General features: G+C 45.8%; 3 protein-coding genes and 1 long non-coding RNA gene across 12 annotated transcripts; 2 read left to right on the top strand and 2 right to left on the bottom strand.

Moving 5' to 3' along the window:
- Positions 1-5,863: 5,863 nt before the first annotated feature.
- On the bottom strand, positions 5,864-118,426 carry MICAL2 (microtubule associated monooxygenase, calponin and LIM domain containing 2). 7 transcript variants are annotated; one of them, XM_086895185.1, is made up of 37 exons: positions 118,314-118,408; positions 95,615-95,968; positions 78,519-78,726; positions 77,789-77,905; positions 76,716-76,817; positions 74,725-74,880; positions 73,052-73,152; positions 71,186-71,443; positions 70,277-70,392; positions 69,115-69,241; positions 68,835-68,925; positions 68,598-68,745; positions 65,095-65,294; positions 64,513-64,625; positions 61,609-61,680; positions 60,875-61,024; positions 59,648-59,752; positions 58,221-58,439; positions 57,920-58,021; positions 57,199-57,327; positions 52,007-52,105; positions 51,541-51,621; positions 50,048-50,234; positions 48,885-48,973; positions 48,475-48,574; positions 33,964-34,144; positions 31,243-31,415; positions 30,173-30,247; positions 27,120-27,217; positions 24,132-25,449; positions 20,376-20,470; positions 18,375-18,467; positions 16,871-16,964; positions 11,489-11,588; positions 10,278-10,351; positions 9,421-9,488; positions 5,864-9,100 (listed from the first exon to the last, which is right to left on the bottom strand). In XM_086895185.1, exons 2-36 carry the CDS (start codon positions 95,876-95,878, stop codon positions 9,445-9,447), a joined length of 5,679 nt encoding a protein of 1,892 aa, XP_086751311.1. In that variant the 5' UTR covers positions 95,879-95,968; positions 118,314-118,408; the 3' UTR covers positions 5,864-9,100; positions 9,421-9,444. The 7 variants fall into 7 exon arrangements, with proteins under 7 accessions (XP_086751311.1, XP_086751309.1, XP_086751310.1 ...); XM_086895183.1 differs by lacking the exon at positions 9,421-9,488; XM_086895184.1 differs by lacking the exon at positions 9,421-9,488 and having other exon boundaries at positions 58,221-58,433.
- On the top strand, positions 116,986-121,191 carry LOC147652358 (uncharacterized). The gene is made up of 2 exons (XR_015288588.1): positions 116,986-117,500; positions 119,265-121,191. It is a non-coding gene; the product is annotated as an uncharacterized LOC147652358 (long non-coding RNA).
- A 31,254-nt stretch (positions 121,192-152,445) lies between these two features.
- Positions 152,446-172,438, top strand: DKK3 (dickkopf Wnt signaling pathway inhibitor 3). Its single transcript, XM_086895318.1, has 8 exons — positions 152,446-152,606; positions 152,646-153,125; positions 154,353-154,490; positions 154,984-155,067; positions 166,209-166,301; positions 167,609-167,753; positions 169,861-170,017; positions 171,908-172,438. The coding sequence occupies exons 2-8, from the start codon at positions 152,949-152,951 to the stop codon at positions 172,149-172,151; spliced, it is 1,038 nt and encodes a 345-aa protein (XP_086751444.1). The 5' UTR covers positions 152,446-152,606; positions 152,646-152,948; the 3' UTR covers positions 172,152-172,438.
- Positions 172,439-173,944: 1,506 nt separating this feature from the next.
- Positions 173,945-224,687, bottom strand: USP47 (ubiquitin specific peptidase 47). Of its 3 annotated transcripts, none has more exons than XM_086895314.1 (29): positions 224,234-224,557; positions 209,042-209,101; positions 205,942-206,145; positions 205,047-205,160; positions 203,805-203,943; positions 202,463-202,559; positions 201,827-201,972; positions 201,125-201,204; positions 200,178-200,327; positions 193,998-194,093; positions 193,755-193,907; positions 192,196-192,363; positions 191,093-191,224; positions 190,330-190,406; positions 189,950-190,005; positions 189,307-189,419; positions 188,324-188,428; positions 187,112-187,319; positions 186,599-186,714; positions 185,585-185,704; positions 183,581-184,364; positions 181,771-181,946; positions 181,529-181,609; positions 180,423-180,538; positions 179,599-179,717; positions 177,899-178,029; positions 176,524-176,571; positions 176,302-176,432; positions 173,945-175,341 (listed from the first exon to the last, which is right to left on the bottom strand). In XM_086895314.1, exons 1-29 carry the CDS (start codon positions 224,540-224,542, stop codon positions 175,167-175,169), a joined length of 4,404 nt encoding a protein of 1,467 aa, XP_086751440.1. In that variant the 5' UTR covers positions 224,543-224,557; the 3' UTR covers positions 173,945-175,166. The 3 variants fall into 3 exon arrangements, with proteins under 3 accessions (XP_086751440.1, XP_086751443.1, XP_086751441.1); XM_086895317.1 differs by lacking the exon at positions 224,234-224,557 and adding an exon at positions 217,265-217,335; XM_086895315.1 differs by lacking the exon at positions 209,042-209,101 and having other exon boundaries at positions 224,234-224,687.
- Between the last annotated feature and the right edge of the window lie 24,536 nt (positions 224,688-249,223).

The following is a 249,223-nucleotide window of genomic DNA, read 5'->3' as shown; positions in this document are numbered from 1 at the left end:
CTGCTCCATCCCCTGCTCCATCCCCGGCCCCTGCTGCATCCCCTGCTCCATCCCCTGCTCCATCCCCTGCCCCATCCCTGCCCCATCCCCTGCTCCATCCCCTGCTCCATCCCCTGCTCCATCCCCTGCCCCATCCCCTGCCCCATCCCCTGCCCCATCCCCTGCCCCATTCCCTGCTCCATCCCCATCCCCATTCCCTGCTCCATCCCCATCCCCATTCCCTGCTCCATCCCCATCCCCTGCCCCATCCCCTGCCCCATCCCTGCCCCATCCCCATCCCCATTCCCTGCTCCATTCCCTGCCCCATCCCCTGCCCCATCCCCTGCTCCATCCCCATCCCCATTCCCTGCTCCATCCCCTGCCCCATCCCCTGCTCCATCCCCTGCTCCATCCCCTGCTCCATCCCCGGCCCCTGCCCCATCCCTGCCCCATCCCTGCCCCATCCCCATCCCCATCCCCATCCCCATTCCCTGCTCCATTCCCTGCCCCATCCCCTGCCCCATCCCCTGCCCCATCCCCATCCCCATCCCCGCCCCATCCCCTGCCCCGGTGACCAGCCGGGCTGGGTGACACGCTGGGGGTGCCAGGAGCTGAAAGGTGCATGCGGACACAGGGTCAGGGCTCACTCACACCGTTCAGCTCATCCCCAGGGTGAAGGGCCTGAAGGACAGGGGTGTCACAGCTGCCAGCAGATGTTCCTACATCCTGTGCCAGCCCCCATAGAGAAACAGAACCACGGCTGCACTTGGAAGGGTCTTAGAGATAAACCAGTTTCTAACACTCTGCCATGGGCAGGGACACCTTCAATTAAACTTGACTGTTCAAAGCCTCATTTAACCTGGCCTTGAGCAGTGCCAGGGATGGAGTGTCCAGAGCTTCTCTGGAGAGCTTCTTCAGAGCCTCACCACCCCCCCAATAAAGAGTTTCTTGCTAATATCTTGTCATTTCCTACATTCTTTAGCCTAAGGCTATTTCCCCTTCTTCTGTCACTACCTGCCCTTGCAAGAAGTCCCTCTCCAGGTGTCTTGTAACCCCCCTTTAGGGACTGGAAGGCTACCAGGTCTCCCTGGAGCAGTCCCCAGGCTGAACAACCCCAACTTTCCCAGCCTGAATTCATGGCAGAGGTGCTCCAGCCCTCTGAGCACCTTGGTGGCCTCCTCGGGACGTGCTCCATCAAGTTCATCTCTCTCGTGTTGGAGGCCCCAGATCTGGACACACAGAAGAACTCATGAAGTAATAAAGTGTCACGAAATGGTTTCCTGCAAGTTAAAGCTCAAGCTTACATTTCAGTCTGGATAACATTTAGCAAAGCTCTTCTGCCTGCAGTTTCCAGCTGTGCCTGTGGTGAGAAGCAGCAGGCACGGTCATAGACACAAAACAAAACAACTGTTGCAGTCAGAGCACTATAAAAAGCCTGTGGAAAGGTGGCTTAGCACAGTAGATGGCCTGTACCAGCCCTGCTTTGATTTGCAGATGAGCAGCTTAAGGGAGAAGTACGTTTCAAACAGATAATTTGCTGTGACTGGTTCAGGAGGCATCCAGGACTGGAACAGCATTAATGTCATCTGGATGCACTACTTTCACTTACCACTTAATCACCTGATTAACAATTCAGGCAAAAAGCCACACACACTTCATGCAAATATCTAGCTATCCATTAGGCATCATAAGTGAAATGAAATTACCATGAGGATATTTCTAAATCAGCCAGTAATTGTTGTGTTTTTACAAGCTGGTAGCGTGGGTTAGCTGATGAGGGGCACACATCAATGCCTGTTTCTTGCATGCAGTTTGTATGTGCCCTGGAGAAAAACTCTCTTCATCCCTCCTGCCATCAGTTCTAAGCAGGAATGAGCCCAAGCCTTAGCACAGCCCTTTCCTTACACTGGCTCTGGTTCCCAGCACCAGTTATGTCTCGGGCCTCTTGCCTACCAATTTCAGCCTGAATTTCACACATTATTCTCTTTTTGCTGATACACTGTGTGCATTAGGAGATGAACAGTTTTGAATCGTTTTTAAGAACATAATGCAGTTTCAAAAGGAGAAGTGCACACATCAAGCACTTTTTAAAATACTCCTGTAAATCTGTGGCATTTACAAGCAGAGCAGTGTCCCAGCTGAATCTCCATTGGGAGCCAAATGTCTGTACATGGATGTCAGGGGAGGATGCTGTGGGCACAGCAGAAGAGAGAGCATTTTGGCAAGCTCTCTTGTACCCCTGTGTTTGTGGTGAATACAGAAGGAACGAGGCAAATACCTCACAAAGAGCAGCAGGTTCTGGGCTGTGCACTGCAGGGCGGTCAGAATTCAACATGAATTTGCCAAGTCCCTCAAAAAACTCTTGAAAAGAGCCAGAATCTTTCCTATTTCTCAACACAAAATGTAAATTAATGATAAATACGGTATTGCTTATTTAATAGCCTCGTGAGCTGTGGGAGTTGGACATCACAAGGGGAAAAAGATTAAATGAAACAATGTGTTTAAATGAACTTTAGCAGATCTGGAAACTCAAATACTGCGTGCTTTAGGAAATGATAATAAAGCAGCAGCCAGACCCAGAGCTCACAGTAGTTTTTGGGATTTCTCTCAGGATTTCTGTGCAGTTCATTGTGTGTAACATTACTGCAGTATTTTTCCAGTTTCTCTTTGAGGATACTTACAACATTTTCCCCCTGTATCTTAAATTTAGAATTACATATGCTACCTTTTTCTTTTTATGTAGGAATATATATGAACATACAGCCTTAAATTAATACTGCATTCATCACAAAAGGCTTTGTAGATATACACAAGGTCTAAATTATGGCCTTAAATTACTATTGCATTCATCACTAAAGGCTTTATAGGTGGGCACAAGGTGGAAGTCAAGGCAGCGATGGGGATGGAGCCTGCTGTGCTCTGTATTTGACAATGGAATTCTTGCAGGATCATGCTCCCTGATCCCAGCACAGGCCAGGGCAGGCAGCAGGCTGCTGTTCAGGCTGGCCCTGCTGCACCTGGCACAGGGAAATGCGGAGCAGACCGTGGCAGCTCTCACCACGCTGCTGTCAGCGCCTTGTTCGGACAGATGAGCCAAACATTACATCAAATTAATTGGATCCTGCTCACAGACGTACTTTTGCAGGCAATAAAAGGTGGCTAAGTCCCCACCCTTCAAATAATTCTTATTCACATGCATACCTGTTCATGCACAGCTGGTTTTTATTTCTTTTAATATGAGACTCAGAATGCACAGGAGCAGAGTTTTACTTTCCCAAGGAAACGGAAGAGGCAAGGTATGTAATATCCCAACCACAGGCTAGGCTAGCAAGAAAGAGCAGCTAAGCTGCTTAAGACTGTGCAATAAATCATTCACTTGCCTTGCAGTCCTCCCCTATCATTTTTCTCCTAGGTGTAGCTCTGCTCCAGCCTTCTGAACGTTGGGTCATTTAAAGAACGGAAGCGGAATTTTTAAAAGCCATTTATCAGCTTGCTGCTGCTGTGCTTGCCTGCAGGAACACGCCTTGCTGACTCCAGGAAGAGGAGAACTAGACCAAAGTCTACACATTTTATTTTCCTGAGCACTTGCAGCACTGCCAGCCGTGTGTGGTGAATTTCTGAACGTGCTCACCCCTCCCTGAGTTAAGGGCACAGCAGAGGAGCCTGCAGAGCACAGAAGGCGTTTCCACACCCCCCTGGTGGGGCTGCTTTAGAACAGCACAAAGCCTCACAGCAGGCATCAAAGGGCTCCAAATTCTCATTGCCAGCATCACCTAAAACTCACATTGCTAGCATCACCTAAAACTCACGCTTGAGCAAGAATTTCTTTCCAGCTCACAAGGTGAGATTAAGACTGGGCATATTCATATGCTGGAATTTAAAGCACAGCTATGCTTTCTACTCTAACTTCTTTGGTATATGAATATTCTGTGTAAATAATTTAACAAAATAACATAGTTTTATAAAAGTAACAGAGGATTTCCAAACAGATTCTTAAAACACATGATGAATTTTTGTTGTACACCAAGGAGGAAAACTTGTGATGAGGAAAAATGTACACGAAAGATAAAAGATAACGTGTTGTATACAGCCACAGAATTAATAATACAAAAACTTCAGAGGAAAAAAAGTGGGTTTAAAACTTTTGGGTAAAATGGGAATGCCATCCTGTAATTCATTACTTTTGGTAACATGTTACATCAATTAATTATTTACAAAAGCTGGGCCAAGTTTACTTGCATTTACAACTGCCCTTCTTGAGACAGTTGTAGGGAAAAAAAAATCAGTATTATGGTTTGGTTATTTTTCCTAACAAGTGTCAGTTGTACCCTTCATCTGGGCCTGCATTTATGTACAGGTGTGTCACATGAATATTCCAGGACCAGCAGGTCTCTGTGTAGCTCATTAGAAGCAACAGAAGGAACCACAATTTCTTTCATAAATACCAGGCAAAGAGATGTGGGTGAAATCCAGCAAAGCCCTTGCCCTTCATGAAGTGTTTGCCAGGAGCCAGGCTGGTGGGATGTGGCTGCCATGAAAACTGAACAGTGTTTGCACGCTGCCACGGCAAACTCGGTGTGCCAAAGCGTGCCAAACCGTGCCAAAGCGTGCCAAACCGTGCCAAAGCGTGCCAAAGCGTGCCAAAGCCAGCAGGATTTTAACATCTGCAGCTCTAGGTCTTAACAGAAGCAAAGCCTTAAACGATGTGCAGAGTCTCCAATCTGCTGTGCCACGTCCTGTCACTTGCTCAGGCAGGGAAGAAAATGGTGTATCTTTCTGGAAAAGGGCTGCTAAAGCAGTGTGAAAATCTCAGTTGAAATCAGACATGCATTGGGCTGCAAAGCTCAAGTTTCAAGGCACAAGACCCCTAAATTTGTGTCCTATGGTCAAACACACTAAAAATCAGTGAGGTGTCCCTTTACCTTGGTGGCAAATGGATTGGTCTTGATTCAAACAATGATTTACAAAATTGTTTTCCCGAGCTTTTTACAGAATCACAGAATTGTTTCAGTTTGAACAGACCTTTAGGATCAAGTCCAGCCATTAACCCAGTACTGCCAAATCCACCACCAAACCATGTCCCTAAGCACCACTTGAGTTTCCTTCGAGCTGTGATCTTTGAACAGGGGACAAGGAAGGTGTGTGCACGTACTGTGAGCCTCAGTAAATTCCTCTGGTGGCATTTCTACCCTGCTCCTGGGCCAGAAAAGTCCACAAGAAGGAAGGGAAAGGACATTGAAAGGAAAATCTCTGTTCAGAGATGCCAGAAATGACCTTGACCTCTGAAGAGAAGCAGCTGTCCGTCTGTCCTGAGAGGAGGAGAGACCTCTCAGTCAGCCCAGAGTCACTGAGCAGGGGATAATTGTGCTGGCCCCAGTCTTGCTCATCCTCTTCTCTCCTCAGCACACTGTCTTGGGCTGGAAGGCTCTCCCACTGCTACAAAGCAGCAAAACAGGATGACCTGAGAGATAAACTCAGTGGCATTTGAAAATTGACAATTAGTTGACACTTATGATGTTGATCACCAGTTGATGGACACTTTTCTTTTTTCAAGTCTTCAAGGAGCTGTTATAATGTTATAATGTTAAAATGTTATAATGTTAAAATGTTATAATTTATGCATCAAGCACAAGGAAACCAGTTGGGGAATTCCCCTGTGTGGAAGTTGGGGTTTGTAATCTCTTCTGCTAAAGATGCCCCCTAACCTCAGAGTGCCATTATTTGTGAACCACAAAGGGAACCTGTGCACTGCAAGATGCTGTGATTTCCTTACCAGGACAGGAGTTCCCAGGGTGATTTCATTTCTGACCTGTAGATCTGTCCTTCTCACACATTATGGTGCTGTGTCAGTGGAGAGGAACTTCTGTGGAAATGATTCAGGGACTTCAAAGAGTGAGACAGAATTTTATTCTTTCAAATAGAAAATTTCTCACCAGCAGCCCATTTAGACACACTCGGTACATTCCAGCACAACACGTTATACCCCGAAATAACAGTGCCACAAACTCAGAAATTAACAACTCTATTATAAATTAGTCAGCCAAGTTACAGAAAAGATTGAGCAGCAAGAAAACTGATAACCAAACCAGTGGTTAAATGCATTTCTAGTACAAGCCAACCATGTGAAGTTGACCTGTGAACAGTGCACATAGCTTCTCTTTTTCTTTAACCCCTTCTCTACTCTCACAATACACAAAGACCTGCTTTAAATGACTTAGGAGTTTAGAATTTTCTAAATCGCTTGCACAGTTTATTTTTGGATCTAATCCTGTGAGGTACTCAAGATCAGGCAGGGCAGCAGCAGCCTGACAGGTTTTCCCACCCAAGAGCAGGCAGTTTTGGGTGGAGATGTGTAACAACCACAGGGCATCCAGAAAAGCGTTTCTTTAGCAAAGAATATTTTTGATGCCCATCAAGTTCTGGTGGCCTTCAGCTTCTGTGGACTCTGATACTCTCAAGAATGCAAATCTTTGGAGCTAAAGGGATAGCAGCCTTTGGAGTTTGGTTTCACAGCTGAGCAGGTATCTGCTGTAAACTGAAATCCCAGGGCTTATCTGCAACAGCAGCACTAATGGGAGTGCACTTCTTAATTGTAAAAGTGAGGTGAAAAAAACAATCTCTTATATAACTGGAGATTCCTGCAGAATTCTCCTCCTGGGCAAAGCTCTTTCAAACTCTTTTAAAATACCTTGAAATCACAATGACTCTGACAGAAAATGGTGACATTTCCTAGACTGTCTTGTGTCTACAGGACTGCATGAGGCAGGACTGGGGACAGTGGTAAAACCCAAAAATCTTCTCTGCAAGACTGGAAATACCAGCAGATCTCAACAGAGAAAATGAATATATTTATTGCTGCCCTGCCTCTCCTACTTTGTGTCAGTCTTAAGTACTAGAGTTAGTTTAAAAGATCAGTCACTGCAATCCATCTCAGTAAAAATGTCATCTGAAGATCAGGTATAGCTTAGCCTATGAATGAGAGGGGGAAGAAAAAAGTCTGGTGCTTATTTTGGAACACATTTAAGGGTTCTTCCCTTCTTCCATGTCTTTTCACTGTGATGGAAGACAATTATATGTTAAAGCCCTGAATGCTGTGTTTTAAGGGTATCCCTTCAAGTTATGGTCACTGAGAACATTGTTTAAAATCTTAATTCATATTTTATTGCTAATTGTTTACCAAATTTATAAATCTGTATACTCTGCAATGAACAGCTTTGCTGTACACAGCTCTTAGAAATACACATTTTTCAATCAAAATTAGAGACAACATCCAAACTGTAAAATGTAACCAGACACTCTTGCCCTCTTTAAACAGTGTAATAAATAAATATAAATAAACATTGCAGAGCAATAGCATAAAGCTTGCACCAGCAGAGGTATATTACTTATCTGTGGCCAACAGCAAAAACTTGCTTTTACATTTAGAAAGGTCATTTCAAATTTCTTGCAAGAGAGAAAAAACCAAAAAACAACAACGAAACCAACAAACCCAACAAACCCCTGAAGATAACAGATAACTCATAAATTATTGTGACAGGATCCAGTGTCTGTTACTTTACCAGTACCCACCCAGAGATTTTTCACTTTAAGGCTTTTTTAACAGGAATGCTTCTCTCTTTGGCTGTACCATAGGCAGATGCTGCAAATTAGCACCACTCACAACATAATGAGAACATCAAATCTTCTCAGAGCACGAGGTAAAATGATATCAAAAAAACACCAAAAAAAACCCAGTCTTTCAGTTTCCCCTTGTTTTTTCCAGTTTGAAAATCCAGTGCATCACACATACAGCTGGGAATATTACCAATCTCAAATTGCAGAATTATCTCAGATTTAAGAAGTTACTTAAATCAGGAGAATTTCTGCAAGCTCTTTTGCCAATATCTACAAATGCATGTACAAAAAAAAGATAGGAGATGGTCCCTTTAAGCAAAAAATATGCATATATTCTCAAGCAGCAAGATAAATGCAATTTAAATACACTCACAATATTTTCTGCCAAATGTTGATATTAAAAACTCAACAATTTTTGCAGTCCTTTTATGGGGCCATTCTCGGGGAGAATTAACTGCTGTACCATTCATCACACCCAACAACACCATTTGTGATCTATTTTATGAAGAAATTGTAAAGTCTCTCATAGTGAAGTCTGCCCTATCAATATCAGTTGGGTCTGAATTACTATTTTCAAATTATCTTTTATCTTGTTTTAAAGACCTTCATCTCTGATATACAGAAACTTTTTTGAGCATGTAACAGCTGTAAGAATAGTCACCCCTTTGATAATCCCTTACCATTTTACAAAATGCAGGGATTTAATATTGCTTGAACTTCTTGTTCAAAAATACACAGTGCAATAAAACTTATAAATACCTGAAAAATTAATTTCTGACATTGCATTTACAGTAGTTTTAGTAAGTGCTTATATGTAGTCATTAGTCAAATGACTCTTCCTCCACCAGAAATAAAGACTAACCCTGTTTTTATGAGGTGCTTGTTTTCTGAGTTTTCTATAGTTGACCATGGCTTGGCTGTGCCAAAATATTAACAAAGGCACACAGAGATTGAGACAAACAGATGGAAAGTAAGGCTCTCTCAGAAATACTAAATGATGTCATCGTGTTCCTCAGAAACTCCATTCTCAGCATTAAAATAAAATTCCAGCAGGATAATGGAGCTCTGATTTCCCTCTCACAGACCCTGGTGCCCACCAGACAGACAAATTCAGCTCAAATCTGTATCCCAGTGATGCTCTGAGCTGACAGTGAAATGACTGTCTCTGGCAAAAGCAAAAGAACAGCTCTAAAGCTTTTGATAACAAAACAACCTCTTTCCCAAATAAGCAGATTTTAAATTTGAATTCCTTCATTTTCCAGCAGACTGTATCTCTGTGGCAGAGAATACTGCTGCAAGGATGTTTGTTTGCATGTGGCTGTTTAAATCCTGCTCAGCTGATAGCCTGTAGATAATATAAAGCTTTCCAAGTGCTGGTCTTCTGCTCTTTCTTTCACTCTCTGCTCTTCTAAGGCACACACGAGTCTGTCCCTCTCTTCAACCACCTTCATCATCTCGGTAAAAATTTCATCCTCCTCGTTCAGATCCATCTCATCTTTAAGGCTGTCTGCAAGGTCACAAAAAAGAGCTTGAGAACCAGATCAGTGTTTGCATTTTAACTGTTAGTGCCCAGCTTGAATTAGCATTATATTCAATGCCAAATGTAGTCCATAGCAGTAAGTATTGTTAAAGTTACAGTTCAGGGAAATTTTCTCCTGCATTTGGGCCATTTGAAGTTGACCATTAGGCTTCCTAGGGTCTAGAGTAGATCTTTTAGCAAAATTTAGACTGGAAGGGATAGGAAAAGCACTACCTAATTGTAGAAGCAATTAAGCTGTAGATTAAATTTAGCTTATAAATTAAAAATCCCAACATGAAATGTAGTACCTGTAAGAAAATGGAAAGCATTTTTCAGAAAATGTACTGAAAACTGCCGTCTCTTGCAATCCACATGCCTAGAACACAACAGGATATTTGGGGGTACTCAGTGCTCTGGAACCACTCTTGTCCCTGCTTTGCTCCTCCCCGTGCTCCTTTTCAAGTCCCAAATGAAAGGACCAGCCCAAGCTGTAATCCCAAGCACCTCAAAGCAGTTCCAAAATATTATCCAGCACTGCTGGTAAGAGCAGATACCCTCCTCTGCTCAGGGGGCTGAGGAGGTTACTCCTCATTGCTGGCTGGCCAGCTGATCAGTGTCCATCCCCAGTGGCCATCACCAGTGTCCATCATCACCAGTGTCCATCACCAGTGTCCATCACCACCAGTGTCCATCACCAGTGTCCATCACCAGTGTCCATCCCCAGTCTCCATCCCCAGTGTCTCCATCACCAGTGTCTCCATCACCAGTGTCTCCATCATCACCAGTGTCCATCACCAGTGTCCATCACCAGTGTCCATCCCCAGTGTCCATCACCAGTGTCTCCATCCCCAGTGTCTCCATCCCCAGTGTCCATCCCCAGTGTCCATCCCCAGTGTCCATCCCCAGTGTCCATCCCCAGCTGGACACTGCTGGCTGCAGAGCACGGCTGCAATTGCCCATGCAGTGCTCCTGCTGCAGCTCACTGCACAGCTGGGCAGGCCAGCTGGGCTGTCCTGAGCACTCACATGAGAACACCTCACATTCTGCTGGCTGAGCTGCAGCCAGAGGAGCACAGGAGCCCCTGCCAGCCCGGTTCTTTTCAGAGCAAACAGGGTTGGCATGGTCAGTCCCTGTGGGCTGGAGCACACTGTCCCCTTTGGCTTACCATCAATGGCCATCTTCTCTCTCAGCTGTTGTTCCAACCTGCTTTGCTGGTCCTCCAGTTCTAGCTCTTGGGCTCTGGGTGCAGCAAAAAGAGTTAACCAAGCAGCTTTTTTTCAGTGAAGACACACATTATAATTTCAGTTAGGAGATTCTGTGTTTTCTCCTCATGGGCTGCCAACACTAAAAGGTTTGCCTGTGCCAGCATCTCCAGAGCAGCTCCAGAAGCAGCACTGCCACCTTTCACAGTAGCTCTGGGGTTACACTCCCCCACACAGCAGTGCTTAAAGCTCTGAACCATCTGGGCTTTGCTGGTGGCACAGTGCAATTCTGCATAGGGCTGAACCCACACGTGAAGGGCCTGAGGAACTGACACGTGAACACCTCCAAACAACAACATTTTGTGTCCTGAAGTGCTAAAAGCAGGCCACTGTTGCCTTTTTAACTCTCAGAGTGAGAAGAAAGCATTGCTCCCACAGCAGCACCAGCACAGCTGGGGAGAAACTGAGAAACTGGGGTGCAGCTGGAGCTCAGGGATCTGGAAATGATAAATGGCAATGGCAAAGCCTTCAAAGGTGGGAAACCCAGGGCTGGGTGAGGACTGCTGAGGCTCCCATCACCTTCCCACGCTGCCCACCAAGAGTGGAGAAAATAGCTGAGCATCCCCAGCTGTCTCGAGGGGGTTTGCAGGGAGGCAAGGTGAGGGAGCAAACATTGCTTCCATCAGCCTCAGCAGTGGCACAAGGTGGGGTTTTATTAACTTCTTGCGCTGGTCTATCTGCTTGTTCCATGGCTGTAGTGAATTTCTAGAGGGGCATTTTACTGTCTTGTGTTGGTGTATCTGCTTGTTCCACGGCTGTAGTGAATTTCTAGATCCTTTTTTCCTATGTCCAACAAAACTAGATGAGTGTCAGACTGTTTTTCTCCCCAGGGAAGGTGCCCTGGTGTTCATCAGACCCACATTATGTGAAGGCCTCTCTGTGCCACTCTGGTTCAGAGCACTGTACAGAACTGAAATGTCTGAACCACTGTGAGAGGGAAGGGTGAGGAGGCCTCAGCTGCAGATCTGTGTTCAAAACAGGTTGTAGCTGCTCTGGTTGTTATTCCTCAGCTGTCTCAAACGCAGCAGGAAGGTGTTCAGGTGTTCAGGGAGTTGGGAGTATGTTTTTTCCCTCTCCCCTCCCATCTTTAATAGCAATGCTTGTCCTTACTTACATAATCAGGAGCTCAGACTCATAGCGCATTAATTTATTCTTCTCCATGACCAGCTCAAACCATTCATGCAGCATCTGATTTTCATCCTTTGTGCCTGAATCTGTGTGAAATAGGAGACTTCAGTGACTGTGCTTCACCAGCTTTCTTTCCACTGCTTTTGCCAGCTAAAATATCTCCTTCAATAGTCCTCCTGTGTAAGCCCACATGACTTCAGATGGAGATGGTTTTGCTGTGTGCAACCTGCCCCAGTAATGGCTGAGTACAACAGGTATGACATTTTTCTCTGGTTATGGCTGACAGTTGTGGCTTCTTGCAGCTAAAGGTGCATTGGCTTTTAAAACACTTTTGTCCTAAAGCTTTTCCTTTCAGATAATCACACAGACTTTAGTGGGCACTGTTTGTGTCTCTTAGCTCTGCCTTTGATGAGACAGTGGCTCTGCTGAAACTGGGCTTCAGAGCTGGGCTGTGTCTCAGTGGATATTCCATGGCACACATGGCCAGCAGCAACTCAGTCCCTGCTTCCAGTGCACATCAGGCACACCACCAAACCCTCTGCAAATTTCCCTTCACTTGTCAAGCGGCCTCTCAATCTGCATCTGCTTTGGGTGACAAATCTGTGGTTACTGGGTGGTTTTATAACGCTTTGGGCATCACTGACAGCCAGCCTTCCTCCCAAAGAGCTCACAGCTTGACTCTGCCTTGCTGAAGAAAAGGGTGGATCCCTTTCATCGGTAGGGACCTTCACTCCCCTGAAATACCATCTGTACAAGACTCTTTGGCAATGAAGAGCCCCTGGGTGTTTCCAAATGGCAAGTCAGAGCACATATGCATTTCTTTTCCTTGCTGTCCCTTTTAACATCCTCGTGACTTCACATTTTCCATTCATTTTTTCACAAAACAAAGCCTCCCCCCCTGCCCCCGGTGCAGGATGACAGGGACAGTGGTGACACTGCCAGCACTCCTCCCACACCTGTGCTGCCTGTTCCTGCCTGCTGCACAAAGTGGGGGTCACTTGCAGGAAGCCAATACCCCACACTGCTCCAGCCTGAGGCTGCAGTCCAAGTGACACACTGGCACCTTCAGAAGCATAAAGCCAGCAGCCAGCCCGTGGCCCTGCCCCAGCCCATGGCATTTGCACTCCCCACCACACATGGGAGCAGAGATGGGCAGATTTAGGATGAAGCAAAGGGAATACTGCCAGCAGGCAGGGGAACAAGCTCTCTCCTCCTCAGTCCTTGCATCACAATGCTAGATAACCAAGAATAACATCCCCACAAACCAGCCTGGCTGTTTTCTGTGGATGGAAGCTTGTATGATTTCTCCTGCTTTATTTCACATGACTGAGAGCACTGGAACTCAACCCAAAAGGTCTCAGGTTAAAGCTCCAGAGACACCAATTACAAGAGAACCATTAAACTAGATTACCAAGCACAGCCAGAGCCCTGGGCAGTTCAGCAGTGTTTCTGATGCCTTTCTGTTGTCATTTTGAAATGTGCCATTTTTTGCTCCAGGGGTTACCCTCTTGTCTCTACAGCTTCAGCTGCCCCTCACTCAAAGGTCAGAGCCAGGGCTTGACTCCACTCAGAATCAGCAGTTCAAAGCCCATCTCCTTGGGGTGCCACCCCATGAAGCCTTTTGGCCACCCCATGAAGCCTTTTGGCCACCCCATGAAGCCCTTTGGCCACCTTCCTGAGCCCCTCTGCATGCCATCACCATCATCCCAGGAGCCCAGGCCAGCTCCTGCCAGCAGGGAGGAGCCACCTGGGCCCCCACAGCCAGGACACAGTGGGGCTGGCACGGCTGCAGGTTTGTCACCAGGACTCCACCCCAACTGGAAATCCCACTCCTGCCTCCATCAGAACCTGGCAGTAATGGGTGTGCTGCTGTGGGACCTGCCAGCTCAGCAAGTGGTGATAAAGAGCATCTTCTCAGAGTGACTGCAGGAGCTGTCCCTGCTGGGACATGCCAGGTTCTCACCCATCCAGCTCAGGGATGCAGCACTCAGAGCCCCAGGCCTTTGTGTGCCACCATAAGAAACAGTGGCACCGTCAGAATTTGATCTATTTTTATTGTCAGTAAAAACACTGCAATTGCTGTTGTGCATAAGTGTGGTACAGACACAAAAGCTTATTGTTCCATTCTTGCTGTTTCCTTGTTTAGGCTAAAATATTCCTTCTTTTAACTTTTCCTCTTTACACTTTGAAAGCTCTGTAACTCTAATAAAAGGTTGTGTATTGTAGGTTGATTGGGGCAAGCAGAGCTAATGCACTTTTCCAAAAAAACCATGAATTTTTGCACAATCCTCAGTGCAAGATGAAATTAAAGTAGCTCTTCTCTTGCCTTCTCTTCCATCCCACAGAATGCCCCCTGACTGTCCCCAGGGGCATCTTCTTCTTTTGCTTTTCAAATGTTTGTCACCACCAATGTTAATACTTATTTAAGTCAGATGGAGTGCTTGTTGCCTTCTGAGGGCAGAACAAACCAAAGAAGCATTTTGGACAATGCAGTTCAACAGATGTTATTTACAGGTTAGAGGGAAAACAGTTTGTGAGTTTGTTTTGTGAGCCACACTGGCTTTTCCCTACAGCATTGCTACAGCAAACCTTTCCTCCTGGTTTGCCCAGTCTGCCCTGACTGAGATCCTTTTGAAAGGATCTTCCTTTTGACATTCTTCTAATGACATCATAGGTATTTCTATTTCCATCACTTTTTAGGGAATTGTATAGGCTGTGGAGGAGAATTTACTGAACACTCCTCTCAAAACCTGAACCTTCTGCTCTCCAGATTGATGCTTCACTGTTCCTCCTTGCAGTCACCACCCAGTAAAGGGATCTTGGCCAGTTTGCACCATTTTAGGTACAGTTAAACCTCATATTCCTTATTTCTGCAGCTTGCAACTGATTTCTTTTGACTGTTGAAAATTCTGAGACACCTCGGATGTGTTTTTTGTGAAATCAGAAACTAGCCACAACATTTGCAGATACTTGTTCACCTTCCAAAGCATTTCTTAAAGTTCTCTCAACACAGGTTTTCTTCTTTACCGTCATCACTCATGACTTTTTCACTCAGCTGAGCCCTTATGCTAATTTTGGTGCAAAACGTGTTTTGAGATTTTTATTTCTGTGTTTTGTTGTAGGCAGGAGCTCTCCATAAGCCTTCACAAATGTCAGTGGAAAACAAAGCAACGGTACATCAGTGATTTGTTATTTGGTATTTTGAAGCAGAATAAAGGAAATAACAAGCATGAAAAATTATTCCTGGGACTGATATTATTTCTTCTCATTTTTGGGGGGTGATTTTTAGGGGGTTTGTTGCTGGTTTTTTTCCCTCTAATGCATGAATTGTTGTCACTACAATTAGAAGATCATCAAAACCTCATTTTGCTCATCAGTCTTCATGGCAGTTGTTTCGCACCCACGCATGTTCTCTTCTAATTCAGTTGAGGAGCTAATGAATAACTCCCCCTAACAAAGAGGCCATTCATCCCAGGCTCACAGAATTATTAGAGGAGAGTTGCGTAAATGTCACTGAAGACTGGTGTTTGCAGGCCTGCCTCTAAATTTGGTTATTCACAACCTTTGCAGCTCAATATTATTGCTGAACTGTGATCGTTTTCTAATTACCTTAATAATACCTATTAAATCACTTGAATTGCATAAGCGCAGACCTGCTTAAATGCAACTTAACCTAATAAACACTGGTCATTCATTAAACAATAAGGCTCGTTATTTTTAGGGAGCTTGAACAGAATATTAAACTCAGCGATTCCTGCATCATTACACATATGTTTCTACGAGCAACAAAGCACTCACGTTTCATCTGGGAAGCTCATGGCTTCGTGCTCGTGCACCAGAAGAGTTATTGAGAGGCAGTAACATCCTGTGTTTCAGTATCTGCCCTATTTGTAACTGGCCACCTACACACAAACAATCAACGGGGAGAAAAAACCAGTACTTTCACCTTAATGAGGGCAATCCAATTACCAGGGATGGTAAGAGAATGAGAAGCATCGATCTCTTGGCAGACAGCCTTCTCCAGGAAATGCGGTTGTCAAAACAGCAACAACAAGAAGTGGCTCTAGGCCATTTATCCTGCGTCTATCCCAAGAGCTAGAAGCTTCTTGCCCCTCTGTATTCTTGTGGTTTCCAAAAATCACCCACTTTTTTATAAATCAGAAGTAAAAATCTAACTCTCCAAATTCTCACAGCCTTTTTAGCAGACTGTCTCATGGGCAGTAAGAGGGAGGTGCTGTTTGATAAAGGGTTATGATTTCATTTAAGAAAAATAGATGATAAATTTTTAAATAAAATTTGGAATAGACATTTATATTTATTAACTAGTTTCGTGGTCAATTCTAGGAAATCAGTAATAAATGTAAAGGGTTGGGTGAATGCTCTCTTGCTGAACAGATCGGTGCAATGGCAGAATAGGGGTGAGTGTGAAATATGGCATTAAAAAGGCCAGCATGGAGGGGTTGGACTGGATTGCCTGGTTGAGACAACAACAAGATCAGGTGCCAAAACATATCTGGGTTTTCTGTGTTGAGCAACTGGCTGTCAGGAAAACAGGAGGCTCAGCTTTCTGGGGTGGAGGTAAATAAAGACACATTTACATGCAGGCTGTCAGTCCCTTCAGCACGGACCCACAGCCCCCTCTGAAGTCCCTTACGGGCACGGTTCACACTGCCAGCCCCATTCTGAGCCTGGCAGGAGCCCGGGGGTCCTGTCCCCCTGCTTCCCCCAAAGTGTGAGGGGAGCAGTGCCAGGCTGGCCAGGATAGCATCCCAAGCCCTGGGTGCTTGGCAGTGTGGCTCAGGGAGGGGAAACCTTCCCTCTGGCTGGGGCCAGGGTGACACCCCTGTCATCCTCTGCCCCCTGGGGAAAAGCTGGGCTCTTGGGGGGTGTGTGTTTGTGTCCCTGCAGGCTGTTGTTGCTATAGCATGGCCACTGCTCTAATCATATTAATGGCATTTCACACTCAGGAAAGTCATTAAGGACTCCGTTACTAGGCACGGGCTGCTGCTGGCTTGGTAACTGAGATACAGCTCCTGGAAACCTCACTGGTTCCCTCCACAAGATGAAATTAAGCTCAGGATGGGATTTAAATAAATAAAAAAATAGGGGATGGGGCGGTGTTGGGGGAAATGAAAATTCAGGTTCAATAGCATTGTCAATAATTCCAAATCTGTGAAAACCAGCAGAAAATTTAAAGCGTTCAATGTAAAGGTGCTTGAGCTAACAGAGAGTTTGAGAAAAGGGTTTATCAATAATTTTTGTCCTGCCAGTTATTGTTCCCTTTCAGATTTTGCACCAAACTATTTCCATGACAACCATGAAAACCCTCTGCTTTGGAACAGGTTAAAAATCCCACCACTTTGTGTACCTGCTTCTCCTCTTAGTTCTCTCTCCAGCTCGACACCAAAAATCTCCAGAGCTCTTTGTCTTTCCTCCAGTTCTTCCAGCTGGCGCTGCACTGCCTGCAAAAATGCAATGATGGAAAAGCTACAGACACAGATTCAAAATTCTGAGACAAAAGATGGTCTCAGTGCTCAGAGAAACAGCCTGGAAAGGTCTCAGAGGAGTTGTGGCTCTTGCCAACTCACTGAGTGTACCAGGCACCTCAGCAATTTAAATATGCCACTAGGTGTCATTCACAGTTTTATTATCAGAGGATCACAGACACCCAAAACTAGGTTTTCCCTGAGTTTTAGCTCTCCCATTGTAAAAAAGAGATCATAATGTTTCTGTGTCTCACAAGGTGTAAAAAGTCAACACTTCCATATTCAGAGACGTGTATTCTGAGATATTACATCAGTAAAGCTCATAGAAATAGGGAAGGTTTGCAGCTGGAAAGCTCTGCTGTGTTATTGTCCATGGGGTTTTGTTTGGTTTGCTTTCATATTTCACCAGCTTTTGACCAGAAAGAAAAAGGTCTAATAGCTGTGACAATTCAGTGGCACTTCAGGAAGGATTTCCACACCCATTGTCCATTCCCTTTGAAATAAGATTTTGAGAGGTGTGGTGGGGATAAAAAGCATGAAACACCTTTAAAAAGGTTGGAGTGTCAAAGACAGATGCTCAGCAGTTCCTATTTCAAGTTGTGTTAGGGCATTCCAAGCCAAGCCCTCAGCAACAGCCTAACAAATGCAAAAGATCATTCAAAAAGTTTGGACTTGATTGTCTCCACAAAGCATTGAAATAAGAGTAGTCACGTCTGCATCTCATGTTACCTGGAGATAGTTCACAGTTCTCATACAAAAACTAAAACATGGCCTCTCTTCCCTTGTATTAAATAGGATACATCCGAGATCAAATTGGGCAGAAGTGCATTTACAAATCTTAAACTGTAATTGGAAATAATAACACATCAGTAGAGTCCAGAGCTTTCCCAGCATTTTCTGAAGAGAAGGGACTGTATAAAATGAAGTGACTTTCCATCATTAAGGAAAAAAAATTATCCACTTTCGTTGTTGTAGCAGGGAGAGAACAAAAGCCATCACTGTATTTTTGTATCCTCCTGTAATGCACAGAGGTAATGGCTGAGTTACATTCTACTGGGCTGATGTTATTTCCCCTTTCTGTCTCTTTCCCTCTTCAGCTCCCTTCTCTTATTGCCCAGTCACTCTTCCCTCCTGTTCTTCATGTGCATTTGCAAAATTATGATGGCAATTGTGATGTTCTCCAGGGTCTGACACGGATCTGTCCCCCAGAGGGCTGCAGGGCCCTGCCACACGCACCTTGCTGCTGCTGCTGCTGGCTGGGGGATTTCAGCAGAGGGCACTGAGCCACACTGAGGAGTGAGGGGAGGTCAGAGCCTGTTTTGGGGACCCCCATCCTCACCAGTCACTCCTGGAGACCAAGGGGACACCTCTGAGCTACATTGTCACCTGTGCTTTGTGAAGCCTCTTCAGCTCCTCTTGTTTCATCAACTGCTTTGTCTCCTTCTCCAGCCTCCTTCTCTTTCTGAGAGCCCTTTCTGCCTACAAAAGACACAGAAATATGAAAGAAAAAGGCAATCAAAGCACCAGTATGCCCTCAAAGCTCCCCCAGGATCACGGAGCCGCTGAGGTTGGGACTGACCCCTGGGGACGGTGTGAGCCCATCTCCTGCCCAGAGCAGGGTGGGCAAAAGTGAAACATCGTGTGGGAGCATTTACATGTGTTTGCTCTGCTGGCTGTAAAGCATCACAAGCTCCTAAGGCAATCCTGAGTGCCAATAAAACGTTCCCAAATCACAAAGCTGACTGGACACAGCATGCCACCATACGTGGCCATACCCAGGCTGGGGAAAGCACCAGTTTAAGGAAATTCAGCCCACTGCCATTGCTATAGCTAGAAAGTGCCAATTCACATCATGGGGCACTACCTGTAGGCCTGGGAAACCTTCCCTAATGCCATTTCTGTGCTCCATGACAGAGGTTTTTGCTCTTCCCCAGGGCACAGGTTGCTGCTTTCGGGAGATTGGGACAGCACGTGCCGCAGGGCTGGCCAGGAGTCACCTGCCATTGCTCCACCTTGCCTTGCACCAAGTGCTTCAAGGCTGTGCTGCTCCCATTTTTGAGGAGGCAGGATCCATGAGCAGCACAGACCTGATAATTAAAACATGAACCAGCCAGGAAGTCACCAAATTTTTTCCCACCGAGCTTTGCCAGAGACAAACAGTGGCAGTGGCAAACCAGCAGCCAGAACTGGCATGAGAAGGGATGGTAGGAGGCAGCTGAAAGAAGCACACCGAGTGGGGAATGTGCATCCAAACTGAATCACTGCTAATGCCCATGTGCAACAGCTGATCCTTCTTCCCACTTCTGGCAGCTTCCCTGGAGCTCTGCCTTGTCCCTGCCTGGTCCTGCCCTCCCTGTGGCTGCCTGGACTGCTGGGGGTTGCTTCCATCCAGTTTCCTCCCTTCTTTTCTCTGTTTTATTTAAACCTTTTAAAATTCACCTTATTGTACCACAGATTGTCTTTCCTGTAACAGGAAAGATGAGTGAAGAGCCCTGCCACCTCAGCACATCCTGACCCAGCTGCTGGGGACAAGGGTTGCCTCACATTGCTGTGCTTTGCTTCCTCTCTTTCCACTCACAGCCCCACTCAGCTTTCATATTCCTCAGTGGGTTTCAGTACTTTGTTTTCATTCCTCTTCCCCCCAGCCCCAAAGGCAGCACCTCATACAATTAATTACATTTACTGATATTCTGCACAGGAAAGAGAGAAACACATTCCTGATGAGCTGTTCAGACAGTAAAAGCTGGGTTTCCTCATGTCAGAGGAAACTATGGAGGGTTGTAGACCCCCAGCTCCTGCTCCTGCAGCACTTCTCAAATGAATCTGTATTTCCCCAAAGGAAATCTGCATCTGTTTGGTTGATTTTTTCCAACAGTTTGCTTGTTGGGCTACATATTAAGGCCACTTAAGAATCAGCTTCAGAGTGGTTTCAGTGAAACGTGTCTGTCAAATTAAGACCTCCCTCCTCCATCAGCACTGGCATAACCTGGGGGAATTACAGATCAGAACCTGGGGGAATTAGAGATCAGAACCTGGGGGAATTACAGATCAGAACCTGGGGGAATTACAGATCAGAACCTGGGGGAATCACAGATCAGAACCTGGGGGAATTAGAGATCAGAACCTGGGGGAATTAGAGATCAGAACCTGGGGGAATTACAGATCAGAACCCGGGGGAATTAGAGATCAGAACCTGGGGGAATTACAGATCAAAGAGGTAACAGAAAGGTTGATGTTCATCTGTCTCAGTGAACTTTCCCTCCAATCCCTGCCTCGAGGAATTGCTGCGTGGTTGAGACCAAAATCACCTGATGAATTTTAGATACAGCCCAGCTAAGGGACTTCTGTTCAAGGAAAGCAAACTCTCTGTTTCCAGCTCAGGATTACCTTGTGCATTAACAAAGACTTGGATTCAAAGTCCTCGTCGGAGGATGAAGTGGGATACTCAGCAGCTTGTTTTCTGACAGGTAGGTGTTCATCTCCTGAAACACAGGAACACAATGGCCAGTGAGGGAAAAAAACCACTGTTCTTTAACTTTAACAGACACCTTGCACCTGCCCTGAGCTCCAATCAGCAGCACCTCGAGCACTTTGGAAAATCAGCTGACAGCACCAATTACATTTCTGATTCCTGTCAAAAACTGTCTGCCTATACATTTTATTTTATTTTTTTTAGGTACTACAAACAAACCAATTAATTCCCTGAGCACGCTGCATGTAGCACGCCGTTCTGAATGCACTCAACATTCATTAAAATGTATATCTGAAGTTAGGCATATTACCCAAATGATTGTATAAGGCTCACTATACAGTGTAATTGAATGCACAAAGTCTGAGCCAGCTCTTAAACAAATTACCCTTATGTGGCTTGTAGCATCTGGCACCCATTTTTACTACATGACATCTGCTCAGTGTAAAATAGTTGGCGTCAGAATGTCTGGTCATATAAAAAAATCACAAATGTAATCAGAAGCAAATGGACTAAGAGAACAGGGCTTTATCACACAGCCTCATGCAACATAAATATTTCATTAATTATGTCTAAACAAACGTCACTTATTTTTCTGCTTTAGGAATATTATCACATCATTGGGCTGTTGATTAAAATGCCATAAGAAGTCAGGAAAATCCATACATCACAACAATACACTCCATAAGGAAAACTCAAAGTCAGCCTTTGGAAGGAGCATGCTTTCAGAATTATAAATTAAATTACATTTAATTGCAGCAATTTTATCATGCCTGTTTTTCCAGCATCTTGTTTCAACTGGGTGTAAATATTTGAATTTCTTCTTAATTTGTCTAATGCATAGCTTCATTCTCTTTATTTCAGAAAATAAAACCTCTTTTGGAACATCTGTCTCTATGCTTCAACCTGCTACAGGGTTAATGATTAACAGCTGGGCATCTTGGAAATGTACATTATTTAAAGCTAACAGTGTTAGTTTCTCTTTGTATCTACAAGGCAACAGTTGGCTTTCTAGGTGTATTCTGATTAAAATCACCTCCCCTTCTCCCAGTGTGGATGTTTCTTCTTTGCCTTGCTCTGGGTCCCAGGCTGAAGTAGGACTTTTGCCTCCAGCCCTAATTTAAACTCAGGATCCAGGAAATGTGTTCATCCCAGACAGTAAAGCAATAAAAGTAAATCCAAGTAATTTGAGGCAGAAATTCTGATTTTTTTTTTTTTTCAGCAATCTCAGTTTTAGAAGCAGCCAGTCCTTGTGCTCAGTGAAGCTGCAAGCTCAGAGGGCTCAGTGGAGCAGGCTTGGGTCCTGCCATCCTTTTTGGGGTGCAGGACAAAACTAACACAAAAATGTTCAAACTTAGGGACTTTCACTGAGTTGTTAAAATCTGGCATTTAGAACTGCGATACTAAAGTTAGATGATAATAATAATTTGCATCCAAATATGCCAAGCCTTAAAACTCAATCTGCTACAGAACTGATCTCAAAGACGTAGCTTCTTTTCCAAATACTAACTCAAGCCTCTAGACATGGGCTTTCACTTTCCAGGCATCTCATTCCTTCAGATTGGGAGTTATTTATTCTGGATTTCTTATTTCCTAAGTACTTCAGCACCTCCCTGATTTCCAAATTAGCCTATGTTATACCTGAGCTTTCCCTGCCCACGGAACAAGACCTGGGATGAAAGTGCAGTGCTTTTGGGAACCTCTCCCCTGCCATGAACTTCCAAGGTTCTCATCTTCCCAGGAAACCTGAGGTCCTCTGAAAAATGAGGGAGGTATTTTATTTTTTTTTTCTTTTCCTTAAAGAAATTTTTCTGAAATTTGTGGTAAATTTCAAGTGAGGAAAATAATAGCAAGAAGTGTGGGCTAAAGGTTGTCATCACTTTGTGACTAAAGTTTGCCAAGCCTCTGACAAGTGCCTGTATGGGATAAAAATGCCATTTTTGAGAGCCAAGCAGGACTCATGTATGAGTATATGTAGATTTACTCAAATATGAAAGTTTTAAAAATTTCAGAGAGCTACAGTGTTGAAACATTGAAGGTAACAGATTACTGGGCAAACAGCTAGATTACAGCTTCATTTTCTTTTTTTTTTTTTCCTAAACAGACTTTGCCTACATTCAATAATTGTAATAATTGAATAATTTCTCTTTTGGCTTGCACAGTAGAGGAATGCAACACATTACACCAGCATGTTTTCTCAAAATATTTTCAGCATAGATGAAGTATACCATTATTCAAACCTTGCAAAAACTTCTCCCATTTCAGGATGAGCACAACATACCAATTATTGTAACACCTTTAGTTAAGAGCAAGTCAGGTTTGCCTTAGTTGATGAGGTACAGACCCTGAAAGGGCCTCCCATTTAAGAACACAGTGAGAAGTGTGAGCTATCAACTCTCTGTGGCTTCAGTGCTGTCCTCAACACCTTCTGGCTCAATGGGAATGCCAGGTTTTGTGAGTTGTTGGATAAAGGATGCTCCAAGGGTCCAATCCAAAAATTCAGCATGGAGAGCAGGAGTTATTCCATGAGTTTTAATGAGCTCCAGAACACACACTCTGTCTCTGCCTTCCCACAAAGGGTGGCAGCTCTGAAGCAGAAGGGGTGCAGAAGGAGCTGGCAGCTCACTGGGAACATTTCAGTGGCTCTGCACTCTATATCCAGGTGTTGCTGCTGGGCACAGCAGCAGGTTTGGGGTCACAGTTTGGGTGGCAGCTTCATAAAGCGAGGGACAAAGTTGTTTAGTTAAATAACTGAGGCTTTCTGCAGTGGGAGGATGGATCACAGAGAAAGACAGGTGGGTGCAGCTCTCATGCCTCACATTTCACACCTGAATCTGGTGCTACTTCATTCTTTCCTGAGCCTGTGCTCAGATCCCTCAGGTTTTCCTTGGTCTGGCATCGATATTTCTTGAGCTTGTCTGCAGTTTTAATACTAACCTTGCTCTTGCAAGTAAACAAGAAGATTGATGCCTTTTAACCACTTTTAACCACCCAGATGGACTCACAAGCAGGTCAGAGGAGGTCAATAAGGTGCTGTCTCCTCTCAAATTGAACAACAAGGGGGTATTAATGACAGTGCAGAGCTCCCAAAAGCATGTCCACAGCTCAGTGACAGCAGAGCTGAGGAGACACCTGCTGAGGAAGCACAGACACAGAGCAAAGCTTCTCCCTGCTGTAACCACATTGCTTCAGTTCCTGGTCCCCCATGGGAGGGGAAACAAATGTACTCTGCATTACAAGAACTGGAGCTTTTGGTGCTTGTCCTTCTGCTTGCCTGCTCTAGTCCTCCTTCCACAGCTCGGTGTCACTGCACAGGCTGCTCTGCCCAGCATCCCACTCTGCCCTGCCACCCCTTCCTTCCACCTCTTGAGGACAATTCCCTGACCCAAACATGTCCCAACAGCAAACCAGACCTGCATCCAGCCAGCTGGTTCTGCCTGCAAACCCACTCTGCTCCTTTAAATCTGTAGCAACTCCTCAACTTCAGCCATAAAATGTACTTATTAAGTCTCCTTATGTAGGCAATAAACAGAAATTAAACATATCACACCACAGATGCATGGTAAGGCATGGGACTTTTAAAGGTTAAGTGCTATTACACAGTAATAATAGTAATAATAATAATAATGATAACAGTAATAATAACCACAAAGTAATTCCACTGGGGTCCTCACCTGTGAAAGGATAACATGACCTTTCTGGAGAATGGTCCTTACTGAGGGGCAGAGATGACACCAAGGAATTCTGTTCCCTTTCATGAGTTTTGCTTCTCAGCCTATTGAAGAGTGACCCTTTTTGTGCAGAGTCATCCAGAGTGTCCTTGAAGGAGTTCTTGGGCTCTGGAGATGAAAGAAGAGTGGACTTTTCCTTGCGGATACATATTTCATCCAGGGGAGCTCCTACAGGACTGTCTTCAAAGGTGAACTTTTCTAGGAGTCCTGGGACTTCCTCCATCCTAGTGCAAGCTGCTTTCAGAGGTACATGGGGTGCAGGCCTGTAGGGTGTGAAGAATACCCCTCCCCTGTAATCCCTTAGAGCTGTCTCTTCGGAGCCCACAGGAGAATGAGACTGACTCGAGTAAGGGCTCCCATCTCCTTCTTGTTTTCCTGCCCCCTCCCTTACTTTAGGATCCTGTGACTGAGTGTTATTGTTGTTCCTGTTCTTCTGTCTCAGGGAATACCCAGAAGTGCTGGGGAAGCTGAAGAAGACTTGTTCTGAGGAGGCTTTGGCTTTGCTGTCCGAGTCCTGCTTTAACCCTTCTGGAGCTGAGGTTAGAGGCTCCCAAATGGACCTTTTGATGGCATTGGCTATGAGCCTCAGGGGGGATTTTGGCTGGCTGGCCACATGTTCCCGGGAAACCACGTCTGGAACTCTCAGAGCATTCTTTGTGTCCGCTGCTGGAGCTGCTGCAGCACCATCTGCAAACAGGAGAGGCCCAGGGCAAGCAGAGCGTTTGAACTTTCCTTTTCCCCAGGCAGAATCCTTTTTCCCTGGAGCCCAGGGTGTGCTGCTCCCATCCCCTGGACTGCTCCCACCTGGGTGTGCCCTGGGTGAGCCATACCACTGCTGCTGCTGAGTATCAGGCCCCAGCCCCTCTTTGACCTCCTTTAATTCTTGCTCAAGCTTTTCCTCTGGCTGCCTGGTATTTTTGCCATCTTTCTCTTTCAAATCCAGAGGTGACAGCACTTCTGTCTTCCTGCTGAAGTGCTCTGGCTCAGAGGTGAATTTCTGTGCTTTCTCCTTCCAGTCCTGGGCTGAGCGTGTCCCAGTGTCCCTGTCTGTGTCCTCAGGCTCACAAAAACCAGCAGCCAGTGTCCCGTTCCCAAGAGGGCTCTGTGGAGGAGCTGTGCTGCTGCTCTGAACAGGACAGTGAGGCACGTAGCAATGTGTGTCTTCAGGCCCCTCCCTGGCTTCTTCTTTCCTTTGAAACGCTGAGCTGCAGGGTTCAGAATGTCCTCTTGGAACTTCTGGTGGCTTCTTGTAAGAAGCCAACTGTGAAGTGCATTAAAAAAAAAAAAAATAATCCTTTTAGGGATAATAAAACCACTGTTTTGTGTAGCTTCTATTTCATAAAATATTTTAATCCATTTTAATCTTAACATAATAGTAATGAACATAGTATTTAATTTCTACACCAATACACATGTAGATGATAAAGTGAGAAAAGCTTTTCTTCCTAAAGGGCTAATATTTCTCTAGGAGTAGGGATCTAATACTACAGGAAATTTTAATAGTCTAAAAATAATGTTATTTATGCTAAGAGTCTGTCATATCTTTATGAATTACCTTTAATATTTTCTTTAGAAAGAAACAGTCCTATCTCCAGGAAAACAGACAAGAGCAGATCTGCTCTATTCTCCTGTGTGTGTTCCAGTTGCATCACCTTAGAGTTTTGAGCAAGCAGAAGAGACCATGATCCATCCTCTCCATATGTTTTTCTAACATTGCACGTTTATGTAGCACAGGTAGGAATGGAAGAAGTGACCCAGAAAAGATTATTAAAATGTAAGATGGTAGTTTTAAACAATTCAGTTAGCTCTCTCTCGTGATTATTTTCCCTTTGGAAAAGGTTTAAATTCATCACCCCAGCCACCAAAATCTTCTGCTGAAGAGAGCAACAGGGATAAATCCCCCCTTTATGTAGCCAGCAGAACAGAAGTAAGAGTTCTTCCTTCCTTCTTAAAAGGGAGGCATTTTATCATCAGTGCTATGTGATAATGGATGGTGTGAAGATTGAATTCCTGCTTCCACTTATGTGCCAGATACCCAAATTCACATGGGTGAAGCCATTAATCTGTCTGACTTTTCATTTCCCAGAAGCATCAGAAGTAAGGCAATAATGATTCCACTTCTGTTGGATTCTCCATTTAGCTCGATGACTACAATTGTTACTGGCCAGGATCTCGGATTGAAAAAAAGTGTGAGAAACACAATAAACAAACAAACACCCTCTTAATCCTCACTTTTTAGAGTGAGAAAAAGGCCACTAAGCAGTCACTAGAGCAGGAGGTGAGTGGAGTCACCTCTCCTCATGGCCAGGCAGTGTTGTGCAGCTCTGCTCCCCTGGGACTTTCCCTTCCTGGCCCCATTGTCCTGCACCGGATTTCAGCCTCCACTGTGGATGTGGAAGAGTTGATTTTTTCCTGGAACAGGCCCTGAGGTCAAGCAATTCCAGCCATGTTTAAGCCAAGGGTGAGGACAAGTGTCCAGGGCATGGAGGATGTGGGCAGGTCCCACTGGCCCCAGGAGCCCAGGGACGTGCTGCCCTTTGCTCGGGGTGGTCAGCCAGGACTCCTCCTGCAGTGCTGCAGCCTTAAAAATCCTAAAAATACAAAACCCCAGGAAATCCCATGGAAATCCCAGCTCCTGAAGGACACAGAAGATGCTCCTGAGCAGTGGGAGGCGTGAAGCCCTTTTCCAGCCTAAAGTAATGTGATTTTATGACTGATGGTGCAACAGACCAGTGGCTAACTCCTTGTGTGATTGGGGCCTGAGTCTCACAGATTTGGGAATGATGACACCAAATCCCAGTCCCTTCCCTACAGCACAGGTGTGACTCCAGCCTCAGTGTTTGCTGTGAGGAGCAGAGCTGCTGAGAGGAGCAGAGGGCAGCCCTGCCCTGCCCAGGCAGTGACACCCAGCTCTGCACAGCTCTCTGGTACCTGTGCTCGGCGGTGCTCCTCGGCAGCAGCGCCCTGGCAGCCGGCTGAGCTCTCCTTCCCGTGGGGCCCAGGCTTCCTGCCCGACAGCAGGGGAAGGCCTGCAAAAAACACAACTTTTACCTTACCATTGCCACTGGCTTTGTCTTAAAGGCAGCCTGCAACTGAAGAGGAAGAGTAGAAGACTGAAGAGCCTCCTGGACAGAGTTAAACGTGAAGAACTGCCCTACAGCATCACAGCCTCACTCACACACGTGTGTGAGCGCTGTGCCAAACACATGCTGACATTTTCAGGGCTGGACCCAAACCGCTTCCACTTCTTGGCTGGATATAGCAAAGCAGCTTGTGAGTTCCAGGAAACTTTCTGGAAAACCAGTCCTCTTTGGAGGGCCTTCAGGCCTCAGAAGCAGAGGCAGTCAAAACAACCTGTGGCTTTTGAACTTTGGGGAATTCCAAGAAATGAAGAAAATGGATGGCTTCTGAGGGGGTCCATCAGAACGGGGAGAAAATGGGAAATGCATCCACCTGCAGGCAGCAAGGACAGAAAAAAGTCTCCCAAGCCAGGACAAGGCACTGTGAGGGCTCTCCTAGGATCAGGCAAGGGAATTAATTACTAAAGGAGGCAACTTGCACCTGGAGGGAGGCAGGAGAACTTTCCATTATTTGTGCCTGTGGGAATTTTACATAATAAATAATCTTGGGACAAATGAAAGTATCCCTGACCCAAGATATTATCGTGTCCAGCTACAACATAACAACTTTATTTACAGCTCAGTTATTAACTCCCAAACCCAACCATTAGTTCTGAAATCCATGCAAACTTTGGTTCCTCTGCGTGGGGATGAAAAGGTGCATAAGGACAAAAGCAGCATTCCAGAGACAGAGAGGACAGCTCCTGCATGAGGACTTCAGCATCTGGCCTCATCTGCCACAGGGAAAACGATTTCATTCCCACCAAGATGCTGATCCTGTATTTTCAGCTTTGCTCTCAAAACAGGATTTAAAAAAAAAAAAAAAAAAAAAAAAAGAAAGAAAAAAAGAGTTCCCTAGGGCACTATCATGATCTGCCTGGCCCAAAATCCCAAGATAAATGAAGAGCACGGCGTTCCCTGTGGCTGTGCGATGGGGATTAAAGGTTTTGAGAGGTAATATCCTGCTCTGAGCCTTTCAGCCAATATAGACACGACACTGATTTCCTCTCCTTGGCTGCCTACCCTGTGCTGTTTATGAAACATATGTGTTTGGGGAAATACGTCTGAAAAGGAGACAGAGTTGTTCTTTTCCATGTGACTGATGATCATATGAATTCCTGTAATCAGATTGGATTAAATATAGAAACTATGACTTACAGTCTTCCTCCGGAGAGTAAAAAAAGCCTTTATGCTGCTCCCAGTGTATGCTGGCTGTGCTTTACACCTCATTTTAACAGCATACTTGAGGTTCAGGCAGACCCATGCAGCACATTGATTCCCTCTCAAAGGCTTCTAGCTCCCTCTAGAGCCCTTGAGGGAGGCACACGGAAGATTTCAACAAAATTATGGAAAAATTAATTGGCAAACAATTAAGTAATGCCCTTGCTGAGAACAAGCTGAAAAACCAGTCAAAACTGAGAGTGACACCCCCTCCAGTCTTCTCTGCTTTCCTCCCTAACAATCTTTCTTACCCCACACACAAACCTGGGTCAAGAATCATTGTTGATTGATCTCTTAAAAACTGAGACCAATTAAGGCAAGGCTTTAAATGCAAGCCTTTGGAGGAGCCAAACTCTGGTGTCTGTGCCGATTCCCACGTGCTTTGCAGCACTCAGGAGGCAGAGCCGAGGCTGGCAGGGATGCCAGCAGACTTTGGGGACACCCTGTTCCACCTTCTCATCCCTGGGGGGACACTCCACACAGCCTGTCGGAGCATGGCAGAGCCTCATGGCTCGGGGATTGGAAGGGGAGCAGCCCTGTCCTGCCTGCCTGTGTGCCACAGCTGCTCTCCAGGGACAGAATTCACAGAGCTTGGTGCTCTCAGGACCACGGAACAGCCCCAGGTGTGCTCTGCTGGGATTCACTGCGTTATCCCACACGTGGGGACTGTGCCTGGGGACTGACAGTGCTCTTGTGCACCTGGCTTGAAGGCAAGGTGATGCCTGGAAGAGGAAATGCATCTTATCTCATTGTTTGAGATACAAAAATTCATCCCACAGCAGGTACTCACAAATCATCCCGAAGCTCTCTTGTGCACTCAGAGCAGGCAAGCTGAAATGCCTGTTTGAGCACTGGTCCCATGCGGGCTCCCAGGCACAGGCACAGCTCTAGAGGGGCTCTGGGCTGGGGGAAGCTCCCCCAGCTCTTGCTGGAGCTGTGCTGAGGAGGGTGAGCTGGTGCCAAGCAGCACTGAGCACGTTTCCATGCACCACCAGGGTGGGGGTCCTGCCTGGGCACCCCAGCCCAGGAGAAAGGTTACAGGGGATGCTGAAACACACTCTGTTTCAGAGATGAACAGAGCACAGTCTCTGCCCAAATCACTGCCTTCCTCTGGCATTCCCACAGGGAAAGACGGGTCAGCCAAACCAAGGACAGCTGCTAGAGGACAGGGAACACTAACGCTTATTTTCACCAGCTCACCCCTTGGGATTGGCTTTCTCCCTTTCACTGAGCAGAAACATCACCTGGGGGGTGTTTCTAACAGAAAAGAGGGGACAGAGCACATGGGGGAGTGTGTCCTAGTACCCCCAGGAGCATTTCTACAGACCCAGTGTCTCACCCCATCAAAAGGGCAGAGACAAAATGTGCAGCTCTGGGACAGGAGTGTGTGTCCCATCTGCAGAATTAAAGTGGGCACCACTGCTGATGGGCACAGTTACACAGGGAACAGTCACACAGAAAGGGAGTTTGATCTTTTCAGGGTAAGAAAATGGAAAGAAACATTTGGGGTGTTTTAGATCTCTATTTTCTCAACTAGTGACTCAGAAATACAACAGTTCTAAAGGAAAGGAGGGAAAGCAGACAACTAAAAGACAGGAAAACAGCATGAATAGAAGATACAATCACTTCCTGGGCTCTACTCACTCGTTTGGATCTTTCTCCTCCAATTCTGATACTTATGTAACGCCGTGGACTGAAAACTGTTGGCTCTCTGGAGTGCTGAGCAGAAACAGAAGGGACACGGGGTCAGCTAATGCAACAGAAGCCAGAGAGCAAGAGCAGAGCTGGGGAGAAAAGAAGAGTGGAGGAGCAAAATCCCAATTTCCCGGTGGCAGGGGTGAGTTCTGCAAGCATCCCGCAGCCGGGAGAGGGCAGCGCCCACCACGGGATGCAGCAGAATTTCTGCTTTTCCCCGGCAGGGAGCTCGGGAACATCTCATTTACCCCAAACCCACACACAGGGTAGGGTGCTGGCAGGAAAACCACCGCAGCAGCCAGGGATGGGGGCAGTGTGAAACTGGGGAAGGAAAAGGATAAAACCCTTTAGTGGCTACATGGAGCCACATGCTGCTGGGCACGTTTGGGGTCCTCTGCTGTCCTTTTGCCCTAAACAAAACAATGACTCCTTTATTCTAGAGCAGATTTAAATTGCTGTATAAAATCCCCTCTTTTCTGCTCGGATTAAAAATGCATATATGGATGTGGGGGTGGTGGGAGATGGGAAGAAACGAATGCTGGTGGCCTTTTATTTTCTGCAGAACAATGTCCTTGGCTGTTTTTAGCACATCTCTCAGTTCTGACCAGCTTCAGGAAAGAGTTTCTTTCCATTTGAAGGCAGATTGTTCCCAAACCTCTCCCCACCTCCCTGCTAGCTGTATCCTTTCCTCCCTGTGCTTTCACTGGCTACAAAAGCCTTCAGCAGCCACCTGCAGAAACCCAGACTGTGGCAGGCAGAGCTCTCTGGTGGTTCCCAGCCTCACCCTTGGCTGGGCAGTGCTGCAGGTACATTTTAGGGGTGGGAAAACATTCATCCCAGCCCTGCCAGCCAAGCCCAGCTCCCCCAGGTCACCCTGCACCATGGAAATGGTGCTCGAGTTACGGCACCAAAAAGGCAGAACCTCCCTAAATGACAACCTGGCCCCACTGCAGGGAAAAGCCTCCCCAGTCCTGCACCCCCGGGAGGAGCTGCTGGAGCAGGCTCAGGATGCTGCTTACCATCAGCGACTTTGGATGTTCTGGAGCTTTCCTTGGGCCCCTCGGGGACCCTGATGAGCGGTGCCCACCTCTGGATGGGGCTGGAGCAGGCGCGGGGCTCCGGCAGTGAGGGCAGGCCTTCGCTCGGCTCCGAGCTGGAGGAGTCCCCGCTGAGATCAGAGTCCAGCTCCGAGCTGCAGGGAAAAGGGCGAGCTGGGAGCGGGGCATGGCAGGGCTGCAGCACCCACAGCACTGCAGGGCTTTCAGAGGAAAAGGTGTCCTCATTTCCCCCTTCCCTCCCCGCTGTGCCAGGACTGTGAGCGGTGCTGCCAGCCCCGCTGTCCCTGCTCCTGTCAGCACCTGCAGAGGCTGGAGCTGAGGTGCTGCCGTGAGGGGCCGGGCTGAACCCCTCACTCACAGCAATCTGTGCAGCAGGGACAGCTGAGGGGAACGGCACTGGCAGTGTGATGGGCCTGCAAACCACGCTCAAGGGTCAAAACCCCACACTTTGCACATTTTTCCCTGCAGATTTTTGAAAATAAGAGGAGAAGGAAGCCTGGAGGAGAGGCGTGAGGACAGGCACAGGCCCAGCAAGCAAGGCTGAGTCCAGAAGCTGGAGAAAATTGTAAGCATAAGCCCAGAGAGAGAGGATTGAGTGGGGCACCTTCAGCAGCTTTCGAACGTGCAAAAGGTGTCTGTGGGAGAGGAAGAAACAAACTCTCCTCGCTCCTAGGAGCTGCTGGGCCAGCCCAGGTAGCACTGACAGCACAGGGAGGCACCTGAGCTGGTCACAGCGGCACATTTGGCATCCCCTTGTGTAAATGCAGTTAAAAACACACCACACAGACACACACGTGTGGATGACGTGCACATCTGACCTTGCCTCAGGGCACAACAGCTGTTTGAGGTGATTATTAGCCCTTTCTCTAATAGCCAGGCCATTTCTTTCATCTCTGATGCCCAGACTGTAGGGAGCAGACACCTTCAGCCCTTCTCATGTGATCACACTCCCATAAATTGTGCAGCAGGATCCCACTCATCCTCTTCTGAACACAAACAATACTGCTGACCTAATTCTTAGCTTTACTGTGATGATTCATGGCTGTGCCTCAAAAACAGGGGAGCTCACACCGTGCCCAGTCCTGCTGGCGTGGCAGGAGAACGCTGCTCCGTGTTTATCCAGCAGAAAGCAGCTTGGTTCTGGAAACCCAGGAGGAAGAAGAGGTAAAGGAGAGGCTGCAGGCCAAATAAAGCCACACATTTGGGTAGCACCCACCAGTCCTGGCCCCCAGCTTCACCCAGATGAAAACTGGGAGGCCAGGGTAGGCAGGACAGCAGGGAAGGGAGCACCTCTCCAGGTGCGCTGCTCTCTCAGCAGAGTGGCCTTGAACTTCATGCTAAAACACACTTTCTAAGCTGGATTTCAAGCAGTGTCAACCATACAGATAGATATAGGCATATATACATAAAAATATAAATATATGAAAGCTTTGATAGCTGACACCCTGTGTGCATGGAGAGATACCACACTGAGATTGGGCAGAATGCCACACCAAAGAAAAAGAAAAAGCCCTGCCATTAACATTGATTGATATCTTTCTGTTTTAAAGAGCAGAACCTGTATTTTCCTTGGCCAGCAAGGAGGTAAGCGCTCTAGCACGAGGTTTCTCCTCTCATCTCTGCTGGAACAGGGATCACTACTCAAAGCTGTGCCACTGAGCTGGGTTGTTTTCCCAGTCCCAGCAAGGCCCCTGCAGCTCTCCCAGGGAAAGGAGCTGATCCCCCAGCTGATCAGGGGGATTAGCTGGCTCTCCTCGCTGCTGCAGGGGATGGGAGCAGCCCTGCAGGGCAGCTGGCAAACAGGTGGGAAACCCTTCCCTGTGCTCTTCATTTCCCCATGGACACGTTCAGCCCTCCCTGTAAGAGCAGCCAGAGCTCACAGCACAAACCCCATGTCCAGCCACCTCGGGGACAGCAGAAAGTCATGTTTCTCAGATGCAGGCTGCTCTCCAGAAGCTGCACACAGCACCACAGGCAGGTGTTCAGAGAATCAGAACAGGAATCAGAATCAGCTTCCCTGCAGAGCAGCAGTGTTGGCAACACTTGGGGTTGCCTTTTTGTCTTTTTGTTTTTCACTCCCCCTCTTACTTTTTAGTTCTCAGTAAGGAAAAGCGCTTTACTCAGGGGATACCAATCTAATCTTTAGCTGGAATGAACTGCCACAGAACCCTGCCCAAAAGCAAATGTATTCTAACGAGAGTGCAGAAATTTGGCTTCCTCTGACAGCTCTCCAAAGTTCATCAAATTTCAGATTTCTCAGGGATGGGCTCTCCAAGCCCAGGGTGTGGAGCTGCAGGATGGGGCCCAAAGTGGGAGGTGGCCAGGTCACAGGCTGCACTTTTGCCACAACACACCCACTGCCCAAATCCCTGTGCACCAAAACCTGTCTGTTCCCAGAGCCAAACCCAAGCTGATCACAGCAATGTTTATCCTTCTGGTTCAGGCCCCTGTGTGGGGTGGGAGTGTTTGGAGATTTCCTGCAAGGCAATTCACGTGCCATGTGGGGATTTAAGGCTGTGGTCAAGAACAGTTGTTACTCTGAGCATCTGTGGTGAGCTTTCTGTTCGCTTCTTTCCCCCCAGCAGCTGTACATACATCCAGTAGTACATTTGGTTATGATTCTCTTCAGCATTGCAGAGAAAAGCACGCTGCTGTTGCAGGTGTGCTGGTGTTGGGAAGTACCTGCTGGCATCGCTGGTGACCATGACTCTGACGGCCAGGAGGTTGTGCTCAGCCATCTCCTCCTCGGGGATGACCCTCACGATGGCCCACTCGGGGGACGGGGGCGGCAGCCAGCGCTCCAGCTCGCTGCTCTTCGCCTTCTTGGGGGAGCTGGGCTCGTCAGCCACGGGCAGGCAGCAGCCTGGGGAGGCACAAAGGTGACAGCAGGCTGTTAGGGGAGGGGGCAGTCCAGCGGGTGGCCCTGGGCTGGTGGTGTCTGCCCAGGGCCCTGCGTTGTCCCCAGAGGCAAGGCGTGTGCACCGAGAGCCTGGCATGGCTAAAACACCCCTCCAGCCCAGCCCTGCCCTGCCAGGGCTCCTCAGCTGGGATCCAGAGAGAAGGAACCTTCAGGAGCAGCCTCAGCTCCTGCAGCTGCGGGTGCTGGCGCTGCCCGGCAGGATGGACGTCAGCCTGGTGGCAGCAGTGGCAGCCACACCAGCAGGGATTTCTGGGCTCTTCCCCAGCCCCTTGTGCACCTGCCCTTGTGGCAGGAGGCAGATGAAGCAACCTTGCTTGGGTGGCTGAGCCTTCAGCCTCACACTGCAAGTTTAGCTCAGCTCAGGACAGCGGCAGTGAGCAAAATAAACACAGACCCTTCAGGCTATGTTGATTTCATACAGCAAACACAAACCCTGACTTGTGAAAAGGAGCAGCCTCCCAGCAGCTGAACAGTGCCATCCCTGAACTTCACATTCAGGCAGGGGCAGTAAGAATAAAGACATGTTTCCCTCGCTCACCCCAAGTGATTAATACAGGAGATCATCTCTCCCTGTGAAATCCTGAATTTCTGAGCAACCTTATCCATCCACAAGCTCCCACCCAAGCAGATACAAACATATCAGCTGCAAAGCTCCCTGTGGGGGTGGTACAGAAGGGACAAATGACAAATGACAAACAAAAGAGTGGCTGTGCTTGGTTCACTGCCCATGTGTGGTGTTTTTACTGCATCCAGTTCAACACCAGTGCCTCTAAATTACACCTGTATAAGAGGGGGGAAATACCACACTTGGGACATGGCTTATTTTCTCACCTACTGCAGCAAACCATCTATTTTAGATGTTTATAGTTAACATCAATTAAACTCCTATTTAACTTGCAGTGCCTGCATTTATTGCAGGAGTGCACTCACCCCATCCTCCTCGCAAGAGTTTCCACCTTGAATATTCTTGGGCCCTACACCCAGCTCAACAGCACCACAACAGCCATGGGGTTCTTGACTGCAGAGGTTTCATTTCCTCTGGGAGATAGGAGAAATTCATGCCTCTCTGACTTTTATGTCTGACTTCTAGTTTGGCCACCCACTCAAGGATGCTGTGGGCTCCAGCAGCTGAGTGGAAATCACTGTTTTGAGCCAATTTGTAAACCCCAAATCCTTCGACTCAACTTCCTTCTGAAAAGATGGAGCATTTTCCATGAAAATCAGAACAAGCAAACGCAATAACAGTTTGCTAGCTCCTTCCTTCAATTCTGTAGCCATGCTGGCAATAAACCCTGCCCAAGGTCACTCCAAGAGGCTGCTAAAGAAAGTCAGTTTTGCCATTGCAATGTTCCTTGTGTTCACTGTGTGTTCCTTCCCACGCCAGGCACTGTGCTTTCCCTGCCACGCTAACAGGAGAGAGGAGAAAACATGTTTATGACTAACAGACACACAGCTGGAGACCATCAAAACCCACAGACAGACAGACAGACAACCTACAGTGACTCCCAGCCCGGTTCTTGAATGAGAACACACTTCCAGTCACCCCATCCCTCTGCAATAGCTCACTGCACATCCAGTTTCCAACCATTAGGGACATGGAATGGTCAGAGCTGGTGAAGGACCTCAGGGTGCCATCCAGGACACCAGATGACACCAATGATGGCACCATTACCTCTCCAAAGAGGTAAATTTCAGTGGTTTTTTTGCTATTGCATTCTTCTTTTTTTGTTGTTGTTGTAAATTTCTTTCTGGCATCACAATCTCTCCCCTTCTTGAACTCTGCACCCAGGAGCTGACTGTCTCAGGAAGCTGTTATAGCAGTGAAGTTTTAACTTTCTGAGCAAGTCAAGTTTCCATCCACAGCGATGCCAGCCAGGTTTAAGAGCAGCATCCTGCAGCAGCACCCCTGCCCATGGCACCAGTGCTCTGTGGGTCCCTTCCCACCCAAAGCACTCCAGGATTTGAAAGCAAACCCACTCCTTACTAACATATTTTATCAGTACTTGTAGTGTAGCTTATAAATTGAGTAAATGATGTTGCAGTCAGCTCCACAAAAGCAGAGACTGGAGCACCTTGGTGTTTCAGTGCACGGGACAGCCTCACGTGTCTCCAACCCTGGCTTACACATTCTGCAGGGCACGTGGGAAGTTTCACACCAGAACCTCTGTCCCTCACCACAGGGCTGTGCCCTGGATACCAGGCTCAAAGGGAAAGCTGAGATGTCCCAGATCATCATCCATCATCAGGGCTATCTGTGGGCCCTGAGGATGTTACACCCCCAGCCGGTCCTTCCCGAAAGCAGCGGAGTTTCCAGGCCGTGAGGACACGAGGAGCGAGCGAGGCAGTGGGGATGTGCTGCTGCCAGCCTCCCCTGAGCTCCTGGGGGACAGAGTGGCCAGTCCAGACACAGGCTGGACTGCAGGGGCCGGGGTCCCCCTGGCCATTGTTACCTGCTGGCCCAGGGCAGCGTGAACACGGCCAGCGGGCCAGCGCCACGGGCCAGCGCCTCAGCAGGAGAAGGCTCCTGACACCAACAAAGCGCTCAAAAAGACACCGGGGGCTTCTCTAAAGCTCCTCGTTTTGCACAGTTAGAGAAGAAGGGCTATGTGAACTAATTTCTGCTCAGTCAGCCCACAGGCTGAGCCTTACCAAAGGTGAGGCACACGTAGATGTTAGGCTCAATTAGAAGCAGGTCGTTCAGAAAGCTCCAGCCCCACGGCTCTCCCTGAATCCCAAACAGCCAGTACCAGCAAGGTCCTCAGTGGGACAGCAGCACAGCAAGGCTGGGCAGGAGGACCCTGCTCTTCCAGAATTCTGACTTCAGGGTGGAAACCAGGCTGCAAACCACAGTGCCCCGATTCCCATCACAGTGCAGGCTGAGGCTGCCAGGACCTCAGAATGGCAGCAAAGCACCTCAGGCTGCTGCTGCTCGAGTCCTTTCCTCAGTCTGTGCCTGGCTCTTGAGCACCTCCAGTGAGGGACACCTCTCTGCTCCTCTGCACAGCACTGCACAGTGAAGAAGCTCTTCCTCATGTGCAGGTGAACCTCCTGTGCCTCAGTTTCTGTCCAGTGCCTCTTGTCCTAGAGCTCAGCACCACTGAGCAGAACCTGGCTTTGCCGTCTTTCCACCCTCCCTTCAGGTACTGACAGACTTTGATGAGGTCCCCTCTTGTTCTCAAGGCCCAAATCTCCCAGAAGAGAGCACCCTAAACATTTCCTCCCCAGGACAGGAGATTTTCTATTAGAAGCCAAGAGACTGAGTCACAGGAACTGAGCCTGGTAACAAGTGACAGCTGCAGAGGTGCCCATGCAGGATGGAAAAGGCACAGCCCCAATGCAGCCTGTGCCAGGTGTGCCATGCCACTGAGCCCTGCGTGGCAGCAGGGATGTTCTCAGAGGAAACCCCAGTCCTCAGGAAGCAGTCCCCAAAAACAGCATTTGTGCAAGGTCTGGCTGCATTTCCATCCTCCTCACTGCACATTTCCTGCTCGCTGTGCCTCAGCACACTGAAGCCTTCCAGCAGGAATTTGCCTGTCCCACAGCACTCCTTGGAGGGAGTCCCTGCTAATCCTCACCAAACACGGAGTTCACCCCTGGAAGGGGCTGGAGGAGGTGGTGTGGGAAGGGGTCAGCGCTGTGTCCCTGTCAGAGCACTGTGTCACACCAGCACACGCCAGCAGTGGGTGAAGTGGGGACTGCTGACAGCCAGCTGTGCCCTGGGTGGGTGCTGCAGCTCCCAAACCCTGCCTGTGCTGTGGGCTGTGCAGGGCTGAGGGCTCTGCTGGCCCGGGAGCTGTGGGTCCTGCAGCCAGCACAGCTCGGGCTGTTCCTGCTGCTCTGGGTCTGCCCAGCTCCAGCTTGCTGACAGCAGCAAAGGAATTGATGTTTCCCATTCCTTCAGCCCTTGTTACCTTCCTTCTTGCTCTGCTCTCCCCCACACACGATGGTCCTTCTCATCCATAACCCTGCCCCAGTCTTTGACTGACCTGCATTTAGAGCAAAGAACATGGCTTTAGGATTTGTGGTGGTTTTTTTGCTTGTTGGTTTGGTTTTTAATTTTTTTTTATGCAAGCAGTGAAGCTTAGCTGCCTTCAGCTACTTACACAGCAGCAACACAGCCAGTGATTTGAACAGAACAATCACGTATTCATCTGGCCTTCCCACTCACACACGATGAAAAATGTGGATAAAAACAATTTCTCCTTTGTCCTCATTTCAAAACTCACCTCATCCTCCTCACATGGGCAGGGAAACGACTGTTTTCCTTACAGGGCCAGGATTTAGCTAAGCCCTGTGGTGACTGAGAAGTGTTCTAAGGCTTCAGCTTGCAGGGCTTGTACCTGGGTTGGCTCTCACCCAGAGGCCAGGGCTGATCAAAATTCACTCCAATCCATGGGCTTGGCCAAAGAGCCCCTGCAGACCCCAAGGGCAGAGAGAGACACAAACCCCTTTCCAGTAAAACATAGTTTTACCCTCTGTTGGGTGTCATGCCAAGTGTCTTAATTCAATGTTGTGCCAGCTCACCTTTGCATTTGAGACAGCAATGTCTGCACCAGGCCTCGAATGAGTCAGAGATGCAGCGGGGATGGACAGAGACATTATAAAAGCCCTTCTCCTCCATCTCTCTGGAGATGCTCTCCCTGGCTGAGCCCTTCAGGAAGCTCACGGGCTCAAGGCATTGTCTTGCTAACCAAAAGCAGGCAGATTCTGCTCGCTCAAAGTTCAGTGCAGCCTGATTCTCTCAAAGCCAGGCTTGTAAAATTCACATTGCTCACCGAGTGATAATCCATTACCTAAAAAGCGTTTTTCATTTTTCTTTTTTAAATAATTTTTTTGTAACGGCAACCTCAGTGTGGATGCATTCCAGCATCAGGCAGGGCCTTCAGGCAGCATCCCTGTCCTGCAGCAGCTCCAAAAACCAGCTGCAAAACCAGCACCATGCCCAAGGCAGGAGCACAGCAGTGAAACGTGAGGTCCCCACAGCAGAGAGAGCCAAAGCCATCCCAACCCCCAGAAATTGGAATGCAGAAATCTCCTGGGATGTGGGAACAGTGAGTCTGGGATCTCAAGAGGTTTTGCTAATCCTTTGGGTTGAGGGCCCAGCTGCCAGTGCAGCACAGCAGTGGAGAGACCCTTGCTGTTTGTTCCAGACACGGATCCTGCCAGCCCTGAGCCCTTGCCATGAATCCGTGCTCTGGTGGTGACTGTGGGCTTTGCTGCCCTGCTGGGAACACCCCAGTCCCTCAGAGCCCCTGGCAGGGTCCCCTTCAGAGGGGTGCCCAGGAGCACTGTGCACAAAGGAGCAGCCCTTTCCAAAGAGGCTCAGCTCCAGCCGGGGCTCAGCACAGGCTCTGGCCCCCTCTCTGATCACCATCTGCACGGGCTGCTCACTGCAGCGTCTGAGTGCCAGGGCTGGACCCAGACACGAGCAGGAGATGCTGCTGGTGCCGAGTCCTGCCTCACAAGGCAGCCTGACTGCGGCCTGCTGCTGCTCCTGACTCATCTGCCAAGCCAAACCACACTGCTGCCACCTGGCACGGAGGGGACAAGGCCTTGGGCAGCTGCCAGCTTTGGGCAGAGCCAAGCTCCTGCTGGGGCAGCTGCAGCGGGCACGGCGCTCCCTCCCCACCTCAGGCACAGCACGTGCTGCCCACAGAGGCACAAAGCCTGGGCTCTGCCCAAAATCCTTCCCTCCGCTCCAGCAGCCCCTGCCAAGCGGCTCAGGCATGGCTGGCTCCGGGCAGCTGCCTCTGATCAGCTCCTCCTCATGCCTCAAGGTTTAGCTTTCAGGTTTTTCAGCTGCTGAGCTGCCCAGCTGTGGAGTTTGGAGCTTCATGTTCAGTGTCACTGAGCTCTCTTCACACAGCAGCCACACAAAACAATTCCTTCTCCAGCTTGGGACCAAGGACAATCACTACAAGTTTCAGGCCCAAGAGCAGAGACAACGCTGGGCTGGAGAGAGAAAACAAGGATGGGACTCCATATTCCTTAATTAACTTCCTTAATTAATTCCTTAATTAATTCACTTCCATAACCTGAAGCTGTAATTGGACAATGAGCCCCGATACGCAGATGGACCAAAACTTATAAAAATGTGAGACCTTGTGAGCAGTTGTGCATTTTGTGACCATTTTTGGTCCATCCTGGGTGCAGCCCAGGTTCCTTTACTGCCCAAGGTGTGTCCTTTGAGGCCTTCCAATAAATCCCTGCTTTATTCTTAGCCCTGTCCAGCCTCTGCTCCAGGTCAGCCTTGTCAGGCATCACTCTCAGGAGTGGCTGCTCCCCACGTGCCTCGGTCCAGCATGGACAAAGCTCAAAGATGTTCCACTGAAAAGTGCCTCCAGGGAAGCACAGGAAACACCTCCAGCTTGGTTAGACCTTGGTGTTGCTGAAATACGGGGCTCAGCAGCCCAGACAAGTAAAACCCAAGCTCAGACCTGCCAGAGCTTCAGCTGCATCCTGCAGCCTGAGCTCAAAGCACACAGGGAGCACTGCCTGTGCACAGCTGGGAACCCACTCAGGTATTCCACACATCTGCCTTAGCAGCCTCTCAGGCTTCCAGCAGCATTCCCCAACTGATGTCCTGTCCCAGCCTCGACTTTTCATCTCACCTCAGGTAGCACCAGGCAGGTTCTTTGCCCTTGGAAAAGGATTTCCACAAAAGGTACGATGGCTGACATTTCACAGATTTCAGTTCTTGCCAAATCTCCCCTTCTTTTTCCTCACTCTCGCTTCACACTTCTAACAGAAGCAATTCCCACTGTGTTGTGGCTAAGCCATGGCAGAGAGCAAAGGGAACTGCTGCTCCCGTTTCCCCTGGGGTGGCACTGAGCTTCCTGGGGCCCTGCCCGCTTCCCTGCTCTCTTCTCCATCCCTGGGGCAGGGAAGAGCCCCCTCCTCCTGTCCCCCTGCCAGGAAACCATCTCCTCCCCTCTCCTGTGAGCCCAGGCCAGCTCCTACACGAGTTCTGCAGCAGCAGAACACTTTTCACAAGTCTCCATCACTTACTTCATAAGCAAACCCTTCTGAATTCTGGCACAAAATATAACCAGGCAATTTGAAGCTCTCAAAGCCAAAGAACCCCATGATTTTTTAATGAATCTGAGGGGACAGTGCACATTTATGTGCTAATAGAAGCTGAACAAAAATTAACAGAGACAAAGGAGAAAAAAAAGAACCCTGGAGGAAACCTATTAGATGTACTGAATATGTGTCTACAGGAAAAACTGATTCTCAAACAAAACCTGCTATGATAGCACAGTACTTCTATCATTGTAGAGTAAATATATATTTAATCAGAGCAATCTGTGTTCGTCTGGTATATTAAGGCATGTATTAATTATGAATTTGGAATGCAGCAACAACACTTTCAGTTTCCAGTGTCTGTCAAAATAGTATTTTTGGACACAGATTCAAGGCACCAAAAACCTTAAAACAAAGACATGAATGAATGAATGAATGAATACCTGCAGAACAAATGCTGAAAGGGCAAATCCAATACTATAGCAACACAGAAATGTCATCATTTCACACTTCAAGAAAACATTTCAGAAATTCCATCCATTTCAAACAAGTTTGGAGCCCACCACCTGATGAGATGAAAACCTCCCTTCTTTTTTTGTGAGCACAGTTCATGGAGAAAAGGACAGAGACTTTGGGGAAATATTTAGATGACTGATACATATGCTTGCATCAGGCATTTATACATAATGCCTTCTCATCTTCAGTGACATGATCTTTCAGGCAAAAAAAAAAAATCAAGTTATCTGCAAACATGTCATGTCTTCAAAAACATAAACACTAATGCAGAACACAGTGCATTTTAAAACTCAATGATTTGATTGGAATGTGAGGAATGAGTGAGCCAGGAGTGAATTAAAGCCAATTACAGTAACTAACTGCCACAATGCTGTGGAAAAATGCAGATCATAGTCTTTGCTTGAGGATGGAAGTCACACAGAAGCAACTTTCACTGGTATTTTACAGCTGTAGCAATTTAGAAGAAACTCAGAGGAACAGAAATTACTCTTCTTGGTAGAGTTAATGAAAGGCTGGTGTTTGAGCAATTTTAAGAAGTTTTGTCTGTATTCTTCTATTCAAATCAAGTATGTTTAGAACCTGCAAGACCTTTTTAATTTTAAAGGCTGAGCATAATTATAATAAAAGTGGGTTACCTTTAGTGAATGCTGACATGTTTGATTTTCATTAACAGACACCTAGGCAGTTAATGCTGCCTGGCTTTGAGAATGAAAGGTTAGCCTGGCTTTACAAAAAAAGAAATTTAATCAAGAAAATAGGCATATCTCTGTACTTATTTTCAATCCAAAAGGCCCCCGTGGCAACAGACAAGTTCAGAACCCGTTTGAAGCAGCGTGAAGAGGAGGAAAGACAGAGCAGCTCCTGAGCCTGCCAGTGTCACAGTGTGATCCACACTGATCTTAACCCAGCAGGCTCCCCCTCTGCAGCACTACCAGCTGCAAAACAGGCAGCAGGGGCTTTTACTGTGGGGTAACTTCGACCAAGAGGGAGAGAACCAACACAAACTCCCTCCTGTCACGCTGATCATCTGGTCTGTTTGATTTCTGATCCACACACCGCGTCCTGCCTCGTCCATGGGCTGTCTGCTGCAGGGTAAATCCCTCTGCTGACAGGACTGGCTACTGCTGTGACTGCCTGGGCCTTCTGCACCTCTGGGAGAAATAAATCCAGACTCCAGCACTACCCCAGTTCCAACTTATTGTACTGAGATTTTAGCAGGAAAGAGTGAGACTTTATGAGAACAGCAGGAACATCTGATGCCTCTCAACGCTTCAGTGCCAAACAAGTCATCACCTTCTGCAGGCAAAAAACCTCTTCTGATGTGTCCCTGCCACTGCCTCTGCCTAAAACTGAACTGAGCAAAGAGTAAATCCAGTTTTACCCGAGTTGTTGTGTCTGTTACGATTAAGTGCCAAGTATTGTCCTCAGTGGTATTTGTTGCCCCATGTTTTCATAGTGGATATCTCTCCCTCTTGGACAGCAAACTTTTTACTGTGCCTGGTGGCTTTTCCTTTGGCAGGGAAGATGGAATAGTTTATTGAGAATAACATTTGTTCTTCTTTGGCAATGTTGTCTTTAGCAACAATTAAAAAAAAATCATTTCTGTCATTCAAACAACTCCTGTGAGGCTCAGTTTTAATTCATTTTTTTTTAAAAATCACACAATCTCTCCATTAAACTCTTGTGACTATTCTTTCTGGGATTTGTTTTTTTCTCAAAATGCAAAGGAAGAGGTTATAGCTTAAGAACTGCAGAGTAAGCAAAAGAAAGAAAATGAAGGGGGGGAAGACTTAGGAAAGCTCTTTTAGAGAACCTGTTGTTTAAAAAGAATTCCATCACCTGTTTAAAATATTAAAATTTTTAAAATAATTAAATAAAACAAGGCAATTTGTTTTAATTGAATTAACAGGCAGTGGGTCAACAGGGGCTGCAGCTTCCAGGGGTCCAGAAGGTACTGGGAGTAGCACAGGGAAAGATTTATCCTGGGTTATTACCTGCTTCTCCTGAGCACAACAAAAAATCCAAACACATCAACTTATTCCCTCTATGGCACAGTGAACAGGTGAAGTACCAGTGCAAGGAAAGGCAGCAGAGGCCAGGGAGGAGGACAATGCTGTCTGTGAAGCCCCATGCCCACCAACACCGGCTCCTCATCCCCAGGGAGGGTAAATCCCAGCACCAGTCACCCTGGAACTCCTCAGGGACCTTGATGTGCATCCCCTGCACCAGGGACACACATGCAGTGACAGCAGCACAGTGCCCCTCGGGCTCAGGCCACCAGCAGGGGAACACCACAGCATCCACCACAAGAGGAAGGTGCAAAACCAGCATAAAGTCACTACAAAGTCTCTGTACCCAGGAAACTTTTATAAAAGGAAGAGATGAAACAAGGAGACTTATAAAGAACTACATTTATTTTTGTTTACAGCAGATATCATAAATAAAGCTAAAACAATTTTCATCGTGTGCAAAATACAGAATTTCCATGTGAAAATTTAAATACAGAGTTAAAAACTATTTAATAAAAATATTCAGCTAAGATTATGAAGTAAAATGAAGACAGAAGATTTAGGAGGAGAAGGACAGAATCCTCACTGGGCAGGAAGAGCAAGGAAGACTCTGCAACAGAGAGTAAAAAACACAGCAGTAGGAAGTGGTTTGAAATGGCAGACCTTTATGTCAGGACCTTCATATTAAAGCATGCTGAGCTTTGTAACAACACAATGCAGCTCTGAAATCCACTGGGAGGCTGACCCCAGTGCAGGAAGGGCCGTTTGAAAGACAGAGATTCTGTGTGGGCTCAGCGTGGGGACTGTCAGAGCCATCGAGCCATTCCAGGAGCGCCACACAAATAAATAAATACAAGTGGCTGAGCCATGCAAACACAGCAGCAAGGTAAGGAGCACGGGGCTCTGCTGCCCTCCACGATCCTGCCTGAGGTGTGTGAAATGGGACAGATGGCAGAGGAGGCTTGGCCCCTCCTAGAACTGCTCCTAGGATCAATTCCCCAAGGCCCTTCCCTGTGAGAGGGATGCTCAGCTGGGCCATGAGCACATCAGCCAGACCTGAGTGCATTTCTGCTCAGCCTGAGCTCTTGCTGGGATCCATTTCCCCTTCTAGACTGTCACAGTGACGGCAGCAATGGGAATGTGTAAAACCTGCACACAAAACACTGGTGGGAGCTGCTCCTGGGGAGGGCTGGCAGTGCTCAGCAGTGAGAGAAACACAATCACCAGGTGATAAAGGCACCCAACCAGAGCCCCTGGGAGCTGGGGCACTGACAGCTCAGCCTGAGAACCACGGGCACCTCTGGGGCTGCCCATGATGGCACTTGGAGGGAAGAGCAGAATTTGCATGGCTCTGGCTGATTTTCTGCAGAAAGCCCTAAGCACACCTTTCCAGTAGGAAGGCAGGGAGGAGCTCAGACACTGCTGGCTCCCAGACTGGGGGAGCTCAGTGCAGACAGCTGTCCTGCTAACCACAGAACCTGCTGGGCCATCACCCCTCACCTCACTGCAAATCCTTCCTTCCCTTCTTGGAAAGAAATACACCTTTAACGAGTTCTTTCAAGAGACCCTTGGCTTGCCTAACTTACCTTAAAGGCACAGGGAAGCACACATGCACAGAGAGAGAGAAAAACATTCCCTACAAAGAGCACAGACATCACCTTTTCTAGAACTGTGAATTCAGCAACAGGTTAAATAATCATGCCAAAGCTCCATTAATATACCAGACACACAGATTGCTCCAACAGTTAAAAAAACAACCCCCAAAACACACAATGAAATGCTGTCAAACAACAAGGGTTAGTCACGTAATTTTGGAACTGGAAAAAAAAAAATAAATCACCTGAGAGCAGAAAGGCTTCAGCCAGTGAGCGGGTGCAGCACCGGAATGTTGAATTGGACTAAAAGCAATGAGGGAGGTTGGCAGAGAAGACAGCAGGGAAGAAAACACAGAACTTCACTTGGTTATGTAGGAAAGCATCAGGAAGATCACACTGGTACAAAGAGTAACTGGCCAAAATGAAACTGCCTTTTTTTTCATTCAATTATCAATGAGGACAAGCAGGTATGAGTATTACTAGCAGAACAGTAAGGCAATGAAATAAAAAAAAATCTACCAATTGGATACCAATAAAATAACCCTCCCAACAGAATCACCTGCAAAATCCCAATGGAAAATGCATGGTAATTAAGATTCCTCAAGAAAACATTTCCATTATGCAAGTTCCTGAATTTTGTTGTGGAAATGTAGGGATTTATGCCCCATTATGCAAATCCATATAAAACCAATACCATATTTTAATTTTTATTTTTTTAAATCTTATTTTTACACTTTCTACTAGTAAGATTCATTTGGTTAAAATTCACTGACCAGAGATTTCCAAGTTTTTTACTACATCACCATTTTCTCTACGTTTACCACTATGCTCACTCTGCCATAGGAAACAGCAGGAGAAAACTTTAGTTAGAAGTGTTCCTCAAGACTCTCCTACTGACAAAATCTGAAACCAAAATTGATAGCAGCCCAAATTTGGAAACTTGACCACTCAGAAGTTTGCTGTGTTGCACTGCAGACTGTCTCCTTTTTAGGGTGGAACAGTTACTGTCATTAGCAAATAATTCAAAATAATACAGTGTTTCCAAGTGGGTTTTTTTAAAATGCTGTAAGAAGGGTACAGATACATGACACATATACAGATGGCCACCATGGAACTGGAATTATTGCTGTGTCCACTCAATCTTGCAGCAAAGTTTGGCTGAACACATGGTTGAGCATTAATGGCAAGTTATGTCAAAGGAATGCTACCTTACATCTAGAAATTTTCTTCAAGCACTTTTTCAAGTTCTGTGCAGAAAAAAAATAACAAATTTTCCCCAAAATACATAACCACTCTAAAATGTGAAAAGCTCATCCTCATAGTTTAAAGAAAGTCAAACTAGCTAGAAGAAAGATCCAGTTTGTCATTTATTTTAAACAGCAGAAACATTTCCTTTTCACACCTAAGAGGCAAAACAATTCAAATAATCTTTTTCCCACATTATATTAAAACAAAAACCAAAAGAACAAAGCCCAAGAGCTGCCAGCCCACAGGCAGCAGCAATCATTTGAGAGCACTGGCAGGTGATCTCGATTTTGGTGCTAACTGAACACAACAGAATTTCCTATTGTTTACACCACATCCTTCTGGCTCCAAAGAAATGCTTTTCATTTTAGGCTACACATACTGCCATGTCTAAGGATTTACCTATTTCCTGGTAAACTTCTGAACATAAATAAGTGCTTGGAAGGCAGGGAGCATGCTTACCTGGCTGGCTAGCTAGGCTGAAAGTAATGAGCACTGGGATGTCACTGTGTCCTTGCTGTTGAACAGATTAAACCTTGCTGAGGGACACCCAGAAGAAATTAAATTTACTCATCTGCTGCTCCAGATAATGGAATTTCACCTTTCTGCCACCAGCTGCACACGTTGAAATGAATTACCCAAGTAAGAAGTTATGGCCTAAGAATACATTTATAGGCTTCTAATGTTTGTTCTAAAGCTGTATTTTAAAAAAAATTCCAAAAGCTGCTGGGAGCAGTCCCTGCCCAGAGGCACAACAGGAGCGACCTCAGTTACAAGGGAGTGCTCCACAAATGGATATTCCTCATATCAGCCACCAAATGAGGAAGCCTTGACTTGAGGAGTGTTTGGTCTACTTCTTTCTACCAGTTCCTTTGACTTAAAATTTCAATCAAGCCTTCACTCAACTACCATTTGTTCTTCAAATTTATTGAAAAACTTCAAATAAATTAGTAGAACAGAACACCCACTATCAACAAAAGGTATCCATCACACATAAAGCAATGTAAAAGGCATGGCTAGGAGCAATGTGAATTATGTACATGATTTTTTTTGAAACATATTCATGCGAGTTATAAACCTCATAACCCAGAGTAAACATAAAAGCAAAAAAAAAAAAAAAATTTTAAAAAATCTATGTGCCATACTCAGGTTTCAAAACCTAGTCATTTGTCAGAAATATTCCTGAAAGAACACACATTCTTTCTTGGTCTAACTGAAAAAATAAAAATAAAAAAAAGCTGGGGAGAGTAGGCAGGGAGAAAAATGGTTTCAAAATGTACCATCCTCTCCAATGGTCTGGTCACAAAAATAGGGGGGTGGGGAATAATCTAGAAAATATCCTTCATCTGACTCCATGTTCTGGAAATGTGTTTGGACACTGTCCTTCATGCTCTAACATACAGTACATTTTATGTTGAAAATTTCGATTGTACCTCGCTTCCATCAGCAGGAATCCACCATCCAACGAAGTCACGCGTGAAATTGCACGAGAAACCAATAGAAACCCCTCCAAAACCAAAAACCCCCCTGGAGAAAACAGCCAGGCTGCTAATTTTGAAAACCTGAAAGGCACAACCGAGCAAGACAGGCAGGAGCATTCAGAGCCTAGAGAACCTTTTCAGGCACTCGAGCACGCTCTCGAGCGACAGCTCCGCTTCCCGGTACATGTGAGCGAGCACCTCTAGGAGAGCGCAGAGCAGCGGCACCCCCAGGCTCAGCAGTTCGTACAGGTAGGTATAGTTATAGGCATTGTCCCTGAAATGGAGCTGGGTAGCGTGCAGGACACCATGCATCCAGTCAGCCAGGCGCCTGGGAACGTCAAGCAGATCCCTGGTCACCCGCAGGGGCCAGCTTAGCGCGCCCCCTAAGAAGGAAGTCAGGATACCTGGGGACCTGTCCTCTGGGCTGCTAGCAGTGGACAAAGTGCTTTCTGTGCTGATCTCTGTGGGCCTGGCTTCCACCTTCTTCCACGTGTCAATCGCCTCCTTGGGATAAACATTAAAAACAGAAGTGTTAAACACGCTGTGACGTACGGCACGCCGCGTTCTGCCGCTGCCTCCAGGCTCTGTGCACATTTACATTCCCAGCTGCTCCTAAGATCAACTTCACTTTGTGCACAGAAAAGCTGAACTCCCCTGAGAGCCAGACAACCTCACAGAGCCAGGAGGTTCCTATTTGAGCACTGATTTTACTGCACCTGAGGTAGGAAACACACACACACACACACACACAGAGGAGCACTGCACCCCAGATAAAGCTGCTCAGCATTGCATTAGCAATAAAATCACCCCATACCTTCCCATGGATCTGGATTGTTGCCCTTCTCTTTCTGTGTTTCGTACTGATTTTGCAGTGGGTAAAATGAGGTTTACAGTAAAATTTACCTGCAAGAGGGAAAAATCAGTTATAGGATATGTTATCTACACATATATACACACACATACACTTACATGGACTGAAAAATCACTGTTGTATCTATTAAAAAAACCAAAACCAGGATCATGAATGGTTGGGCAGTAGAAGAATGGGAAGCCTGGCACTGACTCTGATTAACAGCTCAGAATAGGTTTCTTTTACAGATTTGCAGCTCAAAAACACAAGGTCATTTATCTACCTCTCAGGTATAATATTAATAAACAGCAAAAAAAACCAGCATCCCATAAATACGAAGTCACAAGCCGACACAAGACATCAAGCAGAAAAAAAAAAGGTCAAATAATCAGCTCAAAAATACATCTTTTCAGATTCTTCAGACTGAAAAAGAACCACTTTGACCTTGAATTTTTAACCCTTTTGCAGAGGAAGATCAGGTTAATACTCTGATCTACTCAAATACTTTGGGAGGAGGAAAGGAAATTCATTTCAGTTTGACAACTCCTTTCCAAACTAAAAAAAAAAGAAGGCAAACCCCAGGATTTAGGTGGGATGAAGCACTCAAGATCTGAACCTCTTGTTCTACAGCAGCCTGGAATAAATCACACTGTGCTTGGCCAGTCCTACTGCTTTCAACTGCTGGCCATAGCATCTTAAAAGAAATAACCCACGTTCCCTGCATCCATGTAAATCTGCCACTATTATGGCTTGTCCTTATAGAGCACATTATTTAATGGCCAGTTTCAAATGGAGATAAGAATAACTCTGTATTATTGGAGAAACCTCATCCCTTCCCTCCCCCTCCCCGCCCTTACTTTGACCTGAGACTGGACTAAATGAGTTTTGGTCACTCAACTTATTTTCCACTGTGGATTTCTTCATTTAAAGCTCGGGTCTGTCATAACTCAACTCTTTTGCAAGCCCAGGGCTGCAAGCACAAGGACTGAAAGATCAGCAGGGGCACAAAAGCACGCTTGGCAGAGCTCCTCCTGACCGTGCTACCGGGCCAGCTCCTCCTCCCTAGCTCCACTGAAAGCACCAGCACTCAGGCAGTTCCAAATACTCCCCAACAGCTCCTACATTACCTTCTTCAACATCAAAGGCATAAATTCCTAAGCGGAGTGTTGTGGAACACATTTCACACTTGAAGCACTCCCTGTGGAAGAAGTGGCCCTCTGCACTCAGCCGCTCCATGACATAGACCCGCTTCTTGCAGAAATAGCAGATGTCACTCCCCCCGATGGACTTGGGGAATTCCTTTCGCAGAGAACCCTGTTCAAAGATAGAAACAGAACACAAAGCTGTGGCTCCACACCCAGATATGAATCCTCATGAAGGGGGCAGCTGCTTCAGCTGCTCGAAGCGTCACACAGCACCCTCCAAGCAAAACTCCAGCAAGCAACAGTCAGCCTTTTTAAGACTAATTATGCAGTTCTGTAGGTTCATGCAGCAATGAATAAATCAGACATCACAAGGACTTTAGAGAGGTGACTTTGATGCTGCACTTGCACCCAGTTTCCCTCTGGGAGTTCAGCAATATTTTGATTACTCAGGTCCAAGAGCCACATCATGCCCGAGCGCTCCCTCGTCACCCTGCACCGCCTCGGGGACTCGTGTCTCCCTCAGGAGGTGAAGGCAGCCCTCACCAGCCTCAAACAGCAGACCTGCATCTGCAGCCAAGCACAAAAACACCCTGAAGACTCAGTTCAGACACACTCTGGAGAAAAATGCAGGCTTTAAGGTCCAGGAGGAAAAGCAGACAGTCTTCAACGCTGCTGTCTGAACCACCCTTCCCATCGCCACAGCCGTGTCCCCCCGAGACTACAGCCCAACCTGGGGCTTGCTTGGCTTCAAAAATCACTTTGTTCCCTGCCACACACGTTCAGAGCATTTTTAAGGCATTCAAAACACAACCCCTATTAACAACGTGAAACTATTTTGAAGGTTTGTTGAATTTAGGCTGGTAATTAACATTCTTTAATTGTCACAGATCTCATCCCCTATAGATACACATGCAAAAGGTACAGGAAAGTGAACTAGAAATTGATTAGATGCCCCTGGGCTTCCCTTTCCTTCTCAGAGGCAGGTATGAGGACGTTATTTGCACAGCTGTATTAGGGCTGGTTACAGGTGAAGAGTGCTGTACCTGCCACATCCATCACCACCTCCCTCCCTCCCACCACCCCTGCTGCCACAGGAGAGGTACCACACCTGGCACACAGGAGGAAAAGCCCAAGCACACAGTCCACACAACTCATCTTCCACTTGCCAGCAAAAGGCAGCCCTGGAAACATTTTTTAATGTTAAGTAGAACTCACAGTTGTCATCGTCACGTAGTCTTGTGCTTAAAAGTTGAGAATTCTGTTCCAGGTCTGCCATCAGCAACCCATTTTGCTGTGATGGATCATTTTAGAGTGTGAATCTTTCCAAACAAACAACCATGCAAATGGCAAAGCACACAGATGTGTTTTTAAAAGCACGGTGTTAACAGATCAGACAGAGTGAAGCTGAGTTTAGTGCTGGCTGGTGAGTAAAGTGTCATCACCACAACACAACACCTTACTTGGCTTCCCAGTACCTGACAGCTCTGAGCAGTGGAGGCAGCAGATGGAGAGTGAGGAATGGGGCAAGAACCTGCAGCTCTGTCCAGAGACCGCTTCTGAATTCAACACACAACAGTGTCAGAGTGGAGAAACAGCCCTCCCCAAAAGGAGGCTCAGGTGATTCAGCACCCCAGTGTTAAAAATAACTGCACAAAACTTTCCTTAGAAGCCACCCTGAGTAATAATTGTCTTCTGTTACTAATTCTACAGTAATTACAGTTAATAAAAGCCTCTTGAAGTTTGAATTCACACAGTCAAGTAACAGAAATATACACAGAAGACATGATGAGCAACACTGCTGTGCCAATGTGCACTTGATTCTTTAGTCAGTGTTAGACCTTTCAAAAGGCTTCAAGTGCTCCACAACTGGGGCCTTAAGTCAGGATGGCATTTTGGGAACACATCTCTTAAGTTACTGCTTCTTTGTGGGTTTGGTCTTACCAGTTCAAGCTGTGGCTTGGGCCTGTGATCATTCACATACAGATTTACAAGAACTTCAGCCACAGCTCCAATTGCCCGTGAGACCTTTCCTACAGTCGTCTAACCAGGAAAGGGGAGAAGATGAAGAATAGAAAGAAGAGCTTTAGTTACCCTTGAAAGAGAATTTAAAGACAAAAAAGGACAAGAATGATTTGGCCACATGCAAACATGGATCCAGGGAGGCAGGAGAAAGAGCAGAGGGCAAGTCCAGCAGAGCACAAGCACGTTCATGCGTGACCAGCGTGGTCCAGCCGGGGACACAGAAGGTTCTGTGCAGCCCACTGACTTTTCCCTGAGGATGACTGAGAAGTTCTTGATGGCAGCAAATGCTTCTCCTCAAGGCTTTCTGCTGTGTCCATGAAAGGCTGAGCTGGGAGCCAGTGCCTGGCTATCTGGCATTAAAAACCCCTATTGTTCCCTTCCCCTTCTCTGGGACTCGGTTGTTACATTTCAGAACAGGGGTGGGATCAAACTCCACAGTAACACTCCCCAAACTGTGACATTTCGGGGAACATTCCACGAAAATGTGCGAGCCAAGGCCCACACAGAAATGTTTTGTTGGTGCTCACAGGGCAACCATTCGCCCTCTCTCCAGTGACTCATGGTAATGCCAGGGAAAGCTGCAGAAAGCACGCTTGTGAGAGGGCAACACCTTCCATCAGCTTCAGCAGGCTGCTGAGCCACGGGAGCCAGGCTGGTTTTGAGCACAGGCATCCATCAGGGCTGCCAGCAGCTGCTGGGGCTGTGGCTCCACAGAGCAGAGACAGGACACGAGTGTGCACCAGGGTCCCAGTGCAAACAGCAGGAACTCTGCCCCTGGGAGAAACACAGACACAACTTCACACATTTATGGAAATATTTCCTACCCTAAATCAGATTTCCTGCACTGATTGGGATCTGGGATTTCCAGTTAGGGTAAGGTCCCACAGCCCCTCTGGCAGCAAACACAGCAAGGGCTGTCCTGGCTCTGGTACAATGCAAAGCCAGGCATCACTTCTTCCATGGGGACAGACACATGATATCCTATCTAACACTCCACTGCCCCTCACAGAGCACAAATCTCAAGGAACTGCCCCTCTTCTCAGTGAAATGATTTTCAAGTCCTGCTAATTGAAGGCTTTAAAGTACCAGAAAGTTACCATGAAGAAAGGAGGAAAAAAAAATATATAAATGCAACGGTATTTGTAAGACTTTATAACAATTTTAAAGCACCTTCTCTCAAGTTTATACTCATAAGTTTATACTTAGAATGCACTGTGGGTGTGTTTTCAAAAATTATTATGGATAAAAAAATTCAAGGGAACATGTCCAACCCTTTACAGCTCCCCTTATCTTTTGAGAGTTATAATTCACTTGAGGTCCAGACAGGTACAAAATGTTCACGTTAAGACTACAGAGGGACTTTGTCCCATTTAAGGCACAAATTTCTGTCATGTTTGGTTTTGTTTAAAATAAAAAGACTTTAAAATATTATTCAATATCTGGACAACTTGTGGGTAACAACTGCAAACTTAACTGCTAATTATATATATATACCACAATGCTGTCCCAAGTGGCACACCAAATTAAAAACCATTACAAGAAGTGCTACTTGCTTCTACAACCAAACTACTTTCCTTTGATTTGTTTAAGAACATGGAACAAAAAAATTTTCCTCTCCAAATTCTGCACCTCTGAATATTCTGAGCAATTTCTAGGCTATGTACAAGTTCTTGTCCACAAGATCCAAGGCAAAAGGAAGTGTTCAAAGTCAGTTGAGGCAGAAAGTTTTCCTTGAACTGGAGAAACACTGGAGCAATCAGTTAAATAACAAGGCTGTGCTTAAAGTGCAAGTAATTGAATTTCAGAAAAGTATCCTTGAGCCTGAACTACACCTTGAAATTCATCAGGTTGGCTGATTTCTGTTCTCCACCCATTGGAACAATCTATGTCAACATTAAAGCATTCAAAGCAAAAAAATTGTATGTTTACAGACACTTAAAAAATGTTATTAAAAGGAAATGTTCCTGCAATGAATGCGAATTCACATTCCAGGTAAGAGCAAATGGGATTTCAATTTAATTCAGCAACAATGCCCTTAAAAACCATGCCTGAACTTTTGGTCAGGCCTGACTTGGTCAGGCAAGAGATGTTTGCTGTACATCCCTTCCACCAGAACTATTCTGTTCCGTTCAAGTGCCACTCAATCACTGAGCAGAAACATCAGGGCAGGATGAGGATCCACCAGGGCAGCCCCAAGAGCGCCTGCCACCCTCAGAGACAGCAGTGTCAGAGTCTGTGATTTCCTCAGCCTGTTGAGCTGTCAGGGGCAGCTCCACCAGGGTGGTTATTAGCATGGGAAGAGAAAGCTGCCTTCTGAATTTCCCTGTGTTGTTATTCAGGCCAAGCAAGCCTCTGAAGCGTTCTCATAAAACAAAGGAAATATGCTCTCTGCCTCCAAAAGCATACAATGCTTTCCCTTTGTTCTTTCATATCCTTAATGATTTTCCTGGTCTTATTTTGCTTGGAGGGTGATTTATTTACTTTTGGGACAAGCTGCTGCGTATATTTTCCCTCTGAGATAAACAACACTTGAGTAATAAGTTACTGTGTGCAGGAAACACCCCAGCCCTGCTTGCTGCAGGTAATTAGAGTCACGTCACCGAAGGGAAGTCCTTGGTCCAAGCTCTGCAGGGAGCAAATTGATTTGAAAAACTTCCCAGTTCTTACCACACACTGTGTGGGTTCACTCATGCAAAGCTCAGATGATGAACAGAGCTTTCTGAAGGTCAATCCAGCCTTGAGCACACAACAGGAATAAGCAAAGCCCAGCCTGTAATAGAACACATGCTAACTCCTAATTCTAGCCATGTGATTTTTGACAGCTGACTGAAGCTAGAAGGTACTTTTGATTATTATTGGCATGTTGCACACACAAGGTAATTCTTACAAACTTGTAATGACTGCATGTCTTGAAAGAAACAATACGGTCCCACAGCCTTCTTTTCAAGTGTTCCCTGCAGGACTCAGACTTAATAACAACTTCTGTAATTAGACAGCATGATTTCATAGCCACCCTTTTCAATATCTCTGTCCCCGTAACTAGCACTGCTCCAAGGAAAACTCAGCAGGTGCAATGGATTGTCACGTCTGGTAACAACCTCAGAACTCACCTGAAATTAAAATGACAGCACCAACTATTTAAAACCATGGCAGGGTGCTGATATTTACAGGTCATATGTCATGAAGCCTTACAGAACTCCAAACACTTCTATTACCTTCTGGCTTTCTGCCAGGGAAAGAGCAGAAACACTGGCAGCAACACACAGCAGCTCTTCCTGCTGGTTTATCAATCCCAAACCACTTTCTGGTACTGAACTCTAGGCTTGGCTCGTGGTAATTCTCAGAACAGAGACTAGAAATAGAAATTCTGAGAGCCATAACTCCCCCCAGGGTAACACAGACAGGGCAGCTCCTGGTACACATTCACAGCAGAGAGCTCCAAACGTATTGTTGAGCAGCACTTGAAAATGCACACTGTGCATCTGAAATGGGGTTGAATTTTTATTTCCACAGCAATGCACATTTAGTCAGTGAGTTTTAGAGCAGGGTAACATTTTCATTTTCTGAAACATGTGCCAACTGTAAGGACAGAACACAGGGACAACAATCTGACCATGAAAGGGCAGGGACAGATACTGTTACATCTGATCCTGACAGGAACAGTAAAAGATCACCTGAATTTTAAACACCAGGATGATGTTTAAAATGCTCTAAAATGCAGCACATCTACCCCTGTGAACTGCACAGTGCACAAGAGGCCCTGAGCCTGTACAGCACGTGGGGCTGTGTGTGCAGGCATCGAGATCTGCCCCAGTGTAAATGCAGTCCTGCTTAACCAGCCAAATATTCACCCAGTGAGATGAACACGGATTTACTGTGCTGGTGACAGAACGAGATTTTCTTGCTTCAGCTGAGCCTCATCCTGCCTGGAGCTCTGCAGAGAGAACTTTGCAACTGAAGTGAACTCAGCCTGAGTGAAACCAAGTCACAACAAACTATTGCCACACCATTCAAGTACAACAGAAAACTAACAAAGGCTGTCAGTGCAATTTAAACAAAATGCAGTTTTTGAAACATCCAAAAAGAAAAGAGTGCTCAATACAAAGGTTCTCTAAGAAGAGATGTTAAAATCCCAATTAAATTACTGCTCACAGAGTTTCCATAAGATTAAAAGTCCAGTTTTCATATTCTAGAGGGCTTTTCAGATAGCTTGGGTTTGGGTTTTATTTCTTTATTCTCTTTGCAGAATCACAATAGTCCTCCAAATCAAATGAACATCAGCCCCCAGTCTTCTGGAAACCATGACTTAGCTTAAAGCCCAGCACATGCTATACCTCTTAGGTCAGAAAAAGTAAGAGGTAAATGCAGGCAGAGGCATTCCTGTGAAGCTGAAGGGAATTAGGGGATTACTGCTGAGTTGCAGTGTCCTTGAAGGGCCGTGTCCCCTGTGTTTCCCTGGGGATTGGGAGCCAGGCACTCAGAGCAGCACAGCCCATCACCACCAGCCCCAGAACCAGAGCTGAGGCTCTGCCCCAAGAGTCAGAGTGTGGATGTTCCCTCTCCACAGGGCCTGCTGCTGCTGCTAAGGACTGTACTCTAGCCATTCACATGCAGAAGCAAGTTTAAAGCATAAATAATTAAACAAACAATAATAAAATGTCTGTATTGGTAAATGCCCATACCAAGGTTAAAATAACTGTCACTGTGCAGGTTTTCCCCTGCAGACCAGACAGATATTCTTATGAAAAGAAACATAAATGCCACCCAAGAAAACCAACCAACCCCAGAGCATCCAGTTTGCTTTATAATGTGAAGCTTTCTTCAGCATGCCTGTGGTATCATCCAACAGCAGATCATTTAAAATAAGCAGCAATGCAGAATTTTCAGGACTGAGGTAAAAAATGTTAACCCCTTGCTTTGTTCTTCAGCTTTTACCTGAGCCATTTCTGATGGTGACATTTCTCTTACAAACATGCAGAACTAACAGCAGCAAAAAAGGAGTTTGGTTTTAATGTGAGTTACAACCTATACAACAGGTCTGCTGGCAGCACCTTCCATCAAGCCATTTGTACAAGTTTGGGTTTTACATGAAAAATCTCTGAATAGAGTACCTGTTGAGAAGAAACAGCAGAGGAAGCAGAACCAACAGATGATGAAGCAGCAGCAGCTGAATGATGAGGTGGAGGGCAAGAGGGAGTTGGGGGCTGAGAATGGGGTAAGCCTTTAGTAGGTAGCTTATTCTGTGTAGAGCAGAAACAGGAGAGTTATCTGAGAGACAGTGACATCAACACAGGTTAAGTTCAGTCATGCATCAAAAAAACCAGAAAGGTTTCAACAGTGACAGTTCTACTCTTCTCACTACCTCTGCACAGTAAGGGCCCACAGAAATCATCATGAAAATGGTATTATTGTACTGGGTTTTTAATAGAAATGTTCCCAGTGGGCACACAGCAAGGTAAGACAGTGCTGGGAGAAAGCATACTGAAACCCAGGAAAATCCAGAGTGCACCAAGCACCTCTGCTCACCAGCTGAGTACAGACTGTGAGCCAGCAGTGTGTGCTGAAGCACAAGACATAGATTATTTGAGCACATTTCTCTCCTGCTAAGGCATTCTGATTAGCTTTGGGATTCAGATTGTTTTATCTCAATTAAACTATGCAATAATATTCAAACAACACTTTTTACTAGTTTTGGTGGAATCCACGTTACTTTTCAGATCCACACAGTATCAAAGGAAGTTAAAACCAAAACCACTGCAGTTTTTTCCCCTTCATGAATTCTTATACACCTTCCAATGCAGCAGTTCTTCAGGTGCAAAACTTAAAATTCACCTTTGGAAACTCCACGTATCCAAACATTGAGGCGAGATGTGCTGCTTTCTCTTTAATGTTCTTTTTATGGAATTCCCTATTTGCTATGGTCTGAGCTCTTTTCTGCAGGGACAGCCAGGGAAGGACAGCCAAGAAAAGAAAGAGAGAGATTTCAGTTAAAACCACATCCATCAACAGAACACAGAAGTTTGTAGAAAGACTTCTTAATACAACCTACAGTCAACAGAGAACAAGCCAGCAAAACCACAGCACACAGATTAGCACAGTTAAGAGACAGAAAGGAAAAGAAGTTGCTTGTCACCTGTTTCATTTTTTCCTCCAGGTGCTGAAGACGCTCAAGCACTCCAGAAAGTACAAATGCAGCAGAACAGGCAGATGCGAGATTTTCAGAGGTTTCTGCCAGACTGGGCTGGGGATCTGTTTTGTGCACAGTCTTTGCTCTCCTGGCCATTTGATCAGAACCATTTAAAGACTGTTTGGGTTCCCTGACCTCGTGTTCACTCCTAGCTACCACCTGAAACTGGGAAACACTGAAGTGAACAAAACTCTGCTGTCTGCACTAGCACGCAGCACACGCAGCTTTAAGGAGCGTCCGAAAGCGCGGCACAGTCATGCACATAGAGCCAGGAATAAAATGTTCTCACATCACTCCTTGCACACTTTCTACTGCCCTCCTGCTGCCCCTGAAATGAACCATGCACTGGAATGAGTCAGTCCCACACAACCTGTGCAGGCCTGGACACCCTTCTCTGTGTCTGGGGGCTTTTGTGAGTAACTTCAGTCAGCAGTGCAGAACTCCTTCTCCTGGGGTTTACAGCAAGGTTCTGGGTTTTGTTAGCATCACATCAGCCTGAAACTAAGCTTATAATCAAATTATATTAATGAGGATTTCAACAGTAGTTCTTGCCATAGCTCTAGATCTACTCTGACCTAAAGCAGTATATAATGTATTTCAGATTTAAGGCATTTTCTGAGGAGTTCAGAACACATCTCTGAGTTTGAATTTTCTTATTAAATAGTTTCTAACCTGCAGATTTCCACACACAATACAGATCTCATTACCCTGCAGACTGCTCTTGAAGTGCCACTACAGGATGTTTGCTTCAATTTAAAACTCTGATGTAAAGTGAGTATCAATACTGTTTGAGATGAGACTGCTTTTAGTGAAAGTACTAAGAGAAAAATTTAGACATTGTCAAAAATTTTTCCCCATAAATGTGATGCTACAAAAGAGCTTTCAGCAGAAATTCTTATCACAAGTTCTACTTGTAGAAATAAAACACCTGGGCATCAATATCAGCTTTTCAATGCTCAAGCTTTTATCTTAGACATTTTTGCCAGGTTTCTCTCTTAGCCTCATGATTACAACAGCCCAAAGCATCGAGTACATGCACAGTTTTGGGGTACTGCTGTAGTTTTCTCACATATTAAATGCAGCTGTGTAATTGCATTCACACAATTTGGAGCCTAGATGTGGTAACACAGAAATCAGCATCTGTGTTTTCAGGGTATTTCCACATTCTCAGAGAGCTCTCTCATCTGGCCAAGCAGGTGTAAAATAACCTCAGAACTTCTAAGGTGGCTTTCCCAACTCTCAGCTAAAGGTGTGTGTGTGCACTCTGCAGATTGCACCCAAGGCTGCTCTGTAAGCTGTGCAGCTCTGCAGCGACAGCTCCCTGCAGAAAGAGATGCTGTGCTAGCCAGGTGTCACCCACAGGAGGTTCCTACCTGCCTTTTGGCTTGAGGTGGAAGAAGGCTTGCATCCACAGGTTTAGCAAAGCGAGGATTAACAGGAGGCTCAGAGGAGAGCAGGGCTGCTCTATCCGTCAGCTCCTTGTGAAGCATTTGGAAAATTGCAGAGACAGAGTGAAGGAAAGAAAGAAAAGGAAGACAGTAAATAGGATTCAAGGAATTTTTGAGGCAGAAAGAAATAAAAGAAATAAAAGCTGCTTTTAAAGATGCATTACTATGAAGATTAACAACGCATTTTGCAGATTTTTGCCACCCACCCATTTTATGAGCAGCTTCTACCATCAAAGACATACTTAAAGCCAAGCACATTCAGTACTTTTTAAGAGATTTTATGATCAAAATAACTTCCTTCAGTGTGGCCAAGGAAACCTCTGGCCACTTACCTCACACAGAAAGCATTAACAAGTAGCCAGGTAGCATGCAAACAACTTTGGTTCAAGGACAGAGAAAGCCAGTGGACAAAGCCTACTCTACTTGAGGACCTCAATATTTAAACAAACAAATGGATACAAGGACAAAGAATTAAGAAAGCCACCATCTTTGTCAAAACATCCACACCTTGCTCATCCTTCCTTCAGATCTTTCAGGTAACAGATCCAAACTCTGCTGATTCCAACAATTCCTGGCTGAAGTGTGATTGTGAGCTTCTCCCCTCTCCCCTGGCAGCATGGGACTGTTTTTACACCACCTCTAGCCACACTAACAACAAACCATGGAAAAGCTGTGCCATGCACAAATGTGTTCCACTCTGCCTAGTTCTGGAATGGAAATGCAGCCAGACATATCTTGCAAAAGATCAGGTTTCTTTCAACACTTCCTAGATTTCCCATAAAGACAGACTCCACAGGACATGCAGTGTCCTTTATTTGAAAAATAAAGGTGACAGCAGGCCTTCTGCAGTACTGTGTGCAGCCAGCTTAGACTTCCAAATTACACAAACTCCACAGGCTGACTTCTGTGAGATTTCTAGACACCATAACACACACCAACACGTTGCATTTATACACATCAGTCGATCTGCATGAGTTGTGTTTGTTTACCAAGTACTGAGGGAAATAATTTTAATTTGCATCAAGTATTAAAAAAGACAACCCACTTCAAACACCTAACAGACCCCTGTCATCCCTTGGAAATCCACATCAGCTCCACAAGGAGGGACCATGGTTTCATTTCAGAGATGACTCACGTTCACGTAGGACCTACCTGTCTCCGCAGAATTGTATTTGAAGTGTTCTCCTCAAACTTTGCCAGCAGCTGAGTTGCCATTGATTTGACTTTGTTCTGGTTCATTCCTTCTCTGCCATCACTCTGTTCCTTCCCATTGTTTGTCTCCTGGCTTGGACAGCCTGAAGTCTGCAAGGAAACAACAAACCGTGTTTTTCTTAGGTTTCCTACAGCACTCATGAAGGGAGAGGAGGAGAGAGATAACATCCTTATCAGCAAAGGGTGAAAGGAAATACAGTCTGCAGTGTAATAAAATGACATCTTTAGTATGCAAAAGTCACCAAGAAGTATTTTCATGGGTCCCAGAGAACAGTAAAAGGGAACATTAAGCATTTGTGCTGCTATTCATAAAGCAGTCACAAAGGTGACCAGTTAGAGAAGGGCTAGAAACAAAGCTGCAGTGCAAACTCCTCAAATAAAAAACTGTCCAAATAGCTGAGTTAGGAAAAGGAAAAGGGACCCAATATCTTAAATGTTCTTGTGTTAGAACAAAAACTAGTGCAATTTAATTCATGCTCTACTCCCTGCCAAATTAATTTAAATTAATTTAGCTCTTCTTTAGTGCACGCTACAGTAAATTCAAGGTTTTAGGGGAGAGGGTTTTTTCCTGCCAAGCTCCAAAGGCCAAAGCTTGTCCCCCCAACTCCCACTGCTTCCTCAGCTCTGGTGCCCATCAAGGAGCTGGACACGGGTGGGCACCACCCAACACCAACCTGCTCAAAGACACCCAAGAGTCCTTTCCGACGCCTTTTGTTGGTCTCATTTTCTTCTGTCTTCCCTTCAGCCTGAAAGGGCAAAGCCAGAACAAGCTCCATGGGTTACTGCAGCAGTCCCAAGCCCACCCCAGCAGCTGCTCCCAGGATAAGCAGTTGCAGCCCCAGGCAGGTGAGGTGTGGGCTCACACAGGTGAGCAGTGCCTGGCTGACCCCAGCCCAGCAGGATTGCTTCTCCTGCAGGTATCAGGGCAGCCCCAGGGAGGGAGATCCTTGCACCCTGTGCTGAACACAGACCCTAAACTTGGCAGTTCACCTTGCCCTCTGTCACTACTGAGGAGTTCATCACTCATAAACACAGCCTTGAAGAAAAAGGTTTCACAGCACCAGTTGTTCTGTGAGTTTGCAGCTAGACTGCACCGTTTTCCAGAGAAGTAACAAAATCCAGAAACCCCTCACTCTTTCACTATAACCCCCAATCTCTCTTAACCCATCTGTCTGCATGAATTCAGATCATGAATTCAGATCATGAAGTCATGGCACAGTTATAGTTCCTTTTTTGAGCAATTACTGGCTGCCTGAAAGGTCAGGCTCCCTCACAAGGTTCACCTCCCTGACTCTGGCTCAACATTACAACACTTAAGCAACCAAATTACTTATTTTGTGCTCAAGCCACACACATATTTCATTATTTTACTCAACTAGAGATTACACAAATCAGTAATACTTCATACTCAGTCTGCACAAAGTTGAAAAGCAGTCAATGCTTGGAAATTTTTATTTCTTATAACAATCATTCCTGCATGTTTCATGCAGTGATAAATTATGAACAATAAACTGCATTCCACTTATTTGCATTTTCCCATGCTGTAACTTAGTGCCTGCTCAGTCAACTTAAAAAGCCCCAAAAAGGAATAAAGACAGAAAGATCAAAGAATGCAGGCTTCCTTTTTACATACAGACTGTTTGTAATAAATCATTATGCAGTGAGGATGAGTAAGGACGAGTAATCCCAAACAACTTGTGGGCAAAGAAGGAATCAGATGACAATATTTCAATTACTTTGCTCTGCTTGGTTGTCTCTGGAGCAGCAGCTGAGTATAACCCAGCTCTGCAGTGCCCAGAGAGGGTGAACACAGAACAGCTCAATGTACTCTGCATAATCACCTGGGCCACAGGAAAGCAGATTTTGCCAGAGTGAAGGAGCAAGCAAGGTGCCAGCTCTGAGAAACCTGACATGAAGGATTCTGGTTAATGTGATGACAAAGAAGTGAAAGACAGAGCAATGACTCGGAAAGGGCTGCACCCTGCATTGTGTAAACACCTCCATTCATTCATTAGTCTGGAGCACAGGAAATCTCAGTTCCTCTGCAGCCAGAATGGAAAACATGATGCAGCTGAGCACAGGCAGCCAGAACAGCCACAGCCAGCCCAGCTCCAGCCCCACTGCCTGGTCTGTGCCCAGACAAGGACCCCTCCTGCAGCCCAATCCCAGCACAAAGCACCTGCCAAGGAGAGCTCAGCTGGCAGCACTCTGCTCTCCTACAGCCTGCATGGAACATCTGGTGTTTGTACACCTGGATAATGCTCAGCACCACTTTCTACCCCGAAACTGAAGCCACAGCCAAACCCTGAACACAAGCAGCTGCTTCCCAAGGAGCTTCATTTCCCCGCTGGTTTTGGCACTGCCAAGCCTGTCCTAACCCACAGCCCATCCTTGACAGGGCTGCAAAACCTGGCACAAAATGCCTCGTTTCCCAGGCTGTTTTGGGAAATAACACTTCCAGTTCTCATTTCCAACAAGCCCCTATAGTGCAGGCAAATCACCTCGTGCTCTCATGCACTGCCAAGACCTCCAGCTCCTGCTATGACAGAAGGCTTGTTTCAGGACAGGAGGTTAATCAGAGCCTCTATGGCTCAGCAATGGAAAGCTCTCCCCACTGCTAAAAGTCTATTTGCTTCTGCAAACAACTCATTGAAAAACAATGTTGTGGTCATGACAGAGGTTTTCCTTCTAAAGAAGTCACCCACAAGAAAAAGCAAAGTTTATTCTTCCTTTTGGTTTCTCACTGCTTGGCTATCTGGGAACCATGTCACTTTGTTTTGTGGATATGTGGGTGGCATGAAAAAACTATTTCCAAACAAGGATATTTGAAGTTACTGAACAGTTGACTGTCCACAGGTTTTGAAAAAGTATTTGTGGATGGAAAATATTCAAGACAAAAGTCAGTGTAGGAAGCATCTGGAAATTCTGGAGTAATTCTTCAGGTGAAAAATAAACAGAAATCACACTTCTACAAGAAAATAGAGCAACAAATTTAAAAAGCAGTGTATTAAAATACTGAGAAATGCAGTAGATGTGTACGTGTACTAACTCAGGCCTCTGCAAAGCTTCAGGCTCTGCATGTCCTTAATCACAGCATGTATGGGCATGGATGTTTTTATAATACAGGGACATAACAGGGCCTGTCAGCAAGTTGTCATTAATAAGTGACCAAGTGAGAAAAGTACATGGGCATGACAGAGATTGTTATCCCAGAGCTGCTGATCAGCCTGCCCCCTGTTTGCCACCATTGCAGGCTTCTTCTGCAAGAGCTGGAGAGGTTCCCTTCAGAACCCTCCCAGCATCCATAAACTGTGCAAATCACTGCTTTTTTCACAAAGCAGCACTCCCTCCCAGTCAATAAACAGTCCAGAACAGCACTGATTATCTGAGCTGGTATACAATAGAATGGTTGTATATCCAACTCCAGGAATACACAGCTACAGGACCCTTTGTTACAGACAGAAATAGCTCAAAACTAAAGCAGTGTATATATAAACCTCTTATTTCTGAGCCTGAAAGTTTGTTTTCATGTTTTCAGGAAAAAAGATTCATAGGGCAAGTATTGCTTCACAACTCACCTTTGGTACTCGTTTTCTTGGTAAAGTTAAATTGATATAATTATTAAAGATGAAATTCGATGATTTTGGTGATCCAAGATCATTATTTTCTCCATTTTGCTTCTCATCAGCATCTGTTTTAAAAAAAAAACCAAAACTGCTCAGGATATTTACTTAGATTTGTTTTTAAATTATTCTGCCTAAAGCTGAGTGCTGGTAACAATTATATATAAGAAGTAAATACACATATATATATATATAAAAAAAAAAGTAAATATACACATATATATATAGGTATATATATATATAAAGGAGTAAATATATATATATATATGTAAGTAAATGCACACAATGTAGGGTGTAGGTCTCTTTTTAAAAGAGAAAAGCACCAGCACAAATGTGCTGTGTGCAGTCATCCCTGCCAGGGAATCACACCAACCTGATACATGACCTTGGTGATGTCAAGCAGCGGTTGCCCAGCTGCTCCTACTCCCTGAATGCACCAAGAACCCACCAAACCTTGGTGTCCCATCCCGTTTTTCCCCTTTTCCTGGGCTGGGAGGCTGTTCCTGGCCCAGGAGCAGCAGAGTGCTGGAGCCTCACCCACAGCGCGCAGCGGGGCGCCCCGGAACAGCTCGTAGAACTTGGACAGGTACAGCACCATGCTCAGCTTGTCGGGCTCCCCAGCCCAGCCCAGCTCCTTGCCCGTGGTCACCGGGGGGATGCCGAACTCCTGCTCGGCCACGTCGAACGCCAGCTGGTTGTTCCTCACCACGTCCTCCTCGTTCAGGGAGTCAAAGTCTCTGTGGGGACAGCACAGCGACATCACAGCACCCCTCTGCTCCCTCTGGGGACACACAGCATCCCCTGCTCCCTCTGGGGACACACAGCACCCCCTGCTCCCTCTGGGGACACACAGCACCCCTCTGCTCCCTCTGGGGACACACAGCACCCCTCTGCTCCCTCTGGGGACACACAGCATCCCCTGCTCCCTCTGGGGACACACAGCACCCCCTGCTCCCTCTGGGGACACTCAGCACCCCCTGCTCCCTCTGGGGACACACAGCACCCCTCTGCTCCCTCTGGGGACACACAGCACCCCCCTGCTCTGCTTGGGGACACACAGCACCCCCCTGCTCCCTCTGGGGACACTCAGCACCCCCCTGCTCTGCTTGGGGACACACAGCACCCCTCTGCTCCCTCTGGGGACACACAGCACCCCTCTGCTCCCTCTGGGGACACTCAGCACCCCCCTGCTCTGTTTGGGGACACTCAGCACCCCCCTGCTCCCTCTGAGGACACTCAGCACCCCCCTGCTCCCTCTGGGGACACTCAGCACCCCCCTGCTCCCTCTGGGGACACTCAGCACCCCCCTGCTCTGCTTGGGGACACACAGCACCCCTCTGCTCCCTCTGGGGACACACAGCACCCCCCTGCTCTGTTTGGGGACACACAGCACCCCCCTGCTCCCTCTGGGGACACACAGCACCCCTCTGCTCCCTCTGGGGACACACAGCATCCCCTGCTCTGTCGGGGGACACACAGCACCCCCCTGCTCTGTTTGGGGACACACAGCACCCCTCTGCTCCCTCTGGGGACACACAGCACCCCCCTGCTCCCTCTGGGGACACTCAGCACCCCTCTGCTCCCTCTGGGGACACACAGCACCCCCTGCTCTGTTTGGGGACACACAGCATCCCCTGCTCCCTCTGGGGACACACAGCACCCCCTGCTCCCTCTGGGGACACTCAGCACCCCCCTGCTCCCTCTGGGGACACACAGCACCCCCCTGCTCCCTCTGGGGACACACAGCACCCCTCTGCTCCCTCTGGGGACACACAGCACCCCCTGCTCTGTTTGGGGACACACAGCATCCCCTGCTCCCTCTGGGGACACTCAGCACCCCCCTGCTCCCTCTGGGGACACACAGCACCCCCCTGCTCCCTCTGGGGACACACAGCACCCCTCTGCTCCCTCTGGGGACCCAGGGCCCAGCTTGGGTCCATCCTGGGTGTATCCTCACCAGGCTCTTGCACTGCCCAAGCTGCATCCTTTGAAACCCTTTATGATAAATCCCCACTTTATTCCTTTAACTGTGTCCAGCCCCTGTTCCAGGGAGCCTCCCTGGGCATCAGAGCAGCACCAGGAATGAGGGCATGGGCACCTCACTGGGTCAGAGCTACAGAGTCCACACAGTGCCAAAGGTAAGAGCTGCACACAAATCCCGTTATTACAATTACTGGCTTGGCCAGAAATGCAATTTAAAAGCTTTTTCACTGAACTGGACCTTGATGTAGTCCCATAGGAAAAGATCCTCTTATTTATGGAGAGGTGCAATTCTTCTTCAGAAGTGCTAAGGAACCTTTTCCTTCTCCAAACACAGCTGAACCACTACAGACTTCATCCATTAGCAACAGATTACTTAGGTTCAATTAGTGCTATAAATCATCAAAGCCAGGAGGAATAAATTTAGGAGAGCATTCTGTGGAAGTAGCATGTTACACGTGTGTGCACACATGCACAGGCACTGCCTTTCCTTTTTTAAGGTTTTACACACACAGTTTGAGCAGGCTCCTCCTGTCCAGGCCCAAACTGAATTTAGCAGTGCACTAAATAAGTACATCACACATCTGGAACTCTGTTAGCCACTCTCTAATCCATTTGCTATGGGACCTATTCTAAGACTCTAATCTTTTGAACGGCTTCCAAAATTCGTGATTAAAATAAACATGTGAATAAATTACAAAGCTCCAGGCAGGGTAGTTCCTTTCTCCTCACAGTGGAATGTGAGGTTTTGAAGCCCTGAAGGATTTCTCCTCTTCTCTCTCCCACCCACTGCCCGTTTCTGGAGCTGGGGGCTGTCACTGGCTGCCACCTTTCTCGCCTGGCTTTCATCTGGCCAAGTCCTTCTGCAGGCTCACTGAGTACAGAAAGCCAGCAAGATCCAAACACAATGTTAATTAAGCAGCAGGAGGTCTGTTAGCTCAGGAAGATAAATTTATCGACTCTGTAGAGAGCAGCGTAGAGAACGTGTTTTCCACAGGCAGCAAAGATTGCTTTCCTTTCTGTACCCTCTCCCCCAAAAATATCCATAATTCTAATTGTTTTAAACTAGCCCAAAGCAAAAAAAAATAATAATTATTTTAACTATTCTTAAAATCTCAGCTCTTCCTCTGTACAAACTGTACAAACAAGCACCCTAGGTACCATTCCCATTTTTTCCAATTTATCACACCTCATAAAAAACTCAACCATTCCTTTCATTTATCCACAATAAAGGGAGGCTGACAGTAATTCATGTGTGACTCCTAAGGCTCTGCAGGAAGACAAGAGAATGCATCCCCTGCAAATTGGAGACTGGTGAGAAGAGAGAGTCACCCCACTGACTGCACCCAGCAGTGCCAGCAATTTCCTGACAGCTGTTACCCACTGAGCCTCTTGTACCTACCTATGGGACATCACAAAATATTCCCATGGGTGAAGCTGTGTCATGCAGCACCAGGACCCCAGAAACTGTGCCAGAAGGGGAATGCTGCCTTACCCTCAGCCCCTAGGACAGGTAATTTTCAAGGCCCAGCCCTTGCTGTGCCCACGTGAAAGGGCTCTGTGCTGTCCTGGACAGAGCTGTACAAAACCTCCACAGCCCAGCATTTCCCTGGCTGAGTGTCACAGCAGCCAGTGGAACACGTGGAGGATGCCCCACTCCAGGCTCAGCCAGCGTTTCTGTGACTCAGGACAGTGCTTCATGGCTGTGCTTTCAAACACACACTAAAACCTGTCTCCAGGGATCCAGGAACACCTCTGCACCCCTCCCCAAACTGCAAACTTCATTTTAAACTGACACATGACTCCCACAAAGATGGGAAATCACAGGGTTCAAAGCCTTCCTGGCTCTCTGAAAGCACATCTATTTCATTTTAAAGGGAAAGGACACACAGAAGAAGCAAAGCTAACCCAACCCCACCCTGTCCACCCCCAAAGCCAGCCAGGTTTGCACCTCCTTGCAGCCACACAAGGGCACTGCAGAGTGTCAGGCTTGTTCTGGCTGCTCTTACACCACCCTTTGGCAAATGCCTCTCCCAAGGAGCTGCACAGCTGTCACCTACATGAGGTCAGGCCTGAAGCGATGGATGATGGCACACAGAGCAAGGCCACTTTTCCAGGAGGTGCTCAGGTCAGTGACATGAACATTTCTGTATCCCTCTGTCTGCTTCTGGCACCACGTCAAAAGCTTGTTAGGCCGAATATCTGACTCTGCAGAAACAGGAGAGCAAACATTTCAGGCAGCTTCTGCATGCTCAGAGGACCACAAATGTAAAGCCACAGACGGAGATGCCACTTACCTTGTCTTGTGAGGTTCACTGATCTTCTGATGGAGCTCACTCTTTCAAGAGGACAGTGCTGCAGCTCGTTGGTAACATACAACTGTCTCACCTGCGAGGAGAAGCCATTACCAGCACAACCTCAGACAAAAAACAGCTTTGTGCCCAGGTTAACTTTATCAGCAGCTAGTTCTAAATTAAGGACTCTCCTGAAGATTTTGTTTACACACACTCCTTGCAGCTCTGTTTACCCTTGACAAAAAAAGAACTGATTTCACAAGCAAGCCTTTTAAGTACTGACCTGGTGAGGTCGAACACAGCTCGAGTTCAAGTTGGGGTATCTTGTTCCCGGGTCAATGGTGTACTGCTCAAAGTTCTTATTAATGTTTTCAGGGGTCGTCTGAGGCAAGAGTCGATAAATGCTCTCTCTTGCAGAGGAAAAAGATGCAAGAGTTATGCATTAAAATAAATATTTATTGTATAAAGAGATTGAGGGTTTTTTTTGCAGCTGCCTGAACCTTATTTTGGTTCTGCCAGGACAAGCGTTATGGACTAAATGCATAATGTATCCATCCCATTTCTTATCCCCACTCAACAGAAGGATGCCAGACAGAAAAAGGACAAACAAGACAGACACTTAGAGCTTATGCCCAGATTTTCCTGAGGAAGGAAGTGAGCAAGAAAAAGAAGGGAAGGAAAAAAAAGGAGGTTACATCATCCAGTCATCTGGTTTTGCTTTAACAGCTACTCAAGGAGTAACTCCTTTACCACATAAGAGCACTAAATCCTGTCATCCTGCAATTCCTATAACCACCACAGCTTTTTTTACTATGCTGTTCAATTTTCCATTTGGGACTAGGCCGTGTTTGAGTCATCCCACAAGCTTCTATCTCAAAGTGCAGTAGTCAGTAAAGCTCCAGCTTGCCTTCCCACAACCACGGCTCTTCCTATTACACATCTGTCCCAAAGCAGCCTGGGAGCTGCAGCAGAGCAGGGTGGCTGCCAGCAGCACCTGAGTCAGCAGCCTCAACCATCACAGCACGGAGACACCGGGACTGCAGCTGTACTTGACAACAGATTTTCTTGCTCCAGTCAAAAACAAGTTTCTGCTACAGCATTTTAACAATTCTCCTTGGCCACTCAGCCTCAAGAGAGCACCACTAAGCCAAACTGCAGAGTTAAAATCGCAGAGACCAACTCTGAAAGCTGTTAGTGTTGAAGAATTTATTTAGAATTTATTTAGACTCCCTTCAGGATTTTTTTAAAAATTTTGATGATAAAAAACCAGGTGTTGAGCTAGCTGGAGTTTTTGCTATGAGGTCTCTTTGGTTTAAGGATAACACTTAAGTGACATAAATCAGTGATTTAAGCCCTAATAATACTTCTCCTGACAGCACTCTGACACCCAGTGCCTCCTGGCAGAGCTGGGAGCTCTGGAGTGCTGGGAGCAGAGCAGCACTCACCGTTCAGCCAGGATCTCCAGCGGGGGCTTGCCCTGTGCCCAGCTCCTCACCATCCACGCCGTGTCAAAGGCAGCCAGGAAACCTCTTGCACAGCCAGTGCCCATCGGCCAGAAGGGCTGCAAGAAGCATTCACACCTCAGCTCTGCACATTTCTCACCTTCTCACTACAGAACTGACTTCCAGTGTCGGTCTGGAGTCTAGGGTTTCATACTGTCTTGGAAAAATAGCCCAGAAAGAGTCAAAATGCAACAGAGGCAACATTTACAGGTTTTAAATGTGCCTCTCCTTGGGTAGGGAAAAAAGATTACTTTTCTCACTTCTTCATTTTTTTAAACTTCTATATTTAAAAACAAATTTCTCAGCCTCAAAAGGTAAAGGCTGAAATAAAAAAGAAGACTCAAGAATTATTCAAGAAAAAAAAAAAAGATGCCCTTCTAACCTCCTAAATTTGCTTTGGACTGTTCTTTTCAAGTGCCTCAGGCTGTCAGCATGAGTTTAAAATAAAAAAAAAAGTTGCAGCTTTTCACTTCAGAAAAAGAAAAAAAAAAGGAACATACTAAGGCAAAGAGACTGCAATAATAATTTGGATCAAGTGTTTGTCTATGATGGAATTCAGTTAAATGATGCCATGCACCCAAGCTGAGGACACAGAGCTCACAGTTTTCAGACAGCAACACAACTTGCATAAAGCAAAATGGGATCTCAGCCAGAGGCTGCCAGCCAAGCATTAGCTATGACAAACTATGGCATAAAAAAGGAGAAAATAAAAAATAGGGGAAAAAGTCTATTCCAAATGAGGTACCACTGTTTCAGGACATTTTATATTGGAGCATAAATTGAATGGTTGGATTAAGGAAATAAAATTTAAAAACCCTGAAAATGCTGCTTGGAAAGCATTCCAAGATTTACCTCAAGCAAACTATCTCCAACAAGCGCCACCAGGAGCTGGTGTCTGTGCCTCTCTCTCACCAGAGCAGCGTTTTCAGAGGCATACATGGAGGTAAAATCAAACATTGCTACATCTGGCTGGCCATAGTGGTTAATTGCAAAATCCAAGGAAGGCAGCTGGTAGTTGGTTGCAAAGTCAGCAGCTTCTCTGGCGTAGGACAGCAAATTGTTCTGGTTCACATTTTCCCCACAGAGCAGCAGCTCGGTGTCAATGGAGTCCTGCAAGGAGAGAAGGATGTGGGATGAGAGACTGCAGCATCCTCTCTGGATTGGAACTCTGCTGCTCACAGCAACAAGGAACAAGTGGCACTTGTCATCTCCTCCAAAAAGCCCATGCCCAAGCACAGCTACTGCCCCAAACAGAGCTCTCCTTGCCCACACTGAACGAGCAGCTCTGTCTGCAAGAGAAGATTTAACTCCTCCCAGTTCCTGGGTTGTGCAATGTTTTCAGAACATTACTTCCCTCCCATCAGAAGATGTTATCCACTTTTTATATATATATAAAATATATATTATCACTGCAACGCTTTTCTGCACAGCTGCCCACATCTGGAGCCCCAGGAGAGCAGAAGCACTGCTGCTGTAACGTGTGGGGCTCAGCCCCCAGCTTTGGTCAGTAACAACACCACATTCAAACCCAGATCCTAGCAGCTTTTCTGCTGTTAGCTTTGGGGCTGGGGTTGTTTTTTGGCCAGAGTGGAGAAGGACCCTGCCTTTACAGGTCACCCTACTTAAAGGCAGTGATCATTAATCAGGCAGGTTCTATTTCCAGCCTAATCGTGGATGAGACCCCTAATCACAGATGATACCACAGAACCGCTATTAGCCCAGTTGTTCCAGACAGACCAGGCTGGGTTTATTTTTCCACTCAGAGCTGAGTAGGTCAGGAAAACGGCTCTGATGAGCCACAGCTGCTGCTCCTCTGTTCCAAACTCCCCTCAGATCCCCTGGGAATGTCCCCACCTTCAAACACCAGCCCCACCAGCCACTCCCCCAAGGGATTCTGCCCTTCCTCTCTCCCAGCCTGGCTGCTCATGGACAGCAGCTCTGCCCTGGGAGCCCTGGCCTCCAAAAGGGCAGGGAATCATGGCACTGAGTTAAGTGGTCCCATCAGAAAGCCCTGATGACAAGGTTCCCAAGTTGCCAAGAGTCCTTCTGACAGTTCCCCACAAGTACTTCCTTCAGGAAATTACACTTGGCTGTTTTGGCACTGTCTTACTTTGCAAGAAAAATTGACCTCTCTTGAGTTTCCAGGAAGGGAAATTTAAGTGGTGCCATAACACTTTTTAGAAACAAAAGAAAATAAACCCTGTATTTTACAGAAGAAGAAAAAAGAAAAGGAAAAAAAACACCTCAAAATCCCAAGTACCCTGAAAGCTCAGGCCATCATGTTTATAGGCTTCTTCTATCATGTTTCACCCACTCGAGAGAATTTGCAATTTAGGCTAGGGTAGGTTTTTATGCTTCCTTATTTGCCTGATAAAACTGGTCATAGCTGTGCTAAGTTCACCCTTAAATAACTGAGGTTTTTATTTTCTGCTGTGATGATCCCACCACGTATTTCCAAGGTGAGTCAAGATCCCATTTCAGCCAGCTTCAAAACTGATTAATTTAGGAAGCATTGTTTTCAGTTCTCTATAGAAACTTTGAGCTGACTGAAGGGAAAAGCAAGTTCTAAAAATGTCAGAGTAAGATCCAAGTGACCTGAGCTTGAATGAAGTGATTAAGTCTATAAACACCCTCTCTAACACGCAACATTTATGCAGATGTTCACGCTTACAGTGTGCCAAGTGAATAGAGCAGGGTTTAACCAGCACTTTTACATACATTAATAATCACTCCTTTGTCCAGAAGACTCTGCTTTTTTGCTGTCATCACAAAATAATGCGTGCTGTCTTTATAGTAGACAATATTCTCCAGGTCAATCCCTGCAAAGAGACACACATTTGTCAGCAAGAGCAGTGCCCTCCCTGCCTGTGTCACTCACCAACCCCCTGGGATTGATCCCAGCAGGTGCCTTCCCTTCTTGGGATGCCTCCACTCTCCCAGCTGGGACAAAGGATCACTGGGCAAAATGCTATGAAACAAAACAAGAGAGGAGGTTGGGCTCGCCCTACAGGAGTTTTCCTCAGTGCAGTTTGCAGTTATTCTTCCAGGGAACCCCAGTCAGGTACAGCATTAACAGCTCCTGAGGTAGAACTGGGTGCCAAGGGAACAAAGTGGTTTTGGGGGCTCTGGCACTGGGTCTAACCAGGGGGCTTGGGTTCAATTCCAGTAATAATTTTTTAAAAATCAGCTGTAGATCAAGAATAGAGGGAAAGGGGAAAGGGGAAAGGGGAAAGGGGAAAGGGGAAAGGGGAAAGGGGAAAGGGGAAAGGGGAAAGGGGAAAGGGGAAAGGGGAAAGGGGAAAGGGGAAAGGGGAAAGGGGAAAGGGGAAAGGGGAAAGGGGAAAGGGGAAAGGGGAAAGGGGAAAGGGGAAAGGGGAAAGGGGAAAGGGGAAAGGGGAAAGGGGAAAGGGGAAAGGGGAAAGGGGAAAGGGGAAAGGGGAAAGGGGAAAGGGGAAAGGGGAAAGGGGAAAGGGGAAAGGGGAAAGGGGAAAGGGGAAAGGGGAAAGGGGAAAGGGGAAAGGGGAAAGGGGAAAGGGGAAAGGGGAAAGGGGAAAGGGGAAAGGGGAAAGGGGAAAGGGGAAAGGGGAAAGGGGAAAGGGGAAAGGGGAAAGGGGAAAGGGGAAAGGGGAAAGGGGAAAGGGGAAAGGGGAAAGGGGAGAGAAGAGAAGAGAAGAGAAGAGAAGAGAAGAGAAGAGAAGAGAAGAGAAGAGAAGAGAAGAGAAGAGAAGAGAAGAGAAGAGAAGAGAAGAGAAGAGAAGAGAAGAGAAGAGAAGAGAAGAGAAGAGAAGAGAAGAGAAGAGAAGAGAAGAGAAGAGAAGAGAAGAGAAGAGAAGAGAAGAGAAGAGAATTGATTGCAGTCACTGACAGTGACTGCAATTACTCTGAAACCCCTTTCCATTAAGATGTGTTTCACAGTTTATATTTTTGGTATTTATGGCAGATTCTAGTTCTTCTCAGCTTATCAGCTCCACACATCAAAAAGCAAGAGTAAACTCCTCCCAGAAGGGCAGAGACTTTTTCAAAGGATTTAAGCTGTTCAGCATGTGAAAGATAGAAACAAAACAAATCATGTCTTAAGGGAAAATCTCTGGGCCCTGAAAATGCTCTTCCAAATTTGTTCAACATAGCAGACATTTTTGCAGTTGAGAAAAATTTAAACACTGAAAACAAGCCATGATGTGGCAACACCCAGGCTAAAAAAATATCCCACTGTACCATAAATGGACATCTCCATCTGCAAGCTTCTGACATCAACAGCATTTTATCACTTGGAAATTTTTTATCCACATTATTCAAAACTGATGTTACCAGTAACAAGAGGGTGGCCTGGCACACAGAGCTCCCCTGCTGCCTCTTGTATTTGGTAGTGGAACAAATGAGGACGCACTCACCTGTCTCCTCTTTCAGGTCCTGGAAGAACTTCTGGTTGAAGATGAAAGCAACCCCACTAATTTCTTCTACCTTGGCTTCTGCAGTTGTATTTCTGTTTATAAAATTGGCAGTGATGGCAATAGCCAGCTTTCCACGGAATTCCTTCCTCCTGAAGCCTGGTGAGCAAAGAGAGGAATTAAAACCCCTGGAAACTTCAGACTGGACTTTCAGGGAGGGTCAGCTCAAGGCAGCTCGGTATCTTTCCTACACCTCATCAAACAACATGGCATCAGTAGATTCCACCAGGCCTCCAAAACTCCCTTCAATGTAAAGAGACTTTTCTCTCCATTCTCAGCAGCAAAACTGGAGCTGCACTGCATTCAAGGTGAAGTCTCATTGAAAAATGGTTGGGTGGGGAACCAAGGGAAGAAGTTAAGGAAAAATTATGACTAAAGAAAAACATGGACAACTTTTTGGACATGTCTGGAAATAGAACAGGTGATATTCAGTGAAGGGAGACATTTTTAACATGCTAAATGGCAAGTTAGCTATTTGTTACATAGGTGGTAAACAGCTCAAGAAAAAAGATGCAAGAGATCAGCAGTGAAAAGCAGCAGAAAATGATGTGAAAATCAGAATCCTCTGTAGCAGTGCTTAGGTGCACACACTACCAGCTAACGAGATTTTAAACAGATATTTGGGATTGAAAAATATTCAGTGTCTTAACTGTTGTATTTCCAAGGGGAGACCAACTGAGAAGCTCCTTGCTTCATCTTTGCACAGAAAAAAGCCCCCTAAGCCACAATCCTGTAATCACACGTTGAAACTTTCCTGTCTGTAAGTTCCCCTTATCTGTAATTAAATCATGAAATAGGACAGAGGATCCTTACAGTATCTTTAGCCCACTGCAGCCGACTTCAGAAAATAGGTTATTTTACAAGAAGACATAAATTGGTTATGAATTTTTGTCTCTGTGCTTCTTCATATGCTGTCATTATTTCACTGGGATAGATCTGATATGACACCACCAGCTTCTGTACATATCTCCAGTGCACCAATCACTCCCCTAGATCCTGGCATGATGATAAACATTAACCTCTCAACAGACTCTGCTGCTGAGATAAGAAAAATCAGGTTTTGCTGGTACCTGACTATTTAACCAGTCTTTTATGGGGGACAGCTGGACACCAATGTAGGGAAATTTCCAGCACAGCATTATGAGGAATTAACTGTAAGCACATTGTGGTTGGCAGATAAAAGAATAAGCAGACAAACTCTGAAGCTAATAAAAACAAGAAGCGTAGTTAGAGAACGGAAACTAGCATGGATATAATTAGAGTTAAAAGGGAAATACATCATTATTTATATATATAATATATCACCTGATATATCAGCATCAGGTGATGCAGGAGCAGCTCATCCAGTGTCTCTCTAAGAAACACAGCTCAGGTGGTCTGAATTCTCAGCAGTGACTCAGGTCAGGAAACATTTACCCCCTCTCCTCCCACACACCTTGGAGCTATTTATTCTCTTTCGCTGCTGTTTCTAAAGGAACTGCTTCTCAAGCTCAGTCTCATTTACAAAGAAGCAATGCCTCTGCTGCCTTCATTAAATACCTGGCCATCACCTTTTGGTCATGAGCTCAAGCACCCAGGGCAGATTCCCAGCACAACAGCAGAAGCTATGCAATTCCTGACACGTATCTAGTCAGCCTCCTTCGAGTTAAATCAGTGTATAATTACCTAACCTTGCAGCAAGCCCCATGGCACCACGATGTGTTCTGTAGGCAGTGCAGATACACACAGCTCAGAAGCAGTAATGACATGAAATGTCTTTTATTTTGAGCTACGACTTCACAACAAAACCAAAGGGAACCACATAAAGTAACAGCTTTCACACAGACTTCCGTGGATTCAAAGGTACTCTGCTGCTTTGTGTTCTCCTCCAACTTTCAGATCTTTCAATGTACCCTAAGGACCACAAATAAGGCTAAAAACAAACATTCACCCACCTTCCAACGTGTTCCTGCGGCCATCTGCACCAATGATAACATCAAATTCATACTCTGACAAAGGGTGATCCATGGGGAGAAATTCAGCCCTCCAACCTGTCTCTGAAAACACAAATTACATTTATTAATTCTTCAGTATCATGACAGAGAGGTGATTTCAGACTCTGAGGAAAGGGCCCTGAGATAAAGGGTGCATTTCTCATTCTCTGGATCCCCTAATGCAGTAACTTCCTCTCAGCCACACCACAAGAAGATGTCAAGTTATTTCTCACAGAAATAACCCACAGCCACCTCACCAGGGCAGTACACACATGTGGTTGCACCAAGGAAGAGATGGCTACTAAATAAAAATAGCATTCCATCATCAATGCTTTTAACTGTCCTCTAAACAGAGATTAAATGGAAGCATACTCTCAAAGCTAAACTTAATCTTTTTACAAAGCTGATCATGTGAAAGTGTTACTATTGTCTATATTTTAAAATTATAGATACTTTAACTACTTAAACCAATATACCTGTTCTACTGTCACCATATGACCCTTTGAAGAGATACTACAGTGTTTTAATTAAAGTAAAATTTTAAAATATTTTAGTGACATTACATCCTAAACACTAGTATTAAAAAAAATAAAAATCAGAAAATGAGAAATCCTTTTCTACTGTTTAAAAATCTTGCATAAGAATGCTGGTAAGACTCTGTGTGCCAGTGGGAGCTACATCAGACATGAAAGCAAAACGAGGCCCTGGGCACTTCATCCATCCTCAACATTTACATTATCAATCAAAATCTGTTTTGAGCAGCCACACCAGACTGGCTAGAAAGCCTCAAACACAAGCCAGGAGGCACAGAGCAAAACCTCAGCTTGTCAGCCTGGTTTGTGCTCTCAGATGTCCCAGCCCTCTGTCACACTGGCATCACTCATGCCTGTGAGTGCACACAGCAAGGCTGGCCCAATAAAAAGGGAGAAAATCTCATATTTCTTTAAAGAGTTTGACTGCTTTGTACGGCTTCACAGAACAGCCAGCACAAAAAGGAGCTGCTGGGAACAGCACTGCATTCTGATAAACAATACTTTGGTTTTCTTGATCTTCAGGAGGCTCCAGGACTTTCACAAATTCCAGGTTCACGTGGATTTCGACTCCCAGGATAAGTGCAACTTTGAAGAGGATGAGCTGAAGCTGTCGAATACCTGTGGAGAGCAAGTGACAGAGATGTGTTTGATAGGTCTGCAAGGCCAGGTGGCACCAGCCTGCTGAGAGCTGAGGTTCACTGCTAACACAGGCATTTCTGTACTGTAATGAACACAAACATAGCAACCACCACAGGATGTTCTTCTCTTCCGCCTCCTTTTCCTCTCGCAGCACAACCTCGTCAGCAAAACTCATTTCAGTCCAGTTTCTTAGAATGCTTTTGTAGAGGTCTGCCTCTTAGTGATTTGTAAAGGATCTGCTAACCAGCATGTTTTAGAATACAAAATTTTGCAGCCTACTTCCCTGTAAAATAGTCCACTCTGCTATTTGTGTCCACCTTCAACATACTGGAATAAATATCAATATTCTTCACACCCCATAATCAAAGCCTGCTGTTTAACCATACCAGACTAACAAAACAATCTGCTCTGTAAGACTGTAACTTGTTCTGCTGCCACTTTACTTAAACCAGACCATTTTTGTTCCCCTCTGGGTGCACACTTGCACATGGCTAAGGCAGATGAACTTTCTGCCGGAGCGAGAATGTCCCCAGCAATGTTCTGCTCCTGCAAACCTCTCAGCCCAGCAGCGCCCGTGCCCTCAGGTACTCACTGATGTGATCGATAGATCCCGCACAGAACTTCCCATAGAACTTCTTTGCTCCCAGTCCCCGGAGGTCGTGGATGGTGAAGGGCCAGAGGTGCAGCACGTTGTTCCTGGAGAAGGTGTCCCTCTTCTCCACCACGACCACCTTGGCTCCCAGGAAGGCCAGCTCTATGGCAGTCCGCAGGCCACACGGGCCACCTCCAATAATTAAACACTGGCAGAGAAAAGCAGGAGTGTGACACAGGCCTTTGTGCTACATCCACACAGCTGCCAGCTTACTCTGTTGGCATGACTTGAAACACAACTTGCACTAGTGAGAGCACAAATGAGTCATTTACTTAAATCAATGAAAAGGAATTTTTTCATGCATGTAGCGTTCAGCCTGTTTAAAAAAGAGGATAAACTGTGCTTAATGCAGACACAAAAGCGTCTGATGAAGAGAAGAAGAGAAAAAACAGCAAAAAGCCAAACATTTTTGAGCATCTGCTTGCACAGAATTCCTGACTCCCATTCAGCGTTTCGCAAGGGCTCGCAGTAAACAGCATCACAGTTGTATAAAAGGGAGGGGAAAGGAAATAAGTGGTCTTAGTGTAGGCTTTTTTTGTTTTAAAGAGGAAATGGGTGTACATTTACTGGATCTGTTGGACAAACCTACGATAAGCCAGGAGCCTTAAGGTATTAGCTACTCTCTTTCATGCAAGGGTGGATGTGACAGCCTGGTTCACCTACTGAGGTAAAGGAGGATGTGCCAAGGGAACTCAGCAGACTTGTCCTGCTCTCAGGGAACTCATCCTGTCCATTCCACCCAATGCTAAACATCCTCACTTTCAGGACAATCACACCTCAGGAGCTTCAATCTAAATTTGGGCATCCTCGGAAGAATCGCTTCCAAAAGGTCTACAGAGGATTCCTGCCCAAATTTTAGTTGTCAGCTATAACTTTTCCCAGACTAACAGGCAAAGGATTTCCAGAAAGCAAGCTAATTAAACCCCAAGCATATGCAATGCTTACCTTTCCCTGACTGATTACTGAAAGGCGATTAGAACCAATCTCGCAGCTGGACAGTGCTGCTGCTCCATACCTGCCAGGAGCCCCCTCCAAACCCCCCCAGATCCACGTCCCGAGCTGTGGCTGTGCTGAGGCTGGAGCAGGGAGAGCTGAGGTGGCTCTGGGAGGACGGAGAGCCGCGGCACAGCCGTGCTGCAAGCGCCAGGTCCCGCTGGCAGAGGCCGGACGCGCTCCTGAGCGGAGCCAGGCGCGGAGTGCAGCGGCACAGCGAGCACACACCTGCTGCAGCCTCGCTGCCTTCCAGCCTGCTTCCCATGCCATGGCAACTCCAGAAAATACAGACATTCATTCATTTTGGTTTGCTCCTCATTTGTTTTCAGATTTAACAGCTTAAGCAAGAAGTATCTGGTGCTGACTTGTGTCCAACCCAAATCATGGAAGTGCAAAAATGTCTTTTTTCAATTTAATAAATAATTCTAATAAATTCCCATTGAAAGAACTCCTGTGAGGTGCTTTGGCTTTGCTTTAGGCAAGTGTTTTGTTAACCAGAGATATTAAAGTTAGGCTGCTGCCTTAGCCACTTGGCTTTGTTCCTCTTAAAAGAACATTATTTAATTCAGAATTTCAGAAGAATATTTCTCACTGCACGATGAATATAAAAACAAAACAAATCAACAGATGTAACAACATAAAGGAACGAAAGAGAGGGCATATGCAGCCCAACTGAAGGGGATCCCTGGTGGATGTGGGTCAGATTTTCCTGCACATGCTTCTTGTGATTAAGACGGGAACTCTGGGCGCTGACAAGTGAGTTACTCCATTGAGCCTCCACAGCTACAGGCGTTTCCAGCCACGTTGAGCAGGCAGCTAGAAACATTTTACAAATAAAGCCCATACATGGCCTGATAAGGTGAGGTTGGTTTTTGTACTTACCAACTGTATTATATATAAATGAATGCAACTTTAAAGAAAATAAAAAAATAAAAAGAAACAGCAGTCTTTGGAGATTTAGTCATAGCAGACCCTGCCAAGTAACAAAACCCACACAGAAAACCCATCGTTCCTCCTGGTGCTTCGCAACACACTATGTTAGCATTTTAAGGAGGTTCTGCCCTCTCCCCTCCTCCTATCACACTGACAAATTATCTTCATAATTGCCTAGAGACCCCATGAGAAATGGTTGTGTGTTTGCCCCCACCCATGGTTACCTCCAGAAACACATTTATCTACATCACAGAGCTGTTTGCTCTTTGATTTATTGCGGACGCTTCCTGCCAGTGTAGAACTTATTCTTGGCACTTCTTCATCTAATTTTGAAACTTCTGGGGTCAAAACCGGCACAAAACCCTTGCAAAAGTAATTCTGACTGCATTTGTGTTCCTATCTTTATTAAGAAAGGGAAGGGCCCATGCCGCTCCCTGGCAGTCTGCTTGCCAGCAGAGGCCCAGAAGAAACCTTCCTGCAGCCAGCCTAGAACAAACTCTGAATGGCTTCCTATTTCCCCCTCCTGTTAGCCCAGTCTCCTGGCTCATCAGGGCCTGCTTTTGGAATTAACTTCTTGCAATCTAACACAGATCATGACAGCTGGCGTCACATCAGGGAGTCTCAAACAATCAATCCTGAATGAACAAATGCCAATGGCTTCTTGACATCCACCTCACCATTCACACATCAACTGCCTTTTAACAGTGCCAGATCACCTCCTACAAAGCTAAAGGGCAACCTGACTTTTCAAAGCATCTCCTACAAATTATTCCAAGTAACAGCTGCTGAAAAGAACAAAGAGCTTTTGCATACTTCTTGCTCAAGCTGGAAATGACAGGAGAAAGTCTTGTACAATTTTACAGGGCAGCTTATGAAAGGACAGGATCATGACCAGACTTCTGTGACCTGCCTGAAGAATCAGTATCATGTTGGATGCTACATCTTGTTTTACTACCGAGAGTACACCATGTCAGTGCAAGATAATAATGCTGAGAGAAGACATTTTTCTTGGTGAAAACCTCTCAGTACAAATGGCTGATCTGCCTGCAGATGTACGTGAGTACCTTCTGTCAAAAGAGAAGCTTCACTGAATTTAACACATTCCCCAAGAACAGCACCTGTGGTAAGGCAAATTTACAGAAAGAATATGGGTTACAAAATTCCCACTGACCCAGACTAATGCAAGGTGCCAGGCCAGTAATAATTGCCTAGTGACAAACTGAGCACTATTTCAGTTTAAATTCATACTTAATAAGTAAGGCATGGACATTTTTGCACTTCACAATAAAACACTAACAAGCCCATGCATATTTTATAAAAGTTGTTTATTCAAGTTGCTGAGTAAATACTCTGTTTCTATGATACTGTTAAAAAGTATTGTACTATTCCCTAAAAGACAATTGCTTCTGTATAAATCTTGTCCCACACTACAACCAAGCACAGTACACAATGCATTATTTCTCTTCAGACTGAAATAGAGCAGAACTTCACGGATTTCTTCCTTCTACAATTAAAATGATGAATCAGAAATTTTCACTTATATTTACTAAAACGAGCACACACAGCACTTGGTAAGTCCCAAAAGCTTGGCTCCACTCAAGGGCCAGTCTGACTGTAAGAGATGCTGCTTTCTCTCTCTCAGTATGTTTAGGAATGGCAGTGCCTTGAAAATCTCCAGGAAATATTCCTAATGCTGAGCTAAATGGCAGCACAAGTCACCTCCCTGATAGCACAGGGCCTTCTGTGCCAGGCACAGGATTCTGAGATGATTACATTACATTATCCTGTGTATAATGTACAAATACAGGACTCCAAACAGGAGGGCAGGAAAGGGAGGGGGATACAGTGCAGAGGCCTCTTGCAATCCCTCCTTTCCCCCACTATTAAATCAGCAGCCTGTGAATCCAGGCACCCGCATCCCATTCTGGAAAAATCATATGCAGTTTAACAGCTGAACACCACCGCTCTGTTTAACAAAAAAAACCCATAAACAAACAAAAAACAAACTAAAAAGACCCCAGACCAACAAACAAAAAATCCCCACAACAACAACAACAACAACTACCAAAAATACCCCACCTCAAAATAACACTCCATAACAACCTGGTCACAAAAACCTCATCCACTGCAACTGAAAGGCTGAAGCTACTCATTGTCCTTGAGAGAAGTAAAAAAGCATTAGCTGTGAGCATTTACACGCTCAAGGAATCCACCAGTCAGTGGTAGCATGGGGCTGGGGGATGCAGCAAACAGCATCTCTTGGCATGGCTAAGAGCAGACAAATCCTGCTGTGGCCCAGTGCATTATCCCACTGCTGTCACCCCCTCTAAACCCCTCCCTGCTCTCCTGCCCGAGGGACATTAAATTAACCCTGGAAAATAAAGGGGTGTTAAATGATGATCCACTCCCTGTACATCCTTAGGATGAGGACAGAAGCTTCAATCACTCCAGGAATCCAAGATTTCCTCATTTCTGCTCTCAGCCGTTTTGGAGGTGAAAAAGAAGAGATCATTTTTAGCCTCCAGCTCAACAACAGCAGGACAGACAGAGGCACACACTTTTTTGCTGTCCTATGGAATGCCAAGCCAGAAGCACTGTGCTACCCTTCAGTGGAAATACACACACACACACTGGTGAAAACACAGCAAAACCCATCTGCTGGGTTACTGACCTGCCCTGAGCCACAGCATGGATGCAGGACACCCTGCAGGCACGGATCACACTCCCAGAAAGGAGCAGCAAGGGGTGGCTTTCCCCAGAAGCCTCCAAGCCCCCTGATCCTCACAAACCTCAGCATGTGTCGGTCCCCCAAGAAGGGACAGGAGCTGTCTGCAGGACACAAGGACAGGAGGTGTCTGCAGGACACCCAGGGACAGGAGGTGTCTGCAGGACTCACAGGGACAGGAGGTGTCTGCAGGACACAGGGACAGGAGGTGTCTGCAGGACACAGGGACAGGAGGTGTCTGCAGGACACACAGGGACAGGAGGTGTCTGCAGGACACCCAGGGACAGGAGGTGTCTGCAGGACACAGGGACAGGAGGTGTCTGCAGGACACCCAGGGACAGGAGGTGTCTGCAGGACACCCAGGGACAGGAGGTGTCTGCAGGACACCCAGGGACAGGAGGTGTCTGCAGGACACACAGGGACAGGAGGTGTCTGCAGGACACCGGGACAGGAGGTGTCTGCAGGACACAGGGACACTGTTTTCCCATAGCAAACACTCATTTCCATGGCCAGCAGCCCTGGCACCATCAGACAATTTTCACGCCGGCGCAGGCCCTTGTGCAGCGCCCAAAGCCACAGGGGCGCAGCAAGGGCCGGTTTGGCTGATTGCAGAGGGGCACAACAATCCCAAGAGGGATTTGGAGCAATGTTCACTGGTGACAGGGCTCCACACGCTGCAGCAAGGAACAACACTGCTCCTGGAACAGCAGCGACCGTTCCCCTGGAAAGGCTCCAGGGAAAAACAGCTGCGTAAGCAGCCGAGGCAGACGGCCACCAGCAGCTTCCTCCGCCACCATGCTTTCCACTCCATCCCCTTTCCTGGATGAGAAAATGCTTCTGGCAAAAACAGGACTGCTCAGCGGGACATTCCTGACTCACTGACTTCGAGTTCATCTCCCACTTGCAGCCCCAGATTTTATCACATCAATTCACTGACAGCCACCGGATACAACACTGCAGCCAAATGCACCCTGAGCACACTGAATAATCAATTTAAAGCTTGAAACATCATCGTGGAAGACACTGAAAAATGAAAATATATATGCCACATATATATGCAAAATATATATATATGCAACATTAAAAATGTCACAGGATGAAGCTTTTTTTTAAACAATTTTTTTAAATCCATCTTTCCTCCCAAGATGGGGGGGAGAACACCTAGGAGCTAATTAAACTTGACTACAAAGATAATGTAATCTTTAAAAGGGTATTTTTCTCTGTTGTACTGCTTTTTGAGCTCCTTATAGAATTAGTAAGGTTAAAAAACGTGTCATTTGACAAAAGTAATATTCACTTAGATGTGTTTTAATGGGAGATCCTAACTCTCCAAAGGGTTACGTGGACACTGTTTAAATACACTACAGAGAGATCTAAAAATCTACCTTAAAATATTATTAAGACTAGCTGGATCTCGCTGAACGGGCATCTTTGGAGAGGAGCACCACATAAATACCACTGTTGGGGACGGTCAGAGGCACCTGGAACAGCGAGGCTCACACAGCCCTAAGTGAAACAAAAGCCCAGATAATGTGTGAATTGAGGGCCCTCTCCTGCTCTGAATCCCTCCAGTACATTACCCTCTGTACCCCCAGCTGAGCACCTCACAAATGTGTTTGTCCTCTCCCAGACCAGAGACTGGCATTATTTTTTCCCCCCTCTAACACCATGCCATGGACATGAGGCCAATTTCCACAGGGTGCCTTTGGCCAGAGCTCTCTCCCCAGCCCTGCAGCTGCTGCACTCGCAGCTGGACGCAGCACAACCCAGGATCAGAGCATCTAGCTTTACTGCCCTCCTGTTTTATTGAGTCAAAATGCCAGAAGTGAAACATTAGTACATTTATTGCATTCATCTGGCTCGTCTTTACTGGGATTTTTTTCTCTTTTTTGGAAGATGAGCTTCTGCATGGAAAAAAAGCATGTGCCCTCATTTTTCCTGGATGTGTTTGGACACACTTGTCCATCCATCCTCTCTGTCACATGGATATATGTACTAATATTAGACCTGTGTATTGAAAAAAAAAACCTTTTGCATAGTTTGAAATTAAAACAGTGGTATGAAAGACGTCTGAAACATCCTGCTGTGCCACACATTAAAGAGGGGCTGTGTACACTCAGGGTGTTGGAAAGTCAAGAGTGCCTTCCATGATGCATCAGAGCTGTCAGGACTTCAGAGCTTTTCTGGAAAGCTCTCTCAGGTGGCATTTGTTGTATTTAAATCTGGTGATTTGATCTCAGATCTTTTAGATCAATTTGCAAAAATACTTCTTCAATAAACTGCAGCTGAGAGTCAGAATACAGCAAAGTCTGCCTGGAAACTTTCTGTTGCCCTGTACCAGGTACAGTTACCCAAAACACCCAGCCATTACTAACACAAAAATGGTACACTGATTTCAGTAAACATATCCACCAGCAACCAGGCAAGCACTTTAATCCAAAAATCTCCCCAGATAAAGCACAAAGTAAGCTCTCCAACATCCTTTGGAATTAAGTGTGTTTGCTGTTTTCTTACCTGCCTTTCATTGCAACCAAAACATGGGAAGAAAAAAAATACAGAAACAAGCCCACACCCAAAACCCAGAAGAGATTGCTTTCTTTTCTTTTTTTTGGCCAGCTGCTTAAACAATCAGAAGGAAAACAAGATAAACCTTGCAGAAAGAATGTTGCCTGCCTATCCCAGCCATGAGCACGGTTGGCAGCATGTGAGTACCTGGCCTGTTTTCTGTAGGCTTGCAGCCTGTCACACCGAGATAACACTCCAGAACCCAGCAAAGCCTCCAAAGAAACACAACTGGGGGACACAGATAAATAAAGGCATCAAGAGCCTCACCTCTGAGCACAGCAGAGACCAAGCTGTGAGCCTTTGTGAGCAGGGATGGAGAGAAATGCTTCATCCTCTACAGGCTTTCCAGGGGCAGGGGCTTTGCTGGGCACCAGCAGAGGACTCGTGTGCCTCCCCAGAGGAAAGGATTTCTCATGCTCTGTGGCATCTCGAGCATGCAGGCAGGCTGCTCAGCTTTATTACAGCAAGAGCTGGGTAACATGCTTTAAAAACCCACCCCTGATTGCTCCAGTCAGGCCCATGTACAAAGAAACCATCACAACAATCTGACAAACCAGCTGAGCTTCCACCTGGAAATTGGCTTTTTCAACTAAGTGGGAAGTCAGCTTACTTTGAGGGTATTTCACAGAATGTTGTAAAATACCTTCTAAAATTGATTTTTAGATTAGGTGAATCGTTAGCCAACAGCCATTTAAGACGTGGCTTTTAGAAGCTGGTCCTGAGTAAATGAGCTCATACAGAACTAGCCATCAGGTCTGAGTCAGAATCCAGATTTTATTCATTTATTTTTAAAGATCTTAATCATTTAATCCCATCATTCCTAACTCTCCCAAGCAGAATGACTGTACAGCAGTGCACATCAGCTATAGAAGAGCTCCAAGTGCAATACTGTACCAGAAGGCAACAGTTCTGGGCTCCTGGAGTATTCTTTTCTCTTCCAGCTCATCATGCAGCCTTCGAAGTCACTGCATTTCCACTGCTAGCACTCACAGACATTTAACTTGTAAATCTAAATTCAGCTCCAAAAGGAGTGATAATCTGATTTTTTTCCTAGTTTAACTGGTCACTTGCACAAACCAGTTTACCACAGGTAGACAAGGCCTTTGCTTTTTACACTTTTCCTTATGATTTGAGAACACTATGAATTACCAACCAGCACTTCTTAGTAACACAGAATCCAAAAGTGCCAGCAAGCAAGATGGACTTCAATTGTTCAAACAACCAGAATTAAAAATATTTACCTTTACCACAACATTTTTAAGAAGGCTTCTGATAGTGGGGAAAGCTAAGAGCACTCACAAAACCCACAAACCAGGCTGCTGGCAGCACATCACACAGTGAAAATTTAACAGAGTTCAATTTCAGCACCTCCAGTTCTTACTTCCAAAGCCTTTTTTGGCTGAAAACAAAGGTGGTACATAATAACCCTTATTACTGAGGGGAAAATCCTCAAAAATAAATATAAAATGGTTAAAAAAAATCTAAAAAGAAGCATGCTTCAAGAAGAGGGGCAGAGAGCTGGAGACATAAACTGCAGATCACGAGGTGTAATAGCCTCCTTCACACCAACATCCGACACGAGAGAAGGGAGATAATCACACTCAGAAGAGAGGTGTTTATTTACACCTATTAATGAGTCTGTTTTTGCATTCCAGGCAGGCTGAAATGCAGATGGAGGCAGCTGCCCCAACAGCACCAGCCACGCTCGTTCTGCCACTACCAGGGCTGTGTCAGGGCTGGCAGGGATCTGCTCCCCGGGCAGGGCAAGCACAGCCACGGCTGCCCAGGCAGGGACCAGCCCCAGCAGCCAGGAACAGCCTCCTACCCTAGCCCAGGCTCTCCTACCTTGCTGAAGCACAAGGCACACAAAAAGGGGGGAGAAGAAACTTGAGAGAAATGCTTTTGCCTTCTACTGAGGGCGTGCTGATCTGCATAGCTGGTTCCTGCTGCTCTGGGTGTGCAGTCCTTGGCAGGAAGCTCTGCCATCTCCTGCAATGTTTTCACCCTGAGCTGCAGTTTACCCCGCAGCAGGTGTTTTATCAGCACTGGAAATCCTGCAAGGGTGGCAGGCAGGGTGCAGGCAGGACAGAACGGGAGGAAGGAACACTTGCTGCTGCTCAGCTCCTTCAGAGCTGCTCTCATCAGTCCTTGCAAGGGGCAGGAGAAGGAACACAAGGCTAGCTCCCAGCCTGGCAGAACCACATGGCTTCTGCTCACACAGGATCTCAGCCAGATGAACAGAGGCACAGAGTGGTGCAAGACAAGGCAGGCAGTGTCTCTTGGCTGGTTTGTCAATCAGACACAGCGTGCCCTTGGAAAAACACGAGCTGTTCCTCAGGAGCAGCAAACATCCAGGGCAAAACCCAAACCTTGAGGAGCTGATCTGAACTTGATCAGTCAGCATCAGCAGGACGACAGGAGACAGAAGGGAAATGCCAGCTCTGGTTGTGCTCCATGCTGATCCCCTAGGCCTTCCCTAACACGGATGAGGTGAAGGCACTGAAACCTCTCCTGCTTTCCCCACTCCTCTGACCATTCCTGCTGCTCACCTTGCTCCAGCTTATCTGCCAGAATATTTTACTGGGCTTTCACCTGCACCAAGGAGGTGGCTGGATGTGTGGGTCCTTACAAGCACCAGATCATTTTCTGCAGCATTTTCCCAGTTTTCTCCTTCCACTGGAAGGTTTATAATCTCCTAGTAGCTTCTAGCAATTTTGCCCTGTAGAACTCAGGTTAAGACACAAATATTCCAGAGACCTGGGATGGCAGTTTGCAGAAGCCAGGCTGTTTGTAGAAACAAATTATGGAAGTGCAGACTTGTTAGGGTTTGTGGAAGTGTCAAGAACTGTCTGACAAAAATTATCCCATTTAAAACAATGTAGCAGAGAAAGTAAAGCAAATTAAACCAGTTTCAAGGGCATTAAAAGGGAATATCTACTTTATCCTTTCAACAGATACCAGCTCAACTTGTTTTTTCAGCAAGAATGCCATTGATGTTACGGCATTTTAGAGAGAAAACACGAATAGAAATTTTCTTGTTTGCTTACAAAAATAATCTACTAATCTATTTTACATTTTCTCTTCTTCTACAGCATCTCAGAACTGTGGTATTTTGCATTCTATGAGAAGCACAGTCACAGCTATCTGCACTGAGGCCCACCCAGCAGATAATGCAGAGTTCTGTTTGCCAGCAGAAGGAGAGCAAGCACATCCCCAAAGCCCCTGTTCTCAGGGCAGACATGGGAACCTCAGGAAGGACCTCAGCTGCAGGAGACAGGAAATTGCCTTATTGTCTGAAATCTGGGGTTCAGCAGCCAAGTGTTTAATCACTTCTTGGTGGCAAAAGTGATGTATTTCCTCGCTTATCAGTACACAAACACGGCCAGAGCGAAGCTGGAAGCGCAGCTAACAACAACCACATCTGGCAGCGACCCCCAGCAGCCACACGGCTCTCCTGGAGGCAGCAGAAAGACTCCAGCATCCTGCCCTGGAGCTGCCCTTGGGGCTGGACACAGCCCAGCTGCTCCAAGGACACAAACCCCAGAGGCTCCAGAGGCAGGCTCAGGGCTGGACACCCTGCCATAACCCTGGCTTCCATTCCGACCTAATTAAGCCACTTGTGGTGACAATAGTGGTGGTTTGTGTGAAAGTAATGGTCGCTCCCTCTGGGAATCTTTGTAAAACATCTAGGAAATCAGGTCAGGGTGGGACAGTTCCCTTCTCTCCATTACTTGCAAAGCCATCAAGTGAGGGACAGGGAAACAGCGTAGCTCTGTCAAAATACAGATGTAAAGCTACTGTTACCTCCCAAGCCAAAAAAAATTTAAATTCCACATGCCTAAAAAGCCTTATCTAGCCTGTCTGATTGCTCTGCTTTGGCCAGGCTTCATTGCTTTGCAAGACTGATAAAGGTGGAAAAACTGTGTGTTTATGGAAGTGTCTCCAGGACAATGAAAATAAAGTGATTTCATTACCGAATCACATGCCAAACATTTGCTTTTCCTGACGTAATTTGGCTCAATCTCAGTTTAAAACACATCACGAAGAGTCAACTGCTTTGTTATGTTTTCAAAGAACTGTCTGCTGTGTGTCCTGTCATCACCCCAGCTTCTCCCTATCCCCCCTCTAAAAGTCCTCAGAGAAATGAAGGAAGGCAGTGCTCAGCAACTGTGGTTCCACTGAATGTTCATAAGTGATTTACTGTTTCTCCACTCCTCTCAAGTGAATTGTCCTTGCCACTCATCCTCATTAGTCCCATATTTTCTACAGCTTTGAAATTGAAGTTGCTCATTAAAATCCTTAAAAATAAATCTACAATGGCAATCAGGTGCAAGGCTCTAGAAGCCCTGTCCTAAAAGGCAAAAGCAAAGCAGCACCAATATCAAGATAAACATCTTGTCTCTCAAGTACACCAAACACACCTAGATGCCACCTAAAAAGTCAGTGGAACGTGTTGCCTCAAATATTCCCAAAAAACTCACACTTTCTGGATTCTACTATCCAAGCACTGTTTGTTTGCTTAAAAAAAACACAACAAAACACACACACACAAAGCAGCTGAATGCCTCTTTGTAAAAAGCCACAACCTTTCATTCATTCAGCTTCCTAACTTGGCAGTCATCTTCTGGCTCACTAGTTCGAGTTTTCCTGACTTCACAGGAATGCCTTTTTATTAAAATAAGCAAACTAGCAACACTATCTAATAGATCTGCAACAAGTCTGGTGTGTTCATTACAAACCCTGATTATCAGGTTTGGAAATCTAAATAATTATTTTGAAGAAATTAGTAAATCCAGCAGAAGGGATGGGTATTTACTCTTTATAGAGTAAAGAGATTGAAGTTTTCATTATGATATGGGTATTTTTTCCATTGGCACATAAGTTTCCATTGGCACACTGGCTTCCCCTTCTTTCATCTTACGATTCAATTACTCAATTAAAAACCAAATGTTTGTCTTGAGGGATGCAATCAGGGCAGTTGAAGTCTCAGACTGGTTTCTGTGCTGTTCTGCAGAGCACTGGAGAAAGCTGTCTCTGAAGGACCAGCAAGCACCAGCACCAGGGGAGGAAACGTGGCCCCTTAGGGGCAGCTTCATCCCCACGGGATGATTTGCTAGAACAAGGGACAAGCCTTTGTTCAGCAGACAGAGGAAGGTGGGAGAGGAGGACGTGTGGAACCCAAGCTGCCTGATTTACCACGAGGGGCAGGGCAGCAGAATGGGGTGTTTGCAAACAGCTGAGGACTGGTGGGAAGCCAGTTTGTACCCAAGCACAAGCAGAGAACCTCTGCTCATCCTGCCCATCTCCCCGCGGATACGGGACACAGCAGCACCCAGCGACACCAGGAGCTCCTTTCCCCTTCTGTGGGAAGGGCAGCACCTGCCAAGCAGGTTTGTTAACTCCCAAGGGATTCCTCTGGCAGTCTTTGGAAATGGGGACAATGTGAAAAGGAGCGGAAGGGGTTTGCAGATACAGAGCATCCCCCACTTTATCGCTCACGGGTACACCAGCGTGGTCAGAACTCAGTGCACTCAGAAACCCTGGAGCCCCAGCTGTGACCTGGGGCTGCTCCTCTGTCACTCACAGCCTGGCCCAGCTCCCCTGAGAGCACAGCTCTGCACTGCTGTGCTGGCCCAAGCATCACACGGAGCCCTCCCTGCAGCAGGGACACCGATGTGGCCGTGTCCCAGTCAGTGCACAACCGTACCAAAAAGAGCCACTCCAGCTTTAGGTACATCTGGGAACACGGTTAAAAACAATTCTGGAGTCACTCTCTTGCAATCAGTCTCCCAACAGGAGTTATTGGAAGGAAACCTCATCTACTGCAAAGCAGGATTTGAAAGGCTGACTTCAGGAATGAGTTAAAGAGAGGTTTCTGGGGAATGGGTTTAGTGGTGAACACAGCGCTGCTGGACTCAATCTTAGAAGCCTTTTCCAGCCTTAATGATTCTATGATAGACTTCAAGATCACTGAATTTGCTTTCCAGGATTTTCTGTTATTCCATATAAAATGGACATAGGTATATTTTTAGATGCACAGCGTTCAAAACTTCTTATCTTAATTTTACTTCCTTGCTTTATGCTAATATTGTTCAGCCTCGAAACAGCAGCTCGGACTGTACAAGTCTCCCAGCAGGAACTGTGCCCAAGGTGGGGTCTAAAATACAGACAATGCTCAGAAGGCCAAAGCTGTGCCCAGAAATCTGTCCCTCTTCCACTGGGGAATTTTGTCCCACAACTTGTACATCCAGAGAGAAATGCCAGCCTACCAAGGCAGCTGACAATTACATGGTAGCACTTTAAGCCAAGTTTTCTTAGCTCTCAGGTGTAAGCAGGTGTTTTGCAAAAACAGCATGCACCTTTGAAGGGGAAGGCAGCTCCAACACCTCCTCTCAGAGTAAGCCTGGGATGTTTCCAGGTGCAGAAATCTCTGCTCTCCTGAAGCATGGGAAAGCTGAATTTGGGGTGCACAGTGTGAGCCAGGCCCTACCCCTGATACATATTCATACCCATCTGAAACAGCAGTGGGAGCCTCATTTATCTGTGCATGCACATATTCATATCATTTCCACAAGTAAACCGAAAGTAAATGTAAATCAAGTGAGAGCAATGAATCTGCTCCAGAGAACAACACCCACAGATGTCTTAAAAAGGCTAATGAATATACTAACACTAACTGGCTGAATTCTTTGTCATTACATTATGCTTTGCATATTCAAAAATTCAGACTGACATTCAAACTGCTAGCATAGGGAACAACATACATTAAACCTTTAACGTTCTTCAACTGTCCTGCTTCATTCCCTGAAGAAACAAATAATCACTTCAGAGTCCAGCCATGCTCCTCTGCATTCATCAGTGCAAGGTGAAAACCAGAGAGAAATTTTGTCAGCATTAAAAATGTGCTTTTTTTGAACATGCTTGCAAAAAGCACAGTGTGATATCTACAGTTTTGCCTGGTTAGTACAAACTCGTGTTTCTGTCTAATGCTGCGGAAGTGGGCAGGGGCCAGCTCCAGAAACAAATTTTGAAGAGGACTTATTCCCAACTTCCAAGTTCAAGATTGAAGGAAGTTTATGTTTTGTAAAAATTTAATACATATACAGTTCATTTCTGCCCCAATTCTGTGCATGTCTTTCTACAGCACTCTGCTTTTATTTTGGGGAATTTGTGGTTTTTTTCTTCTACAAAGAATTCAAGGAAAAATAATGCCAATGTAAGACAACCCTCAAATAGCAGTGAGTTTGAACTTCTTGAAAATTGCTCAACTGGTTTTATTCATCCAGCTTAAAATTGTATCATTGGAGAAACTTAGAAATCCGTATTTGGCAATGCTCTTCAAGAGCAGTTGAGACACAGGATTATTGTTATTTAGCTGGAGTGGAACGTTCTGTATGCATAAAACTTGTGTATATTGCAATGAGTGACTTAAGTGTGGCTGAAGAGTTTACAAGCACAAAAATCAACAAGTACAGCATTCAGCTCGTAAATACCACACAAAACAACAAAACAAAACAAAAAACCAACCCACCCAAAGAGTTTTGGGATGAGGCAGCAGATTTTCATTATGTTTAAAAAAACAAAAACAAAATAAAAAACAAACACCTCCCATGAGGCATTTAGAACCCAAGTGCATCTTCTTTATCTCCCCCAAAGATTGGGAAGATTGCAAAGCCGTATCTAAGAACCACGAGCTGCAGGCTCAGCTACAGCATTCAAGGCCACAACCTCATTTAAAGCCTTGAATTCATATATTTATTTTTTTTTAAATGATGCCTACTAGCAACCCTGGTTCCTTGCACAGAGCTGCAAGTGCAGAAATGCACTCAGCTCCTCGCTGGAGCTGCAATCTGCTGGGACAAGCAGGGTTTTTCCTGCAGGCTGATGACACGCTGAAGTGCAGGTCTGGGCCTGGGCCAGGCTCATGATGAACATCTCCAAGTATTTCACAGAATATCTAAACCCACACTCCTCACATACAGACATTCTGTAGCCATTTCCAAGTTGGTTGTATGTGCATCACAGAAAGGTCCGGTAATTTCTGCAAATACTTACACCATGCCACTAAAAATAAATCTCTCATCTCGAGGGGCAGTAATACCATCCTTTCAACACTGTGGAAGGTGTTGATCAGCCTCCTCCTCAGCAACCTTGTAAAGCATTACACAGCCTATATATTTTATGTACCATCCCATTTCCACAAGTCTCCTCACAAAATAAAGATTAATCACTTTGCTTAGGAAGTTTACAGAACAAAGCCTTGGCTTTTCACTGTTTGAGAGAAGCCTTGATTTTTACATTTCACGTGGGTCTTAAAACTGCTTTTTTGTGCTGCAAATACTTCCTCAAACTCACCACCACGGAAATTTGGACCTGGGGCTGTGTATCGTGAGGTGCACGTGGAATATTTCCTATAATTTGTTAATCATCAGACACTTTCTCATTCCTTCCCTTTCCTGTCTGTTTTCATCACAGAGATGCTCCATGACATATGTTCAAGGACTTTTCCAAAGAACAAAAAGAGAGGAAGGAAGCACAGGTCAAAAAAGGGAAATGAAGGGAAAAAGGAGAGGAGAAAAACAGAGCCTGCCAGGAACACAGTGCAAACAGCTGCAATGACACTCCTTTAATAAATAGAACTATATTATGGACCCTTATGACCTTAAAAAACATTAATAATCATTTGGAGCTTATGAAAAATGAATAAAACCAGAGGAGTGTCTGTGTTCTGAAGGTAACTTGGTGCTCCTCTCCCTCATGCTTTTGAGAGGCTTCAGCCAATGATACAAACCAGAAGGGACTTTCAACACTGCCTATCTACTGAGTCCATGAAAGAACATTCCAGTGAGAGTTTTAATTAAAAAGCCCTCCACATCTTGGTGTCTAGCTATCCCCCAGTATGCCCCTCCTCTCTGTTCTGCCTCTATACAGTCAAGCAGGTTCTTAAAAGTTACCCTTCTTGGGGTAACATTTAGCCATCACTTGGCAGTAAATGAATGAATTGCTCTTGGGACAAAGCTAGTAGAAATATTCTGTGATAGCCAGCTGGAACAACTGGCAGGAACTAGAGTGTTTTGTACAGTTCTGTCAGCAAGATTTACACCAGTGCTCGGTGGTGCACTCTGTCAAAACACAAACTGCATGCCCTGTGAAAAGATCATTTTGTGTCCTCTCCACAGCCAAGCAGAGCATTCCCTCAGTCACTACCACAATTATCCACACTCTGCTTGTGATAAAGCACTCCCAGCAAAGGACTTCTCCATCCATAAATAGAGCAGGATTGTCTTTTGCTGTTGTTTAGCAGCTGGGGCCAATGCCAGGCCACAGAGACAGATCCCCAGACCTCCAAGCAGCACTTTCAGAGCAGCTCAGGAACTGCTGCCACACATGTGGCCAGCCCTGGTCTCTTACAGCACGCCCAGAGCTGAGGAGCCTGCTGAATGTGTCACAGCTGTACCTGGCAAAGCCCTGCTCAACAAAGCAAGCAGTTCCTGAGAGCCTGGAATGAATTCAGCCTGCTTCTTCAGGAGTTTGTATCTTACACCTCTTTGGTGATGAGGTATAAAAAGGACAGAAAGTCTGAGACAGACTGGAAAACATGATGCTTTAAGGCTCACTCTTACATATGGTGAGTTTCCACAGAACTTTCAGAAGAAAAACACCTTAAAATTTGTCCAAATCAGTCAATAATCAGTTTCAGCATATTAAAGGAAGGACTGCTGAACAGACACACTGAATGTGATGGTAGAAACCTTCCTTCTGCAGAAAAACAAGTTTCAACATTCCCGAGCTGTGAAATCCAAAACTGAACTCCGCTTACCTTAGTGTTCATACAAGATTTTCCACGTTTATACTCTTTGTGACTTGCTCTTTTATCAAGCTTGTTCCACAAAGCTTTGGCCTTCCACGTGGTCACTCTCGATTTCAGTTTGGTGTAAAAGTTTCTATTGTCCAAAGGATCTAATTCAAGTTGGCGAGTGAGAATATTGAAGGCCTGAATGGTGCCCTTGCATGTTGATGCTTGTACAAAGTTTTCAAATACCTGGCCAGCTTGGTTGTATTTTTCATCTTCGTTTTCCCCCATGTTCTGAGAGCAGAATTTGAAGAGAATGATTAAGCTGGAGCTCTTGTGCCAGGTGATCAACAAAAGCAAGTACTTCCACACATGTTATTCCTGGAAAAGACAAACACAAGTCGTATTAAAGCAGGTTCTGCGTGATAAAATTAAACCCACAAACTGCACGTACAACGTGAACAGAAAACCCCAGCATACAGTGACTAGACAAGCAGGCACAGAAAGTTACTAGAGATACCCAGAATTACAAACAAACATCACATACTCGTGCTGTCATGACTTGTACTCACACAGACTGCTATAAAACCCCTGCTAACTCAAGCCTACTGCTACAAAACCAGGTTCACCGAGAGCTTGAGGATTTCTTTAATTTTTTATTTTTTTTTGTTCAGTCCTAGACAACTGATGAACAAACTCCAAATGTCCAGATTCTTTCCCCAAACAGAATTTATGTAACAGCAAGTGACATTTTGGTCTTAAGAATCCACGGAAACCTGCAGCCAAAAGTCAACACGGTTTGATGGATTTTTTCATGCTGTTGCACAAGTTAGGGCCAAGGGTGCAGCTTACCCAGAGCAATTTAGAATTGGCACAATCACTTGCCACAAGCAAATGCAGAAAACAGGCTAAGCAGAAACATCCTCACAAGTTCCACCAGAACTGAAGAAACCAGAAAACAAGCAATCACAGAGAGCCCCCCTTTTCCCTAACACTCTTGCCAAAACGAGAAAGGGTTTGGTGCATAGAAAGGAATTTTATCTCCACGTCTCCACATGTTCAGTGCTGAAGTTATGTGTTTGGAGTCTTACCTTGTCATGTGCTGATGATATAGAGTAATGATGTTTGGCCTGCTAAGCCCCACTGGCTTTTCCCAGTAACATGATCACTGTCAAACTGTGCCTGCTACTCCAGATAAATACCCTTCCATTCTGCAAGAGCAATGCTATTCTAAATTAACACAAGTTTCAAAGAACTAAAATACTTTCATTGCGGCACTCCCTTATCCTTCTTTAACCTTGTTCTCCATCTCTAATGGGGAGCATCTTAGAGTCAGCCAAGGTCCACAGAAAGTATCCAAGTGGCTTTCACATCTTCCAAGAAAATTCTTACAGGTTATGTATAAACTTGTCCTCAGAAGAAAGTTTACCTGGACTCAACTTCAGAAATTTAAGTCATTTATTCTTTTTCTTGCTATTAAAGAATTATCTTCCAGTCCAAGAAACCAAAAACTAAATCAGTGCTTGCCTAACTTCCCACATAATTAGTTATTTTACTTGGAATGTCATCTGTTGGCTGATAGTTTCAGAATAAATTGTCAGAAATGCCTTTGAAGTCATGCTTCTCAGTTTAACACTGTTCACAAACTGTTCATTCTCTGCTTGCATTTCCTTCAAAGAAGAAAAAAGAAAACATAACCAGTGTATTTAAATAAAGAAGAGACCCACTATGTCTATCTTACCATCCTCTAATACAGAAAAATATTACACAACTTATTGAAGAGATCCCACTGGGAGATATAAGGAAGCATTTGGAATACTCACATTCCCTGTCTGTGCTCAAAATAAATAACCTTTGTGTGCACATCATCAGTCTGTTGTGGGTTTGTGGGTAAAATAAATTGGCAACGTTGAGAGTTTGTACATTTTCTTAGACCAAATGTCATGATTAAATATCTGGTGCCAAGAATAAGTCAGGAAATTTTTGTTTTCCCCTCTGAATATTTCATTTATAGTACGTTTCACGCCCTCTTCTGCAGAGCTTTGCGAGGTAAAAGCACAAACGTTTTACATGCCCCGCCTTTCAGGAGATCTAACTTTTCAAGCAGCCGAGTGCCATGAACTCCTGTTGACTCCGAGGGAGTTCAGGACATCGTGCACCTTCCCAGGCTGGAGCTGATTAATGAGCAAAGCCCAAGAGCCACGTGTCAACAGGAGGGTGACTCTGCCACCCTCACCACTGCTGGCTCTGGGCTTGCACAGTCACACTACGGGCTTAGGACAGTCCCAAAAGGACCAACAGATCCAGAAGTTCCACGGGAAAGGCAGGGGACAGCCCTGCAACACAACGCAAGATGTTCCAATGAGGCTCCAACAGCTTGATACACACACGCCTCTGGATTTGAGGCCCATGAAAAAGCACCACTTAAAAATCAAGGCTAAACACTTTGCCCAACTTTTATCCTTGCCCAAGATGTTTCTGGAGCAGAGAAGTGGAAGTATTTGTTTTCCTTCTGCCCCAAAATAACAGGGAGCAGCTTCTGGGGAAGCAGGGCAGGGTCAGCGAAGCGTCTCCCCGCGGGTCTCTCGCGTCGGCCGAGGGAGGGAGCGGCAGGCAGGAGCAAGCATCATCACCTCACACCCTCACTGACACCCAGCTCCATCACCTCACCCCTGCTGGGACCCAGCTCCATCACCTCACCCCTGCTGGGACCCAGCTCCATCACCTCACCCCTGCTGGGACCCAGCTCCATCACCTCACCCCTGCTGGGACCCAACTCCATCACCTCACCCCTGCTGGGACCCAGCTCCATCACCTCACCCCTGCTGGGACCCAGCTCCATCACCTCACCCCTGCTGGGACCCAGCTCCATCACCTCACACCCTCACTGGGACCCAGCTCCATCACCTCACCCCTGCTGGGACCCAGCTCCATCACCTCACCCCCTCACTGGGACCCAGCTCCATCACCTCACCCCTGCTGGGACCCAGCTCCATCACCTCACCCCTGCTGGGACCCAGCTCCATCACCTCACCCCTGCTGGGACCCAGCTCCATCACCTCACCCCTGCTGGGACCCAGCTCCATCACCTCACCCCTGCTGGGACCCAGCTCCATCACCTCACCCCTGCTGGGACCCAGCTCCATCACCTCACCCCTGCTGGGACCCAGCTCCATCACCTCACCCCTGCTGGGACCCAGCTCCATCACCTCACCCCTGCTGGGACCCAGCTCCATCACCTCACCCCTGCTGGGACCCAGCTCCATCACCTCACCCCTGCTGGGACCCAGCTCCATCACCTCACACCTGCTGGGACCCAGCTCCATCACCTCACCCCTGCTGGGACCCAGCTCCATCACCTCACACCCTCACAGAGACAACAGCTCACGGCCTCAGCTGCTGCCATCCAGCAGGGAAGTGGGGCCAGAGCACAGCTCAGAGAGGAGAGCAGCGTCTGAACCGACCAAAGAAGAAAAGCAGCGTGTGGCAGTGCTGACAACAGCGAGGACAAGGCAGGACCCACCGCAGGCCAAGGGAAGGGACAGAAACATCTCCAGCATGGAGTGGAAGAAGGTGCTGCACACACACAGGCCTGGCTTGGCCTTCCTCTGCCTCTCCACTGGGGAGGGCAGGCAGGACACCTTCTCCAGCCTTAAAACCTCCCTTCTCCAGCACCACCAAGCTGAGATGGAGACTCTTTTCTGGACACAAAATCTCCTCAGGAACTTCCAATACACTCCCACATCTTGCCCACACTGAAAAACTGAGGAGTGGCAGCTCAGTAGAGACATTTGCTCACCAGTGAAGCATTTCTCCTTGCTGTGTCAGAGGTCATAGTCTCCAAAAAAGTAACATTTTGTGGTCAAAAAACCAGAATGAGACAGGAGACTCTGGTTACTAAGGTTTCTGGATTGCTGGAAACACCACTTATTTTCTCCTTTTTTTTTTTTTTTTTTGGCATGAACACTGTGTTGACAGATGACAAAGCTGAAGATGGTGCTCTAAGTATATGCAGCTGATGGAAAAGTATGCATTTCTTCCTGAGAAGTCACTGATATTTCACTGCAGTACTGTATATAACTCACTAGAAGCAATGCAATACGGATAAGAAGTTCAACAGGGTCATTCTTGCCTATAATTAAAGTTTCCTGTTCTGTAACTGTCTCAAAGAGCTATGAGGCAATGCATTAACAGCTTACCTGTAGCAGAAAAATTAACAGTGTCTGGCAAAGTACTTGAGTTCTTAGAATATTATCATTTATCCTTTTATTTCCTTCATCATACAGATCACTCTAGGGATGAAATACAGAGCCAAAAATCTCGTCAAGGTGAGTATCGATGCTGAAACTGCAAACTATCTTTTTTGCAACGACTTTTGAACTTCCTTCTAGTAGCACAATCCAAAAATAAAACGCATTGTATTTGAAACTTCACTGATGTGGTACAGTAAAAATTTGGGTCGGTGACAGGAACAGAAGGAGGGAGACAGAAATAGGCTGGACACACAGTTCTTTCAAGTCAGAAGTGAAGTGTCCGTGGGTTAGACACAAGAAGTGCCATTTTAGGTGCCCTGCATGGTGTATTGAGCACACACAAGAGCCTGGCCCTCCACACAGCTCCCCGTGGCACTGCAGGAGCCTCTGCAGGGCACAGAGCGGGGAAGGAGGGCTCTGCTTCACTGGCCCCTCCACTTCAGAAGTTATCCCTGCCTCCCTTTTGCCTCCAGCCAGCCCAGCAGGAATGTCAGATAAGGAAAGCTGAGAAGTGCTGCTCATGCCTGCTGGCTGCCCGAGAAGAAAGTGAAGATCCGGTTACAGCTAGAAGGAAAGCAGAGCAAAAGGGGCAGAGAGAAAGCAGAAGTTAAGGCAATGGCACGTGCACACATTTATTTATCCATAGCAAAGCTAATGTCTCCAGTCCTGGCTGATATTTCCTGTCAGCAAAACAAGCTCTGCCACTCCAGACAATCTTGAGAATACTGAAAAAAGCAGCTCCAATGACAGGGCAATTCCACTAAGGATCTCCAGTGGGATGATGTACGGAGCTGGTTCACATCTGCACGTGGCACCTGTGAGCAGCAAGCTGAGCAAGAAGCTGGCACACAGGAGTCATTACAGGGAAATAACTTTTTGACAGCAGCACCATACAAATCGCTTGTCAGCAAGGTCTCGAGGTACTAGCCACAAAAATTAAAAGCCTCTTTTGGCTTATTTGTCCCACTGGAATGAGAACAACTCTAATTTAATTCAAACTTCAAGCACTTAAGTTCTTCCTTAGTCCCTTAATGCGCTGCTTCTAATACTTGAGAACATGTTCCTCGGGCAGATCGGAAAAGGATTAAATTCCTCTCATTTCAATAGCACTAATCCTGATTCCATTTTCAATACAGCCCTAATTCTGCCATGTTTACCAAGAAAAAATTCTTTTATTAAGACCCCATGTTTGGCATGCAGGATACAATACATTTATTGTTGGCTTAAGGTTACAAACAACAACAGAAACAAGACCGTGACCTGCAATGTCTGGTAATCACAGCAGTCATCGACTCCAGCCCTTCCTCACCATCCGTTCAAAGTACATTTCTGCTGCCTCTCCCCCTGACTGGACTGTCTAACAGATCAATACCATCACAAAAAGTGAAATTTGCAAGTGAAACTGGCCATGTTACAGGACCTCCTGAGTTTTTCTGCTCAGTTTCCACTGTGATGCACTTTGTTTTTGTTGGAGACCATTTTAAATGTAAACATTTCTATCTGGAGGAAACACAGCTTTTTGGTGGTTTGGTTTCTTTGCATGTTGTCCTAAAAATGACATAAAAGGAAATAAGAATATGGGATTCTGGTAACAAGTGAAGCTTTCGTTTGCTTTGCTTGTAAACCTATTAAAAGCACGGTGGTCTGACACCCCAGTTTTGTGCTGGTGACAGAAAGGCAGCCCATTCCTTAAGGTGCCCATTCCTACCAGAAACATCAATGCAGGGGAGCTGCTTCTGAACAAAGCCTCACAAACTGTCCCTGTAAACAGCCAGATTACTCTGCTGCATTTTTATAAAAAGCCAACTTCCCCAGAACTCCTGCAAAATAACTTTCCGGGCCAAGTATGGAATTCAAAGCAGCTCCTACTGATCACTGTGTGCCCATGAACTCCCTCCCAAGGTTACTGTACAAGCTCTTTTGCAGTGTTTTTGTTTTGCAGTGGTTACATGAGACATTTCAAACACAGCCCTTCCAACAAGTGCTGCTGTGCCCGCTCAACCTGCTGCAGCTGGAAACTGCCACGAGAAAATACAGCTGGACACAGGAGCACCACTACACCAAGGCTTGGCACTGGATATTTTAGGTATGTTCACAGGAAGAGTGAAATAAAATGACCTATCTGTGGGATTTTATCCGCCCTGCAGATAAAGAAACTTTCTTTCTGTTTTTTATTTTAAAGCAATGTTGTTGTAGCTACACCAGTGCTAATTGTAACTAAACCTGCAAGTCCAATGGTTTTAAGAAATGTCTCTAGCTCAATTCTTATTCTGTGCAGCTCACAGTAAGTACTTAAAAATTATTTTTTACAGGGCTGCTAAAAGCTCTGCTGCAAAGTCCCAGGTTTCCATATAGTCTGCATCTTCAAAGGTAACTGTAGGTGATTATACCACACTCATTTGGGGTTAATGCTATGCATAAACAAGATATTAAAACCTGACTCTTGTTTAGACTGGTTTTGAGGAAGAACATTTTTCAGCTCTGTTGCAGTAGATCAGAAACACAATATAAACAACAGCAGAAAGTTTATGCTGATGTTTCCCTAGGTTAGGATCACAAGCACAAAAGAAGACAGTATAGCAGAAGGGTAACATAGTCTATAAGAAAGCACACCTCTTAAGAAAAGGCACCTGTTATTTAACCTAGAAAGATGCCACAGATGTAGTCTCAGTGAAAACAATTTAAAGGACAATCTTTAAGCTCTTTGAAACTCCTGCCTTTCTTTTCCTATAGTGACACTTATAATTTCAAGCTCACAAGCTGGAACAGTGTAGATATTAATCACAGAACAGGCAATGCTGGCTGTCTTTTGATCAGCCCAAGATTTTCTACTTTCAATAGGGTGTTGGGAACACTGAGCCAGACTAGCTTGGAGAGCAAGTAATACCATATTTTCCATTCCCAAAATGACAGCAGCAGGGAGATGGCAGGGCCAGACACACTGAGCAGGGATGGGCAGCACGAGAAGTTGATGGAGAAGGAACTCTGGCACCGCTCCTGCCCAGCCACCACTGGGAACATCAACATCCCACTTCTCTCACAGCCCTGTGTCCTCCTCCCTGTCCCTCACCCTCAGGTCATGGGCAGAACTTAGATGGCACAACTGTGACCATGAGGAAGACAAATAAAAGCATACCCTGTAGCTGACAGAGCCCTGCCAGCAAAATCCTGGTACATATAAAGCCATAACAACAAAACTGAGCCACGTTTGGCAGCGGCTCCTCTCGTACAGCTTTCCCTCTGTATGCATGGGGACATAATTACAGATGTAAATACACCATAAAAGAAAACAAACACATAAAACAGTAAAAAAGCAGACTCTCTGAGTCAGCAGTCACAGAAGTGATGTTGGTTTATGGTGCTTTGAGAATAGGAATAATGCAGAAGGATGGGGCAGCAAGACAGGCCAGGAACTGCCACAGCAACGTGGCACTGCCAGTGCCTCAGCAGTGCCCAGGAGGGGCCCCCCCATTGCTGGTGGACCCCAGCAGGGAGCAAGGGACAAAGAATGCCACCAGTCTTGAATCCCTGAAGCCACCTGACACCCAGACACAGCCTGTCTGTCCCCTCACTGCCATCTCTCCCAAGCCAGAAAGCAACAAAGAGCAGCAATGCTGCTGCTCTGAGAGCTGCCCAAAAACATCAGCTGGAGACACCAGAAAGTGCCCTCAGAGAACACCCTGGATGCCAAAGCAAGGCTGCCTTTTGTTTCTCCCCTGGATTCCTGTGAGGAAGGAAATCAACATCTGTTCAGGGTTTTTTGAAGATAAACTATGAAATTACAGCTGTGCTGAAGCAAACACTGCAGGTTATGTCTTGGGGGAGAAGAAGAACAGCACCAGTGTTAGTTTTCATAGAGATGCACCAAGAGCTCTGAGGAGTGTTTCAGATCATCTTTCCCAGCGTGGCTCTGCAGATCCCTGCTCTCCAGGATGTCCCTCTGGTTCCTGGGGCTGTGGCAATTACCCAAGAGGAACAAACAGCCGGCACTGGGGCTGCAAGAGCCTCAGGGCTCCAGCCCACAATAATTCCTTTGGCAGAGCTGCCCTCATCCGTAGACATCAGACTTCCAGATCAGTAGCGAGGATTAATCCATTGAAAACACAGACAGGATTGCTTTGCCAATGATCAAAGAAGTGAAACATTCTGGGCAGTATTTCAGATGCACACACACACGTTCTTAGGAATCAACACATTCCATCCCTGTAATTTTTTAATTTTTTTTTTTTAACACAAGGTAGCACACAGTTCTTCCTGTGTTTTACTGAGGCACCAGTGTTATCAGTCACACTGAAATCCATGGGAACCACAAAGTTAAAGAATTAAAGAAGGCCAAAAGCAGTTTTGAGTTGGAAATGATAGGTTCCTTGGGTGCAGCAATGCCAATTCACCACCAAACACCGGCCATGGAACGGCAGGGGAGAGCTGAGAAGCCGCACCCAGACGAGTCAGCCAGAGGGTGATGGCAAAGCAGAAGATTAAACACCAAACTCTGCTCCAAAGAGCATTTACATAAAAAGACAAAACCAGAAAGAAAGCTAGTGTTAGCTTTGTATCTGTTTTATGTTTTTTGTCCTTGTAAACTGGACCCACAGTTACCAGAAGAGATTGGAAAAGACATAGTTTCCGAAAGTAGAAACAGTATTTTTGGAAGAAAATGTGCAGGACAATTTCTACCCTCCCTCTGCCCAGACTTCCCAAAAAAAATGAAGAAAAACAAAGTATAAAAAAATCCCAAATAAAGATGCCAAGAGAGTTACAAAAACATGATCCATTTCTGCTGCAGAAAAATCCTCAGGCTATGGAATACATCCTGAAATATTAGTTTTGGGACATCCAACTGAAAAAAAAGAACAACAAAAAAAAAACCCATGGGAGTAATATGCTAGGAAGCAGTCCCATCAAGAAATTTAAAAAAAAAACAACTCTGAAGGCAGAACATCATTAACCAACAACAGGAGGGATGACAAATGCATCACTGTTTTCACAAAGCAAGCTGAGATATAGTCAGGATTAAATTATGATTCATCTTCTCCAGCACAGAAAAGTTTACTAGAAACTGTGAAATACCACAAAAAAATCCCTTGTTGATAGTAATTGTTCATCACACAGCCTGGCTCCAGAAGCCTAAGGTTTAAATTCTCTATGTAAGTCCTGTCAACAATATTGAAGGTCAGAGGTGGTTGCACCTTCTCTATTGAAGTTTTTATGCAACAATGGTCATTTGCTTCCAGTCATGTCCCAAACTGAATGCCCTGTGCTGTAATATGTAGATGTTATCATCATGCTCTTCATTAGTCATCCATTCATATGGAAAACTTATTTTATCACGTCCCTACACTTCACTGCATGTAAGCCAGCAGACAGCAGGAATGCAAGCCCTTTTAAAGTGCCAGGGCAAAGGACAACGTGGATTTTTTCTAAAGGGTAACTTTTCTCACTGTCATCTAGCCCTAACATCCATTTTACTGTACAGAAGAGCCAAAATCTCTTGGTGAAAGCACGCATCTGTGGGCAGCATCAGCACACATAGCTGAAAGGCAACGTGAGAGGTGCATTTGGAGAGCTGAGCCTGTGTAAGTGCAAAACCATCACAGGTATGCTACCCAGACCCAGAAGTTTGAAGGCAGCGCTGCCTCTCCATTCCCATATATTGACATGAGGTTAGGTGCAGCAGCCACAGCTGCCTGGGGATCCTGAAACGCTGCCATGTGTGACTGCACCATGCTCACTGTGAGTGGTGTTTCCAGGGCACAGGAGATAAGAGATCACGTTTCTTCCTCCAGCCACAGGAGCTAAAGCTGCTTTGGTGCCCATCTCTCAGCCAGCCTGTCATTTTCAGAAAGGGAAGGGATTAACTGCTTCTGGCTTCACAGGGGACCTGTCCCCAAGGTGCTGATTAGAACCGGCTTTGTTAGAGAAAACAACAATTTAGGAAGGCAAGTGGTTTGCAGAAAAGCTCTTGGGTCAAGCTGGTTTTGCTTTAGCTGAGCCCTCACCGCTGATCCCCTGAGCACCACGTTCCTCCCTCACTTCCAAGAGCAGGGACTGGGGAATGGGAACTGTCAGAACACTGGAAGTTTTTATCCAGCTGCTGCTCAGGAAACCCAGAATCCATTCATTCCATGTGCCTACACAAAGCAAACCAACTGAAGACACTGAAGATGGGTTTCATTATTACAGCTCCTTAATATATATTTCAAACAGCTTTAGTATTTCCCAATTTATAGAGATCAAGGAGGAAAAAATTTAGAGACCAAGAAGGAAAAAAAGAGAACTGACCTTCAGAAAAAGGACGAAGACAAAAATGTGTGAATCTAAACTGTTCACTAAAGAAACACCGTTTAATTCCTCACTTTACAAATGTGATTTTATTTTTTTTTTTTAACATTTTGTTACTGAGCCCGAGACCTTATGTTGACTTGGACTTCATTCTGTTTCTATATTAGCACATATTTCTCCCTCTCTTCTGCACTCAGGTAAACAGTATTGCTTTTATTTCACTGAAATGTGTAACCAGATCTTTATCTATGCTCCAGTTATCAAGATTTACTTTAGTAGGAATAAGGAGTTGGCTAATGCCCTAATACTGTATTAGCACTGTGATTAAATACCAACACAACCGGTGCCCAAAAGTCATATGCACAGAACAGGCTTTGTTGCAGCATCTTTCAGAAGTAGGACATCCTTGGAGCTCACTACACAGGCTCTGAGAGGTCAGAAACCCATGGAAACAGCACAGAAACTCAGCTTTTCTACCCAGACAGGGATTTTTTTAATATATTTTATCACCCCCCCCCCCAAACAATTGCCTGGAACTGCTACTTGGATTACCAAAGAGATTAAGCCAGTGATACAGTGCATAAAAAAAGTTTGGGACAGTTGGCACACCAGGTCCAAATGGATACAATTTGCATGTTATGAGCTCACCCCCATCAAGGGAAAAAAAGAATTGAGTCAACATAAAAACTAAATCTCAGGTGAAGATTAAAGGGTATTTATATCAGCTCTGGAAGCAAAAATTTCAAGAAACAGTGCTTTCTTTTGTGTGCAAGTCATAGCACAGCCAGATAATACCTAAAAGAAAACTCACACCAGTAGCAAGAGGGAAAAAACATTAAAAAAAACCTAAAAGAACCCCACCAAAAAACAAGAAAACAAGGCAGCAGAGCAACATAAAAAAACCCTCATATGCCAGGTATTTCCATCATGCATTTGTAAATCAGGAAACCTTGTGAAGGGAAGTCTGGAAGTGAGTGCAGCAGTCACTGAGTCAGTCCATTTCCTTAAGGTACAGCACGAGAGGTTTTACCCCTGCCCTCGTTCCTGCCAGCACAGACACTGATCAGGCTCAAACCCTCCTGTGAGCAGCACAGACCCCCCAGCACAGGGGGAACATCCCTGTCCCCTTGGGGCTCCCACACCTCCTGTCCCTGCCAAAGCCACACTGGGCACGATTCTTCACTGAGGCTGGGGATTTCAGGCAATTCCCTCCATTCCAGCTCTCCATGGGACAGAGCAGTCTGTTGTCTGGGGAACATGGGCTCCTCTCCAGCCAGATGGACCTGCCACCTCCAGCTGCCCTGCTCAGAACCACACACACAGAGCCAGGGAACAGTACAGCCTCTGGCTTCTGAGCACATATCCCAGCTCCTGCTGCCGCTAATGCTGTGGAGCCTTGAGGAGAAACTTCTGCTGTGTTTCATTCGATGCTTCATCTGTGCTCCACCATCAGAATTCCACCTCCCTGCAGCACACACGCTGGGGGCTCCTCCACCCCTGTGCTTTGCTGGCCACCAGTCCTGGCAGGGAACACAACCAGGGCCCTGCCTGGGGGAGCAGCACAAGAGAACTGAGAAAAGCCTCAAAAGCCTTGGCAACCAGGGATTGCTTACCAGGTGCCCTAATGCCTAAGTCAAAGACATCCAGGATAGTTTATTTCTAGCTCTCTGTGATTGGCAGGACAAGCCAAAAGTGCAAGAACCCTGTTTTCTTCACTGGACAAAAGATGCCAAAGGTTTGCATAAAAGAAGACTAAAGAAGTTGTGGAGAGGTACAAGTTACAGATGTTGAGTTGGCCACCACAACCCCCCTTATGCTGCCCATGAATATATAAACAGTCTCAGGAAGATCCACTTCACTGGATTCCTAATATCCAGCATATCAACTAATGATGAATCAACTTGTGCAGAGCCCATTTCCCCAAGGCACCTTGGCAGGCAGCATACGGCAGCACACCAACAGCTCACCCCAGTATTTTCAGGTGAGTGCAGCACCAGGCAGAGAGCACCTTTGCTTTCCAGAAACAGAAGCTGACAGCTTTGCCCAGGCCCCTTCCAGCCCATCTTGCTGCTGGGGCAGCTGTGTTGGGTGCTGGCTCCTCTCACCTTTGCTGGCAGGGCCACTCCAGAGTCACCTCGTCTCGTCTGGCAGCTCTTTGGCACAGCTCCGATCATCCCCAGCGGGTTAAGAGGTCAGCTGAGTAAATCTGCTTTAGGCAGAGCCCAGCAGGCAGGGGCAAGGATCACAACAAGGACATCCAGCACAGCCACTGCCAGTGTGGCTTCAGCACTCCGGGCTGGAGCTGGAGGGGAAACACGCTGGGAACAGAGGGAAGAGTGCAGCCAGCTCTGACAAACAGCGTGCCTGCACAGGCACAGACCCTTCTGGGGTTAAACACAACACACACAATGTCCCTGCACTCCCAGACAGAAAGCCCAGGTTTTAGCAACAGCTACCTTCACAGTTACAGGTGGTTTTCTCCCCTTTCTACCCTACACCCTGTATTTCTGATCCCTGCGAGGCTGCACACACCGGGGAACCTCTCAGCCCTGAGCTCGCAATTTCACTGCTGGAAGTTTAACCAAAAGCACTAAGAACATAATCTAGAATACAGGCTTAGAGGAGAAAAGGAACAAAATACAATTTTGGTGGCAGGAAGAAGAACCTTTGGCCCGAGTCTCTCTGCCACTCCGACACTTTCTGACAGAAGCTGACCACAGCTTTGTAAGTGACACCGAGCAAAAGCTTCAAGTCACAGCACCTTGAGTGCAATTTTGGAACGTGCTACACAAGCAAAAGGCCGAGCTGTGTGCACCTGCCCTGAGATATAGTATGATATATGAGATAACTCATATAGATATATGAGATAACTGGCAAGGTTACCATGAGAGCGTCAGTGCCACCAGACAAACGCAGCCATGGCCAATGGCACGGGCACAGCAGGGCAGGGCTCACCTGCCGGGCTGTGCCAGGTGAAACTCACCCCAGCATGACTAAACACCAACTGGCTATGCCAGCACCCAGCGAAATTATGGAAATAAAACACCTCTCCTTACCTCCCCCTCCCACCCGCCGGGGAATACGGGAAGGGCAGAGTGCTGCAAATGAAGTTGGAGAATTAAACCAATTTAAAAAAAAATTAAATTAAAAAAAATTAAAATTAAATTAAATTTAACCAATTAAAAAAAAAACCCAACATGTGAAGAGATGCAAAGCAGCTCTTCCCACAGGGAAGGGGCTACAAACACTCTCTGTAAGATTAAACTTTATCAGGTAAGAAATATCAGAAATGGGGATCCCACTGCCAAAAACAGAAAGGGAATGCAACTACACTTAATGGAGACTCTCCATGTGAATACAGATCTGTTTGGTAATTAAATAATTAACGTAAATGTTACCTTTTCTTACGTCATTCGAATTGTGAGAGGTGGTATTTACGTTGCCAATACTAGCTTCTAGTGATGAAGTCCAAAATAATCTATTAGTTTTCATTTTAAATTCCCCAGACCTGGCAGAAAAGAGAAAAGCTCTCACTCCTCTGGATATTCTTCCCGAAGAAATCACAATCATCATTATAATCATAATAGAATCACCAGCCAAAAAGAAGAAAGCACTGTTTTGACCTCACCTCCTCCCCCAAAATTAAAAGAAACACTTATTTCAGCCCTGTGACTGGCAAAATATCCCAGCTAAATATTATACAACAGACAAAACCCAAAAGAAATGTAGAAAATTTGGATTCAAAACATGAGGTGCTTCTTAGTATGACAAAAGTGTATTTTTTTTTCATTAGAGAAACAGTCATTAAAACTAAATATAGTGATGGCTTCATGAACTCATCAGAAGCATTGATCACAACCTTACAATGCCTCTTGAAACCTAGCAGGAAAGGTGGACAAAGTCGTGAGCCAAGCTGGTTTTGCAGGAGTCCCAGTAACTCTCTCTTGCCCACACTCTCAATAAATTCTGCATGTGGGTTGGGATGCTGGCTGGATAACAGCTGATGAGGCAAGGAAAACCCTGCCCTCCTTTGCTACTTCAGTAGAGCAAATAAAACTGAAAACTAGTGTTTTACATTCTTTGTTCACTAGAACCATTAAAGCAAAAAAACCCTGTGACATATCTGCATTAATATTTACCTCTAAATTAAATCTTGTGTGCAAATGTAAATCTGCTATACTATGTATGCCATTCCTGGATTTATCTTGGAAATGAATGAACTAAGAGAGACACTTAGATAATTTCACAGCTGGTTTTCAGAAGCCAGGGTTTGTAGTTCTATTGGCTTGAGATTTCAAACCAAGCAAATTGCCTCACAAACATGTATCCTATCAAGTTCTGGGTCAGAATCCACAAATCTTTGTGACAAAAGGCAGAAGTTTCATATTGAAACCACCTGAAGGCTGCATACAGGTGCTGCCTTCGAAAAAACTGAGTCAGGGAACTCTGTCAAACACAGCATTAAGTTATTCATGTATTTTACTGAGTGTCAGGTGGAACCTCAGCCTAACCTCTGTAAGTGAAGAGTATTGTGAGCAACACACAAAAACATCTTGCCTGGCTCTGAAACAGCCATATTCTCTCTCTGAACAGCCACATAGCTCTTCTTGCTCTCTATTAATGGCTAAACTAATTGGGAGACATGCTCTGATTCCATGCCTGAGTTTGAAGATGCTTCTACACACGAGATACTAATACCATCAGTCAGTAAGTCAGGCAGGAGCTGAGGAAATAGCTACAGCCAGGTGTGGTGGTCTGTATCTAAATGCATAAATAGGGCCTTAAGATGTCAAACTCCTGCAGTTGTCATGAAACAGCATCAGAAATTCTGCTGGAGCCCTCTGTGTGAATGTGTTCAGCAAACAATCACAACTCTTTCCTCAGTCACAAAGAAAACAGAGAGAAAACAGCACCACCCTTTGCATTTTTGCATAGGTAAGTGTGAGACAGAAAGCTCGTGGCTCTCCTTTCCCACATGAACACACAGAGCTGAACGCTCCACTGTGACTTTTCACTCCCAGCTGGGAAGGAAACCCAGAGGAAACCCTTCTGTCCAGGTGAGGGACCAGCACCCAGCTCTGCCAAGCTCCTGGTGCCTGTGCCAGCACCTGCTGCACCACATCTCCCAGAGCCACATCTCCCAGAGCTACATCATCTCCCAGAGCCACATCATCTCCCAGAGCCACCTCTCCCAGAGCCACCTCTCCCAGAGCCACATCATCTCCCAGAGCCACATCACATCTCCCAGAGCCACCTCTCCCTCCTGGCTGCCCCCAGGACACCCTAACTCCTCTCTGCCCGAGGTCAGCATCCCCCTGAGTCCCCCATCCAGGGGAGAGCCGATGCTCCGGAGGAATAACGCTGCTCCCCTCTGTTCTGTTCCATCTTTAACCTGAAAGTTGATCTGTGAAGCAGTCACCAGGATTACTGCACAGGGGACTCCAAAGGCAGGTTTTTCCCATGATGTGCACAGAGCTGGCCTGGTGCACATGAAGCTGTTCTCCTGTGTGCTTACCTAAGCATGCCAGGTGAGATGTGGCTGAGCTGCAGCCCTCGGTGGCTGTGCCACGCCGTTCTGCAGTAGTGCTGGGGAGTGTTACATGACCCAGGGGATCTGGGGATCCCTGCAGCTCACACCTCCTCCCAGAGGTGTCCCAGGTAGCCAGGAGAAGGCCCAGCACAGCAGTGGTGTGTGCCCACAGGGTCACTGGCCCAGCGAGGCACACGGCGTGCCCGTGCCGCAGGGCAGCAGCACACGGGGCTGTGTGGCACCAGTGCAGCACACACAAACCAGCCCCTGCTCCTGCACACTTGCAGCAGGAAGCAGGTCACAAACCGAGCAATATCCGCTTTGTGTGCTGAAAAATGTGTGCTATTCGCTGCCAGGAAATAAAGTAACCACCCTAGCCCTTCTTCCCCCCCACACACACCCCAGCAGAACTACAGAAAGATGGTTTCTTCTGAACAGGTTCACTGCCATGTATTCAGCTCTTTACACAAGCTTCACTATCCCTAGTGCATTTCTGGGACACCTAATGTTGGCTTGGTGCTACAGCAGAGTTTCAGAGAGTAAGTACAGCCAGAGGTATTTGATTACACCCACAAACTCCGTTTTTGAATGCACCAACAGTTCATCTTTATGGAGCTTGTGTCCAAGCCTTAACCTTGTGTGCATGTTTCTGACATTCAGTCAGCCACGTTAATGCTCTGAACACAAATACTGTACACAGGGGTGTCAGCTGCTGCTTTTAAAAATCCATAGATAGAAACAGGAGGAACTTACACTCTGCATTCATACTCTGAAATCTTAAAAATGGCTCCAGCCATCAATATTCTTCTGTCCCTACAGCCATGTAATTACTGAAACAATCTTCTGAAGTGACAGAAACAGCTGGCTGCATAGGTGGCAACCATAGGAATTTGTAGCACTCAGTGAAAGGGGAAAATCAAATACCAAGCAGAAGGCCAGGAGATCAGATCTGAACGAGAACTCGTTCACATAAATTATCCAAGTCCAAATATCACATTCCATCAGAAGTTCTTTGAGTTCACCTAGGATGGAAATGAGACCTGGAGCAGTAAGCTCTTGTGTCAGGACTCTCGCTCCTTCCCTGCCTCTGAGAGGAGAAAAGCAATGGCAGTTCAAGTGCCATCAGCCCCCGTGTCTGACCCACAGCTGGGGTGAAGGATGACATGGGGCTGATCAGCACCCACTGCACATTTACCACCACGAACCAAGCCCAACACAAGCCCCGTTTCTAAATCTAATCAGCTCAGATTGCTACTTCAAATTATTCCCCAGGTCAGCACAAGGTGCCATAAAGACAATGAATAAAAACCAGCCTGATAACAAGCACGTACAATAGGTGAACCAGTATTAAAGGGGGTCAAACTATGAATAAGCAGAAACTGAAAAGTACCCAGTATCTTGTAAAGTTCCTGTTTAACCAGAGGGTTTCCTCAGCTAGAAGGGGTGTCAGCAGAGAACATTGCATTCCGTTCTGAATTCTTCCCTTTGCCTTTAGCAACTGCTCTCAGAGCCTGCATTTGTTCCTGTAAATCCTTCTGTGCTGCTCCCTGCCTGCATGAGCTCGGAGGGTGAGGGTATTGCACATCCCTGACACCACTAACAGATGGGGCTCACCTCAGCCAGCAACACAGATTATGGTCTTTGCAATACACTCTTATCCGATCACACAGAAAAGAATTCCACTATCTGCCACACACCAGTCTTCTCAAAAACAGGGGAGAATCTCTTCTGCTCCACCTTCTGATTGCTGCTTACTAAATTGTTTATATTTTTTTTTTCTGAATTCCATCATGGATGATTTGCACAGCATAAACTAGGAAAATCTGGAAGATTTAAAAGCCTTCCGGTCAGCTATAGGTGTCACATTCAGGTAAGAAAATGACAACATACGTTATCAGAACTAGGTATTTTAATGCCCTTAGTCTCTAAAAGTAACACTATGTAAGAAAAATATCATGGCTCCAGTGTCTCACCACCCCCACAGCAAAGAATTTCTTCCTGATAGCTAATCTAATCCTGCCCTCTTTCAGTTTAAAGCCATTACCCCCTGTCCTATCACTACCTGCCCTTGTAAAAGGTCCCTCTCCAGCTCTCTTGTAGCCTTTTTTGGTACTGGAAGGGTGGTTTAAAGTCTCTTGAACTACCGTAAGACTACTTAAATGTGATTACAAAGCATCCCTGCCTCCTCCCAACAAAAATTTCACACGGCTTTGGAAATTCTACTTTGATGCTTGGTGATGGCGGCAGTAGAGAACGATGAACTGCAGCCATTACTGCAGTCTAAACACACAATAAGCTGTGAGCTTAAAAGGTCTGAGAAGGATTTATTGTGGACTCTCAGATCCAAAGAAACTGCTTTTGAGGAAGCCAAAACTCCACAACACACAATGCCAGGCACAGTCCTTTTAAAAACTGAATTGGTAACGTTCCCCTGGCTGAATGCAGCAGCTGGAGAAACTGCTGCCATCATTTCAGCAGAGCCAAAAACAAAAGTTTAAATCTAGTCCACATATTTCCATCACACAATTCCATAAACCACCTGCCTCACCAGGTTTTGCCATCACAGCTCTAGGGGGCCAAAAGCTAGAAGAAGCAAACCCAAGTTTCCTCCTAATGCCATCAGTGTTACTGGGACACTGAAATAAGATCAGAATTTAACTAAATATAATAATGGCAGTACTATCTTCTAATTTGTGTTGTGGTACCACCTACCTTTCCCAACATAGAATGGGCTTGCTCTTGTTGCTCTCCCCACACAGCAAATTGCTCACAAAGATTTGGAGGAAATAAGAAAACCCCAAAACCATAATCCCCACTGAACACGGGGTTATCAGCCCAGAGCAGAAAGAGGGCTTGATAACACAGAGATTTAGGGACAAGCTGAATTTTTCTCCTTTCATGGAACTAGGAGTCTAAAGATAATTTTGGGAAAGTTTTTACTTGCTCGTAAATGTAACTATGCATACATGAAAGAGTTAGTCATCCTCTCCAGGTCAAAAATAAACACAGCAATTTCCAGAATGTGTCACAATACAATATTAACTGCGTATCTTCACAGTCACTGAATCAGAGGACACTTAATGGCCTTAATTTAGAATATCTATATTTTCCAGAATCAGTCTAACGTACCCTGAACTACTAATAGCACTTGTGAAAGAGTGAGTTTGCTGTATAAACACCTCTCAAAGCTGTCCCAGAGATGAGGAACGAGCAGTGTGCCCTCCCTGCAGCACTGAGCCGCCAGACACAGCGCGGAGCTGCGCCCTCCGAGTTCACAGGCTCCTCACACAGAAAGAGCTTGGACAGGAAAGGTGCAGCCAGGAGCTTGCTCACACCCCAAACACACACAGAATTCCCACTGGACAGGTACACATCTATTCAGAGATGCATGCACAGCACAGCCACAGAAAGCAGCCCCTCAGCCTCTGTGAAGCTCCTTGACTCCGCACATGAGCGAGCTGAGGAATCAGAAGGACCTTTGGGACAGATGTTTCAGACACCTGAAAGTGTCTTCATTTTAAAGGAATCAAAACACACCATGCCCTTAAGGAGCAAAGCCTCTCCCACTAGGAAAGAGCTTTTCTGGTGATGCCAGGGGAATCGGAGCGAGCCGAAGGAACAGACACAGGTTACCAAGCACCCACAGCAAATGTCACAGCCACGTGGAAGAGGGGAATTTCCAGTGGGAAACACGGCATTCCAAAGTTTTCCCTTGAGTTTTCAAGACACTGGTTATAACATACCAGAGAGCAGATACCAGGTATGTGCTGAAAGAGGTGGGAGAATTAACACACACTCATGGAGAAACTGGAGAGCAATCACCTCTCCTGTTTCTTGGTTTCTTACACTTAAAGAACATCTCCAGCCACAACATGAGCTCTCTCACCTCCACGAGGAGCAGGTATGACAGGAGACTAGAAAACCCTGCTTCAGCTCATCTTAGTGAAAACCAAACGTTTTCAGATCATACATCTAGATTCTAGGAGAGACTGAAGGAAATGTGATCTCCCCACAAACAGCAGCACCCTGATGTCAGGGTTCTGGTAATGCTGTACAACTTCAGAGCAACACTGAGGCAATTAACTAGAAACAAGCAAAGAAGGAAATGCAGAGCGAAACAGAGACAATTTCCCCTTTCTGTGTGCTTCTCTTCACACTAATTTGTTAAGACTTCACCTGATTTTACAGCCAGGGCAGGAACAGCCACATCATTTGCTGCAGACCACACGGCAAGAGAAAGTGGAATGAAGCGTGCTTCGCTTTCCCTTCAGAACTTCATTTCTCCACCACACACTCTAAGATGCACCTGCAGCATCATTTCCTATACCATGAAGAGAATGGCACTGCAGAACATCAAACAGGTGTATTTGTCAGGTCTCAGCACTGCACATGTGCTCAGCACAGCAAGGACAGAGCAGCTGGAAGGGAGAAGCGAAGGCGTGAGTCGGATGCCGTGTGCCAAAGCAGCCTCAGCACACAGAGCCAAGGCGCAGGGAAAGGACTGGGAACTTAGCAAGCCCAAGGTTCAGGTGAAAAACACCACGGTGCCGGTGCTGTGAGGCAGGGTGTCCGCTGGCATCAGCTGATTTAGGAATGCTGGTGTCTCCTGGTGTGTGCTGACCCCAGCATCGCAGCCCCTGCCACTGGGGAGGCAGCAGCCAACAGGAGCGCTGGGGCAAGATTCAAGCCAGGGTAAAGTGGCTAATTCCTCCTCTGAGCAGCAAGTAACACGGTTAAAAAGACAGATTTTGTATTCTAAAGCTTGTGTGTTCAAGCAGAGAGCTATAAATTTGTATGTTTTACCGAGACTGACGTAAGATTCAGGCTGAGTAAAGATTTAAGATCAGGGACATGCTGACAGTTGAGTCAACGCAGTTTTAATTCTTAAAACCTTTACTGACCTCATAATACACGAAGTGTGTAGTATCTCTAGAGTTAGGAGCAAAAGTCTGTTGCAACTTCTCAGATGCATCCTCCAGGAAGGACAAACCCCGCTGAATTTAGAGAAACACCCAGACACCTCCAACTAAGTGTGAGCATACGCTCACTTAGAGTGCCCGTGTCAATGGGAGCGAACAGGAGCTCCAGTTCGGCTGCCAGATAATCTGTTTTCCACCCCAGTAATATAATTAGCACCCAAAACAAAGTGGCGAAATGAGGGAAGCAGGATGCCCTCTTTTCTCCCAGATCAAGGCACTTCGTGAGCATCAATTAGATGTTAATGTCCCTGGGAGGCAAGCGTGACAAGTCTTATTAAGTCATTTTAAAGATTAGGACACTGAGTCACAGAGAGATTAAGAACTTCCTCAAAACCAAAAGCAGAGTCAGAGAAGGGGCAGCTACACCCCAGCCGGGACTGGCAGCAGAGGACTGCGCTGCTCCACCTCACTGCAAGGCTTAGGATCTCTAAAGACAAAAAAAGAAAGAAAAATAAAGGGAAAAAGAACAAATCCACGCTCCCAGAGAGTTTCCTGGCCATGCCAACATGCCTCCGTTTTGACCTGCAAGGGACCGCCTTTAAATAAAGGAATGTAGTCCCATTTCCACGCTCAGAGCTCATTCTGACTGAAGGCACCAACAAGGATGCCAATTGTAAACAGTTTTTAAAGCCGACAGAGACCTCCAGATCTCTTTCAATAAGCTTGAGAGAGACCTTTTTGATATTGGCTCAACCTTAGAGGCGTAGGAGTAAATAACTCTACAATCACCAGGCATCTGAATTCAAGTCACATGCTGAATTTACACATGAAAAACGGAGCGAACACAAGACAATCACTATCACAGGTTAACAAACGCTTCACAGCGCAAAGAGAAACTCAGCAGATGCCATCCTCAATTAGCCCAAAAGGTGAGCAGAGAAGGATGTTAACACACTCATTAGGACGCGTCCAAACTAATAGCCCGCTCCAGTGTCGTAACACATTTGGAAAGCGCTCGGCTGCCTTAATGGCAGGGTACTCACGGAGAGAAAAGATTATTTTGCCTTTTCCTGCGTGGCCGTCCGAGCCAGAGCGGCGTCCCCGCCCGGGAGCGCCCCGGGAGGGCTCCGGGAGGGATCCGGGAAAGCTCCGGGAAAGCTCCGGGAGGGCTCCGGGAGGGCTCCGGGAGTCCCGCGCCCGGACCCGCCCGTGGGGCTCGGCTCGGCACAGCCCGGCTCGGCACTGCCCGGCTCGGCTCAGCACAGCCCGGCTCGGCACTGCCCGGCTCGGCTCGGCACAGCCCGGCTCGGCTCGGCACAGCCCGGCTCGGCACTGCCCGGCTCGGCTCAGCACAGCCCGGCTCGGCTCGGTTCTTCACTGCCCGGCTCGGTTCTTCACTGCCCGGCTCGGCTCGGCACAGCCCGGCTCGGCACAACCCAGCCGCCCCGAGCGCCGCCGGCCAGGGAGCAGAGCCCGGCTCGGGGCGCTCCCTCCCTCGCTCCCTCCCGCCCGCGGAGGGACCCGTGCCCGGTGCCGGCCCAGGGAGGGACCCGTGCCCGGTGCCGGCCCAGGGAGGGACCCGTGCCCGGTGCCGGCTCAAGGAGGGACCCGTGCCCGGTGCCGGCCCAGGGAGGGACCCGTGCCCGGTGCCGGCCCAGGGAGGGACCCGTGCCCGGTGCCGGCCCAAGGAGGGACCCGTGCCCGGTGCCAGCCCGCGGCTCCCGCTCCCGGCCCCGCCGCACCTGCTCCGCCCGTCCCGCGGCCCCAGCGGCTGTGGCGGCGGCGCCGCTCCTCATGCTGCCGGCGCTGGCTCGGCGCGGCTGGCCGGGCTCGGGGCGGGGCCCGCGGCCCGCCCGCCCCAGCCCCGGTACAGCCCTGTACAGCCCCGGTACAGCCCCGGTACAGCCCCGGCACTGCCCCGGTACAGCCCCGGTACAGCCCCGGTACAGCCCCGGTACAGCCCCAGCTCCAGCCCCGGTACAGCCCCGGCACTGCCCCGGTACAGCCCTGTACAGCCCCGGTACAGCCCCGGTACAGCCCCGGCACAGCCCCGGTACAGCCCCGGTACAGCCCCGGCACAGCCCCGGTACAGCCGGGCACTGCCCCGGTACAGCCCCGGTACAGCCCCGGCACAGCCCCGGTACAGCCCCGGCCCCAGCCCCGGCCCCAGCCCCGGCACAGCCCCGGCCCCCGCAGGCGTGCTCAGCCCCAGCCCCAGCCCCAGCACAGCCCCGGCACTGCCCCAGCCCCAGCCCCAGCCCCGGTACAGCCCCGGCCCCAGCCCCGGTACAGCCCCGGCCCCAGCCCCGGCACTGCCCCAGCCCCAGCCCCGGCACTGCCCCGGCACTGCCCCAGCCCCAGCCCCGGCACTGCCCCGGCCCCCGCAGGCGTGCTCAGCCCCAGCCCCAGCCCCGGCACTGCCCCGGCCCCCGCAGGCGTGCTCAGCCCCGGCCCCAGCCCCGGCACAGCCCCGGCACTGTCCCGGTACAGCCGGGCACTGCCCCAGCCCCAGCCCCAGCCCCGGTACGGCACTGCCCCGGCCCCCGCAGGCGTGCTCAGCCCCTCGCAGGTGCCGGTCCCCGCTCGGAGCTGCTGCAGGCTCCCCAGGGCCGCCGGCCGTTCTGGGCCCCGGCTGCCGTGCGGGATCTCTGTGGGGAGCTGGGGCGCTGCCTCTCCGCCGCTCCGCTTTGCAGGAAGCGTCAATGGCCTCACGTGTTGGGCAGCTTCAGGAGGGTTTCGGTCAGCAGCCCAGCAGAAAACCCCTGCGGGGAACGCTCAGCTAACAGCGGCGGCACTGTGACCCCCGGCTCCCATCGACAGTGACATCTCGCTGATGGCAAGCTGTGTGAAAAAGGAACAGAAACAATCAGGAGTCGCTTGAAGCGCTGCGGCAGAAAGGGCAAAGCTAAAGCCCTGTGTGCTAACCTAAAGGCTCGACAGGAGCCCCAGCAGGCCGTCTGTGCAGGTACCCTCGGGCAGCTGGGGACACTCGGGCTGTCCCACACCGAGGGGACGCTGCACGAGGCTGGGGCAGGACAGGGCAGCGGGACCCTGGCCCTGTGACATGAGCTCTGACCCTTGGCACACCCGAGCCAAATTTGAATCGGCTTTTGGATAACGTGGAGAGAAAACAAGTGTGAACGTGGCCCTTGTCATCCGTGCGCTGCTGAGTGTAACATAATCTCTGGTGACACAAGCGGTTTAGGCAACTCTCTAAAATAATATATTGGTCTTAAGACAAGTATTTTGTTGTAGAAAATACCTCTCATTTGGGTTGAAATTTGCCTTCTAGTTTTTTGCATCCTGCTTGGCTGAACCCAAGTTTTACTCAATGATTAACTTTGAATTGCAGTATGTTTGTCTGCTGGTTTAACTTCAGGAGATTAACTGTCCTTTTCCCCAAAGTGATAAAAGCGGGAATACAGAAATAATGGTAAATACCATTTCCTTGCTATCTAAAAGACTCTCATCTTTAGCAGCCTAAGGGAAGGCAAGAACACGGAATGAGAAAACCCTGGTGGCAAACTTCCAGAAAAAAAGTGATCTGTAGTTAGCAAAGAGGAATGTGTCTATGAAAGAAATCATATTTATGTGATTTTTACAAAGTCTTGCTAGTTTGGGTCCAGCACTGAGAGCCAGAGAACCCAGAAAATAAAAAGTCTGAAATAATTTAGCCTCTACTGGGAAATATTCCAAAACTTCTTCCTTTAGGATGGATGTTCCTTTTTGGTTAGGAAAGATGCTTTCTGCACTTCCAGCTCCCACGTGTCTGTTCACAACTGTCCTCTTCCCTCCATGCCTCTCAGAAAAAGTTAACAAGTCCATAAAAAGACAACCCTTTCCTGCCAAGTTCTTCCAAAATTGTTCTGCATCGTCAGGGGCTGCGTGAAGACCAGCAGGAACCTTGCTGTTTATTAACTATAATTAGTGTATTTACTCATTGTCCTTAACTGCTTTGAAAGTGGCTGAAAGGTGACTGTGTAACTCACACTAAACTATTATCACAACCATCTTTAAGAATTATGTTTCATTAGATGTTACTTAACCAGAATGAAGAAATTCTTTATTCACAGTCACACCTCCCTCTCTCCAAAGGACAACACAAGTGAGATACAGCCCAGTCACCCTGGGCTAAGATGAGCACACATCAGCTAAAGATTAGATTAATGAGCATTAATCAGGAGCCACCAATCTGGCATGACATGGGGCTCTGTGGGATATCCTGGCCCGTCTTTGAGGTGTGGGACACACAAGCCCAAAGGGAAATCACAACTTCCCTGGGTGCTGCACAGCCTCCCCTTCCCCTGAGACCAAGGTCCTTAACCTTTGTCTAACAATGTGGCTGCTTTGTAATCTTTTTGTTCAATCCTAGCCTGTTCTCCTCCACTGAAAGGAAAGGAAAAAAGAATAAGAATGGTCCTTTTAAAAAACAATCCAGCCCTATTAAGTGGTACAAAGCCGTGCTTGCTAGCTCTGCTGCAGGATGTTGATCCCTCTCTGAGGCTGGTGATGTGCAGCACTCCCTTCCCTGACGTGTGCAAGCCTATCCATTCAAATTCCTGTAAATGGACTCCTATCTGCATATCCCACACAATAAAAGCCCTTCTTGTGGTATTCAAACAGCTTGTCTGATCCTTTCTGCTGAACTGTGGATGTCTTCAAAGTTAACTGAATTTTTCATACAAGAGGGATGGCCTGGTTGTGGCCTGGCTCTCAGGAGACCATGCTGAGCTCCCTCCTCAATCACTCATTTTCTTTAAGACTTGGAGAGTTCATCATGTATCAGTTTGTGGTCTGTAGTAGGGTGAGGGTAACAGGACTTCCCTTTTGGGGGTTGTGAGGATGAAATGACATTCTGCTGCATCATGTGGAAGGCCACTGTGGGTATTTTCCTGCTCTTGGTTTGAAGTTGCTCATCCTACTCCTCTCTGGTGAGAATCAGTAGTTAAATACAGATTTTCATGTTCTCTTCCTTCATTAATGCTTTTTGGTTTGTATCAGCATAGGAAGCCATTAGGGTGGTTCTTTTAAAGGAATTTTGCTTTATAGAGTGAGGAAAAGAAAACAGATCTAAGGAAAGGAAGCTGGGTTCTTTACGTGGGAGCATGTAATTTTCCTGGGGCCTGGAATAGCTGGATTTTCTTACCACATGTGCAGGAAATAGCCCTTCCTACCCAATCCTGGGTGTATCAGATAATACCCTTAGCATATAAAGGAACTATTCCAGTGTGAGACGCCTTCTAAGCAACATTTCTGTTCAAGTTTCCAAGCCCATTAACAGATTTATACAGGTCTGTTGAGGCAGAGTTCAAAACACTTTGATTCATTAGCAAAAGCAGACAGAAGTAGCTGTGAAGTGTACACAGCTAATTTTCCAGCCTTTTTCCCACGGGAGGCTCCGAGTTCATTTGTTAGGGAAGTTTGGGGCCGTGTCCTTCACCATCCTGCCTTCCTCCTGCGAGCAGCTTCTCACACACCCAGTGCTGCAGGAGCAGGGCTCTCCCAGCTGCCAGGTTTGTGTTTGCCTCTGGCCCCTGAGAGCTGCCAGAAGCCATCCCTGGGCACAGCTGGGCAGCAGCACACCCCCAGGCTGCCAGAAGCCATCCCTGGGCACAGCTGGGCAGCAGCACATCCCCAGGCTGCCAGAAGCCATCCCTGGGCACAGCTGGGCAGCAGCACATCCCCAGGCTGCCAGAAGCCATCCCTGGGCACAGCTGGGCAGCAGCACATCCCCAGGCTGCCAGAAGCCATCCCTGGGCACAGCTGGGCAGCAGCACATCCCCAGGCTGCCAGAAGCCATCCCTGGGCACAGCTGGGCAGCAGCACATCCCCAGGCTGCCAGAAGCCATCCCTGGGCACAGCTGGGCAGCAGCACATCCCCAGGCTGCCAGAAGCCATCCCTGGGCACAGCTGGGCAGCAGCACACCCCCAGGCTGCCAGAAGCCATCCCTGGGCACAGCTGGGCAGCAGCACACCCCCAGGCTGCCAGAAGCCATCCCTGGGCACAGCTGGGCAGCAGCACATCCCCAGGCTGCCAGCACTGGCCCTTCTTCCCTCCACACACACGTTCTCCTTTGCATTTTGGGCACAGTGTGCGGGTGGTTTGAGTTTCCCACGTGTTTTCTCTCTGCTTTTTTAACAAACAGGAGTTGGAGTTTGTTTGATGCACGTCACTGACACAAATCCAGGAAATTGCACTCTGGGTCACATGTCTTTGCTGGCTAGATCTCCCTGAGGCTAAAAAGGATTTTACTGCTGTGAAATTTCTAATAATGCACCAAATGGGCACAGGATGATCTCTTGCTCCTCGTATCATTCATCTCTAATCAATTCATTTCCTAAGACACTTTGCTAAATGCAGTTTCATAGAGACACACCAGCTAGCCAGCACCAGCCTCTTCCAAATCTTCAGCTCATGAATCAAAACCACTCCTTCTTTGAAAGCAGAAGAAATGAATCTCAGAATCCCCAGGACAACTTTAATTTTAGTAAGGCATGAATTTATTTATCCTGTATTTATTCCTATAATGGAGTCACATCTCAGTGTTGTTTTACTTCATTAAGCAATAATGTCAGCTCTGGTGATGTTGTAATTACAAATTCTGGAAACATTTTTTGAGTTCTGAAAAGCAACAATCACAACCCTAAGAAGTTTTAAACCTCTCATGGGAAACATATCATCTTGTAAAGTGCATCTGAACTTGGGGAAGATTTGACAGATAACCAAATAAGGTGGACATTATGAAGGGTGGAATAAACCATTATTACAAAGAGTTCCATCTTTTTCTTTCCTTCTTGTAGCCAGTCTTTTATTCAGCTGTTAAAAGATTCACTCTTTCATAAGTTTTTATTATTACCCTTAGGAATACCAGTAAAAGCCTTCATTTTATCAATGTTAAGTCATCAGAGTTTATTCCACAGATATTTTATATTTTCATTTCTGACACTTAGGTTTGTGTGCTCAAAAGAATAAAAAAATGAGCTCTTGATTCTGCTTTGATTTGCAGAAGTGAGTACTGTGAGAAATACATGAGAGATATCAAAGCCATGGAGCTGCTTCTTTTGAAATAAATGCCAACATCTCCCTGACTTCAGAGAGAAAAGGATCAAGTAATTAAGTGTTATTTAGCATGGATTCCGATAGGCTTTGGGTCAGGCCTCGTTTCCCCAGCCAGCACTGCTGCTTTGGATTGTGCTGACAAACGACTGAAAATCCAACCCACCGAGCTCAGCAGAGCTGATAACATTTCCTTCCTGCTCTGCTGTGCTGACACCTTCCCTGAAAACGTGCTCCAGCTTTGGCCATGCTTGATTTCAGATTAAGGCTCTGCAGAGAAAAATGAGACTTCAATGAGATAAAGTGATAAAGGAATTGAAGTTAATGCAGGCTCTTCCGAGCCAAGTGATTCCAGGCTGTGTGCAGCTGGGAAAGAGATTCTGCTTTGCTGGGGTGCTAAAACATCTGCCTGAGCCAGGATCTGCCAGCTGCTTGAGGGATTGTCACATTGCAAAACAGGCAGAGAGGGTTCAGATTGTATCAGGAGAAAAACACAGGGCTCTGTGAGAGATGTCTTGGGGACATTTTGTGAGAAAAGACAAAAAAAACCCCAAAAAACCCCAAACACACAAACAGTAGAAACAACTCACACACCTGTGTGGAAACAGTTCCTGGAATGTGACTGTCAGTGAGTAAGGGGAGCATTCTGTAGACACATTCTTAATACAAATTAACTTTTCTGTACGTGTTGTCAGCAAGAACCTAGATTATTTCTTGTCTGTGGGAAACCTTCCGTCAGAGACAAAGATCACTTGCCACATGCTTTGATCTTAGCATATTAAATCTTAGCAGAGACTTTATTTAATTAAATGTTATTTATGTTTTGTGGGTGTTCCTGAACAAAGACTTCCCTGAGTGTCATTAATGGGAGAATGACAGAGGGTTTGGGGCAGGGAGGACCATCACTGTGGGTCTGGGTGCAGAGGCATTTGAGGGAAATCACCGTTTCTCAGGCAGCTGAACACTCAAACACACTCCCCTAACTCAAGGATGAAACCCCAAGAGTTCTCAGCGCCATGCTCCCAGTCTCACATCCCTCATTTTGGAGTGAAGCCCTTGGAGTCTCTCTGTGCTGCTGCAATTGTTTCTTTGGCTGCTGTGGCTCCACACACAGCCAAGCCGTGCTGGAATCTCAGGGCTAAATCTCAGGGAAGGAGCTGCCCTCCTTGGCAATGGCAGAGTTTGCTCTGGGAGGCTCTGGGAGGTTCTGGGAGGTTCTGGGAGGCTCTGGGAGATTCTGGTAGGCTCTGGGAGGCTCTGGAAGGTTCTGGGAGGTTCTGGGAGGTTCTGGAAGGTTCTGGGAGGTTCTGGAAGGTTCTGGGAGATTCTGGGAGATTCTGGTAGGCTCTGGGAGGCTCTGGGAGGTTCTGGGAGGTTCTGGGAGGTTCTGGGAGGTTCTGGGAGATTCTGGGAGATTCTGGTAGGCTCTGGGAGGCTCTGGGAGGTTCTGGGGGTTCTGGAAGGTTCTGGGAGGTTCTGGGAGGTTCTGGAAGGTTCTGGGAGGTTCTGGGAGGCTCTGGAAGGTTCTGGGAGGTTCTGGGAGGCTCTGGAAGGTTCTGGGAGGTTCTGGGAGGCTCTGGGAGGCTCTGGGAGGTTCTGGGAGGCTCTGGAAGGTTCTGGGAGGTTCTGGAAGGTTCTGGGAGGCTCTGGGAGGCTCTGGGAGGCTCTGGGAGGTTCTGGAAGGTTCTGAGAGGCTCTGGGAGGTTCTGGAAGGTTCTGGGAGGCTCTGGGAGGCTCTAGGAGGTTCATCACTGCCTGTGCTGCACCACACTGCCTTGGAGCAGAGGTGACCTCACTTCTCCTGCTCAGCCAGGAAGGAATGGCCAGGAAGAAGATTTGTTCTTCTTTTAAAATTATCTTACACAAATGGTTCTGACTTGCTCTGTGGAGACAATAAAAAACAACCAGCAACTGCTGGGCATGAGTTTTGTCTGTTGTACATTATTGCATGTCCTGACAGCATAAAATTAATAAATGATATGTATTCAAACCCCCTTTGTTTAAAAAATAAGGTTGCTAAGAAACAAGAGTTGTGCACGTTTAATGCCATTTACGGTCAGAGGATCCTGTCAACAGGAGGGGAATAACTGAGGACCTGTGGCTTCCACAAAACTTCTGCTCTTTATAGTTGCACACAGCTCAGCAAGAAGTGTTGATAAAAGTTCAGTTTACCTGCAGATTTGCATTTCAGTATGATTTAAAATACCTTGTAAATAATTGTATATGTAAGCTTTGTTCAAAACTGATCGGTTGTCGTGGTCTCAGAGGTAATGCCCAGTGAAATGTGCATATTGATATTTTTCACTACTATTCTTATTGTCAAGAGAGAAAATTCATACAGCCACCTTCATTTCCCTGGGGCCAGTTCTATGCTCACTTAAACCAGGAACCAACTTTTCTTCTGAACTTGCTCAACTGCCAAAAAAAGGAGAAAAAACAAAAGGAAAAAAAAAGAGAAAAAAGCAACAAATGGCATCAGAGCACTGTTAAAGCTGCAGGTATTCCTGCCACTGCCAGGCTAACAAACAGCACAGACACAGAAGAGACTTTTCCCCAAACCTGGTGTTATAAAGTTGACAGCTCTAGGTCTGTAATCACTGCCTTAAACTTAGGAAAATTATCCTCAAAAGATTGCACTTCTTGCTGGGTAAAAATACAGCAGTGTTCTCAACGTGCTACTCAGGATATGCTCTTCAAAGTTTAATTGCTTTTTAACTACTCACTGCAACTCCAGGCTTTTTCTTTTTTAATTTTGTATCCAGCTACAGCAGCACTGAAGATTTCTCCTTCTTATCTGATCCAGGGGGGTAAAAAAAAAAGCAGCTTATTCCTGCTTCCACCCTTTCATCCCTGGTTTCTTACAAGAGGCCTAAAGCCATTTACCTGTTTAACCTCGTGGGATAATTAAGCTGTTCAGGCTTAGTCAGCTTCAGTTTTCCCAGTTAAACTGGCCCCCTGCCAGCATTGTCATTTTTCCCCAAACCCCTGGGAAGGTTTACACACCACCCCTGCTCCCAGGGGAGCTGTGTGCTGCCAGCCCTCTGCACATCAGAGGGGCTCAGGAGGGCACAGTGCCCCTCAGCCCCGCTTGCCCTGCCCACAGCCCCCTGGCACAGCCAAAGAAGGCTTTTAGTGAGCCCTGGGCAGCATCTGTGGGGTCAGGCAGTGCTCAGCACCCTCTGAGCTTTTGGGGGTGTCGAGGATGCTGCAGCTCCCCCAGGGATGCCAGGCTCTGCAGGGGCACAGCTCCTGCCAGGAGCACATCTGTATCCTGCCAGGAGCACATCTTATCTCCTGCCAGGACCCCATCTCATCCCCTACCAGGACCCCATCTCATCTCCCACCAGGACCACAGCTCCTGCCACCCCATGCCCATCAGCTCAGTGCCTGGCAAAGGGGTGCCACCCCACATTGTCACCAGCTCCCAGGGTGACACCAGGCCTTGTTGAGCCGGCTCCTTTCCCTTCCCTGGCTGTCTCAGGATCTCTCTGGATCACAACACAAGCTGTATTGTTCCTGACAACCTGCAAAACATTTTTATAAACTTCACCATTTAGTGTTTAAGCATGTAGTGTTAGCAACTTCAAACAAGCATAGCTTGCAGGGAGAGCTCTTCAGGCTTGCACCATCTGCCAGGAGCTTTGCTCTCAGTGCCAGCATGGAAAAATAAAAAGCATTCTCTAATTAAAAAAAAGGTCCCGTGCATCTGCAAGTTTGTCAGCAGGGCAGATGGCATCCCTTCCTGCTCCTCAGCACCCAAGGTTTGAAATAACAGCTCTCAGCAGTGGGGGAAGAGCCTGGACACGCTGAGCAAAGCCCCTTGGAGCTGCCTGGAATGGCAGAGAGCAAAGCCAAAATGTGAGTGCTCCTCTCTGCTCCCTGCCCTGCATCCTTGCCATGCCTCAACGAGCAGCAGTCATGCTGCTCTCTCCAGATGTGCCTCTGCCATCACCCATTCCCCAGAACACTGTTTAGCAATGTCTGAGATAAAGGCTAAAAAGCATTTTTGGAATTTTTAAAAAAAAAAAGTCAGGCTGAATTATCTCCACAGGATTCAAATGGTTTATTTACTTCCTGGTGATCAAGAGATCACTGGCCCTTTACTCTCACTCACAGAGACAAATATTTGTTATCAGATGGTAAACAAAAGTTTAGTTGAACATGGATAATTCATATTGAACTTCAATGCAATATGAATGCTGCCCAAGACTGTTTCAGAGAATGGTTTATTGTGAAACTTCACAGATGAAACTTCCTTATTTAAAAAAACAAACCTGCATTTCAGGCAGGCTCCCATTTTAATGAATTGAGTTAAAGGCTTGGTTTCCTTCATGCCACTTCTGCTGTCCTCTACTCCAGGCAGTGACAGACAGGACATTTTCCCTAGTGCACGGTGCTGGGGTTTTTGTACATTTCACTGCCTGCTCACTGAAAGTTTATATTTGTGTGGTTTTTATTTCACAACATACCCAGACTCTGGAAACTTGCCAGGTCTTGCCTTCTGTTTTGCTTAAGACATTAGTCTACAAAGCACCAATATGCATCTTAAACCAATATCATATATAAGTCATTGCTTACAGATGTGTAGGTGCTTGCCTGGGGGCAGAGAGCCCATGGTACTGCCACCTCTGATTGTTATTTATGTGGAGCCTTCTCTGGGTTAGAGTTCTGCACATCCTTTTGCTCCAGATTTTCATTTTGCCTGCCCCTGCCCCTGCCTGTAGCTGCACTTCCACCCCAGCAGCTGTGGCCAAGCTGAGAGCAGGGGCTTGGAGCATCCCCCAGGGCCTGGCCAGGCTCTGCTACCAGCACTGCTGAGCACAGATGTGCAAAGTTTAATAAAGTCAGTGGAAAGGCTCCTGCCAGCTTGGGTTAGCTTCAGATCCAGCTGTAAATTACGGCACTTTGATTTTATTTCCATTACTTGTGCACAATGCTTTTTTCCTGTGTTGACAGCACAGTTTTTAAGCAATGACAGATCCTTTCCAGTGGTCCATTTGTCAGTAATTGCACTGCAATAGGAGCAGATGGGCATCCTGAGACTGCTGCTGCATGGAAAAGGTGGGAAGAGGCTCCTCCTGGGTTTGTGGAGAGCCACTGGCTTCAGGGGAATCATCCACTATCCTATTATTCCCTTTCCAATATCCTGTTATTCTGAAATAGGGGAATGCTTGTTATCCTGCCTTTCCAGAGGAACAAAGTGAAGGTAAATCCCAGCTCTAGGGAATCACAGGGAAATTAAAGGAAAACTGTTCTTCTGTGACTCCCCAGCTGGCCAATGGCAGAAGTTCCATCAACACAGGCATCCCCAGCTCATGTCCCCTTTCTGCTCTGTGTGACATTTCCAGACAGTGACACAGAAGAAAGCCCATGGGAAGTGCACAGGAAATCAGAATTTTGTCAGCTTAACAAGTTTAAAGAAATACATGTTCTTGGAATCAAAAGCACAGGCCCTGAAAACAAAAGGACAGCTGTCAAGGCAGTTCATTTTGAAGTCACAAAGTGATTATTCTCCTTGCACATTCCTCTAAATAAAAGAAAGATGTAAAGAAATAGTGTTAAGTAATTAAAGAGATCTAAATTAAAAAGAAAAGGGGGAGATTTTCACTAAAAACGCTGGTGGTGCACAGCACACAGCTCTGTGCAGTCATGTAGCAACAGACTTTGCTCTCTGAGTAACAATTTTCCCTCAGAACATGTTCTATTTATAACCCCCTAAGCCTTTTGCAGTGTGTTTCCTGTTCAGACAGCACAAAATGACTCAGCCAATGAGCCCAGTCACTTCCCAAACATGGGATTCAAAACTAGGGAGAAAATCACAAGCATGCTCAAAACTTGTCTGATGAGTCAAAATAGTTTAAACCAATTCTTTTTTTTTTCTTTATTTTCTAGGTTCTAGGTTAGTTTTCCTAGGTACATGTTAGAAATTGTTCACCTTGTAGTTGGTAGCACTTAGGTACTTGTTCCCCAAGAATGATAATATTTTGTTCATTCATTCACTGTGAAATGCTTTCTGTCTCTGTAATTACTCTGCCACAATATTATATTTTAAAAGCAATGGCCAAAAATTGTAACATGGGCAATTCTCCCGCTGCTCTTCTTTGGTTTTGGGGTGGGAATTATCATGAAGAACTACTGGATACTTTTAGCTTGTGTAAAAAACCATCTTGGCATTACAAATGACTGGTTAAAATTGTAATTTTCAGCTCATTTACAAACTCGCTGCTGATTTTTCAGCTCTAGAGCATGAGAGATGTTGCTACATTTTCTATGCACAAAAATGAATGTTATTTAAATAACCATCCATAAACCTCCTCCAGCACATTTATCTGCAAAAACAATTGGAGCTGGAGCTGGAATCCAGAGCAGAAGCATTCTCAATTCTTTCAAGGGCAGAAGCATTATCAAAAACTAAGGATGGAGTTCCATCCTAAACCAAGAACTGATGCATAAGTGCAATGTGCATGATTCACCATGGCTACAGCCACAGAAATTCCTCCCCACTCCACAACTGAAAAAGAGAAGTGGTTCCTTTTGTCCAGATGTGAAATCACCACATTTCTGGTGCCATTTAGCTTAAGGAGATCCTCACCTACAAGTCTTGTCCTAATCTGTTTGCACCAAAAACCCCAGAATATTCCTGACCCTTTGGAACCTGAATAATGACTTAGAGTTTATGAGACCGTGGTCTGTTAAGCAGAAGAACACACGAGATCCACAGCCAGAAAATTACCTCCATTTGATATCTACTTCCATTTATTTAGGGTTTTGCTTTTTCTTTCAGAGAGACTGAACAGCCTTTCTCTAATCCCACCATCTTTTGTTCCAAGCAGATCCTTAGAACAGGCTGGAAAGCGGCAGAGGAACGTGGTGAATATCTACAAATGAGGGAGGGCTTTTGAAATTTAACCTGAAACTGAAATTCATTTTGAAATGCAAGCTTTTCCACAGTAAGGAAGCTACATTGGTGCTGGGGTGCCCAGGGCCAAAACCCAGATGTGTGGGTTGCGCTGCGCTGCCAGCTGTGTGCCCCAGCTGTGCTCCAGCTGTGTGCTCCAGCTGTGTGCTGCCAGCTGTGTGCTGCCCCAGCTGTGTGCTGCCAGCTGTGTGCTCCAGCTGTGTGCCCCAGCTGTGTGCTCCAGCTGTGTGCTCCAGCTCTGTGCCCCAGCTGTGTGCTGCCAGCTGTGTGCTCCAGCTGTGTGCTGCCAGCTGTGTGCTCCAGCTGTGCTCCAGCTGTGTGTTCCAGCTGTGCCCCAGCTGTGTGCTCCAGCTGTGTGCCCCAGCTGTGTGCTCCAGCTGTGTGTTCCAGCTGTGCCCCAGCTGTGTGCTCCAGCTGTGTGCTCCAGCTGTGTGCTCCAGCTGTGTGCCCCAGCTGTGTGCTCCAGCTGTGTGCTCCAGCTGTGTGCTCCAGCTGTGTGCCCCAGCTGTGTGCTCCAGCTGTGTGCTCCAGCTCTGTGCCCCAGCTGTGTGCCCCAGCTGTGTGCTCCAGCTGTGCTCCAGCTGTGTGTTCCAGCTGTGTGCTGCCAGCTGTGTGCCCCAGCTGTGTGCTCCAGCTGTGTGCCCCAGCTGTGTGCTCCAGCTGTGTGCTCCAGCTCTGTGCCCCAGCTGTGTGCTGCCAGCTGTGTGCTCCAGCTGTGTGCTCCAGCTGTGCCCCAGCTGTGTGCTGCCAGCTGTGTGCTCCAGCTGTGTGCTCCAGCTGTGCCCCAGCTGTGTGCCCCAGCTGTGTGCCCCAGCTGTGTGCCCCAGCTGTGTGCTGCCAGCTGTGTGCCCCAGCTGTGTGCTCCAGCTGTGCCCCAGCTGTGTGCTCCAGCTGTGCCCCAGCTGTGTGCCCCAGCTGTGTGCCCCAGCTGTGTGTTCCAGCTGTGTGCTGCCAGCTGTGTGCTCCAGCTCTGTGCCCCAGCTGTGTGCCCCAGCTGTGTGCCCCAGCTGTGCTCTAGCTGTGTGCTCCAGCTGTGTGTTACAGCTGTGTGCCCCAGCTGTGTGCCCCAGCTGTACCCCAGTGCCAGCCTCCCCTCGGCAGCCCAGCCTCCCTGGGGTGAGCAGTGCTGGGGAGCTGCCCCTCACCAAAGCTCTCTGTATCTCAGTGTCCTCAGGATGCCCTGGTTTCTCACCAAAGCTCTCTGTATCTCAGTACCCTCGGGATGCCCTGGTTTCTCACCAAAGCTCTCTGTATCTCAGTACCCTCGGGATGCCCTGGTTTCTCACCAAAGCTCTCTGTATCTCAGTACCCTCAGGATGCCCTGGTTTCTCCCAAAAGCTCTCTGTACCTCAGTACCTTCAGGATGCTTTCCTGAAGTGCTTTCTCCCACCTCTCCTTGGCGTTTTGGCTCCAGCTCTCACCCCAGGTGGCCAGCCATGGTATTTTGGTAATTATGAAACTGCTCATTAACTCAGACACGCTTTGCTGAGTCTTTTCTCTTGAGCAGGAAAAATCATGTGTCTGAGGTAAGAAATACCTACCTTCCCTCCTTCTTACAAGCCAAAATTCTTCCAACTGCTCCTGTGTGGGACAAGGTGACCTCAACTTCTTCTGAAAAAGAACCTTTTCAGAGCCTGACATTATGCTCATATTTACTGGGAGTGGACAGAGAGGTGGGTCTGCAATGTCATCACCAGTTCTGCTGCTGACCCTGGGCAAGCACACGTGACCCTCACCCTACAGCTGCAAGAAGTTTTGATTTAAAATTTCATTTTAAAATAGATTTGGACAACTGCCTAAGCCTGTGCTGCGTTCTGCAACCGAGAGGAAACAGGCAGAGAAGAGGGAAAGAGAGAAAGAGGGAGGAAATTGGATTAAAAGAAAACTCCCCAAGTAAACATAGGTGAAATAATTAGAGAGAGACCTTGGAAAACTCCATCTGCTTTAAAGTTCTTAGGAAATAAGGATTTGGAAATATGAGCAAGTCAGCCAAAGTATAATTCAACAGTTCAACAGTGTACCTTTCATTTAACAAAAAGTCATTATACAGCTGCATTTTTTAGATTAGATGGAGCAAAATAAGTCGTGTGCAGGACAAAAAGCAACATTGGGCACCAGTGTTACTTTCCAAGGCCTCTGTTTCTCTTGTGTTCTCTAAAGTCCTTCAGCCTGTTCTGTGCAGGGTGACTTGTCCAGTTTCTCCTCTGTGCTGTCCCCACGGGGTGAGTTTGGATGTGGCTGCAAAGAGCAAACCTGCTGAGTCCATCCCCCCCTCAGGTAATTCTGTGCTCCTCTCCTGGGAGATCACAGAAGCAAACCTGATCAGGGCAGGATAAATCCAGATACACAGCAATCTGCTCCTGATAGAAATGTTTCCTGTCAGAACAATGACACCCCTCGCCAAGGAGCAATATATCAGCTGGCCTTTGGCTAAGAAATGCTTAAGCAGCAAGAATGTGTCAATTATTCCAGAAATGGTTCCAAAAGAAGCACAAACAGCACGGGAGAAGAGGCCTCTACTGAGGTAGTGACAAGTCACATTAAACTTCGTGCCTGCCTTGCCCTGAAAGATCCTCACTGCCCCAGAGGGAACTCTGTCCCCTGAGCTGCAGGGATGCAGCCTGAGCACCTCTCTGCACCCAGGACCAGTTCACAGGACTAATCAACACCCACTGAGCCTCATCCCACTGCCCTGCACTTCTGTATTCACTTCCTCACCAGCCCAATGAAGCTGTGTGTGAATTGTTTCATGTGTGTGTGAAATAGCAAATAACAGGAATGGAGCTGAGACTTCTGCCAGTTCAGTGCAGGCTGAACATAGCCCTGACAGCAGAGCTTAGTGAAAATCAGAAGGAAAATAGGACTCAAAGGAAGATACAAAAAAATTGAATACCTCAGGAACTTTATCCTATTTTAATTTGATTTCCTATCTAACACCAGTTGTTAGTTTTTAAATACATACTTTCTGTATATAACATCATAGTAACCCTTTTAGAACTATTTTAGCCTTAATTAAAAAGGCTGAAATATTAAGGAAACTTCTGAATACCAAAGAAAATGGCACCAAGAGCTGGCTTGCCTCAGAATAAAAACCTCCTGCTGCTGCAGGTTATTTGTAGCATGAACATATCTAGTTTCTACTTCCAAATTTAGGATGTTTCTTCTGCTTGATTACTGATCTGACAGACACCTTTCCTTTACTATCATTTTAGCAGGTGTTTAACACTGCATTTCTCTCTCAGTTTTTTGGTTTTTTGTTTTTAATCAGAATGTCCGATGTTTTTAGGACATTTAATCATAAATTCAGTGAACACAGGGGTGTTCATGAGCCACACAAATCCACATCCCATATGCATTGTCCAGCTCTATCACCCATCCAGCTTTGGCAGCTGGTTCTGTTTATATTCCATCCATTATTTATCTTCCTTTTGCAAACCATCTTGAATTTGGGCTGATATTGCCTCTGGCAGTCCTAAATTAACTATTCTGAAGTTCCTGATCCATACCTTTCCCCAGTTTAAATACTGGTGTATCTTCTGGTTCTGGTCCATTTTATCCTACAGTTTGGTAAAAAATACTGCTTGGTCAAAAAATTCCTTAATCTTCCCAGATATAGCCCTGAATTACTGGACTACAGTCAAAGCTGAAAATATACTTTTGTGTATAAAATGAATTACAAGAGGGGACATATGTCATCAAACAATGCAAAGAATCAATAATAAAGCACCTTGAAAATAAAAAAAAATGCAAATAAAATAAATGAATTAATTAAATGAATTAATTTCTGCTCTCACTGTGTTGACTGCAGTAAAACCTTCCAGCAGCAGTGTCTGAGCAGGAAGTCTGGCAGGGCTCACAGTAATCCAGCCCCAAGTAAATAAAGGTGTGGGCAAGTTTCAAAACATCTCGGGTGGTGCCAGGGTCAAAGCCTGCACCTCTCCTACGAGTGGTGAGAAGAACACCCTCGAATGCTGGAAATTCTGCCCTTCAGTGGGAAGGTTAAAAAACACAACAACAGCCTGAGTCCAAAAGGGCACAGTAGCTGAAAAGTAATTCCATATAAAGGAAAAAAGTAAAATCAGTCCCTTCAGTAAGGGGTTATATTTAGAAGGCCTCCGTGCCAGATTGTTTTCTGGCAATGAATTGTTGCCAACCCTGCTCCTCCTAAAGATAAATAATATCAAAGAGGCAGCTTTTGGTCACCAGGAACCAGCACAAGGGTGGTCAAGGCTTTGCAGAAGCAGGCACTGAAAGGCTGCACTTTATCATACACAGGAGCAGGGATCAAAACCTGCCATTATGGATTTCTGAGTTACACCTGTCAGAAGAAATAATCTCATTCACAGAACTGACACTCTTGGCTCTCAGCCAGTAAATCCACATTTACACTGGCCCTAAGCCCGCTCACCCTTGAACAAAAACAAGTGTGACTCTAATAATCAGGGCAAAATCAGCACACAGGACATGACAGATAACGTCTGCCTTTGAAAAGTCACAGCAGTATTTGACGTTTTAGGGAGAATTTAAATCTTCCAGTGAATATTCTGAAGCCTGTCCTGAGCTAAGTCCTGTTCTTGTCCCCTTGATAGATTTCATTTGTTTACTTCATACAGATTGAGTGGATGAGGAGCCACTGGTTATCCACATGGGAGAAGATTCTTCACCTGGTTAAGGCTCACTCTTGTTCCAAGCCATGCTGGAGCGATGTGCCAGGCTGGGCACACACACTGAGCAGCCCCAGCTCAGGAGAACACTGTGGAGCAAGAAAATCCAGCTGGGAACACAGCCATGTCCACATGAGCAGCCCCAGCTCAGGAGAACACTGCGGAGCAAGAAAATCCAGCTGGGAACAGAGCCATGTCCACATGAGCAGAGCCATGTCCACATGAACAGAGCCATGTCCACATGAGCAGAGCCATGTCCTCATGAACAGAGCCATGTCCACACGAGCAGAGCCATGTCCTCATGAACAGAGCCATGTCCACATGAGCAGAGCCATGTCCTCATGAACAGAGCCATGTCCTCATGAGCAGAGCCATGTCCACATGAGCAGAGCCATGTCCTCATGAGCAGAGCCATGTCCACATGAGCAGAGCCATGTCCACATGAGCAGAGCCATGTCCACATGAACAGAACCATGTCCTCATGAACAGAACCATGTCCACATGAGCAGAGCCATGTCCTCATGAGCAGAACCATGTCCTCATGAACAGAGCCATGTCCACATGAGCAGAGCCATGTCCTCATGAGCAGAGCCATGTCCTCATGAGCAGAGCCATGTCCACATGAGCAGAACCATGTCCTCATGAACAGAACCATGTCCTCATGAGCAGAGCCGTGTCCTCATGAGCAGAGCCATGTCCTCATGAGCAGAGCCATGTCCACATGAACAGAGCCATGTCCACATGAGCAGAACCATGTCCTCATGAACAGAACCATGTCCACATGAGCAGAGCCATGTCCTCATGAGCAGAACCATGTCCTCATGAACAGAGCCATGTCCACATGAGCAGAGCCATGTCCTCATGAGCAGAGCCATGTCCTCATGAGCAGAGCCATGTCCTCATGAACAGAGCCATGTCCTCATGAGCAGCCCCAGCTCAGAACCTGCCTGTGGAGCCAGCAGAGCCAGCTGTGCTGGCACACAGCACAGCACAGAGCCACAGCTCTGCACAGCAACTCAACTCTGTCAGCTGCACAGCTAAATTTAAACCCAGCAGCATCAGGTTACAGATATGCACCAAAAACACCTACATGGCAATATTTATTTGGTCTTTTGGATCTGCAGATACATTTGAAAGGAAGAAAAATGCTCAAGGACAGCAGATGCACCGAGTTTCAATCCCAGTTCCTGTCTGGGTAGTATTGGCTTCTCCTCTCATGTTCAGCAGGATGTAAAAGCATTTAGAAATGTTTCTTCTCTGTGAGAAAGACTTTACTCATGTGACTACCAGGTTAAGAGGTAAAGAGTAATGATTGTAAAGTGCTTTGAAATCCAAGATGAAAGATAGAGGTGTTGTGCAAGAATGATTATTTCACAGTGGTTCATCTCATTTGTCCCTGATGGTGTAACATAACGAGGAAGGAGAAATTCTTAAACTAGACACCGAGGCCTGGAGAGGGAACTTGGATCCTGCCTGCCACAAAGTTCTCATGCCCATGTGCTGCACAGCTACATCACAGCCCTGACCACAAAAGAGAAGTGATAGAAGGGGTTTTTTTCCCCTTAGTGTTCTTAGTAGAACTAAAATGTGTTTGTGATGGGTGTGAAAGTGCTTGGACACACATGCACTCCTTACAACACATGATCTCAGGGCTGTCATCGTATCAGGCACAACAACATCATTTCTGTAGCTCTGAAGGGGCAGAAAGGCAGGGAAAGGATGCAGGGGCACAGAGAAAGGATGCAGGGAGGCACAGAAAGGATGCAGGGGCACAGAAAGGATGCAGGGAGGCAGAGGAAGGATGCAGGGAGGCACAGGGAGAGGATGCAGGGAGGCACAGAAAGGATGCAGGGGTACAGAGAAAGGATGCAGGGGCACAGGAGAGGATGCAGGGAGGCACAGAAAGGATGCAGAGAGGCAGAGGAAGGATGCAGGGAGGCACAGGGAGAGGATGCAGGGAGGCAGAGGAAGGATGCAGGGAGGCATAGGAAGGATGCAGGGAGGCACAGGGAGAGGATGCAGGGAGGCTGGAGGTGCTGCTCTCCTGCCCCTGCAGCAGGTGCCCCACTTGTGGCAGCCAGGCCCTGGCAGAGCCCTGGTGCCTCTCCAGGACACGGCCTCAAGCTGCACAGGTAAATGCAGAGGAAATATCTGCACTGCCAGGTGTCTGGATGGTGCCAGCATGAGCAGAGGGAAGGCTCCTGGAGCCTCTGGAAGCCTCAGAGCAGGCAGGCTGCCCGTGCAATGTGCCCTGCCTGTGCCAGAGCCTGGCCTGGGCTGCAGGCAAACCTTCAGGCAGCATCTTAATCCCCTTAGGATGGCTCTGAGACACTGATCAGCAGCATCTAGGGCAGGCCTCTGAAGTAGCTGGGTCAGGCTCTAATACTCCTTTAGATCATAATCCCACAAAGATTTAACATTTGCAAATAACTTTATCATGTGAGTGGCTAAATGGGATGTTGGAGGAGCTGGGTCAGAACTGGGACATTCAACAGATTCCAGCTCTGGTTACATCTGCCAAGGACACAGGGAAACGTCAGGGGGCTGCTGAGAGACCTCTCTTAGGAATATGCAGCATTTCAGGGCTTAGATATCAGCTAACCCTATTTTTCCCAGTCATTCTTTACCATGCAGTGCTCATTGTAGGTGTTTCCCAGTAACTAAAGGCCACAGTCATTAAGTAGCTCTGATATTCCTGGTTCAGAAAAACTCATAAGCAGGAGATCATCTGACCAGCCCATAAATACATTTAATTTTTATAGTAATTGGCTAAATTATTAATCACATTTCTAGATATGTTGAAAGGTACCATGTGCCTGAGACAGCACAGTCAGTATGACTAAACAGTCATTAAATTCCTAATGCAAAATGTTTCAGTAATCTTGTTGCTTGCCTGCTAACAAACAACAAACAACTGTGCATGAAATATCATTGATCCCAAGCATTTTATACTCATGGCCCGAGTCTGAAGCTTTCTCACAATAAATATGCCTTTAATTTGCTTTTCACATAAAACTGAGCAGGTTATTCAGTGCTTTTCAGCAACCACAACAGCTTAATAGCTAAGGGATTTTCATATCTGTTTTGGGGTAAAAAAAATCTAGAAGCTGGAGCTCAACAAAAGATCCAGCTGTGCTCCAGCCCCATCCTCACAGCTTTGGCACAGCTGGATTTCACAGCAGCCCCTGGGGCAGAGTGCAGCCCCTGGGTGTCAACACTGGCAGATTGTTTGGGCCTGATTCTTTGAGGAGGATTTAATTTTCTTAATGAGCCTGAGTAAAATCATTGCCTTCCAGAGTGGCACAGGGAATACTCTGGGAGATTTTATGAGCCATGCTTCAGCACAGCACAACAACACGAGGTCACACCTGTGGGACACGTGGACAAGCTGTTCTCCCAAGATCTCTGCTGCATGGGGTGCTTTTAAAATACTGAGCAAGCTAATCACACTGCTGAATTTTACCAGAAATTATACACACTTTTTTTCTTTACAATACAATTGATAATCCTTTCCATGTCATGATTTTACCATGAACACCCACACTGAAGTGCCTTCATCGCCGGGGTCAGGCCAGGAGTTACTTTGGGAAGTGGGAAAGTGGGAATCCCTTTGGAGCAGGTTCTGCACAGGGTTCTCAGCATGTTTCCTTGCCCCATTTCAGTGGCCAAAGGTGTGGAATGACAATGTGGAAATGTGAAATGATGGTCAGAGTGCCTGCAGGAGCTGCACCAGCCCTGCCCATCTGGGCTCCAGGTGAAGGCAGCATAGCTGACCTGTGTCTCTCCACGTCACTCTCAGCCCTTTGTGGCTGTCCCCTGCCCTGGCTGGCCACACTGTCTCTCTGCAGCCCATAAATCCCTAAATCCATGAGCACCTGCCTGGCCTGAGCATGGTGTGGCTGCTCAGGCTCTCAGCAGCAGCAGCAGCCCCAGGGAGCAGCACACCCTGCAGAATGGGACAAAGCTCTCCCTGAAACCCCCCTGAGCTGGAGCAGCTGGGAAATGTGGCCCTGCTGGGGTTATTTCTCCTTGTCCTGTGCCTGGCAGCCGACAACAGAGCCTTTCCAGCAGGGCAGGGAGCCCCAGCAAAGACAGCACTTGAGGCTAGAGCTCCTTTCCCTGCTCCAGCCCTTACATCAAACATGAAAAGGAATGAACACAAAGGGTGCAGCAGCCAGCGGTGAGCTCCACTTTCTGTTCTCACCAGCACTTTTCAGAGGTCACTGTTTGGCCAGTGAAACACAACACGGCGTTCCCTCCCCACTTCCCCCTTGCCCCCCCTGTTTAAATTTGAAAACAGGTATCTCCTTCCAGGCTGAACACTTTTAACCCCTGAACTCGAGGGGAAAGGAAGGTCACAGGCTGGCTCAGCAGCAGCAGCCTGCTCAGGACATCAGGGCACCGAGGGTGGAAATGCCAGGTACAGAGACACCCAGGGAAACAGGTGGATGTGTTCTTAAGGTTTCCTGTGATTTATGAAGTAATAAACACAAAATGCCAGGCCAAAATGTCCTGGGCCTGATCTTGCCCTGCTTACGCTGGTGCACACGTATTTCACATCTCCAGCCCGTGCGCGGAGTGAGCTTCCAAATCAATCAGAGCAGGAGGGCTCGTCTCCCTTGGTGTGAGGCACAAACACACGGCAGCTGACTTCCAGAGTGACCTGCTGAGCTCACTGCGAGGGACAGGGACAGTGGCTGAAGAGTCTAAGCCTTTATCCAAACAATTTGTGCTCCAGGCATTCAAAATACAGAGAAAAATAAAAAGTCCCTTGCAGTTACTATTTGGCACCACCAGCTGGATGCTCTAAGGAACTAAAATTGGGATTTATTTTTTTTTTTTACTGCTTTAAACTGGAAAGGCCAGCAGCGTGGTTTCCTGTGGTTTATAGTTCTGTGCTTTATTTTGCCTTGTAATGAATAAATACCTGATGCCTTCTGCACAAGAGGGGGAGGAAAATCCTTGATTTCCAACATATCAGCTCACAGGATGTTTTACAAAGGCCAGATTTGTGCTGTGTTATTGTTACAAGTGCTTGGCTATTTCATTTCTTTGGTGTGACACACAGGTGAGCAGAGCAGGAGCAAAGCTCTGTGTATGGGATGCACAGGGGTGTGTGAGCAGGGCACAGCAGGCTCCAGCAGGGTTCTCTGCCCTTCTCCCCCTGCCAGGGCTCTGAATGCCATCAGAGCAGGCAGGAGTGACTCTGCTGTGCTGCTGCAGGCAGAGCTCATCTCTGCTGCTGGGGCTGCAGGCAGAGCTCCTGCACACAAATGCCTGCTTTCCCCAGAGCTGGGTCCTCCTCTCTGCTCGGCAGGTGAAGTGTTTCTGCTGCAGGCAGGGCAGGAGAGGGGTGAGCAGCTGCAGGAGACAGCAGCTTTTGGGGAAGCCCCCATCCCTCTGCCAGGGATTTTGGGGCAGAGCTGAGGCTCTCAGGATGAGCTGAGCCGCTGTGCAGTGCCCACAGCGCAGGTGGCACAGTGCCAGGGGATGGGGAAGGGCTCCAGAGGCTGAGTCAGCCACCAGAAGCAATGATTAACTTGGGGGTTCTGTGCTTTTGGCATTCAGAGCGTGTAGAGTGACAGGGTCAGTGCAGTGCCAGCCAGCCTTGGCCCTGGCCCTTCCCTTTGGAGCAGGCACCACAGAGGGGACAGAGACAGCAGAGGGAAACTGGAAACGCACGAGAGGTGCTCACAACACCTTCTGCCTTACTGCAAACACTGCTGGAGCTGTAAACAAATAAACTCTACAGTCTGGCACCAGATTCCAGCCCTTATTCCCAGGACAGCAGGAATGCTGCAGCTGGAGATGAGTGTGCAGAGCTGCAGAAACACACACTGTGCCCTGAGCCAGGGACAGTGATCCCCTGCTTTCCCAGCTTCAAACAACACCCTGGGGGCTGGAGACAGCTTTGAGGGAGCTTTTGCTGGAAAGGGACAAGGCAGCTGAGTAAGAAAACAACGTGCATTCCTAAATGTGTGTGTAGGGGAAGGATCTTACCTGTTCTTAGGAATGTATGTGTGTATAAAAGCAGGTGTGTTCTGTGTGTTGATAACAGGATAAGCATTAAAAGATGTGACAGGAGAGATAAGGACTTTTTACAGTGGCAGCCACCTGAGGTGCTGCATGGTTCATCCCAGAAAACCTTCTCAGTTTCTGCCTGGAGTGTGCTGCTGGGCTCATGGCACAAATCCCTAGCCTGGATGGGATATGGAGGACCTGGAGCATTGCTGACAAATATCAGCAATAGGCATCTGGTTATTCAACCATCCCTAAATAACTATTACACCACTGCAGCCACAAATCCTTTCTGAGAAAGACAAGTAAGAAAGCATTAATCGGGTGACCATTGCATGAGGACTGTACTTCCTTTGGACTGAATGTACTGCAGGTTCTGCTCTGCTCTATTCCTTCCTGAAATATTCCTCACTAAACCCCAACTCTATTAATGTCAAAACACTTACTAGTTTCAGTGGGTCTAGGGAAAAGCTTTTTTTTTTCCCCCATCAGCTAAGAACAACTCCCTCAAGAGACAGGGGAGAGAGTAGATCCAGGATATTGTAGCCATATTTCACATTAGGATCATACTGTATTTTCATCTTTTCACATTAATTTGTCCTGAAGACAGTAACAAGTACAAACGTACCAGCTCTCAACCCCTCACCTCCTCTCTAACCCGAACCCAAACTCCTTCTCCTGACATGAGATCTGATCTGAGAAAAGCACTAATGGAATGGGGAGGGTGTGTCAAGCCTGGAAACTCTTCACCCGTGCCTGGCCCGGGGATTCCCACTAGATGGGGACATTTCCATGGCACAGCTCCTGTGTGCCAGCCCTGCTCCAGCACAGGCTCACTCACCTTTCTGAGTCCCCTCTCTCTGCAGGGCCAGCCTTGGTTTGGTATAAACACTAATCCAGGGCATTTTGGGGCAGGCTTGCTTTCTTTAAAGAGCAGCCAATTCAAATAGGTTTTTTTCCATGAGACCAGAGGAGCTTTTGCCTGTGCACACACACACACAGGCTCACACACGTGGATGGTTTCAAGAGCCTGAATGGAGTGAAGATCCCACTGCTCCTTAGCTGGAGTTATCCCACACCCTTTGTAAGCTGGGCAGCTCAGACATGCCAGACTTTGGGCACAGACCAGTTTTTCAAAGGCCTTCTGGTCCTCGTTAAAACAAGATGATGCATCTGAGGTATTCATTTCAGGGGTATTAGCAGAATACTTCTAAAAGGTTTGCTTGAAAATCAGGAGCTTTCATTTTTGTGTGTGTGTGTAAAAGCCTTTTCTGCAGCCCAGGATTTTCCAGTCTGTAGGAATCTGGTGCCTGTGCAATGGGAGCAAGGCTCACGTGGCATAGTCACTTATTCTGATAAGGAGAAACCACAGCAATGTTGAGTTTTATGAGGTCCCTTTTTCTTTACAGGTGCTAGCATCAGAACATGGAAATATGCCTGATTTTCACCCTGTGCTGCACAGATCTGGGGCTCTGCTAGAGCTGCTGCTCCCTCTCTGTTTGCAAGATGCACAGAAACATTTCAGCTGGCAAGGCCTCTGAAATCATCCACCCCTTAACCCAGCGCTGGCAAATCCCACTAAACCATGTCCCTGAGTGCCACATCTGCACATCCCCTGAACCCTCCAGGGATTTCTGTCTGCTTTTACCAGTGTTTCATCTCTCTGTGCCCCTGATGTGTCATACCCCAAATTACTGGAGAATGAACTGCTTGGTGTTTCTTGCAATCACAATTAAAATGGTTTTTCTTTCTGTGAGCCTCAGGGGAGCCAGGTCCTGCCTGAACTCCACAGGTCCTGCATCAACTTCACACCCTCCAGTGCACTAAACAGATCCCAGAGACCTAGGAAGGCATCACAAACACCACTGAGCTGAATCACTGCAGAAATGTTATCTTTGTTAACTGTTTCTGCCCTAAACGTCATCTTTGTTAACTCTTTATTATTCCCTCATGCCTACAAACCAGCACAGGACCCCTCACTATCAACAGGGACACACTGCTCTTTTTCTTGGGCTCTCCTCTCTTCCATTGTGCTGATAGCTGTGGATTTTTGCCAGCTGCAAGGAGTTCTTGGCTGGCATTTGAGAAATAACTCAGCTGGTGACTGGGGAAAGTATGTAGGGATGATCCATTGGAACAAATTAACTCCTTGGTCTCTGCTGTATTTCTGTGATTAACTAGATTTTCTTTTAGTATCAGAGTCTCTGAAGTGCTTTCTTTTGTCCCCCTCTTAATTTGTGTATTCAGAAGCATTTCAAATGGCAAATTGGAAGCTTCAGGTTAGAGTTTCTATGAACCCCCAAGCTCCAGCTCCATCCCTTTGCTTGTGCACAGCACAGGGGAGCTGCCAAGCTCCCTGCAGCTTTTCTGAAAGGAGCCTTTGGTCAGTAATCACTGCAAGTTCACTTCTGAGAGTGAACTGTCACACCTTCCAGCATCAGGGATATAACCCAGCAGAGCTGCCAGAAATCATTGTCCAAGACAAGCCAAATAAAATGTTTGTTATAAAGCAAGGTGCTCTCTGTAACATCATGTTTTCAGAGAAGTGTTTGCCTGGTCTCTTTTTGTTTTAACCCTTTTCCTTCCATCACTGACTCTGTGCATGCAGCAAATACATACAAGTCCACACACTTGTGTGAATTCTGCTGGAAAGAAACTTGTGTACCTTAAAAACCCCCGGGAAAACCTGTCCTTTGAATAGCATATTATTACTTTGCCAATAAAACCTTGAGGTAGATGGCTTATTAAACTATCTTTTGTCCCAAATTGGCAATATTTCCTTCTGTGAAATGAGCCACAAGTGTGCCTGTCCCCTGATGTTTCTGTGCCACACACACATCCCAGGAGGATGGAGGGTACAGCAGGGTCAGGACTCTGCTCTTTAGGGCTTGGCAGGTCAGGGGTGGTGAAGGTGTCTGCCCGGAGGCTTGGGGGCACAGCCACAGACATAAGCAGGGCTGCAGCCCTGTGAAGTGGAGAAGATGAAATATTGAATGCTTTATTCCAGCTCAGTGACTTGTGCTGGCCACAGGGCTGCCTGCCTGAGGCTGTGTCAGCCGAGGACAAAAGTGAGGCTCCACTCGCAAATCACGAGCTTTGAAATACGGAGGGGTGGAAAAAGCAAAGATTCCTTGCATGCCCAGAGTACTTTTTGTTCTGATAAGGAGAAAATAGAGACTTCTGGCTGCAGCATTTACCTTATTACCCATTTATTTCTGCAGCAAGATGTGTTTTCACGGCACAGATACAACAGAATTGTCAGGTGACATAGCCCAGCCGAAAGATTAACAAAACCCAAATGAAGAAACCCAAAAGAAAAGCAAAACCCAAAAGAAGTCCCACTGTCATTGTCCCACTGTCACTGTCCCACTGTCACTGTCCCACTGTCATTGTCCCACTGTCACTGTCCCACTCTCACTGTCTCACTGTCATTGTCCCACTGTCATTGTCCCACTGTCACTGTCCCACTGTCACTGTCCCACTCTCAGTGTCCCACTCTCAGTGTCCCACTGTCACTGTCCCACTGTCACTGTCCCACTGTCACATGTCCCACTGTCACTGTCCCACTGTCACTGTCCCACTGTCACATGTCCCACTGTCACTGTCCCACTCTCACTGTCCCACTGTCACATGTCCCACTCTCAGTGTCCCACTGTCATTGTCCCACTGTCACTGTCTCATTGTCATTGTTCCACTGTCACTGTCCCACTGTCACTGTCCCACTGTCACTGTCCCACTCTCACTGTCCCACTCTCACTGTCCCACTGTCACTGTCTCACTGTCATTGTCCCACTGTCACTGTCCCACTGTCACATGTCCCACTCTCAGTGTCCCACTGTCATTGTCCCACTGTCACTGTCCCACTGTCACTGTCCCACTGTCACTGTCCCACTGTCATTGTCCCACTGTCACTGTCTCACTGTCACTGTCCCACTGTCACTGTCCCACTCTCAGTGTCCCACTGTCACTGTCCCACTCTCACTGTCCCACTGTCACTGTCTCATTGTCATTGTCCCACTCTCAGTGTCCCACTGTCACTGTCCCACTCTCACTGTCCCACTGTCCCATGCTGCAGCTGTGACATGAGAGCACCCACTGCAGGGAGCACAGAAGCTCGTGGGGAATGCAAAGGTTTCACACGAGTGTGTGAAGCTCCTCCATCAGCACATGAAGCCAATACACTCCACGAGGGGCCACCTGGAACCTGCTGAGGCTCAGAAGCCCACAAAGACACTCCAGGGTGCTGAAATAAAAAGTATTTTAAAAGGCCCTTGGAACACTGACACACCTCCAAAGGCCAGGGAAGTCACAGCACTCAAAAATGGAAAGGCTTCACAGGTGAAAAGAACGTGCTTGGTGTCCAGAAAACGACTCAGTCTGCCTGGGCAAGCCCTCAGTGCCACCAGTCCTTCCTTGCAGTGTCCCTGAGTGTCCCTGCAGTGTCACAGCCCTGATCTCACCCCCAAAGGTGCTGGGGCTGATTTTGCTGCAGCCTGACAGCCGAGTTGGGTCACTGGTTAATTTGAAGTGTGACTGAACCAGTCACCGATTCCCTGGCTGTGCCAGACACATCACATTCCCACTTTCCCCAGATTCTCTCTCTTCTGAAGAAAATGCTAGTTTCTTTTACCCCTGTATTCATTTTGGGCAGATCCTGGGTGTTTCTTCCTCTCTTGAATAAGCCCATAGTAAAGTGGCTATTGTCAATGCTTCTGAGACATTCTTGATGAATTTTCCTCTCTGATTAATTGCCTTCTCCCCACAACTTTTACTTTTCCTCCCAGTTATTCCCTCCAGCTAATGAGCATTCTGCTTTTCAGCAGGCACTGTGATTCTGTTGCTTTGTTCCAAGGCACATCACATCCTTTTCCTCCTGATAGCCAGTTTCCAGGGGCACACCTGGATCTCCAGTTCCAGCTGTCCTTCCTTTTCCAGTGTGTGCTCAGTGTGAGCCCAGCTCCAGGAGAGCTGTGCAGGGCTGCAGCTCTGCCTGGGGCTGGATTGTCCTTCCTTTTCCAGTGTGTGCTCAGTGTGAGCCCAGCTCCAGGAGGCTGTGCAGGGCTGCAGCTCTGCCTGGGGCTGGATTGTCCTTCCTTTTCCAGTGTGTGCTCAGTGTGAGCCCAGCTCCAGGAGGCTGTGCAGGGCTGCAGCTCTGCCTGGGGCTGGATTGTCCTTCCTTTTCCAGTGTGTGCTCAGTGTGAGCCCAGCTCCAGGAGGCTGTGCAGGGCTGCAGCTCTGCCTGGGGCTGGATTGTCCTTCCTTTTCCAGTGTGTGCTCAGTGTGAGCCCAGCTCCAGGAGAGCTGTGCGGGGCTGCAGCTCTGCCTGGGGCTGGATGCTCCTCCAGGGCACCTGGAGCTGCTCAGCTGTTGCTGAGCATCCTCACGTTCCCGTAGCATTTGGGGCTGATCTGTGCCCGTGCTGTGGCCCTGTGACACCTCTGCTCCCAGGGCTGCTCCATCTGCTGCTGCCCAGCCTCTCCTGCCACTGCCTGCACTTTCTGCTCATCATTTTTAGCAGCATTTACCTCTGTGCTCCAGCAGCTTTGGCCACATTGCTTTCATGGGACCACTTGTTTATTTTCACAGCTCTCCCTTCCCACGTGCCTCTCCTCTGGCACGTTTTATGCAGCACATTTGATCTCTCCTCTGTTCACAAGCTGGTGCTGCCTGGGGTTTGTTTTCCATGGGGTTGGCAGCCCCTGCTCCTTCACTGTGACCACAAAAATTCACTCCACAAGAGTGCTTTGGCCCACTTGTATAGAGCATTGCAAATTGACTTCTTCTAATTTTCATTAGAAATAATAATATTTAAACATGTTTTTCATATATTTAAAATATTCCAATTTTATTTATTTATTTGTTTGTTTATTTATTTCTCTATTTATCTATCTACTTATTTACATATTTATTTATTTATTTACCTATTTATTTATTTATTTACATTTTTAATTATTTATTTATATGTTTTATTTATTTATTTATTTATTTATTTATTTATTTATTTATTTATTTTAATTATGTTTAAATAATATTTAAACATAAATTTCATAGTTTGGTCCTCGCCTCTGCCCCAGATCCTTTCTGATTCTTTACCACAGGACCCAGGCCTCCATCAAAAAGTGAAATCCTCCCTTGTACTGAACTGCACAGAAATATTTGATTTTTTAAAAATTCAGGATGCTTATGAAAACCTTTCCCTGTAGATGACTCAGTCTCAGTTCTGTTATTTTAGCTGAGTTATGGGTTTTTTATGTAAACAATAAAAATTTCTTGTCAAAAACTACAGAGGATACCACAGTCCATCACTTTCATTTTTTTAAAAAAATCCTGAATTTGGAAGAAAATTGCTTAGAAATGCTTTCTGTGCATAATAAACTTGTGTTAAAGGAGAATAACAGTTCCAATGGGTTGCAGATAATGTGAACTTACAGAGGGATGTGCTTCAGGGGGTTGTTTTTGCAGATGATATTTCATATGGATTATGAACTTTGCCCTCCATATTTCAATAGGAATTTATGTAAACATCTTGCCAGGAAAATACTGGGGAAAAAAATAGCTGGAAAAAGGCAGCCAAATACACAGCAAAGTGTTGAAGTTAAAAAAAAAATACTAATAAAAAAAAATACTAATAAAAGAAAAAAAAGAGAGTTGTATAATGATTCACAAACTCAAGGAATTCGAGATGGAGGGGGCACCTAGATTTCCTTAATGAAATTAATTTCTCTGCTCTGAAGCACTCAGTGGCTTCTTCTCGTGTACTTTGACAAGTCCAAGTGCTTTGTCAAGTTCAGCATCAGTGGCAGGGACCTTGTGCTGGCTCCTGCAGCTCAGAGGATGCAGCAGGGAACACTGACTGGTCAAAGGGATTAGAGCATCTTGCATTTATGGATTTCAAAAGTCAGATCTTTCCAAATGAGGGATTTGTGTGTTTTTGTAGGCTCAGGGAAGCAGCCAGCTGTGAAAGGTTAACCTTTGCTGTGGGATTTCTGTTCTCTTTCGTGTGAGACACAAACTTACTCACCATAACAACCACTGAAAACTGTGTGGCATGAAACAGTAAAAATGGAAAAAGGCAGCAATGCCCATCCTTGAAGGAATATTAATTCAGAGCAGCTTCAGTTCCATAATGGAAAGATGTACAAAATCCCATCATTCAGAATGGCAATTTTGAACTGGAAGTTTTGGAGCTGTTCCTCCAATCTGGGTATAAATACTGGCAAACCTGCTAAAATCTGTGCAAGTACAATGCTTAATTCTGGCTTGGATTCCCTTCTGACTTCTGTGACATTACCATGTGATGTTAGATACACGCAGGTGAAATGTCTTCAAAACATTCAGAATTGCATGGGGGAAATCAGAGTATATAAATTAATTACTTTTTTACCAGGTTTTGTCTCTTTGTTTGCATTTTTCTTTATTGTGAAATTATAATGTTATTAAACTAAGTTTTGACTGTGTTATGAACCAAAAAATTTGAATAAAAACACAATGTAATAATAAGGAATATCTATGGTTTTGGTGTTAATGAATTGTAACTTAGGTTTTTGATGATTCAATGTTTAATTTTGTACTCCTCCCATCTTCATAAATGTTTATGATATTGCTAAACATCAGGAGGTACAGCTTCTGTAGCTCACTCCCAGTTTCCTTAACCACAAAGACCCAGAAGGATGAAATTCCAGCACAGCCCTCAGGAGGGTGTTTGTGGCTGTGGATGCCAGCTGACCCTCTCCATCCTCTCCAGGAAAAACGTGCACACTTGTGTAGAAAGAATTGGCATTTTCATCCATCAGACCAGGCTGTACTTCCTGGGAAGTTGGGAGAAAGATGGCACACAGGAGTTTTAGAGTGTAAACTGATGGCAGAGGAAAGGGAAAAGATCTTTGAGGACATTTAGAGACCTTAAGAAGTGTCAACCTGCCAGACCCACCACTAAATCCCTTCCCTGTGCCACTTCCACACATCTGAACACACCTGGACAGCAGATTTGAGAAGCAAAAGGGTTCCCACCCATTGCCATGGACCAGGGCATTACAGGTAAAAACAAATAAATACTTTCCTGCACCTCTCAGAGCCTTTTTGCCACACAACATTATTTCTGGGAGCTGACACAGTGCAAGGTACACTAAGGAAAAGCATTAGTAAGGTCAGCACCATTTAAAACCTGGAGTGCCATCAAAAGAAGATACAGTCCACAAAGCAATAAAAATGAGGTCAAAGTATGTTCATATTTCAGCTCTACAGCTGCTACCTGAATGCTGAGCCCTTAAAATGAGTGATATTTGTGTCATTCTGTTTTTGCTGAGTGAAGTACAGCTGCCACACCAGGGCTGTGTTTGAGGAAGCTGCCAGACACACAGTGTTTAACAACTCAACTACTAAATACAACAGTCTCACTACTGGAATATTTGACAATAATCCAGTCACTTAAAGTCCTTGTCCCAGCAGTTTCCATGCTGCAAACCCTCATGTGAGTAGAAAAACATTCTTACAACAATCTTGCTGTTGTTTTTTCTTGCACCTGACCAACTGATGGATTGTCCACAGTGCAATTGTTGGAGAGGGACAAGAACTGTTAATTAAATTGGTAAATGGACATGCAGCAAAGCAGATGTTTGAAACACAGAAAGCAGAATAGAATAGAATAGAATAGAATAGAATAGAATAGAATAGAATAGAATAGAATAGAATGGAATGGAATGGAATGGAATGGAATGGAATGGAATGGAATGGAATGAAATGGAATAGAATGGAATAGAATAGACTAGACTAGACTAGACTAGACTAGACTAGACTAGAATAGAATAGAATAGAATAGAATAGAATAGAATAGAATAGAATAGAATAGAATAGAATAGAATAGAATAGAATAGTCGGCTACCCCATGACTATAATATAATATAATATAATATAATATAATATAATATAATATAATATAATATAATATAATATAATATAATATAATATAATATAATATAATATAATATAATATAATATAATATAATATAATATAATATAATATAATATAATATAATATAATATAATATAATTAATATACCATGTCTAAATGCGTGAACAATGCGTGGGAAAATGAAAACGTGAGATGCACACTCCCCACCCTGCTGCTCTCAGGTCCTTTGTCTCCAGGCTCACCCAAGCAGGAGGTGATTTCCATTCTCCAGGATCACTGATTCAGAGGATGCCTTTGACAAGAGCACATTCCCCGTGCCAGGGGCCTGGCTTTGCCTCAAATCCACCTCAAGGGACTTGTACTGACACTGAAGCTTACAAATTCCTTGTATGTGATAGCCCTGAAATGTGCTTTTTCTAATTATGTGTGTACATATTCTAAGATTATTCTGCCTCATTATGTTCTCTCTAAATTAATGAATTAAGGCCTAAGAATAAGTGATATCTCAGCAGAAAGATCCCATGGGTTTTGGTGTGATGTTTGTTTTTTGTGCTATGAATGAGATGCTTTTTAACTGTGGTACTTTGCCTCAGAAAAAGTTCATTTCTCTGGGCTGCACTTTACCTATAAAAATTTGTTAGAATTCCCTGACATCCTTTACCTAACATCATTTTGGACAAGACTTTGCTCCAGTCCAACGTAAGAACTGACTAATCATTGTTTGCTTTCATACAGAAGCAGTATTTTCAATGGACAGGACTTTTTTCCCTCACTGTAAAAAAACAGTAGAGAGACCCTGATTACAAGAGTTCCTTTATATTAAATGCAGATGAGTTTGTTGATTTTTGCTTTCTGGTGTGGGTTTTTTGTTTTGATTAATTTTGGTTTTTTACTGGAGGGGTTGTCTCTGTTGCTTTAATCATGCAAGACAAAAACAGTAGAACAAATGACCAGAAGAGGTGATCAGTGCTAGAAACTCCTTCTGATCCTCCTTTATTCTGTTTAGAGTGTAAGCCCCTCTGGAATTGATAGGAATTTGGTTTGAAGCCCAAATTCACAAAGATATTATGGAGTATCCAGCTTCTAGTCCATTTCCTGGAGTCTGGCAACCTTTGGGAATTTGGGCCTCCAGCACTTCTTTTAAAGTCTTCTTTGAACATGCAGTGAAATTCTTGGGGTACAGCACAAGGAGGAAAAACCATGTGGAAACTGGGGAAGACACACACAGATAACAAAATGATGATGCTGCCCGAATATTTTTTAGAGAAATTCGAAGGGAATCATCAGTCAGTGGGGTGCTGGCCAGGCACTGCATGTCCTGTCCCCCCTCTGAGCCCAGAGCATCTTTCGAGAGCCTTCTCTGGCAAGCAAAGCAGAGGATGGAGGTTCCACACAGCTCCCACCGCCCTCTTCCATCCAGCCTGGCCGGAGCACCGGGAGAACCAAGGGCTCGGCTCTGAACGGGAAACTCGCACTGCTCCTTCCTCTCGGCATCTCCCCGTGTCGCTCGGCATCTCCTCCTCTTCTCTCAGCATCTCCCCCTTCTCTCAGCATCTCCCCCTTCTCCCAGCATCTCCTCCTGTTCTCTCAGCATCTCCTCCTCTTCTCTCAGCATCTCCTCCTCTTCTCTCAGCATCTCCTCCTCTTCTCTCAGCATCTCCTCCTCTTCTCTCAGCATCTCCTCCTCTTCTCTCAGCATCTCCTCCTCTTCTCTCAGCATCTCCTCCTCTTCTCTCAGCATCTCCTCCTGTTCTCTCAGCATCTCCTCCTGTTCTCTCAGCATCTCCTCCTCTTCTCTCAGCATCTCCTCCTGTTCTCTCAGCATCTCCTCCTCTTCTCTCAGCATCTCTCCCTTCTCTCAGCATCTCCTCCTGTTCTCCCAGCATCTCCTCCTCTTCTCTCAGCATCTCCTCCTGTTCTCTCAGCATCTCCTCCTGTTCTCTCAGCATCTCCCCCTTCTCTCAGCATCTCCTCCTGTTCTCTCAGCATCTCCCCGCTCTCTCAGCATCTCCTCCTCTTCTCTCAGCATCTCCTCTTCTTCTCTCAGCATCTCCCTCTTCTCTCAGCATCTCCTCCTCTTCTCTCAGCATCTCCTCCTCTTCTCTCAGCATCTCCTCCTGTTCTCCCAGCATCTCCCCGCTCTCCCAGCATCTCCCCGCTCTCCCAGCATCTCCCCGCTCTCCCAGCATCTCCTCCCCGCTCTCGGGGCGGGGGTTCCGGGGGCTGCGGCTCCTCCCGCTCCGCTCCGCCCCGGCCGCCGGCGCTGAGCCTGGGGCCGGCAGCGGGGCCAGCGGGGCGAGGGGAGCCGGGAGGAGCCGGGAGGAGCCGGGAGGAGCCAGAGGAGTCGGGAGGAGAGGAGGAAGGGCCAGTGGAGCGGCAGCAGGGCCAGAGGAGCGGCAGCAGGCCCGGCAGCAGCAGAGGAAGACCCGGCAGGAGCAGCAGCAGCCCCGAGCAGCAGCAGCAGCAGCAGGGCAGAGCAGCAGCAGGGCAGAGCAGCATCAGCAGCCCCAGAGCAGCCCCGAGCATCAGCAGCCCCGAGCAGCAGCAGCAGGACAGAGCAGCATCAGCAGCCCCAGAGCAGCAGCAGCAGCAGCAGCAGCAGCCCCAGAGCAGCATCAGCAGCCCCAGAGCAGCATCAGCCCCAGAGCAGCAGCAGCAGCAGCCCCAGAGCAGCATCAGCAGGGCAGAGCAGCATCAGCAGCCCCAGAGCAGCAGCATCAGCCCCAGAGCAGCAGCATCAGCAGCCCCAGAGCAGCAGCAGCATCAGCCCCAGAGCAGCAGCAGCAGCATCAGCAGCAGGCCAGAGGGATGCGGGTCCCGGCGGCACAGGCAGCCCTGCTGCTGCTGCTGCTGCTGCTGCTGCCGCTCCGTGCCCCGCTGGCCGCGCCGGGCGCTGGCAGAGCCGCCAGCCTCGGGGAGATGCTGCGGGAGGTGGAGGCGCTGATGGAGGACACCCAGCACAAGCTCCGCAATGCCGTGCAGGAGGTGAGGGGTGCCGGGCTCTCTCCCCGGGGTCTCCCCGCTCCTTCCCCGAGCGCCCCGGGACAGACGGACGGGGATGGGGGCTGTCCCCAGCCGGGGCTCAGGGCTCCCGGCGCCCCCAGACCCCCCGAAAAGCGGCTTGCCCGTGCTGGAATTGCGTGTGCTGGTCTCAAATTGCTGTCCCGGAATCGCACGGGACCCGTTCCACCGCCGGGAGCCGAGAGCACACCCAAAGCCCTGGTCTCCTGTGGCTGCCAGAACAGCCTGGCCCTGCACTCCCCTCTCCTGTGCTTTTCAGTCCCGTTTCTGCTGAGAACCTTCCTTTCAGGTTCTCTTTGTCTCTCGGTCAAAAATACTCATTCTACAAAACCCTTTAAGTGGCAGCTGGAGAAACAGACCTTGGCCTGCTATAATGAGATCATTTCTGAACTTCTGCTGCATCTGGAACCCGCCTCTGTTATCCTGTTCACTGAGACTGCAGACACACTGCAATGAACCATTCCTCACCATGCTGCTTAGGGATGGAATCACAATTCCACAATTCCTGCGGGTTTTACAGTCGGGGCTGCATTGAGGAAAGCTCTGGGTGCAGCACAAGGCGTGAATTGTTTGAGCAGTCTTAGCAGATCAATGGTTTGTGCTTAGAAAGGTTTGCAGCTGCTGCTTAAAACAAACAGACACGCCAAAAGGAGAGGCTTTGCCTAGGGAAAAATCCTGTTGTTCATCCTGGTTGAGCTGGTGGCCTCCCAGCTCTGTCCCAAATGAAGGACGGGGTTTGTTCCTGTGTGTTTCCAGGATTCACGCCCTTCCCCACCCCACAGGGACAGCAGAGGATGGAATTCTGGATATGTGCACCCCCTCAGCCATAGGGCTGCCCTGTTGGCTTCAGGGCATTTTGTTTCTCTCCCTTGCCGGGATATTTTCCCTCCTGTGCCAGAAAGGAAGATCTGCCTGAGGCTGTCAGTGGATTTCTGTGAGGAGCAGAGCTCTGGGCTCTCCTCTGACAGCGATACCAGAGCTGCCAGTCCTGCACCCTTCCCTCCCTGCCAGGGACTGACTTTGGCTTCAGCAGCCCAAGGGTTGAGCTCAGCCCTGTTTGTGTGGCCCATTAAAAGCTGCTCTGGGCAGGGTTTGGCACTGGGGGCCGCACAAGAAGCGGGGCTTGGTCTCTTTTGTGATATTTCTGCTAATTTTCAGTTGTTTGGTTGTTTTTTTATCTTAATTTGGCAGATGGAAGCTGAGGAGGAAGGGGCAAAAAAGCTGTCAGAAGTCAGATTTGAAGATTTACCTCCCAATTACCATAATGAGTCCAGCACAGAAACCAGAGTGGGCAACAGAACTGTTCAGACCCATCAGGAAATTGATAAGGTATGAGAAAACTTGTATATGGTGAGCTCTCCATTCTCACACACCTTGTCTTCAAAAAAACAACCCAGTCTTACATGTTTATTCACAAGGTAATTTGGAGTGTAAATTTTCCTGGTGATGGTTACTCTGGGGTTTGATTGTATCTTCTGAGCTTGACTGGTGTCAAGGAGAGCTGTCATGAGAGGTTAGAGTGAAATAACAATTTATTTTGGAAAAAGGGCCTGCTGGAAATGGGACTGAGCTGGGAACATTGCATGGGAATGAGAACCCAACCTTCTCCTGCTCAGCTGGCTCCTTTGCAGTGCCATTTTAAACAGACAAGGAGGCAGCTCTGGCATCCACTTTCCCCCTCAGATTAGGGTTAATAAGGGTGGCAGCAAAATGGGAAAAAAGAGGGGGTGGGAGTGGGTTAATTATTGCAGGGTTTAGGACTGAGAGTAACAAAGGACTGATAAAAACTGAAGTTTGATGTTTTGTTCTTTCCCTGTATCAGGTCACAGATAACAAAACTGGATCAACAGTTTTTTCTGAGACAGTTATTACATCCATAAGAGATGGAGAAAACAAAAGGAACCATGTAAGTAAGCACATTTATTTCCTTTGGAAGACCAAACAAATACTTTGGGTTCCTTGTTCAGAAAAATGTGTCAGAGTTCACCAATAAAATTTTGGAATGTTCTGAAACACACACAGCCATTGGGGTAAGCAAATGTTTGTGTTTTTAAATTAGTTTAACTTAGGAACATAGTGACTTGGAAACAGAGTTAATGCACATGTCTGAATATTCAATTTGTCTGTCAAACATTAATGTTAAATAGCAAAGATAGTTACACAGCCCTTCCCAGGAGTGTGGATAAATCCTTACTGTAACACTGAGCTTGTCTTCCATTAGAAAAAAAACACTTTCTAGATTTTAACAGTTGAAATAACCCCAAGTCATTTATTTATGAGGAATCTGTGGAACAACATCTGGCTCTGTTTGCTTTCCAGCCTAACTCAGTGATGGACAGCTGGCCATGAAATGTCACTTTGAGGAGAAGGGAGAGAGATGGGACAATGAATCCCCCTCCCCTCAAAATATGGTTGTTCAAGGGCTCCCAAAGGAGTTTAAAAGCTCAAGAATATTCTTTACCCGAGTCTTGCAAGCACAGGAACATTTGCTAAACGTCAGTAGTCACATGAGAAATTCAGCACTACTTAAAAAAATTGGCTTTTTGTTGGTTGTAGTCTCGCCAAAATGGTTCTTTTTTGTGCTCTTGCTAAGACTGGGCTTGCCAGGTTTCCTCTGATAGCTGGCTTCATCTGACTAATAGTTTGTGGTTTGATTTACTTCAACACACCCTGGCTTTCTTCAGGGAAACTTACCTCCAGTTCTTTCACAGAAGCAGCTCTGTAGCTATTTTATAAATATCATTATGGAAATTATTTTATAAATATAATGATGGAAAAATGATGTCAGTAGTTCCCATTTATAGAGGGCACAGAACCTGAAATTAGTGCCTCTTTTCTAAAGCTTTCCCTCTCACAGCTCATGTTTCTATACTGCTATTTCAATTTGAAAATGGCAAGCAGCAAAACACAGCACACACAAGCAGCTTTACTTCTTTTTTTCCTACTATTTGGCAAAGCTTGTAGCTTAAGTGAACCCCCAAGGTATAAAATAAACTGTAACTATTCTAAACTGCAGCTGATCCTATAGAAAGTGTTAACATCCCCCACAGTGCTTTTTGCTAATGAGATTATGTGTAATGAAGACAATCCAAATGGGTTTTTTCCCAAGCAAAGGTGATCATCATCTTCAAATGCAGCACAAAACTTTTTAACCTTCTCAGCACTGCAGCACAGCACTGCTGGTGTTTCATAACATGTTTGGCTTGCCTGTGGTGTCATTCTTCACACCCACTCCTCAATTAACAATTAAAAATTAATTAGCAATTAACAACTAAAAATTAACAATTAAAAATTAACAATTAACAGCACTGAGGTGCCCGACAGGAGTCAGGCTGAAAATGCTTGCAAGCTTCCAGTGTTGAGGGGGAATATAACATATTCCAATAATAGAAATAATACAGTTTTGCTGTTACAAGGGCAAAGAGATATCGTGGGAGTGATGCAATTAGGAACTGGGAGATTTGGGTTGCAGTGAGGATAAAAAAGCAGTGCTGGGGGGAGCAGGAGAAAAGTTTTGTCCAAATTCAAAGGCACTGTTGCTTAGATCTCTAAACTTAAGGCAAAGGTATTGGGAAATGAGTTGCAGGAAACTTTGCACTGGGCCCTTAGGTGTTTTTTCTGCAGACAGATTTTCATAGCTGAGGTTTTGTGTGATGCTGTGACGTGTCCTGGTCACTCTCTGGGCTTTGCAGACCAACAGGAGGTGGAAGAGTGGTTCCATTGCCTTCACTGGCTCACTTTATAGGCTTTATTCACTTTACCTTATGAAACTTATGGGTTCCCACAGCTCCTGCTCTTTAGGTACAAAATTTGGGCGGTAAAAAGAAGAATTTTCCAAGCACCTTCACAAACCCCTTGCTGTGAAATTTAAACTCAGTGTAATTTATTTCTGATAACTGGGACCCTGCACCTCCTGACTCTACATTTCTTTTCTGTGCTGACTTGTGAGCCTCTGAAATCCCTGGAAGTTTTTCATGTGACGTTTTTGGGCTTTGAGAGATGACACAAGAGCCTCACAAGAAGGCAGAGGAGTGTCTGCACTGCAATAACTGCAATAATGGCAATAATCCACTTATTGGCTGGAATGAGAATTCCAGGTCTGGGGAAGCAGCTTTGTGGAAAACAAAGGCAGGTGGTGCCTGCATTTTTTAATTGAAACCCCAGTGCCTGTCCCCCTGCAGCAGGTGCCCAGGCACACACCAGCAGAGCATGGAAATAAAGGTGTGGGAGCAGGTGCACGTACCTGGAGTGCAGGTGTTCCAGAAACAGCAGGGGAGATCCTGCACACACACAGACTTTTCCTGGCAGGCTGTTTCTCCCTGGCAGTGCAGCAGGGCTGGGCTGCTCCCCATGCCCGTGTGTGCTGCTGGCAGGGACAGCTGGGCTCCTGGCCACTCCAGCAATGCAGCCCCTGCATGGCTGGGAGGCTCCTGTGCATCCCCAGGCTCCCATTCCCTTTCTCAGCTGTCTCTGAGGGCTGGCAGCCACCCCTGCAGGCATCACTCTCCCTTGAGTCAGCCATGCATTGGAATTGTACTGAAGGTGCAGGGTGGGGTGGGAATTCTGGCTCTGTTTACTCCTTCCTCTGTCTGGAAATGACTCAGAGCCTGCTGCTGAATTTGGATCACATGAGGAATCCCTCAAGCCTCGTCCTTGGAGAGCCCAGGGGGAGAAGCAGCATCTCAGGGCATGTGGAGAGCTGGACATCAGTTTGCCATCGTGCTGTCAGGCAAAGCTTTGGAGGATTTCCTGGGTCTAAGATATCACAGCTGTCAGCAAGGGAAGGGTTTGGTCCCCTGGTGGTGTGTGCCTTGGACTCCATCCCTGGTGGGAATCTGCAGTACATTCATGTTCTGCTGTCCCTTTTGGGAGGACAAAGGGTGGGCTGCACACCCTTTTCCATTTACAAATTTGTGTTTGTTTAGGAAATGGGATGAATATTCATGGATAGTCATCCTCTCGTGTTGTTGATATCCTCTAGGCACATGATTTCAGATGGAAAACTAAATTAAAAGAAAAATGAAATGAAAGAGGCTCTTTTTTAATCCAAACAAATGCCCCAAAGAGGAGGTCTTGACAAAGCTTCGAAGAGTCAACACCTGTGACCCAGATGCCTGCTCCATCCTTGGCAGACATGGAGCTCATGTTCCCAAAATCCTCAAGGGCTGCAGATGATTTATCCCACTGCTGTTGCTGTAATTCAAACCCCTTCTTCTTCCATCTACAGCTCATGAAAGACAAACTATTCAATTTCTTCTATAGGAAAAGCAATCTTACACTGCCAGCCCTGCCGTGGGCAAAATCCATTGAATGTGGGTCCTTACCAGGGCACTTCTGTTCCTGTGTTCTTATCTTTGGCTCTAACAGAGTTAATAAGTCTGTTGAAACCCTAGACTACCAAATGAAGAGTGTAAAATGATACAGGAACAAAGCCCATGAGATTCAGGGTTTGAAATCAGTTCAGTGAGGGATGGGGCACAGGTCAACATCTCCCTCTCAGTGTGCTACTCTTAATTCAGTGCTGAAGCCCAGCCAGCAGCTGTTAAGCACAGAAATCTTGTTTTCAAAGGCTTTTCTCTCCTCCCAGCTGTTTCACACCCTCTCTGTGTGCCAGGTTTTATTTTGCAGCTCAGCAGTGAAGCACAGGAGCTTTGTGGCTGCAGTGAACCTCAGCTCCAGGGAGTGTCCCTGGCTCAGGGCTGTGTCTGTGTGAGCCCCTGGCAGCAGTGGCACTGCAGAGCTGCAGCACAGCCCTGCACAGGCTCCACCACTGCAGCCCAGCACAGCTGGGGTCCAGCCTGCAGCTCCCAGCCCACCAGAGTCACACACATCTGCTTACCAAACACCAGGGAGCTGTTGTTCTCCCATCCACAGATCCACAGATCCACAGATCCACAGCTCCCAGCCCACCAGAGTCACACACATCTGCTTACCAAACACCAGGGAGCTGTTGTTCTCCCATCCACAGATCCACAGGTAGATGCATCTCTCTTTAGGGCTGTTCATGACAAACTCATTAGGAAAACCCTGTTTATAAACATACATCAGTGTTTTGACCTCACTTATACATAAATATACACACACACATAGACAGTCCTTTTCTCCTTTGCTGGTTACATAGTCCTTGGTTTCCAGAGCAGGGTAATTACCTGTCAGATATGTCATTTATTTCTATTTAATTAGAACAGTTCATCTCATGTGCCCACTTTGATATCACTGATATAACTGAGATGAGTGCTTGGCACTGTGTCTCCTACACAGGAGAGTTTTAGAGGCTGTAGTCCTGCCAGGATCCGGTTATAATTACTGAGTGAAAAAGAAAGGTGAGGGAAGAAAATGAAGGGGCTGCTTCTGCAGAGTGACCTGCTGTTAAATTATTGCAAGGCATAGAGAGAGATTTTGACCAAGAGTGAGCAGAGCATGATCTGAGAGAGCTCCTAGGCACCATTCTCATTATCCTGAGGCATTTCCCAGGAATTTCTTTGGTTTTGCTTCTTTGTGTTTTTTTGGGTGTAGTTCCTTCTTTCATTGGAGTCAGCTCCTTGAAGCTGTGGGTGATATTTTATTTATTCCCTCTTATGACTTGGAGCACCAACTGCATGGGGTCTGAGAGGACCTGATCAGTGATGGGATGTGATCAGTGATGGGATGTGATCAGTGACAGGATGTGATCAGTGACAGGATGTGATCAGTGATGGGATGTGATCAGTGACAGGACCTGATCAGTGATGGGATGTGATCAATGACAGGATCTGATCAGTGATGGGATGTGATCAGTGACAGGATGTGATCAGTGACAGGATGTGATCAGTGACAGGATGTGATCAGTGACAGGACCTGATCAGTGATGGGATGTGATCAGTGACAGGACCTGATCAGTGATGGGATGTGATCAGTGACAGGACCTGATCAGTGATGGGATGTGATCAGTGACAGGATGTGATCAGTGACAGGATGTGATCAATGACAGGACCTGATCAGTGATGGGATGTGATCAGTGACAGGATGTGATCAGTGACAGGACCTGATCAGTGATGGGATGTGATCAGTGACAGGATGTGATCAGTGACAGGATGTGATCAGTGATGGGATGTGATCAGTGACAGGATGTGATCAGTGACAGGATGTGATCAGTGATGGGATGTGATCAGTGACAGGACCTGATCAGTGATGGGATGTGATCAATGACAGGACCTGATCAGTGACAGGATGTGATCAGTGACAGGACCTGATCAATGACAGGACCTGATCAGTGATGGGATGTGATGAATGACAGGATCTCTGTGAGCTGGGAATAAGCAGGTGGTGTGGAAAGGGCTGCAGCTCTTTCCCTGGTGATGTAGAAGTGGATGCAGCTCTTTCCCTGCTGGTGGGAGTCTCTGGGGTCACAGCCTGTCCCAGTAATTCCCTTTTGGACAGCACATTTAGGCCAACGTGCTGTGCTGCTTTGGCACCTAAAGCCAGGCTCAGGTGGCTGCAGGCCACCTTCAGCTGTGCCACTGGACGTGTTCTGCCTCCTTTTATATTGTGTCACAGGGAGAACCAAACTGAAGTGTTCCCAAATGAAATGTTTCTGGGAAGTGGGGGAAAAGGAATTGGAGGAGATTGGCTCCATGGAGAAGCTCAGGACAAAGCCAAGGGATTTGTGTTTTGTTGTTTATTAGTTTTGAGCAGTCCTGTTCCTGCTGAGCAGCCACCCAAGGAGCTGGCTCTCCCCCAGCCCTGGGATGTGACCCCAGCACAGCCTGCAGCTCATGGCTGCTCTTTTTCAGACGTCTGTTTTTAACAGAAGTTCCTCATTTTACGAGTGCTGTGTGCCTGGCAGGGCAGGAGTGAGAGCTTTGTGCTGCTGGAAAGTATTACAGAGGTTTTGAGGTATTTCAGGGCAAATTAATTCATATCTCATTAAAGACAAACGCATTATGTGCCCTGTCTAGACAACAGAGAGATTAGGAACTGGACTGCTACTGCATTTCAAACTGAGGTAGTAGTTTCCATGGAGCAATATTCCATTCTGTGTAATTCTGCCCTCTTTTTAAATACATGTAGGATATAAAACAGCTTTTATGCTTCTTTTTTTTCCTTACTACTCAGCAGTTTTTGCCATCTGCTGCAGCAGTGGAGAGCAGTCCTGCATGAAACAGCTTGCAGAACTGAGCCCAAGCCTGGGAGGGCTTGTGAGGGTTTGTGAATCCTTCCTCCTGGGGGGGTTTGTGAGGGTTTGTGAGGGTTTGTGAGGGTTTGTGAATCTTTCCTCCTGGAAGGATTTGCTGTGGGAGATGTTGGTGCCAGGCTGAGCTGGGATGGAGCTGATGCTGTCTCAGGGGGCTGAGCTGCTGGGGAAGGACCTGAAGCTGAGCTTTACAGAGCTGAACTCTGGGCTTTACCTCAGCTACCCTTGGGAAAAGTGACCTGCTTGGTGTGAGGAGGTTTCAGTGAACACAAAAAGGGCTTTTGCTCAGAGCAGCTGTTGGAGCACAGCTGTCCCCAAACACAGAGAGAGGAGCTCCTGTGCATTTCCAGGCTTCCCACTGAACTCCTTTTCTAATTGTCACACCAATTGCTCCAGTGGCACTGCCTCCTGTGCTGTTTGTGCTGGCTGAGCTTCCCCACCCCTCCCAAATCACTGATTTTGCCTCTCTGTGGCCCTGTGGTTAGGAATGAACACCTTGGAGAGGCTGTTCTGGCTCTCCAGCCCTGCAGAAAACAATCCTGCCTCTCCCTCAGCCCCCTCAGAAGGCACAAAGCTCACCTGGATCACAGCAAACAGGACACAGGGATTACACAAGGGGGGAAAGGGCTGCTCCTGCTCCAGGCTCACTGCTCCCTGCCAGAGAAACACAGAAATGTCTGCAAGGTGATGGCAGTGCCTTCCTCTGCTTTCTTGGGGTCTAAACTGAAGAGTAAAGACCCCAGGAGAGAAAGTCTCACCCAAGACAGTCCCTGACAAATATTGGCTGAAGATGTGAGGGGTGAAGAGTCTTGTTTGAATCCCTTTGGAGAACTTTCTGACAATGTGGAGGCAGGGTGAGTGTGAGTGGGGGGGAGGGAATGGATAAATCAAATGCCAGTTGTGAATTTAAAATCACTGAGTCCATTCTGAAGGTCAGACATCATCAGAATATTTTTTATTTTGCAGTTCAGGTTTTAATCAAGGATTAAGGGGAAAAAGCTCAAAGCAGAATGAGTGTTATTTCAGCACCTACTGTACCACCAGCAAAGCAGAGGAGTAAATGTACTGCCACAGTGAGGCACCAAGCACAAGACACCTCAGGTTTCTTTCAGCAGCAGTTGTTTCAGCAGACCTGGGAACCCTTTCCACGATTTTCATTTCTTGTTGCTTTTTTGTTTTCCCTGTTGGTTTTGGAACAGATCCTAATGCCCAAATAGCTTCCAGCTGCTGCTGGATATTCACTGCAGAGCAGGGATTATCCTGAGAGCCCTCAGGATGCTGAGGTGTCCTTCCAGGGCATGGCATTTGCACCCTGGCCACTGATGGTCCCAGTACAGCCAGTCCCAGTGGTCCCAGAACCAGCAGTGTTTGTTCTCTGGTGCCCTTTAGCCCTGCCTAACACCAAATTCCTTTCCATTTCATTTTATCCAGACTGGCTCCTTGCCCAGCAACTCTTCTGTCTAAAGGGAGCTGAATTGAATGGTCTGTTGCCTGATCCAATAAGGAAAAGTAAATACTAATAATATCTATATGGTTTCACTCTGCAGGTGGGCACTGGTGAGCTCTGCATTTGCTGGGGGTGTCTGGGTGAGGCAGAGCAGGAGTGGGGCACAGATTCACAGAGCACATGTGAGAGGAAGCCTTTGCCAGGAAAGAAAACCACAAAGGGAATTTTTTTTTCCCTGTCTGGAAACTCTCATAAAACTGAATGTCTGAACTGGTGGGACACAGTTCAGGAAGAGGAAAAAGTTTTTTGGCGCAGGACTTGTTAATTAATTGAGGAGAAAGCAGCAGCTTTGGTGTTAGATGGTTTTAGAGCTGGAGGGAGAGTTATTCCATGAGCTTAAAGCAGTTTGTGGCAAGATTTCTCCTTTGTGGAGAAGATCAGCTGGAAAAGCTGACAGCAGTGAGCCCTGGCTGTGTGCCTGAGAGGGGATGGGGAGGAGGGGATGGAGAGGAGGGGATGGAGAGGAGGGGATGGGGAGGAGGGGATGGAGAGGAGGGGAGGGAGAGGAGGGGATGGGGAGGAGGGGATGGGGAGGAGGGGATGGAGAGGAGGGGAGGGAGAGGAGGGGATGGGGAGGAGGGGATGGAGAGGAGGGGATGGAGAGGAGGGGATGGAGAGGAGGGGATGGAGAGGAGGGGATGGAGAGGAGGGGATGGAGAGGAGGGGATGGAGAGGAGGGGATGGAGAGGAGGGGATGGAGAGGAGGGGATGGAGAGGAGGGGATGGGGAGGAGGGGATGGAGAGGAGGGGATGGGGAGGAGGGGATGGAGAGGAGGGGATGGGGAGGAGGGGATGGAGAGGAGGGGATGGGGAGGAGGGGATGGAGAGGAGGGGATGGAGAGGAGGGGATGGGGAGGAGGGGATGGAGAGGAGGGGATGGGGAGGAGGGGATGGAGAGGAGGGGATGGAGAGGAGGGGATGGAGAGGAGGGGATGGAGAGGAGGGGATGGAGAGGAGGGGATGGAGAGGAGGGGATGGAGAGGAGGGGAGCAGCAGGCTCTGCTCTGGCCATGGTTTGTGCAGGGGATTCAGGAAAGCAGCTGACAAAGCTACCAGCAGAAAGCTGCCTAGAGGAGCTGGAACAGCTGCTGAAGAGAAGTGGCTGGCTGCTCTCTTGGAGCCACAAACCCTCCAACATGCTGCAGAACATTTGGATATTTGGATTCTGACCCACCTGATCATGGAGCAACAGAAAAGCAGAAAAAAACCAAAAAAACCCCCCAAAACCCCCCAAACCCCCCCCCCCAATACTGGGATAGTGAAGTTGAAAACCATTGTGGTAATTTATAGCAGCCTATAACTGGTGATGCTAATTCCTTGAAAGGGCTAAAATGACTTCTTGTGAACTGTGAACACATAGCCAGGGTGTGCAGCTGTGGGGGGAGAGGAGTCAGAACCCAGAGCGGGTTCAGCTCCTGCTCTGGGCAATCAAAGGGCTGGGAAACCTCAGATCTGCCCAGGACAGGTCACTGGGAAGGGCTGATCACCCCAAACCTCAGATCTGCCCAGGACAGGTCACTGGGAAGGGCTGATCACCCCAAACCTCAGATCTGCCCAGGACAGGTCACTGGGAAGGGCTGATCACCCCAAACCTCAGATCTGCCCAGGACAGGTCACTGGGAAGGGCTGATCACCCCAAACCTCAGATCTGCCCAGGACAGGTCACTGGGAAGGGCTGATCACCCCAAACCTCAGATCTGCCCAGGACAGGTCACATTTAAAGGCTGATCACCCCAAACCTCAGATCTGCCCAGGACAGGTCACTTTTTAGGGCTGATCACCCCAAACCTCAGATCTGCCCAGGACAGGTCACTGGGAAGGGCTGATCACCCCAAACCTCAGATCTGCTCAGGACAGGTCACATTTAAGGGCTGATCACCCCAAACCTCAGATCTGCCCAGGACAGGTCACTTTTTAGGGCTGATCACCCCAAACCTCAGATCTGCCCAGGACAGGTCACTTTTTAGGGCTGATCACCCCAAACCTCAGATCTGCCCAGGACAGGTCACTTTTTAGGGCTGATCTCTGCAGAGCCCCATCGGGCAGGAACCCCCGGGTGAGTCTGGGCAGAGCTGGGGGACACCAGAAGCTCGGTGGGGACCTCCAGTGGAGGAAGCTCTGCTCCAGCAGCTGGGACTGGTGTCTGGCTATTGCCTTTGCATTGCTTGGCACCTAACGAGGAAGGAAGAAATCACCCACAGAAATAATTTTTCTGGAAAAAAAAATACTAAACTACTTTTTTTTTTAATGCTTAAAAAACCCCAATAACTGACTAGTTCTGAAAATTAACAAGCTAATAAACTATGTAAAAACTGGGTCTGCTTCTGTGAAATCTACATTTTAAAAACAGGCAAGTCCAAAAAATAATATATATAGTATATACACACATATATTATATATATATATATAATAAAATAGATACATTTCATTATATAAAATTTTATAAATATAATAGATAATAATATATTATATTATTATATAATATATACTAATATACAATTCTAATATATAAGATATAAGATATAAGATAGATATAAGATATATGATATATGATATGATATATGATATATGATATATGATATATGATATATGATATATGATATATATTATATATTATATATTATATATTATATATTATAGATTATATAATATGTATACAGGTATGTCCCAGGTGTGCACAGGTGTGCTCAAGTGTGCCCCAGCTATGCTCAGGTGTGTCCCAGCTGTGCCCAGCTGTGCCCTGGTGTGTCCCAGCTGTGCTCAGGTGTGTCCCAGGTGTGTCCCAGCTGTGCTCAGGTGTGTCCCAGCTGTGTCCAGCTGTGCTCAGGTGTGTCCCAGGTGTGTCCCAGCTGTGCCCAGCTGTGCCCAGCTGTGCCCTGGTGTGTCCCAGCTGTGCCCAGCTGTGCTCAGGTGTGTCCCAGCTGTGCTCAGGTGTGTCCCAGGTGTGTCCCAGCTGTGCTCTGGTGTGTCCCAGCTGTGCTCAGGTGTGTCCCAGGTGTGTCCCAGCTGTGCCCAGCTGTGCTCAGGTGTGCCCAGGTGTGTCCCAGCTGTGCCCAGCTGTGCTCAGGTGTGTCCCAGCTGTGCCCAGCTGAGCTCAGGTGTGTCCCAGGTGTGTCCCAGCTGTGCCCAGCTGTGCTCAGGTGTGTCCCAGGTGTGTCCCAGCTGTGCCCAGCTGTGCTCCGGTGTGTCCCTGCCTGTGCCAGAGGTTTGGGAAGGGCCGGGGAGGGATCAGGGCTCTGCTGCAGAGCTGTGCAGCCCCTGGAGCTGCCTGTGTTGGTTCCCAAGTAAGAAATGGGAGCAGTGAAGAGCCCCTGGGGTCTCAAGGGGTGGCAGGAGTTTGGCCAAGCTCGCTCTGCTCCTTCCCCAGGAGTGCATCATTGACGAGGACTGTGAGCCAGGGAAGTTCTGCCTCTTCTCCCCCTCGGAGTACCGATGTCAGCTCTGCAAGCCCCAGCACACGGTGAGTCCTGAGCGAGGGGGGATTCCAGGGGATCTTCACAGACTCTGCAAGGTACTGCTGCTAATGGCAGCGAGACAAAATTGACAGAAAATAAACTGCAAAGCTTTCTGCACCAGGGTAAAAATACTTTCTTAGCGTGGGGTAATTAAAACCCGGGACTGGGGTGGCCCAGCACCTTCCCCCTCCCACCTTTCCCTGCAGCTCCCAGCAGAACACCTGTAGGAGCAGGAAAATAAAATCTGGGTCCCGCTGCTCTTGTGTGGAGTCAGTTCCCCGAGCTAGAACCTGCGGAGTCACACAGCATTTCCCCTGAATTAGCAGCTCTCACAGTGCCAGTGTAGTCCTGCTACACTGCTATGTTAATGTTATGTTAATGTTAAACACTGCCTGTGGGATCCGCTGGGAAAGAAACCCAGATTTTGTGTGGCTGCCCAGACAGGGAAAAGCTGCTGAGAGGCTGCTCTGCTGCAACTCTTTAACATTGTTAATTATAAAACTGAAAAAATAACCGAAAAAAGGGAACCAAGTGACACACATGGCTTTTATTGGGTTGATTTCTGAGGCGTGTGTAGTTGGAACACCGGGACAATTGTCACACAAAGCGACCTTTAGCATTTCTGATTTGCAAAGAGATTTGTTTTTCAGAGAGATTTTCTCAAAGGTTCTTGGTTACCAACGAGGTCTGGTTCTAATTACAACTAGAAAATGGATTTTAGTCAGACTTTATTTTTTTGTTGTTGCTTTGCTCTTTGAAAACAATTCTCCTGAACAAATTGTAAATTCCTGCCTGCATTTGTCAGTGGAAAAGATCAGTAATGTCCTCTGTTGATGACGTTTCAGTTATTAATTTCTATTTCCCTTGATTGCAGAAGAGAGGGCCCCAGGGAGAGCCTGGAGCAGCATTTCAGTGCTGAGGGGGCTGCAGGAGAGCTGGAGAGGGACATTCTGCAAGCATGGAGTGACAGGATAAGGGGGAATGGCTTTAAGGGGGGGAGAGGAGGGTTAGAGGGGATACTGGGCAGGAATTGCTCCCTGGGAGGGTGGGGAGAGGCCAGGCTGGAATTCCCAGTGAAGCTGCAGCAGGGCTGGATGGAGCAGTGCCCAGGGCAGGGATGGTTTGAGGGGTGTCCAGGACAGGGATAGATGAGCTCTGCTGCTCTGCCCCTGTGCCCGTAGCTCCAGGTGTGCTCAGCCCAGGGAACGGGCAGCTGTGCCGGATCTCTGCTCCGGGGTCACTCCGGTCCCTGGGGCTGTGAGAGCCGCACGGAGCCCTCCGGAGCCCCTTTCTGAGCAGGCTTTTCCCGCAGCGCTGCTCTCGGGACGCCGAGTGCTGCGGGGAGCAGCTGTGCCAGTGGGGCCACTGCAGCAGCACCGCGAGCAGGGGAGAGAACGGCACCATCTGCGAGAGACAGCAGGACTGCAGCCCTGGCACCTGCTGTGCCTTCCACACAGGTACGGGACAACACAGGTACGGGACAACACAGGTACGGGACAACACAGGTACAGGCACACACACAGGTACAGGCACACACACAGGTACAGGCACACACACAGGTACAGGCACACACACAGGTACAGGCACACACACAGGTACAGGCACACACAGGTACAGGCTCACACACAGGTACAGGCTCACACAGGTACAGGCTCACACACAGGTACAGGCACACACACAGGTACAGGCACACACAGGTACAGGCTCACACAGGTACAGGCTCACACACAGGTACAGGCACACACACAGGTACAGGCACACACACAGGTACAGGCTCACACACAGGTACAGGCTCACACAGGTACAGGCTCACACACAGGTACAGGCTCACACACAGGTACAGGCTCACACAGGTACAGGCTCACACACAGGTACAGGCTCACACACAGGTACAGGCTCACACACAGGTACAGGCTCCCATCACAGGTACAGGCTCACACAGGTACAGGCTCACACACAGTTACAGGCTCACACACAGGTACAGGCTCACACACAGGTACAGGCTCACACACAGGTACGGGCTCCCATCACAGGTACAGGCACACACACAGGTACAGGCACACACAGGTACGGGCTCACACAGGTACAGGCTCACACACAGGTACAGGCTCACACACAGGTACAGGCTCACACACAGGTACAGGCACACACAGGTACAGGCTCACACAGGTACAGGCTCACACAGGTACAGGCTCACACACAGGTACGGGCTCACACAGGTACAGGCTCACACAGGTACAGGCTCACACAGGTACGGGCTCACACACAGGTACAGGCTCACACAGTTACAGGCTCACACAGGTACGGGCTCACACACAGGTACAGGCTCACACACAGGTACAGGCTCACACACAGGTACAGGCTCACACAGGTACGGGCTCACACACAGGTACAGGCTCACACAGGTACAGGCTCACACAGTTACAGGCACACACAGGTACGGGCTCACACACAGGTACAGGCACACACAGGTACAGGCTCACACACAGGTACGGGCTCACACACAGGTACAGGCTCACACAGGTACAGGCTCACACACAGGTACAGGCTCACACACAGGTACAGGCTCACACACAGGTACAGGCTCACACAGGTACAGGCTCACACACAGGTACAGGCTCACACACAGGTACAGGCTCACACACAGGTACGGGCTCACACACAGGTACAGGCACACACAGGTACGGGCTCACACACAGGTACAGGCTCACACACAGGTACAGGCTCACACAGGTACGGGCTCCCATCACAGGTACGGGCTCACACACAGGTACAGGCTCACACACAGGTACAGGCTCACACACAGGTACAGGCTCACACACAGGTACAGGCTCACACAGGTACAGGCTCACACACAGGTACAGGCTCACACAGGTACGGGCTCACACACAGGTACAGGCTCACACACAGGTACAGGCTCACACAGGTACGGGCTCACACAGGTACAGGCTCACACAGGTACAGGCTCACACAGGTACGGGCTCACACACAGGTACAGGCTCACACAGTTACAGGCTCACACAGGTACGGGCTCACACACAGGTACAGGCTCACACACAGGTACAGGCTCACACAGGTACGGGCTCACACACAGGTACAGGCTCACACACAGGTACAGGCTCACACAGGTACGGGCTCACACAGGTACAGGCTCACACAGGTACGGGCTCCCATCACAGGTACAGGCTCACACAGGTACAGGCTCACACAGGTACAGGCTCACACAGGTACAGGCTCACACACAGGTACAGGCTCCCATCACAGGTACGGGCTCCCCCCGGCCGGGAGCGGCTCCGAGCCTGTTCTCGGGACCAGCGGGGTTTGGGATCCCCGAGGGGTGGGTGCTGCTCTCCTGCCTCGGCAGCAGGGTGATGAATAAGGATGAATTTCCAGTGTCTCACTCCCACCCAGTGCACAAAGCAGGGCTGTGGCTCCCTGCCATGTGAGGGATGCAGAGAGAGATGGAGCCTGTGTTTGTGCCCGCACACGGAATTAAGGCTGGGCTCTCCCCAGTTCAGCAGCAGCTCAGGACTCCTCCCGAAACGCCTTTCCCTTTTCCTGCAGAGCTGCTGTTCCCCGTGTGCACGCCCCTGCCTGAGGAGGGGGAGCCCTGCCTCGACCCTTCAGACCGACTCCTGAACCTCATCAGCTGGGAGCTGGAGCCCGACGGGGTCCGGGAGCGCTGTCCGTGCGCAGGGGGCCTGAGCTGCCAGCCCCGGAGGTGAGCACTGAGCTGGGACTGAGCTGGGACTGAGCTGGGACTGAGCTGGGACCGGGCTGGGACCGAGCTGCCAGCCCCGGAGGTGAGCACTGAGCTGGGACTGAGCTGGGACCGAGCTGGGACTGAGCTGGGACTGAGCTGGGACTGAGCTGGGCCTGAGCTGCCAGCCCCGGAGGTGAGCACTGAGCTGGGACTGAGCTGGGAGCGAGCTGGGACTGAGCTGGGACCGGGCTGGGACCGAGCTGCCAGCCCCGGAGGTGAGCACTGAGCTGGGACTGAGCTGGGACCGAGCTGGGACTGAGCTGGGACTGAGCTGGGACCGAGCTGGGACTGAGCTGGGACTGAGCTGGGACTGAGCTGCCAGCCCCGGAGGTGAGCACTGAGCTGGGACTGAGCTGGGACCGAGCTGGGACCGAGCTGGTACTGAGCTGGGACTGAGCTGGGACCGAGCTGGGACCGAGCTGGGACTGAGCTGGGACCGAGCTGGTACTGAGCTGGGACTGAGCTGGGACCGAGCTGGGACCGAGCTGGGACTGAGCTGGGACCGAGCTGGTACTGAGCTGGGACTGAGCTGGGACTGAGCTGGGACTGAGCTGGGACTGAGCTGGGACCGAGCTGGTACTGAGCTGGGACCGAGCTGGGACCGAGCTGGTACCGAGCTGCCAGCCCCGGAGGTGAGCACTGAGCTGGGACTGAGCTGGGACTGAGCTGGCACTGAGCTGGGACTGAGCTGGGACTGAGCTGGGACCGAGCTGGGACCGGGCTGGTACCGAGCTGCCAGCCCCGGAGGTGAGCACTGAGCTGGGACCGAGCTGGGACTGAGCTGGGACTGAGCTGGGACTGAGCTGGGACTGAGCTGGGACCGAGCTGGTACCGAGCTGCCAGCCCCAGAGGTGAGCACTGAGCTGGGACCGAGCTGGGACTGAGCTGGGACTGAGCTGGGACCGAGCTGGGACTGACCTGGGCCTGAGCTGCCAGCCCCGGAGGTGAGCACTGAGCTGGGACTGAGCTGGGACCAAGCTGGTACTGAGCTGGGACTGAGCTGGGACTGAGCTGGTACTGAGCTGGGACTGAGCTGGGACTGGGCTGGGACTGAGCTGGGACTGGGCTGGGACTGAGCTGGGACTGGGCTGGTACCGAGCTGCCAGCCCCAGAGGTGAGCACTGAGCTGGTACCGAGCTGGCACCGAGCTGGTACCGAGTTTTTTGCGTCATCAGCAGTTCCATTGGCAGAAAGTGAGATCATTTCAGTTTTGCTAAAAGCACTTTTAGAAAACCCACGTTTTCTATGAAATAAATCCTCCAAGTTTGCTCTACACTACCAGCACCTCGTTAACTTCCACCAAGGCGTCATAGCTGGGATGGAGATGCAGATTAGTATTTCTCTCTTCTGTGTCCAACTCTTTCTACATTGTTTCATGCTTGAAGAGGAACTGGGTAACATTTTGATTCATAAACGTCAGCTAAGGAAGCAAGCAGAGCTGATCCCATCCTTTCAACACCAGAATTTCTGTTAATGCACCATTAACCTCAGGGAAGGCCTGTCAGCAAATGTCAGCTCGAGTAAGAAACACAGAAATTAATTAGGGTGTGAATACAGCTGAACTGCCCAGAATTTTCTCTCTGAACTTGAAGATTCAAGTAGCATTTTTTTGTTATCTGTTTATTTGAGGGCCACTGCTCTCTCATTTGCCAGGATCAGACATTTTGTGCTGTTAGGATCTGTGTATGTGGAAAGCACATTTGTAACTCACCAGGTGCTTGTGAAGCCAGCTAGGGTGGAAGCAGTGTGCATTTGACACGTTTTCACGTGGGGAGGGAATGGGGAATTTCAGAGTGGCAGCAGGACACAAAAGCATGCCCTGGATGACCAATGTGCCTTTTCCCACAGCCACAGCACTGCCTCTGTGTGTCAGCCGCCTGCCAATGGAACCCAGCACGCTGAGAGAGAAGAGCCCTCGCTGATGGAGGAGATGCCCTTTCTCAGCCTGATGCCCCAAGATCTCCTCTCTGATTACGAGGACAGCAGTGTCATTCAGGAAGTGCGAAGAGAATTAGAAAGCCTGGAGGACCAAGCGGGTTGGAAGCCTGAGCCTGACTCAGCTCAGGAGCTGGTTTTGGGAGATGAAATCTAAAGCCCAAGCACCAGTCTAGTTAGTTATTTCTAGATTTTTTTCTGTTTAGTGTCTTGCTTGTTTGAACCCTGATCACACACTGCTGGATAGAAGTGCAATAAACAAGGCCTGCAAGGAGCATCCTTCTCTCTGTGCCCCAAAGCTGCGTGTCCCAGCTGCTGTGGAGTCCATGCAGTGCCTGGACCAAAGCTCCTGCCACAGGGGAACCCCACGAGTGCCCTGCTGGATTTGTACTTTCCCCCTGTATGTCAGAAATAAACTTCTCAGTACTTGTACTCATTAAAAAATGCACACAGGCATAAATCATTTTCAATTACCAGAAACTGCAGAAGTGACCTTTGAGTACGGATGTTCAGAGTTGCTTTATTCCTCTAGGGTAAGAACCATCCACTCTGACACTGCTGCAGTCATAAGTTTTAAAGAATTTTTAAAGGAATTTTTATTTTTTCTTTAGAATCGGTTTGTGCTTTTAATACACTTCATGTTACAAGATGGGATTATTTTTACCACCTTGAAAGGTCATCGATGTAAAAAATCAACAGCAAGCTAAGAGCAAAGTCTGACCCCCCAACCTCCCCAGTTTGCTACCACAGCTCCTCCACTGTCAGGTTTTCTGGCATTTCCATTTTACCATCTGTTGTTGCACATGGTAAAACAAGATGTGAGGCTCCAGCCAAGTAACTTTGCACAGTGCTTCTCCCCAAATGATCCCTACTGCTCACATCTACCTTGGAACAGCAGAGCACCAGGAACAGGAGCAGGTGTAAGACACTGCTGCCAACCTGCACATCTTTCACCACCTCTGCTGTATGAAGGCTTCTCAATAAATCCCCTGGGCAACAGAATTAATAATTAGTAGCCATTATCATTATAAATAGGGAGGGTATTTCGTTGTAACTGTGTGAGTTTTGGTTTAAGGATTCTACAACCCACTCTCACACCAACACACACACAGTCTCTGAGTTCACTGAGTCTACACCCTCCCTTTCGACCCCCAATAAAATCACTGTGCTGTAGAGACAGCCCCATCTATGCAAAGAGAAGGAATTAAGTGCCACCACAATTTCCCCTGCTCTAAAACATATCCATGAGAGCAGTAACTGTCTGTAAATACTGCCCTCTTAAGGACAGTATTCCAAGGTCTTAGTGCTGCCATCCCCAGACTGAATCTCTACATTTCTGTCTTTCAAAAGGTCTGAGTTGGAAGAAAATTCATGATCCATTTGATAGATAATTTTTCTCTCTTCCAAAAGCTCTAAGGCTGCTTGAGCAGTCTCTGTCTGTGGCAAATGGCAGCTTTATGAAGTGCCCTTCCCAGGGGATGGTATTTCCCTCTCTGCTCCCTTTGCCCCACTTCCAACCTCAGGAATTCTGGCCAGAGGCAGTGCAGGGCAGCCAGAGCAGGAATGATGAGGGGATGCCTCTGTGCAATTCCTGCTTCTCAGGCTGCCAGATTCCTCAGCATTTTTAGCTTGCTGTGGGCCAGCATGCAGGGAAGAACTGAAGGTTCTGTTATTCAACACCCCTTTCCCTCTGGAGCAGAATTTATCTGCCAGTCGTACTTGGAACCTTCACTGGTGAGAAATTCAGTTCTGTTAAAGGAAACGGAGAGTTGAAGAAAGATTTGGTGTGAATGTGAAGAGGAGCAGCAGCCAGGCTATAAAGCAGTTCCTGTAACACTCTGCACATACACACAAACACACAGCCTTGCAATTCCAGCACTGCCTTGAGGAACTCTGTATTTCCATGAAACAATTCCATAATTCTTGAAATAAAAACACAGCATTTAATGATTAAAATAACACAACAGAATGAACAAATGTTTTATTGGCATGTTCATCGTTGTAAACAGCATCTGGCATGAAAAAGTTTACCAAAATCTTTTGATTGTTATAAATTAGATGGTTTTTCCAAAAACTATGGAGAATTGTTCTCTATTGATCTTTATGGACCAAAGCAAAAAATTGCTGTTCCTAGGCTTTGCAATGAAATCATGTTGACTGCATCAGTCTCTGCACCACAGCCTGAACTACCGAGTTCGTACGTTGAGGTGTTAAGAGGTTGCCCCAATATTTGACTACATAAAGCTATGGAATCAACTCTGGGAAAAAACAAACTGACTTTCAGCAGGTGGAGAAGATGCAAACTTGTAATAGTCTTAAAAACAAAATGTACAAAAAGTAGCAGAACAGAAGGAAAACTTCATTAACAAAGGGAAGTACAAGCCTAAAGTACCCAGCATCGTCAAACATAAAATGAATACAGATTTAAATAGGCAGCTACACTTCCAAATGTACACAACGAATGTCGATATGTGTAAAGAAACAGCATGGGAAATAGCTGAACTGCAGTTCTGGGAAATGGGTAGGGCAGGTTTTATTTACAATCCAACGCAATACACTACAGCTGCTCATGGGTAACCTATGAAAAACCACTTTACCTTCCACCAGCACTTCTGCAAACCATCACTGCCCGGCAGCAGCTTCCTGCAGACACCCCAGTGAGCCCCTGCTTTATGGAAGAAGATTGTTAAACCTGACACTTGCAGCACTCCCCCGCTGCCTCCCTGGAACCCACGTGTTAAGGTTTACTCCAGACTCTCTGATGAGGTAATGCGTGTATCAGTGAAACAAACAGAGAAAAGGATTCTTTCATGGCCTTTGCACAGCTTTTATTATTAAGCTATGAGTATCCTGTTGGAGGCTAGTTTCACTAGCTACTATGTGCACACTGTCCTCAACAACTGCCACTCGTTTCCCTCCCCGCCCACTTTTGAGTTCTAATCTTTTATTTGCACATCCCTTTTAGCTTTACAGTACATTTGACTATAGTGCACAACATGATTCCAAGTCCCACGGTGCGCGGCGGGCGCTGCCTGCGGCCGGCACGCCCGGCCGTGCTGGTGGCAGCGCTTTACACCTAATGAATGTCCTGCCATAATGGCACTACACAGTAGTAGTGAACCTTTTGATTGGAAACAAAAAAAATTCCCCAGGGAGAATGCTATAGCGAGTATCAGTCTTGAGTCAAATCTTTATTTGGTGCTCCATCCAGATAAATTTTTAGTGCTTTTTCTTTACGGGGAGAGTAGGTTACCCGGTGTCCAGTTTTCTGCAGTCTGCTGCTTTCTTTTTTCATCAGTTCATTTCTTTGCTCATCTGTTAATTCCATTAATTCTTCAGTTTTATCCCTAAAGTGTAAACACACGTTCAAATTCAGATCAATACCGTAACCACAAGCAGACTCCTGCTTTCCTTTTTGCTTGGAGCAGCTCAGTGAAATCCACAGCTAAGTGTAATATTTCTCAGGGACTGCTTTATTCTGCAGGAACAGGCAACGTGTCCAGAGCTGCTTTTCCAGCAGAAGCACTGGGTGTCCTGCCAGACTAGAGACCAGGGCAAGAACCAAGCCCACACTCCTCCACCTCTCCTGCTCCTCTGTTACAGCCACAGCCCTGCTCTGCTTTTGGTCCCAGTGCCAGCAGCTGGCAGCAGTGTGACAGCCAGCCCCTACCAGGTGTTCCCCCAAGCCATTTCCATCAGGACCAGCACATTTTTACGTTTTTAACCAGCTGCTTTTGCCCAGCTCACCTGCAATTATGCAAAATGCCACAGCAATATGTCTATGAGGCTGCCCCACCCACCAGCTTTAGGAGAAATGACAATATTCAAGCTCTCAGTCCTCAACTCCTGCCCTGGGCTACTGCCACCAGCTGATCAGCATTTTTCACATTAACAGAATTTTTAGCATAACAGGCTTTTTAGAAAGAATCTGTACTGATTTATCAAAGGAATAAACTCAGATAATAAAATCCTTGCTCTCCAAAACCTACAGCAAGGCTCTCACTAACTTCATGTGGGATATGGTTCTATTTTAAGAAATTAAATCCAGATACACACTCAAGCATAGCAACTAACTTTAATTTCAGTGGTTTGGGAGGGAGGATTGAGTAAAAAGGTGCAATGCCTGTTTTCTTAATTAATATTTAGGCTTTTAGGAAGCAGAGGAGCACAAATATTTCAGCTGAACGCTTTAAACCTTTTCTTGAAAGTAACAAAGAGTATTTTATGTTCCTGTCCATTACATCACCCCACAAATTTAACCACAGGTTTTTTTGGCATGGTTGATTGTACTGTAATGAAATACATACCTATAAAATATTACTGCACCATCATCACAAATGTACAGGGGCCAGACATTCAATGTAGATACTTTTGGATTCCAGTCCAAGTCTTGATGAATCTCTAGTATGGAAATGTCACATGGAAAGGTTCCTCTACCCTGAAAAAAGCCATTACTTACTGAATGCAGTAAAACTCATCATCACACACCTGTGCCATTCAAAGGTAGAAATACACAAAATCTTACTTACCTTTGCAAATTCAATGTTTTCTAAGGGTATTCCACTTATTTCACTTAGCTGTGGAGAGAAATGGTGGATTTAATACTATTCCAAAGCAACATTACACAGTGTCTACATAAAGTCACCAGCTGCCAAATGGAGAATTATCTGCAAGTCCTCCAGTGTACAAAAGCACAGTGACAAGGACAAATTCTTAACATTTCTGGAGTTACCAGTGTGTGTCACAAGTGACGCTTGCTGTGACAGCATTTCACCACACTTCTCTTAATACTGAAGGGGAGACAAAAAAAAGTTTATAGAAACAATTAATTAATTGATACAAAGATACAAGACACAAAGAGACCAAGCGCCTCATGTTAAAGCCTGTGTGACATGGAAGGTGCTATCCAGTCAACCTGAGAGCAGGCACAGCTGAAAGTATTCGTGGCTGAGACCCACCTCCACACATCTGCACCTCCTACCAGAACTTAGAGAAATAAAATTGCTCCCTGCACATCAATTCTTAAGGCAAGAAAACAAGGGCAGCCAACTCTTTCTTCAGATACAAGTGAGGAGGAATTCTTGACTGCATGCAAGAACCCATATTCATAACTTCATTTCTCCCTGAGGAATGCAGGAAAGCAGCCACAGCTTAACCTGTGTAAAACACAAAGCCAGCCTGTGGACTAACACCCCTACTTTATCAATTCTCAGGGTCACTGACACCAGCATTTTCACTGGCCTCAACACCCAAGGTGGCCTCCTAACAATTGGGCATTGCCACGTATAAATAAACCTTTCTCCAAGTGTGGAGCCCTGTGTTACACTGGATTAACAAAACAGTCTCAACAGGAGACACTCCTCCTCCAGATTTCTGCTGGCATGACACAGCTCTGCTCACCTGCTAGAGTAAAACCAATCCATACCACAGCCATACCTCTATCCAAACAAAACATGGTTCAACCTACTTGATACAGCAGCATCACTCCTCTGCAACAGCTCTCAAATTCACATATGAGGAGGCTGAAAGGTTTGGGACTTTGGAATAACAAAACATTAGCTTGAAAAAACACCAAGAGGCAACAACTTAGCTTTTCTCTCAAGTGTGTTTTTTGAGGTTAAGGGACACAGGTACAATTAAGCTGCTTGAACTTCAAGAGGTGACTTTTTTTGCATGTATTCACTTGAGTACTTTCAGACCAGACCATGATGTGAAACTAAGAGAAGCAAAGTTGATAATTTATGTGGTTTGGTAATGGGATGGGACAGGTTATCAGCTCCGGGGGAAAAATAATCACCATGCAACAAGATTTTTGGAGCTATGACAGCCTTGTGCTTCCCAGCAGAGAACATCAATAAGGCTCTTGGTCATCACAAGAAACTTGCATCACGTTACACATTTTACCTTCTCTTTTAATTCTTCCACACTGCTGCTTTCTAGTACAACTTCCTGGAAAGAATCTAATTTCATCTCTGACGGCCTCCATCGTCTCGATAAAACAGCAAGTTGTGACATGGATTTCATCTTTTCTACTCCTAGCAAAGAAACAGAAATTTCTTGTATTAACATCACAATATATCCTGTTTTAAATTAGGGTTTGTCCATAACTTAAAGATACTCTGATATGGAAGACTGCCCTAGAGATAGATGCACAAATTTAGTAGCCCAGTGGGCTGTAAGCCGTTCACTTGTAAAAAAGTGGAAGAGGAATGGACTATGAGTCAGCTGAAGTTTTCTGTTATCAGCTCTTTTAAAGGAAATTTTCATGGGCAGAATCTCCTTGAACCAGAGGGCATGGTTTCCACAAGGCCCAGCTCAGACCTACCTACCTACCTATCTACCTATCTATCTACCTATCTACCTCTCTATCTATTTATCCATCCATCCATCCATCCATCCATCCATCCATCCATCCATCCATCCATCCATCCTTCCATCCCAGATCTATCCACCTAACCAGAGGCTGACTCCAGACCCAGCATCTGCATGAGACCTTCCTCTGGTATTTATTCATCTCCTTCACTTCCTTTACCAAAATAAACTCTTTTAATTTCTAGATCTTCTAGAAATCTTGCTATCTTCTTTCCACCCCTCACCTTCACAAGTTTTAGTATGTGCTGCCTCCAGCCTTTTCATACCTTGTTCCAGGTTCCAGAGCTGTCTCTGGCTGATGGAGCAATACTGTTTACATTACAATTAGATAAGCAGAAGTGATACCAAAGGGCTGATTTTATTTTTATTTTTACTTAGTCTATAATTTTATCATATGGCATGCAGAACATGTGGCTTAGACATTTCTGTCTTCACACTACATGCCTGTTTTGCAGGAAACTGTTGCAGAACACATGGAAGCCCTGCAATCTACAATGTGTCTGGGAGTTAGGTGGGCTGCAGTGTCTAAAGCTGTCTCTCCAAGACCTACTCACAACAGAAACAGTACAGCAATTACCTAAATCTAATAATAAATAATCTAATAAAAATGTAAAGTTTGAACTGCAGTGGGAGGTGATACATATGTCCATAGGAATCTGCAGGCCTCCTGAATCATTTCAGGTTCATTTCAAATTTTGATACCTCCATTGGCACAATTCTGTTAAAACTGAAAATACCAGAATTGAAGAGAGCTGCTGAAATACTCGAGTAACAGCTAAGTGAGACTTCTTAAACCAGGTATGCCTGGCAAGAAAATTCCTGAGTGAATGGAATTCACATTCTTCATCTATACATTAACAGCAGTATCTGTTAATCTAGAGGCCAAAGAGCATGGCCTACTTTTCTTACCCTTAAATTACACTTTTGCATTCAGAATCTAAGTTTTAAGTGTATATGCAAAGCTTAAGAAATGGCATCATTTAAATGATCTTTAAGCAGAATTTCAGAAACATTCTGCTCTCTAATATTTGATTCCAAAATTGCTTTGAGGAACAAAAGTTTCTGATCCAAATTCCTTCGTGACAGAAGTGTTTTTTCAAACCTGTCTGAAAACTACTAAATGACTGAACTGCTGTGCTGACTTACAATTCTACAAATGCATTATGTACCTGCACACACAATATTTCAGCTACCCAGTCATCACCAATATTAATCCAAAAATAAATCATTACCATCAAGTATTTCTAAGAAGACTTCCCAGTTGCTGGAAATATTGATATCTTCTTCATAGATATGATAATCCAGAAACACAGTGCCTGGATTCTTCCAGGTTTTCTTTCGTAGGCGAAACCTGTAAATACATCACAAAAACCCCAGTGAGTTTCTATCTGCTCATGACCACTTAGCACTGCCAGAGACCAAAACTGAGTTTTTCCTGACAAAACTGAAATCCTACAACTCATTGATTCAAGGCATGGTGAAGTTTAACAGGAACAAGCTGAATGTTCTGAAACAGTCCTGACAGCAGGGTGTCACTGCTGGCTTAGTGCTGAATCATTCATAAACACAAGGGAAAAGAGTCTGTGTTCCACTTGTTCAGTGCAGGAAGTATGTAGGGATTTACAGGAAGAAAACTGTTTCCTAATTAGGGATTATCCAATTATGGTAAAGGGCAGACAGCCCAGATCAGTGCTGTACACGCACGATGATGCTGCACAAGCAGTTTGCTGCAGTCATCTCTGCTGGGCTTGCATGCAGAGAGCAGGGGGCTGTTTACAGAACTGATTTACTTCATGTTCCCCTTTCTGAAGGAAATCATCACTAGAGAGATCTAAAGCTGCAGACATGCTGCACACAGGCAATTCTATGTAAATATTATCCCCTATAGAATTCATTCTGTGTGAGATGAAAACCAAGAATTGCTGAGTTAGTGTTTATATTCACAAACAGATTCAAAGACCACAGCAACTTATTTCTGCTTCTTTCATTACTTTCTTTCTCCACAAGAGGAAAGAAATCCCCAAATCCATTTTAAAATGTATTTAATCAGGTTTACCTGTCAATTGTCAAATCTAGGCCACATTGCTCTCGAAGCTGAGGAAGCAGCTCCTCTTTGGACTGTCGGACAGTCATTCCTTTAGCAAAAACTGCATCTAGGAGAAACTTGCATGGCTGTGAACATAAACAGAAAGAGATTGAAGACAGAATTCTTTTGAACACCAAACTGTACCTCTGTTTATGCTTTGTGACCAGCCCCATCCAAGGATCAGTAGAAGGTTTCTCATTAACAATTCTGGAAGGCAATGAATTCATTAAAATGGGTGTAATTAATTTAGTGTTGCAGCAGCCCCATGGCAGGGCACTCCAACCCTCTGCCTGCCTGTGCAGAAATACAAACACTGCCTGTGCTGTGCTGCTAACTGCTACCATTACATTCACATTCCACACAACAGCAAAGGAGCTTTTTAATTAAATAAGCCACATCATCATAAAAATGCCATTTTCTTGGTTTTCACGGATCAGATGCAACTCCACGACTCCACGGAAGTTGCTTTTAAATTTATCTTATTCCCTGCTTAGCAGTTCAGCTTAGTCTCTTATCCATTATTAATACATATTCTGTAGTTTTGTCCAAGAAATAAAATTAAAGTGCATACAAAGTCAACTTCTAAAGACTGCAATGTGTCCAGTCTATAGAACCACTTCTGTATTTTTCATGTCCCAGAAGATGTAACAAGCTTATGAGCTGCTTTACTTTTGTTTCAGGCTTGCCTTACCCAGATAACCCCCCTGACAAGCACTGACTGCAGCACAAGGCATGGGATGAATTAGATCAGCTCAGCATCACTGACAACCACAGTTTCTTCTTTGGACAGAATGCTACGTGACTGTCATGCATTCAGGGAAAACAAAGAAACAATTCACTTCTCCTCCATTTACACTACAGAAATAAAGACACTTGAGAGATAGTGTAAATCACATTCCAATTGCTTACTTGGAACAGAAATCGTCTCAAACTCCCTTTCTAAATCCAGAAAAACATGCAGGGAAATGTGAAGAAAAGAAGGAATTTCATTTTTTCCAACAGATTTCAAAGCAAAACCTTGGCCAAGGCAATGTTAATATTTTAGTGAATCAGTCTTGAAACATTCAATGCCTTACCTCAGGCTCATTTACCAAGAGCTGATAGACTTTAACTCTGTATTCACCCTTCTTAAGAGCTCTTCCAAGTCTAATAGTTATCTAGAATGCAAAAAGAATATCTGTTAGAACTGGTATCAAGTCAAAATTGTATTTTGTAAAAAGTTACCAAGACAAAAAATTATTATTTCAACTGTTGTAAATTAACTTTATCTGTACTGTACCAATATTCTTTCAATGATTCAAAATAACTTCTACACAACCTTATTGTCATCAGAAAATGATGAAAGGGTCTCATTCAGCCGAACACTCTCAAACTCTTGGTTGCTGGCATAGACTCGAAAGACTTTGAAGAGGGAAGATGGAACTCCAACAAAAGGCTCCAAGTGCTGTTTGAAGGCAGACAGTGTAATTCTTTTGTCAACATGCACCATCAGCCCTAAGCAGAAATAAAGACAAGAATGGTATGAAACACCTTGCCACCAAAAAACCCCTCTCACGTACACCTTCCATCAATTCCAAGCTAGCACTTGCAGGAAAACAGTCCTGAAAAGCCTGCATTATGGCTAATGGCTACATTTACATTTTAGCTGATGATGCTATCTGGACCTTTGGAAGCTTGGCTGGATTTGAGGGGTTTATGGGCAGCTGTTTCTGGGGGACACAGCAAGTCCAAGCTGCCCTGGTTTGCACTCAGTGCCATAGAGCAGCAAACCTTGTCTGTTCAGAGAACAGAATTCCATGGAGCAACTGCAGATAATCCTCCTACCGCTTTCCCTGCCTCAAGGGAGAGGGAAGTGCTTTGGTGTTGGGACAGGCACAGGCCACCCAAGCCCTTCTGCTTTCCTTCCTGGCTTTCAGCATTAAAAAGGTTAATTCTGTGCTCTGGAAGGCCACAGGGTATCACAAGACAAGCTCAAATCCAGATTTAGGGACTTTTTCAGGGAGTAATGTAACTAAGGAAAAACTGTAGTAACACGAAATTCTGGAAAGTTAAAGGAAGAGTTTATCTTTAGAAATTGTGTTTCTTAACACATGTAATTTGTACTACACTACAAACCATGTTGTGATTATATAACATCATGACACTCTAGAATAAACTACTCAGAATATTGCAGTGAACAAATAAATTATTTGAATGATACTAAAAACAAATAAAAGCTTTCACCCTCAGGATAATCATTTTATACAGTGTACTATGATAGCATCAAAATTACTGCAAACAAATAATTCCTGAATCCAACCAGACTTACCAAAACAAACCAGGGAAAAATGAAAGCACTTCAGAATTAGCCCCAAAGAAAAACCATTCTAAGCTAAAGGAGTCATTTTATCAAAGCTTTAGTAAATGCAAATCAGTTTCTCTGTGAGAAATTCTTCTTTATCTATTACAATCATTCTGCATTGATGTGAAAGCCTTTGCCTATGAAAATATTTATCTTACATCCTGCTATTCTTTAATTATTATTCTGTTAGTTATAAAGCACACGCAGGTGCATAGCACTGTTGAAACTATTTATTTTTATGACAATTATATGCCACTTAGGCTCTTATACTGAACTTATCTTATGAACTTAACTTTCATGTCAGCCATGTGCCTCACTGTATTTCACTTAGTGAATGAAATTGTCAATAGAGTATATTTGAATTTTCTTTATAGTCAAATGACTAGGGTTTGTCAGGTTTGTTAGTGGAAATGGTAACAGAAATAGGCTGCTTTATCCACATTAACTAAGTGCACTCTGAAACAGGTGAATCAGCAGCAGCAGATGCAGCTATGATCCTTTCACTGGCAGACAACCCAGCTTGCTCTCCAGAGAACACTGTCAATACACCTAAGTAGATGTTTTCTTAGAAACAAAAGAGCAAGACACTTTTCACATATGCAATCACTTATTAAAAGATCAAAATTAGGGTAGATTTTTGCTGAACACCACATCCTGTCTGCACTTTCATTAGCTTTAATTTGACATTATAACTGAGTTTTTCAATACTGCCATTTTTAACACAGCATATGAATTAAGTAGTAAAACCCACAGAATTATTTTAAGGCACTTAAAAAAGAATACATACATTTCTGCCCTTCTCCTGAACCCTCCTCTGCAGTGTAGGGCTCTGATTTAAAGTACATATACTGTGCCTCTCCTCTGCTCTTGCCACTCTCGTCATATTCACTGTCTGTTCCAGAATCCTCCTCTGCCGTGTCCCAGGTTTCCTTCTTGCCCTGGTTGGCTTTGGATCGCCTGCTACTCGTGATGCTGTGGGAATCCAGGCCGTTGGCCAGGGGGAGGGGGGCATTGTCCACGTTGCACAGAGTGTCACTGCTGTGGCTGGAGCTGAGGATGTCACTGTCCACCGAACTCGTGCTCCTGTCGTTATTGACGTCCGAGTCCGAGCGCTCCTCCGACTGCAGATTCTCTGCATCAGAAATCTGAATTTGGTTGTCGAGTTCTCTGTTTTCTGCTGATGCTGAAGAGTCTATTTCATTTAAAGGTGATTCAATGTTTTCAAAATCACTGGCTTCTGTGCTTTTGCTGCTGTCTCCGTTATCTCCCTCCTGCTGCTGTTGTTGCTGCAGGGACAAGCTTTTAAGTTTTTCAGTGCTTTCTTCCAAAATTGCCTCTACAGATTTCATATTACCTACGGGTCCTTTTACTCTTTCACAAGGCTCATCCGAGTTGGCTGCCGCCGCAGCGGATTTCTGGTGGAGCGCCCGCCTGAGCTGAGAGGCAGGAGCCTGCTCTGGCAGCGCAACGTACAGTCTGATGGTGTTTGCGTGGCGGTCCAGGAGCTTCCAGAGCTGCGAGTCGGTGTACGGCACGTGACGGTCCAGGGACTCCGAGCTCTCGATGAACACCTGAACACAACACAAGGCTTGTACCACGGACTGCTTTCTAAAGAAATGCAACTACAGCAAACTAGGATTGAGCACACATGACAAACACTGCCATCAACAAACAGCACCTTTCATCAAATTGTTAAAGTACATGCTTAGAGAAAGACAGACTGAGGAGTGTAACAATGATTTCACTTTTCCTTGTTTTCATAACCATGTTAAGACTGGAGTGGACTGCAAGCAGACTGCCCAGCTGCAGTAAACACATTCAGAAGTGGATTCATACATGTGTGCACCTTTCACCTGTTCACAGCACTGCTATGGGAGCAGTGAGCCCCACCTCTGCAGCAGACTGTGTTTATCTTCCAGCACAGTGTCACAAGAAAGTTTAAAATGTATACATGTGTCAAATTAAACATCTCCCTTCCCTTTGTCAAAGGGCTCCCTGAGACACTGGTTGAGAAAGGCCCCATAGCAACTGAGTAACAACTCAGTGCCATTGTTTTGTTCAGCTGTGAGCCATCAAAGCCTTCCTTCATCTTTCCTCATCAAGAAGATTTAACATGGAGCTTCAACTTCAGAGACTGAGGATGTGCAAAATGTGCTAAAAGATGTGCTATTTCTACTGCAGTAAAAAAGGGCAATGTATGCATTTAAAATGTTTAAGTTATTTCAGTACTAAGTTTCTCTTTTTCTGAATGCATTACACAATTATTATTGGAAATACTTACTAGAAGAACTTTTTGAAAAAAATAATGTAAATTGTCCAGGGGGAATCTTCATAGTGAAAACTACTGAATTTAAGATAGAAACCCACCAAAAACTTGCTTTTATTTTTGTTATTTGTTTTTTAATTACTTTAATAGTGAGAGCAGGTAGAGTTGTTCAGGTGGTTTAGCAAACACATCCAGCAGGCTTCACAGCAATACATCAATCTTTGTTCCCTAAGAATGCTTGACTTTTAACAGTCTTCATCATAATGCTGTTAAGCTCAGCATCACCTGAAGCAGACAACAGCCAGGTGTCTGATTCTCAATCCACTCTCTCCTATGTACCCTTGGTTTCATAGCCAGCCTGGAACATTGATCAGCAGCACTGCACCGGGCACAGAAACCCCACACTACAGAGCAGAATACGGGACAGCTATCCATTAGCAATTCTGGGCATACTTCCACGCCTTTTACAGCACAACAGTGACCACAAACACGAGGAGTGACCAACTCAAAAAGCAGAGCATGTACCTTGTTGCTTCTAAAGAAGCCTTCAGCTTTCAGAGTCTTGCTGGCCACGTTCAGCAGGCGCAGGTCATTGTAGCAGCGCTCCAACACCACCCGCATGGTGTCAGCGGGCAGGTGCGTGGCCTAAAGCAGGACATGGACAGGAGTAACATGTGCATCACACATACCCTCAAAACTGAGAGAAGAGCTTCATTTCTGGCATCATTCACAGGGAAAGGAGTAGGCTTGTTTATCAGCTTCGAAATTGCAAGAGAACATGGGGCAAACCTCCCAAACGTGTCCAGTCCCAGTGTCTTCCCTCCACCCTTTAATATGTAGCAAGTGTCAGTTTTTCCAAAAGGTCAGATGATAAAATGGCCTGGCTTTGCAGAGAACTGGAAAGTCATTTATGACAATGGCCTTACCTTTAATGTATGAATCAACTGAAAATTAAAAATATTCTCTAACAACAGATTTTGCACAGTGTTCACTTAATTCTTAGTTAGATTGAACTCAAGTTGCTGGAATCTTATAACAAATATTATGAAGTTACACCGACCACTGAATTCTTTTACACAGAAATGAGCAAATGCCATCTCTGTCTTCCAATGTAACGGAAGCAGTCATGTCCCTTGGTTTAAAGCCACGTAAAAATCGATTTGCATCTTAGTAACAAGTGGCTGCTGGGATGAAAAGGAGAGACTGTACAAAGGTGGACAGCTTTGGATGTTAGGTTTCAAGCTGGGGGGAAGTTACACTTCAGGTCAGTAGTATGGTAACAGTTCACTAGCTCTGGCACCAGCTGGACTCTGCTCAGTGAGGTGGTTACAGATACTGATTCTGGGTGGAAGCTGCTTTCAGCAGGAGGGAGCAGGTGGACAAACCCAACTGTAGCATCTAACTGACCCCTGCTGGACAGGACTCACTGCATCATCCGCAAAAGGTGCAGGCTCTCACTTTAGGTATGTAAATTATGACACATTTCAGTCACAACGAATGAAAACTCTTTAATACAAGACCTAAAGGGCTGTAAATTACCTTTGAAATTAGCTGTTTAAACTCTGAAACTGTCTGATTCAAATAAGCTCGTACACTTATTGGAGGAGCAACAGATTCAGCCTTCAGGTCGACTACGTGAACCTTTACCATGACCTCTGCAGGGAGGAGAAAAAGAAAACCAAGTCACATGTATACACAGAGAAAATTCAACAGGCAAAGAAAAAGTACATATGATTGTCTGATGTAATAATAAAGGAGTTGTATTAAATACAAACAGTAAGAACATGAATAGCAGTCCAATTTCAGAATAACATCTTCAGATCAAATTTAATGCCAAAAAAAAACCTTCCAGTTTGACTAATTTTAATATACCTTAAACCTGCTTCAACTAGAAGCAAGTCAGCAGCACAGCACATTATGTAGTTCTGAATATTGACTGTAAAATCTAGGTTTTCTTTCAACACCTCATACTGAAGCTGTTTTACAGTGCTTGTGCCATCACACAATGCAGACAAGGATAAACTAAAAGCATTTAGTAATGACATGTCTTACCACCAGGTTTATAGCACTGGAAAACTTGGTCAGGCCTTCTTGTTTCCAGCAGTAAGTCAAACATGTAGGTTGACTTGACCCCTCCCAGTAACAAGCCCATGGGGGTATCCTCCTCTCCCTCGTACGAGCGCTCCAGGTAGTCGTGGAACTCATCGTATTTGACGAGGCGGCAGCAGTCCAGGGGAACAGCCTCCTCCAAATCCATTAACTGCAACACACACAGCTCCCACACATTACCAACTGCCTAGCTGGCAGCTCTGAACTCACAAGCTAGAAATACCTCACTCTCTGTACATCCAGGAATCCCTCCAATTCACAACAGTCAATTTGCTTTTAGAAAACACGTCATAGGTATTTTATACACATGCAATGTATATACATCTTTCCAAATTCAAATAGAAGCCTGCATGAAAATGCAGAAAAGAAAGAATTTTGTAAAGTATGTACACAGGCACACGAAGACAGGTCCCAGAAGTACTCTCAGAGGAATGCACTGCCTATGACTTATACCTGATAGCATCTTAGAGGCCCGAGAGTGTCACATCCATTAATTACTCTCTGAGCATGTCAAGGGGATGTTAGCATATCCCAAATCTGTGAGTGCCTTGCTGGTGCTCTCCCCCAGCCAAAAACATGTATGGCAAGAACCAAAGAGTACAAACAGGTGAGCAAGAACTGATGTCTTCAGCTCCCACCTGTCTGTGGAAGGCAGAGATCAACAGATGCCTCGGTGTTCACTTCTGTCACTGAATTAGCTCCCCAGGAAGATTCTCAACAACTCTCTTATTACATATCTAATACAAGGTGTTTACTGCAACACAAGTAAGTATTCAGAATTCTTTCCATTTGCTGAGGCCATGGTGAGTCTAACAGCAGCTCTCACCATCTGATTTAAAAATAAGGGTATGCCAGATTATGCTGCCTTTTACAAGGGCAGGCTGCATCACTCCTACCAGCAATCAGCTGATGGCTACTGGCAGAAAACTTTGCCAATAATGGCAAACTAGAACACCTTAAATAAACAAACAAACAAGCAAAAAAATATAACTAAAAAAACCCATCATCCAAGACTTCCCAAGAACCAGCCCCCAAAACAACCCCACAGCCAAGCCCTCTCAAACACTCCCACTGTGTTACAAATTCAAAATCTGAAGACACCCAACAGAAAACACTACATCAGACAATTTAACTATCCTGTTATGCATGGCATACCTTGTAAGCTATTTCCACAGCTTCCCTCAGTGTTCTGTCCTTATGAACTTCCAGTTTGTTCTCCATCGTTATTTGCTTTGTAGGATGCATGCAGAATAATTTTATCTGTGAAACACAAAAGGAAGAAAAATGATCATGGAGGCATTTTCAAATGTCTTTCCATTTAAGCTGAAAATCCCATATTCAAGCAATCCAGTATGAAATACACCTTCAGCCCTGCTTCAGCTGTGGGATGGTTTCCTTTCAGCTGGTTACATGACTGCAGACTGAAAATGTCAAAGGCACACAAGGTGTGCATCTGAATCTTTCTCCCAGCTAGGGTTCAGCTTCTATAACCAGAACATCTTGTAGCCATAGACAGTGAGCAAGTGCCCCAAAGCAAAAGCACATACGAACAATGAATGTGAAATTCCTCTTTCACATAGAGAGTTACACATTTTGCAATGAGAAGACTTCCTCATAGAATAATCACTTGATTCATAGATAGAGCAGCTGACTGCCATGCTTATAAAGGCACTGAGGTCCTATTTTGTTTGCTACTATTGAATCTAGGGTTGGAAAAAATTCTGCTCTTTCTGCCAAGTAACTTTAGAATTAGTTTAAGAAACAGCATTGCACAAAGTCAAGGTCACAATATGAAAAGATTTAACAGTACAAAACACTTAACATGCAGCATTACATACTCTTTGGAAGTCATTTTGCTGAACATAAGTGATGCCAGATTAACTGGCTTTGTTTTGGTTTTAATACCAATTCAAATCCACATGCAAGACATGAATTCAACAAAAATGTCTGGTGAATACCTCTAACAGACGCCTGCAGTATGTACAGGTTTCCAACAGGTGTGCAATTCATTTAAAAGAATTGTTAGTGCAAACACTTATCACAAAGGAGTCCTTGTATTGCAGTAAAAAGCCACTGTTTACTGTAGAAACATTTCCCACTAGCAATGCATTGTTACTCAGTCCAGCAGAAATTCTAACCTTGCACGTGTTGCGTTCAATTTCACGTTGCCTCTTTTCTTGTTCTTCTAATTCTCTCTCTTTCTGTACCAATTGTTTAATGTGCTCTGGATATTCATGTGCCTCAAGAAACTCTGCCAGTAAAAACAAAGCAATAGTTTAAAAAAATACAGTTTTTCCACAGCGGGCAACCCTTTAGGCATTACAGGTATATTTGAGTTATCTTTCTTGCCTTTTCACACCTTTCTTTTTTCCACACAAACTTCCCACTACACTATGCCCTGTTCTCTTTTTCATTATTTAAATTACACTGAAGTCAGCCTCTTATCCCCCTTACTTATGTTATCAGCAACACAAGAAAGTGAGAGTAGCAAGAGGTTCCAATACCAGTATGCAAAGCTTTACTGTAGTAAAGAAATACACTAAAGCTGATGACTGCACTTGATCCTGTTTTTATAAATGCAAATACTCTTCTAGGAAGTGAATTAGTTGATAATGAAAGTCTCAGGATGTCATTCATATTGTGATAAAATAAATATTGCACTTCATGCAGCTTAGTGTACTTTATGACACTGTTCCATAACAAAAAACAAAACCACAACAGGCACCACTTCAGTTTAAAAAAAAAAACAACAACTTTTGCAAATACAGCAGTTGAACTTACTTGCATTTCTTGTTGGGTCTTTCAGTCTGTATATCAGCATGTAAGCATTTGTGGAGCTGGGGGAAGAGAAGAGACAGCTGAATTTATCACTCAGGGGACAATACTGGCTTCAGAAGCTGCTCTGGTTTATCTTTCAGTAAGAAGCTATCTCATAGCTCAGTAATGCACTAACCAAGATGGATTTTCAAAAATAAATATCATTATTTTAATATCATTATACATTAATTTAATGATCTGAAACAGCAGGCATGGTAGTTCTTACAACTATCTGAAGCATCTGCTATTAATTTTAAGGTAACATGTTAGGCACATGCACCTTGGCCAGTTTGAGTACCCTAAAACACCACCAGAAAGAAAAGTAACATTACAGTACTACTAACCTAGCAAAAGCACTGGAATAATAGCCTCTGCTTCCAGAAGATCCTCCATATGTTTTCTTAATATCTTCCTGAGTTATCTAACAGAAAATCAATGTAATGATTATTTGAGAATCTTGCAAACTGAGATGTATTTATTCTCACTAGGAAACATGGCATCATACAACAAGCTATTTTAACAATTCCAACTTAAAAAATATTTATTTGCTGACTTCCAAAAACAATTTCCAAGTGATTTGCTTCTCCATTTTACAAATAATGCAAACATTATTTAGTTTTTAGAGCAGGTGCTTCTTAGAGGAAAAGATACAGGTTCCTGATTGCAATAGCAGCTATGGATGACAGCTGCAACACCTCTGTCAGCAGCACAGGTTTAGCAGCACAGTCTGGGCTGCAACAGACCTGCAAACACTTCTCGAAGCAAGAAATGCCCTTCCATGTACAGAAGGCAAAATTCTAAATCCAGCCTGGTTTGTACATGTATAAAGGCTTCGTTAGGAACCAACCCACCATCACTGCCAAGTCCTGTCCCCACCACACAAAAATACATAGATAAATAAAAAGAACCTCCAAACCCCAAGAAAACAGTTAAGCTAATGAGTGAAACATGTACATGGCAGGACACCATGACGAGAGGATGAAATCAAGGCAATACTTGAAATGCATATAATGAAGCTGGTTTTATGGGCAGCTAAATGGAAAACTACAAACAGAAACCTATTGGTCCATTTATGAGTGAAAACATAACCAAAAATCCTATTTTTACCTTGCTAACATGCTGATCATTAAAGCTGTACCACTGATCATCACTAAAAGATTTTATACAGGCATAATAATGGCCACCAGCAGCACTTCCAGAATGAACCATGACAGAAAAGAGCTCATACAGTAAAGAACTCTGTGGAGAGAAGAAAAAGGTGTGATATGGATCCACTGAAGAAAAGTTAAGCAAATGGTAATTTTAAAAAGTTGCAAAACAAGGACACAAACCCAGGTATGTAAATAGTTGGATGCAAAGAGTGGATTTGTTTAATAGAAATTAATGAATGCAACAGGCACTGTACAAAACCAGAGCTCTGCTGGACTTTACCCAGGAGTTTGTAGCTACAAAGCTTAGGTCTATTTGCCATCATCCTTCTCCACACTTGCTGTCATACCTTTTTTTTCATAGATAAATGGATGGAAATGCAGGGCCCTAAGCACGTGCCTTCAGTGCTGCATATAAATTAAAAACTAAAACTGAACCATTCTGACTCACAAGTGTTACAAGGATATTTTTAGACAATGCAGAAGAAAGACTGTATGTTCTCAGCATATCCCACATCCATTATTAAGATACCCAAACCAAAAGCCTTGGCTTGACAGCTTGTTTGCCTTGAAAACAAGTAGTATGAAAAAACTGGCCAAAGCTACTGTCAGCACTTGGACGTCTCACTTGCATTCCAGACACATTAAAATATTCTGCTCTTGTTCCAGTCAAGTGACTGGAATTAACTTTTTCATCATTTCCAACTAAGACTGACAGTATTCAGAACATATACCAAGAAGTGGGATGGTGGAGAAAATCTGAAGAGCAAAAGTGAGAACACTTGTAGTTGGAGACAGTTTAATAAATAAAGGAAACAAAAACCAATTAACAGTACAGTGATGCACAGGCATTACTGAGCACCTCCCCCAGCAGACCAATGGCCAGTCAGCCTCTGAGCAACAGCAACTTTGGAGAGGCCCCAGCTTTTCCTGCTGAGCATGATGGTGCACAGCAGGGAACCTGGCAGGGAATATCCTGGGGGTGAATCCAGGGCAGCCTTGCCAGCTGTGCCCCTCCCTCCAGCCTGCTGCCCACCCCTCCAACACTCAGTGCTGTCATACCTTTTCACTGCCAGCTTTAGAGATCCTCTCTGCTGCACTATTGCTTTCAAGGCAGATTCCTTCATCAACTCCATCATCGTTAGAAAAATCATTGCTCATCTGATCACTGTGACAACTGCCTTCATTTTCAGCTCCACTATCAGTGCAACTCTCCGTCTGAGGAGATTTCTTAAAAATAAGACATACACACTAACTTATGCAACATTCAAAGTTAAATGGAACAAGAAATAACAGTGTCTGTGAAATTAAAAAATCCACTCTATGAAACAGCTAAGTTCATCAAAAAAACTAGAGACCTCTGCAATTCAGCACCAAGAACAGAAATGCTGGTGTCTTCAGCCCACTTCTTCAGTATTCCTGGGCTCTGTGTGCAACTGAAGGGTAATTAGCAGCTTTCAGACTTGGCAAGGTTATATTTGTTATTAAATTAATCTATTCCATGCACCAGCTATCCCAATTCAGCTCCTGGAAGTCTGATACCAAACAATGAATCTGTTGTAGCAAGGCCCTGTTAATCAGAACTGATTGAAAATATTTTCAATCACAATCAAAGCCTTTTTCTTCCATTTCCACTCGCTGTCACTGGACTGAGCCAAGGTATTACAGTATGACTGATGAGTGTTCTGTCAGCTTAACAGCACGGTGTCACCAACACTGTGAATTGCAGCTCACTCAGTATATTCATCTCTTACCTGATCCTCTTGATTCTGGATAATTGATTTGATTTTCTGACAGTTGTTAGTTTTATCCGAGTTCTATTCTCCCAGATCAAGCTTTGCTGTAATTGATGCCCCCTGCCCAGTGACACTTTGAGAGTACCAAATTGTCTACATGGCATCCTTCTTAAGGGTTTGCAGAGAGCCAGAGAAGCCTCCCCATGTGCACACCCAGGCAGTATTTCTCTTATACCAGTGCAAGCCAACAAATGTTTCCAGGAATGAAATTAGAGGAATTACTTTGGTCTTCAATGCAGAACATACAGAAAATACTTCCTGGTGAATCTAACTGCACAATGTGAATTTTGGTCAAAACCCAAAAAAGTAAAAAGCCAGAAGATGGATGGGAAAAAAAAATAATTTAAAATCTTATGTCTACAGTATATACTGCATGGTGATTCAGAGGGAAGGAATTTATTACTAATGATTTCTGGACTAACTTCACTATTCAGTTTTGAAACTTTACATCACCTCTAAGGACCAACACGATTCAGACGTAAGTTTCAGATAAATCTTCCACTCTGGAATTGCAGTATGTATATGCAGAAGCCCTGAGACTCATGTCTTTAAATCTGTCAAGTGAAGATGTAGATCTGAAACAGCTTCTTTATGGAAGCAGGAATCCCAACTACAGATAACATGTTTTGTTTGCAATATTCAGATAAATAACTATATAAATAAATCCACATGGACAGATTTAAAATCTTCACGTTTAGCACTAGCATGGCTAAAGAACATTTTATGTAGATGAATAATGGTGTTAAAATGGGACTGGAATTTTGATTTTCCTAATGACAAACTTGAAGGAAGTTAAATGCTCTTCTCTGAAAGCAAATGCTTTACCTCATCTTCCACATCAATAAAGACACTCATGTCCAGCTCCTCTGGGAAAGTCATGCGATCATTGAGTTTAATTCTGTGCATTGTGGTGTAATCAAAGTCAAATCTCTTCAGCTGTAACGTCAGCAGGTACGGAAAGTGCAAGAACCGCAGACCCTAAATGAAACAAGGACAAGATTGCACCCCTGTTATCAGGATTGACATTTATTGAAAGTAATTTTTGCAAATCATTTGACCAGTCTTTACCTTCCTCGCATCACATTTCTTCTTACATCGCTCACAAAAGTACTGATTTGGGCCATCAAGGATCTCAGGTTGAATGAAAGCATGCAGTGCTTCTTCCTAAGAATAAAAACATGTTAACCCATTTTTAAAGAGTGTTTACTAAATTTACAATGAGATTGCAAGCACATACAAATACTTCATTTAAATCCATCACCAAAATTTGATTGACAAACTTTGGTATAGACACAATATTCAGGTAAACATGGCCAGAAATCAACCTTCCTACCCAGCCCGAGGTAAACAGTAAAACCACAGTTACTGTTAACTGCATCTTGTTCAGTGTTTGATGAATCCCAATTGTCTTTGGTTTAACAGTTACATTTACTCCTGTTACCTTGCACATCACATTTTGTCATGTCTGTAGAGTCATGTGCTGTGAAAATGAGCTTATTTTTAAACCCTGCCTTGTGTCCTTGTTCTCCCAGAATTTTGAGATGGTTCTTCTGCATTTCTAAAGGAGTTTTTCTCAAGAGATCAAATCTGCTATTCAGAGGGGGGAACAGGAAGTGGCAGAATAAAAAAAAATGTTACTCAGTTTCTCAGTGCCCTGCATGAAGACAGCCTTAGTCCTGTTCTACCAAGGGTCTTAGGAAACTACATTTGAAATTCCTGTTTTTAAGTGACAGCTGGGGAAAGGACAGAGGGAACAGTATTTGAGTTTTGCTCCCAGAGGAGTGAGAATCAGATATGGCCATCTCCTATAATGACAGAAGTAGCTGCCTGGCTAAACCTTATGAGGCAACTAAGCAATACCTGGAATTTTGTCTTCTGACAGTTGCCTAGTTTGGGGTAGTTCAAAAAACCCCAAAAGTTCTGTCACTAATGCTTACACCCAGGACTTCAATGATTTCTACTTTGCTCCTCACTACAGCAAACAATATTTAAAATACAACCAAAATGATCATTATTCCTCTCCCTAATGCAATTTGCAGCAATGACACTGCACATCAAGGTGTAAATACTTGAGAAAAAAATTGTTCAAACAGAATTCACTAAGAATATCGAGATGGGTTCATTGAAGACTTTTACCCAGAGATTTCCAAAGTTAAAACCTATAACCCAGCTGGCTTGAGAGCCAATAGGCTCTGGGTTTCTGAACTCCAAGTGGAAGCCAGAAGCTCTCTGTTTCACCACAGAGGTGAAAACAAATACAATTTGCAATAACATCTTTAAAATCATCATCTGTTAGTGAAGGGCTGTGGCTGTTCCCCTGAAGTCTGAGTAAGTCAGAAGGGGCAGAGTGAACTCAGCAGTCACAGCAAGGCTGGCAAAGAACTTAAGATTGGTGTCTAAACTGTGTTGCTTGGCAAATCCCACTTTGGGAAGAGATCAAGGATATGCCAAGTTCTTCACAAAAGCCCCCAATTCTTCCATTCTCCTTTCTTTCCAAGACAGAGGCAAGCAGCAAGAACAATAAAGCAAATACTTTACAAAAGCTCTGTTGCTGCTATAGGAGAAAGGACTTTTTTACAGGACTCTATTCCAGGTGATAATTACTCACAAATTAAAGACCTGCCAAAATCCACAGAACAACTGTACAGTGCAGGCAGTCATCTCAATTCCCCATTTTTTGAGCCAGCCAGAAAGGCCTTGGAACATCCCCAAAATCACAGCTCTTGGGCAGAGAATCTCCAGATATGTGAAAACCTTTCAGAGTCTGAACTGAACTGCTCTCTATGTCTTTTCTTCTGAAATACTATGAGGCCAAGTTGCTTTTTACTCCAGGGCCACACAGACAGCTGATGTTAGATTATGTACTGAAATGTGAGGAATCTCATTCTAAAATGTAAGCAAAAGGACTGAAGTTAAAACCTGCTTAAAAAGAAAGCAGAAGAAATGCATTGCTGTATTTTGACTAGTATTCAGAACTATTTCAGTGAAAGCAAAAAAGTTAATGGCCAACACAGAAAACATGAATCAGAAAACATCACCTAATGACATCATAATCACAGTGACAGAACTCTCCTGTGAGCCAAATGCCAATTAAGGCAAGAAAAATATATTTCAAGGGTAAGAAAAACGTTGCAGCTCATGTATCAACATGAATATAAATGGGAATATATGAAGGATGGGACATAAATGATCGTGTAATGCTTATGCAGACTCCTGTGATGTGCAATTTAACAAGGAAACACCCTATACATTTTTACATAAGGCAAGAAGTGATGATGCTTTAGAGCCCTGGGAAGGCAATGAAGCATTATTACAGCACTCTTGAGGTTTCACTGCTTACCACACAGAGTGAGCTGTGCTTTGAAAGGCCTCATTGAAGCCTGGGACCTCCACCACTTTTGAGCTATACAAATAGCCATGTATTTTTCCATGCTTGGGTAATGACCACTGCTGTTCCCCAGGCTGACTCTTTTGCCTCCTACACAATCTTTACACCCAGGCTGGTTCTGCTGACGAGGAGGTTTCTCGGTACAATTCCTATTCTAGTGCAGCTCAGCGCTCTCTGCTCTGACAGTTTGCTCAGCAAAAGCAGGGACAAAGCTGCCAAAAGCCTGTCACAGCTCACACCCCCTGCCCTGCAGTGCCACCAGAAGCCAGTGCTCCCTTAGGAGTTACCCTCAGAGCAGCACTGTATCTACCCTTGGAGTTAATGAGCATTTCCTAAATCCCCTGCACACACACTTCAAAATAAAACATAAGTGATCAAGGTAGAGATCAGGATGACAAAAGCTATCTAAACTTCTTTCTAGTTCCAAGAATCAGAAGAATAATAATACAGGCTAAAAAAAAATTCTGGAGATCATCTGATCCTTATCTCTTGCTCAAATCAGGTCCAACTTCAAGCATATTGCTCAGAGCCTTGTCCAGCCAAGTTCTGAATGTACCCAGTTTTTAATATTCTGAGATCTCCATCACTTAGCACACTAAAATGCCGTAACAATTCAACCTAATTATTGTCTGGCTCAAGAGAGGCACTGCAGAGAACCTTCCCTCCATAAAAATGCATTATGGTCTCATCACTAGTTTGACAGGTGCCATACTGCAAGCATGTGTAAATCTGTGAAACCTCTGAATAGGAGCAGCAGGACCTTTATAAAAACTTCCACAACAAATGGCATTTAGACAAACTGCTCTTGGAAAGAGCTAGAAACTAACTGCCACCTCAGGTTTTCAGAGCTCATCACTTTTCCTCTGTTCAAAGAGTATGTTCAATGAAAAATACAAGACCTTGTTATTCATCTAGCTTTAAAAACAAACAGGAATTATCACCCCATCTATATTCTACTTTCAACAGTTTGGCAGGTACACCACAAAGTTCATTCACATAAAGTTCAAATTAATTTCTGCCCTAAGAAGGACTACTTGTACAGAGTTACACTCTCTAAAGAAAAGGTGTGGTACAAAAGATCTTGAAAACTAACAACACTTAACAAAGCACAACTGTATTTACTTGGATCATTATTAGTTTTCTGGTGTTACAAGTCAACACTCACTGTATTCTAGTACCATAATTTCAGCATCACTGCTAGTTCCTAGTTGCATCTACCTTTCTCTCTGTTGTTCATCCTGCAGAACATTTTCTTTTACTGCAAAACACTTCAGTTTTTGCCTAGTGCTGTTAAATTCAGGCACCTATACAAAAGACACTAGTTCCTACAAAACTCAGAATGTAAATTGTTGCTCCTGTTTACCTCCCTGAAAAAAGCCAAATGTTTTTATGTCTAGATTTCTGCTGACCTCAAGAAAAGCCTGATTCAGTGGGTTTTTGTCACCATACCCTTGAACAGTGCAGATTACACAAGTACTTTTTCAGAAACCATCTTGAGTTACACACTGACAATATCTCAATGCCCCAGGGCTGCCCTAGTGAGTTTGAAGCTATGCTACATGGAGTTGGGGATCACAAAAATTCCAAATGCAAACCTTAAGACCACACTGAACAATTTCAGAATTAGTTCACAGTAGGAAATAAAGAAAGCATGACATTATCCTCCCCAGTTCTTCGATGTCCCCATGTATTGAGAGGTAATACACACATCAATTAATGCAACATTTCAACTATCTGATTTTCTTTACATTCTTACACAATGTCAAACAGTGGGATAATGCTCTTTAAATGGCATTCTCCAAATTAACCTTACAGAAGGCTCCATCCACTCCCTCTTATTCAAAAGTAATGGAAAATCACTTACCTCTAACTAGAGTTCTTTGAAGGTAGTATCCTCCTTAGATCCCCTATCTTGGGTTGTGTCGCCTGCTGCAAGTTCCCTCAGGAGCTGACTAGCAAGGTGTAAAAAGTTTTACATTCCCTTCCATAAGCCCTATTAGCGCATGTGTGAAGTTTGTCATCTCTCAGACCCTTTTGCCTACACCTACTAAATCCCATCATCTATGGATCAATGGAGGATACTACCTTCAGAGAATTCCATTTAGAAACAGGCGATTTTTCCCTTCTCCAAAAGCAAGTATCCTCCATATCTCCCCACTGCTGAAGACTACAGAACTAAAAATTACATCTGCTATCGATCATACATATGCAGGGAGGAGAATCAATTGAATGGAATCAGAGTAGGAATTGAAAAAGCTCAAAAATTGAAGCATCAATACAAGTTGCAACCATGTAAGTTTGCGTAACAAAAATCTTTAAACTATTTTCCTCAATGCAGTAAACCCAGTAAATGCTGACTGAAAGGAAAAATATCAAATACTATTAAAAGTAATCTGATATTTAAATCCTTATTCATTCAAGTTTTCTGTTTTTACAAACAGACAAAGTCTTTTTTTAGCATTGCACCACAGACTTGTCCACTGAAGAAAAAAATTTTCCATTTGAGACACAAATGGAAATTGACTCATTGAGATGAACAATGCATTGTTAAATGCAGAATCAAACTACATGAACTGAACAGTTTTCATTAAAAATCTAATTATTGAATAAAAATGACAACAAATAAAATTTGGTTCAGGGAATACTGCTAGAAATTAGGGTTAAAAGGTGAAAAGGGAAGCCATCTGTATAAAATATCAGCCTGTATTAAGACAGCTTCAATTAGCTGGATAGTTCCAGAAACTTTTAATGCAATCTTAAAAAGAATTCAAAGGATGTTACTAACTTGAATCCTTTTTCCAAGATCAATGTCCCTCACCTTTACTACTTCTCAAGACTGGTATTTAAAGTTTCAAAGAATGAAGTACTTTGAATCTATACTGCAGTTTAAATTAATTCTAACAATTCTTAACAGAATTACTGTTAAGAGTTGTGGACTAGTAGTGCTTTGAAAATATTCAGCACACTAAATATTTGAAAACACAGCACACTAAATACAGAAGGAAAAATACTCAATATATTATAAACTCAATTTTATAATATTATAAAATATGTATAAATATATAATAAAGCCAATTACACAAGTGCTCGTTTAAAACAGCCTTTACTGAAATATTTGTTTTATTCTTATTCTTTCTCACAACTCCATCCACAGTATACTGTGGAATTTCATAGTTTGTAATCTCTTTTTTTCAGGGGGTGGAAAAACTCAAACAAAAGAACTTCCACAGATTTTCTAAGCCATAGTTCTGCTCACCAGCATCAGTAAAGCTGGAGCAAAAGAGACCACGAACACTGCTGTAGAACAGGATTTTTGAATCATCATCAAATTGCTTATTAAAAGGATATGGTATTTAAGAAGTGATCTTTAAAAAGCACAGCAACAACATGGAAATTAAAGTAAAAATTTTATGTCAATGTTCTGTTCTTCCACTAGGACTTTCAATAATGCTACAAAAATTTAGCAGATGTGCCAATGAAAAGAACAACCCAAATAAAACTTTGTGATCTCATAAAAAAATCTCTCAAATAAATGCTGAAGATTTTATCAGGAAGAAAATAATTGATTACTGCAGCCTTAAGGCAATAAAGTTGCATTTCCCCTCCCCTTATACATGCACCAGTAGGACTCATTGAAGGGCAAAAGGAAAAAAAAAAAACCAAACCAAAAAATAAACTAAAAAGCCAAAAAAAAAAAAAGAAAAATCTTCTAGAACTTGCTAGCTGGTTGACTGCACAAAGACGAACACCCCAAGATGGAGTATCTAGGATGATACTTACCAGGGAACCAATTCTACCACTGGGGCATTATGTATTCTATGTGTGTATGGATGCACTATTAGGACCATAATAGTACACACCACGCTAGCAAACGCCTGGCTGCAGCCATAGGGTCGGATGACCAGAGGGATATCCAGGTACGTGTCGATTCTCCAGCCTTCATAGCCACACTCCAGGCACCTCACATAGTCCTTCAGTTTGCCTTGGTACAGTTGATTTATAAGATCAGCCTGAAACAAACAGATTCAGCAACAGGGATTTGAAAAAAAAAAAAAGAGCAATACCACATTTCTTCAGTTTTAACTGACAAAAAGGTACTTTCTTGTAAGTCTTAATTGCATGGCTACACATTTAAAACACCATTCCCCAGCAGGACATCCATCTACTGATTTCTTATTTTCCCCTGCCCAAAGCACATATCAAACGAGCTTCTCAAACCACGTTCCGTAAGCTTCAGTGTCCCTTGCAGTCATGTCTTAAGTGACTACAAAAGCCCCAGACTGAAGTTATGAAATGAGCCTGATCTTGCAGACATTGTTAACAGACTGACCCTGCAGTCCTTTCCTGAAACAATTTACCAATTACTCCTGTTTACCAAAACTGGCCCGCAAGAAGGTGGCCATTTATCAGAATGTGTCCTGTGCCATGAATACATTCCTAACTTTCTCCTGAAATAAGAAGGGAGAGCTTGAGCTTCAAGAGGCCACAACAAAACCTAATAAATACTGACAGTGAAGAAGTTATTGTGGGAGTTACACAATCACTTTCTGTGCTTCAGATAAAGACTGAGTATCCAGAGTGCAGAATATTCCACTTTTAACTGGGGGAGGAACAGATGCAACGCACTCTTGAAAGTCACACATCACAGTAGCTTAACTATTGCCTCAAACAAGAAATGTGGAAACTCCCACAGATTTTCAAAGAGCTGGTATTTAAAATTTAGTAAATAAATTTTACAATCATTTGAAAACCCAACAAACCCCCACAATACTACACCACTGAATGAAGCCGGTTTTTCCAAGCTTACCTGCTCCGTTTGCTTCCATTTCTGTTCCAAAGCATCAAACATGACTCTACAAAGCTCCTGCACATCATGCTGCTGCCACGCTGTTGGAAATTGAAACTATTATTAGTTAAAACAGGAGATGTTATTAGTCCTAATACTGACTGCAGCCTGAGAATGCTTCCTAAAAAACTACTCATTAGTTTAATCATGTACCTACATTACTGGCCACTGGGCCACTGTTTAATTGCACAGGCATCTGCCTCTCAGTGGAAGTCAGAAAAATAAGCAGCCAGCTTGCCCACAAGGTTTATGCATAAACAAGAAATGTGTACACAAGCAAGAATATGTGAAAAATACAGAACTGCTAATGTACACTGGTACAAAAACTGCTTCTGATTTCTGCCCCACTTCGTGCTGATTCTCCAAAACCCAATTTCCCACTCCTTATCATCATGTGATAATTAAAAATCAACAGGCTATGGGGCAATATTACACCACACATAACATGTGTAATGACAGTTTAATTACAAAACTTTAACAGCCTAAAGCCCATAGATGCCATTTCTTTAACAAAGTATCCATGTAGGCTATTTTGATTCCATTGAAAAGGCCGATTCTATTAATTACTCTGAATTATTCTGGTATTTTCCCCCATGGACAGCAGTTGAGCCCCTAGCAGGCAGCAGCTGAAGCAAACCCCAGCAGTTTAACAGCTCACATTACCTTCACTACTGTCCCACCCAAAACTCCGTGTAACGTCTGTTGTTTCAATTGCCCTTTTTTTGCTGGTCTGAAGTAAAACAAACAGTCTTTGCAGCTGGTAGGGGATACTCCTCTCAGGATCCTCTTCAGATTCCTCAAATTCCCACCTATTTGCAACACAAGATATTTGACAAATAAAACTGCTTTGAAAGCATTAGTCAAAAAGGCATAAATCAACACTAGCTACATTTCAGGTCTGCCATGTCACAGGTTAACTGCAGCTATTTCTTGGGAGAAGTTAAATGCAGTTGCTTTCCATTTCTGCAGTGAATAGCAATGATACTCTTCAAATGTAGAAACAAAAACAAATGAAAACTTGGAAGCCATTCACTGTACAGACACGAACTGCACTTAGCATCAAATTTAAGTTTTTGTTTTCAGGATTCTTTAGAAAGCTCATCCACACCACAACCAGTAACATACTTTATTGAAAAGCTGAAGCTTTTAAGCAGATATAATTTAGAAGTCTATCCAGCTTGACTTCCATTATGATTTCCAGCATCCAAACAAGGAAATTTTGACAGGTGAAATTCCAAAGGCTCTCCTGCCAGTATGAACCAGCACAAATGTAAGAAGGTTTTGATTCTATATACTCACTTATACAATGCATTTCTAAATTCAGGAGTCATGAAAAGTGTTTGCAGAAGGCTGTTCAAGTAGCAAGTCATTGCTTGATTTACCAGCCCCACATAACCTAAAAATATGAGAATAATGAGATGGAAATAATGCAAAAAGATGGCAAATCACTTCAAGAGTTAAAACACTTGACAAGAAAACAATTCTGTGATAGTGTTTAAGAACTGCATTTGTCTGCTGTTGTTTATTGTTATTTCCACTCTAAATGGAGGGAATGTTACAATTTCTGAGAGCAATAGAGAATAATAGTTTATATAACAAAAGTAATTCTCCTGAATGACATGAAGCTGTTTTTTTGATCAAAATAAAAAGTAATATTTAATGCTGAATACTACAGCAATGGGGATGTAGATAACTATAAATATTTTAATAGCAGATTTAAATATTTTACAGAATAAATGAGAATTTTCTAAGAAACAATTGTGTATCAGCTCACTTACTGCTTGATGTCTGCTAAAAGTATCTCAGTAATAATGTTAACATAATTTGTATCTACACTGGTTTTATTATTGCTTCGAACCAGAAATAGAAAAAATAAATCTCAAGTTCCCACACAACACTACTATTCTAAACCCTTCCCCCTTAAATAACTAATTACAAAAACCTAATTGAACTCCTACAACGCTGTCATTTTTACTAGCTGAAAATGAAATTATTTACCAATATTAATCTAAGCTGCAATTTTAAGATTTTTCTCCAAAATACGTAATATTAGCAACAACTGATAAGCAAGGAGCATATACTGAAGCACAGTACAATAAGGAAATTAAAAATGCTTATTCATACTCCAAAAATCATTGAAAAAAATATCTCAGTACTATACTAGTAATGAAAATGCAGCTACTCCACACACAGGCATTTTCTGTGAAGAGACTGAGTCAGAACATTTGTATTTTATTACTCTACACTACAGAAATCATCTTTCGGTTTTATTAAATAAAAAGCAAGGCAGATAAACCTTCCCCTCCAGAACAGGGCAGGCAGCTCTCTTCCAGCTGGGCACCCTGCTGCCCTGACCCTGACTACGAACCAGGGATGAGCAGCACACAAACTCCACAAAGGGGGACCCTGCCAGAGTCTGAATTACCCTATCCCAACTAAGGAAAGGGTGGAAGACAGTTCTTCCATTGCTAAAGTGATGGGAGAATATCATAAAAAACATGGATAAAAAAACGTAGCACTGATGTGGGTATTTTTTAAATAAATCGCAATTTATTAAAAAAACATCCTAAGGTTCTGCCTTTTGGAAATGTCCTAAATTAATTACAAACTAGCATTGGCTTTACAAGAGAGAACAGCATACCTGTCTCTGACTTGCTCAGGACTGAAGAATAAGAATAGGTTTGACTGACATAGTCATTGCTACATCCCATGGAGCCTTCTCTGGGAAGGGGGCCTATGAATCTCTCCTGTGCTCCATCCTCCGCAGCCCCCGACTCCTCCTGGAAACACAAACACACCCAGTGCACGCACAAGTCAGACTGCACCTTTTATTGACAAGAGATTTGCCTTGCTCTCATAGCTGAGAAACCAATTTTGCTAGGCACATCACACAGTTTTTTCAAAATTGCAGATACACAGCTGAACTTTAGTTCTGCCCTCCATATTCTCAAGCCCTTGACACATTGTTTTTAGCACTGGCAGAAGGAAAGGTCCTTTGGAACCCTGCACAACCAACCACAGTATTACAATGCACACAACAAGCAAGTTGGCAATTTAGTATCTCCTGTGCCTCAAGTTTTCTGCACTGAAATACAGAATTAGATTTTTTCCAGATATACAAATTTTACTCCATTACTCTTTCAGAATCATTCTTAAATTCTGATCTCGAGTACAAATATTTACATGTGGCTTTTTTCCCTTTGTCAGGTAATCAAACTCCACAACAAAGGCTAATTAAGACAGCATTGTGCTGATACAAGAAGTAATAATCTTAATATATCACTAGTCTATCCAATCCTTGATTTGAATATATTGCAGCTGTGTGTAGCGTGTATTTGAGAAATGGAAATTTCAAAATACTTGTTATGGCAAACAGTGGCTTCTAGCAACACTGCCAACTCTCTTTTATACATATATATTTATTTTTCCATAAAGGTAAATGTGAAAGCAGCTAACTGCTGTCGATGCAGGGCTGCCATTTCTGAGAATTCTGCCAGAAAGGCCTAATATTGCTTCCAAACAACTAGAGGAAAGGGATTGGATATATGACTAAATGTGTATTGCTAAGACTTCTCCCTGAATGAGCCAAAGATTAACTAACTACACAACCTTAGAAAATTCCTTGCAGCAAACATCACGTAAGAATCTGATGAGCATGAACAGAATGACAGCAAATCATTACTAATGGAATTGGTCCCACTCAGGAGAAATGTGAATATAGATGCAAATACAGCCAAAGTCTGTTGAGAAGGTCCCCAAAGAAGCTTAGGACAAAATACTCAGCCCAGTTTTATTTCAAGTTCTGCTCTTACACAAGCACTCCAAAGAACACACATCTCTCCCCCAACACTGGCTTATGTAGCTGAGTGAAGATTTGACTCACCTGCATTACGTGAGGCTGCTCACCATCCTTGTCTGTCAAATGCAGAAAGTTCTTCTTCCCTGGCTCAAAACCAGCATCAAGAATGGTTTTGTCACTGTTCTGATCTATTGGAGTCTGATAAAAAAAGAATAAAACAACAGAAACAACACTTTTTAGAAACAGATCTATATGCAATTAACAGATTTCATCCAAGTACATTGCTTGATGTGGTTGCCGACACAGTAAGACCTCATGAAAAGAAATAATTATCCAGCAAACAAAACACACATCATCAGTACTGAAATCACCTGAGAACAGTTTAAGAAACATTACAGTCTAATGCACATAATTGACTGTTAATCTTAACAGTCGGTTAATCTATTCAGGAGTCAAGACACGGGTCTGTTTCTCATATTATCTCATATTATCCAGGGTCCTCTATAGAATGCAGACACTTTTTTCTTTAAAAGAAAAAAAAATACTTTCAGCAGGAATGACCTGAAATAAACTCACGTCTGTATGTTAACAAATCTTAGAAAGTTTTCTAGGTGTATCTACAGAAATAATATTAACTAAAATCAATACTGATTTAACAATAAAGCATAAGAGTGACATAAGTCATTTTAATATGATATATTCTATAATATATTCAAATAGGTCCAAGAAACAGGACTCACTACACAACACGCTGCTGCTGAGAAGAAAACATTTCTCAAATGAGATCCCAGGACTCTGGAACTATTTATCATGGGTATGGTTATTAAAAACACATGCTGATAACCAGAACTAATACTGCCTCTGAAGGATGATATTAGTTTCTGTTTAATGATTAAACAGACAGCATCCTGCCATGGTGCAGCCGGAGCACGCGCTGCACGAGCCCCAGGAGGGCTCCCGGCCGCAGGGAGCTCCGTACCGTGGCCGTGACGCCGTCCCCGTTGCCCCACACCAGATGGAAGGAGCCGTTCACGTAGCCCACTTTGGCAGCCACGTCCTCGAAGAGCCTCCTGAGCGGCGTGGAGGCCGGCAGGTTGAGCGTGACACGCTCGTTCACCGTCTTGGAGTTGGTGGTGTCCTGGATTATACACAGCACCCGCGGCTCCTCCGCAGCACACTCCGCCTGCAACGACAGCACACGGGCAAACCCAGCTTTACTCAACAGTCCAAACAAGCCTTCACCGATAAAACACACTACACTTCTAAAACCTAAGGCTCCTAAAACTGGACTTTGTTTTCCAAAGTAAGCGTGAGAAAATGAAGAACCTTCCATTTTTAAAAGATCCATAAAAACAAGCTCCATTTTTATGGAACAAGAAGGAATCTGTACGGCTGTGGGGACACAGAAACCGCTCAGCTTCCACACAGAATTTCAGCCAGCAAGCAGATAGAAGACTGCTTCAAAACTGGGAACAGACTTCCAAGTCATCACTTCCAGCTCATATTTTGCTTTGACACAATCATAAATTCTGGCCAGGCAGAATATACCATTTGTGACTTTCAGGAATGCAACCCAGAAAATTTGCAAGCTTCCAAGGTGGCTTGACCTGACCACTAAACAAAAAGTTTTGTAATCAAGCCACCAATTTCCTACTAACTCCACTGCTGGCTGAGTTGCAGGAGATATTCTTCTGCCTGAACAAATTAAGAAAATTAGCACTGACAAATGGCTACTGGATAAAGGGAGTTTAAACAGAAACATCAATGTAGCTGAAATCAGAACAATAACCATCTTGAATGAAAGTGGCAATGGAGTAATAAAAAAAGTTTACAGACCCAGGTAAGTCAAGAAAAATGGCATTTCTCCAACACTGAAAACCCAGGAACATCTAAGCACAATCAATTAATTCTCTTAATTATCCAAAACTGTAGATCGAGAAGGAATAACTGATAATTAAATACACATTTGATAGGGAAGGATCAGGTAAGTAAAAGGAATCAGTCCTTCAGGGAATCAGCCTTTTCAAGCTGTAACACACAGAAGCATTAGTAATGCATTGTCACAGTGCCCAAATCTCAGCCCATGGCTAAAGGCCATGGCATCCAAAAAGGCAAAAAACCACATGCAGTGTGTGGCTATCGTGATTCTCAGTGGATAAGAACAACAAATGGCAATAATTATGTTCATGCTCAAACTCTCAGTAAACATCACAAGCAGCTTCTAGAGAATACAGAAGTACAAAGAAGGTCTGGACACCTTCAGAATCCGCTGTATTTCTACATAATGAGCCTCACAAAGCAGATGAGCACCACCAAAGTGCTACAGCTCCTTTTGAGAGCTCTTACATCACCAAACCCTTGGAAAAGGAGCACGGCCATTCCAGCTGATGCTGCATGCCTTCACTACAGTGAAGATCTGCTGGCAGTGTTCACACAAGGATAGAATAAAATGTTAGCTGACTGCAGCATCTATTCCTATCAGCCTCACAAAAAAGTGGTTACAGAAAGGCAAATAAAACCACCCTCGACCCAATCTGACGCTAGCTTGCTTTTGACTAGGATTTTTTCTAAGATGCCAGAGTCCAATTTCTTTAGGTTTCTCAAATGAAATATCCTGTGTGGAAGCCTTCATTAACTGCATGCTCAAAAAGATTCAAAGCACCATTTGCAGCAAATCTGTAACACTTCATCCATTTCATCTTTATGGGAGAATTTTACATTTATGAACTGCTTTCCAAAAAGACACGCAAAACTATTCCTGAAACATTAACCACACATTAAGAAGAAAACACAATTTGGAAGTCAAAGTAATTTTGATGTATTATATCCTCACATTCATCTACAGCACCCACAGAGAAACACAGGGCTGTGCTTAAGTAGACTAAAATTAAATTTCACCAGTGATTACTTCTCCTGGGCTTTTTCCATGAAATTTCCCAGCACTGCATCTTTTTTTTAGGTGGGAGGGAGTGTTTCTTTTTTTGCTGAAGAAGCAAGCTCTTTCTTTCACTGTGTGGTTAGGAAAGAGAAGGTAAAACTTGTTCAGTGGACTTCTTTCCTGATTTTTTTTTTTTTGAGAAGGTGAGCAGCAGCTAAGACCCAACAAACTTGTAAGATCAACCTATATTTACACGCTGCTATTTATATAGTTCCACCTCAGAAAACAGCAGTTCATTTGGATTTCACTATCCCCACACTGATTTTGTATTGCTGCTGTGTTTGATCACGTCAGGAGCAGTTCCCCACTGCAGGCTCAATTCCCTGTGCCAGTGCCAGCAGGGAGTCCCTGCCAAGTCCTCCTGCCACCCCCACCTGCCCTGCCACCCTGCCTGGTGACGTGACTTGTACCACAGCTGCTAGGGAAATAATCGGGCACACAGCATCTGAGGGGTGGCAATAACATGGAGGGAACAAATGATGGACCATTAGAGATTTGCTGTTGGGTTGCTGGATGTTGCATGTCACACAAACCCTCTCTTCCTTGTTCACAGATGTAATTCTGACAGACTGAACTGGTTTAACTCAGGCTCTGTAAAGCAAACACTATTAAGCTGTCATTCATTCACACAGCCACCGCTTCAAGCTGTTAGTAGTAAATAGATAAAGCAAAAATAACCTCAGCCCAACTCTACTCACGGAGAGCATCCACACTCACCAGCTGAGCCAGGAGACAACAAAGCAACACCTTGTCTGGGCTACTTTACTACAGAAACAACGTGAAAAGCAAGACTGGCCAGCGATAGATCCCTCAGCTACTCTGTTATCAAACCAAGCCCACAAGAGAAACACAGAAATTAATTTTAACCATTTCATAATCTGATACATTGTGAGAACAAAACAATTCCTTTTTTTTAATGCTCAGCCTCACACACCAGTGTCAAAGCACAGAAACACATAACCAATTTGAAGCTACCATTAAGACTGAATTTAATACGTGCATCATCTTTGGATTCAAGAACATGCACAGAGCGTTTCATGTCAATAGCTCATGCTCACGTTAAAATAAATAGAAACTAAAGCATCATGCTGTTATTATGTTTCTTCGTTATCATTTTACAAAGTTGATTTCATCTGTCTACCTGTGAAAATTTCTTCTTCATTTCAGCAAAGATACTCTGTCTGCAACTCCAAAACATATCCTATAGTATATGAAAACAAAATTAACAAGCCATAATAATTGAAAGTTGTAAATTGACTTTTATTTTATATAAAGACAGTTTTATAGTATAAAAAAATATCATTACAGAGTTCGGAAACTTCATTCACAGAATAACTCAAGAAGGAATAGCCTATTTTAATATTTAAATTATCACAGGAGCAGTGTTACAGACAATGTCAGTTAATTTAAATGTCAGTTAATGTAAACAATATACAGACTACATTTCATAAAGTAAGAAGCGAATGGATAAGAAAATGTAAATAACAATTCAAGATACAAATTCATACTAACACTTTTCTTGATTATCTTTAAAACATGCCACAGACATAGGCAAATATTTTACCTCACACGGTTCAAGGGTAGGATTAGCATATAACCCTGTCATTCAGTTTATTATTGTATTTACAATTATTACAATACAATTATTGTATTTACAAATCATGAAGCTGTCCAGTTTCATATGAAACTGTTCTTTCATGCCTGGATTATTTCCTGTAGGGAAGTTTTATTACCATGAGCCCATTCTGAAATATTCAGCTGAAGGTAGTAAAGAGATGAAGTTACTGACTTTATTCCTACCACTCTTAAAGAAAGCCTGCCTTCCTATCTCTGATGTATCATCAAAAATTCAACAACAAACATTAACTGCACAAAACTGTTTTTTGACTAAACATCAAATTAACCAGTTTCTGAATCTCAAGTGGTGCACTCTGTATTTTTCCAGAAAAGAAAAACAGGAAGTGAGAAGGAAGATGCTCATAACATCACTGCTCATCTCCAAATTCCTTCAACTGCGCCCTCAGTAATGACTACCAAAACAAAAACCACTGACATGATCTTTACTGACATGCCCTATTTGCCCCCACAAATCACCTACAAAAATAGCCCAAATTAGACTACTGCATTTAATTTCTCAGCAGGATTACAAATAAGGCAAGATTTTCTTTCTTCACGTGCTGAGAACTGAAGATCCAGTTTGGAAGTTTTAATATGGCCAGACCATGTCTAGCAGTTTCCTTTACACACTAGTCTGTAATTTCAGATTTGAGAGATTTCAGATTTAAATCACACAATTTAAATGTTTTGCTGCTTATTGGTTTTACCTGCTCTTAATCAAAAGTCATGTACATCTTGTTAAAATCACCCAAAGGTGAATAAAGTCCTAGAACTGCGAATCTGAAACTGCTGATTTGTAATATTATCAAATACATTGCCCTGTGCCAAAGACTTAATTAAGACTTCCAATTTTCCTCCTAATCAGGGATTCCAAAGAACCCTGACTTTAGCCTGAATTCCTTCTCTCCAGAGACAGGCAAGCCAAGTCTTGTACACACAGGGGCACGAGTAATTTTGTAATGTGCTATTTGAATTGGTGCACACAGTGGAGGGTGCAAGGGGAGGACAGGCTCCAGGTATCACAGGCACAGAACTATCTACCTGTTGCTTCTTTTATAAAAATATTCCTGTGCTGGCTTCTCAGCTCCTGTTTTTTCAGTTAGGGTCTGCTTGAAGATTTTCAAGAGCTACTTCACTAAACAAATTTCAAGTACACAGATCAAACAAATGAGATTTACAAATTATACTGTTTATATTATGTTCAGAAATTTTAGAAATAACTGAGAGCTTCTGTGACAAATCAAATCACAAGTCACAGAATCACAAAACTATTTAGGACAGAAAAGACTTCCAAGATCATTGACTTTAAAGTTTTTTGACTTCCAACTTTTAACTGACCATTACCAAACCAACTAGACCATGGCACCAAGCACCACATACACTTGTTTTGTGAACACCTGCAGGGACAGGGATTCCAGCCCCCCCTGGGCAGCCCCTTCCAAGCCCTGACAATCCTCTCAGTGAGGAAAGTGCTGCTGATGTGCCAGCTGACCCTCCCCTTCTGCAGTCCCAGGCCGTGTCCTCTCACCCTGTGCCAGTGCCTGGGAGGAGAGACCGATCCCCAGCTGGCTCCCCGCTCCTGTCAGCCCCTTCTAGAGGGTGACAAGGTCCCCCCTGAGCCTCCTTTTCTCCAGCCCCAACACCCCCAGCTCCCTCAGCTGCTCCTCACGGGGCTTTCACCCTCCAGACCCTCCCAGCTCCGCTGCCCTTCCCTGGACTCGCTCCAGCCCCCGATGCCCTCCTGAACCGAGGGCCCAGAGCCAGACGCGGCACTCGAGGTGCCTCGGCAGTGCCCAGGACAGGGGACAGTCCCTGCCCTGTCCCTGCTGGCCCCGCTGCTGCTGCCACAGGCCAGGCTGCCATGGGCCTCCTTGGCCACTTTCAGCTGCTGCCAGCCCCCAGCCCCAGCTCCTTTTCCACTCCAGCCCCTCTCCCCCAGCCTCCAGCACAGCACGGGGCTCCTGTGGCCCGAGCGCAGGACACAGCACCCGGCCTTGCTGAAATCCAAGGATGTGTCCATCTCTCACATGCAGCATTCTCTACTTTGCAATGAAAGTGTTCACTCAAACACTCCCAATAAATCTTATAATAACCACTAGCGCCATTCTACATTTTACAAAAAAGCTACTCTCAGCATAGAGACACATTTAAGGTACAATTAAGAGACCAAAGGTCTTCTATAAAGTTGCTTAATTTTATCCTGATAAAAGTTACTCTGGAATGCACCAAGCCAATTACTTATTACACCTCACAAAATCAATAGGCACATTAACTACACAGTTCAAGGCTTTCAAATTAACATGCACACTATTCATTCACAGGCAAATGCACAAACACCTTACTGCCTTTTCCTCACAAGAAGTAAGAGCAACTACTCTGGTAGCAAGCACATCTATCCAGTACTTGGGAGAAGTCCTCAAAGCTCCAAGCTGCTACTTTGCCAAAGTGTGACATAATATACCAGTGGCTCAGGAAAACAAGCTGCAGACCCTAAACTGCATAAGCACCTAAAAGGCAAATGCAGACTGCTAATTAAGGCTACAATCCACATAATCATCCCACAGTAATTTTAGCACAGAAGTCTTCTCAGGCTAACATATTGGTCAGCAGATATTTGAAATTGTAATTTCATCTGTTAACTGTAATTTTAAAAAAATATTGAAACACTGACGCCTTTATCCTGAGCCACTCCATCTTGCTGAGGGTGGGAATCCTGCGGGATGGAGAGCACCCTCAGCAAGCCTGCTGATGACCGTAAGCTGGGCAGTGCTGTCAGCCTGCTGGACAGAAGAGATGCCATCCTAAGGGACACTGAGAGCTTGAGAGCTGGCCTGTGTGACCCTCATCAATCACAACAAAGCAAAGTGCAAGGTCCTACACCTGAGCTGGGACAGTGCCAAACACACCTACAGGCTGTGCAGAGAAGTGACTGAGGGCAGCCCTGAGGAGAAGGACCTGGGGGTGATGGCTGATGAAGAACTTGCCATGAGCCAGCAGTGTGAGCTGGCAGCCCAGAGAGCCAAGTGTATCCTGGGCTGCAGCAAATGGAGCGTGAGCAGCAGGTCAGGGGAGGGGGGTTCTGCTCCTCCACTCTGACCTGTGAGCCCCACCACAAGTGCTGGCACATTTCTGGTGCCCACAGCACAGGATGTGTGGTGTGTGTGACCACAACACACATGGAAGTGTTGGAGCAAGTCCAGAGCAGGGACATGAAGTCAATAAGGGGACAGGGGTACCTGCCCAGCAAAGACAGGCTGACAGAGCTGGGCTCTTCAGCCTGGAGAAGAGAAGCTGCACAGACACCTCACAGCAGCAGGACCTGAAGGGCCTACAAGGAAGCCAGAGAGTAACTGTTCATCAAGAACTGTAGTGGCAAGACAAGGAGTATTGGGTTAACATTGAGAGAGGAACCTTACACTAGATATATGGAATAAATTCTTTACATGAGGGTGGCGAGGCATAAGTTACCCAGGGAAGTTGTGGAATGCCCCATCCCTGGAAGTGTTCACAGGCAGGCTGGATGGGGCTCTGTGTGACCAGGTCTAGTGGAAGCTGCCCCTGCCCATGGCAGGGGGTGGAACTAGACGATATTAAAGGTCCCTCCCAACCCAAACCATGCTACTGGCCCTTTACACTGCTCCATTTCTAGAAAGGTGATGATGATAAACCTGCATGTAGAAGATTTCTGACTATTTGACCAGACTTACAAAAGACTCTTTACAATACAAACATACAATCAACACACAGGTCTGACCTGGGTGGACTTCTGGAGGGCCATGCTACACAAGAATTTACACCCCATGTACCTTTCTAAAACATACTTCATCTTTCTTCCATGGAAGATCTGCACCTGCAAGTCGCAGAGCACAAAGCGCGTTGTTGCACTGAAGCAACTCAAGCTGTATTTCTGCATACACAAAGGCAGCATTGTTATTAGTCATTAGTTAGTCATCTGCAAGACAGACATTTGCTTTGACCATATAGGTTCTGTATTTGTTGAAAATAAAGGAACAATAAAAATAGAGTGTTACTAGATCTGTCACAACAATATTCATATGTAGAACTGCAGTGGTTTTAACACTGCATTTAGATGTGGCTTGCTGTTTTTCAGCCTTGAATCACTGAGTTAATTAAAATTCTATAGCAGCATTTCACTATTTTAACTCCTGCTTCATTTTTATAAAATTATTTTCAGAGATTGAAAGCAAAACCTAAAGCTAAGGTCAAACTTCATACAAATTCTACCCAGTATTTCCAAATTCCAGGTCAAGAGTTGAACCAACAGATGTGTCAAGTTTTACTGCCAAGTACAGTTAATGGCCGACTGAGACTTAAAAGGATCACCACTAGAGAAGATTCTACATGTCCACACCTGTAAATAATTCTCATGAATCACTGCAGTACAGAGGGAAGACAAAGAGATCAGTAGCAAGCAGCAGACATCAAGTTTATATTCCCAGAATTACTTGGATGATTAAGCCTAAGACAGCAATTCTCAAACCTAATGTAGCAACTTCAGCCTGTCACGGGAAGCCCACACCAGTGACTGCTGCGTGTCACGTCGCTGCTGGGCAAACTCCAGGGTGCACATTCCAGGCCTGTGAAGGGACTGGATGCACACTTCCAGCAATTACAAGAGTAAGTGGAATCTGGGAGCTTCAGTGACACACAAGTAGTCTGGATCTGTACCTTTTACTTCTGAAATACCATCACGTAGTTGAAACAAGCTTCTGTTCAGAAGCTGAACCATCGCTAGTGTCTGAATGTTTCTTTTTCTCTCAGCAATGACAAACTACTATCAGATCAGCCCCCTGAGAATCCACAAGCATAATTTAGGAAAATTTTTCACCTATTTCAAGAGGTCTAATCCATTAAATGCCACACTGGATATGTGCTGACAGCACTGCTCTCTGCAGAAATGCAAAGATCAGAGATCTTTCCAACAGACAGTGAGTAAGGGGAGCACAGTCAGTGAGCACTGGGGGTGCCATTTCCACCCGTTCCCATCATTTCCCCTCTTTCTACCCTGTGCTTTTGAACCATGGACTTCAGAGAGTCCTTACAACCCACAACTGGCCCCCTTCTACTCATGGAGCTACTCATGCTCCATGTTTTTTTTCCAAGCCTGAGGAAGCTCTTTTTAGAGGCCAACTTCCCTGGTACAGCTGAGCAGGGTCCCTGCCCCGGGAGGTGGGACAGGTTGACAAAGGTCCTTGCAATGAGGAAAGCATCGAGCAGGTGTTCTACTCACATCTGGCTTTATTTTAGAGGAAAGAGGCACCTTCTTTTTGGAGTACAGGTTACTAAAGTAATCCTGTCAGAGCACCGAGGTGTTACTCAACACAGGTGCTTTGCTGCAGCCCAGTCTGAGTTAATGAGAGAATAGCACACTTAGAATCCTGTTACAAATGCCTGAACCAAAACACTTACAAAGACATGTTTTATAGCACACTTGTGGCAAACTGAATACACTTCTTAAAACACAGATCCCAGGAGGTCTTAAACAGAGTCATTTTGAGCTGTTAACTTGATACATCTTGTATTGGAACGTTTCCTGAAGTAAAAAAAATTCTGAACAACCTTGAGACACAATCATTTAATTTTGAATCTGACTGACTTTAAAGCATCAGGTCTGTGAGTACCTCAATAATACACTTTATCCTCACCTTTCAATTCTTCATTATACCTGGGGAGACTTCAGGCAAAATCCAAAAACAATGTTTTGAAGCTAGTGAAACTAAAAAGAGGTCTTCTGTCCCTTTACAAGTAAGGAAAAAAGCTACTTCACAACAAGCCTAAAATACCATCAAAATTCAAGAATATATATCCTGACTCTGACCTTTTTCTGAATTACTGAACTTTGCCCACTCCCTGGTTTGCTGTGGGATATTCAGGGGAGTTAAGAGTACCAACAGAGTACATCAGAGCAGCAGCATTTCAAATGCATGTGTTACATGCAGTAGTGCTGACATCACTAAATACCAGCACCACCTGGACCTAACTGCAACTTTCTGTGGTATCTGAGAGACTGAAATGAGAGCCTCCACCCTTAGGTAGGGTATGAGTCTGTCAATGGTGCTGCTGCTCACAGGCCAAGAGCAGGAATTCCTCCTTCCTTCTCTTTGGAAAGGCCTAGGAGAGCAAAAAGTGCCACCGCTGTGGCAATGCCATGCTCCCACCCACATGCCACACTCGCCGTGTCTGCCAGCTGCTGTGGCCACAGGGTGACAGCTGCACATCCCAGAGGGCACCTGGGACACACTGACATCATGGCCCTGCCTGGGTGGGACACACTGACACCCAGGGCACCTGGTCACACTGACACCCAGGGCCCTGGTCACACTGACACCCAGGGCCCTGGTCACACTGACACCACGGCCCTGCCCAGGTGGGACACACTGACACCACGGCCCTGGTCACACTGACACCCATGCCAAGTGAACCCTATAAATGCTGTCCTTATGGGGGATGACCCAATTCAGGGAGGAGGTACAAAATCAGTTCTGTAGCAGAGCCTCTTGTTCCCTTTGGAAAACGGGGTGTATGTTTTACTCTCTTCTCTGCCTTGTGTAGATTATTATTGTTTCCAAAGGCACCTTCTCAGAAATGCTTCCTTAGTAACAAAATGTTAGTTTAAAAGAATTGGAAGTGTCACCTCACTGAACCAGTTGAATGCCAGCTGTCAACTGTCACTTCTAGAAAATGCACAGGGACAAATTATTTTTATAATACATATACACTTTGAAGTCTACTGTTTCCAACTTTCCAAACATGTCCAAAAATAACCCTATGCCTCAGAAATAGAGTGTGCTATGAGGCTAGTGTTTCCCTTTGAGAGTTTGTTCGTACTGCTACATATTACCGGGTCATTTGTAAGAAACACTAACAAAAGAACTGGAATGACAAAAAAAGTTGGGATGGGGCCAGAAATAAGAACAAGCCTAGAGGTTGCTCCAAAGGCTACAGGAAAAAATATCGTGTGAGGGGACACATGCCTGGGGAGAGCTGAACTAGAGACCAAAACATCCACTTTTCAGTTTTACAGAAAGTATTTTTCTTATTTTAGAAGACTTTAGAATGTCTTACTAAGGACATCCTGAAGAACCAGTCTTCTTACACTTATCTCCTTACGCCTTTTAAATACGGTAAATTAAGGTGATTCAAGATTAAATACTTCTCTTAAGAAAAGTCAAACAAAGCAGCTGCCAGTAACAAAAGAGTGCAAATATGTCCTGGTCATACCTGCAGATCACACAAGAACTACCACAGTTTCCTTCAGGGGTAACAAAGAGTAGTTTAAATATCTATAGTTATCTCTTAACCATTGGACATTGTGAGTATTTCACTCCCTTATTGTTAAAGGCTTTCATTTCAGCTGATCCTATTTTCTTTCCTCCTCTGACCCAAAGCTGTTGAACTTGCAAAGGGTTTTGCAACCACACTGAAATAACTGAAAGAATTAAATGTCAATGAAGCTCTCCACATTCACAAACTATCTCTACATTCATTACAGTATAACCTTTACATTCAGATCTGAAACAGCCTCATCTTTATACAGCTTCCTTTGCCTGTAACTTCTGCCCACCTTCCTCATCAGCACGCTCCTTTGGTTTTCCTTCAAAAAAAAACAACCATAAAAGCTAAAAAAGGGCATATGAGAACACAAGACACTACACTTTTATATATTACCCAACAGTTGCAGTATTTGTCTCCTATGGAAAGTCACAGAAGTAGTGGATGGACTTACCCTTCATTTCTTCAAGTATGAATTTTATGGAAACATTTTCCTTTGCTGCTCCTAATCTGAAGAACTTTCTGCTGGATTGAATTACAAATGCAGCATTAGCATAAAAATAAATTAAGATTCTAAGCAAAACCAGTACTCAGAAGAGTTTTCTCTTCATGGACAATTTTGAAACGAAGGTTTATTTCCCTACAAAATCCCCAACAGACACGTACGCTATAAAACTCGTGTGCAGTTCAGCCATTAAGACGTACGTGACCACAGGCGTAGTTTTCAATTCTTTCACAACTCTCTAACTTTAAGCTGTCCAGCTGCTGCTGGCAAAGGAGAAGGAGAGGCTGAAGAGCGAGCTGTGTTAGCTGGGACTCTTTGTGCAGCTCCCTGGGAATTCTGCACAGAACCAAGGGCCCAGCTCACAATGGAAGCACCTGGCCATAAACCCAGCCTGCTGCCACTGCCACCAAGGGCTCCAGGGAGAACACAGAACCCTGGAGCTGTGTCCCCACACAAGGAACAGGGGTGACAGACAATGCATATTGAGAAATGACCTCGACAATTCTTCCACATGTAAACCAATGAAAGCATTTGATTTACAAAACCCAGGTACTACACAAGAACTTCTGTATCTGCTCTTTTTTCTTTTCCTTCACTGTTACTGGTCTCAACCCAACACCCACACAAATCAGTGAGCACGGCTGCCTTCCATTCCTTTAGCTCCTCTAGCACGCTGACAAACTTCTTCAGGAAATGCTATCTCCATGTTCAGACATCATTTACTGGGAAAACTTTCACACTGTATCAAATATATTTGTCATTAAGCTCTAGAACCAGAGCATCCCCCAATCCTCAGCAATTCAGGCACACTTGCTCATGTTCCTGAGGCAGCTTTCGTGACGTGTTTATTGAGAGGCTACACCTGAACTGCAGCATGATAACCAGCTCCAAGCTATTCACAGAAATGCCAATCTAAAAATAATCTGCTGCCATTTTTCAGAAGCACCTAAAGCATCCTTGTGATCACAATCTCAACAATTATATTGAATCAAGTGATCTGTACCAATTTCACCCCTTAGTATTTTTAGAACACGCACAACATCCTTTTTAGAAATTATTTCATCTGCCAATGCTGTGCAAGAGTATTTGCTCAGTGTAAGCTGACTACCTGCCAAGCATTGCAAAACCCCAAAGAAAATAAAAAACTTGGGATTTCACACTGCCTGAAACTGTGGTCAAGTTCATTGTTATTTTATCAGAACTCCACAAAAAAATTCTGTAACTTACTAATACTCACAATTATCAGTTCTTTAGTAACTAGTGGCATTGTTTCAAGAATATTTCATTCAAGACAAGAAAAATAACAAAATGCTAAATGGCAGCTCACCCAGAGGTACACCATATTAAATCTTAAAGGGCAAAGTGTAAAACAGCAGCTTGAAATGTTCACAAAAGAATTAAAAACTTTTTCAAACTGAATAAAAAGGCTGAATACGTACATGTAGCTCAATCACTCTATTTTTATGGATGTAAATTTCACCTTTATTTTCTTAGATAAAACCCAACGTATTTTAAACAACAAAAAGCATGAAGCTATGACTGGATACACGAACATCTGAACATAATGTAGTGTGTTATAGTACCAACTGTAATCCACTGGGGGGGAAAGGTTTAGGATAAAACCCCACCCCACTCCCACTTAAATCTGACAAGACTTAAACATGTAATTCAAAGGTAGCACAAAGTCAAGGTACTTGTTTATTTCAGTAAATCACCACAAGTTCTAATGTTATATTGAAGTAAATACATTCCATCAGAAGAAGAGGCAGCACAATAATAATTTCCATCAGTATGTGTGTGTTTGTACAACTAACATTTTAAAACTATGACACAAGCCCCCATTGATTATATCCACAGGTTTTCAAAAGAACAGAAAATGGCATTTGGGGACTTTATTTCATAATGACAACAAACAAAGCACTGGAAACTTTTGTTGCATATGGATACTCTGAGCTCAAAAGAGCATAGAATGTAACACTGACAAATCTCTGAAGTATTCTCTGTTTAGGAAAAAGTTCACTACAAATCTGAGAAACAGTGTGTAGCACAAAAACCAAATAAAAATAAGGTTTATACTTTTACTACTGATGCTTTTGATTCCAAAATTTTAATCACCAGTGACACACAAATAGTAGAAAAAATGGCATTTCTTGTTTGTGGTTATGTTCAAAATGTATCACTGCAGGGAAAAAAAAAGTATTTAGTTATTTTAATATTTAATAGTTAGATTATTCTCCTGAGTAGTAACTTCCTCCAGCAGCATTTACAGTCTGAGGTTCCAGTACCAAGTGCGGCCCATCAGGCAGCTGGTACCTCTTAGGCAAAAACATTTCATCAGATGGTCTGGAAGTGCTGATACTTCATTATCCTGATCATCTTTCTATGCTGCAGATTAAATGCCCAGATGACAGCGAGGGGAAGTAAACTACCGTTTACTGGAAAGCCAGTGGCTGGAAAAAACAGGGAAAGCTCTTGAATTCTACTCCCAAGCTTTATTCACCAAACTCAGTAACTACATGAACATCATTCAGAAAGTGCCTGTTTGCAAGGAACAAATTATTTGTGGAGTTCCATGTGGATTTTCTGTTTGTTTCCTACGTTTCATTTCCAAAATACCTTCTCAACGAATTAGTCAGTTTCTCTAGTTGTCACAATCATACCTTTATGTTTTCTAATGGAGCACACGAGAGGGAAAACAGGAAAAACAGATAAATTATGCAAGCTGTAACCACTTGTAGAATCTTTTCATACACAGGAATGAAAAAAACAAGGGTGTCATCAGCACTGAAAAGAACAGCATCCCTTTACTTAAGAGAATTGCAAAATATCTTAATCAGATTCCCGCTCTTCTAATGAGGAAGTCAGGATGATATCCATCAAGAGACACATTTGATTTGTTCAGTGAGGAAGATTAAAATGGATTCATTAGTGTAGGGATGAAAAGACTCACGTTAGTGAGCTGAGAGACATCTCACACCACCTTGCTTGATTTAATGGCAGCCAGTATATATTCATATATATTTATATATATTTATTTATTCTGACAGGTATACTTTGGATAGTTCATGCTGAAACATGTTGAAAAAGCATCTGCACAGCATTTATTTAATCAGTAGCACAAACACTTCAAAAACCTCATAGCAGAACACACTTCTCATATTCTGACCAATACTCATTAAGTTCTCACACATCTTGATTTTCACGATAAGTCTTTGTAAAGTTCACTTATATTATCAATAAACACACATAGGCATCTTTCTCACCAACTGTATTGATAAGATTATTTTATTGTTTTCTATTTGAGGTAGATTTTCCCAAAATAAGTTTCAAGTCAACTTTTCCTGTTATAAACACTGAAAGCCATAGAAATGTTTTCCCTTCTGATAGCATAATTTTCTTCTTATTTCTATAATTATCTTACTCATGCTATTCACCCTCTCTTCCCAGGGTTACTGGGTAAAAATCCACACCTATTAATACAGCAATTTTCATAGAAAATGCTCAAATTTTCCTACCAGGGTGCAGCAATGAACTGTGTTTTACTCAGTGCCTTCTGTTTACTGGATATAAAAGAAAACTGAACTGAATCTTTTCATCTTTTAGATGAAGAAAGCAAAGTAATTGAAGATTGGAAGGAAAAGCAACAGGGGCCAGTTTACACTGAACCCCAAATCCAGTGAGCAGGGATTCTCACTGCCCCCACCAGAAGGAATTACAGGTCACACTACTACAGGAACAGCTGGGAAAGCATTAGGCAGCAGTGGGGATACAAGAATGAACTCACTACGTGCCTGCATAGCCCAGGCAAAAACCTTGGTGCAAAAAGAAATCCTGACACTGGTTTATTAGAAACTGCTTTAGTACATCTCTTCCAAAGGAAAAAGAACTGTGTCCCAAAGTTATGAGCAAAGGAAAATAACAGGGCCCTGATTACCTGGACTTCAGAGATGCAGCTGAAGCCATGCAATGTCCAAAACAAAACTTTTCATGAGTGCCTAATTAGAGACATTTGAAGTGCAGTGGCGAAACATTGTATCCACTTTGTATCCATGAAAAGACCGTATTACTGCTTACAAAAACTAACGAAAAAACCCCAAGCAATTCTCCTTGGCAAACAGCAATCTGAGCTCCTGCTAACATATACAAAAATAAGGATACAAACAAAAACTGAAGACTCATAATCAATACCCATCCTTCCACTCCACCACACACAGGCTGGTAGTTTTAGAGACACCTCCTACCACTTATCTACCAAGGCATCATGTAACTTGTAGACAAGAACCAAAATCCTTTTCCACTCCTTTGGATGATTAGTCATTCCCTAAACCAGCCTAAAGCAAACATAATTACATTTCTTCTTGTTCTTTCGCACTGGAATGCCAAGGAATATCTGGCTGTGTGCTCATCTTCAGCAGAGTGGTTCAGAGCCCAGCTGAAATCTTTGAAGCAGCACTACAGTGAGTGTTAGAAGCGACAGCACCCAGCCCACCGGGAAGGGACAAAGCCATGAGCTGTGATCCTTTATCCATCCCTGAAGGGCACAGCTGAAACTCCAAACGATCTCCTTTGCCTCCAACTGCTCTTAGGGGCATCATAGGTATATTTAGGAGCAGGCTGTTGATAACCCAGAGACCTGGAGAATTGTTTACCCATAACTCAGTGCTCTCTGCAATGGGACTATTACTGAATCTCAGAAGGACTTAATGGCAATGCTGCAGTGTAGCGTTCATTAAAACTCCCTATTGCTAAAAAAAAGAACGATATACTGAAAAACACTGGAAAAGTTGAAGACAAACTTCTGTTACAACATATATATAGATATAACCAGATGGGCTTAACACAAATAGTTCATCTGTTTTCTTTCTCAATTTCATTTCAATAATATTCTGTACAGTTTCATTTACTTTAAAAATGCATTGAGACACAATAAAGAAGTTGAAAAAACTTGCTGAGAAAAAACAACTCCTGCTAGCATTATCAATGTACAAAGTTTATAAGATTTCACACTGTTTGTTTAAGATTCCCATATCTATAACCACATATATTCATCTCCTCCCTTTCCCCATACTCCCCCCCCCCCCAGATAAAAGTGCATTCAAAAGCTTCGTCCAATGAGTCAGTTAAAAATACACATCTGAATCATAAGTATATTCTGAATACAACTCTAAAGCCAAGGGGGATACTATTAATACCTAAACTAAAGACACAGCCTTGGCTAGCTGCTTTTATTAATACCTTGTCTATTCCACCAAACTACAGCCACTGCCACAATGTTTCTCCTGCCACTATCCCTTCTCTGTATGTTTCCTTGGTTTTAAAATGAAATCTTTAAGTATATCAGCTACTCTGTCTTCTGGCCCTAGTTTTATATTTTTGAAGATTTTTGTTAAAAGCTGATATTTAAGCATATTAGCTACTACACTCCATCTCTTTTTTAAAGCTTCTGGAGATTTCACTTTCCTGTAAAGATGAAAAATTTAATTCTTTAAACCTTAGTATTTTAAGATAGGAAATGAGGTAAAGTTACCTTTTTCCTACATATATCCTGTGTTTACATGCACATCTGCCTGCACAAAACATTGCTTCTAATATTCAGCGCTGTTATTTGCTTCTCAGATCTACTCAAGAATACCATTTAAGGATCAGCATCTCATTTTGCTAAGCTCCACGAAAACGAAGCCCTTGCCTGACAAAGCTTCCTGGAAGAACACGGGACGGAACAGGTAAAACGCAACAAACACCGACGTCTGACGAGAAACAACGGGAAGGGTTTGAGAAATTTATCAGAACTGCAAAACTGTCAGAAAAGTTGGCAAACCGCGTAAGTGTACCTGCTCAGGAAACAAAGTTTCTGCTGATACTATTCTACCAGCAGCTGTTTCCCAACATTTCATGCCATCACTCGAGCTCCTTCCCCTGCACAGTATCGCTCCAACTTGACACGTGTCAGTCGCCTATCGCTGCAGGACAGAGGCTTCGCCTTCCTCTTTCACTCGGGCTCTTATCTCCAGCCTATGGCCAGAAAGCCTTTCCCCTTCTCGCCACAGCAGGGGAGAGATGAGGGGCCCAGAATAAAGGAAACAAGCCGCAGTTCAACCCATTCCCTCCGGCACGCACCGCGGGCACTGCCGCCCGTTCTGCGGCGCTCCAGGACGCGCGGAGCCGGCCCGCACCCGGCCCCTGCCCCTCGGCCGAGACCCGCCGGGCCGGCTCCTGCTCTGCCCCTCGGTCCCTGTCCCTCGGCCGAGACCCGCCGGGCCGGCTCCTGCTCTGCCCTTCGGTCCCTGTCCCTCGGCCGAGACCCGCCGGGCCGGCTCCTGCTCTGCCCCTCGGTCCCTGTCCCTCGGCCGAGACCCGCCGGGCCGGCTCCTGCTCTGCCCCTCGGTCCCTGTCCCTCGGCCGAGACCCGCCGGGCCGGCTCCTGCTCTGCCCCTCGGTCCCTGTCCCTCGGCCGAGACCCGCCGGGCCGGCTCCTGCTCTGCCCCTCGGTCCCTGTCCCTCGACCGAGACCCGCCGGGCCGGCTCCTGCTCTGCCCCTCGGCCGAGACGCTCTGGCCGGCAGGAGCGGCCCCGCTGCCTCCAGCCCCGTGCCACCGACCCGGCCCGGCCCCGCCGCCGCACAGGCCGGGCTCCCCGCATGCCGCGGGGCGGACAGGTGCAGCCCTCGGGCCGCCGGGGGCCCTGCGCAGCCCGGGCTCAGCCCCGGCCTCCTCCTCCTCCCCTGGCCAGCCCCTTCACCCGCGCACCACCGCCGCCGGCCCCGCACAAAGACGGGCCCGCGCCCGCCGGGCCGCGCAGGGAGGGAGCGGAGCGGAGCCGAGCCAGGCCGGGCCGGGCCGAGCCGGGCCTCCTCCGCTCCTTCTCGGTCGGGGCCGACGCCCCGGGCCTACCGCCCGCCGCCTCCGCCTCCCGCCTCACCTCTTTGGGGACGAGCTGGTTCTCCTCGCTGGGCACCATGGCCGGTGGCGCGGCGCGGAGCCCGCAGCAGGCTGAACCGAGCGCCGTCGTCAGCAGCAGCGGAAGGCGGGGGGACGCCCGCGGCTCATCCTTCTCCTCCTTTTCCTCCTTCTTCCTCTTTTCCTCCTTCTTCCTCTTCTCCTCCTCCTCCTTCTTCTCCTCCTCCTCTTCTTCTTCTTCTTCCTCCTCTTCCTCCTCCTCCTCTTCCTCCTCTTCCACCTCCTCCGCTCCCGCGGGCAGCGCCGCGGCTCCGCCCCGCCGCCAATCCATGGCAAAATGGCCGCCGGCGCGGTTCTCGCGAGAGCCGCCCCGCCCCGGGCCCGCCGCGCTCCGAGCTCTGGGCCCGAGCTCGCTGCTACCGCGGCGGGCCCTGGCCCTGGCCCCGAGCCCGCTGCTGCTGCTGCCGCTGCTGCCGCTGCCCGGCCGAGCCGCGCCGCGCCCCGTTCCCCCAGCACGAGGGGCGGTGGCGGAGCCGCAGCGCCGAAACTCCGGCGGGCCGGAGCCAACCCGCGCACGGGCCGTCCATGGCGCCGGGCCGCCCTCACGTTATCCTGCCCTGGGGAGCGGCGTGGGGCGGCCGGGCCTGCGGGGGACAAGGGAGTCAATAAACGAACGGGCACCGGCTGCGGGCGGGTTTAGGGAACGACCGGACGTGCCACGGTGCTGTTCGGTCATGGGGTGGACTGGACGGTCCCAGAGCTAATTGAGCCCGGGCAAATGGAGCAGCAGGGGCCGAGCGGGGAGGGGGCGCGCCCGGGCCAGTGCCCCGGGTACGGCTCGGAGCTCGCTAGCACCGGGCCCGGGCGGGCTGGGAGCGGGGCTCGGAGCTCGCTAGCACCGGGCCCGGGCGGGCTGGGAGCGGGGCTCGGAGCTCGTTAGCACCGGGCCCGGGCGGGCTGGGAGCTCCAGGCCCCGCCACACGGGCTCCGTCCCCTCGGAGCGCTCCGTCCCGCGGCCCTTCCCGGAGCCCCGGGCCGCAGGGACACCCGAGGCTGCTGCAGCGGGATCCACTCGCTCCTGTGCAGTGCCGGTGCCAGGACGGGGAAGCGCAGCCTGGTCCCGCTGCCATGCGAACCCTTCCTGGCGCCCAGAAGTTGTTCCTTGAAGTGCGGGGAAGTTCAGAGTGCTCGCTGTAATTCCGAGGTTAATAGCTCGTTTGCAAACGGAGTGCAAGGCTCTTTCCCTGGTATTGCTTAATCGCTGATTTTTGTCCACAACGAGCAGAACTATATTTGTTTTTTGTGCCACTGAAATACACTGAATGCCAAATCACTAGAATAAAACGTGCTTTAGAGGAAAAGTAGTTAATGTCTATTTCACTGCAAAATAGTTTGTAAGAGAAAAGCATTCTACTTGCCAAATGAATGATGCTGTATGGTAGCTGTACATTTCTGTACAACTGGTTTTCTTATTATTTTAGTGTCCTCTTGTGGAAAAATGCAGTACTGAGGACAGTCTTTGGTTTTGTGCCCATGAAGTTTTGGGGTTCGGGGTAATTTTTGAAATCCACTGTACTACTGAAGGTTTAATAAAATTGAATGATCTTGTCTCCCTTTTCATGCTCAAAGTATGTAACTTCTCAGGTTCCTCTCTGCTCTCTCAGAGATAAGTGGCAGCCCATGGAATCAAGATATGTTATATTAGTCTTTCTATTAGTATAATATGCTTTTTAAAAAAGGCCTCAAAATGGTCATTTCTCTAAATAACATCAGTGGTTTTATTTTCACCTTTCAGATATGTCATGGAAATGCTATGTTTCTGGCTTTGTTGTGTTTTGTCTGGGTTTTTTAAATTTTTTTGCTCCTTGAATTAAGCACAGAAATCCTCTCACTGAAAAACTTAAAGCAGTTTTAAAGTATATTTCTAACCTGTTTTGTTCATGTGTTCAAATTATTTATCTTGTAAAGGTCAGAGGGTTCTTTGGCACAGGAGCTCTTGCCCTGTGGGTTTGGAATATCTTGCACCTGAAAGCCCCTCATGCTAGATCTTTGAGCTCTAATATGATAAAATCAGGTGCTGAAACAGGAACCTGTGAGTCCCTTGCTGTTATAATGTTATTTTATGTTAGCACGGGGTTTTGTAGAGCTACTCCTCTACAAGAGGAAGGAAAATATCTAAAATAGTGGGGTTTTTAATATGAAAGGCAGTATGAAATGAATGAACTCCTGTTTCTGGAAGGTGTTTTACTCATGCTTATCAGCCATGCTGTGCATTAAAAGGTTTGGGATTTAGTTGGGGTGTCTTTTGAGGGCGACTTTTGTAATCCTAGGTGTGGGGAAAGGTAAAACTGCAGAAGAAGTGATGTCAGCATCTGTAGGTGATTGAGGGGGCTGCCCAGCGATCTGCAGGTGTCCAGAGGTGTGCAAAGAGCCCCGAGATCAGCGAGCACTGCTTGGGACCACGAGCCAGAAGAGAGCCGAGCTCCCCGCACAGGGATCCAGCCAAACCAGGTGTGACTGACAGGTCTGCTGTAACCTGCCCTGTCCCCCCGCTCTGGGGACACTCCCCACTGAACCCTCAGACCTGGAGGATTCTCCCTCTGCCTTGTGAGGAACCCAGAGTTCAGGGACAAGGGGCTTTCAGAGATGTTACTTTGGAAAGTTCTTTTGACTCCCTAAAATGTTACGTTCTTACAGGTTATTTTTTGCTGCCGTTTCTGCATAACAAGGGGAAAAGCTACAGAATTCAATGACTTTATTTGAAATATATTGATCTATTAGAATAAAGAGGTAGCTACCACAAATTTGTGCCTACTAGATAAGAATCAGGAGTTTGTTTTTTAAAGAAATACTTTGTTAGATCCTCCTGCCAAGCTTTAAAACTGTGCAAACATCCAGTGTAGCATGTGTGCATAAAACATCTTTAATGGAGTAATAATATCTAGTTAATAATTAAATCTCCAGGAGCTTTTGTAATTTGTGGATGCTACAGTATTTAATCTCTTTATGTGAGACTTGAAGAGGAATATTCAGTATTTAGTTTTCATGAAGGAAATCCTGGCCTTACATAAAGGCTGATTTAATATAGCACAGGTTTAACTTGTTATTAGTGTGAAGGAAAAAAGCTGATGTCTCTGACTACAGCTGATGCTGGATGTACAGGTAAATTTGTGGGGCTGTTGATTGTCAAACTTGCTCAGAGATACATTAATGAGAGTCAAAGTGCTGCAGTGTGTCAGTTTTCAGTCAGTACAGTGCTTGTCACACTAATGTATGCACGGGATTAATGGAAATATAATTAATGGAAATACAGTAATGCCAGTGTGCTAAAGTAAATAGCAAACCTCTGTTTTAAAGGATGCTGAACTTTGTAGGAATGGGATACCTCTTTAAAGGCTGTGCTCTAATCATTCCTCCTCCTCTGTCAGAAATCACTGAATCTTGTCCCAGGATTTGACAAATAATTAATAAATGTTTGGAAAGAGTTCTGAGAAATGGAGTGCTGCCATCTAGCTCTTTCATATGAGCATTTGGGTGCTGTGAACTGATGTCTTTCCCAAAGTTGTTATCCTGTTTGGAACGGGAAGCCTGTGGAAAGAGGATTGTGTAGATTAAATCCATGGATTTGGGATGTCTTCTCTGAAACAGCTGGGTTTGCTTTTTCAAGCAGGCTGTCGGTGGGAGATCCACGTTTTCTTTCTGAGGTAGAGCCAACATTGCAGCGCTCGTTTGTTTTCTGCCTTGTCCTGCTCAAAACACCCAACCAAACAAAAGCACAAAAACACCCTCCCAACAGCCAACTGAAAAGACCCCAGCAATCCCCAGCCCCTGCAGAAGCGCTAAGCCTGGGGTTTGCAGTCCCTGGTTGCAGGATGCTGCAGGTGCTGTGGATGCTGCAGGGGCTGCAGGGGTTGCAGGATGCTGCAGGTGCTGTGGATGCTGCAGGTGTTGCAGATGGTGCAGGCTGGTACAGATGCTGCAGATGCTGCAGGGGCTACAGGTGTTGCAGATGCTGCAGATGCTGCAGGTGTTGCAGATGCTGCAGGTGTTGCAGATGCTGCAGGTGCTGCAGATGCTGCAGGGGCTACAGGTGCTGCAGGGGCTACAGGTGCTGCAGGTGTTGCAGGTGCTGCAGGTGTTGCAGGTGCTGCAGGTGTTGCAGGTGTTGCAGATGCTGCAGATGCTGCAGGTGTTGCAGATGCTGCAGGGGCTACAGGTGCTGCAGGTGTTGCAGGTGCTGCAGGCGCTGCAGGTGTTGCAGATGCTGCAGGGGCTGCAGGTGCTGCAGATGCTGCAGGTGTTGCAGATGCTGCAGGGGCTGCAGGTGTTGCAGATGCTGCAGGTGTTGCAGATGCTGCAGGTGCTGCAGAGCTCCCGGGCGCTGTGCGTGTGCCAGCAGTGGCAGCTCTGTCTGCACTCTCAGCACACAGCAGGGCTCAAGGCCGCTTCCCTTTTCCATCTCTGGCAATTCCACATCTGCTGGTCCACAGGGATGTGTGAAAGTTCAGCATGTCACAGTCCAGCAGCTCACTGCACTGCTGCCTGCTTCGCTGTCTGAGCCTCGAGTCACTCTTCCCAGTTGCACAGCGAGTTTTGGAGTATTCCTCTGAAAATCTGCCTGCACCAGCCAGTCCTTTCAATAAGGAAAATTAAAAAAAAAATAAATCACTGAATTCGGCCCTTATATGGATGGAGGGGAGAACTAGCAGGAAGAACAAACAGAATTTGTAGAAGTAAAAAAGTGTATATTTTTATTAAATAATAATCTCTTTGATCTTTGCTCCTCAAGTATGAAACAGATCAATAAAAAGCTAAAGAACAAATAAAGGTTTTTGAAAAAAGAACACTGATTATTTTTAATTCTTTTATATCTGTTAAAAAGCTTTTATATTTTAGTATTTTAGACTGTTTCTTGAATGTGTTATGTGGAATCAAGATACTAATTTAAAGATTAAAAATATTAAAATTATTTTCTATGATATGTATTTTAAAATCCCCCACATGGATGTATGTGAAAATGTATATTTTGAAGCAGAATTTTAGAAAGCAAAGAATTGATTTCAAAGAAAAGAGAATGGTGGAAAATGAAAACATTAAATGGGAGATATACCATGGAAAAAGAATTATTTTGCTTTAGAGGGATCAGTGTTGCAGGTCTTGTGGTTGTCATGAGTAAGCAGCTCTCTGAAGTTAAACATCAGGAGATTAAGGAAAATATTGTTTATGTTCAGTGCTAAACACTGTGTTCTGCTGTTCTTAAGCAGTGTTTTCTGCCATAATCTTTATGAACAGGCAAGTGCTTTGCTCTCCTCTGACGTGGTATTTCATGCCAAGATCTTTTTGATCAAAACCAGTAGGGGATTATTTTAATTAATTATAAATCAACAGCCAAGGTTCATTAACGTTTTTGTTAGAGATTATCTTATTATTCTGGTTTCTGACACTGAGTGTTCAGGTACTAGCTTAGGAAGTTAGTTTTCTTTTCCATGATAACATTAATCTTATGTCTGAATTCCCAAAAGAGTTTGGAGCTCAAATTACAGCTGTAAAGAGAAGTAGAGGGTTTTGCAGGACCATGTTATTCCTTTATTTACATGGAATATTTTTACCAGCCTGGCTTAAAATTTTCAGCATTATGTGCTTGTGAGTACAGAGCAGTTTCTGGCACTGGTAGCCGAAACAAAACAGTTCCAGAGTGTCTGACCTCTCGATGCACTTGTCAGAACCTTCCTGGTGTCACTGGGAGTGAAGAGTGTGTGGTAGCAAGCCAACCTCCAGCTGGTGTGGTGAGAGTTTGGAAGGAGATGGGGCTGGTGTCAGGTGGACTTTGGGAGCTCCAGGTGGGTCTCACATGGACAGACCTGGTGTGGTGAGAGTTTGGAATGAGATGGGGATGGTGTCAGGTGGACTTTGGGAGCTCCAGGTGGGTCTCACATGGAGAGAGCTGGTGTGGTGAGGGTTTGGAATGAGATGGGGATGGTGTCAGGTGGACTTTGGGAGCTCCAAGTGCATCTCACATGGAGAGAGCTGGTGCGGTGAGTTTGGAATGAGATGGGGATGGTGTCAGGTGGACTTTGGGAGCTCCAGGTGGGTCTCACATGGAGTTTGCTGGCCTGGTCACGGTGCCAGGATGTGGAGCACGGGCAGCAGCTTGGAAGCCTGCTGTGTTTCCAGATGTGCAGCCTGGGGGAGCACATGCATCCCCTCTGCAAGGTGGGCTCCCGTGCCATCCATCCCCCCGAGGCTGGGGGCGAGCACAGCAACACTGGAAAGGCTTCCCTATGGGAGAGCAAGGGGGAAGGAGAGCTGCCCTGGATCCTCACCATGACAGCACCTGGGTCTCCAGCACAGTTCAGTTCCTTTGGAGGCTCACAAGGAGCTGGCAGTGATGCAGGCAGTGCATTTGAACAGCCTGGATGGACGCTCCCCGCACGTGCGGAGCTGCTGCCGCAGGGTCAGCCTGGGAGCACGAAGGCAGCAGCAAACAGGAGGCTGTCATGTGCAAAAGCACCAGGCAGCCCGGGCTCAGCATGCCCTCGGTGCCCAGGACTCTCAGGATGGACAGTCCAGGTGTTTAGAGCTGCCCACGGGCGTTTGGGAGTTGGGGTTTGCACCGGGGTTCCCAGAGACCTTCAGATTACTCCTGGTGACGTTTCATACCCGACTGAGTGCTCATTATGCTGCTTGCAGCCCTTTGGGTGGGCAGGAAGTGGTTTCCCATCCTCAGCATGCCCTAGCACATAGAGAACATTCCATCCTCCCAGATTCAGGTTCCTAGGTGCCTTCCCCTGGATGGAACAGGTTTTCTTCACCTTTTCTTTGTAAGGTGTCATGAGAGTCAGTGGGAAGAGGTAGCTCATGGCTGCCTGGGCTGCACCCCATCCCCTCACTGAGAGGAGGGAAGAAAAGGCATCTTTTGGAAGTGCCAAGTGTGTGGAGTCCCAGGGCAGTGACTGCAGCAGGTCTTGGTGAGACCTGCCCTTGGCAGTGCCCAGCAGTGCTGACCTGCCAGCCTCTCTCCTGGGCAGGCTGGAAACAGGAGGGCACAGTCACCATCACCCCATTTCTGCTCTGGGGGTCCCTCTCGGGGCTTGGCACCGCTCTCTGCTCTGCTCTGGGCTGCTGACAGGGGAACTTTGTGTTCTGAGGAGTGCTGGGCTGGACCTGCTTATTCTACAGCTGCTTTAGGGCTGCTGAGGGGGGGGGAGATGTTCTTCATCTGCCATCATTCCTCATGCCAGGGCCTGGAGCAGGCTGTGCTGGGACCTTCCTAAAGCAGCTTTGAGGCAGTTTGTGCAGAGCTGGTGGAGGTTTGGTATTAGATCAGCTGCTGGCTCCGTGTGTCTCCAGGCTCAACCTTGTCCCTGTTTTGCAATGTGCTGTGTCCTGAGCATCTGCAGCCCTCTGGGGCCTTAGGGCTGCTCTGCTGGGGGGCTGCTGAGCTCTCTCTTGCATTGATGAACGCAGCTTTACCTTTGGCAGCAGCAAAGGGAGCTGCCAGAGCTCTTACACAGCATTTCAAATGTCAGCAGCTGCCAGCCCCTGCTCTGGCAGGGGAATGTTGTCCCAGGCCAAGGGCAGGGAATGGTGCTGTGGACACAGCATGAGTCAGGCAGGGCAGGGACCCGTGTACAGAGGATCCTGACGCAGGTGAAATGCCCTTGAAGCCTCCCAGGCAGTGCCACCTGTGCTGTTTGTGTGGTGTGTAAGGAAATGCTGCTGGCTCCTGCCTGCTGTGGCTTGTATCCAGCCCTGACTGTGAGCAGCTGTCAGTCTGGGGTGTGTGCTCTGTACAAAAGTCTAGTCCTTTACAGTAAAGTAAGGATTTTACAATTATTTTACAATTAATTTACAATAAAGTAATCCTGTGGTGCTGGGAGTCCCTCTTTTGGCTGAAAGAGTAGGGCAAAGCACAGGTGGTAAGAGTGTTGAGAGAATGTACTTTCTAAAAGCAATAATTTTGGTCACATGTATCTCAATTTTAATTCTTTTTAATGGACTTTTTCCTTCAAATGTTTGTAATTTATCTGTTGATTGAGCTGAATTAATGTGGGATAAATAATAGAAACAATTTGTAACTCCTGTCCCTGCTTATGGCATTGCCTTTGTGAATAGACGTGTCTGAGAGCGTTTGTTTCTTCAGCATTTGGGTTAGAAGGCTTGGCTGCAGAATTTGGATCTTGTATTTGCTGTTAGCATGGGAAGTAGATTTCTTTCAGTATTGTTCCTTCTTTGCAGTGAGTTGTGCTGCTGTTTAATTTAGGTGCAGAGCCATTTCCCTCTCCCCTGTGATTCAAGGCAGGCCTGTTGGATGTAAGCTCACCTTCCAGGGGTGTCCACATAGCTGGGGACAAGTTCCAGATCATCTGGGCTGAATCCAAATCCTTTCCTGAGGCTGAAGTCTCCTTTCTTTAAGGCAGCTGTTCAGGGAGGAGAGCTGCTGGGGCTGGGGGAGCTCTCTCCTGCGGGGTGCATCGTGGAATGCAGGGTGTGGGTGCCAGGCTCAGGGGGAAAATCACAGCCTGTGATAAAATCACAACCTGGGCACTGTGATGAGCTGGGGCACTCAGCACAGTGCTCTGCATGTGGAATTCATTGTGCCCTTCCCTGGGCTGGGAACGTGGGCCTTGGCATGGGTGCTGCCTTTGTCTTCCTGCTGGGAACCAAGGGTTTATGTTGAGCACCCAGACAGATTCTAAATTCTTCCAGGCAGGTAGAGCTGTGCTTTTGGTACCACCAGCAATGCAAACACTTCCAGAGAACCTAACTCCAGACTTGCTGATGGGAATGCTCTTGACTAGGATAAACCTTTGGATGTTCTAGGTTTGGCACCTGCCAGACCACTTGCATCCACAGCAAGGCTCCCGTCCTGCTCTCAGCCCAGAGCTGGATGGCAGCTTGCTCCTCTCTGAGGCCAGGAGGGTTTCTCAAATAGGGAAAATGCAAGCCTCAGACCTTCAGAGACTGATTGTCCCTACTGCCTAAGAACTTACAAACAAAGATAATCAAAGCAGTTGTATTTGTCTTTTAGGGGGTTTGTCTCTTCTGACCTCGGAATTCGAAGAAAAATGAAAGCACGATGATAAGATTCTTCTCTAACTGCACATTTGCTGCTAATACCCTGACCATTCTTCAGTCTGCTCTTCCTTATTTATGGCTGCTCCCTCTTCCTTCTTCAGCCTTCCCTCTTCTGCAGCCACAGACAAAGACTTTCATCCTCTTTGCTTGCCACATTTCTACACAGCCAAATAGATCTGACAGGATCTTTAGGGCAGTCCTTTTGCACATTCCTTGGCTTTTTATGGTGCCTCTTGGAAACTGAAAGGGCACTTTTTGTGAGCAGGTAATGAAACCAAGAATTCCTGTATTGAAAGGAATAAAAATAATGTTCATGCAAAGGTGTTTTGAGGATGCCTCTGTGATTGAATTTTTGGAAACAAATTTGTGGCATAAGAAATGACTCTCAAAGCCTCGCTGCAAGTCTGATCCTGGTCCTTTGGCTGCCTAAACCATGGCACTACCTCAGGATTTAGCTGGTGTTTTTAAGTGAGGAAGAGGGGAAACTGAAAGCACTAAGAATTAAAGTGGACCTGCAATTTTTAAACTCTCCAATCAAAGTGATTATTTATGGAGATTCCAGAGTAGTTTCTAGTGCTGCACTGGCTATTTAAAATCCATCATATGGCTGAGGATGGTGCCACTCAGTGCACTTGGATTGCCTAATGCCTTTTTCTGGGCACTGTAAACCCCAGTAGTTAGGTGAGGTGTTGTTTCAGCCAGGGTTAGTTTGGTGCTGATGTGCAGTGTGAAGAACTCTGGATAAAGCTGTAATACCTGGGGGACATTCCCAGGCAGAACTAAAGAGAGAGATGTGAAATACAAACCCAAAGTGCTTTCTTCTGCAGCAGTCACCTCATCTGTGTGAAGCCTTGAGGAGTGAGCAACTTGATTTTGAATACTTTGATTTTGACTGTGTTTGGTGCTGCTGCTGCCCTGGCTGTGTGCCTCAGTGTCTCACAGCAGTCTGTGCTGGCTTGTTTGGGTACATGAGATGCTCAGTGTGTCTGGGGGCTGCTGCAGCTCAGAATCCTGGAAACAGCTGAGGTTTATGATTTGGAACTATCCACTTACGTGTCATCAGCAATTTTGCATCTTCTCACATTTCTAAAATGTGAGAATTTCTTTCCTTGTTTGCATTATTTATTTCTACTTAGCAAACATCCAAGTCCAGCTCTCACTGAAAACAGCTGAAACAGTTGAGCTTAGAGTTTTGTGTCACACATAGAAACCCTGAGATAATCAGAGTAGTGAGGAGTGCTGCTCTTTGGAACCCAGAGAAGGAAGTTTCTGATTTTCAAAACTGAGAGTGAGCCAGGCAGTCTCTTCTGCTGTACACTGGCCATTTTTCTGTACATTAGGAGAAATTAGACATTAGAATCCTTTTGTGAAATGTTAACTGCAGCTCTATGTTCTTTCTTTGAATTTATAACATGTCTTTATTTCATTTAAAAACCAGCAGATTAAGGTTTTCTTGAGATCACAATTCCTTCCTTTATCACTGTGCTAGGAGGGTTGATGTGAGCAGATTCACATCTCTCAGGGTCTGCAGGGAGACCATCTTTATTTTAATAGTATGCTCTAACAGCATATTAGCTTTGTTTCCTTGTGCTCGGTGATCAGATAGTCAGAAAGCACGTGGAAAGAATATGGAAATTTCAAGTGTGGGGGCAGCCTGACATAGGTGCACGTGAACATTTGTCTTTACCATGCATGATGTGATTTGTGACACTCCAAATTTTGCAAATTACTCTATATACTGGATCATTTTCACAATAATTTCAAGACTTCTCTCTTTTCCTAAGCTCTCCCAGTTAAACCTGGAAGAAGGCACTAAACTTGCTAAAGTTGTGTAAATTTGAAGGTTAGAGTGATGATAAAGAACATCCCAGAAAAGGACATGGCAAGGTGAAAGGCAAATCCAAGAGGTTTGGAAAATAATGAGAGACAAAGTGAGAAAAAGAGAAAATTAAATGTGATCTCTACAAATAAATGGGAAATGGGAAAATGCATGGATGCTGATCATGGAAGGAATAAACATTTTCAAAAGAACAAGCAGGACACTATCCAGCTGCTTTTTTGTTTTGTTTTTGCACTCAAAAGACATTCTGGGATGAACCAAAACATTTCCCCAGGTGCTTTTATAGGCCAGAAGGCAAAAGCAATAAAGCCATTTCCTGGTACTGCACTAGACAGTGATAATTGAGAAAGCTTCATTTAAAAAATCTATTATAAAAACACTAAAACATGATTATCAAGGGAAAAAAAATCAGTCTCTCTGACCCACTGTCCCACCACAGTCCTGTTGCTGAGAAGGCTGAGCCTGGTGTGTGGGATCCCAGAGGGTGTGAGACACCTCGCAGCCAGGAGCTCCTGCTGGCAGCACTTTCGGGGCTGGAATTAGAGGGGGGTGGGAGGGGAAGCTGGAATTGCATAAGGAGGGCTCTGTGGGTTGTTTTCATGGAGCTGGAATAAACAGCTGTGCCAGCTGTGCAGCACAGGGCCTCTTTTGTCATCCAGCCTGATGGGGCTGGGGATGGGAACCTGCAGCTCAGGCCCTGCATCAGCCAGGGGAGCACATGGGATGGGAGAGCACGTGGGATAAAAGAACAGCTGGGATAAAGCAGCCCATGGGATGAGGGAGCCAGACCCTTGGCAAGTGGCTGATGGGTGCTGGTTTGATCAGAGCAGAGCTTTTTCACCCCAGGAGCTGGTTTTGCCAGTATTACTCAGCGAGAAAGCTTTCATCAAAAGCTTGCTCACTGCCCTTGCCTCTCCCTTCCCCTGGGATCTGGAGGGATTTCAGGGTTTTCCCCAGGTTCTTTCACAGGGAAATGCATGCTGAAGAGAGTCCTGTTTCCCACTGCAGCCTGACAGTGGGATGGGAAGAGGAATTCCTCAGCAAGAGAGTGAGCAATGCAAGCAGAGACCATTCCCAGCCTTGGCCTCAGCCAGCTCCTCCTCAAGTGGGAAATACCTGTGGGTGACTCAGTGAGCAGACCTGGCTTACCCTGCACAACTGGAAGAAGTGATGATAATGAGTGCTTTCCTCACTAGAAGCTCTGGTGACATTTTCACATATTTTCTAAGCACATGTAAATATTTGGACCAATTTAACATCTTCCTGCAGGTGTAGTGTTTTCACAGGAAAGGGAAAATGGTGATTTCACCAAGTAATAAATATTTAACGTTATGATTGGGTACTGCTACATTAATCTTGTTTCTCTACAGTCAAAGGTGATTCAGATGCTGAGAGTTCCAGAACACTGGACATGAATCCAGTGCCAGAAAACAGGGTGAAAAACCCCAAACCCTCTGGGAATTTAACAAGACTAAAACACCTTTGCTGTTGCACTGCTGAGCAAAGTGCAAGGAATGCATTCAGGTGGATTCACGGGCAGTTCCAGGGCTGATTTATTTCAGCATAGCAGAATGCAGGGAGTGGATTGCAAAGAAGTGTGCCCTCATATTGAAATTATTACACCTCTAGCAGAGATAAAGAATGCTTGATTTACATTACTGAGGTCTGTGTTCTCCCCAGCCCTTCTGCACAATAACATCCAGAGACCTCTGTGCTCTGCTGGACAACATCACCACTTAGAGTGTCTTACAAGGATACAGGTTTCCTAATTTCTGAGCTGGGAGTGGTTTAATTGGGTTCCAGCAGAGTAACTCAAGCTCAGCAGCCGTGTTCCAGTGTTAATGTTAGGTTCTGTAGTTGGAAAGAAAGGTCAGCTGCACAGGGAAGGATTCTGGCAGTGTTCCAGCAGAGCCTTCGTGCTGCTCTTCCCTGATAGTGCAGGAATTGTCTCTGGTACCTGATGTGCTCATCCTGGGCATCTCTGCAGTCCTGCCATAGCCTGCTGCAGGTTACATCACACTGTCCTACACATGCAGTGATTGCCAAGGAACACCCAGCAAATGTCTGTCTGTGCAGCTGGGAAAGGAGAAAAAGAGAGGCAGAAGGTTGAACTGAACATTGGATTTGTGTCTATCAAACTGAAAGGAGCTCAGAGTATGTCACAGGAATGCTGTGTGTTCTGGCTCTTAAAGAAAATAACACTGGTCCAAAAAGAACATAAGCACTATTAAAATGTTTTACTTGTCTTGGTAATCTTTTATGGCAAATTAGTTTCTTTTTGATCAAAAGAATTCCTACTCGGTTTTGGTTTAAATAATGCAGTTCTTTAAATAAAGTTCTGTAGTGCTGCCTGTGTATTCCTAGAAAGCCCTATATTAATTTAAAATTCAGGATTGCATTTGTATGCAGGGAACATGGTCCTTCTCCTTCATCTAGAGTCTGCACCACCCAAATATTCTTCCTTAAACCTTCAGAGGTAACCTGAAATACTGAAGGCATGGCTGCAGCAGAACTGGGGTAGGCTGCTCTGCTCTTAACTTTGCCCTCTCTTCTCTAGGTCTTGGTGAAACACTCACAGTGCTTTTACTTTTCCCTGCAGAATTTGTTATTCAGATGTTCTAGAGAGCACAAGAGATCTCAGCACCGCTGCTTTGGTCTCCAGACCTTCTGCTGGGTGGGCTGCACTCCTGAAGGTTTCAATTAATCAGGTTCCAACCAATTAACTCAAACTCTGCAAGGGACATCCTGCAGTCCCCAAAATTCCAAGTGTTTTGGGATTCCTTTTTGCTTTACTTCTGTGGTGAAATAATTAATTAATTAATTAATTAATTTAATTAAATTAATTAAATTAATTAATGAAAATTAATTTCATTAATTTTGGCTCCTCTGTGATTATCCCACCGTGTGTATTGTCATGTGTTTATTTGCTGTGCAGGAATAATTACTGCAGCCAGGAATGGTAACCAAAGAAGAAATTAATAAAGAGAAAGTGGTTTAATACCCAGCACAAGCTTAAGTACTATGAATAGTTCAGGTGAAGGTAATTTATTCTAGAAATTAATGGTTTTGAGCAGCCTAGTGGTTAAAAAAATTGTGGTTTTTTGGTAACTTCTTTGTATTTTGTTTTCTTTAATGCCTGTTGCTTTTCTTAAATCTCATTTTGGACAGTAATGTTCTTTTAAGTAGTGATATTGGTTGTGTGTAGCACTGACAATTGTGGACATTAATAAAGCAAAATCCCTCTTCTAAAACCCCATGTCAGGTGAGTAGTCATTCCTTCACTGATGTTTGCAGTGCATTAAACTGCACCTGCAAGGTGAAGCACTTGGCATTTTGGTTGGGTTTTTTGAGGGAGGGCCAGCTGCACCCTGAATAGGCCTGAATCCTTAGCTGTGGAGTCAGGAAATAATCTTTTTTCCAGAAACTCTGCTGGAAATTCTTAGAGTTCTGCATCCCTTCCCATACTCATGTGAACAGCTCAAAGCAGACTGAGCAGGTGTGATACACGAGATAACAAATGCACAGGAAGGTTTTGCCACAGTATTCCCCAGATGTACTCAGTGAATCAGAGAACAAGGAGTCTCTATTCTGTCAGGGGATGGCCAGCAGGAGCTATATCATGGATATTTTCAGGTGCTGAATTGCAGTACTGGAAAATGCTAAGACACATTCTCATTCTAAACTTCTTTTTTTTCACTTGGTGAGAACTCCTCCACTTTGAGAAAGTGATCGTTCATTTGCTGACAGAACTTCTGCATAAAGAAGTCTGGTCAGAGTAGGACCCAGGCAGTTAAAATGTGAATATTGCTGGCTGCAGACACTGCTGGTGCTCCTCTCCCTGCAGGTGTGTTGGACACGTGGCTCAGCTCAGCTGGGGACACTTGTGTGCATCTTCCCCATGAACGTGTGGCCATGACTGCACTCCTGGGGAAAAGCCTTTTGCCTGGGCTCTGTGCTGTGGGGTCTCTCCAACATCACACATTTTCTATTGCTTTCTAGAAATGAAACATGGCAAAATTGTATTTTCTGCACTACACATTATAAACATGGAAACAAGATTTAAATACTCCATTCACAAATATGAGGTCAGACTATTTTGATCATATTAAAGCTGCCTTATTTTTTTTCCAAAATAGATTCATGCTGAGTGCATGCAGGACTTGGAGTGGCATTTTCAGCTGTAAAAGCATTGCTGGAAAATGTCACTCCAGCTTTAATAGCAGTCAGTGTTTCTTTAGCCCAGGCCATTAAATTCAGTCCAGCTGTAGGTGGTCCTAGTTCTTGTCTTGAAATGTGGTGTGTGTGCATTAGGGTGAGTATGGAGAATTAGAGTCTAGAGATGGAGAGAAATGTAAGATATTGCATTAGAGTCAGGATAACAGTGGTCTGCTATTGGTGAAGACCCCAAGGAATGGCTTTGCTCCCTTTAGCTGTACTCTGTCCCTTGATCCCTAATGCCAAGGGCTGATGGGTGGCTGCAATATCTGCCCATGAAAAAATGCTTTTTTTTTTCAAATTGCTTGTGTTTTCCAATCTAGCAGCACAAGGTGCCAGCTGTATCATGGAATTTAAAGGAGGTGGAGTTCACCAGCTTTAGTGTGAGCTGCCTGGGCTTCCTTTGCTTTCATGTCCAGCTCAAGTTCCCTCGGTTCTGAGTGTGCCACTGCCAGGTGGGTGAGCCTGCTGTGAGGAATTCCTGATTCCTGGACAGTGCTGCCTGTCCTCTGTCTGTCTGTGCCTGTTCCCTGTCTGTCTGTCCTCTGTCCTCTGTGCCTGTCCTCTGTCTGTCTGTCCCTGTCCCCTGTCTGTCTGTGCCTGTCTGCCTGTCCTCTCCGCTCTGTCCCCAGAGCTGGGTTTGCTCAGGGAGAGCAGCTCCCATCCCTGGCCATTCCCAATCTGTCCCAGATCTCCAGCGCTGTGGAAACATCTCGGGAATGGAAATGAAAGTGGCTGGAAGCCTTTCCCTCACAAGATGGCAGCATCACTTCAGGGAATGACATCACCTGCAGCAGGGACACCTGAGTGTTTCCATTTCATCCCTACAGGAACTCCAGTGCTGGGCTCATTTGTGACCTCAGCCTGCAGAGCAGCAGCAGCGAGGGACAGGATGGATTTCACTCTTCTGCTGCCACCTGCACGATGGAAATGATGGATTGTGTTGAAATGGTGACATTCCTGTGACACAGTTAATACTGTGCCTGCATTCCTGAGATTCCAGCAGCAGCATTTGATTGTTCCAAGTGCACTAAGCAGAAGAATCTCACAGAAATTTGGGTTCAGATTCGTATTTCCCTCAGTGTCCACTGAGTGTTTTTATTCCCTCAGATCCCGCTCTCCCTGCAGTCAGAATTTTAGGGTAAGGACATAGAAAGAGCAAAAAAGAAAGCTCATTAAAGTGGGGGTTTTAATGGGGTTTTTAGTGTTTTTCCCTGCCCAGGTAAATGTCAGGAGAGATGAGAGAGCTGCAGTGTGAACCATCAGAAGCACTGACCCTGTTAACTCTGGCCACCACCTTTGTTTTGTTCCAGCACCAGTCATCAACTTCTGAAGGAATTGGGTCAGGGTTGTTTCTGATTCTAAAAATAGCCCTTAAAATTTGGCCTTACCCATTGGGAATAAAGAGCTTGGGAATACAGGAATCCTCACTGTTTTTTGGATGAAGTTGAGCTTCCCAAGAATATAAAGACTTTTTTTGTTTGGGTTTTTTCCATTTTTTATTACCATTTGGATTTTGATTTTACAGCATGAGTTGTGAGCTGAAGAATTACACTTTCTAATTCATATGGTTGTTTTATAACTTTCTTCAGATATTCCACTAACAAGACCATTTTCATTTTTAAATCTGAAAAGCATTTTTCATGACTGCCTGGAGAAATGCTTCTTTTATACTTACAGTAATGAAGATGTACTTTGCTATCCTGGGTAGCAACTGCTTTATTTTAAGGAAATATTGGCTGGTGTGCAATAATACTTCAATAGGAAAATATTGAAAGTCTTGTATTTTCAATTTCTTAAACGTTTTTATGCTGAGCACAAAAAAAATAAAAAATAAATAAATAAAATATTTCTTACCTTTTCTTTCAATTTCTCAAAATCCACCCTGACTAAGGCACAGTTTCACTGCCAGGTGGTCACTTTGCACTTTAGGATTAAGGCAGGTTTAGTGTGCAGGTATAACCTTCTGACAGCTCAAGGTGTTGGATTTAATGTTCAGAGATATCAGAATTCATATGTTTAAACTTTACCAAGCTGGAATGCAAAAGTGTTTAATTTGTTCTTTAAAGCAGCTGGGGATTTTCATTGGTTCTCCTCATCCTCATCCTCGGCAATGCACAGCACAGCCTCCCAAACAGGAATTACCATCGCTTCTGTTTGCTTTTGTGGCTTCCAGAACATTCTCTGAAAGTGCTGGAGGAAGGGGAACCCTGGCTGTAAATGATATTGGGAGGATGAATTTGGGGTGATGATGACTCCTGAGTTCTGCTCTCTCCTCCCTGCCTGGCACAGACTGAGAGGAAACAAAAGAAATGCACCCAATATCTTCTTCATGGTGGAGCCCAGTGTCCCCCTGACCCCAGCCTGGTGCTGGGGGGACTGAGCAGCTTCAGAAAGGCAGCCCCAAATACAGCCCCAAATTCAGCCCCAAATTCAGCCTCAAATTCAGCCCCAAATTCAGCCCCAAATTCAGCCTCAACTTCAGCCTCAGCTTCAGCCCCAAATTCAGCCCCAAATTCAGCCCCAGATTCTGGGGGTTGTTTTGGCTGCTCAGGTCAGGCTGCCTGCAGCATCTCCTCTCTCTGGTTCAGAGAGAGAGGGCAGGGATGAGACCTCCTGCTCACACACAGCCTGTGATGTTCTCCAGCAGCTCCTCCCTCGCTCATCCTGGCACCAGGACAAGTCTGGCTCTCAAAGAAAATTGAGAGGCATCCTGCTTTAAAGAGGAAGGTAATTCAAGGGCTGGCCTGCAGCAGAAAATGGAGAGATTGCTGGAAATGAAATAATTCAGGTTACTGGTGATGAAATGTGCTATTGATCACAGTCAAATCCACCCAGACTGTTGAAGTCAGAAGCTATTTTTTTACAAGGCTATATGAAATGAATTTCCCCCTTCCCAGTGGATGAGGATCCTGGCTGTCAGTGGGTCTCCCAGGTCTGAGCAGCAGTGATGCTGTCTGTGGGTCACCATCCATTCATCTGCCAGCATTAATGCTCCTGTTCAAGTCAAATTATTTTTCCAGAAAGCATTTAAAGAGGGTTTGGCTTTTACTGTGTTTTCAGGGCTAGCTGTAAGCACACTTGAAAGACCCAGGGGAAGGAGGTGCCTCTAACCTTTACAGTGGCACCTGTAAGACAGCTGCAAAACTTCCCTGATGCAGCTTTTATCAGGGGTAATTCCAGAAGCACTTGTGTCTGCCTGACCCACAGACAAATGGATTTCATTTCCCAGGACTTGGAAGTCAACACTTCCCACATGTGCTAAATATAAAGCACTGAAAGGAAGAAGAGAGGTGATATTTTCCCTCTGGTTATTCAGAGGATGTGATAGAAAAGCAGGTACCCAGGGCAAGGTTTAAGGAAATGCTGAATTTTTGCTTTATACTTGTTTTTAGTATGGCCTATTTATTTTCATTGCTGGAATGATGCTAATCCAAGTTTATATTATGATCCAAGTGTGCAATTTTCACAGAATATCTTGGTAGCTGCTTGTCTCTTGAAAGCCATGTTGATTGACTAGAAATTTTCAGAAGAAACAGAAATAATTGGGAGCATTTCCTTTTTCAAAACCCCACTTGTCAGTCATGAAAGAACTTGAAATGACACTGTTGACTATGACCAGATTTCAAAATTTACTTCTCCTTCAAAAACACTGGAATGTTCTGTCTCAAATTCCCATCCCATCTGACTTCTCCATGCTCTAAGGATTTATGTCAGTTACAAGGTTTGGCAGAAGTCAACATTTAAATTTCTGTTTGTTCATATCCTGATAAAGGTGCACCAGTGGAAAACAGATTCTTTGAAAGCACACATGATGGAGGAATGTTGGAAAATCATAAAAATGGGTTTGAGTAGCTGAGTACTGCTCAAAATCGCTGGATGGGTCTGCATTTGGCTCCTATTTTACTGCAAGAGATACTGAAATCCAAACTTGAAATAAAGTTTCTGAACATTGTGTAATGTAAATGTGTCAAAAATCCCCAAACTTACCCTGAGAAGGATAACCAGACATATGGCCAGAATGTCATTAACACTTTTGCTCAAAAACATAATTAGAAGAACATATGTTGCATGGTGAATAACATTGTTTCTACTCACGGAGGAAAGGATTTATTAGACTCACTGCTTGGGCCAGGTTCCACTTTGGGATTCCACAAATCTGGCTGTGTAACTCCAGCAGAGCAAGACAGTATTTGTTAAGCATTAGAAATGAGCAGGGAAGGGGCTTCGAAGGAAATGCCACGTGTGTTAGAGAGTTTATGTTTCCAGCTCTGGAGACAGTAGCTCAACAAAGGCTGTGTGAGTATTTCTGGTTTGGTTCAGAGCAGCTGCAGATGGGACACCATCAAATATATTGTTTAAACAGGCTATAAAAACAGCCTGGCTCCATCCGAGCACAGTGACGACTGCAGAGAGCTCGCTGAAATGAGTTATTTTTGGCAGGGAAGAAAGAAGATAGAGCTGGGGATGTGCACTGAGAACCTAATTTTCTCTTTATTTAGGGAACAGGAAATGAGAAGCAAAGGACAGCTGAGTAAAGCCAGCATAAAACAATGGGGATGTAACCAGATAAACTGAGCTCTGGAGGGGCTGAAAGCTGTGGCTGGCTGGCACAGGAGACACGATGGGAAAGTCTGGGGTGATGAGGGCTGCACTGAGGTCTGAAAAAGGCAAGCAGGGAGGAAGAAGGGGGGAGTGTGCTTTGACTCTTGTATTTCCTATATAACATTTTGTGCTTTCTGAGGTGCCTTTTTAGGGTATTTTTGCAGTTAACAGTTTTAGCCCTGTCACCTTGTGTTTGGAAGCCCCGTGTGGAATCCTGATCCTAATGAAAGGCCTCCTGTTAATTTGAAAAACGATGATAATAAAGTTTATAGATTTGCACTTTTCTCTGCTATTGAATGTTCTCAAACTGAGCCATCAGTAAGGATGACAGATTTGGGGTTCTGTGCTCTGCCCAGTGTTTCCTGCCTACTTCACCAGCCAGAGTTAGGAAATCAACCTTGACGTGGAGCAAAAGGTTAGAGAGCACAGGACTTGAAACCAGATCTTGACAAATTCAAGGAAGGCGTTATATGACTCCCAAAGAGGTTCTTGAATATTTAAATGGATTAGGAAGCGCTGTAAAACTTTTGGTTGTAATCAATTATCTTAAACTGAGATTGTCACTGATTACCTGAAGGATTGAATAATAATTTTTCCCCCCTGTCTTTCCACTATGGATTCCTTTGATTTTTTCCATCATTACATTTGTTGGGTTGGTTTGTTTGTTTCTTTGCTGGGAACTAAAGATGGGAGCCTGACCATGCCGTGCTGTTCCTCCTGTGGGAAACCCTAATGCTCCTGTTTGTGTTTCCCACCATGCTTGGCAATGCCATCTGTGCACTTGCCAACTTTGGGGGGAGTCAGGAATTCTCTCCCCCCCTCTCAGCCCTGTTTACACTGGCAGAGGCTCTTGGGATCTTTATTTTTCCGTGCTCTTCTGTTTTATGGAGTAAAGTTCTCTTCCTGGGCTTAGTGCAGCTGCTCTCCTGTGGCTCCCTGGCAGTGAGGCTCCAGTGCTGCTAAATGCATTTGCTCTTTATTTCTGTGGGGTGTCTGAAGGGCTTCTCATGTTTTGTACTGAAGTTACCTTACAGGCCAGGAGTGTGTTTCAGCTGCTGTGTGTGTATGAATGGGCAGAATGGGTGCTGCTCTCTATTTCCATTTAACAAATCAAGGTAGTCCCCTCCCATCATTTACACCCCTGCTCTGCAAGGAAATGTCTCTGCCACAGTCACACAAGCAGCAAAATCAATATTGTGCTTTAACCCTGACTTAATTTAAAATCTTGCTTTGAAAACTTGATTATTTTAGACTATTTCTTTGCTATGCAGCACTCTAGGCTGCACACCCTCAATCTGCATTGATTGCTGCAGGAATAAAATCAAACTCTTTAGCTCCTATTTCTCAGTGAAGAACATGGAGTTTTCAGGGGGGGAAAAAAGGGATCTGTAATCTTAGAATCTTTGCCCACAAGGTGTTGAACAATTTACTAATTCTGACACTTAAATTTTTCAACAAAACAGAGCACTCCTACCCTTTCAAATACCTTTCCATGTGACTTAGAAAGCAAAGATTGTTATGCAAATGTGAAGGCTTTGAGCTACTTGAGTATCAATTACTTTTGAAATCTGCTTCAGTTGAGAAGTTTGAACATTAAGGACAGTGAACATTACATAATTGATAAGAATGGCTCATTAGTTAAAACAGAGTGTGTGTGACTGTTGATGAGTGCCTTGAAGTCCTGTTAATTTGTTGATGGTCTGTGTCAGTACAGAGTTCATTTCTGAGGTGTGAGGTGGTATTTGGGTGCTGGATGGAGACTGCAGAGCACTGCAGGGCAGTACCAGCTCTGCCAGCATTGCTGCCTCCAAGCACTGTGTGATTTAGGCAGAGATGGGGGAAAGCAACGATTGTTTTGTGCTCTCCACTCAGCAGTTCTGTTTCTGTTTCTGTACTTGGCATTCTCTTTATGAAAGTCACAAATGGCATGGTGTGGGGAGCTGCCAGGTGAGCTGTGCCTGCCCTGGGAGCACAAGGCTGGGTTTGCCCACACCTGCCATGGAATGCTGGCACTGCCCTGGCTCCCTGCAGCCTGGGGAGATCCTGAGCAGCAGCACGAGGGTCTCAGCTCCACAGCCTCAGGGAGGGCATGAAGCTCAGCTGACCCCGTGGTGAGCTCAGGAAAAGGGGGACCTTGGAGACAAAACCTATAAACGCTGATCTATGGTGAGCTGAGCACACGGGACAGAATGAGTGGGAAGAATCTGTGTTGCAGATCAGGTAGAACTGATTTCTCTGTAATTAAGAGTGATTGCTGCTGAAGGGGTGCCTGGAATGTGAGGATTCACAAGCCCCTCTCCAAAGATCTGTCAGATGTGGGGGGAACCAAAACCGTGGCTGATGGCAGAGTGAGGAGAGAGCTGCTGTCACTGGAGAGCTGGGAGGGGCCCAGAGGGGCCATCTCCATGTGAAATGTGTGTACAGGGTGCTTCAGAGCATCAGTGCACTCACAGGAGAAAACTGCTAGTCACAAATCCATTAGGTGAGCCAGGTCCATGGGAGGGTCCATCCCAGAGGGGAATAAAGGAGCTGGGGGTAGCCAGGAGCTGAAGAGCAGCCACGGGGGCAGAGCCCAGTTACACGAGAAGCAGCTGTGTGAGCCAAAGCCTGCAGATATAAATGCAAAGCCATTGCCAAAAGTTTGGGATCAAATTCCTGGTGCCGTGGGAGTGCCCAGGTGAGGGGTGTGGGAGTGCCCAGGTGTGGGAGTGCCCAGGTGAGGGGTGAGGGAGTGCCCAGGTGAGGGGTGAGGGAGTGCCCAGGTGAGGTGTGTGGGAGTGCCCAGGTGTGTGGGAGTGCCCAGGTGAGGGGTGTGGGAGTGCCCAGGTGTGTGGGAGTGCCCAGGTGTGTGGGAGTGCCCAGGTGTGTGGGAGTGCCCAGGTGAGGGGTGTGGGAGTGCCCAGGTGTGGGAGTGCCCAGGTGTGGGAGTGCCCAGGTGTGTGGGAGTGCCCAGGTGTGGGAGTGCCCAGGTGTGTGGGAGTGCCCAGGTGTGTGGGAGTGCCCAGGTGAGGGGTGTGGGAGTGCCCAGGTGTGGGAGTGCCCAGGTGAGGGGTGTGGGAGCACACACAGCAGAGATCAGTGTGGGGAACCTGCTGAGGGCTGGGAGGGTAAAGCAGCAGCACAGCCCACCTGTGAGACAGCACAGGGGGACAGAAGAGATGGTGCCTCCTCCAGTGCCATCACAAGACTTGGATTATAGGCAGGAAAGAAACAAATGCTTCTCAGCCATTTCCCTGGCAAAACAGAGAAGCTGTTTCATTTGACCAACCTACCAAACCCCCATAGCTGAGAATGAATAGATTGTTACTCTAAACATGTTTGAACTGCATCACTGCAATTCATTTTGAAGGTGCAGCTTGCAGCAATCTCTCTATTGATGCAGAAAAGGATTCAATTCTTGAGGCTGTTTATTGCTTTTATCTGTGATGTTACATTAGAAAGAAATGGGATGGCGTAGAATGCTTTTGTAATAAATGACTGCATCAAAAGTATGAGGTAAAGCTGGGAGATAACATGAGGATTCAGAGCAGGAAGACTCAGAAAAATGCTTAGCAGATGTGTAGTGCACACTGTGATGGAACACAGATGTTTTCCTTGCCTCCTGATTCAAACTAAATGAGCTAAAAGTGTTCCTGTGACTCAGGTGAGGATAAAGTGCTGGTGCTGTGCAGCTGTCCTTGCTGCAGGATGGCCTTTGCCTCACACAGCTGCACTCAGGGCTGTGCCAGTGGCAAAAACAGCTCCCAAAAGCAGGAGCCATAAACCCATAGGCACAAAAGCCCCAGTCCTGAGGCCACTGGAATGCTGAGGGTGTCCTGTGACAGCCTCCCCTCCTGGGCAGGAGGGCAGCTGGAGACAAAGCCCCTTGTGGGGTGGGATGGGAGCCTGGAGGTGATGCTGCCATGTGGAGGTGTCTGCATTTCTGCTCACGGGAGAACCAAGGCACAGGCTGATGCTCTGTGTGTGCAGAACCCTGTCAGAGGAGCAGACACCACTGCCCAGAAATACAAACCTTTAAGGGGTTGGGATGGGTGAAGGTGAAACAAATACTACTGTACTTAACAAACTGCTCTTCCCCCTGCCAGTCAGTTGTGAGGTTTCTGCTGGCACCCCTGATGCCAGCATACAGATCACTCCTGATCTGTACAGGGGCTGCACAAAGAGCTCCTCAGTGCTTGGTTAGGTTCAGAAATAAAAATTTAAAAATAGAGAAAAAAAGTTAAAAACCCAAACCAACAAACAAAAAAAAAAGAAACCCAAATAACAAACGACCCACAAGACCAAATCCAAAACCAACTAAACAAAAAACCACCACCCCCCAAAAAAAACCCAAGGAAAAACCCAGCAACGAAATACCCCAAAAACAACGGTGGGTTTGAGCATTTGCTGAAGTTAACACTGTTACACAGGGAATTCCTGGGTTCAGAATTCCTGGCTCACACTTTGTTGGCAGCAGAATTCTGGGACTGAAGTCTCTGAATGGTTGGCTCCTGATAAAGCAGTTTGAGGTGATGTCTTCTGCTGAAATGAGCATCCTCTGGAAGGTGTGAAATGTACCAAACACAGGAAATGGAGAAGAGCCTCTGGCATTCCATGAGGTTTTTGAGTGCTCCTGACTGTTTGCCAAGGCTCATTCAAAGAAAATCCCAAGGGTTATTTCCTAATAGCTCATGGGCAGTGACCCACGAAAGGAAAACTTCTGCAACTTCACTTGCTTTGCTTCTGCAACAGAATGTTTGGAGAAGAGCCTGCAAGAAACAGACCAGGCACATTGTATTTATATTTGCTGCCTCCTTGCTATCAGATAACTCTTATGTGGCAGAGACTAACCAGAGAGAGGAGCCAGGATTTGAGCTGGGGAGCATTAATCCACAAAGAGGCAATGAAAGGTGGAAAACAGGAGCTGTCTGTGCAAGGGAAGGAAATAAAATGGAAGCAATGAACTGGAGCTGGGCTGACAGACAAAAGTCCAATTTGGAAAACAGCTGGGCACATCTCAGGTTCTGGGTTAAGGCTCAGACTTTAATCCCTGAGAGAAATCTGGAAGTCAGTGCTGAAGGCAGCTGTCCAGCCTGGGGATGCAGTGGGGCTGCAAATAACAGTGAATTTCAGAGACCTGTTCACTTGGGTTTCTCGTGGGTGGATTTTCTGCTGTCCTTACAGATGCAGGAACATTTCATGCTCCTCCTGCTCCTGCCACAGGGCATTGTGTCACTTGGACTGGGAGAAGCACTGAATTTAAGACAGATCCACGGAAGGATGTGCTGTGCTCCT

Source organism: Cyanistes caeruleus, chromosome 6 (genome assembly GCF_971803275.1).
Source record: "Cyanistes caeruleus chromosome 6, bCyaCae1.hap1.1, whole genome shotgun sequence".
Classification (NCBI taxonomy): domain Eukaryota; kingdom Metazoa; phylum Chordata; class Aves; order Passeriformes; family Paridae; genus Cyanistes; species Cyanistes caeruleus.
This window is presented reverse-complemented; position numbering and strand designations above follow the sequence as displayed.

Bases quoted from the DNA above. Each gene is read 5' to 3' on its own strand.
- MICAL2 (XM_086895183.1), bottom strand. From the start codon at position 95,878: ATGGGGGAAAACGAAGATGAAAAATACAACCAAGCTGGCCAGGTATTT. The intron at 71,444-73,051 runs GTATGTAAAAGT...CTCTCCTTGCAG, and splicing joins ACAAAGGAGTGATTATTAAT to GACTCCATTGACACCGAGCT. The intron at 34,145-48,474 runs GTATCCTGACTT...GTGCCTCCCCAG, and splicing joins CCCAGAGGACAGGTCCCCAG to GCTGCTGCCTGCCCGTGGCT.
- DKK3 (XM_086895318.1), top strand. From the start codon at position 152,949: ATGCGGGTCCCGGCGGCACAGGCAGCCCTGCTGCTGCTGCTGCTGCTG. The intron at 154,491-154,983 runs GTATGAGAAAAC...TCCCTGTATCAG, and splicing joins CCCATCAGGAAATTGATAAG to GTCACAGATAACAAAACTGG. The intron at 166,302-167,608 runs GTGAGTCCTGAG...CTTTTCCCGCAG, and splicing joins TCTGCAAGCCCCAGCACACG to CGCTGCTCTCGGGACGCCGA.
- USP47 (XM_086895314.1), bottom strand. From the start codon at position 224,542: ATGGATTGGCGGCGGGGCGGAGCCGCGGCGCTGCCCGCGGGAGCGGAG. The intron at 202,560-203,804 runs GTATGCTGTTCT...TCATATTTTTAG, and splicing joins CCTGAGCAAGTCAGAGACAG to GTTATGTGGGGCTGGTAAAT. The intron at 184,365-185,584 runs GTACATGCTCTG...TGTTGTGTTCAG, and splicing joins GCTTCTTTAGAAGCAACAAG to GTGTTCATCGAGAGCTCGGA.